This window comes from Bubalus bubalis, chromosome 17 (assembly GCF_019923935.1).
Source record: "Bubalus bubalis isolate 160015118507 breed Murrah chromosome 17, NDDB_SH_1, whole genome shotgun sequence".
Taxonomy (NCBI): Eukaryota; Metazoa; Chordata; class Mammalia; order Artiodactyla; family Bovidae; genus Bubalus; species Bubalus bubalis.
Genome location: NC_059173.1, coordinates 14260925 through 14518330, shown reverse-complemented (window position 1 = coordinate 14518330; position 257406 = coordinate 14260925). Strand labels below are relative to the sequence as shown.

General features: G+C 46.6%; 3 protein-coding genes and 3 long non-coding RNA genes across 14 annotated transcripts; 3 read left to right on the top strand and 3 right to left on the bottom strand.

Moving 5' to 3' along the window:
• Positions 1-17497: 17497 nt before the first annotated feature.
• On the top strand, positions 17498-39835 carry HRK (harakiri, BCL2 interacting protein). Its single transcript, XM_025267587.3, has 2 exons — positions 17498-17964; positions 37446-39835. The coding sequence occupies exon 1, from the start codon at positions 17633-17635 to the stop codon at positions 17906-17908; it is 276 nt and encodes a 91-aa protein (XP_025123372.1). The 5' UTR covers positions 17498-17632; the 3' UTR covers positions 17909-17964; positions 37446-39835.
• Positions 39836-43832: 3997 nt separating this feature from the next.
• On the bottom strand, positions 43833-106120 carry RNFT2 (ring finger protein, transmembrane 2). 4 transcript variants are annotated; one of them, XM_044930134.2, is made up of 11 exons: positions 105921-106120; positions 102575-102794; positions 102061-102119; positions 96047-96528; positions 93083-93159; positions 89216-89316; positions 85922-86075; positions 53065-53214; positions 51495-51560; positions 51254-51355; positions 43833-47162 (listed from the first exon to the last, which is right to left on the bottom strand). In XM_044930134.2, the coding sequence occupies exons 3-11, from the start codon at positions 102105-102107 to the stop codon at positions 47028-47030; spliced, it is 1314 nt and encodes a 437-aa protein (XP_044786069.1). In that variant the 5' UTR covers positions 102108-102119; positions 102575-102794; positions 105921-106120; the 3' UTR covers positions 43833-47027. The 4 variants fall into 4 exon arrangements, with proteins under 4 accessions (XP_044786069.1, XP_006043103.1, XP_044786071.1 ...); XM_006043041.4 differs by having other exon boundaries at positions 102616-102794; XM_044930136.2 differs by having other exon boundaries at positions 102780-102794.
• A 94-nt stretch (positions 106121-106214) lies between these two features.
• SPRING1 (SREBF pathway regulator in golgi 1) lies at positions 106215-155613 on the top strand. Of its 6 annotated transcripts, XM_025267584.3 has the most exons (6): positions 106231-106475; positions 115885-116041; positions 119115-119266; positions 119650-119763; positions 152282-152503; positions 155394-155613. In XM_025267584.3, exons 1-6 carry the CDS (start codon positions 106365-106367, stop codon positions 155436-155438), a joined length of 801 nt encoding a protein of 266 aa, XP_025123369.3. In that variant the 5' UTR covers positions 106231-106364; the 3' UTR covers positions 155439-155613. The 6 variants fall into 6 exon arrangements, with proteins under 6 accessions (XP_025123368.3, XP_025123367.3, XP_006043106.2 ...); XM_025267582.3 differs by having other exon boundaries at positions 106218-106411; positions 152282-155613; XM_025267581.3 differs by having other exon boundaries at positions 152282-155613.
• A 1759-nt stretch (positions 155614-157372) lies between these two features.
• Positions 157373-160823, top strand: LOC123329927. The gene is made up of 2 exons (XR_006545535.2): positions 157373-160368; positions 160481-160823. It is a non-coding gene; the product is annotated as an uncharacterized LOC123329927 (long non-coding RNA).
• Positions 160824-186640: 25817 nt separating this feature from the next.
• LOC123329926 lies at positions 186641-186899 on the bottom strand. Its single transcript, XR_006545534.2, has 2 exons — positions 186775-186899; positions 186641-186673 (listed from the first exon to the last, which is right to left on the bottom strand). It is a non-coding gene; the product is annotated as an uncharacterized LOC123329926 (long non-coding RNA).
• A 46702-nt stretch (positions 186900-233601) lies between these two features.
• LOC123329925 lies at positions 233602-234233 on the bottom strand. The gene is made up of 2 exons (XR_006545533.2): positions 234046-234233; positions 233602-233764 (listed from the first exon to the last, which is right to left on the bottom strand). It is a non-coding gene; the product is annotated as an uncharacterized LOC123329925 (long non-coding RNA).
• Between the last annotated feature and the right edge of the window lie 23173 nt (positions 234234-257406).

Genomic DNA, 257406 nt, shown 5'->3' with positions numbered 1-257406 from the left:
GCTAATCCAAAGAGCATTCTTGGCTTGGTCCTGCTGTGGACCACTCAGTCTCACTGGGACCTTCTAAGGAGCCTCAAAGACTCTTCTCCCAAGAAATAAGAACTGGAAGGGAATATTTCTCCATTGACTCATCCTCCTTTAGAGAAAGGTTAAACCATGGGTTTTTCATAATCTGTCACTTCCAGGGTGAATATAAGTAAACAGATTCCCATGGATGTCCCACACCAGGGCAGTAAAGATACCCTGGGGCAGAAAGCAAGAGATACTCTGTGCAGTTAACCTGTCAGGTTACCCATGCATGAAGTCAGCCACAACTAAAGGAAACAACAAATCAAGAGGATGTGGTGGAGGCCATTAGAAGCACTCAATAAAGCATTTTTGGTAATAAAGATAAAATGAGCTATTTCCCGCCAAACATTTGGCTAACATCTTCCTTCATTCTAGATGTTTTCCATATGAATTCCAAAGGTCAAAAGTGTTTTTATTTATCTGCCTGTAGGTCAAAAGCCAAATAAGTCTCTTCTGATCTCTCTACGATACTTGGAGCACCTAATACTTGAAAAGCAGACTGGAAAAAATTTTAAATACCTAATTTTGATGGTCAAAAAAAATCAATTTATTTTTGTCCCTTTAAAAGAATTTTAAAGGGCAGTGGGGACAGGCTAATGGGGCCATTAGTCACCCAGGGAAAATGAAAAAAGGGGGAGAAATATGCTAAAAGGAAGGAAACTACTGTCCTTTTCTCAATATTACCTACCATTGACTAATAATATTATGTTGATTGTATATATTTCCAATAAAATAGCAAATTCCTGGGCCTCTGTATCATCAAATGAAAAATAAATGGAAAGATATCTTCCCTTTAGAATGACTGTAAGGCTGGTAGGATGCCATAAAATTCCTAGCATCCATAAGGCACATAGCAGGCATTCTATGAATGATCATTAAGATCCACATTGATATGGTCTTGGCAGTTAGAGATTATGTCTAACTTATCCTCCGTACCTCTGGTGCTCCATGAGCCCCACCCATTCCCCTATCAAGAGTGCTCCTTGCAAGTTCAATCCATTAGAGATCTTTGTTTGCAAGCAACAGATACCAGAAATTGATACCTTAAGCATAAAGTAGTTGAACTTGGAGAGATAAAAGAGGAATAACTAGACCCTGGGAATGCCCAGAACCAGATCAAATTCAGAGATGTCATTTAGGAAGTCATGAACCATCTGTTTTGGTTGCACTCACCGCTACTCTTCAACCTTCTGGCATTCAAAATCCCAAAGCAGGAGTTCTTCGAGTGTGGCCCCTGGACCAGCATCACCTGGGAACTCATCAGCATGGAAGCTCTCAGGCCAGACTACTGAATCAGAAACTCTGGGTAGGTAACCCCAGCAATCTGTGTTTTAACAACCCTCCAAGTGACTCTGAGAACCCCTACCCCAGAGGATCAACTGAATGGCCTGGCTTGAGTCACATCCCAGACCTTGACTGGGGAGCAGGGACTATAGTGGGTGAATTTCCAGGACCAGATCAAGTGGGGAAGCAGAGTTTCCCAAAACACAAGAAGGGGGAAGGTATACTGCTCCAGACTAAAACATCTATATGGCTATCTATCATAGGAGGAGACTCTGAGAAGTCAGTCTTAGTGCTCCCCATGCCTGCACATCCCCTCAGTCCACTGTTGAGGTGCTATGCATTCGCCACTGAACCCCAACTCTGCTGGAGCCCCAGAAAGACAGCTGAAAATGGCCAACACCCTTGCCCAAGTACTTACTGCCTCACCCCCCCTCCCCAGTCACACACTGGCCTACTGGGGTTCAAGAACTTCACTGCAGAATTATGTAGGCCTCAAAAAAGTAGTTAAAGTGGGGGACAGGAGCAGAGATCATTAATGTTCTCTCACGTACAAGGTAAGAGGGTGTATCAGTTTCCCACGGCTGCAGTAACAAATTAATAACACATGAAAAAACCAACTGACTTAAAAACAACACGCTATTGTTCTCTTACTGTTTTAGAACCCAGAAGTCCAAAATCCATTGCACTGGGCTGAAATCAAGGTGCTGACAGGGCCCTGCTTCCTCCAAGGCTTGAGAGGAGACTGTTTTCTTGCCTTTTCGAGCTTCTAAAATTCTTTGCATTCCTTGCCTTGTAGCTTTTTCCTCCATCTTCAAAGCCAGCAGCAGAGTCTTCCTTCTGTCATCACACTGCCTTCTGTCTCTGTGTTCAAGTCTCCCTCCCTCTTGCTCTAAGGGTACCTGTGATTACATAAGGCCCCCCTGGGTAACCCAGGCTCCTCTCTCCATCTCAAGATCCTTAGTTTATTCTTTTATTTTGGCCACACTGCATAGCATGTAGGATCTTAGTTCCCCAACCAAGGATCAAACCCATCCTCCTCATAGTAGAAGCACAGAGTCTCAGTCACTGTTCTGCCAGGGAAGACCCTCAAGGTCCTTAATTCCATCATATCAGCAAAACCCTTTTTGCCATCTAAGGTAACATTCACAGGTGCCAGGGACTCGGACTTGGATATTTTGGGAGGTCATGGTTCAGCCTGCTGAAGAAGGCCTTCAGTGACCACAGACTCAAATGCCTTCAGGTGACTCCACAAAATGAAAATGAGGCAAGTAGACCAGGTGTGAACTGTGGCAAATGAAGCATCAGTTCAGTTGCTCCGTTGTGTCCGACTCTTTGCGACCCCATGAATCTCAGCACGCCAGACCTCCCTGTCCATCACCAATTCCCGGAGTTTACTCAAAGTCATGTCCATCGAGTCAGTGATGCCATCCAGCCATCTCATTCTCTGTCGTCCCCTTCTCCTCCTGCCCCCAATCCCTCCCAGCATCAGAGTCTTTTCCAATGAGTCAACTCTTTGCATGAGGTGGCCAAAGTACTGGAGTTTCAGCTTCAGCATCAGTCCTTCCAATGAACACCCAGGACTGATCTCCTTCAGGATGGACTGGCTGGATCTCCTTACAGTCCAAGGGACTCTCAAGAGTCTTCTCCAACACCACAGTTCAAAAGCATCAGTTCTTTGGTGCTCAGCTTTCTTCACAGTCCAGCTCTCACATCCATACATGACAACTGGAAAAACCATAGCCTTGACTAGACGGACCTTTGTTGGCAAAGTAATGTCTCTGCTTTTGAATATGCTATCTAGGTTGGCCATAACTTTCCTTCCAAGGAGTTAGCATCTTTTAATTTCATGGTTGCAATCACCATCTGCAGTGATTTTGGAGCCCCTAAAAATAAAGTCTGACACTGTTTCCACTGTTTCTCCATCTATTTCCCATGAAGTGATGGGACCAGATGCCATGATCTTAGTTTTCTGAATGCATAGATGCCCATCTAGAGATAAAAACCAAAACTCTGCTCCACTCTGCTTCTAAAAACCAGTATCTTGATTTTTAATTACTAGCAACAATTTCTGACTTCTAAAAAATAAAATTTTTATTAGAACTGTAAGTTGCATTCAATAGCCCCAAAACCTAACAGTAGCATTCTTGAGCAATCCATGAATTAGGACAAAACTCCCTTCCACTTAGTCGGAAACGACTGAGCTACTGAGCATGCACACCCTTCCACTTAACACTGAGATACTGCATTAGCTCTTGTGAGCAAGATTGAGGAATCACACCTCATTTGGAACCACTAATGAGTGAAAAACACCAGGAGACCAACCTGAAGCTAATAGAAGGAAATGATGTGATTTCACATGTTTAGAAACATTAGCATAAACTTTGGAATTTTACAAGCAGCTATTTCAAATATCAACATGACTCTGATATATTTATCACCATAGGTATTATTGCCGTTTGTTGCTGTTTTATGCCTTCAAGATTAAAAAAATACTAATTCCTTGGCATGCTAAATTGTTTCAGTCATGTCCGACTCTCTGCGACCCTATGGAACATAGCCCGCCAGGCACCTCTGTCCATAGAGATTCTTCAGGCAAGAATACTGGAGTGGATTGCCATGCCCTCCTCCAGGGGATCTTCCCAACCAAGAGATTGAACTCGGGTCTCCCGCATTGCAGGCAGATTCTTCACCATCTGAGCCACCAGGGAAGCCCAAGAATACTGGAGTGGGTAGCCTACCCTTCTCCAGAGGATCTTCCTGACCCAGGAATCAAACCAGGATCTCCTGCATTGCAGGTGGATTCTTTACCAGCTGAGCTACCAGGGAAGCCCCATCCACCCTTTCACTCAGCTTATATGTGACCTCCTCAGAAAAACCATCCCTCCGTGCCTCATCTGAGGCATCGATACACAACTGTTGGTCACTGAAATCCACTCTTACTGTAATAAGTTGTTTTCTTTGTTATTTACATGTTTGTTATCTCCTCCATTAGAATGTAGGTTCCGTAGGAACCATCTATATCTTGTTCATCCTTGTGTTCTCTTCTCAGTTTTGTTCCTAGGATTTGTTGGAAAATTGTTGGTTGGTTGGTTGGATGAATGACTGAATGAATCCATGGGTGATGAAGCTAAGAGAAAGCAGAAGGTATTTCTGAGGGTTTTGACCACACATAGTAGGTGCTCAATAAATGTTTGTGTTACTGAGGAGGCTACAATAAAGATATGCACAACTACACACACACTCACACAAAGCTTAAGAGAAAGATGAATTCACTCCTTTAAGAAAGAAGCGAGGGGCCTCACTGTAAGTCTCATAAATCTCAACACAAGTGCTCATATAGGAGATGGAAAAGGTTCCTTGGTCTATTCCATTTTACAGACTGCTGAAAACATGTGTCTCTATTTTACAGAAAAATCACCCTAAGCACTTTGGTGTACAGAGCACTTTGGAACTCTAATTACAGGTGACACACAAATGGAAAGAAAAATAGGAAATCAAACAACTGAGCCAGTAAGTTGCAATTTATATGGGCACTTAATAGCAGCAAAGTGCCCTAAGCCACTCAGAATTTTGTCGAAACACTTTGCAGATGGAGCTGTTGTGAGGATGAAGTCAAGAATGTCTATAATGTGGCTGAGTTCCTTGGTGACATCTCAGTGCTGTGAATCTTAATGTCCATTTTCACAGTATTTCTGCAAGGTCAATGCCATGTAAGACCTCCTGAAATCTGACCCTAGCTCACCTCTGTAGTCTGATTTCTCAACACTTTTCTCAGTCACTAAGCTCTAATCATCTCAGTCTCATATACCTTCCTATCCCATGCTCTCATCCCCTCTCACCTGCATCTGCCTAACTCCTTGTTGTTGTTGTTTAGTCCCTAAGTCATGTCCAACTCTTTGTGACCCCATGGACTGCAGCATACCAGGCTCCTCTGTCCTTCACTGTCTCCTGGAGTTTGCTCAAATTCATTGAGTAGGTGATGCTATCTAACCTTCTCATCCTCTGCTGCCCTCTTCTTCTGTCTTCAATCTTTCCCAGCATCAGGGTTTTTTCGAACGAGTTAGCCTCTTCACAACAGGTGGCCAAAGTATTGGCACTTCAGCTTCAGCATCAGTCCTTCCAATGAATATTCAGGGTTGATTTCCTTCAGAATGGACTGGTTTGATCTTGCAGTCCAAGGGACTCTCAAGAGTCTTCTCCAACACCATGGTTCAAAAGCATCGATTCTTCGGCCCTCAGCCTTTTTTATGGTCCAACTCTTACATCTGTACATGATTACTGGAAAAATAATAGCCTTTATCTGCAAAGTGATGTCTCTGCTTTTTAATATGCTGTCGAAGTTTGTCATAGCTTTCCTTCCAAGGAACAAGTGTCTTCTAATTTCATGACTGCAGTCACTGTCTGCAGTGATTTTGGAGCCCAGGAAAATAAAATATGTCACTGCTTCCACTTTTTTTCCTTCTGTTTGCCATGAAGTGATGGGACCAGATGCCATTATCTTAGTTTTGTCAATGTTGAGTTTTGCCAGCTTTTTCACTCTCCTCTTTCATCCTCATCAAGAAGCTCTGTAGTTCCTCCTAACTCCTACCAGATTTCATTTTAGAGGTCACCTCCTCCAAGAAGCCTTCTTTCCTTCTTCCTTCTCCAGACTGACTTAGATTCTGTTTTACTTAAGATTCTTAGGTTGACTTTTGATTCTGCATTTAAGGAGCTTGGAAGCCTCCACTCTGTCATAACAACAAGTAAAAAGCTGAACAGACTGAAAAATCTTCCACTTTTCTTGTATCCATAAGAGAGGTGATGACAGAGGAAACCATTGTCCCCTAGACTGGTGAAACATGGGCTTCCCTGGTGGTCCAGTGGTTTAAAATAAGCCTGCCAATGCAGGGGACACAGATTTGATCCCTGGTCTGGGAAGATCCCACATGCTGTGGAGCAGCTAAGCCCATGGGCCACTACTACTGAGGCTGTGGCCACGTGGGCCACGGCTGGCAACTACTGAAGCCTGAGAGCCCAGAGCCTGCACTCTGGAACAAGAGCCATCCACTGGAACTAGACAAAGCCCACATGCAACAGCAGACACAGTGCAGCCATAAATAAATAAATAATTTTGAAAAAAGATTGATAGAACTGGTGAATACAGGGAGTCTAGCTTACTGGTGCAGAGGCTCACAAGCAGAACAGTGCCGGGATAGGAAAACCTGAGCTGTAATGGATGAACTGCCTTAGGTTCAGTGTGGACACGTCTGAGAGATTAAAGCTCCAGGGGGACCCAGTCACAGGAGCCTGTCTCTTTTGTGAGTTTTTCCTCCAGAAGTTTGACCTAGTTCTTACCACAAGTATCAGAGAAAAGTCCTCTCACAGTTCCAGTGGGGAGAGGGTAAATGAACCATTTTGAAATACACCAGAGTATTCTGTTTAACCAGGCTTGCCCTCAGGAGAAACTATTAATAGTTAACCGGAGAAGGCAATGGCACCCCACTCCAGGACTCTTGCCTGGAAAATCCCATGGACAGAGGAGCCTGGTAGGCTGCAGTCCATGGGGTCGCTAGGAGTCAGATATGACTGAGCGACTTCACTTTCACTTTTCACTTTTCACTTTCATGCATTGGAGAAGGAAATGGCAACCCAGTCCAGTGTTCTTGCCTGGAGAATCCCAGGGACGGTGGAGCCTGGTGGGCTGCCGTCTATGGGGTCGCACAGAGTTGGACACAACTGAGGAGACTTAGCAGCAGCAGTAGCAGAGCACAACTTGATGGGATATTATCAGAGCCTAAGTGACCTGGGGGTAAGGAAAATGTCCAAATTCAATCAGCTCCAGCCTCCACATGGAAGGAGGGGAAGAAAGAGAAAGGATGTAAATTACTAATATCAGAAATGAAAAAGGAGATATCACTACAGACTCTATGGACAGTAAAAGGATAATAAAAAGAGTATTATGAATAACTTTATGCCTACCAATTTGACAACCTGGATGAGAACCCAGACAAGAAGAAATAGATGATCTGATTAAGCTTATATTAAAGAAACTGAATCAATAGTAAATAACCTTCTAAAATAGCACCATGCCCAGATGTGTTCACTGGTGACTTCTATCAAGCATTTAAAAAATAAGTTATGTAAAGTCTCCACAATCTATTTCAGAGGGTAGAAGCAGAGGGAATACTTCTCAATTCATTCAATGAGGCCAGAATTCCCCTAATACTCTTATTATCAGAAAAGAAAACAGCAGACTAATATCTCCCATGAACACACATGCAAATAGTCTCAATAATATATTAGCAAGTCAAATCCACCAACGAATAAATAGAATTATAGGGACTTCCCTGGTGGTCCGGTAGTTAAGACTCTGCTCAGGGAACTAAGATCTCACACACTGTGAGGCGTGGCCAGAAACAAAACAAGAAAAGGATGATACACCATGACTGTGATATTGTGATTTTTAAGCAAGATATGGGGATTGATGGAAATGCAAACTAGTTCAGCCACTATGGAGAACAGTATGGTGATTCCTTAAAAAAACTGGGACTAGAACTGCCATACAACCCAGCAATCCCACTGCTGGGCATACACACCAAGGAAACCAGAATTGAAAGAGACACGTGTACGCCAATGTTCACTGAAGCACTATTTACAATAGCTAGGACGTGGAAGCAACCAAGATGTCCATCGGCTGACGAATGAATAAGGAAGTTGTGGTACATATACACAATGGAATATTCAGTTCAGTTCAGTTCAGTTCAGTCGCTCAGTCGTGTCCATCTCTTTGCGACCCCATGAATCTCAGCACGCCAGGCCTCCCTGTCCATCGAGTCAGTGATGCCATCCAGCCATCTCATCCTCTGTCGTCCCCTTCTCCTCCTGCCCCCAATCCCTCCCAGCATCAGAGTCTTTTCCAATGAGTCAACTCTTCGCATGAGGTGGCCAAAGTATTGGAGTTTCAGCTTTAGCATCATTCCTTCCAAAGAAATCCCAGGGCTGATCTCTTTCAGAATGGACTGGTTGGATCTCCTTGCAGTCCAAGGGACTCTCAAGAATCTTCTCCAACACCACAGTTCAAAAGCATCAATTCTTCAGCACTCAGCCTTCTTCACAGTCCAGCTCTCACATCCATACATGACCACAGAAAAAACCATAGCCTTGACTAGACGGACCTTTGTTGGCAAAGTGATGTCTCTGCTTTTGAATATGCTATCTAGGTTGGTCATAACTTTCCTTCCAAGGAGTAACTGTCTTTTAATTTCATGGCTGCAGTCACCATCTGAAGTGATTTTGGAGCCCCCCAAAATGGGCTATTACTCAGCTATAAAAAAGAATGCCTTTGAGTCAGTTCTAATGAGGTGGATGAAACTGGAGCCTATTATACAGAGTGAAATAAGTCAGAAAGAGAAACACAAATGCTGTATATTAACGCATATATATGGAATTCAGAAAGACGGTAACAATGATCCTATATGCAGGGCAGCAAAAGAGACACAGATGTAAAGAACAGACTTTTGGACTCTGTGGAAGAAGGTGAGGGTGGGATGATTTGAGAGAATCGCATTGAAATGTGTATATTACCATATGTGAAACAGACGACTAGTGCAAGTTTGATGCGTGAAGCAGAGCACCCAAAGCCAGAGGGATGGTGGGGGGGCGCGTTCAGGATGAGGGGACACATGTGCACCTGTGGCTGATTCATGTTGATGTATGGCAAAAAAAACATCAAAAATTATAAAGTAATCATCCTATAACTAAAATAAAATAATATTTTTTTTAAAAAAAGTAAAATATGGGACCTTCCCTGGAAGTCTAGTGATAAAGACTCCATGCTTCCACTTCAGGGGGTGGGGGTTTGATCCCAGATCTGGGAACTAGATCTCACAAACCACAACTAAGAGTATGCATCCTGCATGCTGCAAAAAAGTTCTCAGCACGGCCAATAAATAAATAAATATATATATATATATATTTTTTTTTTTTAAACTGTGGGGATAAGGAAAGTAAAAGTTTAAGAATGATAGATAAAAGGTCTTTAGACTTGGAATCATGATTGTATGAGGGTTTTTGTTGCTGTTGATTTTTTTAAAACTGTGTTAATATATATATAAAACATAAAACTTAACCATTTTGTTTTTGGCTGTGCCACACCACTTGTAGGACCTTAGTTCCCCTACCAGGGATCAAACCCAGGCCCCAGCCATGAGACCCCTGAATCCTAACCACTGGACCACTAGGGAATCCCCCCCATCTTCATCTTTTTTAAGTGTACAATTTAGTTGCATTAAGTACATTCACATTGTAGTAACCATGACCACCATCCCTCTTCAGAACTTTTTCATTAACCCCAAGTGAAACTCTAAACCCATTAAGCACTAAATACCTACCTCCTGCCCCCAGCCCCTCACAACCCCCATTCTGTCTGTCTCTATGGGTTTGACTTATCTAGAAACCTCACAGAAGTGGAATCATACAATACTTGTCCTCTTGTGTCTGATTTATTTCGCTTAGCATGTTTTCAAGATTCATTCACATTGTAGAGTGTGTCAAAATTTCCTTCTTTTTCAAGGCTGTATGCTATTCCCTTGTATGGCTAGACCTCGTTTTGTTTACCCATTCAACCATCTGTAATATGGTTATCTTTTGGCCGAAGTGTCAGAACTTCCATTTCAACAATGGTGGAAGGTCTAACATGGTTATTGTAAGGTTTCTCAAGAGGTCAATCTGAGATGGAGATTAGCATATAGCGATTTGTTAAGGACACCCTTGGGGTCCAAAATCACTGTGGATGGTGACTGCAGCCATGAAACTAAAAGACGCTTACTCCTTGGAAGAATAGCTATGACAAACCTAGGCAGTGTTTTAAAAAAGCAGAGACATCACTTTGCCGACAAAGGTCCTTATAGTCAAAGCTATGGTTTTTTCCAGGAGTCATGTATGGATGTGACAGTTGGACCATAAAGAAGGTTGAGGGCCGAAGAATTAACACTTTCGAACTGTGGCACTGGAGAAGACTCTTGAGAGTCCCTTGGACAGCAAAGAGTCAAACCATTCCATGCTAAAGGAAATCATCCCTGAATATTCATTGGAAGGACTGATGCTGAAGCTGAAGCACCAATACTTTGGCCACCTAATACAAAGAGGTGATTCATGGGAAAAGACCCTGATGCTGGGAAAAATTGAGGGCAAGAGGAGAAGGGGGTAACAGCGGATGAGATGGTTGGATGACATCACTGATTCAGTGGACATGAATTTGAGCAAACTCAGGGAGAAAGTGATGGACAGGGAAGCCTGGCAGGCTGCAGGCCATGGGGTCACAAAGAGTTGAACACAACTTAGCAACTGAACAACAGCAAGGGACACCCTTGGGATCACTACCTAGGGAACGGAGGAGAAAGAAGCAGGACTGGGCACAGGGAGAGGCTGAGTTTTGATGTGGCCCCCATGATAGGTAGTTCTGTACCTTAGTCGTTTTCCCTCTGTGTACGTCTGTGTCCAAATTTCCCTCCTCTTATAAGGATATCAGTCATTAGATTAGGACACACCCTAATCCTATATGACCTCATCTTAACTTGCTTTTGTATGTAAAGACTCTATCCTCAAGTAAGGCTACATGCACAGCTTCCAGATGGAGACAAACTTTGGAGGACACTATTCAATTCAGTACACATGTGATGTCTGGAGCTGTGGCAGCCATCCTACAGCCATGAGACAATAAGCCTGAGGACCAAAACCAGAATACTGAGGACCCTGGAGTAGAAATAAAGGCATAGCCTGATTCTTAATGAAATAGTTGTACCACAAACCCAATCCTGGGCTTGTCTTCCTCCAAATCAGTGGGTGACACACTTTTTCTCTAAAGGTCAAGAGAGTAAAATTTTACGCTTTGCAGGGCATGCCGTTTCTGTTGCAACTATTCAACTCTACTGTTGCAGCAGAAAGAATTACAGAAATAATACATAAATGAAAGAGCAATGCTGCATTCCAATAAAATTTTTATAAAAACAGGGAGCAGACCGATTGGCTCACATACCATAGTTTGCCAATTCCTGCTTTGGACTGGTTTTCAAGTAAATAATAAAAACCCTTATGATTTAAATCTCTACCAAATGCATGCTGCTGCTGCTGCTGCTGCTGTTTAGTCACTTCAATCATGTTTGACTCTGTGCAACCCTATGGACTGCAGCCCGCCAGGTTCCTCCGTCCATGGGCTTCTCTAGGCAAGAGTACTGGACTGGGTTGCCATGCCCTCCTCCAGGGGATCTTCCTGACTCAGGGCTTGAACCCTGGTCTCCTGCATTGAGCCACCAGGAAGAAAGCCCCTACCAAATGCATATCAACTGTATATCTAGAATAGGGTTTCTCACACTTGGCACAATTGACATTTGGGGTCAGATAATTCTTTGCTGTCTGTGCATATAGGGTGTTTTGCAGCATCCCAAGCTTCTACCCATGAGATGCCAGTAGCACCCTTCAGTTTTGACAACCAGAAACCATCTCCAGACTTTGCCAAATGTCTCCTGGAGAGCAAAATTGTCCTTAGTTGAGAACCACTGATCTGAGAGTAAATAGCTAAAAAAGGGAATCACCAGATCATAGGGTATATGAATTTCCAATTTTTCCAGGTCTGCCAAATTGTTCTCTAGTATTTATCCTCATTTACCCTCTCATCAGTATAATTTCAAGTCTAGCGATTCACGTGTTTAAGCTCAGTTGCCTCCAATAAAGTGATTATTGCCTGAGCAAGGGACAATACGTCTGAATTTTCACAGCAGGAGTGCAAGTTTAATCAACCCTATCTCTTGCGACTCCAGTAATCAAGGCATTAGGTTTTATTTAAGTGAGCTTTAGCCTTTACACTTAAAGTATTGATGAGACTATAATTATGCGCTGGTTAAGCTTTCCTCTCCTGCTGTGGACATTCGTCTGCTGTTCTCTCTTCACTTACAACAGAAACATCCTTAAGGGAGAAGTAGCAAATGAATACTTAGGAAGTCTCTGGAGGAGTTACCCCATCGTTCCTGGTATCAGGAGGTTAAACAGGATAAATGTGAGAGATGAGTGCTGTCTTGCTCTGGGTCTATTGAATGCAGGGGACTTTCCTAGGAATAACTGTGATGTCATTGAATACTGGACTCACTGAAATATGAATCCTCTTGTTTTCCCAGTGGGTTTGGGTCGGGGTCCCTGTTCTTGCTTCTTAAGTGGATGCTTAATAATCCTGATATATCAACAAGGATCATAACAATTATTTATTGAATGCCAAGCACTTAGCTAAACATGTGATACAGTCTTCCTTTTAATCCTCACAACAACCCAATGAGGTAGGTGCTTTGATTATTATTTCCATTTTACAGATGGGAAAGTGGAGGCTCAGAGAGATGAAAAATATGCCCAAGGAAGGGCCCTAGATTGCATGGTAGGGCCAGGGTTCAAACCTAGGTTTCTCTGGCACAGGGTGTCAAACCACTGTGGGATAACTCTGATTTTGATTCAAGAACTCTGTTGTTCATCAGGCTGACTCCTGGCATCAAATATGCCCCTGGCACTAATATATGGCTTCAGAAAACACAGCTGTTTGGAGGCAGCAACAGCTGTTCATTCATTTACCACTTCACCAAGCCACAAGAATTAAGACACCATAAGGTAAGGCTCAGTTGGTCTCAAACACCAGGATAGGTAATTATTTTTTTAATTAAAGAAGAGAAATACCACCACCACCCTCCTCCTCATACACACACACTCCCTGCTCAAAATACTTGAGTTTTGATTTCTGTAGGAGGTAAGGGAAAGATTTGCAGTAAGAATTTATGTTATTGATGGTAACAATTCTATGTACATCACTGTGTATATCTGAAAGTGAGAAAGACAAATCAGGATGCTTACCATTCATTCATTCTTTCCTTCCCTCCCTCTTTGTTTCTTTCTTTCTTCCCCACCACAAATATTTACTGAACACCTGCCAGTTGCAGCATACGGGATCTTTAGTTGCAACATGCAAAGTCTTAGTTGCCTCCCATGGGATCTAGTTCCCTGACCAGGGATCAAACCCAGGCCTCCTCCATTGGGAGTGAGGAGTCTTAGCCACTGGACCACCAGGGAAGTCCCACTGAACCCAGTTTTGAGTACCTGTGTGCTATAGGAAGTTTTCATGGACTAGAAAAATCTATCATTTCTTTATGAGAGAGAAGCTATGCATCTTGGCAATTGGTAGGGAAAGTTTTCTCTGAACAAATGTGTCAACTGGATTTCACAAACTATTTCTCAAAATAATCCACTAAAACAACTTCTCCCTTAAATGTTTCCAACAGGACATGAAGGAGGAAGAAGGAAACACATCAACAGTCCTAGAAAAATGTCCAAGCACGTGACCAGCAGTAAAAGTGGGGGCAGTCTGGTGAATATCTGCTCCTAGCTTTCCTTTTAAGACAGGTCCCCCCACCCCCACACACACCCCTTCTGTATTAGGGCTGCCCTAACAGAGTGCTACAGACTTGGGGGCTTAAACATCCAAAAGTTATTTTCTCATAGTTCTGGACCAAGATCAAGGTGTCAACATGGTGGGTTTCTTCTGAGGCCTCTCTCCTCGTCTTTCAGATGACTACCTTCTTGAACCTGTGGTGTCTCTTCTTCTTCTTATATGGAGACCAGTCATATTGATTGGGACTCTGCTCTAATGACCTCATTTTAACTTAAAGACCTTGTCTCTGGGACTTCTCTGGCTGTCCAATGGTGAAGACTCTTCTTCCAATCCAGGGGGCGTGGGTTCCATCCCTAATCAGGGAACTAAGATCCCATGGGCGACGTGGCCAAAATAAATAAATACAAAGACCCAGTTTCCAAATACAGCCATATTCCAAGGTACTGGAGCTTAGGACTTCCACACAGGAATTTTAGGGGGACATAGTTCAGCCCATAACAACCTCTCTCCTTCCCTCCCTCTTCCCAAGTCCCCAGTGGTGACATAATGCTAAAGAGTATTCATTCTGGGGCCAGACAGCCGTATGACCTTGGACAAATTAAATGCTCCTCCTCACTGTGCTCATCCATAATAAAGGACTAAGAATCGTACCTCCGACTCTTTGTGACCCCATGGACTATAGCCCGCCAGGCTCTTCTGTCCGTGGGATTCCCCAGGCAAACATACTGGACTGGGTGGCCATTCCTTTCACCAGGGGATCTTCCAGACCCAGGGATCAAACCGGGTCTCCTGCTTTGCAGGCAGATTCTTTACCATCTGAGCCACCAGGGAAGCCTATCCTAGTACATAGGGTCATTAAACGAGTTAATACATCTAAGGCACTTAGAACAGTGTCTGGCACAGGGTTAGCACCATGTAAGTGTTTACTAAACTAAACGTTAACATCAGAAACTCATTTTTAGGTATTTTAAGTATTTAAACTCATTTAGGTATTTTAAGTGTTAGGAGAGTTTTACATGTCAATCTCCCAAACACTTTGCTCTTTCTAGATAATACTCATCATCAGTGACTGAACCGTCAGTTCACAGTAGGGGACCCTATTCCACATCTTATGGAAAACCCAAATGAACTTTTTTGCCAACCCAAAATATTTGAAGGTGTGGGCCCTCAAACCTTCTTCAAAGCACACTTTTTGACAAATACATGATTTACCTTAAAATAGCAACATTAGTCAACATTTATTAAGTGCTCACAGTGTGCTGGGCACCATGCTCAGGGCTTCCTGGTATGATCTTATTGAACTCTGTAACGCAGGTACTATTATTATTCCCAGTTTACAGTTGAGGAAACAGAGGCTCCAAAAAGCCTCATCTCAAGGCCACATTCCCCAGTAAGTGAATGAATGGCCCACTCAAAAGTGAGGCAGTTAGGGACTGACTGTCACCTGCAGAGTGTTGGGGGAGAGAAGGACGTCTTCCCTTTTCCCCCTCTTTTCCATCACCTCCTTTGCTGGACAACACGTCCACAGTCCCCACGGCCAAGACTGCACTCTCTCTACTACAGAAAACATCCAAGCTGCTGGGACTCGACCCAGCGCCACCTCATGAGCCCAGCATTTCGAGGGGCACGCTTCCAAACAGGGTAATAATCGTCCCATTAAAATTAATGTCCATGAAGTGAGCCGTTAAAAGCGTGCAGATTAAAAAGGGGGAGGAGGAGGGAATTGTTCAATTTAAATCCAAAGGGCTTTTTAAATAGACAATGTATCTTCATTCTTGGAACGCTACATTGGGCAACGGATCCGGTCCCCTCTGCAAAGTCTAGCGGGGATTAAGGAGGTGAGTCCCAGGAGAATGGGGAAGTGGTTCTGGCCAGAAGCGAAAGGAACCAAGGTTTATCCAGGGCCCGATGCCTGCCAGGTGCTTGGCACACTTTTCTCGCATTTAATCTCTGCCCCAATCCTGGGAGGGAGGTATTATTATTCCTAGATTACAGGGGGCAGTATAAAACCATGGTTAAGAGCTTAGAGCCTGCAGCAGACTGCCCTCATTTAGATTCAGGTTTATTCCTCACCAACTCTGTGATTTCCTGGCAAGAGCCTTTACCTCCCTGTGCCTCAGTTTCCTCATCGGTAAAAAAGGATAGTAATAGCACATTCTCACCACCCTAGAATTGGGAAACTCACTTTAGGCAGTGTAGACAGGGACCCAGTAACCTACAGCAGAAGGCACTCAATAAGTGTTGACCATTATTAAGGGTAGGAGAATTGGGACCCAGTGGATCCAAAAATGAGCTCAGTCGTGTCCTACTCTTTGTGACCCCATGGACTGTAGACTACCAGGCTCCTCTGTCTATGAGATTTTTCAGGCAAGAATACTGGAGTGTGTAGCCATTCCCTTTTTCAGCGGATCTTCCTGACCCAGGGATGGAAGCCGGGTCTTCTGATTGCAGGCAGATTCTCTACCATCTGAACCACCAGAGAAGCAGCTAGGACATAAAGAGGCACCAAGATCACACAGCAGAGCTGGGGTCTCAGCCCTGACCATGCTGCAGGCCACGAGGAAATCTCTCCATGATAAATCCAGACCCAAACTAAGTTCATAGTCTTAAAGGATCTTTTTCAAGTGACCAAAAGACTTGTCAGGCTCCTGGGGAGAAGACGATGGAGCTGCCTCATCAGGACCTATAAGGCCGGCTTGGAGCCCTCTCCAGGCTCCCCCAGTTTTCTGAATCCCCAGTGGATTCAAGATAGGTCAGGGTCTCATTCTCCCCCAAAGAAACCCCCGAGGGCCCTCTCGCCCATCTGTACTCTCACCAGCAGACACAGATCCAGATTTTCCAGTCTGAAGGGGCACAGGGGCAACTCTAGGACTGGAAAAAAAGAAGCTGAAGTCTGCGGCGCCACCGCCCCATCCCCAACCCCTTAGAGTCTCTATTGCGCATTAAATGGAGATCACTGCTACAGACTAACCCGAGCAGGAAAGTAATACTGACAAAAGAAACATGCTAAAATAAGTTTCCTCCTGGAAAACCCCTAGTGAGGGGTCCTTCTCCGGTGGAGACGCGGTGCGCTGCAAACTGCCAAGGCTAAAGGCCAATTCCAGCCCTCCCTCTGCCTCCATCAAGGTTTCCAGCGGCGCTGGGGGCGCTTTAGGGTCCCGCGGCGTGTCTCTGATGGGGGTTGGGCGGGGGAGGGGGGGTGTCGGATGTGTTTGTATCCGCAGCCTACAGGTGCGGAGTCAGACCCCAAAGTAGGCAAGCTGGGTTGAATCTGGCCCTCAGGAGATTCTGAACCGACCCACCTCTCCCATCCAAAACAACAGCTTCGGAACATTTTTTTTCTTTTTTTAACGCAGCCGAATTCGACATCACTTCATCCAAAACAGCAAACAAGCCTGTTTCCATCGCCAAATCGGAATCGGAGCTTAATTCGGGAAAAAGAGAAGCAGAAAACCTCCCCCGGCGCTCCATGCTTCCTTGAGGGTCTCCTGCGACCCCTCCAGCCCGAGACCCCAGCGGTGCTTTCAGGCGTCCCAGCGCCCCGCGCTTCTCCTCTCCCAACCCACGCGTCCCCTCGCGGCCGGCGCCGTTAGGGTTAAAAGTTACCTCTCGGTTTCTTCTGCCTGCAGCCCCCCCCCCCCCACCCTCGGGGCCGGATGATGTAACCCCCCTCCCCGAGCCCTCCCCGCCCCCCTCCACCATGTGACACTTTAATTAATAATAGCGCCGTCAGCACAACAAACGCACAACACAAGGAGAAACTTGGTGTCCAGGGGAGGCCCCCGGCGACTGGAGCGCGGCGGAGGCAGGCGCGGAGGCCGGAGGGAGAGGAGGCGAGGGGCGACCGGACGCGGGGAGGGAGCAAGGCGAGCGGTCATGTGCCCGTGCCCCCTGCACCGCGGCCGCGGCCCCCCGGCCGTGTGCGCCTGCAGTGCCGGCCGCCTGGGTCTGCGCTCGTCCGCCGCGCAGCTCACGGCAGCCCGGCTCAAGGCGCTCGGCGACGAGCTGCACCAGCGCACCATGTGGCGGCGCCGCGCGCGGAGCCGGAGGGCGCCGGCGCCCGGCGCGCTCCCTACCTACTGGCCCTGGCTGTGCGCGGCCGCGCAGGTGGCGGCGCTGGCGGCCTGGCTGCTCGGCAGGCGGAACTTGTAGGAACGCGGGGCTTCTTGGTGGGGCCGGAGCCGAGACCCAGCCGGAGCGAGCAACAGGTACGCGAGCTAGCGCCAGGGCGCGGCGGCTGGGGACTGGAGACGTGAGGCTGGCTTGGGAGCCGGAGAGCCGCAAGTTTGCGGCTTCCCATCTTCTCTGCTCCATTCTCTCGCAGGGATCTTCTTCCCCTTCTTAGACAGTCCCCATCTCTCCTTCCATGTACCAGGTCCACCGTTTCTGCCCCCTTGTCTCCAACTCCTCTTAAGCGCATCCTGCCACTCCCTCCATCGAGGGGCTTTGGGAGGACTTTAGCCTCCCTAAGTCCCACCAACCCTTCAAGCAAACACACAGTGTAAGTAAAAAAGTGTGCTTGCTCAGAGAACAGAGTTACAAGCCACGCCAAAGAATTATCGTCTATCGCGGTTTCAAGATGAGTCCTCAGTCCTCTTCCTGCGGCCTGCCATTCCTACGAGCCACCGTCTCCATCACCTCCGCCCCAAACCCTGTTCTCCTTCAGTGTCCCTTCTCCAGTTTCTGTAGCCCTTCCTCCGGTGCCCGGAGCGCATGTCGCGACTTCCTCCCCCTCCAGGTTTCAGGCCGGCTCCCTCTTTCTCCCTAAAACTTTGCACTTTTCCTCCGCTCTGCCAACTTCTCTCCTCCATTGAGGTGTCCCATTCAAGGAGCTCGGCCTCCTCTTCACCAAACGGAGGGAGTTGAGATGAAGGCGAAGTCCCCAAATGAGCGGGAATCTGAGGCTCTTAGGGAAACTCCAGGGGAAGGCCTTAATGAAAGAGCATTCATTGAGCTTTTTCTGGGTGCTAGGCCTTGTAGTTGGAGGGAATGTTTGAGAGCCTGCAGTATGCTAGGCACTGGATGGTGATGGGGGTGAGTAGTAAGTAGTGAGCGCCTAGCATGGTTGGTACCAGTGGAAGAAAGGTACTGGGCATCTACTGTGCGCTAAGTCCTTGGGTTGGGGAATTGCTGAGCACCAGCTGTGTGCCTGGCACTGTGCTAGGCACTTGAGGGGAGACAGCAGATCAGGACTGTCTTTTCAGGTTCTGGAATGGAGAGGAGAGCTGCAGAGAATGGGGGTGGAGAGAATCAGGCTGAGCCCACCACAGGTGGGTCTAGGGCCGGAAAGTGAGAAAGCCAGCCCCGAAGTCACGGCCCGCAGACGCCAAACGCTCGGGTCGCGGCCGAGCCCCGCGGTGCGCCAACACCCTGGGAAGCTGGCGCGGCGCCTGCAGGGAGAGGCGGCAGCCGGAGCGTGGGGGGTGGCAACGCCCGGGGAGCTGCGGGGGTGCGCGGGGTGTGAGCCGGGAGCGCGGGTGACAGATGTCGCGTGGGCCGGCGCAGCCCCGGCTCTGGCGAAGAGAGGTGCGCGCTTCGGGGCGCCCTCTGCACGGCTCCCGGAGGTCCCATTCGCTTCTCCCTCTCGCGAAAGGGAGACAGGGGGCTACCCTCGGCTGCAGGGGGCCGGGCGGGGGCTGCCGGATCCTGGGGGCAGGAAAAAAATTTTGGATGGGGCACGGGGGGGTCGGGCAGAAAAAGGAGCCAAGAAAGAGACGCGAAGCCCCAAGTGTGTAATTTAGGGAAAGGCGGAAAGAAGGTGGGAGAGGAGGCAGAGACCAAAAAAAAAAAAAAAAAAGGCGGCGAGACGAGGAAAGTCGAAGAAGCTGGAGAAAAAGAGAGACTTCATGGAGAACAAGACAGTGGGAACGTGGATGAGAAAGATGGGAAGCGAGAGGAACCCAGTGGAAATGGGGAGGAAGGTTAGGACATCGTTTCCTCCAGTCTTGGGGTCCGGGCGAGGTTCGAGAAGCGCTCCCGTCTCAGGATTGGACGGTGCGGGATGCTGGGCGTCCCACCCCCCCGGGACCGAGGGCGCTCAGCCAGAGCCCGCGACTGTGTGTTCGCTTCGGGGCCGGGGAATGCCCCCGGGGTCCTCAGGAGAAGGCTGCCGCCGGGGAGGTGGCCCGAGACCTCCGTGAGGGCGCGCGGGGCCGACGGAGCGCGCCGCTCTGGGCTCGGGCGAGCGGGAGGACCCATACCACCCGGAAGGGGGACGGGGAGGAGTTTGGGAGGAGTTTCGCTGGGGTGGTGTCGGGTAAGCATGGTCTCCGCGGAGTTTATTTCCCCCTCCTCACTCTATTTCTGCCGCAGAGTCTCGTGCTGCGTCCCGAGTCCAGGCCACCTCCTCAGCACATCCCTGGGTTCTCCTCCCGCCTGTGTGTCTCTGCCGGGTGTCCCCAGCAGTCACACCCTTCTAGGGTCCTTCCTCCTTGGGTGCCCTGACCCTAGGATGCCCGGAACCCTCTCAGATCGCCTATAGAATGGTAGAGTGTATACCACTACCATCCCAGGGTTCGCTGCGCTGGGTCTTCCAGGCTTGGCTCCCATACCAAGGACTTGGCTTCTCTCCCTGCTATCCACCACTCGGGCCTTTCTTGTGCTTTTGGCTTAACTGGGGGAAACCCATATTTGGTTAACCTCTGGTAAATTAGGAAGAAGTCAAAGGAAATCCCCTGGGGAAAGTCAGGTTTTTGAGTTCTGTGTGTGGTCCTCTCCACATTTCCTACCCTGGAGGAGAAATGGAAATGCTCACAGGGTACCTTAGGGGTTTCAGGGAGGCCTGAATCCTCCATCCACAGCAGACCATTCTCTTAGGCGTTAAGGGCAAGCTTAGCTATGCATAGGACAGCGGTTTCAACAAAGTGGTCTGGAGCTTCTACTGTGAGCCACCAATACTTTTCTCAGAAGTCATCATTAAACAAAGAGCCAACCTCCCCTCCAAGACTCAGTTTTCCCATATGTAATGTAGGGACAGTAACAGTACTTAAATGCATAGGTGTTGTCAAGAGGGTAAAATGAGGTGATATACAGAAAGCTCTAAAACAGTGCCTTGTGCATCAAGAAGGGATTGTGCATTTAATACCTGTGTTTGACTATGATTGTGCATTTAATGCCTTTTTTTCTGAAAGTAGACAACATTTTGCCATTGTCCTTGCTGGTGGTTCCACACTATTTCTACTTGCCATTTTGGGGAATCAGGGCCACATGGGCCTGGATAGTATATTGGTGAAGAGCATGGGTTTAGGGATCAGATGAAAACTGGATTTAAGTCCCAGCCCAGGAACTTTCTGGCAGTGTGACCTTGGGTAAGAACCATAACCTCTCTGAGCCTTTATCTGTAAACCTCAGCTATATCTCTGTCAGGATTGCTGGGAGGTCAATAAGAGGTCATCTATTTCAAATGCCCAGTGCAGTGCCTGACGCTTAGTTCAATCCTTAGACGATGCTGCTGCTGCTGCTACTGCTGCTAAGTCACTTTAGTCGTGTCCGACTCTATACGACCCCATAGACGGCAGCCCACCAGGCTCCCCCGTCCCTGGGATTCTCCAGGCAAGAACACTGGAGTGGGTTGCCATTTCCTTCTCCAATGCATGAAAGTGAAAAGTGGAAGTGAAGTCGCTCAGTTGTGTCCGACTCTTCGCAACCCCATGGACTGCAGCCTACCAGGCTCCTCCGCCCATGGGATTTTCCAGGCAAGAATATTGGAGTGGGGTGCCATTGCCTTCTCTGTTAGAGGATGCTATGAAATGGTTAATGCCATTCTTATTGTTTCAGAGGGGAAACCGAGGCAGAGAAAATCCACCTGAGTTGTCCTGAAGGATCAGGGGCAAAGTCAGAACTCGCATTGGAGGGTCTGTCTTTAGGGACCTTCACCTGGCCGCCCCTCAGATGACTTGAGGGGTGCAAGGGAGGAGAAGATAGTGAGCAGCAAGCAAAGGGGGTGGTGAGCCTCAAATTCCTGCACTAGAGAGATTCCCTTTCTGAGAGAGCCTCGGGGGAGTAGGGGGTGGGGGAGGCTCCCTGGAGGCTGGGGAGGCCCGGAGGAGAATGGGTGTGTTTTAACCAGTCACTGCTGGAAAGATACAGGAGAGGGAACAAAAGATGCTTTATGGTAAGCGCTGGCTGGCGGAGGCGTGCTAGGGAGAAGTGTGTGCCCTGGAAGGGGGAGGGGAGGGGAAGAGAAGGAGGAGGATTCTGGCAGGGGGAGGGGGCTAGGGGTGGGCAGAACCTTGCCTTAGGACTAAGGAGAAGTGGAGAAAGGGGGACTCTGCGTGCCCAAGAGGCGACGTGGTCAGCGGCAAGGAAGATAATGGGCCAGCAGGAGCCGGCTTTAATGAATTAATGACGGTCTGGCCTGCCCGCCAGACATGCTAACTGGTTCTTGGCAGGTACTTTGGGGATTAAGTGGTTAAACCTGGAGGCGCATCCCTCAGGCTTCCCTCCCAGCCTGCTGCAGCCCTGCCAGAATGACTTTTAGAGCTTGAAAGCCTCGGCGGGGGAGAGGGAAAGGAGGGAACAGAAGGGAGGGAGACAGCTGTTGGGGAGGACCACCCCCACCCCCTAGGAAGGGGCCAGATGTGCGGGACTGTGGCAGCCCTCCTGCCACATGGTCCCTGTCTGGAGTCACTCGCTTGCCTGCCGAGAGGCCAGGGCACAAGTAACTGAGCTGTGGATGTAAACACAGCCACACCCGGGATAATTAAATACACCCCCAGATGTGGGCTGGGTGGATTTGGCAACCGCACCTCTGGTTGTTGAAACGTCAGCTTTTGAGACCTATGCTGGGAGTAAGGAGGACGCAGAATAGTGAGGGCTCCGGTTTCCCTTCTGGTCATCACTCTGTGTGGTAGGATTTCACCGGAGCAACGAGCTGCCCCACACTGTCCCTAGCTCATGGCAACTTGCTTGTGGCATAGTAGATACAAAATAACTATGATGAACACAGTACATGAGTCATTCAAAAACTGTCAGATGAGTATTACTGTTTCCCAAATTCAGCTTCTTCCACTCATTCACCTATTAATTCTTGAGTTCCTGCTGTGTGCAGGGCATGATGGACACAGAACGACCAAGACATTAGAAGCCCCTGCCTCTCATGGAGCCTACATTTTAGGGGAAGAGTACAGATGATAAATCACTAAAGATTGTTCCGGTTACAACTGCTGTGTAACCAATGACTCCAAAACTTAGTGGCTTAAAATGACTATTTGAGGGCCTTCCCAGGTGGTCCAGTGGTTAAGAATTTGCCTTACGATGCCTGGGATGCAGGTTCAATCCCTGGTCTGGGAAGATCCCACATGCCAGAGCAGCTAAACCTGAGCGCCACAGCTCGAGTCCATGTGCCGCAGTGAAAGAGCCCACACAACGCAATTAAGACCCGGTGTCCTGCAGCTATGTCCCGACACAGCCAAATACATCTTTAAATAAATATTCTAAACTATTATATACTTAAATTGATATTTAAATATTATATATTTAAATAAACATTAAAAAAAAACCCACAACTATTTGATTAGGCTCAAACTTTCTAAGGGTTAGAAATCCAAACAAGGCATAGCAGGGGTGACTCGTCTCTGTCCAGGCTGATTGGGGGACTGGAGTCATGGGAGTGGGATCTTCATTTATATAAAGGTATGGCTGTTGAAGCTGGGTATCGGCTGGGACTGCCAATCAGAGCATTTATACTCAGTCTGGTCTTGTGGCCTGGGCTTCCCCACAGCATAGCAGCCTCATGGTAGATGGAATCTGACCCGGTGTCTTAGAACTCCAAAGGCAGACGTCTCAGAGGGCCAAATGGAAGCTGCTTTGTCTTTTTTGACCCAGCTTCAGAAATCACTTTGGTCGAAGGACTTCCCTGGTGGTCCAATGGCTAACACTCCTCACTCCCACGCCAGGGGGCCCGAATTCGATCCCTGGTCAGGCAACTAGATCCCGCATGCCTCAACTAAGACCCTAGGCAGCCAAATAAATATTTTAAAAAGAAAGAAAGAAATCACTTTGGTCAAAAGCAAGTCACAAATCAGCCTAGATTTAGAGGAGAGTGGAATTAGATCCCACCCCATGAATGGCAGGTTCTAGAATAGCAAATGGGAGAGAAGATATTGTGGCCATCTTTGGATTATGCAGTATAAACACAGAATTTTAGAAAGTGCTGTGGGCTCTGAAGGTAACACACAGAGATAATGTACAGGCAGGCCTCAGAGATACTGTGGTTTGGTTCCAGACCACCGCAATAAGGCAAGTCGTCCATTTTTTTGGTTTCCCTGAGCATGTAAGAGTTACATTTACATTATACTGTAGTCTATTAAGTGTGCACTAGGGTTATGTCTTTAAAAACAACGTACACACCTCAATTAAAAAATACTTTATTGCTAAAAAATGCTGCTGACCATCATTTGAGCCTTCTATAAGTCGTAATCTTTTTGAAATAACCACATCAAAGATCACGGATCAAAGATCCCCGTGACAAATATAATAATGATGAAAGAGTTTGAAATATTGCAAGAATTACCCAAATGTGACACAGAGACATGAAGTGAGCAAATACTGTTGGAAAAATTGCATCAATAGACTTGCTCAACGTGGGGATGCCACAAACCTTCCATTTGTAAAAAACAAAATCAACTGTGAATTCTCTGACGTATGCCTGTCATAGAGGGAGCCTGGTGCTTTCCTACCTGCAATGGATGGTGACGGCCACTCGAGGAGAAACCAAGAGACCAGTGACTTGAGTGATGAGGAGCCAGCCATGTGGGTGTCTGGAAGAAAGGTGTTCTGGGGAGGTGACATTCAGCACTGTATGTTTGAGGAAGAGAAAAACGAGCAGTGGGCGAAGACCACATGAACTAGGGGGAGAGGAAGTCAGGTGGCAGACGGGCTAGATCAGGCCATGGTGGAGAGGGTGAGTTCTGCTGTAAAGGGAGTCACAAGTGCTGACAGCACAGGAAGAGGCGCTTTATAAGCGGAGGATTAGATGTGATGCAAGAAAGAGAACTGGGCTTCCCTGGCTGCCCAGTGGTACAGAATCTGCCTTCCAGTGTTGGAGAGTTGGGTTTGATCCCTGTGTCAGGCTGATCCCCTGGAGAAGGAAATGGCAACACACTCCAGTATTCTTGCCTGGGAAATCCTATGGCCAGAGGAGCCTGGTGGGCTACAGTCCGTGGGATTGCAAAGAGTCGGACACAACTGAGCAACTGAGCCCACACACAGACATCAAGAGCGTGTATATGTCAATCCCAATCGTCCAGTTCATCCCAGTCTGCCCTTTCCCCTTGGATATCTATACATTTGTTCTCTATATCTGTGTTTCTATTTCTGCCTTGTAAATAAGATGGTCTATACTAATTTTCTCAGACTCCTCATTTATGCATTAATATATGGTTTGTTTTTCTCTTTCTGACTGACTTCATGCTATATGACAGTCTCTAGGTCCATCCACGTCTCTACCAATGACCCAATTTCTTTCCTTTTTATGGTTGAGTAACATTCCCTTGTATGTATATATATATATATATGCATATACATGTATGTATATGTATACATACATGTTTATGTATATGTATCAGTTCAGTTCAGTTCAGTCGCTCAATCGTGTCTGACTCTGCGACCCCATGAATCACAGCATGCCAGGCCTCCCTATCCATCACGAACTCCCAGATTTTACTCAAACTCATGTCCATCGAGTCAGTGATGCCATCCAGCCATCTCATCCTCTGTCGTCCCCTTCTCCTCCTGCCCCTAATCCCTCCCAGCATCAGGGTCTTTTCCAATGAGTCAACTCTTCGCATGAGGTGGCCAAAGTACTGGAGTTTCAGCTTTAGCATCCGTCCTTCCAATGAACACTCAGGACTGATCTCCTTTAGGATGGACTGGTTGGATCTCCTTGCAGTCCAAGGGACTCTCAAGAGTCTTCTCCAACACCACAGTTCAAAAGCATCAATTCTTCGGCGCTCAGCTTTCTTCACAGTCCAACTCTCACATCCATACATGACCACTGGAAAAATCATAGCCTTGACTAGATGGACCTTTGTTGGCAAAGTAATGTCTCTGTTTTTGAATATGCTATCTAGGTTGGTCATAACTTTCCTTCCAAGGAGTAAGCACCTTTTAATTTCACAGCTGCACAGGGTGATAATATTTTTGGGGAGCCCCAAAAAATAAAGTCAGCCACTGTTTCCACTGCTTCCCCATCTATTTCCCATAAAGTGATGGGACCGGATGCCATGATCTTAGTTTTCTGAATGTTGAGCTTTAAGCCAACTTTTTCACTCTCCTCTTTCACTTTCATCAAGAGGCTTTTTAGTTCCTCTTCACTTTCTGCCGTAAGAGTGGTGTCATCTGCATATCTGAGGTTATTGATATTTCTCCTGGCAGTCTTGATTCCAGCTTGTGCTTCTTCCAGCCCAGCGTTTCTCATGATGTACTCTGCATAGAAGTTAAATAAGCAGGGTGACAATATACAGCCTTGACGTACTCCTTTTCCTATTTGGAACCAGTCTGTTGTTCCATGTCCAGTTCACATGTGTATATGCTAAGTCACTTCAGTCGTGTCCGACTCTGTGCGACCCCAGAGATGGCAGCCCACCAGGCTCCTCCGTCCCCAGGATTCTCCAGGCAAGAACACTGGAGTGGGTTGCCATTTCCTTCTCCAATGCATGAAAGTGAAAAGGGAATGTATGTATACATATACATGTGTGTATACATATACGTGTGTGTGTGTGTGTGTGTGTGTGTATAAACCACATCTTCTTTATCCATTCCTCTGTTGATGAATATTTAGGTTGTTTAAGGTCTGAGAGATTCTGGACCCTGTACCAGCTCTCTGATGACCAACCCTCAGTGTCCTTAGAAGGTTGTGGATACAGGCTGGATTTCCGTCACCTAAGAACTTTCACCATTCAATTCCGTATCGTCTTCCCCACCTCCTTCCTGCCCTAAACTGGTGCCCCTGCTATTGGGTGGGGATCTCTGTTTTGGGCTGGGTCAGTGAGATGTGACCTTCCAGTAGCACTGTACACCAGGAAACGAGAAGGCTCCTTTATCTGCCCTGTGGAGAGAAAATTGACCACTCCACAGACTATGACCATCTCTAAACTTTTGCTCCACACGCCACGGACTTGGGCAAGATGGAATTAAATAGCTTTGGGAAACTTTATGTAATAAAGTTTATTACCTTTTTAGGAAAAAAATAGCTTTTTTTCTTGATTATGAAAAATATTACAAGCTCATTGTCAAATACTTGGAAAATACTGAATAAAAGAACATTTTAGTTGATTGTTTTTATCTCACTACCCATTGTTAACATTTTGATAGATTTCTTTCTGTTAAAAAATAAATGCACTGAGAGGACGTCCCTGGCCATCCAATGATCAAGATCCCATGCTTTCACTGCAAGGGGCACACGTTCAATCCCTGGTTTGGGAACTAAGATCCCACATGTTACGTGGCGTGGCTGAAAAAAAAATGCACTGAGAAGTAGTGTAACAAATGGAATCCCTGTAAATACATTTTCTGTAATCTGACTTTGTCATTATATCATGGACATTTCTCCATGTTTTATGGTATTTTCCGTGACACACATCTTAGAGGTTACTTAGGATTTCTCTGTTTGGCTCTTCCATCATCTGCCTTCTCACTCGGCTATTATTGGAGGTTTGGACTGTTTCCAGTTGCGATACAGAACGTCCTTGGGTGTCACTCTTCGGGGACATCACAGAGATTTTCTTAAGGAAGGCCCACAGGTGGAACTTTGGTATCAGAAGTGTACGTAAACATTCTTTTATTATAAAGGGTGTCTAAAGAGTATAAAATCTTGTGGGTTCTAGATAAATTCTGCCATTTGTTCCCATTTCTCATTTATGTCACCGGCCACTATCCATAATGTGGTTATTGCTTGACTCTGGAGCTGGCTGTTGCCATCCTCAGCTAAATGTGTGTTATGTTTTTATGGAACATTCTCCATAGAGCACAGCTCTCGCTGTGGCTGGAGTGCGTGAGTGTGATGGCTGCTGGCCTGCCCCTCCCGACTTCAGGAAAAGGCTCCGAGCCCTGGCGGTGCCACCAGGCTTGAAGGACTTCTCTGCCTGCCGGGCTGTACTTGTCATTACGGCACCACGTTCATCTGATATCCTTCGATTTGGCACAGGGTACTTAATAAATACCGCAGGATGCTCACATAATGATGGCAGGGAATCTTAGACAAAGTGATTTTGGAGGGGTCTTCTGAGGGTGGGAATTTGCCAGGGGCCATGAGATAGTTAACAAAAGGTACCATTTTCATGGGTTTCCGAGGTGGTGCTAGTGATAAAGAACCCCCCTGCCAGTGCAGGAGACATAAGAGACAGGGGTTCGATCCCTGGGTTGGGAAGATCCCCTGGAAGAAGGCATGGCAACTCACTCCAGTATTCTCACCTGGAGAATCCCCACGGACAGAGGATCTTGGCGGGCTACAGTCCATTGGGTTGCAGAGTTGGACACAACTAAAGCGATTTAGCAATCAGCACGCACCATTTTCAAAGACAGCCCAGATTGAAAATGTTTTAGCCTGTTAACGCATTGTGGAACCTCACTCTTGATTCAGAAAATTGAACTGCTAGTAACTGTTTATCTAACTCACCCAGATTTTTTGCCGACGTAGGACAGCTTGGTGGAAAGTGACATGAACTTTCAAGTCAGGCTGACTCTCAGGTCAGGTCCTAATCTGCCATTTCCCACTTGTGTGACCATAGGCAGGCCTCCCTACCTTCTGAGCAGTATAAGGCGTGTCACTGATGTTCAGAAAATGGTAGAAAGTGGTAAATGATAGTGCAGGATATGTGTTCTTGTTTGGTGTAAATTTCAGTCCATGGGCTCATATTCAATGTATGGTGGGAGCTCTTAAGGGAATTCTCTGAGCCTTCTGCACAAAGGAATTGTCAATCCTGCCTCTTCAACCCTGTGGATCACCAACAGCCTTCTTAAGTCACTGCACCAGGGCAGGGAGAACCTCCAGACCACCACTCCCCAACTGTCCTAGGGGACAGGACTCCCCTACTGTCCTGGGGGACACTAGCCTTGGGGTCCCCAGGGGACCCCAATTCATCACTTATCCCCAGCACCTGGCATAGTGACTGGTACAGAGTAAGCATTCACTAACTACTGAATGAATGGATGGATGAGTAAATGAATGAATGAGTTGGGGAGAGGCCTAGTAAATTTGGGACCCCCCCCACAGAAACGAGACATACAATTGGCTGATTGATACTCCTTTATTCGTCTCCCCCACTTCAGAGAGAAATCATAGCTCTGATCTGAGTCTCAAAAGATCTAGGACCCCAAGAGATCACTGTTCCAGAAACATAGCCAGAGCTAGATAGGACTTTGGAAACCACCAAACCCAACTCCTCACCTTATAGATGATGAAGCTGAGGCTCAGAGAGCTTCTGAGGGTTAAAAGGATGTGGGCTTACATGCCAGCTGTCCTTGTCTAAGAATACCTTCATGTCTAGGCAGAGATCAAAACTCAAAACCTGGTGGTTTCCTGGCTGAAACTGGCCTTCTGTTGAGTTTTATTTGACTTGCATGCTTTCTCCCCAACACTTACAAACCAGGCACTTTCATATAGAAGCCCACATTTTCAGTTTTTCTTGAAAAAATGGAAAGATCTGACAATACCAAGTCCCATGTGCCAGTGAAAGGCTGCAGATGAGCCTCAGAAGCCTCTTTAGATGGAACACAAACTGTCCAATGACTGTGGCCCCTCCTGCACTGGATCTGATGCGTTTAAATGGACAACCCCTGATTTTGGAGACCACCCCACCAGAGGTCCCTTGATGTATAGACACACCCACACATGCGTCCCATTTTAAATAAATGAGATCATTCTGGTCCTGCTGTTTGTAATCTGCTTTTTCCCCAATTAAAAAAAAATAGGTTGCTGAGATGTTCCCATGTCAACAGAGGTTTTCATCATCTCTTTTCATGGCTGCCTGGTGTTCTGTTGCTTGGATGGACCACGATTTCCTTATTTGGTCATTTCCCCAGGGATATTTACACTCTTGCCATTTTCTGATAGTTCATAAATGAGGTTTGGTGAACATTCTTGTTTGAACAACTTTGCAAAAAAAAAAAAAAAAGTGAAGTTCCTAGAGGTGAAGTTGTTGAGTGAAAAAATGAGTGTGTGATAACGTGATGCACATGGTGAGACTGCTGTAAGAAGGATCTGCCCATTTGATCTGGCATCAGTTCTGTGCTGTGCTACTCCCTGCCTCCCCAGCTTCTCAGTGCTTACCCTTCTGGACATCGAGTGAATTTGGCATTCAAGGCCCACCTGCCAGAACTTCATAGTGGGTGGAGCTTTGAGGTCTTTGGGCTCTCTCCACAGACTTTATGTGATCAGTAACTATTCACTGGACTTCCCTGGTGGTCCAGTGCTTAAGAATCCGCGTGCCAGTGCAGGAGACACAGCTTCACATCCCCGGTCCAGGAAGATTCCATATGCCGCGGGGCAACTAACCCCGTGCACCGCAACTCCTAAGCCTGTGCTCTAGAGGCTGTGCTCTGCAATAAGAGAAGCTGCCGCAATGAGAAGCCTGTGCACCACAACAAAGAATAGCCCCCGCTCGCCACAACTGGAGAAAATCCCGCACGGCAACGGAGATCCAGCACAGGCAAAAAATAAATACAGCAATTAATTAAAAAACACTGTTCACTGATAGAATTGATAACTATTCACAGATAACAGGGGCAGCAGACAGATAGGCAGAGAGAAGTAAACACTTCTTCCAGGAGCTGCCAAATATATGGCTGCTTCCTTTCTTGTATACCCTAAACCTAGCCTTCTGCTCTGTTAGTCTCCTCTACCACCATCTCCTCAGAGCCCAGTGTTCCTAACTGGCCAGCATGAGTGACACAGGTGGAGATTTAAATGATAACATGGACCAGAGCATCTTCCCTCTAGGAGGATTCCACTTGAAGAACTTTGTACCCATGGTTCTTAGACATTAGGACCTACTACAGGTACCATTTGAACCCCATGGTCAAAATCAACTTGTTGAAACCAGAGATGAAAGAGTGGGTAATAAGGACTACTGTAAAGCACAGGGAACTCTACTCAATACTCTGTAATGACTCATATGGGTATAGGGTCTAAAAAAGAGTGTATAACTGATTAAAAAGCAGAGCATCATAGCAAAACATCACTTTTCTGACAGAGGTCCATATAGTCAAAGCTATGGAGAATCCCATGGACAGAGGAGCCTGGCAGGCCACAGTTCACGGGATCGCAAGAGTTGGACATGACTTAGCGACTAAACCACCACCACCATGGTTTTTCCAGGAGTCATGTATGGATATGAGAGTTGGACCATAAAGAAGGCTGAGTGCTGAAGAATTAATGCTTTTGAACTGTGGTGCTGGAGAAGACTCTTGAGAGTCCCTTGGACTGCAAGGAGATCAAACCAGTCCATCCTAAAGGAAATCAACCCTGAATATTCATTGGAAGGACTGATGCTGAAGCTGAAGCTCCAATACTTTGGCCACCTGAGCCGAAGAGCTGATTCACTGGAAAAGACCCTGACGCTGGAAAAGATTGAGAACAGGAGGAGAAGGGGGCCACAGAGGATGAGATGGTTGGAGAGCATCACCAGCTCAGTGGACATGAGATTGAACAAGCTCCAGGCGATAGTGAAAGACAGGGAAGCCTGGTGTGCTGCGGTCCATGGGGATCACAGAGAGACACGACTTAACGACTGGAAAACAACAATAATAACTGATTCACTTTGCTGTACAGCAGAAACTAACACAACATTGCAAATCAACTATACTCCAGTAAAAATCGATTTTAAAGATTAAACAAAAAATCCCCAAAGATGGAAAAGTTGGGAAGTTACTACCATTATTCATGTGCTCAGTTAGCCACTGTCGCTCGCCAGGTTGAATTGAGCACCTACTGTGTGCCGGGTTGAATTGAGCACCTACTGTGTGCCGGGCATGCTGCTGGGCCCTGAGGAAACATGATCAAGGGAGAGACTCGGTGTGTACATACACAGAAGGCGTCCAGGGTGGCTCGGGGGTGGAGGTGAAGGCGGCTTTCTTTTTATTTCTATATCCTTCTCTGCTATTTGGAACTTCGGCTGGATGGTATCACTGACTCAATGGACATGAGTTTGAGTGAACTCCGGGAGTTGGTGATAGACAGGGAGGCCTGGCGTGCTGCAATTCATGGGGTCGCAAAGAGTCGGATAAGACTGAGCAACTGAACTGAACTGAACTGAACTTGCCACATATGCAAACAGCAAGAACAAAAAAGTTTTTTTTTTTAATTTAAAACTGGGACCCCTTAGGAGGGAACCCAAGACTCCTAACTCTTCTCTGATGTAGGGAAAAGGGAGTGAGACTTCTGTCCCATCTAATGCTGCAGCGGGATTCACAGCTTCCCACCTGCCATATCTCAGCCCAGGCAGGTGGGGTCTCCAAGCTTCCTGTCCTCACCTCCACCTCAACCCCGCCCCCCCCACTCTGTGGGTGCAAAGTGGAAACAGGGACATTGAAAAACAGAAGTTTCATGAATCTCCCCAGTTGTGAGCTTTGGTTGTGAGTCAGCATTTGAGAAAATGCTTTATGAGCCAAGTTTGAGGAAGAAAATCCCAGGGGCAGGACAACTGGGCTCATAGGGGGGCAGCAGACTATGTTTTTAAACTAATTTTAAATTGTATAATGACTCCTTGTTCCTTGCAAAAAAAAAAAAAAACGAAAAGTAAATAATATGGAAGTACAGTATATAGAGAACTGTAGTGTTCTTTTACTCGGCCCCTAAAGCTACGCGCCTGGTGTAACTTTCAGTCTGGATGTATATATAACAACAGTAACAATCATGATAACAAATGGGTCGGTGCTTTCAGTCCTAACATCAACACAATGAGATTCAACATACTGCCCCACTCCTTTTCCATATAAGGAAACTGAGGCCCAGAGAGGTTACTAACTGGCCCAAAGTCACACAGCTTTTAAGTGTCTGAATCAGGATTCCAACTCAGGTATTAAGCTCCAGAGTCTGCGCTCTTAACCATTAAACTCTTTTGCCTTTCTGCAATACTTTTTATATGGATATATAGATAGGTATAAATGTCTGTGTATACACATACACAAATACACATATTCGTTAAAAGAAAAAAAAAAAGACCTGGGCTATCTGCTCTTTTCAGTTAAAAATCATAGCCAACTTTCTATATCAATACATTAAAATTTTTTTTATTTTGTATTGGGGTATGGCCAATTAACAATGTTGTGATAATTTCAGGTGAACAGTGAGAGGACTCAGCCATACATGTATCAGTGAGAGGACTCAGCCATACATATACATGTATCCATTCTCCCCCAAATCCCCTCTCATCCAGGCTGCCACGTAACATTGAGCAGAGTTCCCTATGCTATACGGTACGTTCTTGTTATCCATTGTGATCCATTTTAAATATAGCAGTGTGTACATATCCATTCCAAACTCAACTGTTCCTTCCCTCCATCCTTCCTCCATCTCCTGGCAACCACAAGTTCGTTCTCTGTGAGTCTGTTTCTGTTTTGTAAGTGAGTTCATTTGTATCATTTCTTCTTACATTCCACAAATAAGGGATGTCATATGACATTTCTCCTCCTCTATCTAATTTAGATTTACCTCTTTCTAACTTCCATAAGGCTTGTTAATCCAGTCTCCTGTCAGTAAACACATAGGGGACTTCCCTGATGGTCCGGTGGTTACGAATCCGCCTGTCGATGCAGGGGACACCAGTTTGATCCCTGGACTGGGAACTAAGATCCCACATGCCTTGGCACAATTAAGCCTGTGTGCTGCAATAAGAGAAGCCACCTCAATGAGAAGCCCACTTGCCACAATTAGAGACAGCTTGTGTGCAGCAGTGAAGACCCAGCACAGCCAAAAATAATAAATAAATAAAAAATAAACACATGGGTTGCTTCCAAATTCCAGATTTGTAATAAATTGCAAATTTGTTACAAATAACGCTGGAGGGGACATCCTTGTGTACACTCATGTGACTACTTCTGTGGGCTAGTGTAGGCTGTCCAATTTAAAATCCCCTAGAAGTGTACGCACAGAAGTGAAGTGCCCACCCACTGATGGTGGGACGTGGTGATGTGGTGATGTGTCCATTGGTTTTTTCATGCAGTGCAGAGAGGTGCTTCTGATGTTCGTCCTTCACTGTGGACACCAGCCTGTAATCAGGATGCCAACTGGTACAGGAATTTGTCCATTTAGCAGCCCTGGGAGAGCCTTAGACTCATTATTGGCTCAATGATTTCTAGGTAGGAAAAGTGAAAATCAGTTGCTGGTTCTAGTTTTGCAAGAAAACAATACCGTTTCTTGCCTGATGCCACGTTTTTTTCCCTTCGTCATCTCTACTCAATTCAAGTATCCACACAGTCTCGGTTGTCACAACTCTCTGATGCAGTTCCCTGCTCATCAGGGTCTCCTGGTTGAGCCATACCTGTCGCTGCCCTTGACCTTGCTCAGCCTCTTCCCCACCTAAACCATTTTCCGTTCTTCCAAATATAGGGAAAAAAACTTCCCATGTATTTTCAAGACCCAGATGAAATCCTGCTTCCTCTCTGAAACTTTCCTGGTGATATAACTGCATCCCAATTTCTAGGCTCTACACACACCTGCAGACCATGGTCTTTTGCAGTCCTGACCTCTGGTATTTCATGTCTTCCCCAGTAAGACTGGAGGCCAGTTGAGGGCAGAAACAGGTTTTTCTAGAGCAGGGAACAATGCTTATTAGTACAAAGTCACACTTGATAGCACACAGTAGGTGCATTCTCTCTTTACTTTCTTTTTTAAAAAAATACTTATTTTTTTATTTGGCTGTGCCTGGTCTTAGTTGCAGCATGTGGGATTTAGTTCCCTGATGGGGGTTTGAACCCAGGCCCCCTGCATTGAGCGTGTGGAGTCCTAGCTGCTGGACCACCAAGGAAGTCCCCCCATCCTTCCTTTTTTGTACTGGTATTTAAGGCAGCATAATTGCCTTAGGCTAATATTGCAGGGTTCCACTGACTTTGGCTCTATAGATCAGTATGACTAGGCACCAACAAAGTAAGTAATTTTTAGGAGTTACAGAAGCTGGTTTCCGTGAACTAAATCAAGTGTGTTTCTCAGTTGAGTTGACAGTGACTCTGAATCTGTATTCCATGAAAACACACAGCGGCTAAATAGAACGCATCCTGCACTTGTGCCCTGATGAGACAGGAGGGGAACGGGGTTGGGGTGATGGCTGGTGGGCTGCAGGGATCTTCTCCTTCTACCTGAGCCGGTCAAAAGCAAAAGGTTTGAAGTTGCTGGTTCAGATCCTTGTGACCCTCTGATGCGATGCATTGGGTTGGCCAAAGAGTTCATGGAAAAACCCGAACCGACTTTTGTCCAAGTAAGGGCAGAGAGCATCCCCAAACTGAGTTATCAGAGGAGAGTTTAGTAAAGGTTCGATGGCAACATGTGGGCAGGGTTTAGGAAATCTGTGGGGGTGTCTGCAGTCCCGTCTCCACCACCATGCCCCCACCCCTTCCTGGCAGGCTGGCCTAAAGGTGAGGACAGGAACCTGGAGCTATGGCAGAGAGCTTCCTGGCAGGCTCTCCGGCTGATCTGTGGCCCCCGTTTGTGGCCCCATGACTGCCTTCTGAGAACTAGACCCTGCAGGAGGCCACAGGCCCAAGTGAGCCTGTTGGTGCAGTTCGGACAGGTCAAAATCCAGGACTGCTGCCTACCTGAAGGTCATCAAGTGATCTTTCTCCTACTCCACGTGGTTTGTAACAGGCACAAGGCAGTTTCCCTACCACCTGCTGTAGAGGAACGTGTGAATTGTTTTTGTCTCCTCTGCTAACTCTCCAGCCTCATCTCTCCCAGGGCCCCGTGGCCCAGTCTTCACTTGAGCCTCATCACGCTCCCCGACCTTGTCATGCTATGTCATTCCTCTGGGTCCTGTTTCTTCTCCCTTCCTCCTCCTCCTGCCTCCCTTCAGCCCCCTCTCCCTTCCTCTACTCCCTCTCCCACTCATAGACTTTTAAAGTGCACAAGTTGGGACTTCCCTGGTGGTCCAATGGCTAAGACTCTGCACTCCCAATGCAGAGGGCCCCGGATTCGATCCCTGGTCAGGGAACTAGATCCTGCATGCTTCAGCTAAGATCTGGCACAGCTAAATAAATATATAAATGAATAAATATTAAAAATAAACTAGCAGTCTGGTGGCTCAGATGATAACCTGGTTATCTGGTGGCTCCCTGGGTTGGGAAGATCCCCTGGAGAAGGGAATGGCAACCCACTCCAGTATTCTTGCCTGCAGAATCCCATGGACAGAGGAGTCTGGCAGGCTACAGTCTATGGGGCTGCAAAGAGTCAGACATGACAGCAACTAACACAGACACACAGTGATCCTTTAAAAAATAAAGTGCACATATCAGTGGTGTTTATTATATTTCCAGAGTTGTATGGCCATCCCCCAGTCAAATTTAGAGCATTTTTATTTCCCCAGCAGAAGCCCTGGACCCATTAGCATTTACCCCCGCAACTGTTTACATTTCCTGCCAGCCCTGGGTGACCATGAATCTGCTTTTTGTTTCTATAGATTTTCTTATTCTAGACATTTCCTGTACATGGACTCATACAATATTTGTCCCTCTTGTGTCTGGCTTCTTTCATTAGCATCATGTCTTTCACGGTTGATCTGTACTGTAGCATGTTATCAGTGTTTCTTTCCTCTTTATGGCCAAATAATATTCCACTGTGTGGAAATACCCCACTTTATTTGTGCATTCATCAGGTGATGGGCATTTGCGTTGTGTCCACTTTGCGGCCATTAATAGATAATGTTGCCCTGGACATTTGTGTACAAGTTTTTCTGTGGAGGTATAGCTTCCACCCTCTTGGGTTTGTACTATTTTTTCAGCCCTGCCCAGAATACCTTAACTTGGCTAATTCACTGGTATCACTCAGTACTCAGCAGGGGTCTGTTTGCTCTTTCTCTGAGGGCTTTTCTCAGACTCGTCCTCCTCCCTCACAAGCTACCTCTCCTCTGGTCCCTCGTAGCCCATGCTCACCCAGGTTGCAGGCTCTTCCCATGACCCTGTCATGACTGATTTCATCCCATCTTCCCTTTGTTGGCCTCTGAGCCCCTGAAGGGTAAGAACTGTATCGCTGGATGTTTAACACCTTAGGTTGTGCTTGGCATGTTCATCAATGAACGAATGGATGGATGGGCGGGTGGATGGATGAAAGCAGAGACTGTCCTACATGTCTGCCTTGAAGATGGATCTATGAAATGAATAGATGAAGGTCCTGTTTCCTGACATGGAGGAGCAAAAAAGTAGTATCTTTACATTCTCTTTTTTAATCACAGAAGATGCCTATGTAAAACCCATCTAGGTCTGAAAGCAGAGACAGGTGTGTGTGTGTGTGTGTGTGTGTACTCACAAATGCATGTTTAGAGAAGGCTGCTATGTGGACAGGGCTTTGTGGGGAGAGGCAGCACCAAGACCACCTTTGGGGGAACCTTTCCTCCCAAATCAGAGCTTTGGTATCTAGCAGCTCTCACCCATCCCCCTCCCTGACACACAGGGCTGGCTGTGCAGCCGTCCAAGGCGCTGACATCATCCCCAGCAGCTGTCTGCCCGTGCCTGCTGACTGAAATACAAATCTTTATTTCTGCAGGTTGGTGAAAACCCTGTGTCCTGGAGAAAGCTGGTTCCTGTTTTCCCAAGGGGGAGCCCAGAGCTTGAAAGGCCACAGTTGGCACTTCGAGAAGGAAGTGGAGAATAAACACAGCGCCTGGAGCAATAGTAGCAATGAGGAACGGGACTGGAGAAGCCCTCTGGATGTCCAGCTGCAGACACAAGACACCCCAACACTATTTACATACAGCTCTCTATATATAAAAAAAAGAAAATATGAATATTACTATTCAGTGCATGCCTTGTCGAGGACGTGGTCCCCTCCCTTTTCTGCACCTTCCGATGTGAACTCTGATGCTCTTTCATGTCTGGGGGCACTGGAAGAAAGATGCTTACTGTGTACCTAGAAAATTTGCAAAGACTGGTGGGAGTTAGCCTCAGAGGCGACCAACTGCCTGGGAAGGGATGCTGGTGGAGGAAGAGGTGAAATGGCAAAAGGCAAAATAGGAAAAAAAAAAAAAGTGAGGAGGACCTGGGGCCAATGTCGTAGCGGCAGAGCCCAGGGACACCTCCATTTCTGTCTTCACAAATCCTAGCCTCTCTCTGTCTACCTAGATAGATGGCTAGTCCCGCTGTTACATCAAGACAAAAGGCATTTCTTTTCCCCGACCAATCTGGTGTCTCTGGTGCTTCACTTAAATCTTGCTGGTGCTAAGCGTGTTCTTGCTGGTGCTGCCATGGTGTTCTGTTGCCAGACCCGCAAGGCCAGGGAATGAGAGAGATGTCTATTTTGCTGTTTCGGATTCTTTTTTAAAAGGGATCAGTCACAAAAGTGCCACTTGAGAGTCTTTTCTCTTTCTTTGCGTGGGGATGAATATCCAGAGGTGTTTTGGAGCAAACCTTGGGGTCTGGGAGGGAGGAGGTGGACGCTGATGGCACTGAGTGGCTTGCTGGTCACGAGGTAGAAAGCTGACCTCACATGCGGCTTGTTTGCTGTCTCTGCCACCCCCACAAAAAGTATCCTGGGAGTTCAGTCCACAGCCTCCCCCACACCCCAAGGGCATTTCAGGGCTTAGGTTTTATGGATTAAAGAGCCAAGAAACAGCTAAGTTCTGGTCAAGGGTGATTTATAAGCCAGGGACGTTGGGGGAGGGAGCGGGGTCATTTAAATGAAATGCACCAGCATCTCACTGACTGAAGGTCTGATGTGTTTTTTTTTTCTCCAGGATAAGCTACTATTTTCAGAAGTTTCTAGAAGGGCTAAAAAAAAAGAAAAAAGATGTGTGCTGGACTGAGACTTGGCTGCAAAGACTCTTCAGGGAGCAATGATTATTTTTTGCTTTCATTAAAAAAAAAAAAATCCAACAACAACAGGTATTATTCCTCTGTGCAGGGTACACCCTACGGTTTTTAAAGCTGAGGTGGTGAGGCACCAGACTGTAGGTCCAGACAGTCATTCTACAAGGCTGGGTTTGCAGGTCACCACCCAGTACCCGTGGACAGCGGGTGTCCTGGACTGTTCTGCAGACACCCTTCCAAGAAGCCAGCAGAGGGATCATCTGTTTTAAGGGCTGAAACCACAGTTCTTTCCCATGGGCTTTGCTGAGAATTACCAGGTCCTTTAGAATGCAGGAGCTTTCAGTGCTGCTGCAAGCTGGGAGCTGTCTCTTTCTTTGAAAAATAAGTAAGCCCATGCCTTATGTTTTTCTAAATAGCCCTTTAAAGAAATGTGCAACCCAGAACTGTTGAAGGTGAGGGCAGCTTCCCCTCTCCTCCCGGACAGCTTGGAACTCAGCAGAGCCAAAAGGAAAGCTTGTTTATAGACGATTTGTTTCCCTCATGGCTGGAGCCCTTCCTGCAGTTATGTTTACAGGGGATGGGTGTGTAGACACGGTCGTCAGAGAGCGGCAGGTGACATCCCCACCAAGCCGTGAACTCAGAGAAGGCAAGTTCACTAGAATGAAATGAAATACAGCCTCTGCTTTGTCAGTCACTTTCCTAGGCAGACGCTAGACTTTCCAGCTGACCCTTTTCTGGGGAGGGGTTTTCATCACCGTAGTTGTTCTTGATCACAGCTCTCTGCTGCTTTAAGGCTGCACCTTCAAGACCACAGTGGGGATGTGCTGACCACCTGGACACAGGTTAAACGTCAGAGAATCCCCTTTTTCGACCCTGACTAGCTTATGACATTTCCACTGGAGGATACACACTCCAAGTGCTGGGGTTTGGGGCAATTTTCATTTCAATGAAGTCACACTGCTGAGAAAACTGGGCACCCAGGACCCTCCTGATGGAGCTTTACAGCCAAGTCCCTTGTATATATTCTCTTGTATTATTAGAAACTGTGTATTTATCTAACCCTGGCTTTTTCTTGCACATCATTAATTTGAGTGCATTTCTCCACTGCCCCGATTTTTGACAAGGGGTTGTTTTTAATGCTTGTTTTTATATGAGATTTGACTTCTTGATGGACATTTGTATTAGGAAATTGAAGCATGATATATATGTATATATTGTCTCCACCGTCTCTCCCGTTGCATTACTTGGATTGCATGAGATAGTGGGGTGGTGGTTTTTTTTTTAAAATATTTCCACAGCATGCAAAGTGCTGGCACCATCCCTCCCTCTCCCCCTTCCCAACCCCCTTGCTTTTCTCTGGCTGCCAAGGAGTCATTGATTTTGATTAGCTGCACTGCAGAGCGTCTGTGAAGAGAGAGAGAGAGGGAGGGAGGCTTTGAAATAAATTTTAAAAAAGACCTCATATCAGGTTTCAGCAGACAGCAGTGAGAGAGAGAGAGAGAGTGTGTGTGTGTGTGTGTGTGTGTCCGTGCAAACCAGAGGGAGGCCTCTGAGATCATCGTTTAGGTAGCTTGCTGCATAATGAGGTGAGGAGCAAACAGAAGGGCCTCCTTCTTTCTGGTTGCTCTCAGAAGGCAGGGATCAAGGAGCCACAGGGATTGAATCCTCTTGGGACTTCCACATTCCAGATTAGATCCATTCCCTTCTGGAAGCTTCTCTCCCTTACCCCAACTCCCACGAGCAGAGACGATCTCTTCTCCCTTTTTAAAATTTGGGGTTCCCTTTCCTATTCCCTTGGACATAGACACAGCTTGAGTAATAGAGTTCTTTGGGGAGCCCTGTGCCTCCCTGGCTGCTGTCCATGGTTCTAGACGGTGCATTTCCTAGAACCCAATTCCCATTTTGTTCCTCTTTCACTGGGATCCTGGAGACTTTCCCCCCACTTCTTCCAGTGGTCTCATTTTAAAGTTCTTTTCTAGTTTGGGGAGGGGGAAGGGGTGATTTAAACAGTACTGTCACAGAACAATGGACCTGTGACTTTGGTTTCACAATTCATGGATCTGATTTCATGCACGCCTACCTTTATTTTCATGTTCCTGACAGTGACAAAATATCACTTCCCCTCTTGCTTGGGAAATTAGGAAAGTCCTCTTTGATGCTATACAGATGTCTTTTGGGGACACTGGCTTGCCACTGTGGAACTGTTGAGTGTCCACCTGGTATTAGAGGTGCAGTGATCAGAATACAGGTTTTGTTTTTCTATGTTGATACCATTTCCTTTTCCGAATGTCCCCTTAAGTCCACCTGGGCCCATCACAGGGTCAGAAGCTGGTTTAGGGGATGAAGGAGGCAGGCTAGACACTTTAGCCTAGTCCCATGGGAACTGATGGAGTAAGCTGATGTCAAAAGTGTCATTTTAAAGTGTAAACCGAAAGTTTACTTTTTAAAAGTTTAATTAATTCATTCAACACCTATTTATTGAGGACCTACAACATGCCAGGTTGTAGAATGTCCTCTGGGAAGAGATTTATGTATTGATAATGGAGGGGTAGACCCGCTTAGAACCAGACGATACTCAATGTCTCTTTCCAGTCTGGTTCATGGTCTTTAACAGATTTGTCAGGTCATCGCTGTGACCCCAAGCCTTGCTGGCAGATTGTTCTACAGAATTTATATTTACTAAGAGCTACACTCTCATGAAGGCGATTCAAAAGCCGATGACCTCAACTCATTCCCAGCACGAAAAGGCTGGTTCTTGCTGCTTCACACAGCAAAGAAGCTGTGCTAAGTGCTTTCTGCATTTACCCCTTAGCTATTCCTCACGCCCACGTTGGAAGACAGTGCTGGTATTATTCCCAGTTGAGGAAGCTGAGGCTCAGAGAGGCTATGCAACTTAGCTAAAGTTGCATGCGAAGAGTGAAGTGACTGAGCCAAGGTCTGGACTCAGGCTTCTGTGACCCCGCCCCTCTCTGCTGCCCTGGTCCCACTTCCCTACAAGCCCGTGAGCTAACCGTCCTGCTCCACTGAGGTCCTTCCACAGCATCGCTAGTTCAAAGGCAAGAACATGCCTGGGGCCCAGCAAGCGGCAGGGGAGCCCCACTTAGGTTGCATTTGGGGGCACTCCAGGGCAGGCTGGATGGCTTAGCTGGGGATTTTGTATCTGTTCCTGGCCCTTTGTGTTCCTGGTTTCTGTAAGGTCCCTGGGACAAGAATCTCATTTGCAAACCAGGTCTGTTTGACTTACTTCCTAGGACACGGGAAGTTTTTCTCCCCTCCTTGTGTCCTCCCCAACTCAAACCCCCAATTTCCTCCCCTCAAGGTCTTTTGCACTATAAGCGCCCAGGAACCCCATGTGTGGTGGGGATAGCTGTGGGGCTGCTAGGATCCTCAGTGAGGCCTCTGACTCAGCTGGAGGGGCAATAAGCTTGGGGACATTCCGTTCCGGGTTCTACCCTTGCTGGTTCGTTGTGCTCTTTTGTAAGAGGAATTTCATACCTTGGAGACGCTTTGTACATATTTGTAATGACTTTATTAAAAAACAAACAAACTAGTTGTGTGGTTCCAGCCAAAGGCCTTTGCGTGTTCATTTCCTCTTGGAAGGTTGGTCCCCAAGGACTATGGAAGGATCTGGCCGCACATGCCACCCTTCCCTGGGACAGAAGGCCACACACTCATCTGTCAGGTTCCTGGGAACACCCCAAGGGGAGGATTGGCCTAAGCAGTACCCTTGGGTTGAGCAACAGATTGGGGGAACGTGTCCAACAGTCCAAGGTCAGTGCACAAAAGCATCATTTATGCATGACATCATGTAGATAAGCAAGTGAGCCTACAGACTCATGTCTTCAGCTAAGGATGAATGAACCGCTCTGGGTGGGGTACTTTCACCTGCATTTATCTGGTCTGAGTTGTACCAAGAGACCAAGTTCTAGTTTCTTCCTAAGAATGGTAGGTTGAGGACAGGTTGTTTTTCTAGATAATAGGTCCTTTATTCTTTGGGGACCCACTGCTTCCCCACTCTCAGTCCATAAGATTTGGAGGGATGGACTTCCTTTCCCACCCAACTCTGTTCTGACGTCCAGAGCACAACACCCAATACAAGCTTGTTCAGCGCTCTGAGTCCTCAGAGCTAAAATGGTTGGTTTGGGAACAAACTAATGAGAATAAGGCTCAAGACTCCTGCTGGAGCTTCGGTGAAGCAGGGGCTCTTTGCTGAAGTTGTGAAGCTGGTAGAACACAAGCACAGAGCTTCGGGGTGCCCTCTTCCCAACACATGGGATCTGACAGCCTGAAAATTAAAGCATCTCAAAGGAAAACAGAACCGAGGGATGGAAAGACGTGATTCTAATGTCCTTGGAGCTCCTGAATCCAGCTGTACCTGAAGCCCATGCCGTTACATGAACCAAATAGAGTCCTTTTATTCAAGACATAGCTGACTTGGTTTACCAATAATTCCAACAAAAGGTTCTGCCTGATGATGCTTGTGTGGCTGGCTTCCTAATGCTGACCTGAGAGGCACCAGTTGTCACTACTGCTATTTATATTTTAAATACCCATCATCATCTGGGGTCTGGGAAAACCCTTCTTGAATCAGCCCATGCACCCGGTGTCATTCAGCCTACAGTGAAGGCTGCAGTGGGCACTGCAGATGCCACACTGAGGTCCCTTCTGATCCCTCTTACCAGTTCTCAGTGCCATCTTGCATCTTAGTGTGTTCTGTGGCACCTGACACTTTCAGAGGCTTGGGGCCTCCTGAGTGGAGTGCTTGAGAGTCCCTCCCACCTCCCGCATGAGCCCATGGCTGGGAGCACAGAAACCTCAGGGTTGGACCAATTCTGAGATGCAGCTGATGCTCCAGAGCTGCCCGTGGGACCAAGCTGAGCTGGGACTTCTCTGAAAGTCGCCCTCTTATTGGGCTGCATCTCCTCCCTCTCCCATTTCGTTTCACCCATTCCCTTACTGGTTTCTCCTGGGAGCACTTCCTTAATAAATCATGTGCAACTCAATGGGATCCACTCTGGGGAAAAACTGCCATCAGAGCACCACCCCCTGCACAAAACATCTCTTCAAAATTGTCCTAAAACAGGTCCACCTGGCTTCAAGAGGAAAATGGAGACTCAAAACCCAGATGTAACTTTTATCAACACATCATATTTATTGGCAGACTGCAACTTAAGGGGATGTTAAATACACCAAAGGCGGCTCTGTTTGGCCCAGAGCAAACATACTAAGATTCCAGGACTCACTTTACATTTCCTATTTCCAACCCCAGGTCTTGGCAGCTTGGAAGTCTTCCCATGCCTCTCACATGCTCCCCCTAGGGAGATAATGAACCTATGACATCCAGGTCCAAAGCTTGTGTTTTTTTTTTTTTTTTTTCTTTTTCATCTCATATTTATTACGCTCAAGATCTTTTACATTAGGAGAGCCATTTCCAAGGACTCCGTGGAACTTCAGCCAGTGAATCATAAAATATTAAGAGCAGGACTCTCCCACCTGACACTCAATTAACCCTGCCTCTAACAAATGAGTTTGCAGAGCCAAGGTGGATAAAAGACAGTGGCATTGTTCTTTCTTTCCAATGGTGACTCTTGGCTGCTTTTCTCGTGTTAGGGAAAACATGCAGCTTGACATCTGGAAACCCCTGCCCCTGGCCACTGTTTCTCTGCCTTGAGCAGAAGTTAAATCCTCCCACCCCAAAAGGAAACCTCCAGAACGTGACTTTAGGGTGGGATACATAAATAAAATCTAAACTAAATCATCCCACCTGCCCCCCCCAAATGTCTCCCGCATGTGACAGTCTTTATAGTGTCTGAGACAAGGCTCATTATTTGCAGAATGTTCAATATTTTTTTTTTGGTGGCATGAGTGTAATTGACAAAATGGTTGGGGTATTCATCAGTAATCTACATTGCTGGTTTCCCTGGTTCCCGTAGATAATGCACTAGGCTTTGTCACCCTGGAGATGGCTACGGGGAGGTAAAGTGACTTCCCAAAGCCATGCGGAGTCTGAAATCAGAATTCCAGGCCTGACTCCCAGCAGACTGCTCTGTCTGCTCCATCACACGCTGGCACATTAATAAGTCTTCTTCAGTGGCATTTTCTCATGCTTCTTTGATGGCATCTGCAGGCAGGATGATCCTTCTGATAAAAATCAGCTGTAGAAGCTCCTGGTGTGTCCCTTCAGTTCTTCCCCAAGGTGGCGGGGTGGGGGGCGGGGGAGAGGGGGGAGGGGGCAGAGCAGCCAAATCCCCCTGGCCCCACTTCCCCTTCCGACTTGATTATCCAGGCAAGTGGGATTGTTAACATCACGGCCATTGCCATAGTAACAGAGCTTGAAAGATACCACGCTGCCCTGGAAGGGATGTCTTGCTGGGTACCAGGAAAGAGCCAGGGATGTCAGGCAAAGGAAAGGTCCTGACTTGATAGCACAAAAGGGGTGAATGCCCTGAATCTCTTGGGGATGGGATGGGCATGAGAATCCTGGCTGAGGGTGAGGTGGCAGCAAGGCTCCCACCATTTCTCTCGGGGCTTTCTTGCTAATCTGCTCAGTAGACACCCAGACTGCTCTCTCTCTAATGCTGTTGGCACTGACCTGTAGTGCTGAGGTTGACGGTGAGAGACTAGCGCTGGGAGGGTGGGTAGACCAGGCAAGATTCCAGTGGCTTCCAAGGGGCCACTTGTGCCTTCTCCCCCCAGATATCAAAGCAGAGAGGGTCTCATGGGTGGAGAGCTTGTGTTACAGAGATTAGGAGCTCTGGTAGAGACATTCCAGGAAACATGGATTGCTGCTGTGCTCTCTGCCAGCATACTGGCTTGTAGAAAAAAATCCATAACAAGGATCTTGCCTTTTGCTCTGAAGGCTACCAGAGGAGAAGGCAATGGCCAGAGGAGCTGTTGATAAGCCTGAGACTTAAATGAGGGACAGGACAAAAGGAGAAGAGAAATAAATACGGGAGGGGACACCCAGGAACACCCGCATCTGGACCAGAGGCAGCCTTTCTATTTTTTCACTTTCAGGTCACGTCCCATGGCACGTGGGATCTCAGTGCCCTGAGCAGGGATCAAACCCAGGCCCCCGCACTGGAGACACAGAGTCTTAGCCACTGCCTCCGGGGAGGTCTCTGGAACCAGCCTTTCTTGACGTGCCATGTGCTGTGCTCGATCAGTTGCGTCTGACTCTGTGACCCCGTGGACTGTAGCCCTTCAGGCTCCTCCGTCCATGGGATTTCCCAGGCAAGAATACTGGAGGGGGTTGCCATTTCCTCCTCCAGGGGATCTTCCCAACCCAGGGATCGAACCCATGTCTCCTACACTGGCAGATGGATTATTTACCACTGCGCCACTGGGAAGATACCCAATCACAACTGAGCATCCTGGCAGGAATCCAGCTAAACAGCAGCTTTAAGGACCAAAATTTTCTGTGAACCCAATCACGACTAGATTTTCAGAGCTGGCATTCACTATTAGCATCCTCAACCCAGTCCAAATGAAACACACTACATACTTGAGTCATCGATGACGTCAGAATCACTTCCTGTGCGTTGAAAAAAAAAAAAAAAAAATGACTGAGGGGCCTCATGCCCGCAGTGTCTGAGCAGCACATCAGTGTGTGGGAAAGAGGCAGGCTCCAAAGCCAGACAGGCCAGGGTCGGAAGCTTGGTCCATCACTGCTCGCCGGGTGACCTGGGAATGTTTCCACATGGAGCTCTGAGCTCAGTTTCTTCATCTGTGAAACAGAGGAGACAACAGTACCTCCACCTTGGGGTGGGGTGAGCGTTATAGGAGGTCATCTGGGCCGAAAGTTCAAGGCCCTTGCCTGGCTCACTCTGAGGGTTCTGATACACGAAGTTCCTGTAGGCTTAAGGTGGGGCCCAGCATTTGCATTTGAAAAGTACTTCACAGTGATTCTCATCTGCAGACCTGGGGCCCTGGCGGGGAGGCAGCATTGAAAGGCCTCTTTCCAGTTTGCAGCATCAGGTGTCAGGTCACCACGGGTTATGATCACCAACAGGTAGAACCTGGTCCATTATCAGTTCTTTGACTCGGAGGGAGGAGGGAGACTGACCTCGGTGGAGACCAAGTGTGAGTGAGAAGGCGTCTCCAAGTGGAGGCAAAGGATGCGCAGGCTGTGAATAGCACAAGAGAGGAAGGTGAGGGCGGGGGTGGGGTGGGGGACGGGTGGCTGGATGGAGAGAGGCAGGAGGGAGGGCAGTCGGGGCCCGAGGGCTGTTTTCAAAGAAGCTCTCAGAGGTGGTCCTGACACCGTTGACCCTCCATCATCTCCCTGGTGTGCCTGTGAGCCCCAGGGCCACAGTCTTCAGCCCTAGTACACCTGGAAGTGTGCCGAAGTGGCCCCGTCCTTCCAGCAGCGCAGGGTATCCACGGCAACCGAGCGGCAGAGTGGGCAGGTGCGCTCACGGTCCAGCCAGAGGCAGAGGCACTCCTCACAGAACACGTGCTGCGGGAGACAGCAATCAAGATCACTGGGGTCGCCTCCCCCAGCATCCACCCCATGCCCGCCTTGGTCCTAGGAGCTGAGACCCAGCAGTGAACAAGACAGACGATTTCTGCCCTGCGTAGTCAAGGGACATTCCTGGAGGCGGGGTGATGCTTGTGTTGAAGTCTGAAGGATGCTTAGGGGTTAACTGGGGGAAAAGAAGGGGTGGGGCTAGAGCATTCCAGGCTGAAGGGAACAGCTGTGCAAACCTCCTGAGACGGGAAAGTGTTTGAGAATCTCGAGATGCTCTAAGTGGCTACAGGGTGTAGGGTAGTGGGGGGGAGGAGGTGAGGAGGCCATGCAGAGTCTTGAAGGCCGTGCCCAGATTCTCACCAAGCTCTGAAGTGCAGGATCCAGGGGTCAGCAGGCCCAGCAGCTCCACAGGGCAGTGACTCCTGCTGCTGTAACCCCACTGCCTAGCCCCGGCCTGCACTCCGACAAATGAATGCCTTCCCATGCAGGTTAGGTGGAAGATTCTAGAGATACCAGCATAATGAAGACCTGGTCCCTGGCCTCCCAGGAGCTCACGGTCTCCTTCTCAGAGAATCAGACAGGACAGAATCCAGTGCCAAATTAAGAGATTCAAAGCACATAGGACCCCAGGGGCCGGGCTGGAGGCATTCATGACCTAGGACTGCCTCCTACATCTAGAGAAACAAAGGCATGTCTACAGAGGGAGGGGGCAGAGGGGTCCTTCCAGGCTGGGATGTGTAGCATCAGGTCAGTTTGTGGTTGGTGGGGGATCGCAGGCGGGGCTGGATGGTTAACCCTTCCCTGGCTATGTATACTGGAGTGTGGACTTGGGAGAGATCCTGCCCTCAGGAGGTGCTCTATCCATCTTATCTGTCCCATCCACCCATCCATCCATCCATCCATCTCTCCAACCATCCCATTCCTTCCATCCAGCCAATGTTTACTGAGTCAGTACTGTGGTTACACTACTAAGACCACACGGTCACCGCTCCCACGTGGCTCACAATCTGGCAAAGAGGAGACAGACCCGACCTAACCAGTCGCCCAATTAGCCATCTAGCTGACAACTGGGATAAGTGCTCTTAAGGAAAAACTTAGCATCTGGAGGCTGCATAGCTAGGGGTGCTGACTAGTCTGGGGAAACAGAATCAGGGAAGCCTTTAATGAGGATGTAACACGTGACTCATTCATCCATTTGCTCATTCATTCGGTGTATTTAGGAATTACTGAGGCCCTTTTCCCTGTGGAAGGCATCTTTGTCCTTGTCCTTCTAAGCCCAGCTCACAGGAGCAGAGCAAGACTGGGGTGTGTACTGGGCCCGGCCAGGTATGTGGGCTTCAGCAGCACTGGGTGTGGCCACTGCTCCTAGTTCTGGGATGGCGGTGTCTTGTCCAACCCCTCCCGCCAATTCTAATCCAGTGATGGGGACACATACTGGTACCGGGAGAAGAATGGGAGAGAGACACACAAAGGCTTGGAGAGACTGCCATCAAGGAAGAAGAAAAACTTTCACCTTGACATCATGTTCAAATAATCACTGCTACCGAGAAGGAAATACAGATGGCTCTGAAGCATATGAGAAGATGCTCATCTGCTCTCATAATTAGACAAATGCAAGTGAAAACTGCACCAAGATAGTGTTTGTCACCTGTCAGATTGGCGAGGCTCAGGAAAGGCTTGATAATGTGGTGTGTTGGTGAGGGGGGCGAAGCAAGAGGGCACGCCACACTCCTCACTGGGAGCGCAAACAGATACACTTTATGGAAGGCGACTGAGCAGTATCTGTCAGAACCCTCTGACCCAGTAATTCCACTCCTAGGAGTGTATCCTACTACGAGCTTGCACACGTGTGAAATGGAATACGTGCCAGTGAGAGCTAGTGTTTATGGAACCCTGACCAGGTGTAGTTCTAGAGGCAGCACCTGAATTAACTCATTTAATCAACACAATGAGTCCAGGTAGGTGCTACAGATCTCCCTATCCCTGATCCCTCCTGACAACCATATTTGTGGTAACAAAAGACTATGAACCACTAAAGGCCTGTCAATGGGAGGATGGTTGAACAAAGATGGTCAATCCATAAAATGGGATGTTATGCAAATAAGGAGCAATCTCTTCAGGCAGAGTTTCAAATCAAAAAGAAATGATGCAGAATGCAGCTTGGACAGAATGGGCCACGAGTTAAGTCTTTTTGGAAATGATATGTTCATGGTGTGTGTTGTGTATTTAAACTTTTCAGAGCATCTCTGGAAAGATATAAAGGGAACTGGCAACAATGGTTGCCTGTGTGGGTATTTAGGGGCCTAGGGAGCTAGGGATAAGTGAAGGAGCCCTGTCATCACTTCCCTTTTTGTATCTTTAGAATATCTTTTTAATGAACTTTTTATTTTGAAATAATCTTGTACTGTGCTGTGCTTAGTCGCTCAGTCGTGTCCAACTCTTTGTGACCCCATGGACTGCAGCACAGCAGGTGCCTCTGTTTGGGGATTCTCTGGGCATGAATAATGGAGTGGGTTGCAATGCCTTCCTTCAGGGGATCTTCCCAACCCAGGGATCAAACCCACATCTCCTGCATTGCAATTCTTTACTGACTGAGCCACCAGGGAAGCCCCAAAATACTGGAGTGGGTAGCCTATCCGTTATCCAGGGGGTCTTTCAAAACAGGGTCTCCTGCATTGCAGGTGGTAGCTGAGTTACCAGGGAAGTCTGCAAAGGTAGCATGGAAAGTTCCTGGACACCCCTCCCCCAGTTTCAGTCTCCCCCAGTACCATCCTCTTGCATCACCATGGTCGATTTGTCAAAGCCAAGAAAGAAACCCACACAGAGGCATGACCATGGACTAAACTCTAGCCTCTCTTCGGATTTTACGACACTGGTTTTTCTCTCCTGTCCTCTCTCTGTATCAGGTCCCATACTGCATTTAATCATCATGACTTCTTCATCTCCTTTTTGACTGTTTGAGTCACACAAATTTATTCTCAATTTAAAAAATAAATACAATTAAAAATTAAAAACGAATCTCTTAAACATCCCCAAACAGCAAAAACAAAAAAATTTTGTTGGTGCCATAAAAGGCCCCCTCTCTTGTACTCCTACCCCTGGGTGGTGGTGGGGGCAAGGGGATGGGGGAGAGCCGTCTGCTCTCCCATTCCTTCCAGTCTGCAGGCTACTCCTCCCCCAAAGCCTTCTCAACCTCCAACTCATTGCGTTCTGGCCCGGTCCCCTGGGACGCTGCATGAATCTCTCTTACACAGCACTTATCACTGCCTGCCTTGTTTCATAGTTATTTATGTATGTGTCTGTTTCCCCAGGGTGACTGTGTGCTTCTAGAGAAGGGGACAGGGCCTGTGTGCCCCCTGCCTCCCCTGCCCGGTATCTGATAGGATGCTTTGACTCATACACATTTGCTGAATTGACATCTTAGTCCGCCCCCATGTCAGGAAGGTGTGGGGGAGGGGGAAGGGTTGGGGGGGAGGAGGAGAAGGGGTAAGTTTAGGCAGCTAAAAGTAACTGAACAGTACTATGAGTTGGTGACCCACAACTAATAATGAAAACAAGTGGTAGTAATAATTATAATGATACTAATAACTGTAATAGTATAAAGTTTTAGGGCTGAATATTTCAAATTTAGCTCTTCCCAGGGATGATTTCATTTGATCATAAGAATAGCTCTTATGATTAAATGAAGTAGGCACTATTATGATACCTGTTTTATAAATGAAAACAACCACAGTTTGGGGAGATGGACTGAGCCACTTGGGGTCCACACACCCGCTGAGATTCACGTGCAGAACATTCTGACACTGTACCATACCAAAATGTGCATTTTCTACATTTTACTGATGAAACCAAGGCTCGGAGTGGTGAAGTAACCTGCCCCAGGGTAGCCAGCTGGGAAAGGCAGAACTGAGTTTTATACTTGGGTCTGACAGACTCCAGGCTTCACCACACTTTTCCCAGAAACCCAGCCCAGAGCCCTGAGGTTTGGCCAGAGGACAGGCACCTGGGACCCCTGCATGGGGCAGGGCCCTGTGGCCCCGTGGCGCCCATCTCCAGCAGTCCCGCCTGGCCCTGCTCACCTGGCACATGAGGACCAGAGGCTCTCGGAACTCAGCCTGGCAGATGGCACAGATGTCACCAGCTTCTGTGCACTGTTGCCCCGTGGCCCGGACTCCGTAATTCTGCTTGACAGAAGCGAGGGAGAAAGACACAAACACAGCTGTGGCCCGTGCTAGAGAGGTACCCTCAGAAGCACAGTGTGGTCTGTTCCCAGCTCCCAGTTCCTATGAGCTCGGGGAGGCCCATCAGAAGCCAACTCACCTGAGAGGTGCAGAGAAGCTTCAGGGCCTTCCTGACTCCGCCCACGCGGCCACAGATATCGAAGGACTGAAAGGAGAGTGAGTGGATGGCTACAAACTATCCAAGGATGGTTCAGGATCTTTCTCACCATGGGCCTCATCTTTGACCATCTGTAGGGTACATCCTCCCATTTAAAACTCCCCATTCCCACTAGTTTTACTTGGCTTTTGTCTTGCTACCCATTAGCAGTCTCCTCTGCCAGTGGGGCCAGGATGGCGAATATATGGCATGCCTACTGCCTCTTCCCCCGCCATAAGCCCAGGGCAGGCATTGCTAATCGATCACTCTTCTTCTGAGCCAGGCTGTGATCATCCTTCTCCATCTAGCACTCCTGTCAGCCACAGCCAGCAGATCAGAATCGGCAGGCAAGACAAGCCCCAGTGGTTGACTCTACATGGACTGCCTGGCTAGTCCTGCTTTAAGGAAAGGGAACACACGATTCTTCCAGGATTCTCTAAAGCCAGAAATAGATACGGAAAAAGAAAGAGGAGGATGTGTTTATTGTCGGGAGTGGGGAATCTGACTCTGCACTAATAATGAAAAGAGGAGTGCTCTATACTGATTTGCAGAGTTGAGGGTGTGCAATTTAAGAGGAACAGAAAACAAATTCCATGGCCGTGCTGTTGGTGGGTTGAGATCTCCAGACTCTGGAGGCAGCCTGCCTGGGTTTGATGCTTGTTCTGTGATCTCCAGCTGAGTGACACTGAAGTTACTTCTCTCTGGACCTCAGTACACTTCCCATAATATTGACATGATAATGGAATGTATCTGGAAGGGTTGTTGTGAAGAAGACAACGAGAAAGGATAGCATATAGTGAGTTTTGTGGGCAAAGAAATTAGGATGGCTGTACCCATAAATGCAGGAAAGTACTGATATATGGTATAATGTGGAGGAACCTCAGAAACGACCCTAAGTGAAAGAAGCCAGACACTAAAGATCACAGAGTGTATGATTCCATTTACATGAAAATGCCCAGAAAAGGTAAATCCAGAGAGTCTTCAGAAAGAAGACCTGTGGTGGCCAGTGGCTGATGGAAAAATGAAGAGTGAGGCTTCCCAAGTTGCTGCTGCTGTTGTTTAGCTGCTAAGTCATGCTCAGCTCTTCGCGACTTCATGGACTGTGATCCACCAGGTTCCTCTGTCCGAGGGATTTCCCAGACAAGAATGCTGGAGAAGATTGCCATTTCCTTCTCCAGGGGAACGTCCCGACCCAGGGATCGAACCTGTGTCTCCTGCACTGGCAGGAAGGTTCTCTTCTACTGGGCCACCTTTCTTTGTGGGCATTTCTGTGTGAAACGTCCTGGACTAGACAGTGGTGGTGGTGACACACACTGAGAATCCTCTAAGTGACTGAAGTGCTCACTATAAAACGGTCAAATAATTTCGTATTGTGTGAATTTTGCTTTTCAGTTCAACAGAAAGAGATGAGGGTGTTTATCCAGGTTCCTCACTTGCCCGCCCCCCACCTGCCAGGTTCAGCTGGTGAACGGGTCGTCCTTAGGCCAGCCCTCTAGCCCCCAGGCCACCTCACCTTGCACAGGCTGTAGAGGACGATCAGGACCCCTCCCAGGAAGTAGCTGTTGGAGGAATCATCACCCATGATGTATTTATACCACAGCTGGATGGGGACGAGGGATCGGAACAGCTGGCTCAGCTCCTCGATAACCAGATAGAACTTTCCCTGCAACCACACAGAAAGCATCAATTATTATCAGCAGTAAAGACCCAAAGGACCCAGTTGAGGGGCCCTCCAGCCCAGGGAGTAATGACATTCCAGGTCACAGCCAGCCCATTAATCAGCTCTGGAAAGCACTCAGGCCTGCTCCTAATGGGCCTGCGATGTGGCCGGGGAGACAAGGCCCCTGCCCGCTGCCCTCGCCCGCTGCCCACCAGCCCAGGAGATCAACGCTCTGAGGATCGCCTTTCAGGGAGGCAGAAACTGGACACCTTTGGTAGAAGGTTGGAGTGGGGGTCACTCCCTGGTGCCTGCTGTGGCTTTGAGGGCTCCAAGCCGATCATGGGGCAACAGTCACTGGCCCTGCACACACATCACGCTCATCTCTAGGGGGCTGGCCCCAGCTTCGTGGGCGACTGCCCTCACTGGCAGGGGCAGGATGGACCACAGGATGCAGAGAAGGATAGGCAGAGAAGAGGAGGGGAGAAGATGGCCCAGCTCCCCTGCCTACTGTCTCCAACATGGCAGGATCATATGTGGGGAAAGAACATGGACTCAGGGCTGGGGTCTCAGGCGGGGGGACTCAGAACCTCAACTTGCTACATGTCCACGAGCCTCACTGTCATCACCTACAGAATGGGAATTGCAACTGCTACCTTCTGGGTGGCTCTGAAGATTAAAGGAAATAAACAGGAAAAGTATCTAGGGTTCTCTTTCTCATCCTCTCCCGGCTTTTTTCAAGTCCCTCAGCTTTCTGGGGCCTGCGCTATAAAATGGACATGAAAATAACCTACCCTGCCGTGTTCAATGAAGTTAAACAGAAACCTCTTTAGGACCCAGCATTCCACTCCCAGGTGTGTACCCAAGGGAAAGGAAAATATATGTCCATTCACAGGTAACGTTCATGGCAGCTTTATTCATAATATCCCAAAACTGGAAACAGCCCAAACGTCCATTCATGGAAGAATGGATAAACAAATTGTGGTATATTTATTCAATAGGGTATTACTCAGCAATAAAAAAGGAACAAATGTTGGTGATACACAATAGCCTGGATGAGTCTCACACATTCTAGCCAATCAAAGGAGACAGACACAAAAGAGTACATATTGTGACATTGTGATTTACATGAAGATCTAGAATAGGCCATGGTAAACTGCAAAGATGGAAACAAGATCAGTGGTTGCCTGGGGCGAGATGGGGGAGGATGGACTGTAAGGGGGCATCAGGGAACTTGGGGGAATGAAAGAAAGTTCAGATTGTCTATATAAAATTTTATATTGTGTACAGTGATGGGGTGGTGGTTATTCATGTGCGTACATTTGCTAAAACTCACTGAAATGTGTGCTTCAAATCTATGTGGTTTGTTGTACAGATATACAATAAAGCCTCAATAAAGCCGACTGAAAGAAACAAACAGAAACAAACAGCCCTGCCCCAGGCATGCACAGCCTTAAAAATATGAACAGGGACTTCCCTGGTGGTCCAGTGGTTAAGACCCTGCATTACCAATGCAGGGGGCCCTGGTCTGATACCCGGTCAGGGAACTATTAGTAGATCCCACATGTCGCAACTAAGAGTTCTCAACTAAAGATTCCTCAGGCCACAATGAAGACCAAAGATCCTAACTAAGACCCCGTGCAGCCAAATAAATAAATAAATACATAAATAAATGTTTTTTAAAAAGTGAATAATTTTTGTTCCAGCAATTCTACTTCTAGGAATTTATCCTAATAAATCAGGGATCTGGGTTAATAGATATGTCAGTAGGAATGGCCACTGCAGCATTCACTGTAACAGAGCAAAAAAAAAAAAACAAAAAAAAAAACAGGTGACAAAGTAAATGTGTACAAAGAGGGTCTGGTTATGATAGAGATCAATAATGCAAAGCCATACAGCCAGCCAAATACCATCCTGAAAATGAGTGACTTTGCAGTGAAGAAATCCAGCACATATTGTCTTGCTGTTGCTGTTAAGTTGCTTCAGTCGTGTCTGACTCTGTGCAACCCCATTGATGGCAGCCCACCAGGCTCCCCCATCCCTGGGATTCTCCAGGCAAGAACACTGGACTGGGTTGCCGTTTCCTTCTCCAATGCATGAAAGTGTAAAGTGGAAGTGAAGTCACTCAGTCGTGTCTGACTCTCAGCGACCCCATGGACATATTGCCTTAACCAAGGTTAATTAAGGTTAACATCCTCAGTAATAAATCACTGAAGCCTAAATCCCTGATACAATGCACTGAGAAGAACACAGTATCACTGCTGTGTATTCTGGTCAAAAACTTACAACCTCGATTGAATCAGGAGAAAACAAGAGACAAACCCAAACTGAGGAACATTCTACAAAATAACTATCCAGCATTCTTCAAAAGCATGACATTCACGAAAGACCAAGAAAAGACCAAGGAGTTGTTAGATTGGAGAAGAAGGTAAGTGAAAGTTGCTCAGTCACGTCTGACTCTTTGCAACCCCATGGACCATAGCCTGCCAGGCTCCTCTGTCCATGGAATTCTTCAAGAGTGAGTAGCCATTCCCTTCTCCAGGGCATCTTACTGACTCAGGGACTGAATCTGGGTCTCCTGCATTGCAGGCAGATTCTTTACCATCTAAGCCAAGACTAGGGAGACATGACTAATGCAATCTGGAATCTTAGATTTGGTCCTTAGATCAGGAAAAAGACATCTGTGGGACAATGAGCAAAATGTGACAAGGTCTGCAGTTTAGCTACTAGTAAGGGAATTGATCTTAATTTCTTGGCTTTGCTAACTGAACTATGATTATATTAAATGTAACATTAGGGGAAGCTAGGCGACGGGTACATGGGAACTCTGCACTATTTTTGCAACTTTGCTCTGAGTTGAAAATTATTCCAAAATAAAAAATTAAAAAAGAAATAATCCTGGCAAAAGATATCTATTGATTCAGGGAAATGCTCATATTATAGTTCCAAGTGGAAAAGCCACAGAATGCAGAAACTACTCATTTTCGTTGTGGTTTTCTGTCTTTTCCAATTTTTTCGGTACTGAACATATGATGTGTTTAAATTAGAGGGAGAAAAAGGTTATAAAAACATGTTGTGTATCCACAAATGGATGATGTAAAAGGCTATGGATAGAGACTTTATATCCATGTTGCTATATTCTGTCTTGATGGCCTGGGTACAGGTCACTCGCAAGGGGACCCCTTGAAGTGGATGTACCCACATCTGCTAAGGACCAAGGACGGGCATCCAGTCATCCGTTCACTCCCATGTCTGACCTTGCAGAATCAGAACCTCACTCCAGACCTGCTGAAGCCCAGAACCATCTGTAATTTAACAAGGTTCCCAGGTGATGGGTGTGCACGTTTAAGTTTGAGAAGCTCTCTTTCAATGGATAAGTGGAAGAAGGATCGTGCAGTAATGTGGGCACTATGAGGGAAGAAAGGTATTGCAGAAGCCCAGAGGTGATGGAAAAGGTGGTCAGTCTTTGGCTATCTTGCTGGGAAGCCTCCTGTTCTGTCCACCTGGCCCCATGGTGGGTGAGGATATGACCACCTCATGAAAGGTCCTATGTCCCTGTGTCTCTGGGAACCCCTGCCTGCTCATCTGATTGGCTCTGGGGGACAGGCCCTCCTGTGTCCTCTCAGGCTGATCTTGTACCACCAGTCCGGCTTGGTGGGTAAGAGTGCAGCCTCAGGAGCCACACAGCCTGGACTCAGATCCTATTGCCAGCTACCTTGCTATTTCTGTTCCCTTGTCATTGTCTTTGGATCCCCCAGTTCTCAGGCCCCACTGGCTGAGAGCTGGTCCCCTGGCCCAGACCCCACACTTCCCACTGGCCTAATGAGTGAATCCAGAACAAAGGTCAGCGGCCTTTCTCTTCTGCCACGGGCCAGACAGTGACTACTTTGGCTTTGAGGTCACACAGCCTCTGTCACCACTATACCCCTCAGCTACTGACAACAGACAAACAAATAAGCAAGGCTGTAAAATTTTATCTACCAAAACAGGTGTCGGGGCATATTTGAATGCAGTTTGTGGTTTACTGACCCCTGATCTACACATCAGAAGCTAGATAAGTCAAGTCTAGGGGCTCCCAACATATCCCCAGATTTCAGGGCAGACTCAGGGAACAGCTTTTGGGCCCTTCTTTCAGGTGCTTTGCTATGAAGACCAAGCTCCTTCTCTGCAGATGGATGTCTGGTCCCATACTCTTTGCCGAGCTAACACTTGAATATCTTCTGTGTCTCAGCTAGCTGTCACCTATTATGAGGACTCTTCCCCAACTACTTAATTAGGTGCTCCTGTTACACCCTTTAAATCACTCTTTTAGATCACCTCTCACAATATTTAAAAAATTATCTCTCTTCCTCTGGACTGTAAGCCCCATCAGCATAAAGATAATTTGGCTCCTGGTCATATCACCAGCACGCAGCACAAAGTAGGTGCTTACTTAAGAGCTAGACACTTTGGAAGCACAAGATTTCCACCCTTATTACTCAGGTCAATGTCTAGAGTTTGCTGATGGAGAAACAGAATTGGAACATGGAAGAGAGTACTTTTCGTTATAAGCAAGCCCTGATGTCACAGAAAATAAAATAAAGGGAGAGAGAACGCTAAAGGTAGCAATTAGCTGCTGGCGGGGTAGGGGGAGGCACTTGGAGAAGGAGATAGAACCACCGGGGAGAACTGGGCATATCCCAGTGAAACCATCTCTCTCTAATTAAGCAGTTTTATAATTCCAGGTTGCTTAAGCGTGTTATTTCTGACGACCACCAAATGGAATGTGTGGTTTCTCCAGGGTGTCAGAGAACAAGGAAAGCGATCAGATTATGAGCCGTCTGGCCTCCCTGTCACCCGTGAAGGGGAAACAGTAGCAATTGCTGCAGAACTTGGGCATGGAGAGGTTGCTGCTGGGATTCTGATAAAGGGGGCGGTAACAGTTGAGATGGAGAAGGCGGATTCAGTTCTGACTTTCTTACTGCTTGGAGGGGGGAGGGAAGGACCACACGTGAACTGGGAAGCTAGGAAACAAGAGAGAGCTGACTCTGGAAGGGAGTGGGAAGTGAAGGCAAGTGGGATACCGAGAAGCCAAAGAAAGGAACAGAGAAAGAGCACTCTGGAGAAACATACCTAGGAAGGGTGATGTGAAGGATTACAGGGATGAAGAGAAGGGGACGGAGACATAAGCAGAGAGTTGTTAGCAGCATAAATGTACAAAGACATAAAGAATAGACAGACACGGTAAGAAGTTTTTTTCTGCATAAAAATTAATAATGAATATTTATGAGACTTAACCTGTTTACAAATTTCTTTCATACACATTTTTCTCATCTACAGAAGTAGGACAGCACAGTAGTTAAGGGCACGCAATTTGGGGCTCCAGGGTCAAATATGCTGCCTACTAAATTGGTTGACTTAGGGCAATAATTAAACTTCTCTGACCCTCCATTTACTCATCTGTAAGTGGGCTTGAAAACAAAGACACATAGTGGAAAACAACCCCCCCCCCAAAAAAAGGGCCCCAATATGTAGGTTTCCAATTTCTCTGGTGTAAATACTCCCACCAGGCCAATTTCAAGGTACCTAGGGTTTAAAGACTATTGGCAAATTTTCTGAAAAGGTAACCATCCGCTCTCACAAGCCTGTGCAAGTTGGCTCCAATACACCAAAGTGATTGGGAGGACTGAGTGAGCATATGAACCTAAAATACAGGTACCCAGAAAGGGCCCAGTGCGTGATGAGAGCCAGGAAAGAACCTCGTGATGACCTGGGGATGCGGGCACTATTACTGTCACCTTCTTTCAGAGGTGGGGCACCCCAGGTTCAAAAGAAATAGGACTGAAGTAGAATGCGGCAGAGGTGCTATCTGGGATGCCCAGGCCCCATGAGACCTGGTAGCTGTCCGGGCCTCCCCCTCGCTTGCCTTTCTTCCTCCAGCACCACATTATGAAAAACCCAAAGGGAGACTACATGCAGAGGCCATGTGCAGAGGGAGAGGCTCTGAGCAAGACTACATGGAGGAGAAGCAAGGAACCCAGACAACAGGGAGAACTGAGGCAGCAAATATAGGACCCTGGGCAATTCATCCCACCTGTGTCAGCTGAGCCATTAGACCTGTGACTGAAAAAGCCATCTTAGATGGTCCAGACTCACTGTACATCACATGAAGACCAGCTGTCCTCAGTGTGTCCTGGCTGAACTGACCCACAGAATCACAGGAAATAAGGAAATGGTGGTTGTTTGAGGCCAAAAGAAAGAAAAAAAAAGAAAGAACAACTAAAGTACTCATCTAAGGATACTCGGCCAGTGCTATGGATTGAATGTGTCCCCACAAAATTCTTACTCTGAAGCCCTTACCCTCAGTATGGTGGTATCTGGAGAAAGGGGCCTTTTGAGAGGTAATTAGGTTATGAGGATGGAGCCCTTCAGGAGGATGAAGGGCTTCATGAGGATGGAGACCTCACTAATGGGATTAGTGTCCTTATAATGGCACCCCACTCCGGTACTCTTGCCTGGAAAATCCCATGGACGGAGGAGCCTGGTGGGCTGCAGTCCATGGGGTTGCTAAGAGTCAGATAAATTGGTCACATGGGGCAGGCAGTGGGTGGGGTGCCACAGCTGACAGCCGCAACAGGACCACAGGTAGAGGGAGAGGTGCTTCCGCCATAGAGAGGGGAGTGGCAGGAAAAGGAGGCCAGAAAGCTTCTCTGAGTTTAAGTTAGAACAGGGCCAAAGGAGTCCTCATTGCAGAGCCCTCCTTTAATGTGGGGAAAATAAACGGTAACTGTGTCCAGACTCTTGGTGCTTGCCCTCATTTGCTTCTGTTGCCCTGGACTGCTAGTTAGCTCTGGGTTGCCTCAAGGGACAGGGCCACGCTTCCTGCTCCAAAATGGGTGGGCTGGGCCAGTGCAAAGGGCTGAAAACAAAGACTTGTTTTCTTGGGAAGGTATCCTGTGGGTCTGTTATGATTGCTGGCTGCACCAGGGGGACAGCAGCTGAAAGAGCCCTTCAGAATAAAACAGCCACAACATTGACCTCTGAAGTGCTGTGCCCATCGGCTAAGGGGCAGGAGGGCCAGCTAAGACTTTAGAAAGCTTAAGGGTGGGGAAAGAGCTTGGTAACTGCCTTCAGAACAGCCTGGCCTGGAGTGCTGGGAGCAAGAGGTGTTGAGGGGACTGGGACTAGAAAGAAGGCTAGAGAGAAATGTAGGGGGTTGGGAAAGGGGAGAGACACAGGAGGGGAAATAGGGGATGTGGCCAAAAGAAGAGCGGGGAGGAATGACAGAGTTAGAAGTCAGGAGAAAAGGAGCACCCAGGAATGAGAGACCAGTGCAGAGGAGGCCAAGGAGGAAAAAGTAATCCCATTATTAAGCACATATCATGGGCCAAGAATTGTACATCAAATGCTCCCTTGGTAGGGTAGCTATGACCCAGTTCCATTTCCCAGATGATAAATCTCAACAAACGCAAGGGAGGCAAGAATAAAGTGTGGGAGACTAAGTTAATGAGATATGTACAAGAGAGAAGAGACAAGAAACTAGCAGCAAAAGAGAAGATCAAGGGCCAGCTCAGTTTGGTGATGAAAGTTTCTCTGGGAACACTTAGTACCTGCATGTGGCCCCCAATTCTGACAACCCTAGAAGATGGACACTGTTCTTACCAGTCCCAGTTAGCAGGCGAGGAAACAGAGGCTCTGAGGGGTTCCCATGTGCTAGACAGCGGTAGAGCCAGGTTTAAAACCAGTCTGACTTCCCATCTTGTGCTTTGCGCTCTAAGAGGAGACTCTAAGTTAAGAAGTTAAGAGTGAGATGAGAGGGGAGAGAGAAAGAAAAGATACAAGGTGTGTGGGAGGGTAGAAAACCAAAGAGCGAGGATGAGATTCAGATAAGAAGTCCTTTATCTGAAAGAACTTCTATTCTTAGCTGTCTGACAGTCTAGGGAACAGAGTCTCTGAGTTGGGGGTACGGGACCTGTAGGGGTTCCGACCAGAATAGAGAATGAAATAGATTTTTGGGTGCTGGAAGCGTTTTATATCTCTGCCACCCAATACAGTAGCCAGTCGCCATGTGTGGCTATTGAGCACTTTAAATGTGGTGAAATCTGTACTGAGATGTACTGAAAGTATGAAATACACAGGAAATTTCAAAGTCTTAGAAAAACAACAAAAAGGTAAAATATCTCATTAAATTTTTTTATATTGATTACATGTTTAAATGATAATACTTTGCACATACTGGGTTAAATATATTATTAGAACTGATGTCACTTATTCCTTTTTGCTTGCTTAATGTGACTACTTGGAAATTGGAAATTGCTTATGTGACTTGTACTATATTTCTGTTGGAGAGCACTGGTGATATCTTGAAACATATGGATATACATATACATATTTTACATATGGATACATACATATGTAAAAACTCATCGAGCGTGTACACTTATAATTAGACTGCTTTACAATATGTAAGTTATGCCTCAATAAATAAAAAAAGAAAGAAGAGTGAGCCAGGTTGGATATAGAGGATGGGAGCGCGACGGGTGGGGGGTGGGGGGCGGGGCCCGAAGGGGCGGGGCCAGAGGCAGGCGGCCGCACGTTACCCGGCAACAAGCGCTGCCGGTGACGTCATCGGTGGCGGCGGAGGCCATCAATCCCCCTCCCGGTGGAGCGGGCGAGTGGGGCCGCCTGTCTCCTCCTCCCCCGGGCCCGGATGAGATCACCGCAACGGGCAGCCGGCTGTCCCCGTGCTCCCAACAAATCGACTCCACGGCAAGCGCCGGCATCTCATGATCTCATGGCCCCGCGGGACGGCGCCGGCCGATGAGGTCACAGCCCCGCGCCCCTGGCTGCCCAGGTCTGCGCGCCGGCTCCTTGCCAGGGTCTCTGGGCACCCTGCCATCCGTACCAAGCAAGCCCCCCAGCTCCTGGCTCTTAAGCCTTCGGGGACAAAGGAGGTGGCTGTTTCAGAAGGGCAAAGCTACCTTTTCCACTCTTGCTGCACCTTTTCCTGCCCACTTATTTGAACCTGTCACCACTGAGGCCACATGTCTAGCAGGGAGAGACTGCAGCAGCTCCCCAGAACTTGAGGTCAGGAGCAGTGCAAGGCGACTTGCACGCGTGATTTCACAGCCGTTAAATTAAAGAACTTCTATTCTTAGATGTCTGACAGGGAACTGAGGCTCAGAGGGGTAAGGGACACCTGCCCCAGGTTACCCAGCTAGGAAAGGGTTTCAGCAAGGACTCTTTAACCCTTTGGCTCTCTCTTAACTGCACCCCAAGGAGAAGGCAATGGCACCCCACTCCAGTACTCTTGCCTGGAAAATCCCATGGACGGAGGAGCCTGGTAGGCTGCAGTCCATGGGGTCACTGAGGGTCGGACACTACTGAGCGACTTCACTTTCACTTTTCACTTTCATGCATTGGAGAAGGAAATGGCAACCCACTCCAGTGTTCTTGCCTGGAGAATCCCAGGGACGGGGGAGCCTGGTGGGCTGCCGTCTATGGGGTCACACAGAGTAGGACACAACTGAAGTGACTTAGCAGCAGCAGCAGCAGCAGCAGCTGCACCCCAAACATCCACTTTTTTATCCTAGTTCCTCCTTGCTCTGGTGGAAACAGTGATCATGGCCACACTGCTGGGTGCCCACCATGCACTGGGTACTTTATATTAAAAGTCACAGATCCACATGCCAAACCCATGGAAAAGGTATTAAGAGTATATGGGCTAGTTTGTGGATAAGAGTCAGAAGGCTCAGAGGGGTGAAATGACTTGTGGCAGAGCCAGGATTTGATTCTACAGCACAGGCTTTGTATTACTCTACACTACCTTCCGCAACAAAAGGGGATGCTTTCCTGTTAACTGTGGACAATATACCCTCTCACCTGTCTCCTTCCCCCTTAGGTCAGCCATCAAAGGCAGTCAAAGACAGCCTAGTGAGAGCGCCTCTTGGAGGGTGGCTCAACTCCCTTGCCAGCAGCAGATTTTCCATCACTTACTGCTCATCATTTGCTCTCCAGCAGCATCCACTGCCTAGGATGACAGGGAGGGAGGGAGATGACATTTTCTGAGTGGCTGTGCTAAGCCAGGCACTGAGTCACTGCCATTACCAAGAGCAGAGCTGTGAGGGGGTCATTACCAGCTCCATTCTGCAGATGAGAAAACTGAATTTATTTTAACTACAATCAGATGGCAAGGCAGTACCAGCTTCAGCTTCAATATCATTTCCACACAGAAAGTCCTTCCCATCTTCCTAAATGAATCCTCCATAACTTCTGTGTTATTTTCTTCTTAGTGCTTATTGCAGTTTGAAGCTTTATGTTTGTGTTTAACGGTGCTCTTCCCAACTCAATGAAAGCACTGACCCTGTTGTTGCATTCACCGTTGTATTCCCATGCCTATGCAGTGCCTGTCATATGACAGATACACAAGAAATGTTTTTAGGGTGAATGCAAAGAATTGTTGGCTTAGGCTGGTGGACAGTCCTGATATTCAAACTCAGGCTCATTTGGGCTTAAGCTTGGGCTTATATTTACTTTCTAAGAAGTCCAAGCCTCTTGGTACACATAACTTTATTCACAGCAAAACCATTCTGGTGCTCACTCTGCTGCTGCTGCTGCTGCTGCTAAGTTGCATCAGTCGTGTCCAACTCTGTGCGACCCCATAGATGGAAGCCCACCAGGCTCCTGTCCCTGGGATTCTCCAGGCAAGAACACTGGAGGGGGTGCCACTGCCTTCTCCGGTGCTCACTCAGAGCCTACTAATTCTAAGTATGCTCACAGTACTGACAAGTTTGATGTTCTGATTTCCCAACCAGCAGAGCCCTTGCTTGGTAACAGACAGAGGGCAGGAGGAGGAACTTGATAAGAAATTAGGTGTGGAAGGGAGGAAGTTATACATGTTTATGCCTGCTCTAGTCTTTTGTTTTTATATAATTTTATTTATTTAGTGTTTTTGTGCTGGGTCTTTGCTGCTACACATGGGCTTTCTCTAGTTGTGGAGATGGGGCTCCTCATTGCGGGGCTTCTCACATTGCAGAGCATGGGCTCAAGGGTGTACAGGCTTCAGTACTTGTGGCACGCAGGCTCTGGCTGCTTGGGCTTCAGTAGTTGCAATGCATGGGCTTAGGTGCCTCACAGCATGTGGGATCTTAGTTCTCTGACCAGGGATAAAACCTGTGTCCTTTGCATTGCAAGGAGGATTCTTAACCACTGGACCATGAGGGAAATCCCCTCCTCCTGGCTTTAATAACAGCTCAGCAAGGAAGGAGACATTAAAACTACAGAAAAGCAGACTCAAGGAAAATGAGGTAGTAGTAACCACAAAACTCTGGTTTCTCATGCACAAAGGGAGGAAGGGAGATGGATAGAATCTAGGAGATGGGCACAGGGAGTTTCTAAGCCATGAGTTAATTTTCTACTTTTTAAGCTGGGTACATGAGTCTTTGTTGTTTACAAACATACAGAACACATAGTTTCCTGTTGCAAGAAGGAAATACTATGCACTATGTTCTTTCATTGAATGGAAGATATATTTTAAGTGAGATGCATATACGTATTATTATTGAAGAGATCTGTAATACTGCTCTTCTAAGCTACCTTAAGCTGCACAAATTTCTGTATTTTAAAGGTGAGTAAGGGAACTTCCCTAGTGGTCCAGTAGGTAGGACTCTGCACTTCCAATGCAGGGGGCCTGGATTTGATCCCTGGTTGGGGAACTAAGATCCCACAAGCTGTGTGGCACAGCCAAAAAATTAAAAATAAATAAATATATGAACATGAATAAGATGAAGGCCATTCACAGAAGTTTGTTTCCCGTGAAGAAAATGAATGTTTTTTACGAGTTAATGTTTCTTACAAGTTAGACGAACAAAGTTTTTGCAGAGATTGTTCCCTCAATGTATGGAGCTTGTTCTCTCAATGTAAGGAAATGGCATCCCACTCCAGTATTCTTGCCTGGGAAATCCTAGGGACAGAGGAGCCTGGCAGGCTACAGTCCATGGGGGTCTCAAAAGTCTGACACAACTTAGTGACTAAACAACCATGGAGCTTGTACCCAGGACTTGGAGTAGCTAGAGAAATGTTTGGAAAAATCTACAAACCTATGTTTTCCAAAGTTTAACTGAAAGCTGTGTGAAACTGTTCAAAGCCCAAGTAAGAGTGAACGCTTTCAGCATGCAGGGAAAGACTTGTTTCCCATTTACTAAATGTATGTCTCTCACAAACTGGATGAAAGGAAAAATCCAAATTGGGAAAGGAGTACATCAAGGCTGTATATTGTCACCCTCCTTATTTAACTTATATGAAGAGTACCTCATGCGAAATGCTGGGCTGGATGAGGCACAAGCTGGAATCAAGATTGCTGGGAGAAATATCAATAACCTCAGATATGCAGATGACATGAACCCTTATGGCAGAAACCAAAGAAGCACTAAAGAGCCTCTTGATTCAAGTGAAAGAGGAGAGCAAAAAAGCTGGCTTAAAACTTAACATTCAAAAAACTAAGATCATGGCATCTGGTCCCATCACTTCATGGCAAATAGATGGGGAAACAATGGAAAAAATGACAGACTTTATTTTTTGGGGCTCCAAAATCACTGCAGATGGTGACTGCAGCCATGAAATTCAAAGATGCTTGCTCCTTGGAAGAAAAGCTATGACAAACCTAGACAGCATATTAAAAAGCAGAGACATTACTTTGCCAACAAAGGTCTGTCTAGTCAAAGCTATGGTTTTTCCAGTAGTCATGTATGGATGTGAGAGTTGGACCATAAAGAAAGCTGAGTGCCAAAGAGTTGATGCTTTTGAACTGTGGTGTTGGAGAAGACTCTTGAGAGTCCCTTGGACAGCAAGGAGATCCAACCAGTCCATCCTAAAGGAGATCAGTCCTGAATATTCATTGGAAGGACTGATGCTGAAGCTCCAATACTTTGGCCAACTGATGTGAAGAACTGACTCATTGGAAAAGACCATGATGCTTGGAAAGACTGAAGGCAGGAGGAGAAGGGGATGACAGAGGATGAGATGGTTATATGGCATCACTGACTCGATAGATGTGAGTTTGAGCAAGCTCTGGGAGTTGGTGATGGACAGGGAAGCCTGGCGTGCTGCAGTCCATGAGGTCACAAAGAGTCAGACATGACTGAGCAACTGAACTGATATATATGCATATGTGTGTGTGTATATATATATATATATATATATACCTCATGTGTTATCTTAAAAATGCCACAGGCAGAACATTTGTTTGCCTAGTTATTGACTGTAACACCACGAAGAGGCAGGGGGCAAATCAGTAACCCCAGTTTCCTAGAAGGTACAAAATAAACCCAAGCTTTATGCTCAAATGAACCTGGGTTTGAATATCAGCACTGCCCACTAGCCTGAACCACCGAATCTTGGGAGAAACTGAGGCTCAGGGTCAGAGAAGTTCATCGTTTTGCCTAAGATCACAGAGCTGATAAGCGGCAGAAGGGGCACTGGAATCCAAGTCTGTCTGATGTCAACATGAATGTGCTCACCCACCACGACATCCTGCCTTCTGATAACTAGACACCTGTCATTAAAGAGCAGAGCTGGTGAAAACACCTGTCACCCACACCCTCCCACCTCCAATTTCCTACACTGGTCCTCTCTCTACTCTTCGGGTTTCCACGCCAATGGCTGGGATCGGCCTCTGTGACACAGAGTTCTTGGGGCTGGACTGAGGCCCCAGAGAGTCTCTCAGCTGTGAGGAGAAACCTGCCCCTCAACAGCAGCAGTCAGGCGTCTAGCTTCACTGGCTGTGGTTCCCCTGATTTAAAAACTTCCACTCTTGGGCTTCCCAGGTGGCTCAGTGGTAAAGAATTCACCTGCCAGTGCAGGGGACATGGGTTCCTCCCCTGGATCGGGAAGATCCCACATGCCACGGGGCATCTCAGCCTGCACACCACAACTACTGACCCTGTGCTCTAGAGCCCAGGAACCACAACTTCTGAACCTACGTGCCACAACTCCCAAAGCCCGTACGCCTAGAGCCTGTGCTCCGCGACCAGAAGTAACGAGAAGTCCACACACCACAATGAAGGGTGGCCCCTGCTCTCCACAACCAGAGAAAAACCTGTGCAGCAACAAAGACTAGCACATCCAAAATTAAATAAATTATAAAAATAAAAAATAAAAGCCTCTGCCCCATGAACTGGAAGGGTCCAGGTCACGTGTCCCAGCAACATGTGTTATCAGGAGCTTCCTCACAATCAGGGCCCTGCTCCTCAGGACCCAGGAGAGGCCCAATTATATGGTGTTGACAATGAAGCCTGAAGTGGCCTGGGACCCTGTTAGCTGCAGAAAGGCAGTCTTCTCTTGATTCCAGTCCCAGGGGGATGGATGTCCTTACTTGTTCCTGTGTCAGCTACACTCTTAGGCACAAATGCTCTGGCAGCAACTTCCCAAGCCTGTCTGCCTCCTAAAGTACTGGGGGTGGAGTGAGGTGAGTGGGTGCATGGGGCAGGGGTGGCCAAGAAGGGCAGAAGTTGCCTCCTTCCTGGTGGTCTAGCGATCATGAGAGGAACTAGATGGATGTGGACTTCAACTGCAGGTCTGCCCCTTTGCTGGGAGCGATTTTCCCCACATTACATCACCTCTCTGAGCCTCAGCTTCTTCTGCAAATTGGGGGAGGTGGTAGGCGTAACAATGGCTCCCCCATATGCCCACATCCTGATCCCCCGATAATGTTCAGTGTCACCTTGTGTGGTAAAAGGAATTCTGTGCATGTGCCAAAGTGATTACATGTTAAGGATTTTCAGAAGGGGAGGCTATCCTGGATTACCAGGGGTGGGAGCAACGCCATTATAAAGGTCCTTATCAGGGAGGCTGGGGTGTCAGAGTGAAAGAAGAAGAGGTTGAAGAGAGGTGCTCTGAAGAGAGAAGGGGCCACAAGCCAAGGCTCACAGGCAGCTTCCAGAAGCCGGAAGACACAAGGGAACATATTCTCCCCAGAGCCTCCTGAAGCGACCAGCCCATACCTAACACTTTGACTTTAGCTCCATGAGACTCAGTTTGGATTTCCAACCTCTAGAACTGTAAGAGAATCAATTTATGTTGTTTTAAGCCACTAAATTTGTGGCAGTTTGTTACAGTAGCAAGAGGAAACCAAAACACTCTGCCTTAGTTCCCCCATCTTGAGGACAGAGTCAGGACCAAGTGGACGGAGACTCTTAGTTTAAGGCCTCTGCCTGAAAGGCTGGCTCTAGGGCAGGATGGGAGGAGGCCAGAAAGCATATTCCGGGGTGGGAGTGGCCTCTGGCGCTGTGGTCCCCTGCTGCCTCTCTGATCACCAGGACTGGCTACATAATTTGCAACGCCTGGTGGAAATGAAAATGCTGGGCCTCTTGTTTAAATAAAATCCTCACAGCAAAGATTGAGCAGGCACCGAGAACTCTGTGCTAAGCCTTCTAAATCCTTGAGCTCATTCTCTCCTCACTGGGCTCCTCTTTGACGGGAGCCACATTGTCTATCAGCCCCATACATGGAGGAGGCAGTGGAAACTCAAACCTCTGAACTTGCTTCTCTGAGGATACATGGCTAGTGGCAAACAAGATTCAAAGCGTGGCTGTTCTGAGACCCAGCCAGGGCAGGAAGTGTTAATATATCTTTCCTTCTTTGGCCTATTCAAGGAAGGCACTCCTGGCATTCCTAAGTCCCGAGATGAAGAGGCAGGGGTCTGTCAAGCCTTAGCAGCTCTCAGCCGCTGAGCAGCTTGTTTACCTCCAATCTCCAAGCTCCAGTGGAATTCTGACCTGTGAGGGTCACGGGGGAGAAAACACAAAAGGAAACACACACACGCACACGCACACACACATACTGAGCACCTATTCCGTGTCAGTAACTGCGGAAAGCGCCTCTACCTGTGCTGTCTCAATTTATTTTGTTTTAGCTCGAATCTCCCCTAAAGCCTTGAGGGAAACTGGATTATCTCCTTTTTTACAGAGGGGGAAAGTGAGGCACGGAGCAGGGACGTGACAGGCCAGAAGTGATACTGATAGAAATGGCAAAACTAGAGTTCAAACGGGAATCTGCCTCCCTCCAGAGTGCAAGGTCTTTCCAAATGACTCTAGAATGTTTCTGGACACACCGTAAATTGAGAAGTGTAAGTGGTGGGCTCCCTTGGACCATCTCAGTTGTAACCCCCTTTCTTGCCCCCGGCGTATCTGAGGGAAATGTGAGAGCAGGGCAGGCCCACCCATAGCAGAGGAAGTCAACCCCAGAAAACCAGCAGAGTGGCAGCTACCCGGCAAAACTCAGGTGCCCACCCAGAGAGAGGAGGTGAAGGGGATGTCTCTGAGGCCACCTCAGGGAGCCTGGCTGCCTCCCTAATCATTTAGCTGGAGAAGAGCAAAATAATCACCAATTAGCTGGCTAATTAATCCCCGCAGCACCCCAGAATAGGGGCTGCCGCTGCACAGCCATAACGTGGTGTGGAAAGGCACACGGTGGGCCTGAGAGTGAGGGACCGGGGCCTCCCCTGCCTTGCCCCGAATGCAAATTCACACCAGCCATTTATATCACTCATCTGTTCATTTGAGAGTCACTGTACACTTACTTACTATGTGTCACCATGCCTAATCACAAGCATGGTGGACATCACCCCTGCCCTCCCGGAGCTTAGAGTCCAGTAGGGGGAAACATTCAACAGTTAGCTGGAAAAATGCACACGCCAAACTGATTCCCACTGCAGTACCGTGGACCTGGCTGTCCCCTCTCCCTTGCCTGCCCTTCTGGTTTGGCTTTGCCTGGCTAACTACTAACCATCTTTTAAACCTCCAAGGTCTTAAGTTCCAAGGTCACCTTATCTAGGAAGACTTTACCGGGGGCTGGTTTAGGTACCCACCCCTCTATTTTCCAAGAGGGCTCCGCTTCCTGCCTGTCACTCCATCAGACTGAGTTTTGAGCTTGAAAGTCCTAGGTCTGGGTAGCCCTCCATGCCTAGCAGGGTGCCCGGTACTCTGCTGACGTCTAATAAATACTTGTAGAATGAATATATGAGAGGATAAATCATGAGATCTGGGAGCAGTAACTTTGGAGACTTGGTTTCCTTATCTGTAGAAGAAGGTCTTTCTGGGTCTTAATCTGTGAACAAAAGAGAAGGACCTCCCTGCTGGTCCAACGGCTAAGACTCCTCCCTCCCAGTACAGGGGGCCGAGTGTGATCCCTGGTTGGGAAACTAGATCCCACATGCCACAACTAAGAGATCCTGCATGCCCAACAAAGACTGAAAATCCCACACGCCAAAACCACAACCCGGTGCAGCCAAATAAATAAATATTAAAAAAAAAACCAAACCCAACCCCTGCAAAAAAACCAGGAGTATAGCCCAGCCTCTGAGGTACTGGGGTACCTCTGCAATATCCATGTGTGACAATTCTCAGTATGTGAACTGAGAACTTTCAGATGTTCAAACTGGATTTAGAAAAGGAGAGGAATGAGAGATCAAATTGCCAACATCCACTGGATCACGGAAAAAGCAAGAGAGTTCCAGAAAAACACCCACTTCTGCTTCACTGACTACACCAAAGCCTTTGACTGTGTGGATCACAACAAACTGTGGAAAATTCTTAAAGAGATGGGAATATCAAACCCCATTATCTGCCTCCTGAGAAATCTGTATGCAGGTCAAGAAGCAACAGTTAGAACTGGACATGGAATTTTGAACAGACTGGTTCAAAATTGGGAAAAAGGTACGTCAAGGCTGTATGTTGTCACCCTGCTTATTTAACTTATATGAAGAGTACATCATGTGAAGTGCCAGGCTGGATGAAGCACAAGCTGGAATCAAGACTGCTGAGAGAAGTATCAATAACCTCAGATATGCAGATGACACCACCCTTATGGCAGAAAGCAAAGAGGGACTAAAAGCCTCTGATGAAAGTGAAAGAGGAGAGTGAAAAAGCTGACTAAAAACTCAACATTCAGAAAACTAAGATCATGGCATCTGGTCCCATCACTTCATGGCAAATAGATGGGGAAACAATGGAACAGTGACAGGCTTTATTTTCTTGGGCTCCAAAATCACTGCAGATGGTGACTGCAGCCATGAAATTCAAAGATGCTTGCTCCTTGGAAGAAAAGCTATGACAAACCTAGACAGCATTTTAAAAAGCAGAGATATTACTTTGCCAACAAAGGTCCATATAGTCAAGGCTATGGTTTTTCCAGTGGTCATGTATGGATGTGAGAAAAAGGGGTGTAAAGAAAGCTGAGCGCCTAAGAATTGATGCTTTCAAATTGTGGTGTTGGAGAGGTCTCTTGAGAGTCCTTTGGACTGCAAGGAGATCAAACCAGTCAATCCTAAAAGAAATCAGTCCTGAATATTCATTGGAAGGACTGATGTTAAAACCGAAGCTCCAATACTTTAGCCACCTGATAGCGAAGAACTGACTCACTGGAAAAGACCCTGATGCTGGGAAAGATTGAAGGCAGGAAGAGAAGGCGACAACAGGGGATGAAATATTTGCATGGCATCACTGACTCGATGGACATGAGTTTGAGCAAGCTCTGGGAGTTGGTGATGGACAGGGAAGCCTGGCATGCTGCAGTCCATGGGGCTGCAAAGAATGGGACACAACTGAGTGACTGTGAACTGAACTGGAATGTCCAAACTGAGCATTAATCATGGTGGTCTGGCCCCTGCCAAAGTCACAAGCAGGCCAAAGCTTGTGAATCCCTCCAGCCTCTGCCAAGGGAGCTGGTGTATATGTTACAGTTGTCTTTGCCTGCAAGGAACTGAAACTGACTCCCACCAAAGCCAGAAGGGCCTGCTGGACTCACTGTGGGATCGTCAGGTCATCTGAAGGCAGAAGTGGAAGGACCTATCTTCTTGACTGGTGTTTTTCCAACTTTCCCTGGGGATCTAGTTAAAATGCAGACTGATGCATGATACTGCTCCCAGGTGCTGAATGATCAAGTGTACTCAACTTCTGTGTTCCTCTTTCCCTGGGTGAGGGCACCGGATGGGTCTTTCTTGGGCCAGGTGCCTGTCCCAAATTTTCAGTGACAGCCAGAGCAGTAGAGCGCTGACAGCAGCTATGGCCCCAGCAACAGCCGTGGCCACAGCCCTGTTCCCGTGTATCTAGTTATTCCTAGGGAAGGGTGGGCCTTGGGCTTGAGCAGCCACCCTCAGAGGGGTTGACTACAGCTGGAGGGAACCATGCCAGCTCGCTGTGTATGCAGTGACACTCTGAGCGGTGAAAGGTATCATCTTTCAACCTGGAAAGTGATTTCCAAAGGCCCAGCACCAGGGGCGGATGGAGGAGAGTTTAAATAGCAGCTGTGTTCCTAATTTCCCCAGGAGGAGGCCTGGCCGCCCCTCCTCCGTGTTGAGTGTTTGCCATTAAAAACAAACAGTATCATTTGGTTCAATATAAAATGAATTAAAGGAAATTAAACTGCGGGGGCCATGTGGCAAGCCTTGTCCTCCATTGTCTGAAGCCATTTTTCATCTTCCCCGGTAGGGAACAACAGCTTGGGGGGTGTGGAGCCGAGCAGGGCTAGATAAATAAATAAATAAGGTGAAAGACCCCCCTTTCCCCAGGGGCAGAGGCGGGGGTGCAGGAAATCCCAGGTGCCTGCTCTGGCCCGTCTGTACTGCATTCCTTGGAGGCAGAATGTAGACCTCGAGTCTCCCAGGGAACGAAGGGAAAGGGAAAAAACAAACAACAAAAAATGATGTGGGGCCTCTGAGACAGAAAGGGGGGTCAGGGCAGCTGAGAGAGAAGACTACGGACCAGAGGGGCCGGGAGAGGGGGGTCTCAGGCACCTGACTGGTGGGGAGTGATCCTGGCTCTTCCCAAGCCGCACAAAGCGGGGTTGTTGCCGCTATTTGTGCTGCGGAAACTGAGTCAGGAGGGCAGGGGTGGGGAAAGATGGGCAGAGAAGAGAGGACTGGATAGTGGTGAAGAGGGGGGAGGTCGGGAACTAGACTGCCCAAGTTCAAATCCCAGCTCGGCCACTCATCAGCTATGTGCCCTGTGCAAGTCACTTACCCGCTCTGTGCCTCAGTTTCCTCATCTGCAAATTGGGAGTAGTAAGTATCTCCTGCATAGGGTTGTTGTGAAGATTAAAAAAGTTCATGTCTATGAAGCATTCAGAACAGTACTAAGGACGCTGGCTATTTGTTATTGCTGCATGATAGTTATCATCTTATTATGATTATCAATAATCATAAACAGAACATTGATTATGTTCTTATTCTTGGTTTCTGGGGGCATCTTCCTTGGCATCTGAAGACTTAGCCTTAAGTTATAGCTCTGCCATAGGCTTGCTGTGTGACTCTTGGGTAAATGAATATACCTTGCTGAGCCTCGGGTCCCTCATTCTACAAATCAGGGATAAGCAACTTGGGACAGTGTGTGCTGGTGCCTCCCAAGGTCCATTCTCCCCTTCCTCCTTCAAAATAAGAACTATGATTTTTGCTTAGATCCACTGGAACCCAGCTGTAGGATGAGCCCCAAGTCTTATGTAGCAATTATGACTGTGCGGTGGCCAATGAAATGTAAGTTAGTCACAGAAGCCATTTCCAGGAAGCAACACCTTTTAATAATATCTCGCTAAGGAAGCAGAAAGGCAATGCCAAAGAATGCTCAAACTACTGCACAATTGCACTCATCTCATACGCTAGTAAAGTAATGCTCAAAATTCTCCAAGCCAGGCTTCAGCAATACGTGAACCGTGAACTTCCAGATGTTCAAGCTGGTTTTAGAAAAGGCAGAGGAACCAGAGATCAAATTGCCAACATCCGCTGGTTCATCGAAAAAGCAAGAGAGTTCCAGAAAAACATCTATCTCTGCTTTATTGACTATGCCAAAGCCTTGGACTGTGTGAATCACAATAAACTGTGGAAAATTCTGAAAGAGATGGGAATGACCACCTGACCTGCCTCTTGAGAAATCTGTATGCAGGTCAGGAAGCAACAGTTAGAACTGGACATGGAACAACGGACTGGTTCCAAATACGAAAAGGAGTACGTCAAGGCTGTATATTGTCACCCTGCTTATTTAACTTATATGCAGAGTACATCATGAGAAACGCTGGGCTGGAAGAAGCACAAGCTGGAATCAAGACTGCTGGGAGAAATATCAATAACCTCAGATATGCAGATGACACCACCCTTATGGCGGAAAGTGAAGAGGAACTAAAAAGCCTCTTGATGAAAGTGAAAGAGGAGAGTGAAAAAGTTGGCTTAAAACTCAACATTCAGAAAATGAAGATCATGGCATCTGGTCCCATCACTTCATGGCAAATAGATGGGGAAACAGTGGAAACAGTGTCAGACTTTATTTTTTGGGGTTCCAAAATCACTGCAGATGGTGATTGCAGCCATGAAATTAAAAAACGCTTGCTCCTTGGAAGAAAAGTTATGATCAACCTAGATAGCATATTAAAAAGCAGAGACATTACTTTGCCAACAAAGGTCAGTCTAGTCAAGGCTATGGTTTTTCCAGTGGTCACGTATGGATGTGAGAGTTGGGCTGTGAAGAAAGCTGAGCACTGAAGAATTGATGCTTTTGAACTGTGGTGTTGGAGAAGACTCTTGGACTGCAAGGAGATCCAACCAGTCTATTCTGAAGGAGATCAGCCTTGGGTGTTCATTGGAAGGACTGATGCTAAAGCTGAAACTCCAGTACTTTGGCCACCTCATGTGAAGAATTGACTCATTGGAAAAAGACTCTGATGCTGGGAGGGATTGGGGGCAGGAGGAGAAGGGGACGACCGAAGATGAGATGGCTGGAAGGCATCACTGACTCGATGGACGTGAGTCTGAGTGAACTCCGGGAGTTGATGATGGACAGGGAGGCCTGGTGTGCTGCATGGGGTCGCAGAGTCGGTTACGACTGAGCGACTGAACTGAACTGAACTGAAGGCCCCCAGCATAATAGTTTAGTAAATAGTAATTTTTTTCCATCTGATTATGGTTAGATTCTGACTTTCTTGCTTACCTTAAACTGTAAATGCTCTCCATTTTCTTTAGAATAACAATAATTAATAACAGCAACAAGGATTTACTGTATTGCACAAGGAACTATGGGCTTCCCTGGTGTCTCATTGGTAAAGAATCCACCTGCAACGCAGGGGACGCAGGTTCGATCCTTGAGTTGAGAAGATCCTCTGGAGAAGGAAATAGCAACCCACTCCAGTATTCTTGCCTGGGAAATCCCATGGCCAGAGGAGCCTGGCGGGCTGCAGTCCATGGGATCACAAAGAGTCAGACACAACTGAAGTAACTGAGTATGCACACGGGGAATTATATTATCTTGTAATAAAGTATAATGGAAAAGAATAAAAAGTGGATTTGTAGACAGTGTATTAAAAAGTGGAGACATCACTTTCCTGAAAAAGGTCTGTATGGTCAAAGTTATGATTTTTCCAGTAGTCATGTACAGATGTGAGAGCTGGACCATAAAGAAGGCTGAGTACTGAAGAATTGATGCTTTTGAACTGTGGTGTTGGAAAAGACTCTTGAAGAGTCCCTTGGACAGCAAGGAGATCAAACCAGTAAATCCTAAAGGAAATCAACCCTGAGTATTCATTGGAAGGACTGATGCTGAAGCTGAAACTCCAGTACTTTGGCCACCTGATATGAAGAGCTGACTCACTGGAAAAGACCCTGATGCTGGCAAAGACTAAGGACAGGAGGAGAAGCGGGTGACAGAGGATGAGATGGTGGGATGGCATCATCGACTCAATGGACATGAGTTTGAGCAAGCTCCAGGAGATAGTGAAGGACAGGGAAGCCTGGTGTGTTGCAGTCCATAGGGTCTCAAAGAGTTGGACACAACTGAGCGAATGAACAACAGCAACAACAATGTACATATATGTACAGCCAAATCACTTTGCTGTACACCTAAAACCTAATACAATATCGTAAATCAACTATACTTAAAGAAGAATAACTAGCCAGCAATCACTTGACCTGTGTTATTTTAATTATCCCTCACAACAGGGTTGTGAGGTAAATCCTGATACTCCCATTTTAAAGGGGATGTTGAGGGTCAGTGAAGTTAATCAGGGTCCTAGAGGTCCTGTTCAGTTCAGTTCAGTCCCTCAGTCGTGTCCGACTCTTTGCAACCCCTTGAATCGCAGCACGTCAGGCCTCCCTGCCCATCACAAACTTCCGGAGTTCACTCAGACTCACATCCATCGAGTCAATGATGCCATCCAGCCATCTCATCCTCTGTCGTCCCCTTCTCCTCCTGCTCCTAATCCCTCCCAGCATCAGAGTCTTTTCCAATGAGTCAACTCTTCGCATGAGGTGGCCAAAGTACTGGAGTTTCAGCTTTAGCATCATTCCTTCCAAAGAAATCCCAGGGCTGATCTCCTTCAGAATGGACTGGTTGGATCTCCTTGCAGTCCAAGGGACTCTCAAGAGTCTTCTCCAACACCACAGTTCAAAAGCATCAATTCTTTGGCGCTCAGTTTTCTTCACATCCATAGTGAAGTCCAACTCTCACATCCATACATGACCACTGGAAAAACCATAGCCTTGACTAGACGGACCTTTGTTGGCAAAGTGATGTCTCTGCTTTTCAATATGCTATCTAGGTTGGTCATAACTTTTCTTCCAAGGAGTAAGCGTCTTTTAATTTCATGGCTGCAATCACCATCTGCAGTGATTTGGGAGCCCAAAGAATTAAAGTCTGACACTGTTTCCACTGTTTCCCCATCTATTTGCTATGAAGTGATGGGACCAGATGCCATGATCTTCATTTTCTGAATGTTGAGTTTTAAGCCAACTTTTTCACTCTCTTCTTTCACCTTCATCAAGAGGCTTTTTAGTTCCTCTTCACTTTCCGCCATAAGGGTGGTGTCATCTGCATATCTGAGGTTAGGTCTACTCTAATCACATGAGCCCTTTGAAGGCAGAAGGGTAAGTTACAGAGACACGAAGCACAGGGATTCCATTCTGGCTTGAAGATATAGGAGGCCATGGGAACAGCCCAGGATGTGGTTTCTGGGAGTTGAGGGTGATCCCCAGCCAAGAGCCAGGAAGAAAATGGGGATCTCAGAACTATAATCACATAGAACCTTGTTCTGCCAATAACCAAATAAGATTGGAAGTCAATTCTGCAGAACCTCCAATAGGAGCACAGCCTGGCCAACACGTTGATTCTGACCTCATGTGACCCTATACAGAGAACATGGTCAAGCCCACCTGGCTTCTGACCTACAGAACTGTGAACTAACAAACGGGTGTTTTTCAGCCACTGAGTTGGTGGTAATTTCTTAGGCAACAGTTGAAAACTCACAAGGGCAGGGACTACTATGATCTCATTTCACAGTTGAGGAAGTGAAAGTCTGCAGGGTGACACAGCTGGTAAATGGCAGAGGGCTTCTCAAACAGGAGTTGAACCCAGACAGTCTGGCTTTTAACCACTGTGCTGTGTTCTCCATTTGTATTTGTCTATAACAATCTCCAACACAGATAGTGTAGTTGTTTTGAAAAGCAAGGTGGGAGCTATGTATAGAATATAACTGTTTGAAGAATGAACTTGTGGTTCATTAGAGAATGAACTTATGGTTGCCGGGAGAAGAATGACGGGAAGGGATAGTTAGGGAGTTTGGAATGGGCATGTACACACTGCTGTATTTAAAAAGGATAACCAATAAGGACCTACTATACAGCACAGGGAACTCTGCTCAGTGTTCTGAGGCAGCCTGGATGGGAGGGGAGCTTGGGGGAGAATGGACACATGTATATGTATGGCTGAGTCCCTTTGCTGTCCACCTGAAACTATCACAACATTGTTAACTGGCTGTACCCCCAAGTTTAAGAAAAAGAATATTACTGTGTGAATATATAAAGATGAGTAGGAAGAACATACTCACTGGCCGGCTTGTATGTGGCAGAGTAGCTATAAAAAGATTCAAGGATTGTACGATTATTTCCCAGGAGGAGAAATGGGTGTCTTGGGGATGGAGAGGGAAGGAGATTTTTCACCATATATTGTTTTGACTTCTGAACTCTGTGATTATATAACCCATTTAAAAAATGGTGTCCTCAATAATGAGAGGAATGGGGGAAAAGTTGAGAGACATCTGAATAGATGGAAAAAACATTCTCAAAAGGACTCAGAATGACAGATTAACTGGTCTGTAGGTATATTAATTTCCTAGGGCTGCCATAACAAAGATGGAGGGTTTATACAACAGAAATTTATTTTCTTACAGTTGTGGAGGCCAGCAGTCTGAGATCAGGGTATGAGCAGGGCTTTTGAGGGCTGTAGGGGCAAGGCCTGCTTCCTGCCTCTCTCCTTGGCTTATAGATAGCCGTCACCTTCCTGTGTCTCTATGTTGTCTTCCCTCTGTGTGTGTCTGGGTCCTAACTGCCTTTTTATAAGGACACTGGTCATATTAGACTAGGGCCCACCATAATGGCTTCATTTTAACTTTATTACCTGTTTAAAACCTCTATCCAAATACAGCCACATTCTGATGTACTAGGGCTTCGGACTTCAATATATGGATTTGGTGAAGGGACACATTTCAGTCCATAAAATGAACATTTAACCCAGGGTTACTCAACACTGGGGACTGGATAATCCTTGGTCTCAGGGCATTGTCCTATGCTCTGTAGAATGCTGAGCAGCATCTTTGCCCTCTACCTACTGAATGCCAATACCATCCCCCCACCCAACTCCATTATAACAATCAGAGACGTCTCCCGAGGGACTTCCCTGGTGGTCCACTAGTTAAGAATCTGCCTTGCGATGCAGGGTACATGCGTTCAATCCCTGGTCAGGGAACTAAGATCCCACATGCCACAGAACAACGAATCCCACGCACCACAACTACTGAGGCTGAGAGCTCCGGAGCCATGGGCCACAACTACAGAATCTGTGCACCCCAGTGAAAGATCCTGCATGCCACAACTAAGACCCAATGTAGCCAAATTAATAAATATTTTAAAAAAATATCTCCAGAAATGACCAAATGTCCCCCTAGTTGGGAACCCCTTCTAGCCCAGCTGTGTGGGCAGCTGGGCCAAGTACATCTGGCTCATCGAGAAGTTCTGCACTTTCATACACAGAATCATGTACTGTGAGAACCACAGCTGAGACCTAGGAACCCAGCCCTGCCCTGGTGGAGACCTGCATCTGCTTAGGAGGGGAGTGGAGAGGGGAATGATTGACCTCCAGGAGGGAAGGTGATTCAATCAATGGGAAACCACTCTGAAAACAAAAGTGCTGGGTTCAGGGCCCAGAAAATAGAGGGATTTTAATGGCACCAAAAGCCTCATGAATCCTCTCGTCTCTCACATCCAAGAAAACCACCTTTCCTAGCTTGTCGGCTCTCCCCTGTACTTAGAGACAAACCACCAGGCTGAAAGCTCGTGGAATCTTGCCCTCTGGAAACCTCTCATCTGGGGGCTGGCTATCCAGACTGCACTAGGAGTCAGTTATGATGATTTCAGACACAGGAAGGGCTTTCTCTTTCCTGTTCTGATGGGAAAAGACAGGAAGTTGGGCACGTGCTGTGTTCTTTGGAGAAACAGCTTGGCTAAACTTTTCCTTGTTTCTGACGTAGCTAGTCCTATTAACCATCCAGCAACTGGATACCCACTCTTCTACCTTCTGATAACCTTAACAGGATAAAAATGACCATTTCAGACATGAGGAAGCTGAGGGCTCCAAAGAGTGAGGTCACCTGTCCAAGGTTGCATAGGCAATAAGTGTCCGGGAATCAGGATTGGAACCCAGGTTCGCTGACCCTACAACTTCTCATCAGCTCAGCACTGACTCAGCTGTCAGTAGATGTCAGTTCCGCAAGTACTTCCTCTACCCATGCGTGAAGTCGCTTCAGTCATGTCCAACTCTGCGACCCCATGGACTGTAGCCCACCAGGCTCCTCTGTCAATGAAATTCTCCAGGCAAGCATATTAGAGTGGGTTGCCATGCCCTCCTCCAGGGCATCTTCTTAACCCAGGGATCGAATTTGGGTCTCTTACATCTCTTGTATTGGCAGGTGAGTAATTTACCACTAGTGCCACCTGAGAAGCTGGTAACTAGGTTTGGGTAAGGTTAACACAAAAGCAAGTTTTACTCGCGGAGAATAAGGGAGTGCATGAAGGCAAGGAAGGCGTCTTACTCATTTTTATATTCTCAAGGTCTAGCACTGCCTCTTTAAGCAAATAAGTTCCAAATAATGTCAGTGGGATTGAGGAGAGAAAAGGGAGGTGGCTGAAAAGAACTCTACATGGGGGAAGCAGCAGACCTGGTTTTAACCTCCCAATAGGAATTTAACATGAGGCTCTTCATTCAGCCCTTAATACCTAAGGTGTGTTTCCTGCATCAAGACAGACCTGATAGTCCTCGTCCTCGTGAGTCTATACTCGAGTAACAGAGGTAAAAAAATAAACACAATTCAGTCATTTCAGATACTGGTACATGCTAGAGGAAGAAATAGAATGGTGATGGGATAATGCAGGCTGGGGACCACCACTCTGAACAGAGTGGTCAGGGAGGTGACAGACTCTCAGAGGAAGTTACACTGGAGTGACACTTGAATGATGGGAATGGGACAGCCATGGAAACATAGAGAAAAACCTCCTCAGGCAGAGGGAGCAGTAAGTGCAAAGGGCCTGAGAGGGAAGGTGCTGGCTGGTCCAGGGTGAGCAAGGGAGAGGAGAAGGTCATGGCTGATGAGGTCAGAGAAGTGGGTGGCAGTCTGATTGGGCAGGGCCTAGATGTATGGGTTGTATAAGTTATCTAGATTTATGATGATAAGTGGCTGCTCTAGTCATCCAGCCAGGGTGATGGTTTGGGGCTGAGGTTACAGATGGGTGGTCATCATTGTTAACCCCACCTCCCTTCTTGGGTGGCCAATGAGCCTGGAGATCCTGGGAGGCCCAGGTGTGAGAAGATCCTGGACAGACTCTCTGGTGTCTGGAGGCACGTGGGGGGATCAGTGGCTCATCCGGCCTCACACATCAGGGACCGTGGGGCCATCAGGCAAATCCAAATTCCAGAAGCCCTTCCAATACAATGATTATAATATTAAAAACCAACCTACCCTCTCAGTGGACGGCGTGGAGGTGCAGAAAAGAGCATCTGTGTTGTGAGCCATTAGGGTCCCTGACAGATGTGTGCCTTCCCCTCCCCCCACCAGCTGCAAATGAAGACCCATCCTTTTCTTCTGCCCAGACAAGGATTGATGAGGATTCGGGAGAGCACTCAGACAAGCAAGGAAAGGCTGCGAACCTTTTCCAAGCCTGCAATTTATCTTGAGGAGACTATTCACATCACTCCTTACAGGCTGGATTCTGCTCTGACCTGGCACATTAATCTCGCCGAATAAAATAATAATAATCAGAAAAAGGGAGTTGGATAGTTGCCAGGGAGGCATTAATAACTGTCGCCCACACCTCGGTGGTGCAGAGAAGGGGTGCCAAATCCCATCCCCGCCCCGACCCCCAGCAGTGCCCGTCAAAGAAGAAGGAAGTGAGGAAAACTTTGCTTGAACCTTGGGGGGATTTTCGAGAGATGGTGTATGGGGACATCATTCCTCAGTCAACACAGGAATTTCCGCAGGCAAATGCAGAGAACTTCCCTGGGAGGGAGTGTGGTCTAGTGATTCAGAGCGATCCTGGAATCAGACTGCCTGAGTTCAAATCCCCACACAGCCATATATAAGCTGTGTGACCTTGGGCCTCTTCTTAACCTCTCACTGGGTTTGTTTTTTCCTCTGGAAAACAGGGATAAAACTAGCACCTGCTGGGAATGTAAAATGGTATAGCCGCTATGGGACATAGTGTGATGGTTCTTCAAAAAGTTAAACACAGAATTACCATATGACTCAGCCATTCCACTCTTAAGTATTACCCAGAAAAACTGTTCAGAGAGATCCTTGTGCACAAATGTTCAAAGCACCACTATTCCTGATAGCCAAAAAGTGGAAGTAACCTGAATGTCTGTCAATAGATGAATGGATAAACAAACGCTGGTCTCTCCACACAATGGAATATTATTCAACCATAAAAAGAAATGAAGTGCTGACATCTGTTACAATGTGGATGAATCTTGAAAATAAGATGCTAAGGGAAATAAGCCAGACATAAAAGGTCACATAATGTATGATTCCATTTATATGAAATGCCCAGAAAAGGTAAATACATACAGATATAAAGCAGATTGGTGGTTGTCAGAGGGAAGGGGGAGTGACTGAATGCGTATGAGGTTTCCTTCTGGGGTGATGAAAATGTCTTAAAATTAGATAAAGGTGATGGTTGCCAGTGAATGTACTGAATGTCACTGAATCACACACTTTTAAATAATTACTGGTTAATTTTATGTTATGTGAATTTTACCTCAATTTTTAAAAACCCACAAAACAACAGCACTTGCCTTCTAGAACAGATGTCAGAGGAAAATGAATTAGAGCCAGGCCTGGCCCACATGAAGGCCTGACTCCGCATCAGCTGCTCCTACTGCCATGGGCATTATTATGCTGGGGTTTGCAATCTCCGGCAAGTTATTTAACTCAGTGTCTGCTCCGTGCATGCAAGGAGATATAAACAGTATCGACCTACCAGGATTGTTAAGATTAAACAAGACAATGTCTTCAGCAGACTATCAACTCCATGAGCATGTGGATTTTTGTCTACTTTGTTCACTGATATACCCCTGCGCTTAGAACAGTGCCTGGCACACAGCTGGCATTTAGCAACTGTTCTTGAACAAACGGCAGTGCTTAACTTAAACACGGCCTGGTTCCTGGTGGTTGCTCAGCAATGTTTAGTTGTATGTATTACTATTGGCCTGGCGGATGTAGTTTTTGAAGGTCCCCGCGTGTTCCTTTCTAGCACAGGAAGTGAGTACTACTTTGCCTTGCAGATTTTGGTGTCTTCACAACAGGGTGTCTGGACATCTACCAGACAGACATGAGAAGTCTGAGCTGAGCTGACAATGGAGTCTAAGCTCTCACTGCAGTTACAAGAGGAGGTGATGAGAGTTAGTGTAGCTAGCTAGACTATCAACTCATCCACTCACCCATCCATCTACCTACCTGTCTGTCCATCCTTCTAAATCTCCATCCAAATCTCCATCCATCCATCTAAATCTCCATCCATCTATCCATTCAAATCTCCATCCATCATCTAAACATCCATCCATCCATTCACATATCCATCCAACATCCAAATATCCATCCATCCATCTATCCACACAATCACTTGATTATCCATCTATCCACATATCCACCAACCTTCCCAGCTATCGATTCAATTCATCCATTTACCTATAGAGCCATTCATCCATCCATCTACTCCTCATATCTACATACAATGAACATTTCTGAGTGCATATCAGATGCTGGTGATCTATCAACAAAGAAACCAAATGCATTCATTTCCTGTTGTCACAGAGGTTACAGTTGAGCAGAGCAGGCAGACAATTAAACAAGCAATTACGGTCAGAGTGGTGAGTGCTGGAACGGGGGAGAACAAGGCGTTAGGAGAGCCCCAGTAGGGGCTCCATCCCTCATCCAAAGGGCAGGCGGATGTCTAAGAGGCTGTGATCTGCAGGAGGAGCGTGAATTGGTTGAGACAAGAAAGGAAAAAGGTCTTTGAGGTAGAAGGATCAGTGGGTAGGAGAAAGGGGAGCACAGAGCCGGCTCTGGAAGCTGTATGGGTTAGTTACTCAGCATCTCTGTGTTGAAGGTTTCTCATGTGGAAAATGGGATAAGAGCATCTGCCACATATCAGATTGGGACTAGCTGGTGTATGGAAAGAAATGAAAGAAGTAGGGTCTGGTCTAGCGGAAGCCCAGGTTCCTCGTCTGTGGATTCAGCCAATCTCATGTAGAAAATCTAAGGATGTGGGACCACGGATGCAGGAGGACAACTGTAAGTGGCTTGAGCATCCGCGGATTCTGCTATCTGAGGAAAATCCGGGAACCAACCCATCACAGATACTGAGGGGTGACTATACTCAGCTTTTCATCTGGAAAGAGTTGATCATAATCTCTCTGTCTCTCTCTCTCTCTCTCAGAGGGGTGCTGAGAGCCTTACACAAGTCAAGACATAGAAAAGAATCTAGCAAGAAGCAGAAGGTATTAGGTGATGAGTGACCATCCTCTGCCTGTTTTCCTTATCTTCCTCCCCTAGCTACTTTGAGGCAGAGCTTGGGCCCTGAAGCTGAAGTTCTGGGCTGGAGTCCCAACCCTTACCACATAACAGCTGCTTATCCTTCCATCTCATCACCAGTGAGAGAAATAGTATCTCCCTGGGAGGAATTGAAGAGGCTACAAAAGGAATTCATACATAAAGTGCTCTTAGACCCCAGTTCGATTCCTGGGTCAGGAAGATCCCCTGAAGAAGGGATAGGTTACCAACTCCAGTATTGTTGGGCTTCCCTGGTGGCTCAGATGGTAAAGAATGTGCCTGCAATGTGGGAGACCTGGGTTCAAGCCCTGGGTTGGGAAGATCCCCTGGAGGAGGGCATGGCAACCCACCTCAGTATCCTTGCCTGGAAAATTCCCTGGACAGAGGAGCCTAGCGGGCTATAGTCCATGGGGCTGCAAAGAGTCGGACACGACTAAGTGACTAAGCACAGCACAGTCTCAGGTTCACAGTCGGTGCTCAATAATTGCAAGCCACTGTTATTCCAGGCTGTCAGTGTTGAGCCAGCTTCCTCACATGCCTGGATTCACATCTCCTGCCTTCCACCAAGTGTCACAAATGCTATGAAGGAAAAGGCTCAGGGCATCTAGAAGTGACTGAACCCAAGGAGGGGGTCGTGGGAACTCTGTTTTGTGGCTGGTTGATCAGAAGCACAGGTGACAACCTGGGGCTTGTGACTGGCCATCTGAAGGGACAGGAGACGTCTGGTGGGACTAAGCCCTTCTCCCGTGGGATCTGATACTATCTTGAGGTGGATGGTGTCAGAACTAGATAAACTGCTGGACACCCAGCTGGTGTCAGAGAATTACATGATGTGTGGAAAACCCGCATGTCTGGTGTCAGAGGTAGTGAGCATGTGTGTGTAGAGAAGAAACACAAGAGTGTGTTTTTCCTACACACCTGGCCAGTGATTTGACCAGCTGTCACTGAAAATGAATGGTCAATTCCAACTTGCTCTTCTGCCAACCAAGGCCTGGGATAAATTTTGAGCTTTCTGACCTAATGATGATGTCTCTTCCTAACAGTGTCCAGTTCTCTGAATTACAATGATTATCCCCCAAGACCTCTTCATACCAACACCTGCTGCAGACCTTTCCCTGAGATGACACTGCAAAGAATCCTTGTCACCAGTTCTCTTCCTCCAGCCATGGCAGGCATCACTCATAGATCACAGAGTTCTTTCCTCCTGAGCCTCAGTTCCCCCTACAGAACATGCCACAGAAGCCACGAAGAGTGAGACCTATGAGAGCCACCCTTCCCTGGGAAAAGCAGGACCCAGGGCATGTTGATGTGCTTTTTTCCCTTCTCAGGAGAAATTTAGATGAAAACGGCATCAAGGCCAGCTTTGGACAATAAGACTTAGGGAACGAATGCACTTGGAGAGTAGGGACGTGACAGGAGGGTGATGACAATAAAGAATGATGCGCAGCTTCAAGCAACGATGAGAGGTGGGTTACCGGATCTACCAGCTCAAGTTCTGTTCATTTGATGACCTGACATCAGCTCTGCTCAAGTCCAACCTTTCTTTCTCCAGGAGGCGCACTAGAACCCCTGCATGATCGGTGTGATGGGGGCTGCCACCTGTGCCTACCTTGGACTTGACGGCCAGGATGATCTTAGGCAGGGCCACGACGAGGCACTTGAGAGCGATGGTGATGTACTTGAGCACAAAGTCTGCGATGCCCACGATCCACAGCAGGTCGAAGAAGTCTAGCGTCTCCAGGTTGGGCTTCAGGAATATGAGGCTAGGGGAGGAGTCAGAGTGTCAGAGTGCTCATTTAGGATCACTGGCCCTTGGCAGCTCCTTCTACTCACTCTGGGAGCCTTGTAAATATTACCTGTAGAAAGAGCACTAAACTGCGAGTCAGACATCTGTGTTCTGTTCCTGAATATGCTACTAACTTGCTGTGTGACCTCGGGTGGCTATCTTAACCTCTCTGAGCCTCAGTTCCCCTGAGAATTGAATGATGAGCTTGGCCTAGAACATCATAAGTTAAAGTGCCCTCCAGTTTTATGGGTCCACAACAGGCTTCACAAGAGAAACTGGAAGGGAGGGAGGGGAAAAAAGCTGACCAACACCATGAAGGAGGGAGAGAGAGAAGCAGGGAGGAAGGTTTGATGTGTGACAGTGTGCTAACCCCTTTACTCACTGTATCTTATTGTTCTATGCAGTAAGCATTGCTTACCCTCACTTTATAAATGAGGCACTAAAGCTTGGAGAGGTAAGGTAAGTTGCCCAAAGTCATACTGCATGCTAAGCATACAGGCATGAGTATCAGAGAGACTTGAATTTGAATCCAGGCTTCTCCATTTTTGAACACTAGGCAAATCATGTTCTTTCTATAAGCCTCAGTGTTCTCATCAATAAAATGGGAATCTTTCTGTCCCTCCTCGGGTTACTGGTGGGATTCGATGAGGTAACAGACATACTACAGACTCTGCCAAGCAGCACTGACAATGATAACAACATCTCTACGAGGCAGGCACTGTTACCTACCCATTTCGCAGACAAGAAGACGGAGTCACAGAAAGGTAAAGAACATGCACATAGTCCTACAAATACAAGGAAGAGTGGTAGATTTGAACCCAGGTGTGCTAGCTACAATTACTGCCCTCAGTCCTTACTCTACAGTAGTGCTGCTTGGAGTGTGTAATCCCTCTTACCCATCCGTGACCAGGTAAGGCAACCTCACACTCAACTTCTGTACTTCACTCACGGGAGACAGACAAAAAGTCATTCTCAAACTGACCCTGGTCCATGGCCCACATGTGGAGCAGCACTGCTGTCTGTCACCCCTGCAGATGACGGTATTATTCATGTTAATAATATCTTGGTTCTTTACATCATGCTGGCCCTACTCCACCTGCTGTATGTGTCTCAAGTCATTTCATCTTCCCGAGGGCTCTAATTGGTAGACACTATGATTATCGCATTTTGAGCTGGGGAGTCTGGAGTTCTATGACATCATGGAGTCCACAGTATCTCAGCTAGAATGTGGAGCTAGGATTGGAACCAGCACCCAAATTGTGCTGGGCCCCTCGCTTTTCTTTCTGCTGGATTAGAGGCTCCAAGCAAAGACCACTCCGAGTCTTGCCTGTCCCCCAAAAACCAGAAGACAGTGCACACAGCCCAGACTGAGTGCTTTCTAAACTCTTCCCACATACTCTGCTGGGCTGGCAGGCAACAGTGCAAACCGAGGTCCCCTGATGAGAGCATTCTAGGAGTCAAATGGTCTGTTTTCTTACTTTTATTTTTAAAAATCGATTTCTATTTATAATAAAGATCTTTGAAGAGCTAGACTATAGGCTAAATCAATGAAAACAATCTATTTTGGCAATCTCTCATGATACCATCAGTGTCCTTCCACATCTGAGCCCCATCTCCATGGGATGCCTCGTCTCCAAGTCTGAGACGCACCCAGGTTACGCTATGGGGAGAGGTGGGCGGCCCTGAGCTCCTCTCTTCGTCTCTGCGTTTGTCCCTCCCTGGGCATATCCCAGGCTGGCGGGCTGACTTTCACACCCCGCTTCTCTATTATGCATGCATCTCTGATTGCAAAAAAATGATGTGCCATCCACTTTCCATTTTATCCCAGAGACACCAATCTGTTACATTCACCTACCTGGGTTTTACTTCATCATCTTTGTGTTTTTCTGTTGGCTTTGACGCCGGAAAGATGCCTAAGTGTTTTTCCACAGATTGATCACTACATCCACTTACTTCTAAGATACACTATGAACTTTTATGGACGGATACATTTTATTGTCAGTTTTCCACCCCATTAGCCACCACTACCAAAAGGTAGAGTAATTCATCATAAACAATAACATCATGACATGATTAGGACATATCAAATGTTGCACAGTTTGCCCAGTAGTTTCCGCATATTCTAATATTTGGCCTCTCTAATCATTAGCCTGTTCAGGTGGGTAAAGCAGCAATTAACTTGCTTCCAGTTTCACAAACGCAGAAACTAGGGGAGGTTCTAAAGGTTTCACTATTTGCCAAAGGGCACAAGCTGGTATGTGGCAGGACTATGACCTTCTGACGCTGGTCATCAGACTTCAAATCCTGGGATGATTCGAACTTGCTTTCACCTACTGGGACTAAGATTCATTAAAAAGGGTTTCATTAAGCCTCAGTTTCCTTACCTGTAAAATGGCAACAGCAATACCCTGCTCACTTGGAAAGCAAAGTAAGATAACGGCTGTTGGTATCACAAACACACTCTAGACCACTGACATCAAAAAGGAGCTCTACTGCTTTTCCCCAAGCCACTCTCTTTCTCTTCATGTGCTGCCAGTTTGACTCAGCCCTGGTCTGATGAGGGCGCAGAGGTCTGAGCCTGAGAATGTGATCATGCCCAGAAAATGGCATGAGCTGGAAATTCATCCAAGGTTCTGGGAAACTCCATCTCCTTTACCCTCCACCAGGACCTTGATCTTCTGGGCCGGGCAACTAATGCAGTGTGTGAGCGGCATGTTGATGCCTTGGAACAAATTCTCCAAATTGCTTTTATGCAACTTTGGGTGGCCCCAGAAAGTGGTGAAACTGCTTACTCCTCAAAGCCCATTTTGAAAACAGATGGACATAATCTGAAAGCTTGGCTTGAGTTTCAACCCTGTACTAGAGATCGTCACTGGCTAGTCCTTTCCCCTCGTGCACTAGGTGGTCAGTAGAAAATGCAAAATTATACATGCAGCTTGCATTCTATTTCTGCTCAAGAATTCTGCTCTAGGCATGTGTATACTTAACAACAGGGTGGGATCTGAAGGTTACAGTGTGACTGAGGGCTACTATATCATTCTCCAATGAAGGGGCTGTGGGTCCCAAGTGCAACAAAGCTCCCCACTTTCCCACTGAGGGTCAGACTCCTCTGCTTACCTGTTATACAGTTGCTGGGAACTGAATGTGTAGAGCACATAGAGGGTGTTCCCCGCTAGAAAGGCCAAGATCCACAGGATGACCAGCACCGACCTCTTCTCCTGGAGACAAAGTGAGAGATCTGTGGGGATGCTGAAATGTCAAAGGTACACCTGGCAGAATATTCCAGAATGCTCCCCAACAAGGGGCAATGTTCCCTTTCTCAAAGGTTTGGAGGAAACATGGCTAATGGTGAAAGGAAGGGTGCTGGCATCTTTCCATCCCACTGGAACCCAAGCAATGGTTACAGTGGAGGTAACAGAAATGTGTGAACCTGCTTGGAGAACTATCCAGAGTCAGGAGGGCACCATGGTTAGCAAAACTGATTCTGGAGCTGGATGACCTGACTTCAAATCCTTGATTTGCTACTTGGGGGCTGTTCAACCCTGGGCAATTACTTAAACTTGCTGCATTTCTCTTTCCTCATCTGCAAAAAGGGTGCATATTATATCAATTTATAAAGTCGTGAGAGCTAATGTACATGAACCATTTAGAACAGTGACTGGCATATAGGAAATGTTAGATTATATTTACTGTTAGGGACTGAGGCACAGAGAATTTAAGCAACTCTTGCTCAAGGGCTGCTGCTGCTGCTGCTAAGTCACTTCAGTCGTGTCCAACTCTGTACGACCCCATAGACGGCAGCCCACCAGGCTCCCCCATCCCTGGGATGCTCCAGGCAAGAACACTGGAGTGGGTTGCCATTTCCTTCTCCAATGCATGAAAGTGAAAAGTGAAAGTGAAGTCGCTCGGGCATGTCAGACTCTTCGCGACCCCATGGACTGCAGCCTACCAGGCTCCTCTGTCCATGGGATTTTCCAGGGAAGAGTACTGGAGTGGGGTGCCATTGCCATGTTTTAATAACTTTTTTTTTTTTTTTCTTTTGACCATACTGTGAGGCATGTAGAGTCTTAGTTCCCTGGCCAGGGATCAAACTCGTGCCCCCTGCAGTGAAAACATGGAGTCCTAACCACTGCTCCACCAAGGAAGTCCTTTAGGGGCACATATTTTAAGGTCCGGTGCCCTTATTCAAAAGTGAGGTTCTGTTAAGGTTTAAGTAAATTTGACAAATGTAAACATTCAGTCGGGCACAGGAGCGTGTTTCAGGGTCACTAAGTGGCAGGACCTGTTATTCCAACTTTACAACCCACCACTCGATTCAGATCGACAAGTCAGAAACTGCTGTTCTAACTTTTTCTGGTATGCACCTTTCCGGACTGACCATTCAGAGTAGGGGCACGTTTGTAGGGCTACAGGCAGCTTTGTACACATCGACGTCAAAGCCCTCTGTGATCCAGACGGTTTCTCTTTCTTCAGACTTGTTTCTGATTCGTCCCCAGGAAGACAAGCTGGGAAACCTTCTCAGTCTGTTTTCTTAGTAGTCTCTCAGCCTGAGAGCAAACCCAGGAAATTTCTAGAGGAAGCGTAGAGCAAGGTGTTCCTGCCTGTGTACCCTGGGATACATAATCAGACCCCGTGCTGTAGATTCTCAAAAGCCTGTCTCTTCCTGGACCAGGGTGGCTGCATTGCTGGAATAAGATGAGGTCATAACTTTCCCAGTGTAACCTTCCCTGTGGTTTCGGTAAATGTTCCAGTCTCCAGACACAGCTCAGTACTTCACACACTGTTACAACACACATTTCCATAGAGCAGACAAAATAAATGCATCTCTATCCACCCCTTATTCCAGGAGTGGTCAAGGTTAACAGCCCGAGAAACCACCTCCAACCAACCAACTGCTCTTATCAATGTGATTAATCCACTCAGCAGCCCTTTTTATGCCAATAAATAATAGATTCCAGCTTAATCCCCTGTAAATCCGAACCAAAAGTAGAAGAGAGAGGGAATGAGCAAAGCCCTGAGAAGCCAGACTCTGGAGGACAAGTGGGGTAGTTCTCCAGTAGTAAGCTGAGATCCTAAACTAAGAGTCACGTAGACCTACTGCTACTGAAATATGCACACGTAGGCAAAACATCACCTGAGTCTTCAAAGGGTGCGAAGACCCCTAGAAGCCTATTCACGGATACAGGCAACCCTTTGTCCTTAAAATTCAAGTCAAGGCACCATGAGGATGTTGCTGTATCTGAGAAAAAGATAGCCCCAACAGCCCCACTATGACACTGAACAACCTGCTGCTCTTTCTTATAGGTGATTTTTTAAAAAATTTTATTTATTTATTTATTTGGCTGCATGGGGTCTCAGTTGAGGCATGTGGGAACTTGGTTGCATCATGTGTGGTCATTTGTTGCAGAGCACAGACTCCCTGGTTGTGGCCACGTACAGGTTCAGTTGTTGTGGTATGTGGGCCCAGCTGCTCCATGGCATGGGGATCTTAGTTCCCCGAGCAGGGATTGAACCTGTGTCCCCTGCATCACAAGGCAGATTCTCAACCTCTGGACCACCAGGGAAGTCCCAACTTGTTGTTCTAACAGAAAGGGGTTGGCATGAAGAAGACAAGACTGAGGGTCAAGAAGAACCTCTGGCTCCATGCCCTACTCCTGACTTCAACCTGCTCATTTGTTTAAAATAAAGACTGAGCTGGCATTTTCATCTCATGGAGGCCTAGGTGCTTCCAAGAAAGCAGATGACCCCAAAGCAGGGTCAGAGAAGATTGTGGCTATTATAGGAGCCCATGTGCTGCAGAATACACAGGCTTGTTAAAAAAAAAAAAAGCTCAGTTAAGTTGTTCCTATGAGCCAGGTGCTGCACAAAACACGTTCCATGCACCATCTTGCTTAATCCTCTCATTGGGTGAATGAAGTGGGTGTGGCAATTCCTTGCCCAGAGCTGGCACCTGAGGATGAGATCAGTGAGGTCACCCCTCCAAGGGCTTGCAGGAGGGTGGAGAGGCTGGGATTTGAACCTGGGGGAGCACAGGCTCTGGGCACAATGCCTGGATTCATATCCTGACACCATGCTTCACACAGGCTGTGTGGCCTTAGGCAGAAAACTTAGATCTTAGCCAAGAAATTCTGCGCCACTGTTTCCTCATTGGAAAAATAAATTGTGATTCTGCCTGCCTCCCAAGTTGCTGGGATAGATCTCCAAGATGAGCTGTGAAATGGGTCCAGCTCTGTGCTGGACACACTGAGTGCTCAGCAGGTATCAGCAGGCACTGGGGATGATGGTGGTGAGACCCACCAGCCACCCAGAAGTGCCACTGGGGTGGCCTGAACCATGAGGGTGGGCTGGAAATGAGTTAACTGACTGAATGTCAGGAGGGTAAGGGGACTGGGCTAGGGGCATGAGAGGAGAGGCTGCTCTTGGAAGGGAGAAAGGTGGCACATCTAGGGACCTGCCAAGGTAGGAGGCAGAAGAATGACTCCCAAAGGTGTTCCTGTCCTAATTCCCGCAGCCTGTGAATCTGTTCGGTTCCATTGTGATAATGGTTGCAGGTGGAATTAAGATTGCTAATTAGCTGACCCTGTGTTGGGGAGAGTTTCCTGGATTTTCCGGGGAGTTGGTCCAAATAATCACAAGAGCCCCTAAGAGTGGAAGAGGGAGACAGAAGAGCAGAGTCTAGGGGGATGTGTCTATGGAAGGATGTTCACAGAGATGCAATGTGGGTGGCTCAAAAGAGGAGAAGGGGCCAGGAGCCAACGAATGTGAGTGACTTCCAGGACCTGGAAAAGGTGAGGAAAGAGACTGTCCTCCGAACCCTCCAGAAGGAAGACAGTCCTGTGGACACCTTGATCTTAGGTTAGAGGGATCCACTTCAGACTTCTGACCTACAGAACCACAAGGAACCCATTTGTGTGGTTTTAAGCCACTGAGTTTGTGGTCATTTGTTACAGCAGTGCTGGACGGTTGATTTGCCAGGTGACTCACCTTTAGAGAGACCTGTTCCCGGAGCGTGGAGTTGGCATAGGCGAAGGTGCTGGCCATTCCGATGCACACGGCAATGCCTGCGGGGCAGAGGAGGGGCCAAGACCACCCACTTAGATGCGTCCAGCCTGGCCTGGCTTACTAGGGACCCAGGACACATACCTCCCTCCTCAGAGTCAACACACTAACCACAGAGGAGAGAGAAAATCCCATCTCTGGGGCATTTGGGCTGCCAAATATATTGCTGGGAACCTGGAGGCCCCTGACTTAGGGATGGGATTGAGGCCACTAGGGCGGAGGGTATTTTATAGGACTAGATAGCATGGGCTGTGCAGTCTGGTAAGATCTGGGTTCAAATCTCAGTTCTGCCACCTCCTCTCCGTGTGAGCTTGGACTAGTCACTGCACCGCTCTGAGCCCAGTTTCCTCCTCTGTAAAAACAGAATAATAACAGAACTGAACTCAAGGAGGGATACTGCTTACAGGGCACAATCTCCAGCAGTTTGTTGCTGTCGTTCAGTCACGAAGTCGTGTCTCACCATTCGCGATCCCATGAACTGCAGCACGCCAGGCTTCCCCATTCTTCACTAACTCGGGGAGTTTGCTCGGACTCATGTCCATTGAGTCAGTGATGCTGTCTAACCATTTCATCCTCTGCTGCCCACTTCTCCTTTTGCCTTCAATCTTTCCTAGCGTCAGGGTCCTTTCCAATGAGCTGGCTCTTTGCATCAGGTAGCCAAAGTGTTTCTATTTTCAAAAAGAATCTGAGGCATGTTATTTGTAATAAAAGCGTATGTAGCAAAAGACCACAGCACCATAAGAAATGGAAGTTTCATGTTGAAAGGGAAAAGAATTCCTAGCTGACAGGAAAACATGACCTTTGGAGAGGGGGGAAAAAGAACGGAGTTTTATTCCACAATTTGCTAACCTGCAATCAGAATTCTCCCTGAGCGGGGATTTTCAAATCCTACTTTTTGTTCCTTGTGGACAGGATTCTGCTTTTACACAATGTACAGAATTTCCCGTGCTTGCAGTTCACTTTTACTTTTTAAATAGTACATGTATTCCATGCATGCTTCCAGATCTACTTTATAAAAGATGAGTTGCTTTATTGAAAACATATAAAATCATAATCAGTAACCCCAAAATCCCTTCTTATACTCTTTGATCAACTGAACAAACCTGACAACTGAGGAAGAATATGACCAAACTTGGGAATAAAACTTGGCAGTGAGTTTGCTGGAATTCAGGGTAAGAAGAAACAGGCCAGCTTCTGTTTCTAGGAATAAAAAGGAAGGTGGAGAAGGGCATGGCAACTCACTCCAGTATTCTCGCCTGGAGAATCCCATGGACAGAGGAGTCGGTGGGCTATACAGTCCATGGGGCTGCAAAAAGCCAGACATGACTGAGTGACTAGCACTTTCACTTTCTTTCATGAAAAGGTATAGGTGTACAGTATAATCTTTATCTACATTAGGAGAAAGGGGGGGTAGACAAAGGAGGGGCCTACAAAGGTTGAGGCTCAGTAGCTTGCAAAGTTTAGAAGCAAGGGGCAGAACCTCCCGCTTGAGGCTTTGTCCACAGCACCTGGGGAAAGGGTTCAGACACCCAGAAAGGACAGACACTGCCACAGGAGCCCTAGTCCAGCTGGCGCTAGACTTGGAAGGAGGTGCTGAAGGGCCCAGAACCCAGTGCGCACACAGATTATAGAAACCAAAAAAAACCACCATTTTTTAATTGGTCAAAAAGAAAAAAAAAAAAAAGAAGGGACTGATATGGTAGCATCCCAAAAAGGAAGGAGTGACCTGGGTCAGCTGGAACATACCAGAAAGGGGCAAATAAGACACAAATGATGGCCTAACCTCTTCTAGATATTTCTTGTGGGATGTACCAGGCTATGACATAATTTGTACTGTAATTTCTACCATAAGATAAAAACAATAGCCTAAAACTCTCCAGGACACAGCAACACCATGATCTAATACCAGTAACAGAAATAAACAACAGTGGACCAGAGACCACGTTTATTGAATGATAAGTATGTATCAGGTACTATGCTAAGTACTTCATGAATCATTATTTTACTTCCTAGTAATAGGTTGTACTTATTGAGCACTTGCTATGTGCAGGATTCCATGTTAAATATTCTACAGGTACTAACAATGAATATAATAAAGACAAGCATCCACACTTGCACAGCATTTATTCTCTGCCAGGCACTGACCTAAGGGCTTAACATGTGTTTACTCATTTAACCTTACTCAATCTTATGAAGCCAGAAGCTGCACATTTAATGGTATCTGTAACATACCGTTATAGTAAATGTGTATCTATAATACCTATATAATAGCATATGAAATAGTACAGCTGTCCCCAGCCTTTCTGGTACCAGGGACTGACTTCTGGAAGATAATTTTTCCACAGGTCAGGGATGGGGGGATGGTTTCAGGGTGATTCAAGCACATTGCATTTATTATGCACTTTGCTTCTAATCTAATGCCACCGCTGAGCGGACAGGAGGTACTGTTCCATGGCCTGGAGGTTGGGGACCCCTGAATAGTACAAATACTATTTTAATCCCCATTTTATGGATGATGGGACTAAAGCACAGAGAGGTTAAATAATGTCCCCAGCATCACACAGCTAGGAAGAGGAAGAATTCAGGTTCAGACCGGAGCATTCTGAATTCCTCCACACCTTCAAGTCACCCAACCAGCTGAGGAAGTTTCTATCACAACCCTTGCTAGACAGATGAGGAAACTGAGGCTCAGGGAAGGGGAGTGCCTTGCCCCAAGTCACACAGCTAATCGACCAGGATTTGAACCCAGGTCTGAAGCGGAATCCTGGCCTTTGAAGCACTTTGCCCCATGAGGACCTCTACTGCCTGCCCTTGGCACTTGGGATGGAGACCCCCAACCCCTTGGGTGAAGTGGCAGGCGTTGACCCCCGCATCCCCCCCAACACTCACCGAGCTTATGCTGGAAGCATAATTTGGCCAGGAGGATGAGGATGAAGGGCAGCCCTTTCTGGAGCCAGCAGATCACGGCCTTCAGCTCGGACAAGGCTGGGGCGGGTGTCCCGGGCTGCTCATCGCCCGCCTCGTCCGAGTGTGAACGGTGGTCCCCGCCCACGTGCTGCAGCAGGGAGCCCCCGCGGTGGCTGCCATGGTGGAAGTGGTGGTGGGGCTGCCGATGGTGGTGGTAGGCGCCTCCCTCGCCGCGGCCCCCGCCTTCCTCCCTGGACGCCGGCATCTGGAGGAACACGTCCCCACCGCCGGCCGCGGCCCCCAGGACCAGGCTGGACGGGAATGCGGTGGTGGGGAGGCCGCCCGCCGGGAGGCCGGATAAGCCCGAGAAGAGCGCTGGTGGGGAGGCCGCTTCCGCCTTCAGACTCTCAAAGACGCCGCCTTCGTCCACACTCGCCTCGGAGCTAAGCGCTTGACTGCGATTTCTGGACCAGAAAGGAGGAGGAAGTCCCACCAAGTCAGGCAGTGGAGGATGGGGGGCAAATGACAGTATCCATAATGTCATGGACTGAACTGTGCCCCCTCCCCTGGGAAAATCATACATCGACACCCTAACCCCCAGTACCTCAGCATGCGACTGTTTTTGAAGAAGGGTTTTTGCAGAGGTGATTAAGTTAAAAGGAGATTATTAGTGCCAGCCCTTGTCCAGGTTCCCTGGTGGCTCAGATGGGAAAGAATATGCCTGCAATGCAGGAGACTGGGGTTTGATCCCTGGGTGGGGAAGATCCCCTGAAGAAGGGCATGGCAACCCACTCCAGTATTCTTGCCTGGGAAATCCATAGACAGAGGAGCCTGGCGGTCTACAGTCCATGGGGTCACAAAGAGTCAGACACGACTGAGCGACTGACACTTTAATCCAATATGACTTTTGTCCTTACAAGAGGAAATCTGGACACAGACACAAGAGAGGGTGGATGATATGATGACACAGGGAGGAGGTGGCCATCTGCAAGCCACCAAGAGAGGCCTCAGAAGAAACCAACTCTACCGACACCCTGACCTTGGACTTCCAGCATCCAGAACTGTGAGAAAATAAATTTCTGTCGTTTAAGCCACCTAGTCTACAACACCTTGTCATGGCCAGCCCTCGCAAATTAATACAAGTAATAATAGCAATAGGGTTATAATCTTTATTGAAAATTTCCTATGTGCCAGATACTTTTTCCAAGTGCTTTTCATTAAATTAACTCATTAAGTCTTCCTATCAACCCTGTGAGTTACTTACTAATAATACCCCCATCTTACAGATCAAGAAACTGAGGCACAGAAAAGAGTAACTTACCTAAAGTCACACAGCTGGTAAGGGGTGGTATGAGATTCAAACCCAGAAGGCTACCTCTGGAGTCTGCTTTCTTAACCACTTTACTTCACTGAAAAGGGAGCGCAGGGACCTACGATTTGAGAATAACCTCAGGAACTCAGGTTCCCCTGGCTCTGTCATCTCCAAGTTCAATAATTCCCAGTTCCCAAGAGGATCCACCTTGGTTACAGCTGATATTTGGAGGGCAGCAGAGAGTGATGGGAAGAAGACTTAATTGGAGAAGCCCACATGTGAACCCTAGCTCCACCCTTTCTAGGGCTCTTAACAAGCCTACACTCAGTTTTCTCACCTGGAAAATGGGTATAAACACCATTCATGCATAGAATTCCTGGGGATCAAATTTAGAATACCTCTTTCAATATATCTGACACTAAGTAAATGGGAAATCTTATCTCTATGCTATGCTATGCTAAGTCACTTCAGTCATGTCCGACTCTGTGTGACCCCATAGATGGCAGCCCACCAGGCTCTTCCGTCCCTGGTATTCTCCAGGCATCTCTATCCCTATGCAAAACCTCCAGGGCCAACTGCCATTTCTAGTTCCAAGCACAGCCTCTTGTATCGAAATCAGATAAAGCATGCTGATGCTCTTTCAGAGCCACTGCCAGATGAGCAGAGAGCCTAGAGTTACTCTTCCAAGAACGGAGAGCCTTGAACTGGGTGCCCTTTCCCATAAACACCAGGCCCCAGAACCCTGATGTCATGTCTTCTCTTGGACTTGTCCTTTTCAAATGGAATCAGTCCACAGAACAGGTGGAACTGATTAATGTGCTGTGTCAGTGGGAGGGGCAAAGAGCCACCCTCTCCTCCTCCTCTCACGCCAGAACCCCTTCAGTATACCTAAAACACCCCGAGTTTACTCCAAGTGACAGCTGAGTTCCACTCATCCTCTGGACACTGCAACCCAGGGCATACAGTAGGTGCTTAATATAAATGCACGGCAGCTATCATCCAGGCACGAAATGGCCCCTGAGGGAGGCTCCAGGGAAGGTTTTACACTGCCTTCACACTTGACCTTATATAAATTATCCCCACTCAGAGAACAGGGTGAATAAAAAAAAAAACAACCCAACATATATTCAATTATTTCACTGTCCCACTAAAAGGGCTTCCCATTCTAAATGCCTTCCTGCAGTCTCAGATAAATCCCACAGATAGGGGCTAATATCATTCCCATTTTATAGATAAAGAAACTGAGTCTGTTAGCACAGCACAGCACACAGACTCAGTCTCAGAGAGATGAACTTGCCAGACAGCCTGGATCATCTCTGGCCCTGAACTCCAATCTCACCATGTGCCCCTTTCTCACTACCCACCCTTCCTACTGGAGGGCCTTTGCCAAGCCAAGCCCCTTCACTGGCGGGCCCCACCAGGTAACCTACACTGATCCATCAGATTTCAGCTAAAACTCTCTCTTGCTCGGGGGAGCTTTGCCCACCTCCCAGACAATGACAGTCTCTGCTCTCTGTCCTCATTGTACCCTAACCTCCTATCATCCAGGCACAAAATGGGACTGATCATAGTTATTTTACTCCTTACCTATGACTCTCAGCCCTGCATGTACATTATAATCATTCAGGGGAGTTCTTGAAAAATACAGGCCTTGGCCCTAGTGTTGACCAACTGCATCAAACATCTTTGGGGTTAGACAGTATACCACAAGCTACAACACAGTACACTGATTTGTTTACATGGCCTGTTCTACTAGACTGTAAGCTCCTTGAGGCCACACACTGTATCTGATTCACTTCTTTATTTTCAGCGCCCAGCTAGCGGCATAGACCAAAGCAGGTGCCTAGGACATTAGAAGATGAAACAGCTAGATAAAGCCCAATGAAAAAGAAACACTTAGAAGTATACAAATTCATTAAAGTTATAATATTAATTCTAACTTGAAAAAAAATCTCTGGGGTTGGGTCGCAGCACCTCTAGTCCCTCAGAGCCCCCAGGTGATTCTAACACGTACTCAGGACTGAGAATGGTACTTCAGACGGGGCCCTGCTCCATAAGGTTAAAGATCATGACTGTCTGCCTCCACTGGATTGCCATGACCCAGCACAATGCACCTGGTACGCAGAACATGCTCAATAAGTATTATTTGAAAGAATGAATGAATAAGTACACTAAAGGCTCTGAAAGTCTCTGAAAGTCTCTGAGAAGGCCTGCAATTGAAAAAATTAACTTTGTTTAAACCTAGTGTTTCCCAAACTTATTTGATAACAGGATTATTTTCCTCCACAGAAAACCTACTCACATCTTGAAGAATATCTGTGAAACCCGGCAGGGGAGATACTGATCTGCAGAAGTCTTGGGGCTGGCTTCACCAGCCTTACAAACTTGACCTGGGAGTAAGTTATTATAAACCACCAACTTTATGCCCGGGCAAGGGAGGGAACTTGAAGATGGCTACCTGTTCCCCCACCTCCCATGGCCCATCCCTGCTGGCTCCAAAAGCCTAGGAAATGTGTGGGCCTAGTTTCTTGAGCTTGGGATAATAATAAAGATAATAATAACAATAACTAACACTATGGCTATGATCCTCAAGGGGCCTTCAGCTTTTTCTGCACTTTAAGAAGCTGAACTGAGAAAGCAGGAGTCCTGGCAGGTGCCCACAGCGGCCACCCTCTCCCCCACTATCCCAGGGGCCCTGGAAAAGCTCCTGCCTGCCTTAAGCTCACCAGCACTCTGAGCTCACTGGGCTCAGGGGACCTCTAGTACAACCAGGGAAGGCTCAACCCACCAAGGGCCTTTTTATAGCTGGCCTCCCTTCCCTGGGCCTTTCCCTAGCATGCAGTTGAGATTTCAGCCTAAATAGGAAAGAATAATCCGTGGGGGGAGCAGAGGCTGAGCTTCCAACTTAACCACTTAAAGGCTAGAATGTGAAGCAACCTGGAAGGACAGTGAACCCACCAAAACAGGAGACAGCTGAAATGTAGAGTCTCAAAGCACATACTTCGCAGAGGTCAGATTGACTGGGGCCTGAATCTCAGCTCTGCCACTTCTTATCTGTGTGACTTCAGGTATCTTACTTACCTTCTCTGAGCCCCAGTTTCCTCATTTATAAAATGGTGATAAAAACAGTTCTGACTTCCACAGGCTAATATGAGGGTGACATAAGAAAGTACACAAGTGACAGTGGCCATTATTTTTCCAGGGTCATCTCTGCCCCCAAAGACCTCACCATTCATTTAAAAGCAGAGAGCAGTTCTGTCTTTGGAGGCTGGAAAAAGCTTCAACGGCGCAGCTTAACAAACAGCCCAGGTGCTGTGTTTATGTATTTTCACTCATTCACAAGCAACCCTGAGTTCTGTTATCTGCCATTTATGGATGGGGGAACTAAAGCCTAGAGGTGAATGTGCTTGCCAAAGGCACTGAAGTGGGAAGTGACTGATGTGGGATTTTGTCGAAGGGTTATCTGACTAAAGGAGTTTTTCCCCAGAGAACAGGGAGGCTTCATGCAAAACTCAACACTGGCACTGGTGAATACTTTGTGATTTTGCTGCGAACCTCAGAGTCACAGGGGACTTGAAATAGGAAAAGCTTGGCTGCCAGCTCCTTGGGTGTGTGTTCCAGCATGGTGAGAGGGCTGGGGCTGGGAGGCTGTCACAACCTGAGAACAGGGCCTCACGGTCTGTACTCTTTTTGGCTTAAGATAGAAATCCTAGTTCATTAGTGTTTTAACTGTTGTTTTCTTAGGTTCTGTATTTGTCTATTTGGCATCTACTCAGTATGGGGCTTCCCTGGTGGCTCAGACAGTAAAGAATCTGCATGCAATGCAGGAGACCTGGGTTGGATCTCTGGGTCAGGAAGATCCCCCTGGAGAAGGAAATGGCAACCCACTCCAGTATTCTTGCCTGGAGAACTCTAAGCATAGAGAAGCCTGGCATGCTATAGTCACTGGGGTCGCAAAGAGTCAGACACGACTGAGTGACGAACACTTTCACACACACATTACAGGGTCAAACTAATGGCCAAACTTGTTTACAGCTTCCCTGTGACCCAGAGCCTATATCCCCAACCACCTCCTTTATCTAATTCACATTCTCAGCCAATATTTCCTCTGCCTCAAATCACCCAGGGCCAGGTATGAGACAGCTAGAGACCACTCCTATAGCCTAGAGGCCACCAACATTATTCAAACTAGTCAACGCTAAGCTGTTTCCTCTGCCCTGCTTTACTTTGTGTGGAAAACACAATAAAAGCTGTGACCTATGCTTTCCCTTTGCTCCTTTCCGTCTCCTGGCTGACCCTGGTGCTTCCCCATGTGGCCCTGTGTAGGATGGGATGCCCTTTTCTCTTGGGAAGTGCAAGCAATAAAAATCTTTTTTCAAGGTCATCAGCCTCTCCATGTTCCCACCCGGACACCTCTATAAATTAAAATCCCCTGGGTGCAATCATTGCCACAGTTAGTCAAGTGGACCACTGGCTGCACAGGCTTTGAGAATTACCGTGAGAGCAACAGCAAGCTGTTGTGTGTTGAAGATACGAGGTCATCTTTGTGCAAAGCAGTTTCCGATCAGATCTCCTCCACCCTTCTGACAAGTAGCCCTGAGGAGCAGGTAATATTCAATCCAGTTTCGGGTTGTCCCGACCACCTGAAGCTCAGAGCCTCGGATGGAATGAGAGTGATGCCTACCTTTCAGGTGGAACGTTTTCTGTGTTGCTGCTGTGCCGTCTCTGCATTTTCCTTAAGACCTAAAAGTCAACACAGGCATGAACCAGAGTCTCCCAACATCCCCAGCACCTAGATTGCCATGGTAACTATAAATAAGTACTACTCATATCTTATATCCCTAGAGCTTTCTGACATTTTGCAAACTGGGTTTTTCAGTCTGCTATGTCATTCAACCCTCAAATCAACATTCTGTCCCATGAAGAAAGTGTCATTCGTGGATGAGGAGGATGAGACTTGAAGGCGGAGGAAGTCTTCACATGAGAGGAGAAAGAAGTGAACTATAAAGCAAAGAGGTGCTGGAGGAGGTGCAACAGACAGACATTTGGGACACACAGATCCTGGACTGGTGCCACCCTTAATTTGCTGTGTGACCCTGGACAAGTCAGTAACCTCTTGGTGGCCTCAGAGTCCCCATCAAAGGGTTCAAGGCAGAGGGGTGGAGTGTCTGAACCCAGAGCTTCCTTCCAGCCCTCACATTTGGTAATGAAGATGTGAATTCCCATGCAGACACGTCACCTGGTTCACTGTGAGGAACCACATGGACTTCAGAACTCCATGTTGACAACACCTCAGGTGGGCATTCAGGGTTCCGGGTGGGGATGTGACCACTGGATTCCAGAGAAAGCAGATCTCTCCCTCTTCCTTCTCTCCAAAGGGACACACGGGTCACAGGAGCTTACCAGAGATTCCAAATCCTGGATGGCACAGAACACTTAAGTGACTAGTCCATGGGATGCCTTGAACCTAAGACATCTTAGGACTTCATGGGGAGCTATAAGCAGGTGGTTCTGTTGCCTCCTTATCCCTTACTAGCCTCCCATTGATCCCTCTTTAGTATTCCTGAGGACAGTTATGATCTGAACATATTTTGCCCTACTGTCAAACTCTGAGTCCTGATTGGGAAATACAGACATGTTTTAGGGCCTCCAAAGGTGACCCACTGTAACCAGAATAAAATCAAAGTTCTGTTCCTGGCCTGCAGGCCTCACCTGTCCCCAGCCTCACCTGCCTCCACTCTCCCTTTAACCAAGCCGCTTCAATCATACTGGTCTTTTCGTTTTTCAAAGATGCCAGCTTGTTCCTGTCTCAGGGCCTTTGTGCTTTCTGTTCCCTCTCCCCAGAATGCTTTTCCTTCTGGCTAGCTCCCTCAGGTCAAATGTCACCTCCTCCTAGAGGTCTTCTCTTCTCACCCTCCTGACTCAACATATGTTGCCCTGTTCAACTATCTTCATAGCATCGATCAGTTATTTACATGCTTGTTTATTTATTTATGTTCTGTCCCCCATTAGAATGTAAATGCCACAAAAGTAAGGATCTATCTGCCTAGTTTGCCCTTCCACCTCCACATGTAGAACACTGCCTGGCACAGAGCTGCACTCAACAAGTAAAACATCAATGGGTCTCTCACTTTACCTCTTTCTATATATCCCCTGCTTCTTCCCTGACCTCTCACCCTAGAGAAGAAATAAAAGCCAGAGACTTTACATGAATAGGTTTAGCTTCCTTAAATATTTTCTTGTCCCAGAACAAAAGATGATATCTGGCTTAGTTCAGGGCATCATAATTGGCTGTTGAGTGATTTCTTGATCCTGACCAGCCTTCTTCAGGGGACAGTACTCGTGTTACCAGGGCTGCTGATTAGAAACAATTCACCAGAGAAGCCTTCTTTCTTTTCGGAAAATCAGCCAAAAACACAAAACAAAACAAAACTGGTCAGTAGCACCATCTCCATATATGAAGGAAAGTTTATCCCGTAATTGCACTCATCTCACATGCTAGCAAAGCAATGCTCAAAATTCTCCAAGCTAGGCTTCAGCAGTATGTGAACCGAGAACTTCCAGATGTTCAAGCTGCATTTAGAAAAGGCAGAGGAACCAGAGATCAAATTGCCAACTGTTGGATCATAGAAAAAGCAAGAGAATTCCAGAAAAACATCTACTTCTGCTTCATTGACTATGCTAAAGCCTTTGACTATGTGGATCACAACAAACTGGAAAATTCTTAAAGAGATGGGAATACCAGAACACCTTATCTGCCTCCTGAGAAATGTGTATACTGGTCAAGAAGCAACAGTTAGAACTGGACATGGAACAACAGACTGGCTCCAAATTGGGAAGAGTATGTCAAGACTGCATACTGTCACTCTGCTTATTTAACTTATATGCAGAGTACATCATGTGAAATGCCAGGCTAGATGAAGGACAAGCTGGAATCAAGATTGCCGGGAGAAATGTCAATAACCTCAGATATGCAGATGATACCACCCTTAAGGTAGAAAGAGGAACTAAAGAGCCTCTTGATGAAAATGAAAAAGGAGAGTGAAAAGGCTGGCTTAAAACTCAACATTCAGAAAACTAAGATCATGGCATCCGGTCCCATCACTTCATGGCAAACAGATGCAGAAACAATGAAAACAGTGAGAGACTTTATTTCCTGGAACTCCAAAATCACTGCAGATGGTGACTGCAGCCATGAAATTCAAAGATGCTTGCTCCTTGGAAGAAAAGCTATGACAAACCTAGACAGCATATTAAAATGCAGAGACATGACTTTGCTGACAAAGATCCGTCTAGTCAAAGCTATGGTTTTTCCATTAGTCATGTATGGATGTGAGAGTTGGACCATAAAGAAAGTTGAGCGCTTTAGAATTGATACTTTTGAACTGTGGTGTTGGAGAAGACTCTTGAGAGTCCCTTGGACTGCAAGGAGATCAAACCAGTCCATCCTAAAGGAAATTAGTCCTGAACATTCATTGGAAGGACTGATGCTGAAGCTGAAGTGCCAATACTTTGGCCACTCGATACGAAGAACTGACTGGTTGGAAAAGACCGTGATGCTTGGAAAGATTGAAGGCAGGAGAAGGGGATGACAGAGGAAGAGATGGTTGGATGGCATCACTGACTCAATAGGCATGAGTTTGAGCAAGCTCCAGGAGTTGGTGATGGACAGGGAAGCCTGGCGTGCTGCAGTCCATGGGGTCACAAAGAGTTGGACACGACTGAGTGACTGAACTGAACTTGTCCCATAAATCTATTTCAAGAACCTGCAATCTTGCCTTAATGCCCCCTCCCCCCACAATGATTCCTCATCACCTACAAATCCTTGGGGAAAATAAAATACAGAATCCCAAGTTTAGGGACTTCCCTCATGGTCCAGTGGCTAAGACTCTGTCCTCCCAATGCAGGGGGCCCAGGTTCCATCCTTGGTCAGGGAACTAGATCCCATCTACTGCTGCAACTAAGAGCTCACAAGCCACAAAGAAGACAGAAGATCCTGCATGCCGCAACTAAGACCCGGCGCAGTCAAATTATTGTTTTAAAAAAAAAACAAAAAACCCAAGTTTCCATCCACAAATTTGCCACAGTCTCCAAAATCAAATACCCAAGATTCCACTTTCAGATGCTTGCTTTCGAAGGGCTTCAGATTCTGTGTTGGAAGCAGGCCGTACCTAACTATTCCCATACTGAATTCTGGAATAAAACGTTTGCATGTGGGATGCTTCTGAAATGACTGATTGAAATGCCTTTTTTACCCTCTGCTTAATACATCGCACTCCATTCCTAAGAAGGATTTTACCAAGAGTTTTCAGTGTATGGGAGATTTTAAGTTGCACCCCCGGGCCGTTACATGACTGCACAAAAATGCATGCAAGAGCGCATCTCCTGCAGCACTTGCATTGGAAGCAGGCAGGTGCGCTTCGAATACAATGCCATGGGCGTTTTTCGTTCCTGCAAGCAACATTTAGCGCGAAACGCCCCAGGATTTCAAGGGCTGATTACACTGACCATACTGGAGGGGGGAAAATAACGTTTTCTTTTTACCTGCACAAACGATTCAGCAATCACAGCGGCATCATTCACGTCCTTCCAAGCCAATCACTCTCGCGGCCGGGAGAGCACCTGACTTCCGAGTGCTTCCGGCCTCTCCTCAGGTTTTTCTCTCAGGTCGCAAGGTCCGGCGCTAAGACCCGGGCATAGCTCCATCGGCCGCACGCACACGATTGCCCACCCCCTTCCCGAGATTTAGCCAATAAGAAGCCGCCGCTCTCTAGGGACCAATGAGGAGGAGGCTGAATGAGCCCCGGAGGGTGACGCAAAGGTGCAGAGGCGGTGCGTGGGGCGGGGTCACGTGGGAGGTGAGAGGTGGCTGACGGGAGCTGGCTGGGCTGAGGGCCGCGGGGCCGGCGCCCGCCGCGAGCCATGGGGCTGCCGGCCGTGTAGGGGCCATGCCGCCGGGGCCCCGGTCCTGCCCCGCTCCGCGCCGGGATGGTGAACCTGGCGGCTATGGTGTGGCGCCGGCTCCTGCGGAAGAGGTGGGTGCTCGCCCTGGTCTTCGGGCTCTCGCTGGTCTACTTCCTCACCAGCACCTTCAAGCAGGTCAGTGCTGCCCCGGGCTGCCCGGGAGAGGGAACCTGCCTCTGCAGCCGCGCTGCCCGAGCGCCGGCGCGCCGGGGCTCAGACGGGAGAAGGGACCTGCCCCTTTGGCTGGGACAGAGCTGGGACTCGAGCCCGCTGTGATGGGCCTTTAACGCTGTTCTTTGCACCCTCAGGGCTTCCTACCTGCCAGGCTCAGGGCTCCCCACCTGCCGGTCCCAGGGCTGAGCGGGGCTGACATTTCTCCTTTCATCCTCACGGCGGTTCGGGGTGGGGGTGCGGGGGTGTACTGTCCCGGTATTGTAGTGGGGGAACCTGGAGACTGGAAAAGGTGGAGATTCCTGGGCCATAAGTAGCCAAGCTGCGAGGCCAGCGCCCGTGTGCCTGGTTTTTATTTAATTTCGGGGCTCAGTGATCGCCAGGGAGACACTTCAGGACCCCCGCGGTTCCCTTCCTATACAAAACAGGGTTGGGTGGAATTTTGTTTTCACCTCCCCACCCCCTGAGTTTTTCTTCTCTGTGCGAATTTCTGAGAGAAAAGGCAGAGAGCTTTGGTGGGAAATGTTACCCAGAGCACGAGCAGTGTGTTTAGAAATTCAGTACGAGCGTTTGGGTTTTTACAACGAATGAGCCTACTTCAGAGGGTACCCGGGACAACCCTGCTTTATGCTGTTGCTCTGATGGAAGTTAAAACAAATCTCCCCTTTTCATTTTCAAGAGTCAAGTTCCTAAATAGAATGTATCAGTGAATAGAAAATTACTAAACAAGGGAGAGAATATATGTATACTTACGGCTGATTCACGTTGTTGGACGGCAGAAACTAGCACAGTATTGTAAAGCAGTTATTTTCTAAGTTAAAAAAAAAAAACAGTAAAGGAGATGGTCACCCTAGTTTTAGCAGGTTGGTGGGGAAGCTGTAAAAAGGGAAGTTAGAGAACTGTATCCCACCTTTCACCTGTGTTATAAGCTTCCTCTGGTGACTGGGATGTGTGGGTGACATTCCTGTGAACTCAGTGCTTCTTGGACATGTGTTTTCACAACTTCACAGACACCTTCTCGTGGTCACATGCCGTCCCCTGTCTGTCCCGCGGGTGCCACAGTGAGCAGGGACTCAGCCCCCTGCCTCCCTCCCACCTGCTGTTGCTCACCTCTAGCTCCGTTGGTTTCAATACCAACTGTATGCTGTTGGCTATCCTAATATCTAACTCCAGCCTCGGCTGATTCAGAAACCCCTGAAACCCCCAGGTTCTTCTGTCCAGTTGCCTGCTTGAGTCCCTTTTGAATGTATTGTTAGCTCCTCTTACTTGTCCAAAACTGAACTCCTGATTCTCCAGCACCCGCACTTCCTCTCCAGTCTTCCCAGGCTCACTAGCTACTGTTCTTCAGGTAGTCTGGCCACACATACTTTCTGCTTTACTTTATCTCACTCCTCGCCTGCAAAACATTTCTTCTGCCTCCACAGCAGATCCCGAATCTGTTCTTCTCTCCCAGTTGTCACCGCAGTAACCCTAGGGCAGCCTGCCTGGACCTCTGCAGGGGCCCACCCACAGGTCTCTGCTTTCTTTCTTGTCCTGAAGCCTTTTCTCTACCAGCAAGAGGGGGTGATCATCTGAATAGAAAAAAAGATATAATTCTTCTTTGGGCCCCCATTGCATTTAGGTAAAACTCCAGGCTCAGTTTCAGGATCTCTGCATGGTGAGTCTTGTTGTTAACTCAGGTGAGGCTTACTGTTACTGCCCCAGGCCACACCAGGTGACACAGTCTCAGTGACTTCAGTTTCTTGTCCATAGTCGTACTTTATTTTTTTTGTGGTAGAAATCGCTTACTGAGGATTTTTGGATCATTTATTTATCTGTCTCCCCTCACTCTCCCTTCTGCACATCATTTTTTGGAGAACAGGGACTTTGTGTTGTTCATAGAATCCCAGTCTCTAGAATACTGCCAGACACTATTGTGGTTTTTCAGATATTGGTTGAACAATCAAATCTTTATAATTGGGTGGCTTCCTTTCTTCCCAGTTTAGCACACTCCTACTGATTTTTCCTTTATTGACTCAGATGCTGTCTACCCTGTTACTTTCCCTACAGTGTCCTTTTTTTTTTTTTAATTTTATTTTATTTTTAAACTTTACAATATTGTATTGGTTTTGCCAAACATCAAAATGAATCCGCCACAGGTATTACAGTCTCCTTTTTTGAGGGGTGGGTGTGGATGGGCATGCCATGAGGCTTGTGGGATCTTAGTTCCCTGACCAGGGATTGAACCCAGGCCCTTGGGTGAAAATGCAAAGTCCTAACCTCTGGACTACCAGGGAATTCTCCTACAACTACCTTTTACTCTGGTGTACCTAGTTTGTTTTTGTTTTTGTTTTTTTTTAACTTTTGATCTATGGCCACAATCATAGGGGTGTGTATGTGTCGGGGGGAGATGATTGTGAGTCCCTAAAACTGTTCACAACTGTTTTCGTTTTGTAGATTTTTTTGGATCTAATTACCCCATGGCCTAAAAAACATGTTAGCCATGATCTCTCTATTTCTGCCCATTAATCCCTTCCTTGGCAACAACCACTAGTCAACTTTTTGTCTCCATGGATTTTCTTATTCTGAACATTTCATATAAATGGAATTGTACTGTGTGTCTTCTGTGTCTGGCTTCTTCAATTAAAAGCCTGTGTTTTCAAGGCTTATCCATCTTGTAGCATGTATTAGTAGTTTATATCTGAATAATACTCAGTTGTAGACATCTACCACATTTTGTCTGATGGAGACTTGCCTTGTGTCTGAAAGAAGTGAAAGTAGTGAAAGTGTTAGTTGCTTAGTTGCAGCTCTTTGGGACCCCATGAATTGTAGCACGCCAGGATCCTGTGTCCATGGAATTCTCAGGGCAGGAATACTGACTTGTTTCTACTTTTTGACTATTTGCCATGAACACTAGTGTACAAGGTTTTGTTTGGAAATGGGTTTTCAGTTCTCTTGGGTATGGTCCTAGGAGTGGAATTGATGGGTCACTTGGTAACTCTGTTTAACTTTTTGAGGAACTGCCAGGCTGTTTTCCAAAGTGGCCATACCATTTGCAGTGAGCTTTAAGAAACTATACTTGTCAAGTTTTTGATGTACTATCAAAGATTATCCATAATTTTCTGGAAAAACCACTAAAATATTCTTTCTACTTCCAACTGCACATCTGTATGAGATAGATTTTCTTCATAAGCTTCAACCTGAACAATATATTGCAATAGATTGGATGCAGAGGGAGTTGTGAGAATCCAGCTGTTTTCCATTGAGCCAGGCATTAAAAACATTTCCAGAAATGTAAAAACATTTTCTCATCTCACCAAATACATATTTTTGTTTTGAAAAACATTCTTTTTCACACGCACATGAAAAACTGTTTGATATGTAATGGGCTCATTATTGTTATTTTTAAACAAATAGCTTATTTAAAATAAATGTTTTAAGAAGTTATGTTTTAATTTCTAATATGATAACTATCAATAGCCATAACCCTCAATGACCCACATATTGAAGTCCTGAATAATTTTTAAGAGTATAAAGGGTCCGTGGACTTTTGTGAGATGAACATCATCCCAATCTGACTGATGCTCTTACACACGTGTGAGTTTGCTTGCCGGCTCTGTTCTCTGCTCCCGTTTTGGTCTTCGGCACTCCTGAGATCAGTGGCTTGAGGCGAGTGGGCTCCATTTTGCCTAGACTCAGGCTCCATCTGTAACAGAGCTATTGGACAGGAAGGCGGGGTGGGAATGGTTAGAATTAATTGAAAGGAGACTGAAAAACTCCAAAGCTTCATATGATCCTTAGCTCTGCTTCAGTGAGACTGAACTCTTGGAGCAGATGCAGCCATTTTTTGCCTAGAGAATAGTTGATTATTCTCTACAGCTTTGAATTCCTCTTTTCTTTAGTTTTCATGTTAATTAATGCTTTGGGGGATAGTTTAAATTGTAGGTATGGGAACACAAGAGAAATTAGTGACCTTGGTGGGGATGCCATTGGGGGAGAGGGCTGGGTGCCAGGTGACTTGGGCACGCTGATTTAACAAATGTTTTAGTGAAAACCAACTGCACTAGGCAGTGTCTGCTAGATGATGGTGATACAGTGGGGGGCAAAGCAGATGGAGTCTGACTCTCCAAGAGCCTGTATTCTGTAGGGGGTGAGGGGTAGAAATGGCAAATGAGCAGGATTATTTCACACAACAACTAGTAATATAAAGAAAACAAAACAAGGTACTATGCTAGAGCAGCAAGGTGGGCCTAACTCTGGGGCGTTTGAGCTGAGACGAAAGAATTCCCAGTCTTGGAGTCAGAAGGGTCCTTAGAGGTCCTCTCATGTCAATAACTGTTCTCATAGTTGTTCAAGTAGTGCACTTCTGAAAGTGTCAGGGCTATGTGCATAACTACTTGAGAATATATGAACATCATCATCTTTTAAGTAATTAAGTATGTAAATTGGTTTCAAGTTAGACACTGTCTAAAGTGTAATAAATCATAAGAGAGAGTTGCTAATCTGTGTTTTTGTTCTATTTTTCACTAATCACGAAAGTACATATACCTTTCAGAGTTTGTAAAGTACTGCATAGGTTAGACAAGGAAAACAGTTAACTTTAATCTCAGCAACCAGAGGGATTCACTGATGATATTTGGGCATATTTTCTTTCTTCATTTTCATATTTTAAACATATAGTTGGGGCATACTCTTTTTTCACTTAACATGTATGCATTTTCCCCATCTTTAAAAGCTTTAAGTATAAATTTTTTATAACTAAAATTTTCCATGATCAGGTTATATTTATTTGTCATTCCCTGAATATTGGACATTCAGGATTCCCTCTGGCCTTCGTCTCCCTTTTTTTCTTTTACTTTTGAGAACCATAAGCGACTCTTTTAATGACAGTGCCTTATACTTAGGTGCCTCACTGCTCACATGGGACGCGTATCTCATTTGACCCTTAGGCTAGCTCCTGAAAAATAGGACAGGTATTAATATGTGTGCTCACGTGCTCTGGCGCTCAGTTGTGTCTGACTCTCTGCTACCCCATGGACTGTAGCCCACCAGGCTCCTTTGTCCTTGGAATTTTCCAGGCAAGAATATTGGAGCAGGTTGCCATTTCCTACTCCAGGGGACCTTCCCAACCCAGGGATCAAAACTCATGTCTTTTGTGTCTCCTGCATTGGAAGGCGGATTCTTTAACTCTGTGCCACCTGGGAAGCCCCAGTTATCAATATACCCCCTTTTAAATCAGAGGTTAAGTAATATACATTAGTAATAAAACATTTCTATTGTTGCTTGTAGTTTATGAAAATTCTGGAGGCGCTTTGAAAATAGAGAACCCAGCTACCTTTCTTTCTGTATCCTTAACACATTGTAAGAACTTGGTACCTTTGGATGGATCTGAAATGAGAAAATACATATTGGGAGGGGATGTTTAAAATTGAGACAGCCTGTTAGGGTAGGTGGACCAGCTGGGGAAAGGTTTAAAGCTGCTTGTTCAGTGAAGGAATCCCTTCAGTGCCCCTTCACCACATCTTTGTAAAAGTGGACCTTTGGAAAAACAGCTGTGTGCTAATTCATTACACTTGTCATTATGTCCTACACACTGTCTTGTACAGTCTTTTCTGGTTGTACAACGCTGACCCAATCCTTTTGGCAAGGCTGTGAATATTCAGGTTTGAAAACAATCTCAAATGCTGGGAGCATTGCCTTTCTGTTTTCCAGGATCATAGTAATGTGGAAGAGGTCCTTCTGGAATGCCCTTGTCCGTGAATGCTTGTTTTCTTTCAGGAGGAATAACAGGAAAGTTTGAGAGTAATTTGAAGAGCACTTTCAACCTTGCTATACTGTAAATCCAGTTTACTGTACTTTGACCAGCCTCTTAAGTCTTTATGGCTATTAATTTATCTAGGGTAGCATTTTAGTGTAGTTTAGCTTGGACATAGCTTGATTATCTCGTTAACTGATACAGCCCCAACAGAGCAGAGGAGCGTGAATTTACAGGTGGTTAAGCAGTGTGCACCTAAGTGATTTGTCCATATTCCCAAGGCTTCTGCATTTAGCTCTCATTCTTCCCCCAACCGAGTAATACTGATGTTGTTTTTGTATAACCCTTCTTGTTCATGCTGATGCTAGTTCAAAAGAAAAAAAAGAGAGGGGAAAGTGAAAGTAGCTCAGTCATATCTGACTCGTTGTGACTCCACGGACTATACAGTCCATGGAATTCTCCAGGCCGGCATACTAGAGTGGGTAGCTGTTCACTTCTCCAGAGAATCTTCCCAACCCAAGGATTGAATCTAGTTCCCCCACATTGCAGGCGGATTCTTTACCAGCTGAGCCACCAGGGAAGTCCAAGTATACTGGAGTGGGTAGTCTATCCCTTCTCCAGCGGATCTTCCCAACCCAGAAATTGAACCGGAGTCTCCTGCATTGCAGGTGGATTATTTACCAGCTGGGAGAATAGAAATTAAAGCCACCTGGCAGGACTGTTTTACCTTTAGTAAATTAAGGAACAGAATTCAGTACTGGTGTGGCACAGTGTTATTTAAATGCTGGTAATGTTACAAGTGGCATATATAACTTTTGGAAAATTATCTAGCACTGTGCGAAGAACTGATTCATTCAGTCAGGTCAGAAGACCCTGATGGTGGGAACGATTGAAGGCAAGAGAAGAAGGGGGTGACAGAGGATGAGATGGTTGGATGGCATCAGCGACACAATGGACACGAGTTTGAGTAGGTTCCAGGAGTTGGTGATGAACAGGGAAGCCTGGTGTGCTGCATTCCATGGGGTCACAAAGAGTCAGACACGACTGACTGAAATGAATTATAGCATTGAGTCTACTTCTAATAATAATTCCTACCATAAATGATGCAAGAGAATACGCAAAAGGTCTCCATTTTTATTGCAGTGCTGTTATCAAAACCTGGGGCAGGCTGAAACATTGATCTGTAGAGGATGTGTTTACTAAATTACAGCATATCAACATGATGGATTATTATATAGCCTCGAAAATGATTATCAAGATAATGTAGGTACTTGAATCGTTTACCATCCAATTAGTGTCAAGAGGAGCTGAATGTGAAGCATCCTAATTTGTAGTATAAATGCTGGGGTCAAAGGCTAGAAGTTAACATGCAGAAATGGCTACAGCTTTATTTAAGTAATGGGATTGTGGGATATTTATGTCTTTCAGATTGGTAATCATGGTTTTTTTAAATAATAAACTTAATTTGGAATAATTATGGGTTTACAGAGAAGTTTCAAGGGTAGAGTTCCTGTAGATTGCTCACTAGTGTCGCCTATTGTTAATGATAATCATGTTTTTAATAACTTATCATTTTACTTTAAATTAAAAATGAAACTTTTCCAAAGATGAAAGATGGTAATAATCACCAGTCCTTTCCATGTTAATGGTCTGTAGTGTATCTTTCCATGCCTTTATCTCAGCTCTTACAAACTTGTATGTATACATTAATACAGTTATTATTGTAATACAACATGTGGTAATATGCACATTATTCCGTAACTTGTTTTTTAGCTTAATATACTAAGGACATCAGTGATCTGCAGCCCTGTTTGTTATATCATCTGAGTGCTTTGAAAAAATAATGACTCCCAGGTCCCACCCACAGAGCTTTTTACTCAGTCTGGAGTTGGACTCTGGAATCAGAATTTAAGTGTCCTATATAATCTAATGTGCAAGTCATGTTTAAGGACTCCTACTGTAGGTAAATACACATCAGTCATGTCTATTTTTTTTTGGTAATAGCCATAGCTATCCATGTTTATTCAATCATTTCTTTGTGGTTGGGGTTCCTGTTTTTTTTTTCTATCACATAAACAGTCCTATAGTGGACATCCTCATACACCCTTACACATTGGTACTGTCTAGAGGCTAGGTTTCAAAAATGTGTTTGCTGTGCCAAAGTATATGTGGATATGCATGTTGTAAATATTAAATAACTCTTCCCAGAAAAATAACTCTTTTCTGTTGTCTTAAAGTATAACCTTTGTCATCACCTTTCAAGGTTAGTCCCTTTTGCTCAATGACACACGACAAATCATTCTTAATGGCAGAAGCCACAGAGCTCTATTAAAATGGTAGAATGGTTAAATTATCCTCTGTCTGTGGGACTTCCCTGGCAAGAATACTGGAGTGGGTTGTCATTCCCTTCTCCAGGGAATCTTCTCAACTCAGGGATTGAACCCTGTGTTGCAGGCAGATTCTTCACCACTAAGCCACTAGGGGCCCGTATATACACACCCGTATACACAGCGTCTCTCAGAGGGAGTCTTATCCTAGTTTTGTTTTCCAACAATAGATAGGTTGAGTAATTCAGAAGGTGGCTGTCTCCTGAATCAGAAGATGGCATGGTCTGTGTTTTGGCTCTCGGGCATCTTACTTAGTTTGTCTTAAGAGTATAACAAGGCAGATTGGAAAGTCTAACTGTGGCATGGGGGCTAGGAGAAAAGGTCTAAACTCTTGCCTCTAGAGAAGCTCCTCACTTTGCGTGTCTAGGTAAAGGCTGTCTGACGTGGGTGTCTTTTGTAAAGAAAGATATATATTCTAAGGGTCACATTGCTTGCTTGCTAAGTTGCTTCAGTCATGTTCGACTCTGTACAACCCAGTGGACTGCAGCCCACCAGGTTCCTCTGTTCATGGGATTCTCCAGGCAAGAATACTGGAGTCGGTTGCCGTGCACTCCTCCAGGGGCTCTTCCTGACCCAGGGATCAAACCTGCGTGTCTTATGTCTGTTGCATTTGCAGGCAGGTTGTTTACCACTGGCGCCACCTGGGAGGCTCCAAGTGTCATGTACTCAGTATTTTTTCATAGAAAAAATTTGCAAGTTTCCATGCTCTTGCACCTAAAATCAAGCTCTTAATTCAGTGTTCCCATTAGTTTACCACTGTTCCTCACTGCAAATTAAAGTAACCTTGTTACCTGTGATATGTTCCAGTATTGTCTGAAATGACAGTTGGAAAGTTTCTTTGAAGTTTCCTTTTTTAAAAATGTATTCAGATTTTACATTCTATTCCCCAATGTAAATGTTTACTTTAACATAAAAAATGTTTTAAATGATTTTCTGTCAGAAAGTTCAAAACTCTTCCCCTCCAAATTTTTTTAAGAAATTAATGCTTTTGTACACATTTATAATGTGTACTTAATCCAGGGGCATTTATGTAAATATTAAAGCATAGCCCTAATTTATTACTTCTTCCTTCAGGTTTATTTTGCATTTTTTAAAAAATGACTTTGGCCCAGACTTTTCTTATACCAAGTGAGGTTTCCTGTTGTGCAAGCTTTTTTATATTGTTTTTGTCCTATTACTGTAGTTTATATGAAAAATTGGTGAAAATGCAAGAAACGATAGTTTAACCTTCTCATTTATGGTCTCTTTGTAGGAGGAGAGGGCAGTGAGAGATCGGAATCTCCTCCAGGTCCAAGACCACGATCAACCCATCCCATGGAAAGTACAGTTTAATTTGGGCAATAGTAGTCGACCCAGCAACCAGTGCCGAAACTCCATTCAGGGGAAACACCTCATCACAGATGAACTGGGTGAGGCTGGCTCCCTTCCTCTCCTGCAGTCTGGTGCCACTTTTCCTTAATGTCGACTATCCAAATGGTGGTCAGAATTCCTCAGTAGTTTTGTGGGTTTTTTTCCTTTTTCAGCTGGTGGTTTGCAAATAATCTGGTTTGTTTTGCAAGAGTAAATTTTGCTGTCAGTCTCAGAACAAATGAATTATAAACCTAACAATGCTGAAATTGATAACAGTAACCTTGAATTAGAGTCTTCATTGATACCTGATGAAGCTCAACAAAATGAAGACAGGTACTGTCTTTAAAATGAGACTACAGTGCATATGTGGGTGTGTTTTAAAGTTTGCAACCCCAGTAAAATAATTAAGAAAAAAAAACTTTTCCTAAAAGATCTCAAAGGTGTCAGAGCATATGAGGTTATTTGGGATTAAAGGAAAGAATCAGGAAAACTAAACAGTGTTGAGCTCTGTTTTTAAGATTACATTGAAAAAGCAGATTAAATTGCAAATAACATGTGTTTTGTTTTAATAGAGTAAAGTTCAGTTAAGGGAAGCTACCTCCACAGTATGACCCAGCTAGTCAGGCAGGCGTAGACCTAGGACTAGGACCAGGACTGAAGTTGGAATTCAGTGCTTTTTTCTTACAGACTTTAGTTCGTATGATATCCAGTGAGAAAGCTTGAAATCTTATGCCTTGACTTTATTATTTAATATTAGGTTATAAATGACAGTTTGTCTTTTCCTTTGGTCATAGCTAGCAAAAGAATGATTTCCCTCTGATTAATTCAAATGAGACAAAGACTCTCAGATTTCTTAAGTAAAAAGTTCCAAGAACCAATCAATAAAAATCCAAGAACGATATGTTTTATATTACCTCCCTGAATACACAAGAGGAGATAAACAGTGTAATAAAGAAAACTTGCAGGAAATTTTTGCGTTTTAGCGAGCAGATGCCACCAACATGAGTATTGCCAGAGTTACACCTTATTCAGTAAGACAACCAATAGAGTTAGAAACTTTGCAAAGGTTATAAGTTGGTTTCCCAGTCAGGAGCAGCACACTCTGAGATTGTGATCTCACAGGACTCCTTGTTGGAAATAATGTCTGTAAGAGTGCGCTTCTCCAGATTCAAAAGGAGAAATCTTGATGGGCTTTCTTTCACCAGAAGTTACAAAGATCTGGTTTCAAAGCTAAATATTGACAGATTGTACTGGGGAAAAATAGAAGACCTAAGATGCCAACACTTAGAACATGGAAAAGAGAAAAGGGCAGAAAGATCATTTCCACAAGGGTAATATTTTACATCTTTCTGACAGATTTCATGATAAGATACTCTGTATCATTTGGGGCAGAATTTTAAGGAACATGCTGGCTTATTTGGATTTTTAATTTGTAATTCCTGTGAAGATGATGAGTAAGAATAGTTAGGAAGAATCCCAGAAACATTTAATGTGGCGTTAGGATCATCCTCTCTTACTTTAGAAGACAAAACCACATAGTTAAAACTACCACAGCAACGACAAGAAGCACCAGCACCCAGATAAGTGGGATCGGCTTCTCAGAGGCCTCAGTTTCCCTAGTATGGAGTGAGGGCCCTTCTTGCCTCTTCCATTGTTATTTTACTGGTGCCTCCTGCATTTGCACAGACTTTGTTTTCCAGAATGGTTTCTGAAAACAACCTCTTGCTTCACGAGGTCTCATTCTCTGAGGATTATGAAGCTGGGGCATTTGGAATGGAAGGATGTGAGGAACAGCTGCTCTGCACCTATGGGCATGGGCCTGCACCTGGGAGTTTGCCCATGGGCCAGGTGGTGTCCCTCATGGACTTATGCTTATATTTTTCTGTCCCACTCCCGGAAGGGTGTAGAGAATTGTCTGTAGCAGCTATGAAAAATAAGTTCACTTTTGTAAGGAGATTCTTTTCTTAAAGTTGAATATGAATGCATGAACTGAGTTGGAGGGGGTGTACTTAGATGATGAGTGGAGGAAATTAGGATTTTTATTCCTTTGGTCTTATTGAGTACTGGCATTCCCTAATGCTGAGGGCTAATTGAATCCCTGCTCTGTATACTTAAAAACAGCCTAAATCAGTTTCTAAAGGTTAGATGTGAAATGGCAAGTATATGAAAGGTATTTATAAAAAGTGAGTGTGAAGTTTTTTTTGTTTGTTTTGGTTTTTGTTTTGTTTTTAATCTAGGAGGATCTCATTTTCAGGAATGAACGCCTTGTTTTTTTTCCTCTCTTCAGATTTTTGTTTGAAAAAGCATGACTTTTTCTCCAGGCATAGATGAAAAATTGGCTTGTATAGGTTAGAACAGGCCTTTGTTTCCCTGAGTACTGGAGTGGGGTGCCATTGCCTTCTCCATATAAAAAGTGTGTGTGAGGTTTTTTTTGTTCGTATATAGCCTAGGCTATATACATCCTAATCCACCTAAATGACCTTTTAGTCTGCGGTCACATATTTGATTTAATCATCACATGGCCTTTGTTTCCCTGAAGAGAGGAAAAAAAACAAGGCGTTCATTCCTGAAAATGAGATCCTCCTAGATTAAAAACAAAACAAAACAAAACTTCACACACACTTTTTATATGGAGAAGGCAATGGCACCCCACTCCAGTACTCTTGCCTGGAAAATCCCATGGACGGAGGAGCCTGGTAGGCTGCAGTCCATGGGGTCGCTAAGAGTCGGGCATGACTGAGCGACTTCACTTTCACTTTTCACTTTCATGCACTGGAGAAGGAAATGGCAACCCACTCCAGTGTTCTTGCCTGGAGAATCCCAGGGACGGGGGAGCCTGGTGGGCTGCCATCTATAGGGTTGCACAGAGTCGGACACGACTGAAGTGACTTAGCTGCAGCAGCCTACTTATAAAATAGGAGTCTGTGTTTCCTGTAAACTGCTGCATGCAGATAGGAAGCTCTGATTGAACACCGTCTGATTCCAAACTCTGTGGTCTTTAGGATGCTGCTGACTCCAGACTCTGGCTTTGTGTTCTTTGGGAGCCGGACTTTGATTGCTGCCGTGTGATCGCCCCTGGAGGACAGGTAGGGGACTGCTAGGTGTATACTCAGGTTAGTCTCTGCCTTTCAGGTTACGTTTGTGAGAGGAGAGATTTGCTGGTGAACGGCTGCTGTAACGTCAACGTCCCTGGCACGAAGCAGTACTGCTGTGACGGCTGCTTGTCCAGTGGCTGCTGTAGCGCCTACGAGTACTGTGTCTCCTGCTGCCTGCAGCCCAGCAAGGTATGGAGAGTCGCTCCTTGTGCTGCGTCTCCTTTCATTTTTCTGCTTGCATTTCACATTGAGCATTAGAATCTTTCTGTGGGATTCTTTGAAAATAGAAGAGAACCTTGTGTAGGTGTCAGAAATGGCTGCTGTGAGGTAGCCTTTGTCTGCAAGGGAAGAAGGTAGTTCTCTTTCCTCCAGCTGTGCTTTGGTAGAGTGGGCTGTTGTATTCCCAGTCAGATGTCTGAAGAATAGGACACCAGCCTCCTGCTCATGTAAGCCTCTCTTCCTCTCCCTCCCCTCCCTGCATCAGCAGTCTCTTACTTTAGGAGAAGTTTCCAAGGTTACCTTGTGCTGCTGAGTTTGGAATTTATTATAGGTACTAACTTTTGTTTCCACAGCAACTCCTCCTGGAGCGCTTCCTCAACCGGGCAGCTGTGGCATTCCAGAACCTCTTCATGGCAGTTGAAGATCACTTTGAATTGTGTTTGGCTAAATGCAGGACCTCATCCCAGGTCAGAAGCCACGATGCCTCTGGTGGTGGGGTGGGCCAGTGGGAATCAACGTCTGGAAGAAAACTTGAAAATCTGCACTGGGGGCCCTTTGGTGGGGTGATAATGGAGAAGAGATTTAAATGGAACTTTGGGGGATTGATTGTACAGTCATCCCTTGGTATCTGAGGATATTTGGTTCCAGGACCCCAAATTCCTAAATGCTCATATAAAATGGCATAATGTTTGCATATTACCTCCCTCCATCCTTCTGTATGCTTTAAAGCGTTTCTAGATTACTTATAATAACTAATACAGTGTAAAGGCCATGTTTTGCTTTTTGGAACTTTGTGGAGTTTTTTGAAATACTTTTGATCTGCCGTTGGTTGAACCCATGTATGCGGACCCTGTGGATACAGAGGGCTGACTGTATTTAGAATGTCAACGTGAGATTTATATGATTTAGGGATGTAAAATATTTATATTTATTTAAATCAAGGTCTAACTAACTTGCATGTTCCCTGTCTGATTAGCTTGTTTGCATTTTAAGTGCTACTAGTCAAATTCCTGAGAGAAGCTCTCTCCTCTGTCTTTGACTGAAATTTGACTAAAACTTTCTAGCCACCACTCGTTTAGAGTGGGTACTAAGTTATTCTGGGACAAAAATGTGGTTTATTTTAGGATTCAAGGGCATGGGGCCAGTGGGTGTAGAAAAATACACAGATAAATCTGTAGGTCGTTAAGCTTTCAGTACTTTCTAGCATGTTGTCATTAAATGCTTTGCTCTTTGGGCATTAAACATGGCACCAGCTGCTGAAAGCGTCTGAACCTTTTTGCCTTTTGACTTCCCGTCCTCTGCTCTCAGCCTTTGTGACTGGGTGGTGGTTGGAGTGCTCTCTGTAAAATCACCAAATGTGTTCGTTATACAAGCACATTTCCTCTGGCTTTCCTTCATGGTGTCTCCAAGATTGACCTGGCTCTGTCTGAGATACATGACTCATTTGCCATTATCTGGAACTCTTACACCCTTTGCCAGATTTCTGTAGTCCTCCTTTGGGTTTTATGATACTCTGTATGTCTCTGATCTGCTCTTAACGGTATCTAGCATTGTTGGGTAAATGTTTCAGGGATTATAATGAGTATTTGAAACATGAAGAAATTCCTAATGGCCTTGTTTTGCTGAAAGAGCGTTCCATTTGAATAGACTTTAAAGGAAATGTGGAGGAAGTTTGAACCTGTGACTTTGATTCATACTCTCATTCTGAGAAATGAAAAATAGAAAAAAGGCCAGGTGTTTTCTTTCCTTAACTGATAAAACCCAGGAGTTAATTCCAAACTTGACTGAAGATGCTAAACTTTCTTGACTTTGCTTTTTCATTGTAAAGAGAAAATTCCCAGTTGCCAGTTTGCCTTTATAACAGTGTCCCAAGAAGCAGAGTTGGCTGCATGACTATAAATTGGATTAATACTTACAATTTAGATATTTAGCCTTGGTCTTAGATTAATTAATGAATTCTTGAATAGCCAAAAATTCAAGTTGCTTGTATGAAAACAAATTGCTGAAAAATTAGTCATCGAGGCTGATTATCTGTTGTCACACTTCATTTGCTTGGCCAGATGTGGTCAAGCATTTGCGTGGTACCGTGGTGTTTTGCTCATGTGCCAGCCCTTAGATACACAAACCTTGATGGAAGCAATTGGAAGTGCAGCTCCTTCGTCTCTGCAGGGTACAGTGCCGGGGGCCTTCCCCTCTGCAGGGCGCAGTGCCGGGGGCCTTCCCCTCTGCAGGGCGCAGTGCCGGGGGCCTTCCCCTCTGCAGGGCGCAGTGCCGGGGGCCTTCCCCTCTGCAGGGCGCAGTGCCGGGGGCCTTCCCCTCTGCAGGGCGCAGTGCCGGGGGCCTTCCCCTCTGCAGGGCACAGTGCCGGGGGCCTTCCCCTCTGCAGGGCGCAGTGCCGGGGGCCTTCCCCTCTGCAGGGCGCAGTGCCGGGGGCCTTCCCCTCTGCAGGGCGCAGTGCCGGGGGCCTTCACCTCTGCAGGGTGCAGTGCCGGGGGCCTTCACCTCTGCAGGGTGCAGTGCCAGGGGCCGAATTACTTTGAAGCACAGGGTCAAGTGCAAGACACCTGCTGGATCTTAATCTGACTTAAAATAATTTGAGGGAAGTTTATTGTCTCAGGTTGTCCTAGTCACAGCTGGGTTTTAAAAAACTCACTCGTGTGTGTAAAAGAAACGGTCCTGTGACACTCTGTCCTTTCTCATGCCCTTCGTTGGCATTCCGTGCCGAGCATCTGCCTTGGTTGCAGAGGGTGCCCTGGTGACATTTTGGAGCTGGGCTCACCTGGACTCCCTCAGGGGGCGTATGCTGGCCGCCATCCTGCTCTCTCTCACAGCGCTCTTCTCTTCCGTTTTGCCAACAGAGCGTGCAGCACGAGAACACCTATAGGGATCCCATAGCAAAGTACTGCTACGGAGAGAGCCCTCCCGAGCTCTTCCCCGCGTGACGCTGTGGGGGACTCGGCCCTCTGGGAGGATGTGCTGCTGAAGAACTTGCAGCCTGAAGCTTTTCTCTGGTCTTCGAGAGAAGACTTGATTATGACCACTTCTTGTGCTGTGCTCTGTGGCCTCACTCACCCCCGGGCTGACCAGATGGACTTGCTCCGTAAAGCAGTTGGAAACGCCAGCGGGTCGCATTCGAGAAAGACAGAACGGCGGGTGACCTGGCGGAGGCATCGGCGCTCTGGGCGCCTCAGCCCTGCGGCTGCTTGGGAACCTGTGGGCCCCTTTGTGTGTTCTCCCCGGGCCCTTCACTGTAAAGTTATTTATTGGACTTCTTTGGAGTGGTGGGAAAATTCTGTTTCCTGTAGGAAAATGTTTTGCCTTGACAGTGGAATATATTCAAGGAGATTGTTGTTCTTGGTGTTGTTTTCTTGTGTTCTTGAGTTTCATGAGTGAAATCGTCCCTTCACCCACTAAAACTTCGGCCTCTTAAAACGTGCATGTTCTCTCAAGCTGGTTTATTTTTGGTTTTGTTTTGACAGCATCTTCAGGAGAAACTCAGATGCTGTTCCCTTCACATCCTGTGCTAACTTTCTGGCATCTGGCACTGTGTGCTCTCAGGTTTTTTTCTAGTCTGTTTGGATATGCTTGTTTACTGATGTGCATGCATCGTTTTAACCAGAAATTCTGCCTTGTTGTCCTGGAGGGTTTTGTTAACTGTTTCCTACGCCCTGGTTGAAATGACTGGTCTTCTCAGCCCTGGAACATCAGGAGTCTCAAGAAAGTCACCTGCGGGGCGGCCTTCTCCTCTCCTGACATGGGAACCCATTGTTAAGGTGATTCCCAAGTGAAGATACATCTCGCAACTGACTGTAAGTGGTCCTGTTTTATTGCTTTCAGCTTCAGGAGATGTAACAGGTACGGACATTTGGTTTCTCTATGATTTACAGAGATGAAGAACAAAACTCAAGTTTCTGTCAAGGTGCTAAAGGAGACATCTACCCTCGGTGGATTCAGGACACACAGGCGCTGGTCTGCTTACTTGGGGCCTCCTGTGCTTCTGGTACAACAACCCGCTCTGGTCAATGCCAGCAGTATTTGGGGCTTAGATCAAGACGTCGTGCCTGTCATATAATACAGCTCTTTGCTCTCAGAAGTCATGCTATCACACACAGTTCTTTCCCAGAGCCCTTCACTAACCTCTGGATCTGTCAAGGTCTCCCTCGTTCTTTGTCGGTTGTTCAGCTGCTGCCCTTGGAGCAGAGCACAGGTTTTACAGCCCGCTTTCAGCGTTTTTATTTCAGTGGAGCTTTGCCTTCCTCTGTATCTCTGAAGTCTGCATAGTGGGAATTTCCCTTAACTCTTTCGCATTATTTCTCACCCTTATCTTCCCAAGCTAGTTGTTCCCCTAAGTCCACTTTCTTAGAGGGTAAACTATCTGACAGTTGTTTTTAAATGTTAGATCCCAGGAAGTTTATTTAGTGTGCATCAGGCTCTTTGGCTTCTGTGTGTGTTCTGTGAAAGCGTGAGTACGTCTACCTGTTTCATCATCTCACTGCTTTTGGTACCTCAGCCTGTCTCCTGGTGGTTGTCACTGACAAGCCTCTCCTTTGAGCTTATTTGAACCCTTGAGCAATAACTCACAGTAGATTTACTGTGGAAACAGTTTATATCAAAGGTCAGCCGTGCCTGTTTACTCTGTATTTGAACATTGGCGTGCATGTTTTGCATTTTCACTGTTTTCACGGTCTTTGTAACTTAAGTAGAAAATTAAGCTCTCTTGTTCCCACCTTGTAGATGAGGTAATAGAGAGAAGTGACTTCCCTGGGTCTCCACGACAGAACCAGAACATGACCTTCATCTGCTGCTCGGGGGTCCACTGTCCTTCCCGGTGCCCCTCGCCCGCCCCAGTGCTGATTCATCTATAAACACTCCCCTGAGAGCATATAGATCTGGATTGTCCAGGCCAGAAGAGAGGAGAGGTGGCATAAGTAGTCAGATTGGGTCGATAATCCAAAGGTCATTTTCATTCAGTCCTGGAATGTGTTTCTCTGTACTGTAGTCAGTTGAGAGGTGTGTTAACTGTTTTGGGAAACTCAGGGTACTGCAGACTGTGTAGCGAAGCCTCCCAAGGACCTGGAACATCATGGGCCTCCCCAGGCTTCCAGCCTGGACCCCTCTGTACTCCCCTCTCTGGTTTGTTTCTGGTTCCTTCGATTGAAAGTTTCCATAATTAGGAATCTTGTCTTAGTTTTGTATGCCCAGAGCTCAGCAAAGTGCGTGATACACATTGGGTTTTAGGAAAAGATCAAAGATGAAACGAGAATTCCTTTAGAAGAAAATGTATTAAATTCCGAATGTTTGGGGTGAAAGGTAATTGGCTAATTTAAACCACTTCCCCCAATTCTGAATCTTAACTGCCGTGCTTGTTGGTGGAGCTGTAAAGATAAGTCCTGAAAGGGAAAGAAACGTTCCCAGAAAAGGGTGCTGTACAGAAAGGGCCACCCGCCTCAACGCAGCCTGGGACTCAGGGTGGCCCTGGACCTGGCAGCGCTGGAGCTGTTATCAAAGGAACAACTCTGCAGCTCTTATAAAAGCAGCGGATAGGATTTTCAAACAGGGTTTGCAGCTTTCAGCCTGCTCCCAGAGCTGACTCAGAGGCTGTCCAGGGAGTGCCTCGGTTTGTGAGGCTGCACAGGTGCTGTGGGAGCTGTGTGCAAGATTCCGAGCAAGCTGTTCCCATCGTTGGGATTTGCAGGTAAATTGTAAATGGGCAGAGACGTTACTTCTTTAATCTGCTTTTCACCGGCTGGAGAGAGTGTGGCCTTGCAGTCAGTAACTTCTGCTTGTTACTGAGGCATGGCCTCGGGTAGTCTTCTTTCCTCTTTAGGTCCCAGGCCCTGCTCTGTGATACAGGATCACATCCGATGGCTCCTCATGGGGTTGTTGTGAGGTGTTGGAGTGAGTGAGGGCTCAGTCCTGGGCACAAAGTCCACATCTGCAACCCATCAGGGGCCCAACATCAGGTGGTCAACAAGGTTGGGAATGGGTGGAAGGATGGGAACTACAGAGTTCTGGGTATTGTTTTCATTACTATTTTTAGAAGAACTCATGCTAAAGATAATTTTTAAAATGGAGGTAATTTAGAAATACGTCAAGATGAAAGTAATAATTACTTAAAATCATGCAATCTAGACATCAGCCCCTGTTTTTTTCTCTTCCTCATGACTTTCTAGGCAGATGAGAACCCTTTTTCCTCTTGAAAGCAGTCCTCTGATGAACATTCTTCTATGTGACATACAGGCCTATCTAATAATTTTTAGTGATCACATGGTGTCAGTTTCATGGATATACAGTAATGTTATTAATCCCCTGCTGAGAGCGTTTAGCTTGTTACTTTTTTTTGGTTACTATAAGTAATGCACTGATGATATGCTTTCACGTGCACGATTGTATGTTTATCTGAGAATGATTTTCACCAATTTATACTCCCACCTAATGTATGTGATGAGTGTCTCTTTGTGTATACCCAAGAACCCCATGGTATTGTTTAACTCTTTGCCGATGGATCTTAGTGTTCTAATTGATGTTTATCTGATCTCTTCCCATATTTTGATTGGTCATCTTATCATTCAGATGTAGTGAACTGCTGTTTGTGACCTTGGCCAGTTTTTCTCTCATTGGTCTTTATCTTACAGAGCGTTTTTCACTGAAGGAGGCCTTAAACCCCTTTTCTTGTCTTTCTCAGCCCTGTGTTTCTCAGAGGCAAGTGGCTTGTTTGTTAACAAACTAACCTTTCCAGTTGATCTAGGGCAGCAAACGGGGGCAGTTTTGCCCCCAGGGGACAGTTGGCAACGTCCAGATTGCCAGGTGGTCAGTAGGTGTGATGGTCGGAGACTAGGGATACCACTAAACACCCCACTGCCCCTGCGACACAGAATGATCCGGCTCCAAGCGTCAGTGGTGCCGACGTGGAGAGGCCCTACTCTTGGTCACATTTCCTCCCTTTCAGTTAAAGAGAAAAAACTACAGGAGCTGAGAGCTGACTTGATTATTTCCTTGCCCTTGCCTTCTGTTGTGCCCAAGTGCTGCTGATTAAATTACCTTGAAATCCCACAGGACATACAGCTTCCTCGCTGGTCTCTACCAGCCCAGTGCTGCCTCCAGGAACTGGCTTATTACTCTGCATCGGCGTCCCTTGCGTGCTGACACAGTCCAAGCACAGACACCCTCCTGTGGGCAGAATAACCTCAGGTTTACTCACAGCGCCCTCCCTTCCTTGTTCTCCTGCAGCAGCCCTTTGCAAGGAGGGCTTTGGGGGATGAGGGGGGAAGGGAAATGTCACTACAGATCCCATTCAGAAAACTGGTCCTTCTACTACAAAAAAGTACCACATAAGTGAATAGTAATAATGAAAAGGAAAAGCTGGTGGAATTGTGAGAGTTCTTTCCTGCACAGCACTTTCCCTGACTCTGTGGCGTCAGTCCATTGCCTTCTAAGCCCCTTGCCTGTGTGGACTCTTCCTGCAGGGTTTGTTGTCACAGTGTGAAGATGGTTTGGGGTGCCGGGATCCCTGTTTTCACTCAGTCACGTGGCTGCGATGTTCTTCGTCTGGTTTGCTTTCACAGGTGGGAAGAGGAACAGATGGCCCCCTCAGGCCTGAGTGGGGACAGTGGGGGTCATCGTGTTCGTGCAGCTGGCTCCGTGTCCTGGTAGCCCCTTGCCGCATACCTTCATGTGTACGACTCGACTGTAGAGCTGCATTGGTGGACATTTTAAAAATAGAAGTACAGCCTTTAATATTATAAAGAAACAAAACATCTAGCCACTTAAAGCGAGTGGGCCCAACTGTCATTCAAATGTTTAAACAGGGGTCCTATATTGTTTCCCAGGACTGCAAGGTCAGCGTCTTCAAGGGAACCAAAATCAAAACCGTATCACTGCTATCAGTGCATTTTATTTGTAGGTAGGTGCTGTCCTAGGTTTTGGTAGGATCAGTAGTTCTTCCAGTCTTTGGAATTTTAAAATTCTTACGTATTTTTATGGAGCATAGTGTAGGGAAGCTCTGGTCAGCTTGCATCTGGGTTATCAAAGTCAGAAATGTTTGCTAAATGAGAAGAAGTGGTATTGGCTATCAGAGAAATTCAAGGTCTCAGTCTATGGTGGCCACATGTCACTATTACTGAGGAGGAGTATGTGTGTTTATAAGTGTAACAGCAGTGTGTGAGTAGCATTCTAATATTATTGACAAGAGCACAGACATTTAGTGGCCTTAAGTAAATTAACCTCTTATGGCTTTGGTTTTGCCATTTGTCATAGGCAGGTGATTACTAAGATATCTTGCAGATCCAAAACTCTGATTTTTGTGCCAAAGATCCTGCCACGTATAAAGCAAGACCAGAGCCCAGCAACTTGGTCCTTGGCTCTGATTCTCAGAGGGTAAGTGGAGACCAACCATCGGGAGCCTGTTTTCTTCAGACCGGGGCTTTTCCTTCTCTCTTGAAGATTTCAGCAGGGGCTCACCATTTTCTGCCTCTTTCTCCTCAAATATTAAATAGACACCATATTCTTCTCTGCTGGGACCAACTTATCATGTATTGCTGCTCTGCACCTGTGAAGACAGCTGCTGTGTTCTCCATCATAAAAACAGCTGCCTTTTGGCGGGGAGGCCCAGAATGTGCTTTGTAGCTGTACCTTAACACAGTGCTAAATTATTTAGACATGCTTAACCTGAGATGCTCAGAGCATCTTGGAATTCCTATTTAGGGCATCTGTAGTCACTGCTCAGTAAAAGGTTTCCCTTTCGTATCTTTTGTGATTACTAGGCAGAAATCTCAAAATATAGGAAATTACAAAGATATTAAATTATCAGATCCCCAGCACCCCCCAGAGATAACCACTAAAGTTTTGATGTAAAGTTTTGCCTTTTTTTGTACATAATTGTATATTTTGTGTTAGTATGTAAATAAAGGTAGAATCTTGCCATATAATATTTTAAAAAGTTCCTATCGGGTTGGCTTAACTCAATTATAGCTCATTAATTTACAGAGTGGGAAAAGTGTACATTTTAATTGTATTATCTGGGCCTCTTAACATAAAGTCAGGGTAGGGTTGAAAGCTCTTGTAGAACTGCACACAAGTTTGGCATTGGCTTTCTACATCCCTTTTCTTTGTCTGATTTTTACACAGTGGGGAGACAAGTCTTTGTGTTCCTCACAAATAAATTATAGTCATCCTACTTCAGCCAGAGTTGACCTGCAGGAAGCATGAGGAAGTTGAAACCTGTCACGGCAGAACCCCACTTTCTCGAGAGAGCTAAAGAAAGATGGGGGGAGCCCTGCTCCAAATCTCCCCAACTATGTCGTTCATTTCAGTGAATCACTAAGTGCAGCAATTAAGGAAATAAAAAAAAAAATTACAAAATGGCCGGGAAGGACACAGGGGGGCCATCTTTCTGGATACCTGCTTTGGGAAAAGGATGTTGTGAGTTTAAAGCAGCCAAGTTTTGTCAAGTTTGTGGCCCACGGTGATGGTTTTTGAGGGCAAGAGGGATGTCAGTTTCTAAAGATGTTCTAGACGCTCCATGGGTTGCTATTTGGAGCTGGCATCCTCTGTGCTTCCCTCCAGAGCCTCAAGAGGCCTGGAGTCCCTTGCACGTGCTGGACTCAGTTTCTCTGAGGAAGTTTTTGCCTGGGCAGCAATCCAGAGCGTGTTCTGAGAGTGCAAGCCCTGACACCCGTGCCCATCCTGAGCTCTGCCTGCAGCCTGCTGCATGCCAGCTTGGAGGCCTGAGATAAATGGTCTTGCAGCCGCTTAGCAGTCAGCCAGGCTCATTTATTTGACACAAAGAAGCTCATTGACCTGATTTAACAGAAGGAGGAACTATGGAGTCAAGTCCAATATGATCTTAAAGCCCTGTCTTTTCATCGCAGTTTTTTCAGACCTTTAAGGATGACTGCCGAGTTAAATGATGCTCATGGGCATTCTCTCAAGGCAAAAAGGGGAAAGAGAAGCTGGAGAGATGGGAGGAAGGGGAGAGGAGAGAGCAGGAAGTGTTGGGGGCACAAACGCCAACAGTTGCTCTCTGTGCCACTTGGGGGCACCAGTTACTTAGGTTTTCTGTACTCAGCGTAGTCCTTGTTGTGAGACCGTGAGACCTGTGCCCACGTGGGCTCCCTCTCACTGAGACAATGAAGCTGTTCCTATAGACGAGGGACCATCTGGTGGTGGCGACGAACCAGGACTCTTTCCCAAAGCCCCGTCGACTTTGTGCACAGGGACTCAGGCATATCCTTTTGCAAAGAAAAGGAAATCTGCTGCTGGTGCCATTGAAGACCTCAGGCTTGGGGCCCGTACCGTCCCCTTCTTCCTCCCCTCCCATTTGCTGAGGTGAAAAGTAGGATAGTCTCTTGACTGGTCCTACCCCGACAAAAAACATCTGGGAACTGCTTACAGCGTACCATCCTGCATTGGCCCCATCGCGTTCACATGGCAGTGTGTCCTGAGGCAGGTGTTCTTTCTCATCTTCTTTTTAGGAGTCAGGCTCTGACACAGGTTATATTTTTCTCCAGGTTACAGATGCCAGCCTCAGAGCCCTGGAAGGTGCACATGGGCCCAGCCTAGGCACTTTGTGATCATAGTGACCGTTTTCCAGTCATTTCTGGTGCTAAAGGCCTCTTATTTAATCTCAACAACCACGCTTATGAAGTTGTAGGTCTTTTTATCCTCATTCTACAGAACTCAGAGATTAATTTCTTTGTCAGGGGAAACATCGTCTTAGTGGTTTAAACCAGGATAGTGATTGCACCCGGATCTTTTTTTGCTCCAGGACCTTGACTTTTAGGCCCCGTGATGTAAGTGCCACTGTGGGCTGAGTGCTGAGAAGCAGGTTGAGATGGAGGAGGGGTTATTTGCTTTAAAGCTTGCTATTTGGCCAGGGATTTGGATCATCCTTGATTTAAGCAAAATGTTTCACCTTCTTGCTGCTGGTCCTGCCAGGAAGAGTGTTTGAAGAATGCACTGAAAGAAGATCTTAGCCTTTCAGCACAGCTCTGGTTACTTCCTTTTTCGCCCTGATCAGAGTCCTTATAAGGGGCTGAACTGTCTCCCCCTACCCAGATCCATATACTGAATTCCCAACCCTCAGTGCATTACAGTGTAACCTATTCAGATAAACTGCCTCTGAAGAGGTGATTAAGTTAAAATGAGGCTGTGAGGGTGGCTTCTGATCTACTAGGACTATGTCCTTATGAGAAGAGGGAGAGAAAGCCCTTAATGAGGGCTTTAAGAAGGCCGCCATGTGCAATCTAAGAACGGCCTCAGGAGAAACAAACCTATTGACACCTTGATCTCAGACTTCCCAGCCTCCAGAACTGCAGGAGAATGAATTCCTGTCCTTTAAGCTCCCCAGTCTGTGGCATTTTGTTAGGGCAGCCTGCGGTGACTGATAACAATCCTTGAAGGAAATGGTGCTGAGTTACCATGCAAACCCAAAGGATGGCATGGCGGGTAGCAACACTGAGCTGCACCGCTGCAGTCGTCTTGGCTCCAGTGTGTTTCTTTTCTAAGAAAGTGTGCCTGAGAGCATGCCCTTCCAGCCCTGGCCTTCAGGGGCTCTAGTTTTAGGGTCTAGCCTCAAGACCTGAAAAGTGCTGCTTTGAACCTGTGGTGTTTAACCAGAGGGGCATTTTGCCCCCCAGAGGACATAAGCCAATGTATGAAGACAGTTTAGGTTGTCATGATGTGTGTGTGTCTGTGTGCCCTGCACAGCCCCCACCACAGAGGATTGTCCACCGCCCAGTGTCAGCAGGGTCGAGGTGGAGAAACCCTGGGTTCAGCGTTGTTGCTCTGAGAATGGGGGTGACATGGGATTGTCGGCTCCGGTCATTCGTTCAGCAGGTACTCGCTTAGCACTTATCGTCTGCCTAGCTCTCTGTGAGGGAGGGCAGAGACCTGGAAGAGTCTCCTGGGATTTAAAGTTGGGTTGATCTTAAGCTTCTGGTGTTGGGAACATGGTATTGATACCTAAACATTCTTAGGTGATGATGTTACCATCCTCCTTAGGATAAACTGTCACTTTGGATTTCCAGAGAGCGTTTTTTGCTTGGACAGCCAAGCACCATTTATTGAATCCTGCCTCATTCACAGACCTACGCTAGTATAGCTTTGTTGTTCAGTCACTAAGTCATGGCCGACTCTTTGCGATCTCATGGACTGCAGCATGTCAGGCTTCCCTGTCAGCTTGGTTCTTTTTATAAAGGATTGGAGGAGGGACTTCCCTGGTGGTCCAGTGGCTAAGACTCTGCTCCTAATGCAGGGGCCTGGGTTCGATCCCTGATCAGGGAACTAGACCCCACATGCCACAACCAAGAGTTTGCATGCCACAACTAAAGATCCCTCGTGCCTCAACGAAGATCGAAGATGTTGTATGTCCCAACTAAGACCTGGTGGGGTGCAGCAAAATAAATAAAAGTAAATAAGAAAAAAAAAAACAGAAAGGATTTGAGGAAGCTATGTATTTATATATAATACTGATTAGTAGAACCAGTTTAAAAGGAATGGCTACCCACTCCAGTATTCTTGCCTGGAGAATCCCAAGCACAGAGGAGCCTGGCAGGCTATAGTCCATGGGGTCGCAGAGTCGGATGTGACTCAGTGACTGACACTTTGAAAGTGGAATGCCAACATGCAGATGTGAGACAGCAACACAGTTGATGCATAAATCCATATATGCATTTTTCCTAATTACAGAGTGACACATTACATTATAGAAAGAGAAGTAAAGAGAATAAAAACTGTCATAATTCTTCCATCTGTAGATAACCACTAGTGATACGTCTCTTTTTGTACACATGCACATATATTTAACAAAAAAGAAAATTGCAACCCTATTTTACCATTTTGTCACCAAGTGAATGGCCCTTGAATGGGGCATTGACCTCTAATTTGGTGATCACGAGGCAGAGAAAGATGTCTGCATGCCAGACTGGCTGTGGAGTTAGGTGACCAGGGTCACTGCCTACCAAGAATGCCTTGATCCAGGGAGATGGGTGAACACCCACATTTCACAACTCCAGAGGGCATCATTCACGTAGTACCAGAATGATGTATTCCGTGTCAGCCCTCCACCCCTCCCCCTTGTGTGACCCAGCAGCCCTGGAACTCTGCTTTTTGTAGCAGCTTTGTTGAGCTGTAGTTCACTTACCATGCAGTTCACCCATTTAAAGTGTACAATTCAGTGATGTTAGTGTATTATTCAGAGCTGTGCAGCCATCGCCACAATCAATTTTCTAACATTTTCATCACCCCAGGAAGAAGTCCCGTACCTGTTAGCTATCACTCTCTCATTTCCCCTGATCTTTCCAGGCCTAGATAACCACCGATCTACTTAGTCTGTAGATTTGCCTATTCTGGACATTTCATATAGATGGAATCATATATGATCTTTTGGGACTGGCTCCTTTCGTATATCATCATGTTTCCATGACTTGTCCAATTATAGCATGTATCAGTACTTTGTTCTTTTTTAAAAATTTATTTTTCTAGTTGAATTGTTCATATACAGTTCATTCGCCTTTTTAAAGTATACAGTTCAGTATTTTTTCCTGTTCACAAAGCTGTGCAGCCACTACCACTAATTCCAGAATATTTTCATCCCTCCCAAAGAAACCCCATACCTATTGGCAGTCATTCCTCATTCTTCCTCCCTGCCAGCCTGTGGCAGCAGTTTACCTTCTGTCTCTACTGATTGACCTATTCTGAATAGTTCACATAAATAGAATTGTACAGCATGTAATCTCTTGTCACTAACCTCTTTCACTTAACATGTTTTCAGAGTTCACTCATGTAGCATGTATCAGTACTTCATTCCTTCTTATGGGTAAATATTCCACAATATGGATAGACCCTCTTTTGCTTATCCATTCATCAGTTGATGGGCATTTTTGATTATTGTGAATAACGTTGCTCTGAGCATTTGTGTACAAATTTTAGGTGGACATATGATTTCTTTTCCCTTCTAGGCATATACCTAGAAGTGGAATTACTGGGTTATATGGTATGGGTTTCATCTTTTGAGGAATTGCCAGACTGTTTTCCAAAGCAGTTGTACCACTTTACATTCCCACCCAGCAGTGTACGAGGATTCCGATTACTTCACACCCTTGCCAACACTTGTCTTTGTTATTGTAGCCATCCTAATGATGATGAAGTGGTATCTCGTTGGGGGTTTTGAATTAGTATCCCTGATGGCTCATGATGCTGAACAACTCTTCATGTACTTAGTGGCTACGTGGACATCTTTAGGGAGGTGTCTATCTTAATTCTTTGCCCATTTTATTTATTTTTTTTTCTTTGCCCATTTTAAAATTGGGTTGTCTTTATAAATTGTTAGACTTCTTTATGTATTTTAGATACGAGCCCCTTGTCAGGTATATGATTTGCAAACATTTTCTCCTATTTCTATGGATTGTCATTTCACTTTCTTGATGGTGTTCTTTGAAGCATAAAAGTTTTAGTTTCGATGAAGTTCAATTTCATTTTTCTTTGGTTGCTTGTGATTTTGGTGTCATATTGTGATACTAATTGATTTTTAATGAATGATAATATTCCTTGGAATAGATGTAGCATAAAAAGATAATTGTTTGATACTAATTGCATAATGTTCTTTGTTTTAATGTCTTCATGCCCACCCTTACCCCCAATATCTTTATTCTGGTGACATCAGGAGTTATACTTCAAGCCGTTTGCAAATTGCATTAGATTCCTGTAGCCTTTGTAAACACATCATTGTTCCACATGTCCTTTTTTCCTCCCCTACAAATGTGCTTAGCGGTGCCCAGACCTCTGCAATGCAACTGACAAGGAGCAGAAGTCTCCATACAGCACAACTTAGCTGCCCTCTAAGTCCCTGGCCTTCGGTCGCCAGCGTTGCAGTAAGGCAACCTCGTGGGACCACGTCGCCATCTTCTGGCAAAGTCGGAAAAGTGCAATGCCAGAAACTTGAAGGTTTTACGGAAGGTCTTTTTGCTTTTTCCTTTCTCCATGGCAGATTGTCAGGTGCCAATTAATTCTTTTCATTCTGACCCACCTCTGTTGCTTTAAGGTCTTTTCACCTTTGGAGGTAGTGTTTAAAAATTCAACCACTTACAAAAAGTGAACCTGTTTTCTATAAGGCAGGGAAGCTTGTGTGTTTCTCATTCTACAGGCAATTCCTAGAGTGTTCAACATTTTTACTATCGAGTAGGAAGCACTTCTTTACCTTCAGTGTGGAAAGGCAAATGAATACAAGTCATTTCTCGTGTCATCTGGGTCAAATTATTATGTTTGTTGAGTCCCTGATAGGCTAGGACTCTCTCGGATGTACCATTTTGCCTGCTTTGCCCAGGTATACCCAGGTCTAGGTATTGTTCCCACTTTGCTGATGAGAGTGAGGCCCTAGGAAGATACGTGACTGATCTTTGTTTTCTAGGACAGAATGGGCAACAATTTTTTTTTTAAATAAATGATGGAACAATTACGATGTGCAATCTTCAGTATCCAATATAATGCCTTATACTCTATTTTAACAAATCTTTATTGAATGGAGAAAAAAAAAGAAATTCTGTGTCCTGACTCCCGACCTACTTTCCCTTCACCACACCCAACTGCTGCTTCTGTTGTAAATGCCTCAGTCATTTCAACGAATATTTGCACTGTTGTTCAGTGAGAGAACAGGTGTTTATAACTTTCAGTCTTTAATAAAAGGAGTAAAAATGTGATTATTGAAAGAATGTGCAGAAAAACACCTACACAAATATTCATACCAGTGTTAGTCACAACAACCAGAAAGTAGAAACAATCGAAATGCCCATCAACAGATGAACAGATAAAAATGTGCACCATCCATACAGTGGAATATGAGTCAGCCACAAAAAGGACTGAGGTGTGGACACAAGCTACAGCATGGTGACTGTTGAAAATGTGATGCTTAGTGAGAGAAGCCAGTCCCCAAAGGCCATGTGTTACATAATTCCACTTATGTGGAATGTCTAGAATAAGTGAATTTATAGAGACTGGAAGCAGATTACTATATGGGGGAAATTAAGGGTGGCTGCTAATGGATGTGGGATTTCTTTGAGGGTGATGAAAATGATCTGAAGTTGATGGTAGAGATGGCTGCACAACTCTGAATATACTAAGAAATATACTAAAAATACACTTGAAATGGGGGTGCATTTTATACTATATCCCAATAAAGCTGTTTTTAAAGTGTGTACAATGAGCTTTGCAAAGAGTTGGTGTGTGTATTGGGAAAGGGTGTTGGGCTTGGGACCCCACGGAGGAAGTGGAGCACTGGGCTCAAGCAGAAGGACGCCAGCTTAAACCCCAGTTCTGCCCCGGGCAAGCAGCATCGTTTTACCTTAGTACTTAGCTGCTCTGGAGCTTGTTTCCTTATTTGTAAGACAGGCATGACAGTATGACAGTATCTTCCTCATAGGCTCTTTTTGGATTAAATAGATGACGTGTGTAAAGTTTCTTACACATAGCCGTGCTCAGCAAATACTCATCCCTGTCTTTTGACCCTGAATTGCCATGAATCTGAGACTTCAGGCTAGCGAACAGACTCTGAAGCCCCCTTTGGCTGCCAGAAACATCTAGTGGGTTAGGGTTAATGCAGTCGAGTGGATCCAAAATGTGAAATGAGGGGTTTGGACTAAGCTAAAAGCCTGGCCCCTACAGGAGTCTGTGGTGTCTTTGTTTTGATACCCTAAGTTGGTCTGCTTGAGCCCACTCTGGTCTGTCCTGCAAGACCCCAGTCCCACACCTGGCGGCTTGTGAGCCTGTGGGCACACCTGCATTGTCCTCCAATCCTGGAAGGCCTGTGCAGCATCTGTAGGCAGTGCCCTCCTCCTGTCGGCCGGTCACCCCCACCTCTGCCTCCACCAGCTCCTTCTTCAAGGGGCCGACTGGCAGAGGGCCGTTGTTATAAGGGGGGCGCTGGGAGTGTGGCCAAGAGCAGCTTTTCCCGTACCCTCGTAAAGCAGTTTTGTCTTGGATGAATAAGGACCCTTCAAGCTACTCTACACAAACAATGCTTGGGATAAAGGCAGATAAGCATGTGCCAGTGAGGCTGGGGGAGAAATGGAAGGGGGTGTCTTGAATGTCTCTGCCGTCCCCAAGCCAACAAGTCACATCTGTCCTATCAGACACCTCAGGATCAGAGGAAATTAACTCCATTGGTGACCCCTGACCCCTCCCAACAATCCTAGGCAGCCTGGGGACCTGGCGAGTCCTATCCTGTGCTCTTCTTTGAACCCGAGGTCTCACTTAGTGGGGCGGTGCCCAACACGGGGGAGTGAGTCCTGAACGAGGCCAGGAAGTGGGGGTCAGACCCAGTCCTGCATCTCGATGTGAGGTGAAGGCGTTAGGCAAGAAGTGGCTGAAAATGAAGGCCATCTGTGCTCATTCCTGAGCCCTCTCCGCCCTTCTGCCAGCACATGTCCCAGCTGAGCTCTTTATCCTGTATGAAGAAGCCTTTCTCCCCGCGAACGTAATGCTGGTTCTTTCTTCTGCCTGAGTGCTGAAGCCCCACTGATGACAGACGCCTGGAGATGGGTGCAGGAGATAAACCCAGTCAGGGCTGAGGGCAGTTTGACCCTCCCAGGTAGAAGATCTTGGTCAAGGCATGTGAAGGGACAGTTGGGGGTGGGGGGTGGGGAGCCATATTCAGCCTGCAGGCTGTAGTGTACTGACCTCTGGTTTAGCAGGCCAATCTTAATTGTTCAAACTCCCTCCCTTCTTAGTGTTGTCCCTTATTTTAGAGACAAAGTGCTAGAAAAGCCGGAGTCTGTTCAGTGATCACAAAAAGGTCGCTAACAACCACGAAAGGCCACCTTTAGAGAAAAACCTCCACCAAGTGGAAGCAACAGGAATTGGGAGCTTTTACCCTCCGGCAGATGCTGAGAAATGAAGATTCTACTTTCTTCCCATTGTCCCTCAACGGAAGGCTGGGTGTTTTAATTAGCTAATGTTGGCAAATTGCTTTGAAGAAAATTGTAAAATGTTTCGTGCTCCAAGTGCCAAGAATTCTAATTAGCTTTCCTTAAAGATACCACCTGGAAGTGTGAGCGCTTGTTGCTCGAGGTCCCAGCCAGCAAGAATAACCTGCGGACCCCAAACCGGTTTTTAAGCAAACGCAACTGAATACAAACAGATCTCTACATTGATGTCACACTTTCTTCCTTCTGCTGAATCTGATTCCTAGCAGCTGGGATATTAAGCCCCCAAAATGGAGGTTTGTTGTTTTTTTTTTTTTTTTCCAATGAAAGTCTGGTGGCAAGGGAGACATGAAACACATTAACCCATCTATTTGTCGCTTACCTGTGTTCCCTTTCGGATTTTTAGCTTGTGTGTCGGAGGCCCTGCCCCAGCGTGTCAAGGTCACAGAGAGGAGGAGGCGGGCAGCCACTCAATCATGCACCAGGGCCAGCTCCCAGGTCCCCCGGTCTGGGAGAGACGCGTGTATGCTCTGTCGCTCTTAACAGCTGGGTAATGAATTTGCTCTCCAACAGTCTCGTTTCATGTGGTAGCGGTGGCGACCGCAGCAGCATCTGATCTGCGTCACCGTCAGAAGCAAGTGAAATGTAGTTAATATGGACCTTAGCCACCGACAGACATTGATTGGGAATCTCCAGGCTCTGACAAAGTCCTGCTAAATTGGCAGGGCCGGGAGCCATGTGAGAGGAGGCGCCCAGCCTGGGGCCGGGGAGGAATTCCTTAGCCTCACCACCATTGGCATCTGGGGCCAGATGAGTCTTTGAGGTGGGAGCGGGGAGGCTGCTCTGTGCATTGTAGGGCTTTGGGCAGCATCTCTGGCCTCTACCCAGTAGGTGCCAGTCGCAGCCCTCCTTCTGAGTGGCAACAATGTCCCAGTGTGTCCCAGTGTCCCACGGTGTCCCAGATACAGCCTCACGTTCCTGAGAACCACCAGGTTACGGGGAGGGGTGGGGCAGGGAGTCACGTTGTTCAGGGACGCACTTGTACCAGCGACCTAGTGGAGAGGGGGCTCCAAGCATTGCTCTTGAGTCCTCTGTGCCATATCCTCCTCTAATCCACGATCGAGTCCCAAAGGTTCTACGCCGATGGCATGTTCTGCAGCAGACCACTTCCTGCTACCCTGCCTCGCCTGCTCTCATTCAAGCCCCTTCATTTCTGGTCTAGAAGAGTCCAGCAGCCTCCCAGCTGGTTCTCCCATTCCCCTCTGCTCCCTACAGACAGAGGGACCCTCAGGAAAGGATAGCAAGAGCATGTCACCATCCTGCTGGGAAGCCCCAGGCTCCCTGGCATGTACCCTTGAAATCACCAGGCCCACCAGGCGGTATGCTCTGTGGGCGCCTCCCCTCTGCCCACAGTCATCCTTCCCGCCCCTGGATCTCTGGTTGAATCTCTCCAGAGGCCTTCCCTCACCCCTACCCTGAAGACCAGACATTCGTGTTCTCTGAGCCAGGGTCCTCAGCCTCAGCACTAGTGCCATTTGGGGCCAGACGATTTCTGTAGTGGGAGCTGCCGTGGGCATTGTAAGATGTTGGGCAGCGTCCCTCACCCCTCCCCACCTGACGACAGTGGCGAGCCCCCCCACACCCAACTGTGACGCCCAACAATATCTCCAGACACGGCCCACTGTCCCCGGAGAGGCAGCGTCGCCCTGGTTGAGAATCACTGCTCTCCTGCAAGTTTTATTTTTCTTCGTGGCGCTCTCTGACAGGCCGTCTGATCTGTCTTCTTCAGTGGAATGCAAACTTTAGAAAAGCAGGGACTTAGATTTGTCCCCTGCTGTATTCCAAGTGTATAGAATGGAGCTTGGGACGTGGTAGGTACTCTGTAATTGTGTTGAGTGTCACGAACTTCATGCTTCTAAGTAACCTGTGAGGGGATGGGGTCATGGATTGGGGCAGGGCTGGCCTGCAGAGTGTGCTTTAACTGGTCATGGACACTAAAATGCTGTGCCTTGGCCACCTGCAAGCTCTTTAAAGCACAGAGAAATCTCAGGAAACCTAAGCTAGGCGTCTGGTGGAAGGGTGGCTCCAGACCCCCTCTACCAGCAGATTAAGCACTTCCGGGGATAAGTGGTGTTTTTCACAGGCGCCTGGATGAGCCTGCAGATCATCCTTGGAGGCCACCAGGCTCTGTTGAGAGTGACTGGTCTCTGGCCGGCAGACATTCTCAAACCGAAGGATTTGTGTGGTCTGGAGAGCCAGCGCATATTCTAGCTTCTGTTCATGGGTGTCTGGAGGCTTTCTTTCCTGGCTGCAGGTGGTACTTGGGGCAATTCTCCTTTTCTCCATCACCTCTCTCAGCATCACCGAGACTTCCAGGTGACGGCTATGGTCAGGCGTGGTGAGCCCTACGAATACAGCTGCGAACCAGTGTCATGGAGGCAGGGGCCCATGTGCAAAGCCACTTCTCCCTCCTTCTGGTACTGCTCTTTTAGCGTCTGGTGTCTGCAGGGTATTTCTCCCACCTTATATTCACAGCGATGGGGGCATACTGCAAAGTGTAGCTAATTAGGAGAAATACGACTTCAAACTGAGACTCTTCCACTGACTGCATGGCTTTGGCAAATGTCTTCACTTTTTAAAAACTCAGTTTGCCAATCTCTACAATGGGGGTAATAATACCCAGGTATCCATTTCCTCATGAGGATGCCATGAAAAGAACAGGGCTCCTCACCTGGCCTGGCCTACTTAAGACCTCACTGGGGAGCTGCTGTTATTATTTCCTACCTGCCAGGGCCTTCCTTTATCCAGCTCAGCCCATCGACAGGGTTCACCTGCCTCCTCCCTTCGCCTCTCGAGTGTGGCTCCCGCTGCCTCTACAGTGTCATCGTCCCCACTAGTGAACGACTTCCCCCCTCCTGACTCTCGCCCCCTCTCCCCTCTTCCCAGCACGCGTATCTCATCACTGTGATTACGCCGTGTTAGCCACCGTGATTGTTCCATGCCTCGGCACCTCATTACTGAAATAAAGTTAACATTAATGGGAGTCCTGCAGCTAATCCCTGTGCTTACCTCTCCTGAAAATGCATTCCAGTGATTAGCAGGAGAGACACATGCATATATTCATTTAAAAACTCTTCCTGGCTCCCCCCTCTCCCTCCACATATCCTCTGTCTCTGCAGAGATGGAGGCCAGGGGGCCTTTTAGCTACCAACAGGCAGAGGACACAGTGAGATCCTTCCGAACTGGGGCAGACAGGATTTTGGGAGCAGCCAACTTTTCCCCCTAGAAAAAGAAATGCATCCGTTTCCTTAGGGCGTGGTGCAATTAAAAACAAAACCAACCCGCAGACAAAAGGCCTTGGAGGGAAACCGACCAGGAGCTGTGTGGTAGCCCCGGCACTTTCTCCTAGGAGACCTCGGTAAAATAGCTTTAACCTTCCTAATGCAGTTTCCTCCTCTCCTGAAGGGGATGTCAGCACGGGGAGGATTATGTTAGATGAGGAACAGGGAAGAGCCTAAGGCCTCAGGGCTTGTTCTTCTCCCCTCCCCACCCCTCCCCTCCCCAAGGATCGCTTCCCCCCACCCCCACCCCTGCTCTGGGTCTGTGAAACCAGAGGTCACGTGTGTCCACGGGGCTCCTTGAGGTCCCCAGTGTCGAGAGATGGTGCCAAGCACGATGAAGATGAATTTCTCCGTGACATATTATCATTCAGAAGAACTTGGGTGAAACTCACTCCATCTTCCTCCCCTTCCCACCTGGGAGAATCTGCAGATCCCTCACAGGGTTCGGGAGCCAGGCTCCCAGGCCCACCCAGGTAACCAAAGCTCTCCTTTCCTGCACTGCCTCTGTCCTGATTAAAGCAGGGGACAGGATGACCCTCCTGTGCAGCTTCCCCCAACTCAGCAGCGGCCAAGAAAAGGGAGCAGGGGGACAGCAGAGGGGAGGCCTGGGACTGTAATGAGATTCGCAGGCGCCCTCACTCACCCTCCGTGTCAAGGAGACATTTTCAAAAAAGATTTGACACAGCATCCTCGCAGAGCCCTTTGCCAACACGCAAGGTGGAGGCCCCCAGAGTACTTTAAGCCGGCTTCTGTTAACAGAGCAGCCCGTCTGCATATTATAATCACGCTGCTCCAATTCCCCGTTAAGCAGCTGTTCCCACAAAGAGGGACAATAGCCCAGCCCCACCCCTTTGAGAGCTGATTTCAGTCTTGTCTTTGCCGGTGCCAATTCTTTGATCAGTTTTCACTTAGGATCTGGAGGGCATGTTACAAAGTGCTTTGGGCTGGCTGCCAACAGGCGCCTCACTGGAGCATGACAGGGGCCCAGAAGTGTCAGTGTTGGGAGAGAGACAGTGCTCACAGGATGCCTTTTAAAAAATAATTACGTTTGAATTTTAAAAGCAGTCTTCATATATGTTAGTAGCTTCATTTATATGGAAAGCCATGCTGGTTCCTATACCCTTTAATATTTGATGTCGCATCAGCTTCTTCACAGTTGGGATAAGCGTTCTTGTGGCATCTTGGGGACTTTTGGGATCCCTGGGTTAAAGAAAAAACAATGAGAGGGCTAGATACTGTCATTTCTTTCCCATTGCTCATCTGTTCTCCTTCCTCCCACACCGCAACCAGATGCTTTGTTGCTAAATTGATTGTAGAGGATCTGAGGGAGCAAGGTGGGAAATGGGAGGAGGGTGTCCGAAATACATTTCGTTTGTTGGTGGTGGGAGAGGTAACTATATCTATTGTTTATTTCCTCTTTTATTGTGATAAAATATACCTAATATAGAGTTTACCGTTCTAACCATTTCTCAGCGCACAGCTCAGTGGCATGGAGTACATTCTCATCATTTTACAGCCATCACCTCCATCCCAAACTCCTAAACGCTTTCATTTTCCCCAACTGACACTGTACCTATTAAACCCTAATCCCACCCCCACTCCCCAGCCCTTGGCAACACTGTTCTACTTCCTGTCTCTATGGCTTTGACTCCTCTAAGAATCTCATATGAGTGGAATCATACAATATTTATTTCTTAGCGTCTGATTTCTTTCACTTAGCATAATGTTCTCAAGATTCACGCATGTTGTGGCAGGTGTCAGAACTTTCTTTTAACAACTAATATTGCGTCTTTGTATATACTCCATTGGCTTATCCATCCATCAGTTGATGGCCACTGGGGTTGCCCACTATTTATTGAATATTATGGTTTCCAGTCATGCATGTGAGGTGTGTGCCTACCTACAGAAATCTAATTTAATTCTCACCAATGCCATTTTATAGTTGAGGAAAGGAAGCCTGGAGAAATGAAAGGTCTTGCTTGAGGTGACCCACACTTAATTGGTGGTGCTGAGATTTGGTTTTGGGGCTTAGCACTATAGTTCTTGGCACTGCCTTGGTGATTCAGTGGCTGCAACTCTGAGCTTCCAGTGCAGGCGGCTTGGGTTTGATCCCTGTTCAGGGATCTAGATCCCACTTGCCACAACTAAGAGTTCTCATGTACAACTAAGACCCAGTGCAGCCAAGTACATAAATAATAAATAAAAAATTTAAAAGATAAAACTATAGTTCTCAAACATTCCAGGATTGTTTAGGAGGTTCCTGGGCCCTGTCTTGACCTACTCAGAAGGTTCAGAAGGTCTGCAGTAGGTCCCAGGAATTTGTGTCTTAATATGCACACTTCTTCAATACAGGTCATCAGAGAACTAGAGTGTGCTTAATATGGGTGAAGTCTAGGGGTTTTGACTACTATCCTATATGATCTTGTTCCTAAGGGAGTTGGAGGTAGCTTTCACCCCAAACGTTTTAAGATAAACAGAAGTGTTCTGGGTAAAGGCATCCCATAAGGCAGTCACACACAGGGGCATCTGCGAGGGCCTGTGGTTTGGGCTGCAGGGTCAGCTCTAAGCTTCCTAGCAGCCCAAGCAAAGAGTGAAATAAGATTAGCCGTAAGATGTATCTAGCTCGTAACATAAAACATAGTACCAGGAGCACCGCTATTGTGTGCATTTTGGCCTGAGGGCTCCTCATTGAGAAGACCCTGTGCTATGATGGAAAATAGTCACAAACAGCCTGAATCAGTTCCACAGGACCATCATAGGGCTGGGTCTTTAGAGCAAACCAAGATGCGATGCTAACAAACCCTTCCGATAGAGACGAACCTGGAGAAAAGCATGCTAAGCTGTTTCAAGCCTGCCTTTCTGCAGGGGTGTGATGGAGCTCTTCATGTTCTGAAACAGATCCCCTGGCTTTTTGTTAGACTGCTGGCCTGCCTCTGCGGCTCCATTCTTTCCAGTTCCTCTCCTGAGCCTGCAGGTCCCCCTGCCCTGGAGAGAAGAGCCCAGCGGGGGGCCTCTGCTTTAATGACTAGGATGCTTGTCTTTAAAGTTTGCCAAGCCCTCGGCTTCCAACCAGTGGCCAGTGTGGCCCTCCTCTCCTTCGGCATGCAAGAAAAGCAGCTGTCTGGTTGAGTGAGCTCTGCTATAAATCAAAGTGTCACCACTTAGCCAGTAGAAGTGATTTAATTAATCCGCTGTGTTGTCCCCTGAGCATCACTCCACCTGACTGCTAATCAACTTCCATCAGCAGGAGGAAAATACAGACCCCCTTTTACTGAACCACATTGCATGAGATGAAGGAGGAGAGGGAGGGGGAGAAAAAGTTAATTGTGGCAGGGGAGCTCAAACTGTCACAAGAAAAAAGTCTCTTGTCTGGCATCTGCCTCTTTACACACCGTTGTCCCCGTCCTGGGTGAGCTGCAGGAGAGGACCACGTTTTAGTGAGATTAATATAGACATTATCTATTGTCCATATCTATTTATCAGAAATAATATCTTGCCTAGAAACCCTTGACAGCTGGCATATTGCAAAAAGGAACTGTTCTCTTATCATGCACCCAGTATTTAGACCTTAAAAAAAAATCCCACACAGAACCTTCATTGATAATCAGATAAGACTGAAAGTTTATATATCTATCTCGTGGGCACAGGAACATTTTTGACAGATGACCACCCCAATTTCTGTCACATTCAGGTGAAATAAACTCAAGGCATTTCTCTGCAGTGTAATTAGGCAGATCTAGTTAATGCTATAGTGCTTTGAAGGTGAAATAAGCTTTTGTAATGAGAATTCCAAGTCCAGGATACTTGAAACCTTCTTTATGACCCTTCAGTCTCCTTGAAATTCTTCACAAATGGCAGCTAGCACGGCTCCATTTTACGGTAGGAGAAACCGAGGCAAGCAAGGGTCAGGGAAGTATCCAGGAACTTGCAGAGCCAACGTGAGTGTTCTGAAACTGGGATCCATCCCTTATTGGAGGATAGGGGCTGCCTGAGATTCTGTTTTAAAACATGGGCTTATCTGGAATTGGATTCTTTTCTGATTACTGAGCACTTACTCTATAAAGAGAAATTTCTAGAAAGTCTCTTTAACAGGATAAAGACCAGAAAATCTTTCATCTGATCCAAAAAATGACATCTTGCACCAATTACACATAAACCTTGGTTTTTCCCCATCAGAGGACTCTCCTTCCTCCACCCTCCCTCGCCCCCCACCCCAAGCAAACATGGAAGGCCTGCCTGGCTGGGCTTTTGTGGGTGAGTCACCCTGTCTTTAAAGATGGGTTAGGGGCAATGTTTACCTGCTCGGAACTCTGTGTTTCAGCAAAGATGTGCTTGGAATCAGAGCCTCTGCTGTACTCAAGTTGATGGATGTGCCTTTTAAAGGAAAGAGAGCCCTGGAATCTAATTCCACTAACTCGAAATGCCCAGGGCGGTTAAGGACTTCCCTGGGCCCCTCCACACGTGACCTCTTTATGTGCATTATCACTGCTGGGCCAGGGCCACCCGCACAATTCTGGATGAGCGACAGGGTGAATGACAGGAGAGCTTCTCCTGTGCTTTGACTTATTATTAAGTCAAAATCTGATTAAAATGGATATCTGGGGCAGTCTTAAAGGGAAAGAAAGAGCTGCCGTTAAGAGATGCGGAGGTGCGTGTGGTCCGTCGAACACTAGGGGGCAGTATCACCTCTTCCCCTACCCTACTGCTGCTAAGTCGCGTCAGTCGTGTCCGACTCTGTGTGACCCCATAGATGGCAGCCCACCAGGCTCCCCTGTCCCTGGGATTCTCCAGGCAAGAACACTGGAGTGGGTTGCCATTTCCTTCTCCAATGCATGAAAGTGAAAAGTGAAAGTGAAGTAGCTCAGTCGTGTCCGACCCTCAGCGACCCCATGGACTGCAGCCTACCAGGCTCCTCCGTCCATGGGATTTTCCAGGCAGAAGTACTGGAGTGGGGTGCCATTGCCTTCTTCGTCCCCTACCCTAGGATGTGGTTTTTCTAGGAACAGCTTTCCTCTTGTCTGAAGGAAAGCCGGGGCTACCTGGGTAGAGGAGAGATCGGGAGTTGCTGGCTTCCACCAACTAAAGGTCGCAGGCACCCACAGGAGAGTGCTGCCTTCTTGCAGAGCGTGCTGGGGTAGGGTAACAAGGGCTACCCATGGTGCTGGGTAGAATTCTGGCTGTGCTTTTGACTACACTTCCCTCTCTGGACTCAGTTTCCTTATCTGCAGAATGGGAATGCCCATCTCCCAGACAGGACATGGGGATGAAATGAGATCATATATATGAAAGTCTGCAGCATGGCACTAGGCAAACGGATAAATGTGACTTCCTTGTCCTCATCTGCCCTCTCCTTCCTCCATTCCCCTAGTCTCTCATTCCTTTCACCAGCCATAGAATCTCTGCTACAAGGTGCTTAATGATTTGATAGCAGGGACTCAGATCCCAGAGTAATGCAAAGATCCAAATCCTGCCAAGCCCCCCCTGCCTCCCCTGTCCTTGACCCCCCTCAGGCAGGCATCAGGGAGCTCCTGTCCCCCAGCTCAAGGGGCTGGGACCCTCCTCTCACCAAAGCATTGTTGCCATGAGGAACTCTCCTTTCCTTTCACCTGTTTCCACCACAGCCGTTGAACCGCACTCCAGGCCCCGCTGCTGGTCATGTGGGGGCCAGCCAGGGAGCCCTTCATTGTGGCTTTGTTTATTTTTGTACACAATTTAGAAACATCTGTTCTGACATTTTCTGGGGTCACAGACAGGAAGAGAATGAGGCTGATATTTCTCAGGTGTGGGGCCTTAGTGCATCTGTAATTGGAAAGTGGAATGGTTGGGTTGCTTCTCCATTTGTCAAAAACATTTCATTTGAAAGCGAAGTCAGGGTTATGGTGCCCAGGGGTTGCATTGTATGCAAACAGGTAAGCATTAAAGGGAAGTGTCTTGGAAAGTGAGAAATAGCAAAGCATTAAGAAATCCATGGCAAAGTTCTCTGCAACTTTCTTTGAGACAAAAGACCAACCATGGGGAGTTGACTGCAGCCCTTGTCTGCTTCCTTGAATTGGAAGCCTATTTTCCTTTTCTCAGTTACTCCCCTTCTCAAGATGAATGTGGTAAAGGTGGTGCCCGGAGTTCACTGAAGGTAAATGATCAGATGTATTGGTTCAGAAAATATTTGCTGAGCACCTACTCTGCCCAAATCTGAACTAAGTGATACATAACCTAATTATAATACGAACCGGCAGGTATCACCATGATATTAAGGGAAGTTGGAAAGGGACTCAGGAAAGGTTTCATAAGAAGTTCACCAGGCAGAAGATGAGGGAGGAGATCAGGAGACAGAAGGATGAGCTTAACTATTTTCTTGTTTAATCCTCCAATATCCTGCAAGGAGTAGGTCGTATTATCCCTGTTTTTCAGATGATGCTGGGGGAGACTGCATTGCTCAGCCGAGGTCAAGGCTGACCAGGTGGAGAACTAAGATTTCTCCCCAGCCCTGTCTGTCCCTCCCACCCCACCCCACATGCTGTCCCCCAGCGCTGCCCTACTTGGTATGATTTGAATGCAGAAAATGGAGCTGGAGAGGTGTAGGGGGACAGATTGCAAAGGACTTTTCATGGTGTGTTATGGAGTTTGGACTTTTTGTAGGCAGGGGGAAGCCAGCACAGGTTTTTAAGTGGATATTGATTCCATTACCAATGGGAGATGGATGGAGAAATAACCGGGCTGGACCTTGCCTGGAACTTTGACCACCGTCAGATTCAAGTCCTGCGCACACAGCTTCTTGCCTATCCTCAGGGATGACTAGCCCCTCAGCTGAAAGAACTAGACCACTAGGGAGGATGAATCTCATAAGTGATGTAGGAAGGGAGCCGTTTTCTATTCATCTTTTTTGGCTTGGGTATGCCTTTTTTGTTATAAAGCTCACATGTGAAATTTAAAAAATGCAACAATGTGGCATAAAAGAGAAACAAAAGTAAAAGCTGCCTTCCAGTTCATCTCATTCCCCAGACGTAAACAGTTACCAGTTTCTTGTATAGCTTTCCTGAAATTTTCTATTCATGTATAAGGATCTGTATGTATGTATAACTTTCTTTTTAAAATTTTGTCCATTTCTGCCCAGCTAATACATGTACATGGTTCAACATTCAAAAGGATTTTACTAGGAAAAGTCCCTCTCCCACTGCTGTTCCCAGCCTCTCTGTTCTTCTCCAATGTCACCATTATCTTGTATTTATGCAAATACAGGCTCATGCTTTGCACGTGTTATATCTATTTTCCCTGTAAGTACAAAAGCTATAACAAGTGCTATCTACACTGTTCTACCTCATACTCCTTTGTTTCATGGTAATTTTAAAAATTCCAATATTTAGATAGTGCTTACCAAGTGCCCCAAATTCTTCTAAGTGCTTCCTGTATTATCCCACCGAATCCCATGACAGGGGCAAGTGTTTACAATCCCCATTCACCAGGAGGAAACTGGGGCACAGAGAGATTGAGTGACTCACCCAGGGTCATTCGGTTAGTAAATTAGCCCTGATTGTAGGGCTGCAATTGAAATACGACTGGGGAGGAGATGCCACTGGTAGTCAGGTCCAGCCTGAAGATGTTTGGGTCTTGCTTTTTTGAGGATATCAGCATACCTTGGAGATATTTCCAGATCAGCACATACAGACTTAATTCTTTTACAAGGCTGGATACTTCAGTTACTTCATCCTTCACCTATCAATAGATGTTTCCGTTGTGTCTGATGTTCACCTCTAACTGTGCTTCTGCTGAAGCATCCTTGTACGTATACCTGGCAGTGCAGGAGCAAATGTACCTGTAGAATAAATGACCAGCGTGGGCTTGCTAGTCACCAGGTATGCACACTTTACCTTCCAGTAGATGATGCTAAATTGTGCTCCAAATATCTGCACCGGTTTCCCCTCTCCCAGAGTGTATGAAAGTACCAGCCCCCCATCCTCACCCTCCCTGAGCATTATCAACCTGTTTAATCTCTGACAATCTTCCCACTGAAAAATTGGCTCATTGTAACACACGTGCATTATGAGTACATTTTTTCATGTGTTTATTTGGCCATTTATAATTCTGTTATGAACTGGTTTTCCATGCCCTTTGCACAGTTTGTGCTTTGACTTTGTCTTTAAAAAAAAAAATAGAGATATTTAAGAGCTCTTTGAATACTAAAGAAATGTGTTACAAATATTTTTCTAGTTTATTGTTTGCATTTGTAATTTTTTTTACTATGGAGATTTTAATTTTTATGTAGCTAGATATATTAATCTTTTCTTTATGGCTTTTGGGTTTTGTGTTTGCCTTTTCCTCTCTACAACTATATATATTTTTAATGACCAGTTTTTTTCTCCTTAGCCTTTTTATGGCTTTAATTTTTAAATTGAATGCTAGTCCGTTTGGAATTTATTTTGATGTAAGGAGTGATATAGGGGTCCAGCTCATGTTTGGCTTTGAGGGGAACCTGTTTGGACTCCTTGATGCCCAGGCTTCACCAAATTGGGGGGGACCACCAGCAAGAGGCTGGGGGAAGAATTTGCAGTGGGGGGCCAGGGCCACAGCAGGCTGGGTCTTCAATCCCTAGGGGCTGCTGAAACCCAGAGTGGCCAGCCCTCTGGCACCTGGAGAAACAGGGGCTTCTCTGGGGTACATATCTGAGCTGAACACAGAGACTCTACCATCATAGGGAAAGAGGTGCATCTTACCTGTCTCCGTATGTTCCCAGCGCTGCTTGCAGGCCCTGGCACAAGCTTGGTCATTGTCACGTTGTATGGAATCAACTGATTCTGACCCCCGAGCTGCTGCTGATTTGGTGCATGTGATTTTGGGACTCAGTGCATCCCTTCACATCTCTGAGTCACACTATCCTCATCTGTGAAGATAGGATACTCCATCCCAGGAGCTATTACAAGAGGTCTCTAGAGTAAAGGGAGAAATGGGTGTGATTGCACTTGTTGAACCCGAATGAGCTCTGCAGATGAAAAGTTGAAACGCTCAGCCACCTCTTTGCTGCTATTCATGTGTCTCAGCCTGTAATCAAATGAAGTTGTAAAAAATTATAATTCATCTCCATGTGGGACATGACTTTTTTATTTTTTAACTCTAAATGAGAAAAGGCAGCTTCTGAGTTTTTTCCTGAATATATTCTTGTACCCCCAAAAAATGTTGTCTATTACTATCCCCAAACCTCTGACATTTAGAAAGTAAAGGTGGGCTTGGAATGGGAAGTCTGTGTGAAGCAGAATCAGGTACCTACAAGGAACTCACTTCCAGTCCACATGGAAGAAAGTCCTGGGCTCTCAGGCTTAATTTGATCCTGAGTGAGACTTGGACCACTTTGTGCTTCAGTTTCTCTCAGTTGGTTATAAAAGAGACCTTACATCCAAGAAAAATCAATCTAGAGCAGCCATCTGGACTAATAGTCAAGAGGTTGGGTTCCAGAATCTGACCACGAAACTTCAAATCCAGCTCCCATTTACTAGGTGACTTTGGACGACTCACCTGCCTTGTTTGTCATGGGGCAGGTGAGGACCTGAGTGCCTAAGGAGCTTAGAACAGAGCCAGGCATACAGCAAGTGCTTAATAAATGCACTTACCATCTTCAAATATTTTATTGGATTTGATAGCTTGTCATGTTAATATATCGAAGCATCTTTGATTGATAGTCCCGTAGGAGGTGCTTCAGAGAACCAGGGGTGATGGATACAAAAAGAAACTAGAGGGATGGTCCTCAAAGAACCTAGGAGATGCGCTCAGATAGGAGAGATGCCACAGACACACATGAGAAGACTGCAGGCCTGGGGTTGCAGGCACTAACACCTGTGGAGGACAGACAGGCCTCAGACAGGAGTGACGCGTGCAGCATGGCACAGCCACTTGCAGATGGTTGTGCTCCTTAAATCACAAAGGAGTGATCTTCTTCTCCACAAAGGAATATGCTTTCTCCATTTGTCTTGAAGCTTGCTCACCTAGATTTTCTCACATTTGGCGGAGGCCTGGCTACAGAGAGAGGGTTCTCTTGTCATCATAGAAACAACAGTGCGTGTAAATGATCAGTGACAGCCGAGCCGAGCCTCAAAACCGGGGAAGAAGGGGAGCCGTGGAGTCTTGGCAACTGTGATAAGGTGACCCCATTCAAAAGGGCAAGTCCTTGTGAGGCTAGAGCTTCTGCACTTTCAAGAGAGAGCAGAAATCAAGATTTTTATCATATTTTTAAAATGTCAGATACAACAGTTTTAATATGCTGTCCCAACACAGCATGTCCATGGGGATGAATTTGGCCTCTGGGCCCCAGGTTTGCAGCTTCTGCATATAGCCTGTCTCATAAGTGTACCGATGTGCAAATTCATGCACATCACACAGTTGTTACATAAGAAGCATTGCCTAGCTAAGCAATTTTGCCTTTCCAAATCATTCAGGTGTTGTCTCTTCACAGACTCCACTGTTCCAACCCATAGTCTGCCATGATCCCTTTACACAAAACTGCCTTTTAGGAAAAGATAAGTTGGAAAGCATAGGGTGTTTTCATACAATGTGTGAGGTTAGAAGAAAGGCACTCAGGGTTTGAAGTTGTGCGATAATCAGTGCAGCTGCCATTGTAGATGTTACCTGGTTGAGCGTGCCAGTGTTCACAGCAGCATTAGCTGTAATAGCCCAAAGGTGGAAAATAGCCCAGATGGCCATCAGCCAGTGAATCAAGAAACAAAAGGCAACATATCCATACAATGGAATAATATTTGGCAATGAAAATGGATGATGTGATACAGGGAGATGCCCCAAAGTGGACGAACCTTGAAAATATGATGCACAGTGAAAGCCAGGCCCCCAAGATCACACTGTAGGATTCTATTTATATGGAATACATAGAATAAGCTGAACCATAGAAACAGAAAGGAGATTAGTGGTTTCTAGAGGGTGGAGGGAAGGGGAACTCGGATTCACCGCTATTGGTATGGAGTTTCTTTTAGAGGAGACAAAAATGTTCTAAAATTAGATTGCGGTAATGGTTGCACAACCCTGTGAATATATAAGAAAACAAAAATTGAATTGTATGGTATGTGAATGGTATCTCAAAAAGCCATTTGAAGAAAAAGATTACATGATTCCTTCTTTGATGCTCTTTGCCACATACAGGGATGGTATCAGTCATCCCTGAATGCAAAGGACAGCGACATAATCAGTGACAATTACAGCCTATTAAATGCATTGGCACTTGGTCGCCACAGGCAAAGACAACCGCAGTTCAGACCATTGGATCACTGGATCCTTATTATATTGTTTACTAATATTGTGTTCCGAATCCACATCCAGCAGTGTAAACAGTCTTGTTAATTTTAGGTCTGCAAGGACAGGAGAATTTTAAGAATGCCGGTGCCTCTTCCCATAACCCGCCTCGTTCCAGCAAAGGGAAGCCCGGCGGCTGTGCCACCAAGCCAGTGTCAAGTGTGAACCCAGAGGATCTTGGCTCGCGGCCACCAGTCCATCCTGTTTGCTACCAGTTGGGGGTTGTGTGTGGGTGGGTGTGTGTGGTTATGTTTTCCTTTTGGCTGCCAGTCAAGCTTCCCCTTTATCCTCTTCACTCTCCAACCCCGTCGATGTAACCACCAGTGAGGGTGAACTGGATGGTCCCTGCCATTGTTGCTGAATGGACATGAATGAAGGGGCAGCCACATGGCAAGAACCAGGTCCCACACCTGGCAGCAGCCGCATCTGCTTTCTCTTAACAGGCTCCTGTTGTCCTCCAGCCGGCTCCACGCATTTCCCATCAGCGGAGAGCCCCAGTGGCGGTGAAGATCATCCCGGGGGGCCAGCACCAGTCTCCAGTCCCCTTACCAAGTCTCACCACTTTCCCCCAGAGCACCTTGCTCAGGGCTTCAAGCTGGCTTAGCCAATTCCCTGAGTTCATAGCACATTTGCTTTGTTCCCCCTCCTCTTCTCTGAACTCTGAGGTCAGTGCCCCTTCCTATTGCTTTTTCCTGGCTCCGTTGTTTCACCCTGGACTGTCACTTAGCACGCTTCCTGCCCGAATAGGACAAGACCTGGTAATGAAAGTCCCCCTTCACTCTGGGGGGCCCTTGAGCATTAATGGCCTCTGGAAGCAGATATTGTCTGACTTCCGGGAGTCTAAAGTGCTTGACCTGCACATAATTACAAAATGACCTACCAGACAAGGAAATGTTTGTTTATACTCCATCTCTGTCGTCCCTGCCCGCCTCCCCAAGGGGAAAAGTTTGGCAAGGTCCATTCTCCTAAGTCCATTGTGAGTCTTTCCTCTGGGTTTCCGTCCTGTCCCCTCCCCTCGACCCGCCAGTGGGGTGGGTGGTGGAAAGCAGATCGAGTGCGTTTCTTGCTTAAAAAGTAGGCTGAGTCATGCAGGTGTGTCGCGTTCCCGCCCTCACACCTGCAACATATATCTCTTGAGCTTACCTGATGAGCCAGGTGCCGTGTCAGACACGATGCTGTCGGAGTGTGTCTGATGTGGCCCCTGCCCTCGTCAAGCTTGCAGTTTAAGTGACAGGTGCAAGATAACAATCAAGGTAAGTGCTCTGATAGAAGAGTTCAGGGCACCTTGCAGGCATTTAATGGGGTCACCTGACCCATTAGTGGTGCTGGGAAGTTGAGGAGGTCAGAAAAGGCCCGGTTTGCATTAATCAGGCCTTGGGGGACCCCATTCTTTTTAAAAATTACATTTTACAGTGGAGTTAGTATAAACCCAGGCTAGATTCATCATTATATAGTTGCTATTATAGTCACTTTGTTCTTCTGATTTTAAAAGAAGTTAAACATTTTGCTCCTGGGCCCCTAAGGTATTGTGGGTCCAGGGCTATCTCTAATGGAGAAATCAGCCCAGGAAAAGCTGCCCTGAGGAAGAGACAACTACACTGAGATCCAGAGAATAAATAGGACTTAATTCAGTGAACCGGGTAATGGAGACAGCACATGCAAAGGCCCTGTGGTAGGGGAACTAACCCTTGGAGAGTGTCAGAGATGTGTAGTGCAGAGAACAAGGGGACTCAGGGATAGAGTGAAGCTAGAGACAAGACAGGACCATATGGGACATGCGTGTTATTGTGACCTTTGCCCCAGGGCCATGGGAAATCGATAAGTTTTAAGCAGGGGAGTCTGGATGACTTCTGAAGATATCCATAGGAAGAGCTGACTAAAAAAATCAATGATGCTCCCATGGGGACTTCCCTGGTGGTCCAGTGACTAAGACTTCACGCTCCCAGTGCAAGCGACCCAGGTCTGATCTCTGGTCAGGGAACTAGATCCCACATGCTGCAACTAAGAGTTAACATGCCACAACTAAAGATCCCACATCTGAAATGAGGACTGAAGACCCTGCGTGCTGTGGCTAAGACCTGGTGTGGCCAAATAAATAAATAAATATTAAAAAAAAAAAGAATAGAAAACCATTATGCTCCCTATCCTCAAATTCTCTCTATTAAATCTAATCGCCAGAATGAGAACTGGTTTGAAATTGATCAGGCATCAAATTATGTTAAAAAGAAACTGAGACACAGCTGCTGGTCCGTGATTAGTAGAGAAGAAAAGACAATATTTTGCCTCAAATTTCATTATGCTCCCCCAACCTGGATCGGGCCTTCAGGAAACAGATTTTGAGATAGAGATTGAGTGTAGATTCCCGGGAGTGTGCTCTGGGGAACAGTATCTGTAAAGGAGTGAGGGCAGGACCAAGCAGATGCAGCAGAAGTGTCAGGCACTCCCACGGGGCTCCCTGGAGAAGCAGCCCCCATGGAGGCCAGGGAGCAGGGCCTCTGCACCTGCCAGATGAGTGGCTGCCATGGGGGCAGTGGGGAATCTCCGGTGAGTAGCTCTGAGGTCAGTTCCCGGCAAAGGTCTCAACGCCCAGCAGCCAATACCGCTGGCCCCCAGGGAACGCACTTTTTCTATTAAGGGCCTGGGAGTGAATATTTTCATCTCTTTGGGCCATACAGTCTCTGTTGCAACTGCTCCGCTCTGCGGTTAAGGCACAAAAGCAGCTGTAGACGCTACATCATGAGTTGGCATGGTTGTTGGTCAATAAAACTTTTTATGGATAAAAATTTTTAATTTTATATAATTTTCACTTTTCACAAAATATTCTTCTTTTGCATTTATCCCCACCCTCCCACCCCCTCCCCCCACAACCAACCATTAAGAAATGTAAAAACCATTCTTAACTTGTGGGCCTTGGACCAGGTTTGGCCTGTGGGTTGTAGTTTGACAACCCCCCACCACAGCCCAGAAGGAGATGCAGGAGTTGGAATCTTTGATGTTTAAGTTGTCAGCTGTAGGCTAGTTGTCAGGGGACATTTCCCTTTTCCCTTCAGCTTGCTTGTCAGTAAAACAGGAATAACTTGAAAACCCAAGATCCTGCAATGGGGGTTGAGTGGGGTTGGGGACCGGAGGCAGGCTCTGTTAAAGCATTCCTGAGTCATATTCAGAATACTGAGTACCAGGGATACATTTCTCCATCCAGTACTGCCCTTCAGGCCTACATTTCTCCATCCAGTACTGCCCTTCAGGCCTGAGCCATGCTGGAGTCTAAAGAAAACGAGTATGTCTGCTAAGGAGCCTGGTGACATCCTAACTGCACAAGGGGGAAACAGAGTCAGGGTTGGTTTAGCATTTGGGGGATTTTTCCCCAGCGTGAAAGTCACTTGGGACTCAAACCTGTACCAGACAAGTTCCTTTCCTTTTCTGTTTCTCATTCTGGAGAGACCAATAATCCCCTCTCCCCACCTCCTTCCCTCCGCTGCCTTCACATTCTCACCCTCTCATCTCCTGTGTGGTAGCAGCCCTTGTTAGTGTCCTAACCTAGGTTACTTTCCACAGGACTGGGTTTCCAAAGCTGCCTGCAGGAGGCCTCTGAGTGCTTAGAGATGAAAAGAGACAGTCTCTCCAGCATCTTCTTCCCCCTAACCCTCAACAGGAGCGAGCACATATCACCATTACACAGCCCAGAACGCTCCAAAGGAACACTAAATCTGGGTTTGTGACACTAAGACTCACAAATTGCAAGAAAAAACTAATAAAACATCAACTTTGAATTTCACCTCTGTCTCTGGCCTCTTTCCTTGACAGGTCCGTGTTCCCCTCAACCTGCATTCGCGGTTCACCTCATTATTGGTTGCCGCTTATTTTAGGGGTCAGGAAGTGATTGGGAGGGGGCAGAATGCCATTTTAGGGAGTCGCAGCTCCCAAAGCACCTTGTAGAAGTCATCGGCCCTTCTGAATGTCTGCAGTCACACCTGACCTCGGGGCCAGTTCTCAGCTTCCGGCACAGCTCGGCTCAGCGTCTGCCACTGTGCCTTGTTGTTTGTGGTCCCATTTAGCTTGTTCCCTTGCACCCCACCCTTGTTCTCGTTCTGTTCTACTTCCTTCCTCTCTTACTCTGGTGTTATTCTGGTTATCGTGGGAGAGAAAAGGTACAGCGTTTCCATCTGTCACCTAGCTGTTGTCTGGGTTCCCAAAGGCTGCACGTCTGTGACAACTGGCACCAAAGGAGCTGGTCAGCCTTCCTGTTCCCCTTCTGTGTTCTCTACACCTGGGTCTGAGTGCCATTTTCATCACTGTCCCTTTAGTCCTGGGATGTGTTTGCGTCTGACAAAGTTGATAAGCCTTGTTGAGAAGATAGTTCATGGATAGTTAGTGGATCAGCTAGACAGAAACTCCTGCAGGCCCAGAATCATGCCTTGTGTTTATTTTCCTGTATCCCCACAGTGCCCAGAATAAAACAGCCTTCAAGAGTCACCTGTTGGTTGACAGGACAAGTCTAATGTTTCTTGGATCCCACGCTCCTTCTGCCACCCAGGCCCTCCTCATCTGTTTCTTGGGCCTTTATAATAATTTCCTATTTCACCTCCCTGCCTGCCTCCCCTTCCCCATTCCCTGTGCAGTTCAAATATTTGAGCCCATAACTTCTATTTGGCCTAAGTTTGCTTGGTGGGGCAGCAGGGAGCCCTGCTATTCATATTTTCCTAGACTGTGTGAGGGTGAAGGGGGCCCATTTCTCATCCATCTCCATATCTTCAGTGTGTGTCAAAAGGCCCAACTCTTAGTGTGTGTTCAACAGCGTGTGCTGAGTGAATGAATAGAAGGACGGGAGGAACCTCTTTAACTCTGCATGCTGCCTTCCGGCTCTCTCTAATCCCAGGCAGGGTGAATTCTTCTTACTCTAAGCAAAATCTTTTGGTTCAGCATTTACTGGCACATATTATAAAAATCCTCCTCAAAGAGGGGGATCCAGAAGGACCCCGATGTCAAATGAGTTTGAGGACTAGCTGCATCCTCTTTATACATTTCAAGACTGACCATGCACTTTGGCATTTAAAGACTCTGAGACATCCCATGTTTAGATGCCTCTTTAGCTTCCTTCTTTTGCTCGTGGATATCCAGTTTTCCCACCACCATTTGTTGAAAAGACCATCCTTTCCCCCACTGTGTCAGTAATTACTGATTTTTAAATCAGAGCTTAAATGCACAAGGATAGCAGTGGTAGTGGTAGAGAAGGTCTGTTAGTATTACCTTGGCCCTAGGGACATCTTTCAACTCACTCCCCTCCCCGGTTTTTCTGGGAGTGGGAGGTGTGCAGACTGGCCGGGTGAATGTTGAAAAAGCTCCAGGTGAGGACATACCTGGTGGTACAGTAGATAAAAATCCACCTCTCAAGGCAAGGGACATGGTTTGACCCCTGGTCCGGGAAGATTCCACATGCTGAGGAGCAGCTAAGCCCGTGCACCACTACTGAGCCCACGTGCTGCAATACTGAAGCCCATGTACCTAGGGTCTGTAAGGCTGCACACAGCAACAGAGACCCAGCACGACCAAAAATAATAAAAAGAAAGAAAAGACTCTGGGTGACCCAATATATGTGCCCCTCTTCTTCTGGTTATCAACCTAGAACCAACGGAGGACAGAAATCTTCAAATCGACTAGAAGCGTCAGTGATGTGCAGGGTAGAGACACTTTGCCCATTGGATCTGCTTGACTAGCATGGACTTTGTTCCTACTGGGTTTTCCCAAAGCTCACAGGTGAGCTCACCCACCTGTGAGCTCTCCGGAGGCTCAGGATCTGGCTGCCCAGGTGCCGAGGACGAAGTGCTGGCTGCCCTGTACCTGGACAGTCCAGGAAGCACCCTGAGCATCTGCCTGCAGTTTGCACACCCGTTGGAAAGGCCCCCTTGGGGGAAAAGGGAGGAAGAGCTGCTGGAGGGAAGAGAGGAAGAAGGACAGACAGTTGGTCTGCATGGAAGGCATCTAGCACAGGTGTGTGTAGCAGCAGGTGTCAGCCTGCAGCAGAACCCCCACGGTTCCCTGGCCCTGCAAAGGGAAATGAGAGGGAGAGGGGAGCTGGCCGGGCTCCTGAGGAGCCGCAGCCTGGAACTGCAGCGCCCGCCTCTGTGTATACAGCACGCACACCTGCTCCTCCCCGCCAAGTATCGATCCGAGGCCTGGAGTACACAGGCATCTCAGAGAGCTGGGTCTTCACTGCAGGCTTACTAGTGCTTCTAAACAATTATTGCCCGGGGGCTGTGTTGCTGTGTCTCTGAACACCCACTCAGGAGTCCCACCAAGCCTCCACTTTGGCGGAGTATGGATGAGGGAGTGGCCAGGGCGTCCAGGTTTGTCTGCTGGAGATGACCATACACAGGAAACTGTAGATCAAGCGGAGGAAGAAAGGGTCCCAGAAGCAAAGCCTGAGCATCCTGGGTTCAGCAGAGCTTTTATCCCTTACTCTCACTGATGGCAGGCAAACCAGTGGTGGTTGGTGGCGGGGTAGAAAGGGCGGGAGGTGAGCGGGGGCAGCAGGAACAGGAAAGAGCAGGCACCACCACTCCCTTATGTTCACAGCAGAGCATGGGCTCCTTATCAGCATCCCTACTGTACTTCAGAATCCTCCTCAACAGCTGCCCTTGCGGTCAGCGCTGGCCCTGGAGAGGGAGAGGAGAGCTGTCCTGTAGGATGCTCATCCTGGCTGCCTCCATGGCCTCTGTGCCTCTGGAGGTATCCCTCCACCCGTGAGACTTTCATGGTCCCAGCTGGAAGAAGCAGGAAAGTTGCTCCTCCCCAAGTATTTGTTCTCTCTTTGCACGGAGGCTGGAACAAAAGCCCAGAAATCCCTGCTCCAGAGTTCTGTGTGGTGTGGAACCTGGGAGACCTGGGAAATCATCAAGCCCAAAATTGAAAGGGACGGTGTGGGGCCGGGGGTATGTGTGACCAGGGAGATCATGGTGCCGATGATAACCGCCCCCACCCCCCAACCCAGGGTGCTGCACAGGCCAGCCCGATCTGAATACTCTGCACGTGTAAGTCCATTCAACACCCCGAACCACCCTGGAACTAAACACTGAAACCTTCCTATCCCACACACAAGGAAATGGACTCAGCCAGGTTGAGTAACCTGTCTACACAGCTGCTGCTGCTGCTGCTTCTACTACTAGGCTGAGATCAGATCACAGGGAAGCTGGGTTCAAAGTCCATGCTTTTAACTACTCTTATGCTATAAAACAAACAAACAAAAAAATCAAATCCAAAATCAAAAGCCGATTTTCATCCACCAGACTGATGGCAAGTAATAGGTTTGATACGATCGAATCACCATGAGGCTGGCGAGGGGCCTGCACCTCATTACATCCAAAAAGGCCTGCAGGGCTAGGACTGGGGCTGGAGGCTGGTGGGCACTTTCATCTTATCTGTGTTTATTCTGCAATGCACAATATACTTGTACAGGACTTGGGTTCATAACTCATAAGAGAGAGAGAGAAGTGAAGATGGTTGAGGAAAAGAACCAAAGATAAAGACCTGAGGGTTTTTGGAGTCCAAAACCTCTGATGTGAATTCAAACATTGAATGTGACCTCTTGGCTACAGAAATTCTGCCGGCCTTGAGCCTTGGAGGAGCTCATGTTTTCCTCCAGCACACATTTCTTTACTGAGGACCCCTGTGTTCCAGGCTCTGGGTCGGGCTCTCGGCTCTTTCCACACGAACCCAGGGTGTGTCCTGACAGTACCGTCTCACATCTGTCCCCAGTCCGGGTGCCTCTGTGGCGATGAGGTCATGGCCGCACACAGGGAGGAGCGGGTTCACCCCTCAGCTCCAATTTGTGCTGGGCTGTTGCCCCAGAGCAGCTGCTGCAGCAACATTTACTTTGTACAGCGGCCAAGAGGGAGAGGGAGAGGGAGAGAGCGAGCCGGCAAGAGTGAGCGCGCATGAGCCTACCCCATTCCAAAATATTTCTGACAAAATCTGGCACTCCTGGTTCTAATCAAAATACTGAACTTTGGAACAAATTAACATTCCACAGCCTTGCAGGGAAGGAGAACTCAGCCGAGACAACTTCAGTTCACAACCACAACAAAAATAGCTTCTCCCGGGGAAGACACAGTCTGCTAACAAGGTCACTTTTGTTTTGCTTCCCCTGCCATCTGGCTGAGTGGCACCAGAGACTGGATTTGGTACCGACTTCTTCTGCCGAGAGTGGATGGGAGCCGGGTGGCGCTGCAGAAGGCTTCTCAGCCTCCTGGCAAAGGGTGCCGGCACAAAGTTACCTTCAGACACCCCCCAGCAAGCACGCGGGCAGATGGAGCCCCGGTTTCACCCAGCCCGACTCAGCTCTGAGCTCCGCGTGTGCAGAAGGTGTGACACAGCAGACAGCAACAAGCAGGTGGGAGTCAGGGGAGAGTGAAAAACACGACAGGATGGGGAGGCTATCTTCGTCTCGAAAAGCATTCCAGGACTCAACGCAGCGCTCGCTCTGGCAAGTCGGGAGTCTGAGTTCCAGAAGGCGAACAAAGAAGCATGATTTTGGGTTTGGGTTTTTTTTTTCTTTTCCTCTTCCCTTCTGCTTGCAAGATTCAGCCCCTCTCTATCATTATCAGGGATGCTCAGTAACCTCCCTTGGCCTGTTTCCTCGTCTGTAGGATGGAATCACCTGCACTCGTGGGTGAAGAGAGCAGATGTCACTGCCTACGGGCGTCAGGCTGGAGTTCCCAAAGAACGTGAGTGCCCTGTGACCTGGTAGCCCAGGAGGGCTTCCATGTAGAAAGACCCCTCAACAGCCCTCTACAGAACTTCCAACGTGACATAGTCTTCCCAGAGTTACTTCATTTTGAAGGTGTGGAGCTGGGATTTGAACACAAGCCTTTTGCTTACGAAGATTCTGCTGCTTCTTCTATACCAACGATTTTCAATCTTTTAAAAAAGGATCAAAAGCCATGAATATCCACAAGGGGTTCACGGCCTAATAAAACCATGTCCCTCTCATGAGGAGTCTGTGTGTGCTAAGTCGCTTTAGTCTTGTCCGACTCTTTGTGACCCTATGGACTGTAGCCAGCCAGGCTTCTCTGTTCTTGGGATTTTCCAGTCAAGAATACTGGAGTGGGTTGCCATGCCCTTCTCCAGGGCATCTTCCCAACCCAGGGATGGAACCCGCGTCTTATGTCTCCTGCATTGACAAGCAGGTTCTTTATCACTAGTGCCACCTGGGGAGAGGAGTCTAGGGAGCTTAGTTAATTATCATAGTAGATCTGCTGGGAAAACAAATAAAGCTTTAGTAAAACAGAGAAGGAATCTTTAAAATGACTTAAAACCTCCCTACCCTTAAATGAAGGAAAATAAGTTCATTAGAACATCTCCTTTAGGATTCCCACACCCACTCGCCCCCATCCCCTGCCAAAAGACATATAAAGAAACTTTGATTTCAAGCGAGTTAAATCTGGTCTCCCAGGGGTCGGAGGTGGGGTGAGTCTGGTGAAAATCTTGGGACTCTTAAGTTGTGCCCTTGCTGCCTCTGGGGAATGGGGTGAGCAAGGGGAGCCCAAGGTCCCACTGTCGCAGGTGGTTCCTGAGTCAGAACTGAGCTATGGCATCTGGCATAGGGTTTAAAATGTCAGGAAGAGTCCTGGGACCATTTGCAAGTGTTCATTGGTATTAAGGACTGAGCTCCTCTCTGCTCCTGGAACCTGTGGGTCTTGCTTCCCCAAATAGCACAGGGAAGGCTTCACATTGCCCCCCAGCAGGGAATATGGTTGAGGCGGGGGCGGTTAGGCTACTGAATATTGATTATATACCAGTCAGTGAGCTCAGCTCTGTTGTCTAACAAGGAAGAAGAGAGATAAAGCACTTGTCCTCAGAGGGCTTTCCGTCTTGTAGGGAGAGAGACATTTAACTCAAAGAACGGGACAGGGTGGAATGAGGGCAGAGATTGAGTTTCTAGGTAGAGAAACACAGGCCATAAGAACAACTTGAAACAGAGGAGAACGCTGGTGGCTCCAGAATACTCCACCTCAGAGACACATATCGATAACTTGTCTTGAAGCAGTGTTAAAAATAGCAGTTTGCAGGCTTTTGAGGCAATGAGAATTATCTAAATCAAAGAATACACATGGGAGGTATTGAGTGGAGTGGGATGTGGGGATGTGGACCGAATCCCTGGGTGGCCGAGGCAGAGGTCCACATTGCCTCCTCATCCTGTGCTTCCCTGCTAGCAGCACCAGGTGGACTGAAGCCTGACCTTATTAACTGGTCCTGGGACACCTGCTGGATTCTCCCTGGTCATCGGGGCCCTCACGTGGCGGCCGCTTGGACCCCAGAACGATAGGTGGACTGACACTGGCTCCTGGATTGTCCGCATCTGGGCCTCTGGTCGTCCCTTGCTCTTGTAACAGCTCACACAGTTGTTTGCTGTCAACACAGCAGTTGGTTACCCAAGATGTAGGACAAGCCATCCTCCCACCTGCAGGGCGGTTTAGGCTTATATAGCATCAGGCCTGAGAATGGGGTGAAACTTGCGGGCATATTTTGGGTGCTGACAGGCCCTATGAGTCTGTCATGAGCAGAGGTGGGAGAGAATCAGTCAGTGAGACTGTCACCTTCCAATGGGTCAGGTTCCTCATGCGGAGTCCAGCAGGCCCCACCAGGGCTCCTGGTTTGCAGATCGCCGAGGGGGAGTGACTGCCACAACTGTTCCCAGTCAGAGCCTGTGCTCAGCGGCTCTTGACTCAGGCTGGTGCTTACCCAAACTGGCCTCCCTCTTTCAAGTAAAGGACACATTTTTCACTCTCTGTGTTTTCAAAGAGAAGCTGACACTGAGAGAATGTTGTGAATCACAATCAGAGTTCCCTGCTGCAGAGCACACAAGATGAGAATTGATCTCAAACCTCTTACTGTCATCATTTACTGAGCACTGGAAAGACACACACATAAGTCAGCGGAGAAAAACTCAGAGTCCTGGTCTCTAGCTGCATGTCAACAAAACGCCAGAATACTGTCGCCTGCTGTAACACTAAGCAGAATTAAACCACAACCCAGCCAAGTCTCCTTACGCTCCCAAAGTATCAAGGAGATCTTTGACTTTACCTTTATTATTCTTTCAGTCAGCTTTATTGCGGTATAATTTTCACACAATAAATAGCACTCATTTTAAGTGTATGGGTTGATGTTTTGACAAATGTCTGCAACCGGATAACCATCACTTCAATCAAAGTATAGAATATTTCCAACACTCCACCCCTCCAAATCCCTTCCAGCTTTTGGAATAAGTCAGTCCCCCTTCACCTCTGCCCTCAGGCAACCACTGATCTGCTCTCTGTCACTCCACTTTTACAATTTGTATAATTTCATGTAATGGAATCAAACAGTGTGTACTCTTGTGCCTGGCTTCTTTTTACTGGTTTATGAGATTCAGCCACATTGTTACATATATCAGTAGTTTATTTCCTTTTACTGTTGAACAGCATTTCACAATTTGTTTATAGATTCACCTAGTTGATGGGCATTTGGGTTGGTTCCAGATTTGGATGTTATGAATAAAAGTTCTTATAGATATCTGTGTATGAGATTGTGTGGACATATGTTTTCATTTCTCTTGGATACATACCTACGAGTATCTGGGTTGTGTGGTAGGTATATATTTACTTCTTAAGAAACTCCCAGACCTTTTATCCAAAGTAGATGTGCCATTTTCACATTCCCACCAACAGTGTCTGCTTTTAGGTGTTCCATATCATCAGCACTTGGTTTTATCAATCTTGTTAATATTAGCCATTTCTAATGGACGTGGTGGTATCTCACTGTGGTTCTTATTTGCATTTCCTTGGTGACTTGTGTTGAGCATTTTTCCACGTGTTTACTGTTTACCTTCTTTTGTTTGTTGCTTAGTCACTAAGTCGTGTCTGACTCTTGTGACCCCGTGGACTGTAGCCCACCAGGCTCTTCTGTCCATGGGATTTCCCAGATAAGAATCCTAGAATGGGTTGCCATTTCCTATTCCAGGGAATCTTCCCAACACAGGGATCGAACTCGCATCTCTTATGTCTCCTATTTTGTCTGTTCTAGGTCATTTGCATTTCCACATAAATTTTAGGATCAGCTTGTTTCTATTAAACACTCTGCTGGAATTTTGGCTGGGGTCATGTTAAATCTGTTTGGGGAGAATCAACATCTTAACAATTTGACCCTACCCATCCATGAACATGGTATATCAATCCATTTATTTTAGTCTTTTAAAATTTCTTTCAGCAGTGTTTTGTAGTTTTCATTGTACAGATTGTCTACATACTTTAAAAAAAAACCTTTTATTTCATGCTTTTTGGTATTATAAATATGGAATTGTATTTATTTGTTTCCATTTGTTCATTACCCTCTCTTCTTCCTCCTCCTTTTCAATTATCTCTTCCTTTTTGATTCTAATCCTGACATTAAAGCCTTAAATATATTTTTTTTAATCGTTGAAACTACTGATATCCAGGGTTCAAAAATTTCCCAGTTGATAGTTTAGTCGAGAATTGGCATTGATGCTACTCTACATGTTGCCTCTCATCTTAGCATTTACAGCTTTTCTTAGCATAATTCTCAGCTTATCAAACCATCTCCCTTCTATCACTTTCATCCTTTTTCACAGCTCCCACAGTCACACCTCCTCCATACAGCCTTCAAGAAAGATGTGACAGGTACTGTGGTATCTTTTCAACATTGACTCTTCTGTTACTCACCACCACATTAATTGAAACAATTATCCAGTTGTTTGTTCAAAATGAAGGAATTTTATGTTATTTAACTCTTGTGTGCCTGCGTTAGTAACCTTGGGCTGCTGTAACAGGGTACCACCAACTGGGTGGCTTAAAACAACAGAAGCTTATTTTCTCACAGTTCTGGAGGCTGCAGTCTAAAAATCAAAGAGTTGGCAGGGCCACACTCCCTCTGTCACCTATAGGGGAGAATCCTTCCTTGCCTCTTCCAGCTGCTGGTAGTTCTCAGCAGTCCTTGGCATTCCCTGGCTTGCAACTGCATACCTCAATTTCCACTTCCATCTTCACGCGACATTCTCCCTGTGTGTGACTGTGTTTCTTCTTTTCTTATAAAGGCACCAGTTGTACTGGATTAAGGGTCGGCACACTCCAGTATGATCTAATTGTTACGTCTGTGATGCCCCTATTTCCAAATAAGGCTGCATCCTCAGGTTCTGGAGATTATGCCTTTAACATTTCCTTTGGGGGACACAATTCAGTACATAGCAGTGTCTTAGCTCCTTCTTCGTCTCAAATGTTCTTCCTCATTTTATTCTCTTGAAAAATTACTAGAGGGCCAAGTTCAAAATCTGCATTCTTGGCTATTTTTTTCTGAGTACCCCAGGAGAAGTGAATCACCTCTTTGCCTATATTTATAAGCATTTTTCCATTACTATTAGAAAATTTCTCACATTGTGTGGCACCTAGGGACAGAAGCCATCATATCTGGAAATAGAGCTCGAAGTCCCAGAATCCCATTTAGATTTCCTCCATGGCAAAGCTTTTCCTAATGTGAGCATTTTAGGCACATATGTAAACAATCCCTAGTCTGTAGCCTTGTAGATTAATGAAGAAAATGAGGAAGGTTTCAAGGTCCTGTGTTATTTAATTTTTTATTTTAGGAATGTTATCATTAGGACATACTCTGGATAAGCATTTGAGATCCTATTTATGTATTCATGTGTAAAATTCCCTTTTCTTATCGACTACCGTATGTTCAAAAAAAACAAAATAAAACAGGCTTTTAATGTAGATGTGGTATATCCGAGTTTCTCAGCCTTCGCACTACTGACATTCTGGGTCGGATTATTCTTTGCTGCAGAGGCTGTCCTGTGCATTGTAGGGTACTGAGCAGCCTCCCGGCCTCTGTCTAGTAGGTGCCAGTAGTCCCATCCTCCCTAGTTGTAACAACTAAAAATGTCATATAGCCAAGAATCCCTCAGTTGAGAGCTACGGTAGAGTATCACAAGGCAGTTGAAATTCTTAATGTAAACATTACAAAAATCATCCAAATTTCTCTTTGTTCTGCTTTCCTGTTAATCCTCTCCTCAACCCTTAAAGCTGCTCTGTACAGAGACCACTGGAGCTGTGAGTAAGTTGCATGGCTCAGCTTTCCCTCGCCACTGCCTCTGTACATCTGGGGCCCGTGGGTGGCCTCATTCACGCAGAGGGAAAAATTAATGTCCCTGCGTCTTGTAAAGACTCGAGGACTTGAGGAACATGAGGAACCAAACCAGTGCTCTGGTGCGCGGAGCCCCGTTAACTTCGCTAACACCCCCAGAATCTTCTGAAGCTCTTGCTGAGTTCCTCCTCAACTCATTGAACTAGAAGGAACAAGATTGTGGTTTTAGAAGAAAGATCAAAAGCCAGGGGTGGAAATAAATTATTATCTGGAGGGAATTTTAAAAAGTAGTACATCCGTGGACAGGAGGGCTGGGAAAAGGAGTCTGTGGTGGCCCTGCACTCTCTAGAACTATTTATAGACAGTTCTAAATTGCAGGTATTTCCTGCAATGGTTTTCAAACATAGACCCAGCTGCCCTCATCCCCAGGCAGATCAGATCGTGACCCTTTAACAGGAAGATCCCCTGGAGAAGGAAATGGCAACCCACTCCAGTGCTCTTGCCTAGAAAATGCCATGGATGGAGGAGCCTGGTGGCCTACAGTCCATGGGTCGCAAAGAGTCGGACACGACTGAGCGAATTCACTTTCACTTCTGTTTTGTGGTTCTAAGGGAGAAGGCAGGACTTGCTGTTTGGAAATGACCTAGAATCTGCCTTCTTTTCTCAACTCTTATCTTTGGTTTCAGTTTGGAAGCTGCTGCATTGTAGGCTGAAGTGCCAGGGCTCTCCTCTTTAGACTGGTTGACAGGGATTCCTGAGGAAATAAGAAAATGTTGCTTCAGAGTGGAGACCCTGCCTTAGGTTTTGGGCTCTGCTCAGTGATGTAAATCCTTCAAATTGTGGGACGGATTTTTACTGGATGAGGAAGCTTTTCCTCTGATATGTTAAAAAAAAATTGAGGTAAAATTCACACCTGAAAAATCCCATGGACAGAGGAGCCTGGTGGGATATAGTCCAAAGGGTTGCAAACATAAGATTAATCAATTTTTAGAGTATATATAATTCACTTATGTTCAGTGCATTCACAATGTTGTGCAACCATCATCTCTATCTAGTTCCAAAATACTTCCCACTGCCCCCAAAGGAAACTTCATACCCGTTAAGAAGTAACTCTCCGTGCCTCTTCCCCCAGCCTCTTACAGACATTGAATCTACTTTCTGTCTCTAGGGATTTCCCTATTCTGGACATTTCATATGAATGGAATCATACAGTATGTGACTCTCTGTATCCGACTTCTTACACCTGGCATCTATTTTGGAGGTTCATCCATTCGTAGCAGATGTCAGCCCTTCATTCCTTTTTAGCATTGTACAGACATGCCACATTTTGTTTGTCCACCCATCTACTGATGGATATTTGGGTTGCTTCCACCTTTTGGCTATTCTGAATAATACTATATGAACGTTTGTGTTTCTCATACTTAAATTAAAAAAAAAAAATTGGTGAAATATACAGACATAAAATATGCCGTTTTGACCATTTTAAGGTGTACACTTCAGTGACACTAATTACATTCATCACATTGTGCAACCATCACCATAGTCTGCTTCCCAATCTTTTCCATCACCCCTAAAGGAAATCCCATACCCAGGAAGCAGTAACTTTCTATCCCTAACCCCAACACTAGCCCCTGGTGTTCTCTGATGTGCTTACAGTCTCTGTGAATTTACCTCTTCAAGATAATTCATACAAATGAAATGGTACAATATTTGTTCATTATATCTGGCTTCTTTCACTTAGCATAATGACTTCAAAGTTAATCCATGTTGTGGCCTGTGTCACTGCTTTATTCCTTCTTGTGGCTGGATAATACTCCATTGCAAGGACCCACCACATTTTGTTTATCCATTCACCTGTTGATGGACATCTGAGTTGCTTTCCCTTATGGCTTTTGTGAATAGTGCTGCTGTGAACAGTCACATCTCTCAGAGGTGTTTGAAGAGTGTCCATAACCCTCAGCATAATGTCCACACTCCTCAGCATGGCATCCATTGTGTGGCTTCTTCTATTCCCCTGTCCATGGTGTGGACCCTCCTATGGCCTGGCCACACAAACTACTTATAATTCCTGAATTTGACTAAATGTGCTTCTAACGCCCGTGTCTTTGCAGAGGTGCAAATCCTTGGCTTGGATTGCTTTCTTCTGTCCTTTCTTCACCTGGCTACCTCTTAAATGTTCTTCAATGAGTGCCCTAGCCTGGCCTACCTCACTGGCTTAGGCAGAGTAGCCAGGCAGAGACCAGGAGCAGACCCAGGAACGCAGCCACTGGTGACCTAGTAGGGCAGTGGAGGGTATGGTGCAGTGAGGCAAGGGGACATTGTGAATGGTGTCCGGGGGTCAGAGACGGTTTTACTAGGGGTGGATTTCTGGCTTCAATGGGACAGACCGGCTATATACAGCTCAAGTCTGCTGCTTCCTGTTGTATTCCTGAAACTCTCTGCTTCCCTGTGTCATGACTCTTACCTTGTCACTGCATCACAGTCCATTACTCTGACCGTCTCCTCCAGTGGACACAGAGCCTACTACATATACTGAAAACAGGCACTTTTCTTAAGAGAAGAAGACCTACTCTTACTAACTGAGCCTGTTAGATTGTCTCTCTCTCTCTCTTTTTTTCATATCTCTATTGGGAGTTTCCTGGTGGTCCAGTGGCTAAGGCTCTGCACTTCCAATGCAGGGGGTCTGGGTCTGACCCCTGGTCAGGAAACTAGGTGCCACATGCTGCAACTAAGAGTTCACATGCTGTAACTAAAAGATTCCGCGTGCCTCAATGAAGATCAAAGATCCCACATGCTGCACCTAAGACCTGGCACAGCCAAATCAATCAATCAGTATTTTCTTTTTTTTAAAAAAACAGCTCTACTGAGATATCATTCACCCATGAAAAGTGTGCAGATCAGTGGTTTCTTAATATATTCACAAAGTGTGCAATGCTCATGATAGGAATCATATACCCAATGGCAGTGACTTCCCGTGCCCCTCATTCCCCTCACTACCCTAGCAGCCGATTCTCTCCTCTCTCAGGTTGTCTTAAATACCGCGAACATTAGATACCCTCCCTCCCCTTTGCATGTCAGGTTTGAACATCCGAGTTAGTGAGAAGATTTTTCCAGGCAGAGGCTGAGAGAGAGGCAGTGTTGTCAGAGAGAGGAAGGAAGGAAGGGACAGACACTGGGGCACAGAGGCAGCAGATACATGCGAAACTGGGACCGTCTGGCTCAGAAGATTCATAGAAAGAAAGAAAGCAAAAGATGAGAGAAATTAGTAGGGAGAGAGCCAAAACGTGTTCCTTTGGGAAAGTTTGCAGAGTTCTTTTCTATGGAAAGAAACAGTGATGTCATGGAAAGTAGATGGCTAGACATATTGTTGGGATGAATGTTCCCATTGATTACACGAGCTGCTGACAAGCTGCTGCACAAATGCTGCTGTGTGTGATCGGTGTCCATGGTTTTAAATGAAAATGAAGAACATTATCTAGGGTCCTCTTTCCATCCCGTTTTTATGTGTATGAGGTAAGTGATCTGCGTGTTTGATTCTAAGTCTCCTAATTTAAATAAGCTCCTGAACATGTAAACTTGTCTGCTGAGTATAAATATTGTATTGAAATGCAGATTTCCATCTTTCCCCACTATGTTCAATTACAAAGAAAAGGAAAACAGCAGTTCCATTTAGAGGACTTCTTTGCCCTCTAATGGGAGAAGCAGAGCACTGAGGTTTTCTGTGGGAGGAAAAATAATGGCCCCTCAGATTGTCCACCACCTAATTCCCAAAACCTGCAAATCTGCTGCCTTATGTGATGAAAGGGACTTTGCAGATGTGCGTAAGAATCTGGAGATGGGGGGATTAGTGTGAATTATCCAGACGGGCTCAATGTGATCACAAGGGTTCTCATCACAGGGAGGCAGGAAGGTCAGAGTCACAGACAATGTGACCACGGAAGTGGAGGTAGCAGTGAGGTGGGGCCAAGAGACATGGAACACGAGTGACCTCTAGAAGCCAGAAAAGGCAAGGAAGAAGATTCTCCCCAGAGCATCCATAAGGGAGGCAGCCCTGACGACCCATCTCAGACTACTGACCTCCAGAATGATGGGACGATAGACTTGTGTTGTTGCGAGCCACTTAGTTTGTGGTAATTTGCTACAGCAGCAACAGGAAACTCGCCTAGATTTCTACCTTCAGTTTGAGTTTTATTTTGAGACGATGGCTTTTCCTTACTGAGATAATATCCCACAGCTACTGCATGAGAGCGATGTGCCAGGAACTGTGCCAGACCTGGAACAGACATCATCCCGTTCCATCCTCCCAGCGACACTCCTAGACAGGCACCACCGTTACCTTATTGTGTGTGTGTGTGGGGGGTGGGGGCACGCATGCGCATGTTCATACAGTACATACGTGTGCGTCCAGAATGAGGGTGTTGGCAGGACCACATTCCCTCCAGAGATCCTAAGGGAAATCCATTCCTGGCCTCTTCCAGCGTCTGGTGGCCGCCAGCACTCCTCGGCTTGTGTTCCACATTGTTCCAATCTCTGCTTCTGTCTTCACATCGCTTTCTCTCCTCTGTGTGCCAGTGTCAAATCTCCCCCTGCCTCTCTCTTCTAGAAACATGTGACTGGGTTTAGGGCCTGCCAGGTTAATCCAGGGTGACCTTCCCATCTCAAAATCCTCAGCTTAATCACATCTTTTGCCATAGGACATAATATTCGCAGATTCCGGGACTTAGGAAGTAAATATATACGTTTTGAGGGCCACTTTTCAGCATTCCCCAAGGGGATAGGCACTTTATACATCTTTACCTCTCATATCAAGCCTAAAAGGTAGCTATAACTTTTGAAGTTTTACAGAAGAGGAAATCGAGGCTCAGTGAGTTTTGCTATCTTGCCAGTATTTCTCATGCAGCTGGCAAGTGGGGGCCAGCCTCTTTCTGCTACTCCCAAAGAATGTTCTTGGGAGAGACACTGGACCATGCTGTACCATCCTGTGTGACTTCAGAGAGTTCACTTAGCTTTTCAGATGTTTCAACATCTGAATTTTCCTCTGTAAAATGAGAATCAATTAGATAATTTTTGATGAAAATTCATTGAAAAGTATTATGTTATAGATGCAAGTGGTTATTATTATCTAGAGTGTATTCCAAAGAAAATCTTCATTGAGAAGAAATGACTTAGCTGAATACCATGAATGAAACGCCAAAAAGTTCACAATTATCATCACCCTGGCTTGGAGCACTGAGTCTTCACTTAAGATTGTGAATAAGGTTCTGATGTGGATATGTTTAAAACTCTGCCCTGTTTGAGGAATTGTACCTGGAAGCCACTTTCCAGAGAAGGAAAGGAAGAAATGCTGAATTATTTCAAGCTGAAGGGGGAAGGGAAGGGAAGTTTCACTCCTTATGATGCTTATTCATCTTTTCATGCTTCCAGGCACTCGTAACCAGCATGTTAGAATTTGGTTGCAACGATACCACATGATGTTTTTGTGTGTTCACTCTCTGGTTTCTGTCATCTGGGTAACAGAGAAAGGACGGTGGGAGAGCAGCGTGGGTGGGAGGTTGCATAGGTAAGCAGTAAAGTGACATCTGAAAGAAAAAGTCAGGCACAGTGAAGAATGTTTAGTGAGAACCTAGATGTCTTTATTGAAACTGCTTTTTGACTGGTCAGGCCTCTACTCTGCGTTCATGCTGCATTTGTAAATCTAGATCAAACGTGGAAGACATGTCCATTCAGAATAGAGAACGTCCAGCGTCATGGCAGACATCCCTAATCAATCATAGCAAACCCGCGCTCCCGACCAGTCAACAAACCCTAGCTGTCGTCTCTGTACTAGACGATAACCCTAGAACATCAATTTTACTGTGTTAACTAACTTACCTAATTCAGAAGACTCTTTTGACCTGTTACTCAAGCTTAAGCTGCCCATTTACTATTTTAGTAAAACCTGGTTTTTTTGTGACCCAATAATGCCAGCTACTGATCACTCACCGTGTACTGAGCATGCTACATTTAATCCTCACAAATGTTTTCTAGGTATCCAAACAAGCTCATCTGAATGTGATATCAATCAAAGGAAGGGTTCTGTTGCCTACACAGTGTTTGAAGGCTACTGCCCTGGAGAATACTGTTTCTGGAGATGAGTGAGGCACCCTGCTGTGTTTGTTCTCCGGTGTTTATTGTTAGATGGCTTGGGGAATGCAAAAGGTGCTATTAATATTTACCCTCAAAATACTTATGCTTGTGGTGTGGGCAAGACAAACTCACATCCAGTTAAGGAAAAACAAAAACCATGTGTGTGCATGTGTGGAAAGAAAGTGAGAGGGCATTAAAGCAAATTGCAAATAAGACAAGATGTTGGCAGTTGTTGAATGTGGGTGGAAGATATTCAGGAATTCATTCTTTCAACTTTATATGTTTGGAACTTTTCACAATAAAAAGATGGGGATGGAATAGAATACAGAGAGTTGATGTATTTGGGGAAAAATTCCACTTCATTTATGAGCTTTTTGTCACTTCTGTTTCTTTAAATTTTTATGGAAATATAATTTGCATAACATAAAATTCACTAAAGTACATTTTCAGTAGTTTTTTGGTATATCCACTATATTATACAGTCATTGTGCTTTTGTTGTTTAATCACTAAGTTGTGTCCGACTGTTTTGCGACCCCATGGACGCACCAGGCTCCTCTGTCCATGGGGTTTCCCAGGCAGGAATACTGCAGTGGGTTCCCATTTCCTTCTCCAGGGGATCTTCCTGACCCAGAGATCAAACCCACATCTCCTGCATCGGGGCAGATTCTTTACCACTGAGCCACCAGGGAAGCCCCTATACAATCATTACCATTATCTAATTCTAGAACATTTCCATCACTCCAGAAAGGAGCCTCATACTTATGGTTAGTCTCTCATTTTCCCTCCTCTGTCCCCTGGCAACCACTAATCTACTACTTTCTGTCTCAATGGATATGCCTGTTCCGGACATTTCATATAAATGGGTTGATCTAGTATATGACCTGTTGTATCTGGCTTTCTTCACTTAGCATAATGTTGTATGCTATATATATCTGCTGTATGGATATGTAATATTTTATTTACCCATTCATCCATTGATGGAAATTGGGGTTGGTTCTACTCTGGGGCCATTATGAATAATGCTACTATGCACACTCATGTTCAAGCTTTTGTGTGACTGTACGTTTTTAATTCTCTTGGGTATATAGTTAGGAGCAAAATTGTTGGGTCATATGATAACTCTATATTTTACCTGTTGAGGACCTGATGGATTGTCTTCCAAAGTGACTGCACCATTTTACATTCCCATGCAATGTGTGGGGGTTCCAGTTTCCCCATATCTTTACCAACACTCGTTATTGTCCTTTTTCTTTTTCTAAAGTCATCCTATTGAGTATGAAGTGATTTCTCGTGGTCTTGATTTGTATTTCTACCACTTGTGTTTTTTTATTTTAATTCTGATGGTTGACTGTCAGCTGAGAAACTAGACTAATAAAAGCAGTAGAGGGTCCTAATAGCAATTGCATTCTGCCCTTACTTAAGAATCATCTCCCTGTGCTCTCCAGACTAACCCTGAGTTGACTGAGACTTGTTTTAGTTTTCTATTATTGTCTAACAAGTTACCACAAGCTCAGTGGCTTCAAATAACACCCGCAGTGTTACCATTTCCCAGTTCTGTAGGTTGGAGGTCCAACATGGAGGAGCTGGGTTCTCTGCTCAGAGTATCTCCAGGTTCAAATAAAGGTGTCATCTGGGCTGAGTTTTCATCTGGAGGCTCCGGGGAAAATTGTTTCCAAGACAGTTCATGTTGGTGGTGGAATTCAGTTTCTTGTGACTCTAGAACTTGCTGACTGTCAGCTGTGAGCCACTCTGAACTCCTAGAGGCGACCCACATTCTTTGCCATGTGGCCCCCTCCATCATTAAGCCAATGATGGCATATAGAATCCTTGCTCTTTGAATCTCTGACATTTAGATTCAGCTTTATAGAGCTTGTGTGAGTAGGTGAGACCCACCTGGATAATCTCTGTCTCTAAAGGTCAACTGATTTACGACCTTAATTACTTCTGCAGAATCCCTTCTTAGCAGTACCTAGATTGGTGTTTAAAGAACTGGGGAAAGGTGTATATATAGCAAGAGCTGGGCATCTTGGGGGCCAAACTAGAATTCTGCTTCCCACAAGGCTTTTGACACAAACACTAAAATAGATCTTTTGTTGATTACAGCTTCAAAACGTTTTAATGCACCAGTCGTGCAAGAAGTTCCAACTTTATGGCAGACATTGGCCAACCACCGTTTAAAGTATGACAGTATTCTGCAGCTCATTGACATTGTCTCTACTGACTCTTGTCGATTATTGAATTGATGGCTCCTGTTCGCTTTAGGGGCTCTTAGCTTGTGGACTGGGACCTTGCCGAACCTTGACAAAGTGATAAATCGCACTTTTATGTCCTTGTTTGATTCTGTGGCTCTTTTGAAACGATCACCCTTCTGATGTGCCCAATAAAATCCTCTTTGATGTGTCAAATACGGGCAGTTGAACTTTTCAGGGATTTTAAGCGCCAAAATTAGTGTCTGCCCACGTTGGTGCAAGCACCACTTTCTGTTTGTTCCTCATGATGGACAGTAGATTTAGGAAATGTGTCATTTCCCTCCCCTGTATGAGAGTCTACCTCTCAGGTTCTGAAATGGGAATAAATTGCTTCTTGTTATATTAAGTAGAATAAACCACAGTGAGCACATGTGAAAGCAGAAATGACTTTGAGAGAGAAAGCCAGGGGGAACAGAGGTCATGTCAGAAGTGACTAGAAATTTCGCTCTTTTAATACTGTCAAAATGCAATAGGTTTTCAACTAGTCTAACAACAGCATTTTCCAGCATATTGGGACACTAGTTTCATAAGATGAATAATAGATGTTAAGTGGAAAAGGGTTCTGTGGTCAAATAGGTTTGCCATTAACATGTATTAAAATTCTGTGATTTCCAAACTTAGCGGCTGAAGGCTCATTTTGGTTTTCCATGTAGGAAAGATTTACAAGATCGGAGCTTTAAGGAGCACGCTTTGGGAAGGGCTGTGTCGAACAAATTCTGACTCAGAAAGCAGGACTACATGTGCTGGCACCAATTCAGAAACGGACACGTCTCCACATGTGTGTGACAAGTACCTGTATGCGGGTCATAGATGCACGCCTTTAGATCATAAAGATGGATAGCATTTTTTTCTGCCTCAAATAAACTTCCCGGTATGATTATTTCCTAATTCCTTCACAGTCTATTAATATTATTCTCAACCTAGTCTTAGAAGTTGCCTCAGACACTTGTTACAACTTTATAATCTAATGAATGGAGAAAAGAAAGAAATCAATATTTATTGATCATCTCCAATGGGATGGGTCCTTTGTATGCATGCATGTGTGCCAAGTCACTTCAGTCGTGTTCTACTCTTTGTGATCCTTTGGATTGTAGCCTGCCAGGCTCCTATGTCCATGGGATTCCCCAGGCAAGAATACTGGAGTGGGTTGCCATGCCCTTCTCCAGGGAATCCTCCTGACCCAGAGGTCAAACCTGCATCTCTTACATCTCCTGTGTTGGCAAGTGGGTTCTCTACCACTAGCGCCACCTAGAAAGCCTGGGTGTTTGTATGCTGCTACTGCTAAGTCACTTCAGTTGTGTCCGACTCTGTGCGACCCCATAGACAGCAGCCCACCAGGCTCCCCCGTCCCTGGGATTCTCCAGGCAAGAACACTGGAGTGGGTTGCCATTTCCTTCTCCAGTGCATGAAACTGAAAAGTGAAAGTGAAGTTGATCAGTCGTGTCCGACTCTTTGCAACCCCATGGACTGCAGTCTACCAGGCTCCTCCGTCCATGGGATTTTGTATACTTTGTCCTATTTAAACTTCACCATAATCCTGCTGGAGTGTTATTATCTTCAGCTCATAAATGAGGACACTGAAACTCAGAGAGGTTAAGCAGTTTGCCTAAGGTCTCACAGCTTAGAAGTAGTAGAGGGCACTCAGATTTGGGGTCCAGGATGCTCTGACTCCAAAGCCTCTTCTCTTCTCAATATTACCTCCTGCTTCTCTGCCCTTGTTGCTAATCTGTTTTAATTTATGCTATAAGTGAGCTTGCTGAAAGCTGGGTGTAGATCAAACATTTCAAATCGAGTTGTATTTTCCCAGTGATCAGCATTATGATTTCAGTGATGCTTCATCTGTAACCGCCAATGGTTTGGGGTGTTTGAGTTCTCAGTTTCCCCATCCCTTCCCTATTCTCTATCAGATGATTAATGATCTGAAAAACAACCTTTCATAATGCACTAGGGAAAACAAATTCTGATTTCGTTTATTTTCCATACTTCTATGCCACGTAAAGGAAAGCATATGTTTTCATTGATTTGCATAATAATAGAGAGCCTGCAGCCAAACCGACTTGGGCTCAAATCATTTGACCTTTGGCAAATGACTTCATTTCGGTGCCTGTTCCCTCAGTCTGTAAAATGGGAATGATAACTCTTGGATGCCAGTCCAGGACTAAGATTGTGAAAAGGGACACTTCCATAGGGGTGCTTAGAAAGAATGTCTCTTCTTCCTCAACACTGGGGCTTAATATTGGTGATAAAGATGAAAAACAGGGGAAAAAAAAGAAATGCCTGAACACCATTTAAGGGCTGTGATATGGTTGTGAAGAAACTAGCACCTGTTCCGATGTTGCTCTTACTGATTTTGCTACTAGTTCATTTATGGCCAGTTGGTACCAATTCAGGGTATACTTGAAAATTCAAGTAAACATGAATATACATTAATATTAACCAAAGAGCAAATATTTGTGAAACTCCCCTGGCCTTCATGTTTACCTTCACTCTGAGAAGCGTAGTTAGCAGAAGTAACATCAAACAAGAAGGCTGTTACCATCATCCAGGGAGAGGGCTGTCCCCGGCTCGCCACACTGGGCCTCGAGCTGATCTCTGTCCTAAAATGAGGGAGATTCATTGGTATTTAAACACTAGGTATCTTTGCTTAAACATATGTCATTTTAAAACACTCTTATCTTGATAGCCACAGAGCTAGGGAGCACAGCGCCTTGCCCATGCTAAGATCACTTTGCTAAATTAATGAATATTTACAGAAACATGCTAAATTCCATTTCCCTCGCTATTTAACTCCCAAAGAGATGAACAGGTTTTGTTTTGTGCCTGGACGCAGTTTGGCTCCTGGAAAATATTTTCCCAAGGAGCACAGTGGAAGATGAAATAACCTGAGGTTGCTCAAAATAAAAGCTACACCAGTATTTGCCACTCCAGCTCTGTTTGAGACAGACTTTCGTGGCTTGGCAAGAGAGAGTAGTAGGCTGGCGCACTTCTACCTGAAATTTTAAGTTGACTATAGACAACCCCTGCTCCCAACACACCTTATAGTCTTCCCATTGAGAATCATCAGCTGTCCAGTTCATTCATAACTCCTTCTGGAGGTTAATTTAAGAGTGCTAAATCAGTCTGGAAAACCTGCTGCCTTTCCACCTTGCTAAATGATGCCATACCCACTGTGTACAACACTGAATAACCCACGCAATGCTGCCCCTCACGGCTGCTTTAGAGCAGCTCCTAGTCACTGACTTGGGCCAGCTTCACCTCTCAAAGACTGGACTGACAATGTTTTCTAACCTTGCACCCATTTCCGTTTAAGAGTCCTCTGGTAGTCATCTTTGGGACCACACAGATTAACCCCATTCCTGGGAAATTCCACACAGAGCCTGGTTAGAGCCAGTCTGACCACTGAACTGCACAGCCAAGGAGAGAGTTCTTTCCAGAAAGCCCACTGACAGCGGGACAGCAGAGCTGTCCCCTGTCCCCCGTCACTCACGGTGGCAGATCAGAACAAATCGTCCTCAGTTTTTCCTATCTGGAGAATCAATGGGTTGGTGTGGGCAGAGCCCGGAGGCTGCCATGGAAAAGGTGCAATCTCCCTTTCTGCCAGTAGGGGATTTTAAAATAGTGTCTCAAGAATCTCAAGGAAATCATTACAAACAAGAGATCCCAGGGACGTGACACAGAGAGACACAAGGAGGCAACTGCTATTTCTGTTTGCTGCTTGGGTTAAGATGATGAGTAATATTTTTAACGTGGGACGGGGGGCAGGGGGTGAACAGTAGGACGTGAGAAACAGAAAATGCTCTCCAGGACTCTCGCTGGTCACTGGGGGCTCTCGACTTGTCTCTAAAGACAAGCACGGCTGTGTCCACATGCTCTCCTTCCTCTGTGCTGGGCGAGAACAAAAACCATAACGGAGACAAGAATTCAAATATCCAACGCCAGAGCTTCTGTCACATCCCTGGGATTTCCCTATTGAACTCAGCTCTAGTTTCTTTTCCATTTAAGTCATTTATTTGGCTATTGTTTTTTTTTTTTCGGCTGCAGTAGATACTACATACATAAAATTTACCATCCTAACCACTTTTAAGTGTGCAGTTCAATGACATTAAGTGCCTTCACATTTCTGTGCAACCATCGACTGCCGACCATTCACAGAAACCTGTTTTCATTTTGTAAAACCGAAACCCCATACCTGTTAAACACTAACTCCCCTTTCCCTACACCCTCCAGCCCCAGTAACCACCACTCCACTTTCTGTCTCTGTGAATTTGACACATTTCATTTTCACAACGCAGTTGGGGTGCTGTGGATGTCTGGTAGGTAGTAGAGGCCAGGGATGCTGTTGAACAACCTGCAGGGACAGCACAGCCCCTGAAGACCAAGGATGACCTGACTCCAACTGTCAATAGTGTTGAGAATGAGAACCTTCAGTTTAAAAGATGCAAGGAAGAAGGAAGAGAAAGGAAAGAAATGGATGTTGACCCGGAGAAGGGAGCCTGGAGAGAGAAAGTCAGCAGTGAACACATTTACTGTGGGAGCAACAGCTAGAACCTCAGCCAGGGAGTCAAGAGATGAGCTGGGCTTTTCCTCCCACCTCTCCAGTGACCCCAGTCCCCTTCCCAGATCACCGTGTCCCAAACCACCGTCTCTGCCTCAGTATCTTCCTCTGCTTAGTGGGGCAAACGCCAGCCCCCTGTGCCTGACATAGTGACTGAGAGCGACAATGCAAGGTGCAGCCAGGCGTGCTGCGGTTCCGGGGGCCGTAGAGAGTCGGACGCAACTGAGTGACTGCACTGAACTGAACCAGAGGTTGAACATGCTTGACCTCCAGGGCCTGTGACGGCCTCCATGTCACCCACCAGCATATCATAGGCTCAACCTTTCTGAGACTAACAGAGGAGAGGAGTGGAGAGAGTGAGGAGAAAGCGTGACTGGGCACAGGGCAGGCCCCAGGTGCATCTTTGCCTAACACTACCCGCTGACCATCACACTCCAACTGACTCCCGAGAGAATCCCTGGATCTCAGATCATCAATTGACATTCCCAGGACACCCAAATGACGCATGGCTTTTTCAAGTCCTATTTTCTGCATTTTAAGGCATTCGAGGTCAGTGACAGAATGCAGAGAAGAGCCAGCCTGTCCTGTTTGTATAATCTGGTGTATTTCCATATTCGTGCCCATCATTACACCAGGCGAGGCAATCATCTTGGTTGCACGTGTTCACCTGTCTGGCCCGAGCCAAATTTGCAAATGCTCCCTGTTGGCTCCCTATAAATATTCATTAATGTTGAGGTCAGATGAGCTGTGGAATTCAGCAAAGGATCATTGTTAACACAAACCACAGCCTTCTCCCCCACCTGAAGGACCCCGGGCCTTCCAGCAGGAACGAGGAAGGCACAGGATCACATGTCAAGAGCTAAGGAATCAGACTGAACTTAAATGAAATCAGGATATGAGAAAATGTGCCAGATGTTAATCACAGGGGAAGATACACGCCGGGTAACAAATGTGCTACTCCTCTATTGCTGTTCTCCTCTGTCATGGCAATTTCCCTAAGTGCAGTGGGGGCTGCTGAGAAATCTTTATGCCAATAAAATATTCGCAAGCCACTTTTTTTTTTTTTTTAATTTGGTAAGTCCACCTGGAAGACTGGCATACATACTGATGAGCAGGAAAATCAGAATGACCACAAAATTCACCTTCCAACAGGCAAGAGGTAAATACCAAGGATGATTTTCATTAGTCCTCAGATCACACATGAACAGCCTCCGCTGCTGGGGTTTATTGGCCCTTGTGTAGGTCTTTGGGGTTCTGGAGAGCGGGGAGGGGTGGGCTGCCTCAGTTACAGACAAAATAGATGGCTAGCCCAGTGCCAATTAACCTCCCTTTAATTGATAATTAATTTTAAAACCTATTTACTCTCCCTGGAACAGCTGAGACTTTAAAAAGACCACTGTGAAAACAAATCAAGAATAAAGTCCTCTCTCAGGAAATGAAGGGGGCCTCTCGGGGATAGAGAAAGAGCAGACCTCTTGGACAAACTGTTTTATTAAAGGATTCTGAGTGTTCATGGAGGTGACAGAGCAAAGTCATAAGGTGGTCACAGCTGCCTTGTAAGTGGGCTGTCTCTTTACAGCACTGCCCTGCTGCCCGTCAGGCTGACTGATTGTCACCATGTGCTCAGGACCGAGGGTGCCCCAGGACATGGGATTTTCAGCACTAAAGATGGGAGAGCCCGGTGTCCTGAGCCCTATACCCTCTACATCGATTCTTTCCACTTCCTGCTTCCTCTGGGCTCCAGGCCTTGGCCCCAGTCTCCCCTTAACTCTTTTTGGCAAAGCTCTGTATCCTCCTACACCCAGTCCTTTAGCCTTGGGACCCCGTAGAGCTTACAGAACAGTAAGGTTGTTGTGTTGATCAATGTCCAGACTGACTCATCAAATGCCTTCCTTTGGTTGTTTGTTTATTATTATTATTTTTTTAACTATAAAAACAACTAAAACATCCTTACTGACAAAGAATACTGGGGGCAGGGGAGGGATAAATTAGGAGTTTGGGCTTAGCAAATACACATCACTATATATAAAAGAGATAAACAACAAGGACCTACTATATAGCCCAGGGAACTATATTCAATACCTTGTAATAACCTATAATGGAAAAGAATCTGAAAAAAATGTATATGTATAACTGAATCAATCTGCTGTACACTTGAAACTGACACAACATTGTAAATCATTGTAATTTTAAATCCTTCAATTTAATTAATTGGTTGATTAATTTAAAAAAGAATATCAACAAACAGAAAATGCAGCAAAATATAAAGAGAATGTAAATATACAGAGACTATAAATACAGCAAAACAGAGATTGCTTGAATCTCAGCTCTCGGAAAAAACAGTCAGTATCTTTGTGCAGACTCCTTTATTAATCTTTAGAGCAAGGAAGTCACAAATCTTCTGGTCATATCCTATTTCATCCATTCACTGTTTAATGACCTGGGGAAAATATGACTGTGGTCTCTACTGTATCTCCATTGTGATTATTCTAGATACTCCGAAGAGACCCAGATATGGAGATCCTACTGTTCATAACATCGTCTGTAACGGTATATCATAACGTCATAACAGAAGAGATAATGGTAAATAACAACATCATAATCATGACAAAATAGCATTTTCTGCCATCACTAATGAAAAATGAACTTTGTTTTGCTCTGAATTCACTCCAAAATGTGTTTGGGGTTGAGGGTGGGGGGGGCAGCTAAGAGAATCACTACCTAAACGTGTGAACTTGACTGCGCTCAGCGTGTGACATGAGATATCTTTGGAGGGCTCTCCTTGGCCGACGTCTAGACCTATTGACCAGCCCAGTTACTCCAGCAGGGTCTAACTAGGGAAGCTCGAATTTTTCTCTCCCTGGGGATCTCTGAGTCTCACAGGAGACTCTATGAGTCAGCACACAGGAAAAGATCTGTGACTCTGAGTCTGAAACCTCAATTCCCTTGTGAGATGTGGATGTAATAATATTTACCAGCATCTGGCAGTGGGACTAGTAAAATACCCTCATACTCCATGAGTGCAAACACTTAGCATGTGCAGCAGCCCCGGTCAGCCCCTACCCCACTGAATAACAGGGTCCTGGGACTTGAAGGGACCCCTAGAGATTGCCCTGCTTCTGGAAATATTGGACTTGTCTACTTTTCATTCATTACTTTTCCTTCCTTCCTTCTTTCTATCCTTTCTTCCTTCCTTCCTTTCAGGCAGCTCTAGCTGAGACTATGGATTCCCAAGCTAGTCTATCTAGGTACAGACTCCACTCTCCATTGACTAGCTCTGTGTGCCCTTGGGCGAATGACCTAATCTTTCTGTGCTCAATTTTCTCATCTGTAAAATAGGGAGAATAATAATACCTAATACCTATCACATAGGGTTAGTATGAGGATTCGGCAAGTTAATATGCATGTATAGGCGCATGTTCTATGACAGTTCTTGCACACAGATACTCAGTAAATGCTAATTTGTTCATTCACCTAATCTCAAGTTATTACAATAAAATGGAACAAGGAGTATGCTAGGTCTGGGGACCTTGCATTAAGGAGAAAATTTATCTCTGCTCTCATAGAATCTACCATCTAGAGGTGGCCAATAAACAACAAGTAATACAATAAATGGAGAAGGAAATGGCAACCCACTCCAGTACTCTTGCCTGGAGAATCCCATGGACAGAGAAGCCTAGTAGGCTACAGTCCACGGGGTCGCAAAGAGTCGGACACGACTGAGCGACTTCACTTTCACTTTCAATACAATAAACAATAATACAACAATAAGCAAGTAAACAGGTGAAATAATTACAAATTGGGGTAGATTCTCTGAAGGAATCCACAGCGTGGCCAGACAAAGAATAACGAGGGAGACGTGGGTTTCCACCACAGCACGGTCCAGGCAGCCCTTTTGGAAGAGATGACATTGACCTGCCATCCGAGGGTCAAGCATGGGGAGGGTCGAAGGGCAAACCTGCCCGGCAGAGGGACTCGCTGGCACGCAGAGTCGCTGGGAAGGAACTTCTTGTGTCAGAGCCAGCGTGGCTAAAGCAGAGCTGGCAAGAGGATGAGTGTGGGGTAGGATGAGGTCGGAGAGCTGAGCAAGATCCCGTCACACAGGGCCTCTCAAGGAGGCAAGTGGTGTGATTGGATTTCAGCTTTTGAAAAACTGATTTTGACTGTCGCCTGGAGAACAGACTGAAGAGGGGTCGTCAGGCAGTTCTTAGGGTAAACAACGGAATCCACTCTGGTTTAAGCAGGGAAAAAAAAAAAAAAAAAATATATATATATATATATTTTTTTTTTTTTTTAAAGGATATGCAGTCACTCTCAGTTACGGGAGAGGACCAGATTTGAAACCAAGCTTCCAAGAGCAGCCCCCAAAACAATGTCTGCACAGGGGCCCGATGCTTAAATCCCTGTGCTGCTGATGGTGAGCTCCATGTGCCCTGAGCACAGCTTTCCTTTCTGCTTCTGCCCCAGCATCGGGGTCCCAGATGGACTGGCAGCCTCGGCAGCACCTTCCCAGCCGCAGGCCGTCTTGGGTCTCTGCCTCCTATACCAACGAACCCCGGCCTCTAGGGGTCGCTGCGAGAGGAGCGGCCAACGCGTAGATTCTGGGTCACGTGCCTATAAAGGGGGCCTGGGCACTTGCATCCTGATTTCTAAAGCATTGAGGTAGAATTCGGACACCTCCGCTAGCTTTGTATGTAGTAATGCTTCCTAAGGCCCACTTGACTTCACATCCAGGATGTCCGGCTCTAGTTGAGTGACCACACCGTTGAGATTATCCAGGTCGTTAAGACCTTTCTTGTACTGTTCTTCTGTATATTCTTGCCACCTCTTCTTAATCTCTTCTGTTTCTAGTCTATACATATTTTGACCATATTTTTCTAAGCAAAGATAAAGATACTTCACCCAGCAACAGGATGAGGTTTTGAAATTAAGCAATCCCTGAGGAAACTGAGGACATTATCGGATCTATCTGCCTGCTCCTCAGTAGCGGATCAGTTATCCATAACATTCTTTTGTATCTTCTTTCCTTGTATGTCTCAATTATCCCCAGATACCTTGTGAATGAGTAGCTGGAAGGAATGATAACCTGGATCATCATGTGAGCTCCTGAACTAGCCCCCTGCTCCATCCTCTCCTCTAAACAGGCTTCCAGGTGGTGAAATGGACTGTTTGGAGTCGGCTCCTCTGCAACGGAAGCGCTAACAGGTTGTGAAACGGCTGAGAGGCGGGCTGAAGGACATGGCAGGAGAGGCCCTGTCCTTCCTGCAGGAAGTGGGACTCATGGGCTTACCCGGCCTGTGGTCCGTGACCCGTGGTGGGTCCTTTGTATATAGCCTTTAATGGGGAGAGTGCATGGATTTGGTGAGTGAGGTACAAAGCCATCAGCCTGAGGGCTCCTGGGTCTGCCTTTGGCTCATACGGAAACAGTCCTAAGAGTAACCCAGTCCTGCACACCATGGATGAACAAAAATCTGCTTTACTGCATTGGAGGTTTGGGTCAGTCAAGGATGAGAAGAGTTAGGTGCGGAGCAAGGACCAGAAACCCGCTGGACTCTAATTAGAGTCTAGGCTTGTGTCCTGTGACTTCTTCTCCCAGGGTGTCTCCATTCTTAAAAAGACCAAAGGAACAGTCAGGGTTATCCTGGAGTCCTGGGGCTCCAGGTTTGTTCTAGAAACATCTTTCTTACTGCCCATTAATTCACACCGTGGAGACAGGGGTCTCCTCCCTTCCGCCTCTACCATTTAGAGTTGGTCTTGCTTTGGGGTTGACTTCTCACTAATCTCATGTATGGTACCTTGACTGCCCCCCACCTATGTGTCCCAGAATCTCCGTCCTTGTATGTTCCAGATGATTCAGTCAATCATGCCAGTGTGATGAAATCCCAAGTCTCTGCACAAAAAAAGCCTGGTAGAGCTTCCTGGTTGGAGAAAACAGAGCTGTGCCAGGCTTCATGTTGACGATGGAACACACTATGATGCCCTGGTTCCCGGGGAGGGCAGAGAGGCTCCATGTTCGGGGCCCTCCCCAACCTTGCCCTATGTGCTTCTTCTTCTGGTGATCTGATCTATGTCCTTTACAACTGTCCTGAGTTCTGTCAGGTATTCTAGGGAATAAGCAAACCAAGGGGGTTCCCAGGAACCAGTCATGCAGGTGGCCTGGGGACTCCTCCTGTGGCCAGCGTCTGAAGAGGAGGCAGGGGTGTATAGGGTCCTCAGCTTTCTGATTGGCCTCTGAGTGATACACATGCCTCACATGCTCCTGCTCTCTGCCTCCTCTACCCAGGGTATTCTCTGCTTTCCACTCAAACCCTCCAATCCACTCTTTTATCACCCACCTGCCATTTTCCAGTTCCCTGGGTGTCAGAGAAGGAATGATGCCATTCAGTGCTGCAGACACCAAACAGGTGAATATTGAAATGATGCTGCACAAAAGGACACCCCCCTGGCAGATCTGGGCAGGCTGGAAGAAAGGTAGCATTTATTGACATCAGAAGTTGGGGAGAGATTTCTATGACTACAGAGATTGGGTGAGGTCTTAGCAAGAACATTTCCTTCCTGAGAATTTTTCTGACACTTGCTGCCCAAACCTTACAAACCTGGGATTATGTGCGGTTTTCCTCCTTGTTTGATTTCCCATTGCTTCTAAAGGTCTTTCTTCACTAGATTGGCAGAGCAATAATAGTAGCTCCCATTTGTACAGAACCCATTCTATGCCAGGCACTTGCCATACATAATCCCTAAAGCTTGCAGTCCACAAGTTCAGATTATTAGCTCCACTTTGCAGAGGGGAAAACTGAGGCTTATAAAGCCACATGCTTTGTGGCTTTACAAACAAGTATACATGGCAGAGCTGGGATTTGAACCCAAATCTCTCTGGCTCTAAAGTTCATGTTTTGCCCTCACCTCCTAGTCTAGGGAGACACTCTGCAGCTCTGGCACACAGCACCAGGTCTGGCAAGAGTTGCTTCACCTGGTATCTGATGAATTCTCCTGCCCCTCTATCCCTACCTCCTTAACTGGCCCCTTTTCTTACCGGGCACAGGGAGGTGGAGGGAGAAAGGGTTCCCTGGCCTGCCCCCACATGGGGCAGATCACTGGGTATTTTTAGCAGCCTGAGAGGACTCCTAGTCAAAGGGACTCCAGTTTTCAATTTGCCTTGTCAGCCCTGCCTCCTGAGTTCCCCGCAAAAGGTTTACGGTCAACTCGGAGCAGCTTTGCTGATGCAGCTGGGAACGTTTATAACCATAGCAAGCTCTCGCAGAGCCCCGGCACTGATTTCTTGCCCATCTCCATCCCTGAACAGAAGATTTTTCAATAGAGTAGTTTCATCTCACGCACAACATTAGTTTTAAAATAGCTCCAGCCCAGCTCTGAGGATGGTACAAGGCCCCACAAGGGGATCTGTACTCGAAGTCATGCAGATACATTTATTTTGCTTTCCTCTTTCACCCTCTTTGAGGAATTTTAATCCATCATGCAGGAGTATTTCTCCCATGTCAGGAAAAAGCCTCGCTCCGCAATGAAGACAAAGAGCTGTGAATTGTGTTTGTAGAAAGAGCAGAGCTCTGTTTGGGCTCACCCTAGGGCTTCTCAGGATTAGATAATGAGGGACTTTTCCTTAACACTTGACCCTGGGAGTAGGGGCTAGAACCTTGCTGTGGCAAGGGCAATCTTCCTGCAGTGTCAGCGTCGGACCTGGGGCTGGCAGAGAGACGTCGTCTTGCCAGCGTCAGCGTAGCGGGAAGGATGAAGCGTGCCTGGGTGTGACCGAGCCCTACAGACAGCATGCAAGCACAGTCAGAGCCTGTTCATGGACAAAAGAGCTGACCTGTGGAGATCAACGTGCAACCCCGTCTGTCGTTATTTTGTACCTACTCAGGTGTGTCTGCAGGATGAAGTCCTAGAAATGGGGTTGCTGAGCGGCAGAACGTATGTTAGTTTCCCATGGCTGCTTAGCCACAAACGAGTGGCTCAGGACAACACTGAACCATCTTCTCTTGCAGCTCTGGGGGTCGGAAGTCCAAAATCAATTTCATCGGGCTAAAATCCAGGTGTTGGCAGGTCAGCTTCCTTCTGTAGACTCCAGGAAAAGCATGTCCTGGCCTTTTTCTGCTTCTGGTGGCCGGCTGTCTTCCGTGGCTTGTGGCCCCTTCCTCTGTTCTCAAGGGCCACTAATCTCTGCTCCATCAGCACATTGCCTCCTCCTCCCTCATCTCCTGCCTCCCTTTTATAAGGACCCCTGGATAATAGCAGACCTACCAGGATAACCTAGAATAACTTCCCAGTCTCAAGATTCCTAACTTAATCTTAAATCTTTTTTGCCACATAAGGTAACACATATTCCAGGGATTAGGATGTGGACCCTAGCATTCAGCCTCAAAGGATCCTCAAAGGATCTGCTCTTGACAAATTATAAATTGCCCTCCATACAGGTGGGCTTCCCTGTTAGCTCAAACAGTTAAGGATCTGCCTACAATGCAGGAGACCTGTGTTCAGTCCCTGCGTTGAGAAGATCCCCTGGAGAAGGAAAGGCAACACACTACAGTGTTCTTGCCTGGAGACTCTCCATGGACAGAGGAGCCCTGCGGGCCACAGTCCATGGGGTTGCAGAGTCGGACACAACTGAGCGCCTAACTTTCATTTTCTTTCACTTTTTTTCCAGAGGTGGTAACAGTTTACCTCCTCACCATCGTTATGAAGGCAAAACTATTTCCTATACCATTAACACAGCTTTACCAAACTGATTATTTGGTGATAAAAAGCTGTACCCCTAAAAATGGGGAAAAAGTCATACCATTGTGGGTTTAATTAGTGTGTATCTTCTGAGTGAGTTAAAGAATATGTTTGCATGTTGAAGAGCCATCGTATATTTCACCTCTGGTGTGTCCTGTCGCATTTTACCCACCTTCCTTTGGGCTGTTGGCCTTTACAACCTTTGAGCTGAATTGCAAATGGTATTGTTTTTCTTAACCCCTTGTTTTTTTTACTGGCGAGAAGGTTGAAGTATAGAAGCCTTAAACTGCTTTCTCAAAGCTGCAGGATGGTAAATGGCAGGGTGGGGATTGAAACCATCCTTGACTTTGAATTTACTCTATGTTTCAGTCTTATCAACGGGCAGCTAAGCACAGATTATTTCTCTGCCAAAGCACACATTAGGGATAACAAGTAATAAACCTCTTATGCTGGATGGTGCTTGTGCAGTTTTCCAAGAGTTTTCTTTTTTTAGCCTAATTTTTACCTTCTTAAATATTATCCTCCCATTTTACATATGAGGGAACTGAGGCTCAGCGAGATTCAGGCGCTGGCCTTGGCCGTGTGACTGAGGAGTGTGAACCTCAGGTCAGAACCTGCTCCTGGCACGGGGCCTTTGTGCTGTTCCAGCGGCCATTTGTGGCTTAAGGCTTTCATACACCACCTTCAGATTTTGTTACCCCAAGTCCAACTGAACAATCACTTATCTATTATCATTTTAAAAATGACTGATTTTCTAAAACCTTAGCCCCATTCTAAGTGGTAACAGTCATGAAATAACAAGTCTGAGGTACCTTATTTGTTCTTAATTCCACATATCTAAGAATTTCCATGGCCCACCTGAAACGCTCTCTTTGTTTCTTGTAAGTGGCAAAAATGCTGCACGTTTTGGAAACACTGCATTACATTCATAAGACCTCATGAAAAATGACAGGCTCTTATAACCATTGTCCTTTATTAAGCATCTACTAAATGCCAGATGCTTCATTTAATCCCTACAGCAATCCTAAGAGACTGGATTTTCTCAGTTAATGGAACAGTTCATGGAAATGGAGGCTCAGAGAGGTTAGTTGACTTACCCAACATCACACAGCCAGCAAGTGGCAGAGCTGGGATTTGAGCCCAGGTCTTTCCGATTCAGAAGACCATCCATTAGCCCCAGGCCTGCATTCTTCCAGGTCTTCCCCAGCCTGGGCACTAGTTGTCTGATTGCAGAGTCCACCCCCAGTTGGTGATTGCTGGTCAGGACTGTGAACATCTCTGTAAGCTCTTTCACTACGCGCAGTTAGGATTTCTGACACAGCCCATCAAACGATTCAGGGGCCTTACTGGTCTGCCTTCAATTTGTTTTATCAGCCCAACACCTTCACAAGGTGGGCAAAAACAATGAACCCATTTACAAGTGAGGAAAGTGGAGAGTTTACACGAACCTCTAAATTCACCCAGTAAGAAAGCTACAGAGCCAAGAATAATACATAATATTATTTCAGGAGACTCAAACATGGTGAACCTAAGAGCTTCCCAGGGCCCCATGGTACTCAGGTCATCAGAAGCTGTTTCCCAGCCCTGACCCTTCAGAAGCAACATTTCCTCACTGCTGCAGAGGTCGGGGTCGGGTGGGGGGTGTGTGCAGTGCTTACATTTGGGAGTTACTCGAACTGTCCGCGAGAGCTCAGACCACCCAGAGCATTTTCTCCCAGTTATTCCTTTAAAGACCGTAGCCCGAGTAAGTCTCCATCAAGAGAACAGTACTGTGTATTTTGTAGTGGTTAAAAATAATACAGATTTTACCTAACAGAACACTCCCAGGGTTACTGTGAAAATAAATGGAGTAGTATTCCAAAAGCAGTTTTGGATTCTAGACGGGGCTGAAGTGGAGGGCACTTCTATTATTGTTCATCCTAAATAATAGTACAGGAAGACCTGGGAGATATCACAGGTTCGGTTCTAGACCACCGAAATAAAATGAATCAATCACATGTATCTTTTTTGGTTTCCCAGAGCATATAAAAGTTATGTTTACACTATACTTCAGTCTGTTAAGTCTATACTAGCATTATGTCTTAAAACAAAGTACAGACCTTAAGTTAAAAATGCTTCTTTGCTCAAATATGCTAACCCTCATCTGAGCCTTCATCAGGGATCATTGATCACAGATCACCGTAACAAACAGAATAATAGTGAAAAAGTTTGAAATATTTCGAGAATTATCCAAAATATGACACAGACACAGGAAGTGAACAAATGCTATTGGAAAAATGGTGCCGCAGACTTGCTTGACACAGGGTTGCCACAAACCTTCCATTTGTTAAAAGAAAGAAAGAAAGAAAGAAAAAGCAGTATCTGCGAAGTGTAATAAAACGAGGTACGCCTGTAATCGATTGTTGAGGTTGAGGGGGATGAGGTTCCTTGCTATCCCTTTGATTTTGCTATGAAAACCTGATTGAACAAAGGGTTGTTATTCCTGTGGGCATAAAGATAATTCTTACATTCTGATCTTCACTTCAGCCATTTCCCTGGTATTCTCAGCTACATTTTTTTCAGATTCTAGTGGCCAGTGTGACTGACACAGCAGAGTAAATTCCTCTGGGCTTACTTCTAGACTGCAAACTATCAAAAGGATGCTGAACATCTGAGACACAGCTGGTTTGGTTTTCAGACTTGGGGAGTTAAAAACTTACGTCCACATGAAACCCTGCATGCAGATGTTCATAACAGCTTCATTCATAATTGCCAAAACTTGGAAGCAACCAAGATGCCCTTCAGTAGGTGAATGGATAAATAAACTGCGGTCCATCCAGACAGCAGACTATTATTAGCACTAAAAAGAAATGAGCTATTAAGCCGTGAAAAGGCATGGAGGAAAATTAAATGCGTATTAGTAAGTGAAAGAAACCAATCTTGAAAAGGCTAGATACTATATGATTCCAGCTATATGACATTCTGGAAAGGCAGACCTGTGGAAACAGTAAAAAAAGTAGTTGCCAGCAGTTGGGTGGGAGGAGGGAAGAATAGGCAGAATGCAGAGCGTTTTTTGGTGGTTCAGGTGGCATAGTGGTAAAGAATCCGCCTGTCAAGCAGGAGGCACAGGAGATGCAGGTTTGATACCTGGGTGGGGAAGATCCCCTGGAGTAGGAAATGGTAACCCACTCCAGTATTCTTGCCCGGGAAATCCCATGGACAGAGGAGCCTGGCGGGCTACAGTCCATGGGGTCGCGTAAGAGTTGGGCACGATTGAGCAACTAAACAACAACAAGAAGAGGATTTTTAGGGCAGTGACACTGTATGACACACAAATGGCAGATGCACGCCATTGTACTCTTGTCAGAACCTATAGAATGCACAACACGAGGACTGAACCCGAACGTAAGCTATGACTTTAAGCAATGATGATGTATCCCTGTAGGTTCATCGATTGTAACAAATGTCCCGTTCTGCTGGGGGACTTTGAGAATGAGGGAGCTGCACATGTGTTTCTGATCAACATTGCTATGAACCTGAAACCACTCTAAAAATTAAAATTTACTTAAAACACACCCACACACAAAACCTAGAGTATGTCTCCGGGAGATGCCCAGTTTATAGACGGGAAAACTAAGGATAGACTTGGCCCCGGCAGGCATGATGACTTCAGATCTGCCGACCTTGAGGTCGTTGTCCTTTCCACTGCACCCTACCTGCCAAGGAAAATGTCAGCACCAGCCCATCTGTGACCCAGTCACCCACACCCAGAACGGAAGACGCGAACACTGACGTCTTTGGCCCCTACGAGGCATCCTCCCCAGAACTTCTTCCTCAGGCATTCTTGCTGTTGAAGCCGAAGGATGGCAATTGCCTCTTAACGACAGTGGTGCCTGTTGGCCTGGCTCGTAGTTGTGTGCCCACTGACTGGGCATTAGGACATGTTTATGTTGCCCTTGAGCAAAGGAAGGCATTACTCACACCAGCATCTGCTCCCAAGAAGTCTGAAAAGCTCACTTATTCCGCAGAGCACAATGGAAAATATAGCCCCGAGCTGAAGGTCATCCTCTGGCTCCTTTGAATTCGGGGAGCCAGCAGTCTTGACCCTTTCCTTTCATTCTCCCCCAACTGTTGCTTGAGACTCTTCGATCTTAACTTGAATTCTATAAATAAAAATACATCCAGTTTTTTTTTTTATTTTAAAAAGTATAGATAACTTTTTTTTTTTTTTTAGTAAAAAGCTTTTTACCGGGAAACCAGTTGGCCTCCAATGTCTGTGAATGGATTAAGTTTCAATTCATAAAGTCGGATTAAAATGGGGGGAGCCAGCTTCCCACTTGCACAGGGTGTTTACTCTGTTCCCGGAAGCCCCGGGAGGAGGTCTGGCCCCTTAGCCGTTTCCTCTGACCAGCAGCTGATTCCTTTGATATCCCGTCTTGTGTCCTGTCCAAAATAAATGATGGGAGCGATGCAGGCTCCCGTAGCATGGAGAGACCGTCTGCTGGTGCCATCTGATTCCTCAGCAGGCAGGGCAGCACCACCCTAAGAGGCAGGGGCCACCAAGGCAGATCTGTAGGCTGTAGGGGAGCGGGCTGGGGGCGGGGGAGACCACCTTGCCCTTCACACAGGACAACAGCCCACGAAGGGGGAGTGCGCCGCATAGTCTCAGGTCCCAGGCACTGGAATTCGTGCCAAGAACTCGCCCGGACCTCTGATCCGACAGGAAGCTGCCTCCTGTATGATGGATTGCCACCAAGTTGCTGTGTGACCTTGGGCAAGGCACTTCCCCTCTCTGAGACCGATTTTCCTCATATGTAAATGAAAAGAGCATCATCATAATAACAGGTAATGAGTATATCCCAGGCATTCTCTCAGTTACCCCCTGCAAAGAACCTCTGCCACAGGCATGAACATCCTCATTTTGCAGACCGGGGCCTGTGACTGAGAGAGGTTTGCCCACAGTCACAGAGCTGGTAACTGGCACAGCCAGAACCTGGGCTCCATGCGTCCGACTCCAGAGCCCATGCCATTAACATCCTGCGATGCGCTATCAAACGCCTTCTGCACAGTCTCTGTGAATCCTCAGGGCAACCATAGAAGGCCAACGATAGCATCGTTTTATAGCATTACCCACGTTTTATAGATGAGCAAAGGTCTCGTAACATCTTTTCCACCTGTGAAAAGTCTATTATTTTAAGTTCAGGAGGACAGCGACAGAAACATGAGATTAGGAAGGTCAGTGCTCAGACTTCCTGTCGGCAGAGGAGAAGGGACAGAGGGCACAGAGCGAAGGGAAAACAAGAGGAGAGAAAGTGGCTCCTCAGTCAGGTCTGCAAAGCCCTTCCCAGGAGACCTCTTGGCTCTCCTGAATCATTTCTTTGCGACAACCATGGGAGGTGGGTACTGTCGCCTCCCACGTTTTACAAAGGAGGATGAGGAGAGAGAAAGAAGATGCCGCAGGTTACAGAGGTCTTAAGAGGAGCCGTGGGGCTTGAGCCCAGGCCCCTCTGATTCCAAAGACCTAACTCTCGAGCCCTTTGCCATCCATCCTGCCTCTTGACCCCAACTCCTGACCCTCTACTCTGGCCACCTGGGTGTTCCTGGTTCTATAAACGCCCCGTGTACTTAAAGACACCCGTGCCTTACACTGTGAGGTTTCCTTTGTCCAGAAAATCCCTTCTTCTCCCCTCTGTCTGTTGGCCAGATTTCTTCACAGCCATCCGATCAGGGCAAGCTCAGGGCTCTCCTGTTCTGAAGTCTCTCCTGAGATTCCCCACAAATGTCACACCTCTTCATCTGTGTCCCCTGAGCTGTGTGATGGAAATGAGAGCATCAGATGATGAGGGTGGCTGTAACAATAATCACCGCTATCAGAAAAACTGCAGCCTTTCTCGAGTCCTTACTGGGGGCCAGGCCTGTTGCTCAGCATTCACACATACCTCATTTCACGCGTTCCCACCACTGATGCCTTTCCGAAGAGGAGACTGGGACCCAGAGAAGTCAAGTACCTTTCCGATGACCCCTCGGCCATCACACGCCTGCACCTGTGCTGCGTCAGCAGCAGGAGACGTGGTGATGGATCCTGGAGACGGGAAGGACACAAGGAAGGTGCAGCAAGCTGAGGCATGTGGGCGGTGGCCTCCACAGGGGGAAAAAGGCAAGGAAACCCATACTCCCCTGGAGCCTCCAGAAGGAGCCAGCCCTGCTGACACCTTGATTTTAGACTTCAGATATGCAGAGCACGAACCAGTGTTGCTATAAGCTGCTAGGTCTGTGGCCATATGTTACTGCAGCAAGAGCAGACTCATACAGGCAGAAATGCTTTTCGGGAGAGGAGTTGACAGTCTGTGGTCAGTACCTCAGCCAGGCCTGGCTTACAGAAAAACATGCTTGTTCAGTGAAGACGTGCAGGCTGGGTATTATCTGTGAGCAGGATCGACTGTCCAGTATGTTGGTTTTTAAACCCGGATCACTGGAGCTCTCAGCCTGGCCTTTCTGTCCACCGTTCCAGAACAAGCACATCACCCCCACCTCCTCTCCATGTCCTGTTTGAATGAATGGTTCTTTTCTGTCCGTATAAGGGATTATTGTTCCAATTATTTGTGCATCTCTATGGAAACATTCTTTAAAACTACTATACGTCAACTTGAATTTTCCACCAGCAAAGTCTTTGGAACATCTGTCTGTGACTATGGTCTTGGTTTACATTGAGGGAGGAGGTACTTCCCTTTCGTCCATGCATCGGTAATAGATAAAGCCATGGAAAAGCCTCTGGGCGTCAGGAAGCCTGAGCTCCGTCTGGCCCAGACCTGCCCTTAACTTTCTCTGTGACCTTGGACAAGTCACTTCACCCAACATCCGTGTACTTCAGCTCTATTTCCTTGCTTGCAAAGTGTGTTGAACTGAATGATCTTGAATACTCCTTTCTGCTCTAAGATTGTATGATTTTGTATCCTCTCCTGGTCAGAAATAATGCAGTTCTATCTACCAACCGGAGAAGGCAATGGCAACCCACTCCAGTACTCTTGCCTGGAAAATCCCATGGACGGAGGAGCCTGGTGGGCTGCCGTCTATGGGGTCACCCAGAGTCGGACACGACTGAAGTGACTTGGCAATAGCAGCAGCAGCATCTACCAACCAGCCTTGTTGTCCACCGCTGTCCCTTTGCACTCTGCCTTCAGGGATTACAAAGCTATTTACATTTTTCTGAATGATAATAGTAATAATAATACCATCTGCTTCCTCTTTGATGCTACTCTGCTAAGCACTTTATAGACACTATCTCATTTAATCATCACTGCCCCAGGGGTAGGTATTTTTATCCGTGTTTTACATACAAGCAAAATTAGGCTCAGAGAAGTTAAGTAACTTTCCCAGCATCACACAGTAAGTGGCAGAGATGGCATTTAAGTGAGCTATCTGTTTACATAGACAGTGGCACTCTTAACCACTAGTTCATAGACCACCAGGAACGTGGTTAGGGCCCAGTCAGCACTTGAAGAACATTTGAATAAATGAATCTGAAGCTCATTCCAAGAAGCAAAACAGTTATCATATTTCCCTGCTGGGGCCTGAAGGCACTTCTTAGAGCAGCCGTCCCCTAGCTGAGCTTCCAGGGGGCACAAGTGGGAGCTTCCTGGTTGGTTTACGGAATGCCCTGCCTTGGAGGTCACAGCCGTGGGAAAAGACAAGGTCTGGAGCACTGTTTGGATTGTCCCTTCGAAGCCAGAAACCCCAGGTGGAGGGTGTTCCTAAGGAATGTAGTGTATTGCTTTTGCCTCAACTATCACCATTTACAGCATGCATTTCTCAGGCTTGTTCAGAGCTTGTATTCCTAACCTCGGTATTAGGTGAGTTATATATACAGACAACTTTCTTCTGGAGTAGACCTGAGAAGGGTTTTAAGCCAGCCCTTCACTTCCTGCCTTTCAGCCCAGCCACACCTGTCAGCAGCCTCTACCTCGTTTCTTTTTCTTTTTTTTGCTCTGCCATTTTTAAGCTATGTGTTCTTTTTTTTAAAAAAAATTATTTATTTTAATTGGAGGTTAATTACTTTACAATATTGTATTGGTTTTGCCATACGTCAGCCTGAATCCGCCACGGGTGTACACATCTAACCTGGTTTCTGAGTGAGAAGTCCTGGCAGGAATTCTAAGATGCTGTCATAAAGAACAAGCATCCTTTCCTTCCTTTCCCCTTTCGCGGAAGCAAAGAGAATCCCTGAGCGGTTTCCCCCTGTACATCCCAGAAAGCCTGTTTCACAGAAGACGTTTGCTTAGAAGGTCTAATTCTGTTTAACAGAAGACCAGCCCTAGGTTGCTCTGAGCGCTGCCGTGGATAGTGCTGTAAGTCATTTCCAGAAGGACACAGAGAAATGCCTCTTTAGAGGAGCTACGCCAGCCTCTTAGAATAGGTTCATCCTTTTGACCTTTTTAAAGAGATGGCTGTGCACATGCTAATCACTTGGTGCAGGAGCTCTCCGTGAGGGTGGCTTTGCTGCAAGGGGACAGTCAGCAATGTCTGGGCATTTTTGGTTGTCACAATTGTGTGTGTGTGGTGGTGGGGCGGGGGGCGGGGGTGCTGCTGAGCATCCTGCAATGCACAGGATAGCCCCACCACAGAGCATGGTCTGGGCCCAGACGGACATGACTTTGAGCAACCTCCAGGACTTGGTGATGGGCAGGGAAGCTTGGTGTGCTGCCGTCCATGGGGGTCGCAAAGAGTCGGACACGACTGAGCGACTGAACTGAACTGAAATGTGACTAGTGTTGAGGCTGAGGACCCCAGCTCAGAGAAGACAGAGAGTGGTCTTCAGGGTAGGGGTGAGGGAAGTCCTCTGGAGAGGGGCATTCGAGCTGAGGTCCAGGGGCAGAGGGGAGGTGCAAACGCAGAACACCGCCTGGTGGGACTGGGTGTTTCAGTGTGAGTGCCAGGGAGTCGGGGGCTTCCCAGCAGGATGGTGAGATGCGCTCGCTTACCCTGTGTTGATGGGAGCTGGAGCTACTTAGTAGGAAACACATGGCTTAGGTCCTTAGGAATTTGTAGTATCATCAGAATACGAATCCAAGGACACGCTGTATTTAAGCGTGGAGACTGGTACTGGCAGTAAATACTCCAGGGGCCTGTGTGTGTGCTAAGCTGTTTCAGTCACGTCTGACTCTCTGCGACCCTATGGACCAAAGGCTTGCGGGCTCCTCTGTCCCTGGGATTCTCCAGGCAAGAACACTGGTGTGGGTTGCCATGCCCTCCTCCAGGGGATCTTCCCAACCCAGGGATCAAACCCACGTGTCTTACATCTCCAGCGTTAGCAGGCAGATTCTTCACCGCTAGCACCACCTGGGAAGCCCCTCAGATGCCTATAGCCATTTCCGTATAGTTTGGGGAATTCCTTTCAGTCTTTGGGCACCTCCTAGCCATTTATTCAATAAATACTATTGAACACCTATCTAGTACCAAGACCAGGGTAGCCACTGAGGCTTTGAAAATGCGCCACAGGCAAGAAGGAGGAAAAAACCCAAGTTATGGAGTCCAGTAGGTGGCCTCCCACCACTCGCCAGCCACGTGACCTTGGACAGAACACTCCTTCACATCTCTGAGCTACAGGTACATCACCTGAACACTGGGAGGAGATGACAACGGCATCATCTCTCTGGTGGTGTTGGGAGTGGGTAGGTCGCTTGGCACCATGCCTTGTACACAGGAAAGCCCCAACTTATGGCACCGGTGATAAGATGCTATCCCTGTGGCCCGGAGCTCACAGCTGGAGCAGAGAGCACCGGGAGAACAGTTTAAATTTACTGTTTTATTGTGAAATCACATTTAAGCTCATTGCTACTGGAATGGACATCCAAGATATACTGTCCAGTGGGAAAAAAGTACATTGCAAGAACTCAGGCAAAGCACAGTCCCATTTATGTAAAAGAAGAAGTTTTAGGCACTACAGGTGAATGTGTAGGAGAGTAGGTTATGAGTAACATACATAAATATGCATATATTAGAGGAAAATCTGGAAAGTTATCAACCCAGCAGTTACCAGGAGCTAGTTACCCGAGCTAGTCACCTGAGCTAGTTACCTCTGTGGAGTGGGATCAGGGTTTGGAGATAACTTTCATTTTGGGGCAGAGACAGTCCTGCTTGCTGTGTAGACCTTGTGTTCACGTGCGATCTTGTCTCCGTGTGGTCTGACAGAGGCTGAGTGGCGAGTCTGGCCATTAGGGTGAGCGTATCTGTGTGTCGCTTCTGGGTGGAGGGGTTTAACAGCAGGTGGGAGTTTTCGGCTCTCGCTCCCCCCGTTGCTGCAGCAACCCTGGTGCCATGTGCTCAGGTGGGGGGAGTCCCCGTTTTCCTGCATCAGACTTTGTATGGTTGAGAAATGGACTTGTTAGGGGGGACTGAGGTTTCAGGGCCGAGTTGTTACCGCAGCACAGCATAGCTGGTTCATACAGACCGGTTCACACTGGCAGTGGCATCCACTTCTGTGCAGTTGGGGTTTTCCACATTAAGCGTATATTTCAAAAGCTAATATTAAGCTTACCTCTTAAAAGACCTATATACCATATGATTCCAACTATGGAGAAAGTAAACAGATGAGAAGTTGCCAGCAGCTGGGTTGGGGAAGGGGGGAGGCTGGGGGATGATGGTTGAGGGAGGTGGAGCACAGAGGACTCTTCAGGGCAATGAAACCACTCTGTGTGATCTTATACATGTCATTATACATTTGTCCAAACCCAGAGTGTCGGTTGTGGGCTTGGGTGATGACGGTGAGTCAGTTCATTGGTTGTAACAAACGCCCCACTTTTGTTGGGGGATAAGGATAGTGGGGGAAGGCAGTATGCATTGATGGGCAGGGGTAAATGGAAACTCTCTTTACTTTCCACTCTATTTTGCTGGGGCTTCCCTTGTGGCTCTGCTGGTAAAGAACTCGCCTGCCATGTGGGAGGCCTGGGTTCGATCCCTGGACTGTATATAGGCCATGGGGTCGCAAAGAGTCAGACACGACTGAGCAACTTTCACTTTCAGTTTTGCTGTGAACCTAAAACTGCTCTAAAAACGAAGTCTATTTTTTAAAAAGTTAAACTTTCACTGTGGTGTGGACCATTCCTGTGACTTTTAGAAACATACAACTTGCTGAAAACTCTGATTATTGTTATACTCAGGAATTAACCGGGGCTTCCCAGGTGGCGCTAGTGGTAAAGAACCTGCCTGCCAGGGTAGGAGACCTAAGAGATGCAGGTTCGATCCCTGGGTGGGGCAGATCCCTTGAGTGGGGCATGGCAACACACTCCAGTATTCTTGCCTGGAGAATCCCATGGACAGAGGAGCCTGGCCGGCTACAGTCCATAGGGTCACAAAGAGCCGGACATGATTGAAGCAACTTAGCATGCATGCAGGCAGGAATTAACCAGTCATGGCAAGTCCAAGTGTTCAGTGCCAATGTCGGTGACCTACACACTTGCCTGGAAGGCCAGTTGTTTGCCGGGGCTTCCAATCATTTGGGGACTCTCTGGCTTAGGAAGGAAAAAGGGAGTGAGGCCATTCAGGAGGAGGACACTGAAACCAGGAAGCTGTGACACGGAAGGCAAGTTTGCCTCTGTGAGGCCGAATCTAGGAGCTACGAGCTGCCTCTTTTCCTTTTAGTATCTTTATTCGGAATGAGACCCACAGTCCAGCCAATGTCTATAAATAAACAGTCCATGACACTCTGTCCCTCCTGGTTGCAACTGTCCAAACAAAGGAAAGTAGCCCGTTCCCGGATCCGAGCCCCCCCGGCCACGCTGAAGCCTTGGCAGCACTGAAGTCCCCAGAAAGAGAGTCTCGTGGTCGCTGTACAAGAATCCTCAAAGGCATTTCAGCTCCAGTCCCCGGCCACAACTTGAGGATGGAGTCAGCCAAACATTTGTGAGGCTAAGTGGGAGGAGAAGGAGCCGAAGGAGAAAGGCATTTCTCAGTGCCCAGGGGACCCAAATGAGAAGCAGTCTTTCAGTGGTTTGATTTTTTTTTTTTTTAAATCACTTTTGTGGTGCCACAAACTTGCCCTCGGATCTTGGCAAGGGAAGGATTTCTTAAGATACGAATGCCAGGGCTGCCCTGCGGCTCCCACACTTCCATTCAGCCCACTGACTAATGCAGTCAGCTTCTGCCTCCTCCACTCCTGAAAACTGGGCTTCCAAGGCCAACAGCAATGTCCCAGTTGGCAAACAGAGGGGCGCCTCCATCCTCGGTGGCTCTGAGTGCATCTTCCTCTTCCTGCTTCTACTTGCTGGCTACTCCTTGTGCGTTTCTCTTGCTGGCTGCTGTGAGTGTGGCCCTCCGTGCCCTTCCTTAGCTCTTGTCTTGTCTCAAAGTCTTTCCTTGTGCCTGCCCTCATATAGATTTCCTGCAGCAGGGCCTGAGACCTGTGCGGTCACACCAGGCCTTGACCCTGTGTTTGGTTTAATGTTCTGCTCTCGCCATCCTGAAATACTTAATGCATTTTTAACAAGGTGTTCTCATCTATATTTTGCAGTGATCCCTGCAAGCGCTGTAGCCGGTCCTGCCTGCGGGTTACTTTGTTTTAATACTTCCCCAAAAATTATGTGGGCAAGTGACTTAATTTCTCTGTGTCACAATTTTCTTTGGTTGTTTTAGAAAATTTAGTCGCGCTGTCTGGGAAAGCACTAGGCGTGGCACCTGGCAGGCATACATCAGGCACTCAACAAGTGCTGGTGAGGGTTATTACTGAGTCTGGCCTCTCTCCTCCCTTGAGCTGCTTCCTTTTGCTCATCTCAGTGAAAGGGATTAGCAGTCATTCAGAAGTATAATCTGCTAATCTTTGGCTCCTCCCATTTCCCTTCTCCACATCCAAACGGTCATCAGCTCCTCTTTATTCTGCATTTGAAATGTTTATTAAACCTCTTCTCTCCTTACCTCTCTATTGCCACTGTGCAGGCTTAGGGCTATTGCAATGGTTTCCTAATTTATTTCCTCTTCTTGTCTTTTTTTTTTTTTTCTTTTAGTCCAAAAAAAAAAAAAACGGAACCAGCAGCTGAGATTAAGTCAAGCTGGTCCAACAGGAATTTATGCAAATGTCCATTTGTCCTTGAGGATAAAATGTGCTCCTTTGAAAGAGGGTGGAAAAAAGAAAAATGAACATCAGTGCCTACTTTTGTGCCAAGTTCAGGACACAGTTTTGCGTGCAGTCCTCACCAGGATCCTATCAGATGGCGATGGCTCTCTCCCATTTGATGGTGAAGAAGCCAGGACTCTGAGCATCGGCAGAGTTTGGGGCAGTTTCCCAGTGACAAAGCTGGGGTTCATACCCAGCCCTCTCTGACTTGAAAGTACCTGTTGGGCAGGAATAAAAGGACGTGAGGAGAGAACGAACAGTGAAATGGAGAGTAGGACCTGTAGGTTAGTTAAGTGATGTGCCAACGCTAGTTTCCTGGTTTGGCTCGTTGGGCAACAGTTGTGTAAGTTGCTAACATTAGAGAAAGCTGGACGAAGCATGTACAGGAAATCTCTGTTCTATCCTCGAGCCTTTTCTTCAACTCTAAATTTATTTCAAAGTAAAAAGTTAAAAAAAAAAAGAAATACCTTTTTACTATGGACTCCATGCCCTTCACCGAAATTCTTGATCTCATTGTCTAGAACAATTTTCACATCTCGATGCAGTCCCCCTAACACTCACACACACACACACGCACACACACACGCATACACAGGTGCACACATGCGTGCACACACAGGTGCACACGCTCACACTCACACGTGCTCCACACAGTGTCTTGCACAGGAACATCAGCCCCAACTCACTGCACCCACCTTTAGCTGATGCAGCTTTGGCTGTGACCTACCCCAAGGCATCAGCAGGAATTATGAAAGGAGACAGTAACGGGGTGCGTTTGGCTTACACTATAACTGTGTTCACCACCCCCCCACCCTTTGGCTACAAAAATGCGGCGGTGTTGCAATTTATACATTGCAAAACGCCTCTCCTGCCCCCCACCCACCCCCCACATCATCTCCTCCTCTCTCTCTGAGTTGGCATGTAACCTTGATGATCCAGCCAAATGAGTTATCTGAGATGGAAACGTTAATTTATCCGAGCAGATGGGTGTCACCGCTGCTCTGTAAAAAGGTGGCGTTTTGCCGTATTGGCCCAGAGTGCACGGATGAAGTCCGGGCTGCGTTGCTGAATCACTGAGTGTGAACGGAATCATATGTTAGCAGCACTAAGGGAAATGCCTGTTTAAGCTGAGCCCTTCCAGAAAACAAATCCTCACTCCCCCCACCCTCCACCACCCCAATTTTTATTTTAAATCTGGATTTTCACATCTCTTGATTTGCGGAGGGTCTGAAAAACCTGAAACTCATTATTTCTCAAAGTGTGGTCCAACGTCTGCCCGCATCAGAGTCACCCAAGGGTTTTATTAAAAACGCAGATCTGTGGGACCCACCCCTGACCTACAACCTCCCCGACTCTTGGGAGTACAGGCTTGGGGATTCTGCAGTTTTAACAAGCTCCCTGGGTGCCTGTCACACACACTGAAGGTGGGACTACTGTGGCTGAAATGATGCTATCAAATTGCCCAGGAAAATCCTCAAAACAAAACAGAACAAAGCAAAAAATCTTGGGATCCCAGGTGGGGGTTTTTGTGTTTTTTTTTTTTTTGCGGGAGGTGGGGGTGGGGGGTCCTGTTTTGTTTCTACTTTCCTCTCCTCTTTCAGATTTTGTGCAAAAAAAAAGTATTACTTTTGTGGTTGGAAATAAATACGTAAAAGGAATAAAAAGATAGTACAAAGAGATTATTTGTACACTAGTAGCCAAAGACGGTTTGGAAACGTCAGGAATTTCCAAGACAAGGGGTGTCGCTGTCCTTGGCACTGAACTTTGGGTTCACCTTCTCTCCTCAGACGCCCTCCCCCTTCCTCCCCCGACCGCTGCCTACTCTAAGTGTTACATCCAATTTTCTCTTGAATACACGTAGTGAGGAAACTCAATGACCTCCCAGGGGACCTTACTTATAGGGAAGAAGCACAGCGAGAGGATTTATGGAACGTCTGTAAAATATGTGTGTAGAAACTCATGACATTTTGATCACTACCAAGGAGAAAAATGGACAGTTTCTTACCATCTTACAGTCAGTTTCGTGAGCATCCCCCCTTTTTTTAAAAAATGGGTTACAATTAATTAATCTCCACCCCCCTCCGCCTTTGTTAGGAATTCTTGGCACAGACACAAGCCCCGGAGAAGGGAAACATTGCCCACGGGCTATATGTCCAAACTGTCAGGATTTCAATCCCAAATCTCTGGGGGCAAAGCCAGGTTTCACATGCTCCCCATGAAGTGGGGAGAGCCTTGTCAACATTGGCGGGAAGGAGGGTATTATCGCTGTTGCTGCTCCCTCTTCTCTAACAGCCTCCAAGCCGCTGGCAAGCTTTGCAGGCTCCCAGACACCCTCTCCTCCCCGGGGGGAGCTGCCTCCACAACCCAGGGCCATTTTCAGGGGAGGTGAGCCCAAGATGGTTGCCAAGCCAGGCCCTGTCCTCCTCCAGCACCCTCGTCAAACGTGGGGGAGCATCGATTAGGCATCTGGTTTTTCTCAGCCTTGCAGGTTCCACTCCTTCCCCTGGGAATCTGCAGCCGAAGACAATGAACCCGAACGGAATTTCCCGAATGGCTGGAGGAGGAAGAGTCCTTGGAGGGGAATTTGGGCCCTGCATCCTGCTTTTGTCACCAACTTGTCTTGAGCCCTTTTTTGGCCTTGGTTTCTTCATCCATATAATACAAATTCAGGGGAGTATTATGAAGATTAGAGAAAACTTATCTATAAACAGTTATCAACCAGGAGGGACATACCCCCACACACACACCTCCACACCCAGGGGACATTTGACAATGCCTGGAGATAGTTTAGGTTGTTATGACTTGGGTGGGAGTTGGGGGGTGGGAGGGCAGCGCTACAGATATCTGGTGGGTAGAGACCAGGGATGCATGGGGCAGCCCATCCCCCCACCCCCGCCACACCCAACACAGAATTGTCCAGCCCACTCGTCAATGGTGCTGTGATTGAGAAACACTGATATAAAGGGCTTGGCAGACAATTAGTGACTCAAGTGGTAACAGTGAGGAAGGGTGTGGAAAAAGGAACGCAGTAAGTGTATTCAATAAACCTTAGCTATTATTAGTAGGTCCGAGATAATTGGTAGTCGCTTCCTGGAATGCCTCCGAGGAGTCTAAGGTGACAAACAAGCTCAGCTAGGCGGTGTCATGATGGATTAGTGATGTCTGCCATGGGCCTGGCAGGGGGACGTGGCAGCCTGAATGCGGTGTGTTTTCTGACCCTGGACTCTATGATGTCTAGCATCTGTTTCTCCTCTGACATTCTGTGATTCTATGGCTGTGATTCTGTGAGTCTATCTATAAAGTTCCGCAGTCAGCATTATTTACAGAATATTTAAGCAGCCTGGGCTCCCGCCGGCTCCCTTGCCAGGGCAGGAGGGTGAGTGGAAAGCCAGGAAGACACAGCTGGCTCCATGCAAGGTGAAATAGATTGCCGCCGACAGGATGCCAGGTGGGGGATGCGACGTGGGCAACTCCCCGCTTAGCACCTCTGTGTCTCCCCCACCTCTCCTGGGTTAAAAATGTTTATGGTTAGAGTCACTCCGTTGGATTAAACATTGTCTCCAGGAAGCCTTTGTTTAAATGCGTAAAGCTTACCTAGAAGGGATAAGCGTGCAATCCATCCCTGTGTATTAATCCAATAAGCTAGCTGTTGCTCAGCAGAATAGAACTGAGAGGGAGCGGGACCAGAGACAGGTTATCTGAGAGCAGGTGAGGAGGTGAGGGGAAAGCCTGCCTTAGAGGGCAGGAGTCAGAATTGGGACTGTACAACTCCAGGAGGCGCTGTTTACACTGAATTAGCGTGTCCAGCTCGTCCTAGGACTCTCCTAGGGTTTTCCTGAAGACCCCATGCCCTGGGAACTCCCTCTGTCCTGGGTGATCCAGGATGGTCGATTATCCTACCTCTAGGCCACGTAGCATGGAAGGAGCTGTGTAGTCCTTACTGTAATTTATCCCTCATGCGGCTGCCTCAATTCTCTTTCTGGACATGTCCCTCCCTTGCTACGAATACTCTGTGGCTCCCCGGGACCCTCCAGACTAGGCTGGGACTCTGCCATGGTGCTTACGGTAGCCCCCAGCCTTGCTTCCTGATGTCACCCAACCCACCCATCTTCTGCCTCGAATCTCTTCCCCAACTAGTCGCCATATTGGAGACGCATTGTAGGGCATGATTCTCTCTCTGGGTTAGAGGAGGAGCTTTCCTAGAGGGGAACTCACTTCATGGAGTGTATTCAACTTGGGTCAGTAGCAAAAGAGCTGATTAGCCCAGGCTCTGTAGTATAAAATTGATCTGACCCCCTCCCCCCACCCCACCCAGTGATTTGGGGCTCGGGGACATGGCTACCACTTTGCATCAAGAGAAACCCCACATACCCCCAGAGAGCCCCAGGAATCCTTGGAGGGTGAGGGTGAAGCCACCAGGTACATGGAACCACCCTAAATGAAAATAAAGCCTTCCTTCCTTCCTACACTCTATTAAAACTTTTCAAAGCTGTTTCACACATAACCCTGGACAGATCGCCTCTCAGAAATAGGGAGGATGGATGTCATGCCCATCCAACAGGTGGAAAAAGTGAGGTCCTGGGTGGAGGATCCTATACTCAATAAAGGAAGGTTTCTGGATGGGAAGGGTCAGGCACAGACATTTAGTATCTCATGGCACATCGGTGCCTGAACTGTAACTAACTTCTGTCTCATGTCCTCTGATGATTTTCATTCATTCATTTACCAAATGCTTCTTACCATGTGTGAGGCACCATGTTCGTTTCACGATAATGATGACAGCTAGGGTCGTGGGCGACTTTACTACTCTCCAAGTCCTCCCCACTAAATTCTGGATGTGCCTTCACTTCAGTGCTCAGCAAGCTTTGTGCTGTGGGCATGACTGCCACCCCAGATACAGGGGAGGAACCCGAGACTGAAGAGGGGGAAGCAGCCCACCCGGGGTCCTCAGCTCACACGCGGGGCCTGTGCTGAGGCTCATCGAGTGCCCGGGTGCGGTGTGCCCGTGTGGAGCCCTCACTCCTGTCGGGAGAGAAACACGAGGTGCAGACTTTGCCCCTAAGACTCTCCCGGCTGTTCCCTCTCAATGAGCAGCACTCCAAACAGAGAGAAAGGAGACCAACGTCCATGGGGAATCTTCTGTGGCACGTGCACGTCACGTTTTCCAGACCACCTGGCGAAGTAGCTGCAGTTGGGCCCGGAAGAAGTCGAGGCTCCTTGGGTTGACATGATTGACCAAAGCTGGCCCAGCTGGTGCGCGCGGAGTGGAGACCTGGCCTTGGCCGGTCATACCGCATGACTTGCTTTTTCCACCAGCCCTCCCAGAGGACGGGCGGTGGGGAGACAGCTTACCACGAGTCTTCAGGTCACATAAGAACCAAAGGAGCAGTTCTCCTGCGGCTTGGTACGTGACCTTAAGCACAAACCCTTGGGACAGGAGCCAGAAAGCCGCTCACCCACCCATGGTAGGGCAGGGCCACTGGGGGCAGGACCCAGGGCCTGTCCGAGTGGAGGCCCTCTGCCCGAGACGGGCAGCAGGTGGCGCTGTGGCCCCGGTTTAACAAGGACAGCGGGAAGGTGGAAAGGAGGGGGGAATCCAGAAAGAAGAACTAGTGGAAAACAAGGATTTAAAAAGAAGAACAATTTGTTCCAAAACATTTGCCTTGTAACGGGGTCATCTATAAATTCTGGGATTTCCTGTTTGCCGCTGGGCAGGCTGGCGGGCGGGCAGGCCACTCTCTTCTCTGCAGTCTGGAAGAATCATTTCAGCCCAGCTCATGAGCTCTGGCCTCCCTTGGCCCAGATTGGCTCTGAAATTTCCCAGCTTTTGTGCCTGTAAGCCGGATCCTGTGACAGCAGGTCTCCTTGAGCCGTGCTCCAGTTTCCACGGGGGTGGGAGGAGGAGTGAGATCATGGTCATTTTTAAAGGAGAGACTGTCTTCATGAGCTCCCTGTGTTCTCCTGCTGCCAGACTTGTTTAAGGCACGAAGTAAGAGAGCAGAATAAAATGAAAGAGACAGAGATGGATTCTTTTATCTTTATTTTCCATACTTACAATTTTGTGTGTGTGTGTGTGGGGAGAACACTTAAAATCTACACTCTTATCAAATTTCAAGAATGGAGTTCAGTACTACTAATCAGCAGTATTAAGTAGATCCCAGAACTTACCCATCTTCACAGTGAAAGTTTTGTGCCCTTGACCATACCATCTCCCCATCTCCTGTACTCTCCCAGCCCCTGGCAAGCACTGTTCCACTGTCTGCTTCTGCAAGGTCAACTCTTTTAGATTCCACACATAAGCGATACCGTGCAGTATCGTGTTTCTGGGTCTGGCTAATTTCACTGAGCCTAATGTCTTCCAGGTTCTCATTGTTGCATATGGCAGGATCTCCTTTTTTTTTTTTTATGGCCTAATAATATTCCATTGTGTAAATATGCCACATTTTCTTTAGACATTCACCTGTCAGTGGACACTTAGGTTGCTTCCACGTCATGGCTATTGTGAATAATGCGTCATTGACCTGGAAGTTCAGATATCCCTTCAAGATTCCGATTCCATTTCCTTTGGAGTTACACCCAGCAGTGGGACTGCTGGATCATGTAGTAGTAGTCCTGTTTTTGCTTTTTTAAATATTTATTTATTTGTATTTTTGGCTGAGCTGGGTCTTCACTGCTGTGTGGACTCTTCTCTAGTTGTGGAGAGCGGGGGCTACTCCTGCGTAGTGCGCCGGCTTCTCTCATTGCAGCCGCTCCTCTTGTTGTGGAGCACGGGTTCTAGAGCACAGGCTCGATACTTGGGGTGCATGGACTTAGTTGCCCCGTGGCATGTGAGATCTTCCTGGACCGGAGATCGAACCTGTCTCTCCTGCATTGGCAGGTGGGTTCTTTACCACTGAGCCAGCAGGGAAACCCTGTCTTTTTTTTTTTTTTTATAAAGGAGCTCTCTCTTTTTAAAAAAGAGAGAGCTGTTCTAGTCAATATGGGTACGAAAACATTTCACTGGAAAAGAGAGAGAAAATTCTTTTTACCTGCCTGGTAGAAATTGAACCGAGCCTAAAGCCCAAAGCCATCGGTTGATGAATGGCTAAAGAAAATGCAGCCATCCATCCATCCAACCATCTATCAGATCATCCATGTATCCATACATCCATCACTTATCCACCCATCCATCCACCCACCCATCCAATTGCTCACTCATTCACTCAGCAAACAATTACGGAGTACCTACCATATGCTGGTAGCTCAACCTGCTTTACTCTAAGGGTAAGCCTGGACCATCTCTGTGGTCTCCTTCTGGGGTCAGTGGCACGTGGAGGACATGTGAGTAGTATCTGGAGTTGGCGTCCAGAAGGTGGGCTTGGGACTCCTGGGCAACAACTGTTGGGACCTTTAGCAAGGATTGCAACATATTTGGCCAGGGTGAGGGGTACAGTTTGTGGCTGAAAACAGAGTTTTTCTCTGAATAAGTCAAACGAGCCTGTCTGGGATAAAATCCACGAGGGCTGGACAATCTGGTCCCAGCAAATTAAAACAACATGGGCACCAGCCAGCTACATTTTTGAAAACAGTATTTGTGTTGTTTTAATCAAGGACACCACCTCCTCTGTCCTTTGCTCTTGACAACAAGCTCTGAATTGAAATGGGGCAGAATTTATAAGAAAATAAAACAATTCTTGGGCATCGCAGCACAAACTCATTTTCCTTCTCCTCAGCTTCACAGTTTAAGGGCCTTTGTGTATCTCATTGTACCCTTCTGTCTGCAGGCTTATGAGGATGAACGGGCCCATGCCAAGACAGTGTCCTAAGTGACACCAGAGCAACTCCTCTCTTTCCTTATGTAGTTGAACCAGACCTGTTGTATCCTTCCCACAGGTGGAGAGTCCCACTTAGCCAGGGTCTTGGTCCCTGCGGTGACTGTGGGCAGCTGGGGGGATAGTTTGAGCCCCCAGGCTGAGTCTGCATATTAGCTGTGTCTTATTTCCTATATTCTGATGCTTTGAACATCTTGGGACCTGCTCCTCCTGGGTTTAGCGAATTCCTAGAGATAGGGAACAAGTTGCCAGGAAGCATGCCTTTCAGATGCAGACCAACCAATCCAGAGGTCACGTCTCCGGCCCTCTTCTTGACAGGGCTCTCACCCTCTGAGCCACTGTCCACCTGCCCTACTCGCCCAGGACACACAACGTGGGCACAGCCCTCATGCCCCAGATCTCACTGAGGTTATTCCAACTAGCCCATCTGGAGCCTGCTCCCCTGCCTCACCCATTCCTCCCAGGAGAAACCATAGTAAAAGTTCTCACCTGTACTTTTCCCTTGCTGCCTCCACCTCCTGACAGTCCCTGGTGCTTCCCTGTGGGACCCGGCATGTTGGGCCATGCCTCCTGTTTCTCGGGATCTGCGAGTATGATAAACTTCTTTTTCTCATGACAGTCATTTCTGTGTCCAAGCGTCTTATCAAAGCGGCTGAAAACAAACCCCAGGCACCCTGAACACGGCCCTCTCTGTCTGGCTGTGTGGCTTTGGCAGGTCACTTACCTGTGCTCTCTTACCTGTAGCCTCATCTCCCAGTGAGGTGACTTCCAGTGGCTGTGGGGATTGAGGAGGTGAGAGAGTGATTTCCCAACCTCAAGAAACACCTCTCCAGAGTCCTCTTTATCACCCCGCTCACTCTTCTCTCTCTTTCTCTTTTTTTGGTTGTGCCACTCAACTTGTGGGATCTTAATTCCCCAACCAGGGATCAACGTCCCCCCACCCTGCTGCCATGGAAATGCAGAGTCCTAACCGCTGGACCGCCAGGGAAGTCCCTGTTCTCTTTTCTTTATAATGTTTATTTGTATTTGAAATGACTCCTTCCTTTCTCTGCCTGCCTCCATCCCATTAGAATGAAAACTTTCATTCACTGCTGAACACCCGACTAGCTCCTAGACCAGCGCCTGGCACACAGTAGGTACTCATTTGTCAATACAGAATGTGTGTAAACATGCCCGGCACTTAGGATGCCTACTTATTGCCTTTGGGTCTTTCGGGATCCTCTGGGATGGATTTGGGCCACTTTGCAGGGTGGAAGCTGTTGAAGGAGATTCTAGTCCTTTCTGTTGGCTTGTGAAGCTTTGCGCTTGTGTGGAGGCTCTTGTCCAAGACACTCAGAGCACTTTATAAACATGAACGACGTAAATGGTGTGCTTTGTTTGCAACAGGTGGGGCATGATTCGCCGAAGCAGGATGGTTCCCAGTGAAGCCAAACCTGTTCTGGAAGTGAGTGGAAAGTTTAGGTGCAGTCAGAGATCTCAGAAGCCATTTGCCCAGTGAAGTCCAATGGGTGGCTCTGGACAGCAGAGATTCCTGGAAGACAGCCCCTCAACCCCTAGGAACCCCTCCCTCCCCACCCAGCCTCATGCCCTGGAGCTGGTATTGTTCTGCTCCTTTGGCAGAACTTCCAGAATTGAGTTAAGAGGCTTCTCCTGCTGCCAGAAGGCTCCTCACAAGGATTTATTGAGCCCCTACTTAGCAGAAGCGTTGAGGCTTCGAGTCATATGGTACTCACATTCATTCATTCAACAGAGGCTTCTGAGCATCCGATCTAGGCAGGGGCTCTGCATGGAGGGGTGAGGAGACCTATGGAGGTGACTGTCACAGAGGAAGTAATTGACTGAGTGCACACAGCAAGGGGTCCGTAGGAGCCCAGAAAAGAGGGTTTGGATCAGGACAGGCCTCTTAGAGGACTAAAACTTCTGTTGATATCCAGGAATCTTTTAGTTAAAGGTTCAGTTCAGTTCAGTTCAGTCTCTCAGTCGTATCCAACTGTCTGCGACCCCATGAATTGCAGCACGCCAGGCCTCCCTGTCCATCATCAGCTTCCGGAGTTCACTCAAACTCAAGTCCATTGAGTCGGTGATGCCATCCAGCCATCTCATCCTCTGTTGTCCCCTTGTCCTCCTGCCCCCAATCCCTCCCAGCATCAGAGTCTTTTCCAATGAGTCAACTCTTCGCATGAGGTGGCCAAAGTACTGGAGTTTCAGCTTTAGCATCATTCCTTCCAAGGAACACCCAGGGCTGATCTCCTTTAGAATGGACTGATTGGATCTCCATGCAGTCCAAGGGACTCTCAAGAGTCTTCTCCAACACCACAGTTCAAAAGCATCAATTCTTCGGCGCTCAGCTTTCTTCACAGTCCAACTCTCACATCCATACATGACCACTGGAAAAACCATAGCCTTGACTAGATGGACCTTTGTTGGCAAAGTAATGTCTCTGCTTTTTATTACGCTATCTAGGTTGGTCATAACTTTTCCAAGGAGTAAGCGTCTTTTAATTTCATGGCTGCAGTCACCATCTGCAGTGATTTTGGAGCCCCCAAAAATAAAGTTTGACACTGTTTCCCCATCTATTTCCCATGAAGTGATGGTACCGGATGCCATGATCTTCATTTTCTGAATGTTGAGCTTTAAGTCAACATTTTCACTGTCCACTTTCACTTTCATCAAGAGGCTTTTGAGTTCCTCTTCACTTTCTGCCATAAGGATGGTGTCATCTGCATATCTGAGGTTATTGATATTTCTTCTGGAAATCTTGATTCCAGCTTGTGCTTCTTCCAGCCCAGCGTTTCTCTTGATGTACTCTGCATATAAGTTAAATAAGCAGTGTGACAATATACAGCCTTGACATACTCCTTCTCCTATTTGGAATCAGTCTGTTGTTCCATGTCCAGTTCTAACTGTTGCTTCTTGACCTGCATATAGGTTTCTCAAGAGGCAGGTCAGGTGGTCTGGTATTCCCATCTCTTGAAGAATTTTCCACAGTTTATTGTGATCCACACAGTCAAGGGCTTTGGCATAGTCAATAAAGCAGAAATAGATGTTTTTCTGGAACTCTTGCTTTTTCGATGATCCTGCGGATGTTGGCCATTTGATCTCTGGTTCCTCTGCCTTTTCTAAAACCAGCTCGAACATCTGGAAGTTCACGGTTCACATATTACTGAAGCCTGGCTTAGAGAGTTTTGAGCATTACTTTACTAGTGTGTGAGATGAGTGCAAAGGTTACAAAACCCTAACTCAGACAGGCTTAAGCCATAGAGACAATGCATTGACTCACAGAGTGGACAAATCCAGGAGGTGGTGGCTTCAGGAAGGACTGTATCAAGGGGCTTAGATGAGGACTCCATTCCTTGGTGCTGCTTCTTACTCCACCTTGGCTTCATTTCCAACTCTAGGCAGAATTTCCCCCACTCAGTAGAAAAGATGGGAATTGGAAGCTCCTGGTTCCTGTTCTCCTTCTATTCATGTGTGTATGTATAGTCGCTAAGCTGTGTCCGACTCTACGACCCCATGGACTGTAGCCCACTAGGCTGTTCTGTCCGTGGGATTTCCCAGGCAAGAATACTGGAGTGGGGTGCCATTTCCTCCTCCAGGGGATCTTCCCAACCCAGGGATCACACCCGCATCATCTCCTGCTTGGCAGGCAAATGCTTTACCACTGAGCCACCTGGGAAGCCCATTTGTATGTTTATTTAACCAATATTGACTAAGTGGTGAACGAGACAATGTCCTACAGATTTAGCCAACAGATAAACTTATGTTTTTGCGCCAAGACACCTGTGCAAGAATATTCATTATAACATTGTTTACACCAACCAAAGACTGGAAACAATGTAAGTGGCTGCCAGTAAGGGACTGACAGTAAATTATGCAATGGAAGCCTGGATGGCCCTTCGGAAGAGCGAGGCAGATTTATATCAGCAGTACTCACTCCGTCCAGCTTTACCCTTCAGAGGACATTTGGCGAAGTCTGGAGACACTTTTGGTTGTGATAAGTTGTGATAACCGAGGGGGGATGGGCAGCACTAATGGCATCTGGTGGGTGGAGGCCAGGGATGCTGCTAAATATTCTGCAATGCCTGGCATTGACCCCACAATAAAGAATTATGCACCCACGGTACCAGTGGTGCCAAGACTGAGAAACTTTGATCTGTAGCTACTGATACAGAATCTTAAAGATAAGTTTAAAAAAGACACTACAGAAAACAATAAGAATATTGATAGTAGGCTACCATATCTATATATGTGGTTATATATGCATAGAATTATCTCCAGGTGAATAAATAAGAGAGTGTCTTGTGAAGGCCTGAGGGAGAGGTGTGGAAGAGAGATTTATTTTCCACGTACAGAGATTTATTGTATGGCTTTTTTTTTTTAACTGTTTGAATATTTTAAAACCACATACACAGATTCTTTTTTAAAAAATTAAAATATGAAAAGGATGAAAGTTTGACTAGACCTACCCACATTCCCCGTCTGGCTTCTTTTCTAGCCGTGTCTTCTCCCTTTGAGATGATGAACTTAAGAGCAATCCCACAAATTCACTGTTGGAACAGATATTAGAGATCATCAAATCTTAGCAGCCATCAAAGAGCTTGTGGAAACCCTGGATTAGATGTGTTTAAGTGGGTTTCTTCTGGAGGAATCGTTAGACCTTTTAAGGCAAGAGTGTGACTGGTGGTCTCCAAGGGGTCAGGCCATACAGAATCAGCAGACGTCCAGACTGCCTCAGCAGTGCCCTGGGGCAGCTGTAACAAAGCACCATGAACTGGGGGGCTTAAAACAACAGAAATTGGTTGTCTTCCAGTCTTGGAGACTAGGAGCTGGAAATCAAGATGTCAGCAGGACCACGCTCCCTCTGAAGGCTGTAGGGACGCGTTCTTCCTTGCTTCTTTGTAGCTTCTGGAAGTCTGTGGCAGTTGTTGGCATTCCTTGGCTTGCAGCTGCATCCCTGTGATCTAGGCCTTCATCCTCATCTAGCCTTCTTCCTGTGTGTCTGTCCTCATATGGCAGTTGTCTTATAAGGGCACCAGTCACGCTAGACTAGGGGCCCACCCTACTCTACTATGATCTAATTTTAACTGATTACAAGTGATTACAATTGTTCTACTTCCAAATAAGGAAACGCCTGAAAGTCTGTGAGTCTTCAACATATCTTTGAGGGGAGGGGAGAAGGGACACAATTTAACACATCACAGTCCCTAAGCATATGCATGTGTAAATAATTTTTCCATTTCATTTCAAAAGACTGCTCTTCTCCTGATTATACTTCAAGAAACGTGGATCTCATTGCGGTTCCTTCATTTGCAGTTGTGGTGTCTGAGTCCCAGAGAGAGACAGTCACCAGCTCAAGATCACACAGCAGATTAGAGGCCGGGCTAAAACGAAAATCTAGGTCACCTCTCCCCCTGAGGAGAGAGTCGGTGAACCCTACATGTCCTTGACAGAAGCTGCTCTTGGTATAAGAGTTTCCGACTGACCAGTGAACAAGACAGCATTCCTCAATTCATCAGCTCGTCCACCTGCCCATCCGCCCACCCACCATTCCACTACTTTATCTCCCAATATGCAGACAAAGCTGCCTGATGGAGCAGTTATGGCCGTGGGTCTTATTTCTGAATGTTGCCAAGTGTGTTCTCTGGAACTCTAGGTTGTGACAGAAACCACCGTAGGCTGTTTGAAGCCATAAGAGGGATTTATTGGCTCACGTATCAGAGGAGGCAGGGCTGGATCCAGGAGCCCAAACAACGCTCCCTCCCTCTCTCCTCCTCTGGGTCTTGCTTCCCTTGTGTTGGCATCATCCTCAGACACACTTGCTCTGTGGTGGGAAGCCTGGGTTCTGGCTGCTCCAGGCCCATTAGAATTAGAAAGAGTCTTCCCTTTCCCTAGGTTCCTACCAAGGTTTCAAGGAAGGTTTGCTGCCCACACCCCAGAACTCATTCCTCCAGCCAGGAGTATTTGGTTCTCTGCTTGGCCGGACCTGGAGCAGATGAGTGAGGTCAGGTCTGCCTGAACCACGTGGCTGCCAATGGAAGAGCACTTATTATTCTCCCCAGAGGAGCTGGTCAGGTGAAACAGTGGTGAGTTATCTCTGCTGCCCGCTCACTAGCTCTTCAGCAGATGCACAGTTACTTTCAGTGGTGTTCGGGCGGACACTGAGAAGCTCTGGGCAGCTCCACTGTCACCGCTGTGGGCCAGTTTGAATCACAGACGGTTTGGTCTCCTCTGTGTTTCTCTAGACTCCTTTCACTCTAACAGGTGTTTACTTTTCTATCCCCCACCCATAACCAGACTGTAAACTCCTTGGAGGGCCCTGGCATATTCCCTTCCACAAACCAGCAGGTAGCACAGCAGGCATAGAGTAGGCTCTCAGTTAAGTGCGCACTGAACTGGGAATCCCATAGGGCCACGGATGTCCTAGGTACTCCATAAACTCTTGCCAAGTGAATGAGTGAATGATTGAATGAATGATGGATGGACGGATACGTGGGTGGATGGATACATGGATACATGGATGGATAGACACACGGATAGGTAGGTGGATAGAAGAATAGATGGGTGGATGGATGAATAGATGGATCAATTGACTGGTGCATTGATGAATGGGTGGATGCATGAATGGATGAATGGATAGGTGAACAAGCTGATGTATGGATGCAGGGATATGGGGGAGAGTCAACAGATATTATCAGGATCATCACTCCATCACAGCCTGCACTGCAAAGAGCATCTCCTATCAAGGACAAAAAACTCCCTGATTCTCTCATTGGCTGCCTGATTTCTGTAACACAACCTGCCCACTTTCACTTATAAGACAGGACGTCAGTACTCATTTCCCTAGTGAATTTTGTTTGGATTCTACTATTGATCATTCACAGACAGTGATGAACCATGCTGCAGAGGACAAGGACCCAGTTGTCTGCTCAAAAAGGGAAGGAAATGGTTGAGAAGTAGGAACTGTGTGCCCTGCTTTCTCTTCCTGCAGACAGACTTTATCCACACAGTGGCGGAGACGGCTGGGGTAACCCTCAAGTCACATCTTTCCGACTCTGTGGGGCGGCAGCTCTCTTACCCTGGTTTGTACAAACCAGGAGAAGGACCCAGGCATCTGGGTGCTTGGGGTATCCCATGGGTGGTATGCTCTAAACACAGCCCTCCCAACCCCTACATGACTTTCCTAAATGTGCTGCCCTTAAAGACTCAGCCTGCCTCCACTTCAGATGGGAGTCAGTCCCAACAGGGACAGCATTGCACTCCACCCTGTGGAACTCTGGCTTCCCTACTCCCCTTGCTGTTGCCCTCATGCCTCCTGGGAAAGGGGCCAACTCAACAGTCTGTCTCAGAGGGAAACCCCCTTGGGAAACAGCCCAGAGGGACCACCTGCATGGGCGGGCAGCAGATCTGCTGGTAGCTGGGCAGCCCCCTGGAGTCCAGCTTGCCAGTCAGAGAGCACTGACCATCAGACACAGCAGACCTGCCCTCTCCCTTAGGTGTCAGCTCTTGTGAGGCTCAGTGAGATAGTTTGCTGGATGCTGAGCAGAAAGGCTATTTCCTGCTGCCTCTGCCACGCTCTCTGCAGGGTGCTGTACAAGAGCAGTGTGCATTCAGCTCTTCTTACATGCCAGGCTCCCTCCTACCTTCGTGAGACAGCTATTAATATCCCCACTTTACGAAAGAGAAAATGGGCTTGGAGAGATGCTTGGACTCACTCGTGTTCATGCACGAGCCAAGACTCAGTCTGGGGCTCCCTGCAAGTTCACAGCCACCTCTGTGGACTGATACAGCCAGGGCTTCACTGCTGGTCCATTTTGGAGTTGAATCAATATAAACCTCACTTAGCTATTTATCTTTTGTATCAGCAATTCATGAACTCATAGTCTGTGAGGGAGAAAAGTTGCCCACGGAAACAAAGACTGATGCTAAAAACTGGAAATGAGTCAGTGTTAGCACTTGTGTGCCCTTTCTGTTTTGGCTGCTGAAACTGAGTAAAAAGCATGGGCCCCTGGGAGAAGTGATGTAAGGATCTCTAAGTGCCCCCAGTACCTAACAGCTCCTTAGTTTCCTGAGATTTCACCTGGAGACCTTTGTTTCTTAGTATCTGAAATCCTTTTTGATTTTTCGAAAGACTTTAATTACAATGACAATACCCTTGAGAATGGTCAGTTAGGCTTTGAGCCTGTGCATCAGGTCAGAGCTTAAGCAAAGGAGCAGAGAGTGTGACCTTGGTAAAGGGAATGGGAAAGGCGAATGGAAGCAGGTGTGGACCCTGAAGAGAGGACCAACTTTGCCTCCGTCGTGATTTCACCCAAGGCTAGCTGAATGGGGAGACTGTTGTGTCTGCTATTTATTGGGGTGTTACAGATTATTCTGACACTTAGACACTTAAAGCAACGATAAACATTTTCATCGTGTGCAGTTTCTGCGGGTCAGAAACCCGAGGATGATTAGCAAAGTGGTTCTGACTCCTGATCTCTCAAGAGGGTGAGATGGCAGCTGGGACTGCTGTCTCATCTGATGGCTTGGCTGGGGCTGAAGGATCTGCTCCAAGTGACTCACTCACATGGCTGTTGGCAAGATGATGCAGGGGGTCTCAGTCCTTCCCCCAGATAGGCCTCCCCCTCGGGCTGCTTGAGCATCCTCACAACCTGGTGGCCGGCTTCCCTCAGAGCAAATGAGCTGAGAGAGGGAGAGAGAGAGAGAAGAAAGAGGAGGCTGCGATATCCTTTATGATCTTGGCTTAGCAATCACCTCCTCCATTTCTGCATATCCTACTGGCTCCACTCTTCAGTGAGGGAGAGTCCCACACAAAGATAAGAAAACGAGGTGGTGAGGTTATTGGGGACCATCTTGGACAGCGACCTGTGGCTCCTGCAGTCATCATCTTTCAGTTCAGTCACTCAGTCATGTCCAACTCTTTGCAACCCCATGGACCACAGCACTCCAGGCTTCCCTGTCCATCACCAACTCCCAGAGTTCACCCAAACTCATGTCCACTGAGTCAGTGATGCCATTCAACCATCTCATCCTCTGTCAGGAGGGTCCTTTGTCATGAGGCAGGAGAAGGGTCCTCCTGCCTTCAATCTTTCCAAACATCAGGGTGTTTTCAGATGAGTCAGTTCTTCGCATCAGGTGGCCAAAGTATTGGAGTTTCAGCTTCAACATCAGTCCTTCCAATGAACACTCAGAACTGATCTCCTTTAGGATGGACTGGTTGGATCTTCTTGCAGTCCAAGGGACTCTCAAGAGTCTTCTCCAACACCACAGTTCAAAAGCATCAATTCTTCGGTGCTCAGCTTTCTTCACAGTCCAACTCTCACATCCATACATGACTACTGGAAAAATCATAGCCTTGACTAGACAGACCTTTGTTGGCAAAGTAATGTCTCTGCTTTTTAATATGCTGTCTAGGTTGGTCATAACTTTCCTTCCAAGGAGTAAGTGTCTTTTAATATCATCATCTTTAACAAGTGACAATATAGAAGCATGAAGAGCATAACTGAACACAGCCTGGATGTTTTTGCTAGGCAGGGATCACGTTTGATCGCTCACTCTGACATTCCCGGAAGCGTCCACAACGGTATCCAGAGTTTACTGGCTGTTCAGTTCGCACTCACTGAACGAGACGTGTGAATAAATTCATGCTCAAGAAAGTAAAGTGGTTCTTGAAACTCAGTCCATTTTATTTGCTCTCCCGTTAGATGTCTTTAGGGAGCAGGGATCGAGGAAGAGGCTTTTATGTTGCGAGATGTCTCATTATCATCGACTTTTTGTGCACTCTCCTGTCACGGCCTATGGTTCAGTGAGTCTTCTGTTTCTTTAAGACTGTAGTCTCCTGGTGTGTTGTTGAAGGGTAGGGGTTTGAAGAAACCCCACAGGAAGAAGCCCTCCCCTTCTCTGGATAATAAAAGGGTCACTTTAATTGAAATAGAGTTATAACGGGTTGCCAGATTTAAGCATAGGGCCTCTCAATATGTCAGAACCTTAGAGCAGAGAGATTATATATATGGGCGGCATATATATAAGTGTATGTATAATTTATGCAATATTTCTCCAATTCACGCTCTTTACTTAAGCTATCCATTAAAGCCCATCACATTAATTTAATTGAAAAATTCTAGGGGAATTGTATTAGCTTTTTTCCCATTAAATTAACATTACAGCCTTTAAATAGATGTCCTGGATGCCTATTGTTGCTAACAAAATTATTATGCAAATTGAAATCTGGTCTTTCTGGATTCGGCCACCAGCTTCTCACCCTCCTCCTCTTTCCGTGACCCCGTTAATTTAATTGCCCTTTCCCCGCAAGTTCCCAGGCCACAGAAGTGGGACAGGAACCCTGGCCTAAGCAGAGGTTTCTGGGCAGGGCTGCAAAGCTGGGTCCAGGCTCAGCAGAGCAGTGTAGAGTTTTAGACTCTGGTCTTCAAGGCCCTTATGAAAACCCTCTTATCTCAGGAAAGACAAAAAGGGTGGGTGGTCTCCCCCGACCCCTCTGTGGCCAATTTTGTGCTTAGTATTAAAGAGGAGTTTATGTGAGTCCGACAGGCTGGGTTTGAAATTGGATTCTGCCTCTTAGAGAGTCTGAGATTTGGGGCAAATTTTCTAATCTCTGTAAAACCAAGACAACCACCCTTCCCTCAAGGGAAGCTGAAGGAGGACGTGAAATAATGGACAGTGCCTGCCTGGAGTAGGTGCCCCTAAAAGTTTGCTGTTATCATTTATCACTCACTCATTCATTCATTCATTCAGGAAGTTGTTCTGGAGCCCACTGGGCTGGGCAGGGGAAGCAGCAAGAAGTGGACAACCCAGGTCTCTGATCTCCTGTAGCTTGTGTGGTGGTGTGGAAGTGGGGAATAAACAGGTAGATAATATGGTTGTGCATAGAGGTAGGTGTTATTGCCATTATTAGCAAGTAATCATTAAAAATAATTAATTAATTAATTTTAATTGGAGGATGATTTCTTTATAATATGGTAGTGGGTTTTGCCATACATTGGCACAAATCACCTACGAGTGCACATGTGTCTCCCCATCCAAGCATCACTTTAAACAAAGTGAAAAATGCAGTTCTGCTGATAATTCTAACACAATGATTTGCATATTCCACTTAAGCCTCCAGGAAGTAGAACCAGCCTTTTTCCCTGGGTTGGATCCCCAAGGCCTGGTTAGTCCCTGAGTACTAATTGGAAGGAGTTTTTTCTTTAACCTGAACTGCTAGATGGCTGGAGACAGAAGCTGAGTGACAGGGACTCTAGAGCAGGGAAATCTCTTTGTGAAATCAGCCTTATTCCAGTTTTGGATGGGGTAAAATTTCCTCCAGCCCTGCTTTGGGTCTTATCTTTCTGACCAAAGTTAGTGAAGTGATCCTCAGCTAATCTCTCTGGATGAACACCAAGACTTCACTACCCTTTAAGAGTATCCAAGGGGACCATCTTATCTCATCTTTCCCATCTGTTTAATCTCCAGGAGTCTTTCTCAGTTCATGAACGGGCTCTTCCATTTGCATAGACACTAAATAGATTGAAATGAGGCTTGAAAAAGGAAAGTCAAAGCTTCCTTTGTCTTTGGAGTTTGAAAACACACCCCTGAAATAAACAGCAGGAGTAGAAACCAGCCTACCCCAGTCACAGGTTAGTTTTCCCAGTAAAACTAGGGCTAAGCTAGAGCCTGGAATCTTTATGACTGAGCCACCAAAGAAGTCCAGAGCCTGGAAAGATGGGTCATTTGGCTGGGCAGTTCTAGCTCAGGGTATCTCATGTGGCAAAAGCAGGGTCTCCTAGAAGTCTAGGTCACCTAGATGCTCATGTCTGGCATCTGGGCTGGACAGACTTATACCCCTGGTTGGGGGCTGGAACAGCGGGGTTCCTCGGGTGTATATCATATCTCAGTGTGGTCTTTCCAGCATAGTGGCTTCAGGGAAGCTGGCTCTCTTACACGGTGGCCAAGGCACCCAAAGCAGATGTCCTAAGACAGAGAGAGCCAGGTGGAAACCACATCACTTTCTGTGACCTATTCTTGGAAAAAGTCATGCTGTCACTTCAGTGGCATTCTGCTGGTTGAGAATTCTGTTGGCCACCCCAGGTTGAAAATAAGGGAAGATAAACTCTACCTCTTGATGGCAAATGTCAAGGTTCTGGAAGAACACAGGGACTGAAACTATTGCAGTGGGTAATGCTCACTCCTAAACGTTTCTGACTGAGGTTGTTCGGATGGTTGTAGACTCAAATGTACAAGGTAAAACAGGAACATTTTTACATTTCTAATAGACAACATAGGAAAACGTCTTCATGACTTTTAGGATAGGCAGATGTGACATAATAAGACATATGTATTGGACTCTGCGTCTGTTTCCTGACACACAGCTCCTAAATCCCTTGAAGTTTCCTGGGTCAAAGGAGCTTCTTTCATCCTAATGAAGCAACTCTTGGTGGTCTCCTGGATAACTTCAGGATGGGGCATGCATGTGTCCATCCTCAGTTGAGTGGCCATTTCCTACTCCAGGGCTTGTCATCAAAAAGATCAAGTCATGATTAGAGGCTTTGAACTTCCAGCCCCACTGTCCATCCTCTAGGGAGAGGAGAGGGGCTGGAGAGATTGAGTTAAAAGCCAGTCATGCCTATATAACGAAGCCCCCATAAAAATCCCTAAACTATGAGATTTGGAGAGCTTCTGGGTGGGAGGACATATCATTTGTGGAGAGTGGCACATCTCTACTCCACGAAGACAGAAGCTTCTGTGATTGTGACCCTTCTAGACCTCACCCTATGTACCTCTTCATCTGTACCCTTTATGAGTAAATATTTTCCTGAATTTTGTGGGCTGTTCCAGCAAATTATCAAATATGGGGAGTTGTGGGAACTCCTGACTTTGTAGCCAAGTCAGATGGAAGTATGGGTGCCTGGGGCACTCGTTACTTCTAACATGCATCTGACTGAGGACGATCTTGTGGGAATTGAGCCCTTAACTTGCAGAGTTTAGTGTCAGAATTGAGTCAAATTATAGGATACCTGGTTTGTGTTCCAAGATTGGGAAACTGGTTGGTTTGAGGGAAAAAAATTCAACACATTTCATTCAGAAGTATTGTGAGTATAGAAACAGTTTTCTCTTAGCAAATATTTCTGAAACAGGGTACACACACACACACACACACAAATAACCAGGAAAATATAATTGATCAATTATCAATTGTTCAATAAAATTAAGAACTTCTGTTCATCAAAAGACTCCATTAAGATGATGAAAATGCAAGCCACATAGTGGGAGAAGATAGTTGGAATAAAGATATCAATGGAGAGCTCGTATTCAGAATATTTCAAACACTCTTGTAAATCAATAAGGAAAAGAAAATCCTTTTTTTTTTAAATGAGCAAAACACATGAATACTCTTTTCACAAAAGAGAAATCCAAAGGGCAGATAAACCTGTCAAAAGAGAGTCAACATCATTAGTAATTAAGGGAATGTGATTCAAACCACAAATAATTTTTATATGAGTAAAAGCTTTTAGATGAACACCTAAGATTTTTGAACTTTGCTGCATAAAAATTTTGCACATATAAAAGAATGGCTAAAATTACAAAGAAATCTGTCAATACCAAGTGTTGGCAATGCTGGGAACTGCTGGAACTCTCATATGCTTAGGACAGGAGGGCAGATTAGGACACCCACTTTGGAAAGTTACTTGGTATTTACAAAAGCTGGACGTAGCACATGTTCTCTAGGAATATGCTCAGTAGCAATAAGGACATGTGTGCACCGAAAGACAGGGCCAAGAATATTCAGAGTGGCATTGTTTGTAATAGCCCTGTCTTAGTGCATTCAGGTGGCTATCACAGAACACCATAGATTGAGTGGCTTGTAAACAACAGATATCAATTTCTCACAGTTCTGGAGGCTGGGAAGTCCAAGATCAAAGTTTCAGCAGAGCTGGTGTCCTGTGAGGGCCCACTTCCTGATTCATAGATGCCATCTTCTCATTGTGTCCTCAGATGGTGGAAGGGACAAGGATCTCTCTAGGGTCTCTTTTATAAGGGCACGAATTCCATTCATGAGGGCTCCACCCATATGAGCTAATTACCTTCCTCAAACCCCACCTCTTAATACCATCACAACAGGGATTAAGTTTCAACATATGAATTTTAAAGGGACAAAAACATTTACTCTATAGCAAGCCCCAAAGTGGAAACAACCCAAATATCATCAATATCAGAACAGATATATAAAGTGTGACATATTCTTACAATTTGATAATTGCAACACTATATATAGAACACTGTATAGTGATGAAATTGGACAAAACTACACGATAGCATAGAGGGATCTCACATATCAGTGAGGGAAAGAAAGTGTTGTATGATTCCATTTATATAAAGTTTACAACCATGCAAAACAAATTGTGAGGACAGAAGTAAAATTAGTGGCTATCTTTGGGGGCTGGGGATACCTGGGAGAAGCCCAAGGAACACATTTGGTGTGCTGGTAATGTTCTGCAACTTAATCTGGGTGGTAGTTATAAAGATGTGTTCCCTTTGAAAAATTCATCAGATTGGCATACTTTTATCGTACATATATTAGATATACTTCAATGAAATGGTTTGCTTTTAAAAAACAACTATGCCCATGTTCTGTAGCAGAGGTCAGCCCTGGGGTCAAATCCACCCATTACCTGTTTTTTCCAAAGTTTTATTGAGACATAGCTATGCCCATTTCATGTACATACGCTACAGTGACAGAGTTGAACAGTTGTGACAGACACCAAACAGTCCGCAAACTCTAATAGAGGTACTATTTGGTCTTTTACAGAAAAATTTACTGACTCCTTTCCTTCGTTTTTTTGTTTCTATTTTTGGCCAGGTAGCGGCTTGCAGGATCTTATTTCCTCAACCAGGGGTTGAACCTGGGCCATCAGTAGTGAAAGCACAACGTCTACACCACTGAGCCGCCAGGGAAATCCCTCTGACTGCTTTGCTGTAGCCTGTCACTTTGGGGTCTCATTCAATCCTTCCGCTTATATTAGAGAAGAGTCATGACTGCTTTTCAAGGAAAATGTCAGCCCTATTAAAAGGCTCTCCTTCAACCCACCCCCATGCATAGCTGGGGTGCCTTCTATTAGCTGTGCATCCCCTTGGGTTCAATGCTTTAAGACCCCATGCCAGGAGACCAGCTCCATTCTGCCTTCCAGTGATTGTCAAAGTAATTTGATTTGCTTTGAATTTCCTCTCCTAATTCTGTTTTTAAAAATTCTGATCATTTGAATTACAAAAGTAATACATATCTTTTGCAATATTTGAAATAATAAAGAAGTGTCTGAAATAAAATTAATAGTCTTACTATTCCTCTCCAATCCAGCTCCCTGATGCAATCAGTGTTAACAGATATAAATGTTTCCCTACTGTTTTCTATATTTATAAAAACATATAGAAACCCACTTACTGGATGTGACTTTTTTTTTTTTTGGTCTTTTTGTTATGTTTTTTAAATAAAAATAGGATAGTACTTGCTTTTATTCTGTTTAACAAGGTGTTGTAGGCATATCTCCCAGTCAATGTGTACGATTTTATTTTATACTTTTTAATATCTGTACTGTATTCCTTAATATAAATACATCATGATTTGTTCAACCATTTTCTTATTAATGTACGTTCAGAGTGTTTCCAGGTTTTTTTTTAAACTATTACAAACGATGCTGCAATATACTTCTTCATATATTTATATCTTTATACACTGGCATTTTCATTTCTGGTGGATATATTCCCAGAAGTGGGAGTGCCGGGCTACAGTTTAAATTTTCAAAAATACCAACAGTTGATTTTCCACCACTTTATAATAATTTACAGTCCTCCCCCGATGGCGTTTGAGAGAACTAGATTCCTCACACTCTTGCCAGCTCTGGATGTTACACATATTTTCCATTTTTGCCAATCTGATGGGTAAAAAATAGTATCTCATTGTTCTCATTTGCATTTCCCTGACAAGTGAGCCTGAGCATCTTTTCATATGTTTATTGAATATTTGCATTTCTGCTTCTGTGAATTCTGTATCCTTGGCCCACGTTTCTACTGGGCTATTGGTCTTTTCCTCATTAATTTGTAGGATCATTTTATAACCTAAGCATATTAACTCTTTATTAATTATATGGCTGCAAGTATTTTCATCATTTATCACCTGTTTTGCCATGGTTCTGCTCTGCTTTTGATTAAAAAAAAAATTAAATTTCTGCCCCCTGGGTTCTTGCTAAGAATATAACATTAATTGTTAGCTTTTCAATTCTTATCAGAATCTCAGCTATAAGAAATAATATATGTGAAGCTCCACATAAGCAGTAGTTCTCAAACATTTTCTAATTTAAGTACCCAAATCTCTGCCCCTTTTCTTCCCCAAATATGTCCTTGCATTGGAAAAAAGGAAACTGCCCTGGTTGATTGCATCTGGGAACTCAGATCTCTGCTTGCCAGGGGCCTCTTTCCTTCCCTCCCTGTAGCCCCTGAAACACTGGGGAACCACTGGTGCTCCATGGAACCTAGTTTGAGAATCGACCTTAAAGGCTCTGCAATCCTTCCACTCATTCCATCAGTTTTCTGCTATGTGTTCCATAGAATATTAAGTAGGATATTAACAAGTGCTTTGTGAAGAAAGGACTCTGGGATTATTCCATGGCCTGCCAAAATCGACATGCTTTCCCTCGAACTAGCTCACACTTGGATTTTTTTGAGATGGAAACGCTGGTGTACCAAGAGACAGGAACTGGACAAAAGGTAACACACACCCTTAATTTCTCTTCACAGGCTAAGCCAAAACAAACAGACAGTTACTGCCCCTGCTGCTCCCTGCCATCTGCCAAAGGTGCAACTCTATAGTTTTCTGACTGGTCTGAGTAAGTACTGCTGGTTTAGCGCTCAGTTATAGGCAATGGAGGACATGGTTATGGTTATGGGGGAGTTTGTTGCTGTTGTTGTTGATGCTTTTATTTATCTGACTGCATTGGATCTTAGTTTTGGCATGTGAGATATTTTACTGTGCCACACATACTCTCTAGTTGTGGTGTAGGGGCTCAACTGCCCCACAGCCTGTGGGATCTTAGTTTCCTGACCAGGGATCGACCCTGTGTCTCATCTATTGCAAGGCAGATTCTTAACCACTGGACCACCAGGGAAATCCCGTGGCTATGGTTACAGATACCTCAGGGGTCTTATCTGATATCTACAGAGGTGGCCAGCAAGGAAAAGGGGTGTGCTGACCCCTTATTAGTTTCTCATGGGGAGAAACTGTGGGCTCTGAGTGATGGTCTCTCACACCTTTCTTCTGCCTTGTTTGGAATTTGAACGACCAGTTTCTTTTCTAAAAATTATTTCTTTATTTGGAGTCATACCTAGAAAAAAAGAGCAAATAGGATTTTAAATAAAGGTGATTTCAAGGAGGAGATTTGCAGACATTACTTTGTCTCCTTCTTCTGCTATGTCCTTTTTAAAAAGTACTGATGTATTTATTTGGCTGCACCAGGTCTTAGTTGCAGCGTGCAAGCTCTTAGTTGTGGCAGGTGGGATCTAATTCCCTGACCAGGGATCAAACACAGGCTACCTTCATTGAGAGCACAGAGTCTTAGCCACTGGACCACCCGGGAAGTTCCCCCCTTCCATGTCCTTTTAAGAAGGAATAAAAGAGATATTGGCATATGCTGCTTAAGAACGGCAGTCTGTTCATCTTACCTGTTCTTAGGAGAAAGGAAAGCTATTTACAGTAGGATCGAGGGACCTAGGTCCCATCTGGAGACTATCCCTAGGTTCTTGCGCAATAGTGGGCAAAGGAGCTTGAGAAATGCCAGGTTTCTTTACTGCAGGACTTCTCAGAGCCTTTAAAATGCGAGTGTTCACTGTGAGACCCCAGGAGGAAGTCAGTGGGGTTGGGGGCGGTTTCCTACCTCCTCGACTGCAGAACCCTCTGTGGGCAGAGCTTTTCCAGGACTGTATGCCATCACATGCCCTTCAGGAAACGCTGGACTAGATGGCCTTACGTTTTTCTGTGGATGAAACAAGACTCTCAGAGAACTGCAACCTTTTATCCGTCTGTTTTAAGGCCACTTATAGATTGGCTTGTATTGAACTTTCCTTAACCTGCATGGAGTATAAACTTGCTATCATTTTTAATGCTGGAAGGTTGCAGTTTTGCCAGTAGGAGCTGTGCTTTCCTATGCAGTCAGTTTGCTTATACCCAACACCATCAGTTTTGCAACTGATTATATTTTCCTCTTTGCCCTTACTGGCAGGACGCTGAAACCGGATTTCTGGGTCACTGCCAATAATGGTGTAGTAATCCATGGTGTATATTTTGGGTACCGATCTTATTCTTCATTTCAGCATATTTTCCTACGTGTTCACTGAGTCCCCATCTCCTCGTTTAAAATTTTTTGTTTTGTGGCATTGACGTATGTAATAGGCTAATTTCTAATCCCATTTCTTAAATGTAATGGGGCATAATAATAAGATAAGCACATACCTACTTAGGTATTTCAATGAGCATATATAGCCCTATTTACCCAGGTCCCTAACAGGTACCATGTGCAAGGTACTCATTAGGGCCCTGGGGAAACAGATATGAAGGCGTTGTGGCTGCCGTCCCTGGTGGAGTGTGCAGGGCTGGTGGTGACTAAGTCAGTTACCACCATCAACAGGCATAAATAATCACTAAAGTGTTGTGTGTTAAATTATGAGAGAAGTACGTGTAAAGTGCTCTGGACATTCCAGAGAGCCTGAGGGGAGGGGCCCGGGAAGAGGAGAGAAAGAGACAGGGTAGGGCAGAGCTCCCCTCCAGGAGCCCAGCTGTCTAGGTCTTTCCAATGTCAACCTCCAGGCAGGTGAGTGAGCAAGTTTTGGATGATTCCAATCGAAGTCTCAAGCCACCCCAGCTAACAGAGCAGAGGGCACCTCCAAGCCCTGCCCAAATGACACATGTGTGAGCAAAATAAACTATTGTTGTTTTGAACTAAAAAGAAAGTGCTGTGGGAACCCAGTGAAGGAGCAAGCAACTCTGTGGGGACAAAGGAGAGTTAAGACTGGGATTGCTCGGCTGAGACAGCAGATGAGGTTCAGGGCACGTGCTCACAACTGGACAGGATCCGCAAAATCGTGTGTCTGAGTCTATGCATTTTTTGAGAAGAGGCTCCTCGGCTCTCATCAGATTCTCAGAAGAGTTCATGACCCACAAAAGGTTAAGATCTGTTGCCTTAAAAGGGGTGAGGAGACAATCGCCAGGACAACAAAGAATGGAAAAAATGTGCAAAGCCCTGGAAGCACTGGGGTCTGTTTTGGCAAATACGTAGTCCAGGCGTGACTGGAAGTTCACGTTCATGCCATCATTCTTTCGTTCAACAAATAATTTCCTGAACACCCACCATGAATCAGGCATTGTGCTTGGCATCAGAAACACAGCAGCGAATCGTTTGTCCCTCTGTAACCCTCACAAGCTCTGGACACCTCCCCAGAAGGCTAACCTAATCCCCATATCTTTTTCCCACTGGCCGAGGAGGTGAGCTCAGTCAGCACGAACATACCACAGTCTCTTTGTTAGGAAAGGAAAAGCCCCAACAAGGAATGAAAAGACTTCTTTCTAAGTCGAACCAGACAATGGACATAGCTAATAAACAAAGCTTGAGGGAAAAAAACAACATAGCCGTGTGATTCGATGTGCTTTTACTTGACTATGATTTCAATTTACATCTTGATTGTATATAAACATCATCTCTCAACACTCTGAAAATCCAGCACCTGTGAAGACTTGTTTTCCTTTCTGTCTCTCCCCTCTCTCTCTTTCCTCCCTGCTCCCCACTGCCCATGCTTTCAAAATTTGTTTTCAAGGCTCCAGGAGAACTTTACCCTACAGTCACGAACTTGATTCTACGTTGTGTCACTGACTCACCATTCCACGTACTGTACCTCTGATTTTCCATCTCCGAGATGGCTATGATTATACCAGAAAGTAATGTTTGTGGAAATTTTAGAACCTCAGGTGATGAGTTCTGTAGCACTTTAGCACAGACAGACAGACAGACATACACACAGTATCTGATTAGCCTCTACGCAGAGTGGAGGCAGCAGAATTTCCTCAGAACAATCTAAGCAGAGAACATTTGGTTCCTTTACCTGTTGATGCATCTGACTGTATGTTTGGTTGAATTAAGCCACTGGATGAACTAGCCTGCAGCCACCTCATCCTCACTCTTGAAACGCAAAACGTTCTCTTTCAGGCAGGGAGCTTCCAGCTCTGAGTGGTTATGAATAAAGGAAGGAGAATGGACATGTCCTGTTCCTTGCTCTGTTCCCAGGACACAGGTTCAAGCTTGCCTCCCCCACCCCCACCCCACGTGTTTTATTTTCTGGAAGTCTTCCTTGAACATTGGCAGGCTCAGAGAATCTGTTACCAATGAGCCCTAAACTGATGTTTCTCACCTGATATGAAGTTCGTATTGTCTATGTGTGTGGGTGTGCACTCAGTCGTGTTTGATTCTCTGCAAACCCCTGGACTGTAGCCCTCCAAGCTCCTTTGTGCATGGAATTTTCCAGGCAAGAATACTGGAGTAGGGGTGCCATTTCCTCCTCTAGGGGATCTTCCTGACTTAGGGATCGAACCCGAGTCTCTTGTGTCTCCTGCATTGGGAGGCAGGTTCTTTACCCACTGTGCCACCTGGGAAGCCCCTTTAGCTTGTCTGTATGTTGCCCATACAGCACAGTTGTTGCTGGGCAAGTCTTTCCCTGTTGCAGGGGAAGGCAGGGATGTCAGGGGAAGGACAGCTATGCAGTCTAGTGTGGAAACAGCAAAAATAAACACCGAGGCTCAGTGTTTAAAAGCCAGCTCCTCTTAAAGATGCTGTTCTCTAATCAGTTCAGTTCAGTTGCTCAGTCGTGTCCGACTCCTTGCGACCCCATGAATCGCAGCACGCCAGGCCTCCGTGTCCATCACCAGCTCCCAGAGTACACTCAAACTCACCTCCATCGAGTCAGTGATGCCATCCAGCCATCTCATCCTCTGTTGTCCCCTTCTCCTCCTGCCCCCAATCCCTTCCAGCATCAGTCTTTTCTAATGAGTCAACTCTTCACATGAGGTGGCCAAAGTACTAGAGTTTCAGCTTTAGCATCAGTTCTTCCAAAGAACACCCAGGACTGATCTCCTTTATAGTGGACTGGTTGGATAGTATGTCTGTTGTTTATCCTTGGCTATTAGCCATTTTCCTTTTTTCTGGATAGAGAAACCCAGTTTTGTTTTGGTGATCCATCCTCTTGCATTGAATGTTGTCTTGGTAGTAATCATTAATCAGAGTGACTTGCTCTCCTCTGGCCAAGACATAAGCCCCTGACTGTGGCTAGTCCAGACATAGTGTCCCAGAAATTTGACTCTTGAAGGACTCCACAGGGTTGGAGCTCATTCATCCAGGTTTCCGTGCCCAGAAGAGACTGTCTTTTAGTTCCCCTCAGTCTCCAGAGCTGCTGTGGCCAATGTCCCTTCTGAGGACTGTTCTTTGGCTAGTACATCTATTCGTGAGTTCCCCTAGGCCCTTCCAATGCATATTTTTTTTTCTCTCTCTCAAGTTAGAGTCACCTTCTGCCTCTGGCCATAATAAAGTAACTGGCACCAGACTTGTTTTCTAGCTGTACACAACTAGGAAAATGGACAAAATATATGAAACAACTGTTTTCAGGCATTGGGCAACAGGCTGTGCAGAACTGTGGGCCTGAAAGAAGGTAAGCAGAGGATTGAGCCCATGATCACTTTGCTGCATGGAAGTACTTTTTAGATTGCAGCACAGGAAGGACGTGCATTCTTGCTCAGTCGCGTCCGACTCTTTGGGACCCCATGGACTGTAGCCCACCAGGCTCCTCTGTCCATGGAATTTCCCAGGCAAGAATACTGGAGTGGGTTGCCATTTCCTACTCCAGGGGATCTTCCAGACCCAGGGATTGAACCTGTGTCTCTTGCTTTCTCTGAATTGGCAGGCAGGTTCCCTACCACTGAGCCACAGGAAGGATGATTCTAAACAAAGCATAGTGGCCTCTTAGAGTTGAGGAGACATGGATTATCACATGCAGAGGCTAAAGAGGCTGGAATCTCTGAAGTACAGTTCCAGAGAAGTAGGTACCACATAGATAAACAGTGCCAGAGATCTGTGTGAGGAGCGCTTGGAGTCACTGACTGAATACTAAGTTGCTCAGGCTTTGGATAAAACACTACAAAGATGGCAAAACATAGCTAACTGGAGGTATAGGCTGAACAATTCCCAGAGTGCTCATGGGATTAGGTGCACTCATTTCAGCAAGCCAGGATGGGAATAACCTATTGAACATCCAAGGTATGCGTTAGAGACCACAGTGAGGTCAGACCTTAGTAACAGGGCTAAATCAGCCTTTGAAGAAGAACTCCTCTAGATCCAATCCAACAAAGCTTTTAAAAAAGCCTCAAAAAATCAAACTGACCAGTAAATCACTGCCCTCCCAAACCAACAAAATCTAAATAAAAAAATACTAGACATCTAAGGAAGAAGCACTGAAATGTGAACCATTACCAAGAGAAACATCAGTCAGGATAAACAGACTCGAAATAATAAAGATAGTGTAATTAACAGACAAGGACTTTAAAACAGCTGTTACAAATATGTTCAAAGATTTAAAGGAAAACATGAATGAAAAGTAGGAGAAAAAAATTTAAAGAACCAAAGGAAACTTCTAGAAAGAAAAAATATCTTAAATGTAATATCCACTGGACAGATTTACATATTAAGTAACATATTAAACATCTTCTTAGCATATTAAACAACAGCACATTAAAAAGTTGCATAAGGAAAGATTAGTACACATGTTAACACAATAATAGAAGTTATTCAAACTGTAGCACTGTAGGGAGAAAAAAGACTTGGAAAAAAATTACCACAGCACTGGAGACTCTGCAACAGTATTAGGTGACTGACCCTACATGTAATTAGAGTCTCAGTTGCTTTTGAACTGTGGTGTTGGAGAAGACTCTTGAGAGTCCCTTGGACTGCAAGGAGATCCAACCAGTCCATCCTAAAGGAGATCAGTCCTGAGTGTTCATTGGAAGGACTGGTGTTGAAGCTGAAACTCCAATACTTTGGCCACCTGATGCGAAGAACTGACTCATTTGAAAAGGCCCTGATGCTGGGAAAGATTGAAGGCAGGAGGAGAAGGGGACGACAGAGGATGAGATGGTTGGATGGCATCACTGACTCAATGGACGTGAGTTTGGGTAAACTCCGGAAGTTGGTGATGGACAGGGAGGCCTGGCGTGCTGTGGTCCATGGGGTCACAAAGAGTCGGACACACTGAGCGACTGAACTGACTGACTGACTGAGGGAAGGAGCCCAGAAGTTTGGAGGTGCTGATAGTCTCAGGCTCTGCTGGATCCAGGGACTCAGACAGTATCACCGGGAACTTCTCTCCCTCTCGTCTTTCCTTTCTTTGGTTTTGGCACCATCCTCTGGCAGGTTCTTCCCAGAGAGAGGCAGAGACGTCCTCCGGCAGCCCCCGGCTTAGACACCACTCACATGCAGATCCAAGAGAGAGTGAATTTTTCTCTTTCCCAGTATTTTCAGATATCATTCACTCTGATTAGCCCATTTTGGATTGCACATCCATCCCTGAATAATCCCTGACTCTGATGGGCCAGGTCTGAGTTGTATATACTCCTTCCAAGGTGGTGGAAGAGAGATGATCTCCCAAAGATAAACTGGGATGCTGTCACCAAAATACAGTGTCATAGTTACTGAACTGCCAAAAACAAAAGGCATTAAAAGAGCTGTCAGGTACAGCCTCATCCAAATACAACTTTGCAGGTACAAACTCACATAATCCTTACAACTGTGTCCGAGTGGAAGCTCATGAAAGACCAGTCTTATGACGGTTTTCTAGTTCCAGCTCCCAGCCTGTGTGACCCAAGGTAGCGCCTCCTGTCCCCAGGCACTGTAGGTACTGAGCTATCAGCTTTGGGCTTTCTTTCCTCCTTTATTTTGGGATTACCCGGGCATTCCCCTGATTTCCTTAGAAACTCTGTTCTGCATTAACAGTGATTGTTCTTTTCAACACCTCTCTATATGTTTAATAGCAGGATCATTTTCAGGTCATCTCTCCATGGTACAGATAGATCCCCAGTGTATAACGGTACAGCTCCCCCATTGAATCAAGGAGGAAACGGAGGCCCAGAATGGTTAAGTAGCTTACCCCAGGCCACATAGCTAGTAAGTGGCAGAGCCAGCAATCAAATGTAGAACCCATTTTCTAACATACCATGCTCAGCTCTGTCAGTGAATGGTGGCTGGTTAATGAGGTCACACACCTGTGTCTCTGTCTGTGGCAGAGTCTTATCTAGAACTGAGGATCCCAGCTGCTGCCTAGATCCTGGAGTCCTTGGAGCACCATCCGACTTCCTGATAATTACTAAGCCCAGAAAAAAGGGAACCTCAATATCTGTGTAAGACACCTTGCAACCAAGATGCTATGAATGTTTTAAGTCCAGACAAGGGGAAAAGGGTGGCGAGCAGAAGACCTGGCAAGTGGAAGCCATGGTGACTTTGTTAGTTTCCCATGGCTTCCGTGCCAAATCCTTGGTGTTCCTTGGCTTGCAGCTGCATCAGGACTCGTCTTCCCCGTCTTCCCCTGGCCTTCCCATCTGTGTCTGCAGTGTGTTCTCCCCTGAGTGTCTAATCTCCTCACCCTCACCCTTGTAAGGACCCCGTCACTGGATGTAGGGCCCACCGAGGTAATCCAAGATGAGCTCATCTTGAGATCTTTAAATTTGTTTCACCTGAAAAGACCCCTCTTCAAAGTAAGATCACAGGTCATGGGGGTTAAGACTTAGGCATCTCACATTTGCAGGGGAGGGAAGGGGGCGCTACTTAACCTACCACAATGGAAAAGCCGCCACACTCAGCACTCCGTCTCCTGTCTCTGAGCTGTGACCGTCTCTGAGCTGTGACCGACAAGGAGAGCACCACGGGCCTGGCCAGGTGAGCGAGCCGCGGTGGGTTTTTGACGGGTGGCTTTTTCTTTGTTGTTGTTGTTTTGTATTTTTCTCTTCTGTTTTGAGGTTTTCTGCCCTCTTTTCTGGAAGGCGCACGGTGCTCCGTGCCGGGCCCTGTGGTTATTTTCGCCTCACAGCTGTGTTTCCGGTGAGCAGCTGGGGGGTGTGCATCTGACTCAGCAGAACCGTAGCAGTAACCGTCAAGAAGCCGTTCAGGCAAGGCTAGAAATAAAAAAGCAGTTTCTTCCCCCAGCGTCCCCTCCTCCTTTCACTTCCCCACCCGCAGGGACCTTCTGAAAGACTCAACAAAACACTTCTTTAAAAAAAAAAACCAACCCACTTCGACCAGTACGCTCAAGGCCCTGGCTGAAGGTGGCCCTCAGCTAGGCTTTGCGAAGGCAGATGGATTCCAGAAAGGACTCTGCCAAGCCCGCCTGGGCTGTGTCGGTGGAAGGGCCCCTCCCGGGGCGCCCCCGCCCGCTCCCCACACGGCTGTGTCTTACAAGTTTCCCACAGGTCTGAGCAGTGAAAGCAGAGGCGGTCAGGACTTGTGTGGTTTTCCAGGGTGTGGCCGCAAGGGCCAGGGTATCTCTGTTCAGCAGCCCGTCTGTTTTTAAAAAGGTAAATGATTCCACCCGGGGCCTGGGAGGCAGCTCTTGAGTTCTCCCCACTGGAGAGAGGCCCTGGAAATCCTGCCTGCAGCAGGAAGGGAACCAACCAGAGGGGGGGGAAAAAAAATTGCGTCCTGGAGGGCCAACCTCTGTGCATGCTGGTGCCTGCAGAAGGCTCACGGGAGAGCGAGACAGCTGCATTCTGAGCCTGGCTGCTGCTGTTCCGAGAAAGAAAGGAACAAATAAATTTAGCTCCGTCCTACGCATCCTTCACAGCTGCTTATTGACCAAACAGAAAGAGGCCTCTATTTCAACCCTAGCTTCTTAGCATTTTTCAGCCCGACGAGGTCCACCACCGCCCTTTACAACGGGCCTTTCTAGGAGATGACTGACCCCAGCCACCTTTAACACTGGGCGAGAGGTTGTATAAGGAGCTCACGTTCAAGGTGCTCACGTGTGCCATCCTGAAGCAAAATGGCGGCCACCAAACGTTTCCACATGGGCCTTGGCTCCTGGACTTTCTAATGAATTCTTTGCAAGGCAGAATGTGGGGAAGGCTTGACTGCTCAGAGGCCAGCCTCTAGGTCCCAGAGCCATTAGTTTAACAGCACCATTTGTGGAAATAAAGAACTCGCTGACTGGGTCTGCAAGTTAAGAGAACGGAACAAAGCGCTGAAGAGGTTTCATGGGGCTCACCAGCATGGACGGGTTTCTCTGGGACAGCGGCAAGCTGTAGCCCTGGAGTTAGACAGATCTGACTTCAAGTCCTAGCTGTGATACCTGACGGCAGGATGCCTCTGGGCAGGGAAGGCTGTTTCCTCACATGGAAATAAGGTGTTGGCTACCACGTCGAGCCTCTCTGAGCCTCGTGGAGCGGCAGGAATGATACACGGTTGTTGAGCACACCATCATGCGTTGAGCAGGCCCAGCCCAGTCCTTGGTGTTCCAGGGTGGCTTTTAGTGCGTCTGTTTCACCTGCCTCAGCCTGCCCCCTTACCTTCTGGCCACAGCAGCCCTCTCTCTCTTCTCTGTAAAGGTTCAGGGCTCACCCTCATTCTCACACTTTGGAGGTGAGCTTGTGACCTGGGACTGATCCTGGAGACTCTCACACACTCCTGACTATAGGGACTAGTTCCTGGATATGCACAGGACCCAAGCTGAGATCATCAGAGCTAACTTCAGGGATGCTGGTGGAAGTATTGGGATGGAGGAAAATCCTTCTGCTGGGTTTCTCAGTGGTCAAATTTTAAACATGGTGCTGCTGGTGGATCTCTTTATATAAAGGGAGGGAGAATCTGCCTAAGAATAAAGCGAACACAGAAGAAAACAAACATGCAGTGACTGTGTAATGACCATTTGAGCCCCTTGATCCAGCCATGCCTGAAGCCATCACCCCCATGAACTTTCCAGTTATATGAGCTAATACATTCCCTTTTGGGTTTAAGCCAGTCTGAGTTAGGTTCTATGTCTTGCAATCCTAAGTATTACACAGCTCAATACATATCTTTTTGAATTTGAACTTACTTGTGGCCTCATGCAGAACCAGGAGGTTCTGCTCACTGCCACCTCCAGGAGTGAGAGTCAATGAAGAGTCTCTGTGTTCTGTCATGCTGATTTCCTTTGGACCCCTCTTGAAGACAGGAAGGCCATATGGTGGAGAAAAAAGAAAAAGGAGTGGATTTTAGGGTAGAACAAATTGAGCTCAAATCTTCATTTATTAGCTCAGAGACCTTGGGCAAGTAACTTATTCCCTGTGATTCTCTGTTTTCTCACCTGTGTAATGGGATAATAACACTACCTATGAATTGCAGTGTATGTGGGTACTAGACTCTAAAGCCAGGTTGAGGGCAAAAGCGTCCATGAACATCTTTCAGACCCCCACCCTCCCCCAGAGGGTTGGGAAACCTTGTTGGAGAATCACACTTAGTGGTGACGTGACAGATGCTCACAAGAGGAAAGGCTCCTGGGTTTGGAGGCTGTGGGTGCACAGGTCCACACTTTTCCTTTGCATGCTTCCTGTGTGGCAAGTCAACATAGGGACAGGACATGGGGTGTTGTCCACACCCTTTTCATGAGCATCCCCCTCTCTTCTTTTTGGCCAGTGGTGTGTGGTTGAACTGGTGTATGTTAATGCGTGCAGGGTGTGCCAGCCCTGCTGCTGCCTCATGGAGTTGCTGTGGGTATCAGAGAGGCCCCTGCGTAGTGGGCTTTGCACAGAGCAAACCTTAGGTGTCCCACTTGCTAACTTTTATTATTTTCACACGTAGCTCAAATCGTATACATAGTAGGTGTTCAGCATGGGTTTGCTGAATTGCCTAAATTCATAAGGAATGCTCCTGGCCTTGTGGAGGAGAAGGTGACAGTTCCAGGGAATCTCAACACACGGTTCTTGTCTGAACTTGCAGCTCAGACCACACCTCTCACCACTCTCTGCTCCAATAGTTGTTGTCCCTCTTGTCTTTTCCCAGACCTCAGCCCCAGATTCAGGGAACATGGGGTCAGTTTGCTTAGAGACCACACTCTGGCCCCCTGCCCCAGCTCCTATACTCAACCCCCATCCACTCCCTTTACCTCTGAGGGCCTCCGTTTCCTTCCCAATAAAACAGGGATCCTAACCCCCAACTCTGCACAAAACTTGTCTCTGGGGGCTTACTTAAGTGCACCAGACTTACACATGGGCATCCCAGGCCTGAGATTCAATCTGCAGGCTTGTTTCATCTGGCCTGTATATATTTTTTGTATTGAATATTTGAATTACATATTTTCTAGTATTTTTAATTGAGGGGTAGTTTACATACATGAGGTGAATCGTTTTAAAGTGAGCAGCTCCATGGCATTCAGTACAGTCACTATCTTGTGCAACTGCCACCTGGACTTAGTTCCAAAAAATGTTCATCACCCAAAAGGAAGCCCCATACCCATTATTCATTCATCCCCGTCCCACTCTCCCCCCAGCTCCTGGCAACCACTGATCTTTCTGTCTCTAGAGATGTACCTGTGTTGGACACTATGAATAAATGAAACCATACACTGTGTGACCACTTGTGTCTGGCTTCTTCCCTTTAGCACCATGTTCTCGAGGTTCATCCCTGTTACAGTCTGTGTCAGTATCTCATTTCTTTTTTGTGGCCAAATAATATTCCACTGTATGGATAGACCACTTTTTGTTTACACCTTTACCATTCACAGACTTTTGACTGTTTCCACCGTTTGGCTATTTGTGAATAATGCTGCTATGAATGTGTCTGTAGGCATGCTGGTTTGAGCACCTGCTTCTAGCTCTTCTGGGCGTGTAACGAGGAGTGGAGTTGCCGGGTCATGTGGTAATTCTGTGTGACTTTTTGAGAAACCACTACAGTTTTCCACAGTGTCTGGGCCACTTTGCATTCCCACCAGCCACGGATGAGGGTTCCAATTTCTCCACATCCTCCTCAACACTTGTTACTTACCATTTTATTTTTTTATGATAGCATCCTAGCTAGTGTGATTATGGTTATGGTCATTATGGTTAGGTTAGATCGTAATAGGTAAAAGGAAAAGATTTCCCATAAATATCCAGGGCGATTTCAGGTTTCTCTTGAAAAAAGGAAAGAGCTGTCAACACAGGGACTGCATTCAGGAGGAGGCGGGCATTGTCCGCAGCTCAGCAGCAGCTGCGCCTTCCGCTGGGGCATCCTTTCCTGGTGCTCCACAGGCCCTGCCCCACCCTAGAGTTCCCCCAGCTCCGAATCTGCAGCTTCTCATCACATTCCACTGCTGTTTTTCTTAAAGAAACAGGCACCCATGTCTCCATCAAACAGGAGGCAAAAGAGACTTGGAGAGAGCCCTGTGTTTTTGAAGTATAGGAAGACCCGTAATTCTCTGTGGAAGTGTTTCATATGCGTCTGTATCCTTTAGTCTTTTCTGCCACCTGGTCCCTGTGTGCATCTGAGAGGGTGACACACACTCACAGCCAGCCCTGTGCCCTCTCCTCCCTTAGGGGTTGGGGGGAGGGCAGAACAATGATGCGGGGCCTGCGCCCTTCTCCCAGGCTGACGCGCTGGGCCAGGCTGGACTCCCCTGGGTTCTTACTCATGCCATCCTTCTTCCTGGAACCCTCTGTCCTGCCCTTCCCCACCCAGCCCAACTCCAGTTCTTCTCCGGGTCTTAGCGTAAGCACTGTTTTCTCCACAAAGTCTTACCTGCTGTTCCAGAGCACATCAAGTTTCCTTTCTGTGTGTCCTTGGAAGACCGTGGGCGCCCCCCACCCCACCCCACCGCCCCGAGTCCCCAGCCCAGTTGTCACTAATTAATCCGTTACATAATTTCTTCCCTTTTTGTAAAGTTTGGACCCCAGATGCACGCATTCGTAGAATCACATGTCCCAGTTTATGCCACAGGTTCAGCACTTGTCTGCCTCAGAACCCTCTCGTGCTTTCTTGTGTAATTTTTTGCCTTCATCTAGTATTACCACTCTCGCAGGCAATGACTCCAGTGTGTGCAAAATAAATCCTTCCAACCCACTTTCCAATGCTTATGAAACATACATAATGTTGTTCTTTGGGTGTGTGTGTTTTAAATTTATGTCAATGGTTTTGTATCATAAATCTCAGTCTAGTTCCTACTTTTTTCATCTCATGCTATGTTTTTAAGATCTATCCATGGTGATATATGCAAACCCAGTGTATTATTTCTGCCTGCTGCATGTTATTCCATGATCTGCATTCATCATATTTGGTTTATCTGTTTCCCTTGTCATGGACAGGTAGGTCACCTCAAGCTCCTTGCTGTGACAAACCTGGCTGCCACCAACATCCTCACACATGTCTCCTTGTCACCCTAGGCAGGGTGTCTCTAGGATACATACCTGGGAGAAGCATTGCTGTTTCCCAGATTGTTATGGGTTGAATTGAGTTCCCCGACCAAAGACACATTTGAAATCCTAACTAAGGTTATTTCAGGTGTAATTAGTTAAGATGAAGTCACACTGGAGTAGCCTGGAACTTTAACCCTGTATGACTGATGGCCTTATCTGTTGTTCAGTCTCTAAGTCATCTCCGACTCTTTGCGACCTCATGGACTTCAGCATGCCAGTCTTCCCTGCCCTTCACTATCTCCCAGAGTTTGTTCAAATTCATGTCCATTGAATCAGTGATGCTATCCAACCATCTCATTCTCTGCTGCCCCCTTCTCTTTTTGCCTTCAGTCTTTCCCAGCATCAGGAAAGCCATCACTTTTCCAGTGAGTTGGCTCTTTGCATCAGGTGGTCAAAGTATTGGAGCTTCAGCTTCAGCATCAGTCCTTCCAATGAATATTTAGGGTTGATTTCCTTTAGGATTGACTGGTTTGATTTCCTTGCAGTCCAAGGGGCTCTCAAGAGTTTTCTCCAGCACTACAATTCAAAAGGATCAATTCTTCAGTGCTCAGCCTTTTTATGGTCCAACTCTCACATCTGTACATGACTGAAAAAACCATGGCTTTGACTTGATGGACCTTTGTGGGAAAAGTGACATTTCTGCTTTTTAATACAGTGTCTAGGTCTGTCATAGCTTTCCTTCCAAGGAGCTGCTGCTAAGTTACTTCAGTCGTGTCCGACTCTGTGAGACCCCATAGATGGCAGCCCACCAGGCTCCCCCATCCCTGGGATTCTCCAGGCAAGAACACTGGAGTGGGTTGCCATTTCCTTCTCCAATGCATGAAAGTGAAAAGTGAAAGTGAAGTCTCTCAGTCGTGTCCGACTCTTAGCAACCCCATGGACTGCAGCCCACCAGGCCCCTCCATCCATGGGATTTTCCAGGCAAGAGTACTGGAGTGGGGTGCCATCGCCTTCTCCATCCAAGGAGCTAGCATCTTTTAATTTCAAGGTTGAAATCACTGTCCACAGTGATTTTGGAGTCCAAGAAAATAAAATCTATCTCTGTTTCCACATTTCTCCCTTTTATTTGCCATGAAGTGATGGGACTGGATGCCATGATCTTAGTTTTTTTGAATGTTGAGTTTTAAGACAGTTTTTTTCACTCTCCTCTTTCACCCTCATCAAGAGGCTCTTTAGTTCCTCCTCACTTTCTTCCATTAACGTGGTATCAAGTGGTATCATTTGCATATCTGAGGTTGTTGATATTTCTCCCAGCAATCTGGATTCCAGCTTGTGATTCATCCAGTCCAACATTTCACATGATGTACTCTGTATATAAGTTAAATTAGCCGGGTGACAATATACAACCTTGATGTACTCCTTTCTCGATTCGGATCCAGTCTGTTGTTTCATGTGCAGTTCTGCCTGTTGCTTCTTGACCTGTATACAGGAGACAGGTGAAGTGGTCTGGTAGTCCCATCTCTTTAAGAATTTTCCACAGTTTGTTGTGATTCACACAGTCAAAGGCTTTAGCATAGACAATGAAGCAGAAGTAGGTTTTTCCCCTGGAATTCATTTGCTTTCTCTGTGATCCAATGAATGCTGGCAATTTGATCTGGTTCCTCTTTCTGGTGAGAGAATACCATGTGACCATGGAGGCAGAAATTGGAGTAATGTAGCTGCAAGCCAAGGAATGTCAAGGATTAGCAGTCATCGTCAGAAATTAGGTTGAGGCAAAGAAGGATTCTACCCAGAGTCTCTGTGGCCCTGTTGACATGTATCCTAGGTCTGTATCCTTAGGCTTCTGTGAATATTTGGAACTTAAAGCTTTCTTGTGATGATGAATACTGATGATTTGGATCACTCTCATATACAAACACTCTACATCCATCCATCTATCCATCATCCATCCATCTATTCATTTATTCATCCATCTATACATACATTCATTTATTTCTCCATCTATCCATCCATCCACCTATTTATATATTATTCATCCATCCCTCCATCCTTTCATCCATCTATCTATCCATTATCCATCCATCCTCTCTCTCCAAAGATTTTTATTGAGTTCTTTCTCAGTTCTGGTGCCACAGTAATGAATAAGACAAGTAGTTCTTTGCCCTCATGGAACTCATCATTAGTGGGGAAGACAGACATTAAACTAACAGTTATTTAGACACAAGTGTGATAAGCTCTGTAAAGGACAGATATAGTGCCTGTGAGAGCAGAGAATGGAGGGTCATGCAAGGTGACATCGAAGCTGAGGCCAGAAGGGTGGGTCGGGATTGGCCAGAGGAAACATAGGCAGGAAGGGCCGCCCACCACAAAGAACTTGTGCGCATAATTTGAGATTGGAAAGCATTTGGTGCTTGTAAAGAAGTAAAAGAAAGTCAGCATAGGGAGTGGGGGGAGGTTGGGGATATGACTGAATAATTGGGTGAGCCAGTATCCGTGATCATGTGCTAGGAAGCCCCACACTACATTAGGAGTAGGAATTACTTCCAGCCCATCCATATGGCTCATTTCAAAGCCAGCTCCCTTCGTTTGCTAAGGAATGGGCACAACAACATCCACTCCATAAAAGAGGTGAGCAATAACACAACACTCTGGAAATGCCTCAAGGCGCCCAGGACAAAGCAAAACAATTATATAAATCCATTCATTTTTTGCCATTATTAAAATCCCACAAGTTAGTAACACACACAGTAAAAACAAATGAAGTGGCTATCCTTAGCATTTACCTGGCTCCAGTATTTCTTGGAGACTAAAATATGGCTTTTAGAGGCTCGTCTCATTTATCCGAGAACCAGGACTATGAAAGTGATAAAAGGTGGAACATTACAGATGAGGCAGCGAAGAAGTTGAGAGGTTAAGTCACCTCCCAAGGTCATACCGCAAGATGGAGAAAGAGGCTGAGGAAGAAGACAGGCTTCCTGCCTCTTGGTCCACTGCCAGACCCGTGACAGCCAGAGCAGGGAGGAATCGCTTCTCTGCATAATTGGGAATACTACTGAGAGCTAATTTCTCCTCACTAGATCGGCAGAGTGAAGAGCACTTGACCTGGAGTCTTGTTAGGGGGGCGGTCTGTCGTGCAGACTGCGAAAACAATCAGCTAGCCTCATACTTCCATTTCTCTTTGGCTGCTCCTGTCCAGAGAGAGAGAGAGAGAGAGCACCCCAGTCAAGGCTGGAAGAGCTGGCCTGCAACACATCCAAGGAAGGCTGTCAATACTTGGGTTTTACCAACACACAGATTCCAAGGCGATAGCTTAGTGCCTCTTCATTGATTTAACTATCATTTCAGGTCCACAGCTCACAGCTATAAACCAACCTACATGAAACCTTACATTACAGTGCTTCTCTTCTTCTTGAGGACACTACATTCCATTAGGGAAACCAAACAATTAGAGATGGGCTTGACAGATGAGCCTGGTGGTATTACTTCGCTGAACAACAGGGCCATCCTCTTAGAGGGGGACACCCCAGTACACATGTAGGATTTGGTCTACTAGATGCGCAGAATGTGGGGAAAGGTTAGGAGTTTGGAACTGGCATATACATACTTCTATATATAAAGTAGATAATCACCAAAGACCTACTGGATAGCACAGGGAGCTACCCAATGTTCTGTGACAACCTCTATGGGAAAAGAATCTGAAAAAGATTAGATATGTGTACAAGTGTAGCTGAGTCACTTTGTTGTACGCCTGAAACTAACACAACATTGTAGATCAGCTATACTCCAATACAAAATAATAAAAAAATAGAATATGCCCAGGCACCCAACCCTCTAGTGGTCATCCAAGTTTACTCTCAGAAGTCCTCAGGGAATTGCACTTCAGAGAGAGACCTTTCTTCTGACCTAATTTCAGAGTCCAAACAATGAAACTTAATTACTGCACAAGTATTGATTAAGTGCCTACTACATCTAGATCCTGGGCTGGACGGCAGGGATATATAAAGGCTTTACGCTGTAGGTGTGGTCTGAATGCTCTCAGCATCCCACTCAACATACTGCTCTGGGTGTTCCCTGCCCATTTCTTCCAGGCTGGTCCTGGAGATTAAGCCTGTTTGTTATCTGTGGTCTAGGAGTTCAGAGAGTGGCCAAGCAAGGCTCTTTGATAACACAGAATGGGCTGGGCTTTGAAGGATGGGCAGAATAGAGTTGGAAGAGGTTGGGGTGTCTGGTAAGGCAGTATTTTGAGACAGGCCAGTTCCCATCCATTTCCATCTTCCATCCACGGACATCTCAGCTGATCCAGGACACTGGTGAGGTCACGTAAGGGCAGGCTTGTAGACATCTGCTTTGCAGACACACAACAGACCACACACATGGAGCACACACACACACACACACACACACACACACACAGAATCTGTCTATTCTAGGCATGCTCATTATCAGCTAACTTTAATCATCTTTAACGCTTGCATCTCAAATACCAAATACTTTAGTGTGTGCTGTCTATGAACACATACCAAAAATAGTTCTGGGTAGATAAACACATTGAGCCAAGAAGCTGGCTGATTGCAGTGTGAGTCGTGTGAAGCCACTGCCTCTTGGATCCCTTCAGTGCAGCCGAGGCAGAACCTTAACACAGGATATCAATAAATAACTAATGTGAACTGTCCGCTGGCCCCAGCCAGCGATGCAGGCAGCTCACGACCCACGGTGGGAAAGCTGAGATGCTCTGTCCCTAGGCCTTTGACAGGATATGTCTGCCTGAGGGTTGGACCTTGTGGCTGAAACCCTCTGCTTCCTGCACCCACTTCACCCCCCAGGATGCAGCAGCTCTTGCAATCAGGTGTGCAATGGCTGCAGACCTGCCTCATTTAAGGAGTTGATGAACATCAGTGAAAAGGAAACGTTGACAGTGCCTTCCTATCATCTGCCTCCTTCCTTCGTCATTCCCAAGTACCTGATGCTGGCTACTGACTTATTTATCATAATGAGAATAAAAAGATTAAAAAGAAAAAAGAATTACAGGAGTGTGCAGCCTTGTCTCCCCCGACCCACGACCCACGAGAGGAAGGACCCAGTGTCATCTTGTAGTGGTTGAGTGCTGGCCCCCCGCAAAAGGTATGTCCGAATTCTGACCCTGCAGAACCTGTGAATGTGACCTTATTTAGAAAAAGCATCTTTGCAGATGTAATTAAATTAAGGAATTCGAAATGAGACCATCCCGGATTCATCTGGGTGGGCCCTAAATCCAATGACATGTTCCCATGAGACACACAGAGGAGAGATCCACAGGGGCAGGCCATGTGAAGACAGGGGCAGAAAGTGAACTCTGACAGCACAAGCCCAGAAATGCTAACAGCCACCAGGAGCTAGAAGAGACAAGGAACAAAAATCTCCTCTGGAGGAAGCACAGCCTTATGCCACCTTGATTTTGGACTTCTGGCCTACAGAACTGTGAGAGAGTCAATTCTTGTTATTTTAAGCCATGAAGTTTATGGCAATTTGTTTTGGCAGCCCTAGAAAACTCATATACATTTCTTGTTGCATTAATGGAAAAGCGGGCCAAGTTGGAAAAAAAAGAATGGGGAAGCCAATAGGATTTAAATAATAGGTTGCATTTATGGGGCACTTACATGCTATGTTCCCGCTCAAATCAGAGTGACAGAACTGTGTTTGTAATCAGCAAGGTGAGCCCCAGCAGTCATTCTTTTAACCAGCTACCCTGTACTTCTAGAAAAGAGCAGATGCTGTATTGGGAGAGGGAGATGGGAGGGGAAATGAAAAGTTAGAGCTGAAGGAGAGCTGGGGAGAATTCGAGAGTGACTTGGGGGCCAGATCCCATTAAGGAGAAATACCAAAGTTTCAAAGTTTTGCTTTACATTATAAATCAGATTTTTTTTTGGATGTTTCCTGAAAATTTTGGTAAAGATTAAAATTGCTCTCTAGTTATCTTAAAAAAAAATTTTTTTTTTTGATATGACATAGTGCTGAGATTTGCATTTTACCTGTGTTTTACACAGGTTACTTTTTAAAAAAAAAATTTATTTATTTATTTATTTTGGCTGCTTTGGGTCTTCATTGCTGCATGCGGGCTTTCTCTAGTTGTGGCGAGCAAGGGCTACTCTCCGGTTGCAGTGCACGGGCTTCTCATTGCAGTAGCTTCTCGTTGCAGAGCACAGATCTAGAGCACAGGCTCAGTAGTTGTGGCACATGGGCGTAGTTGCCCCATGGCATGTGGGATCTTCTTGGACCAGGGATTGAACCTGTGTTTTATGCATTGGCAGGTGGATTCTTAACCACTGGACCACCAGGGCAGCCTCTAAACAGGTTACCTTTTTTTTTTTTTTTAACTTATTTGACATGTATTCCTTGTGCTTTGGCTTATCTGCCAAACTCTGCACATTCTGTGCTAGGCAGACCTGATAAGTGAGAACCAGACCCTGCCCTGGGAGCTTAGTTTATGAGATGGGTAGGGCCCAGCAGATGAAGGTCCTTGAGTTTGGATGTCATTCTGTGGGCGGTGGGAGTTTTTACGCAGGGACAAGGTTGAGAGAGAGTGAGAAATGGCTCTGTGCTCCCCAGGCTGCTGGGAATCTCTGCACCCTCTGACTTTTAGCGGCTGATGACTAAGTAGGTAAACTGATAAAGTTACTAGACTACTGAGGATGAGAGTTTCCCCATTAAGGTAACACCATCAGATTTTAAAAGTTTTTTTTTTTTTGCTGTGTTTTCCCCTCTAGGCTTTTTTAGTATGGGGTGGGGAGAGAATGGGAAACAGGGCATGGCGTGATGCTAATTGACTTTCTTCAAATCTTATCACTTTGATGGCCCCTACTGAACCCTGTTGTAGGTTTGGTCCTGGCTTTCAGAAAATAGTTGCCTTGACAATACAGCGGAAACCAGTTTCTGTTCATCTTTGAGAATACGACAGAGTCACATCTGAGGTGATGGTACAGCTCTCCAGCTAATCGAATTCAGACCATGATCAGAAATTAACCTTGAAAGCCCTTGGAGAGACGTTCCACTGGAGGCGGTCGTGATTTCTCGCTGTCAGCCCAACACAGCTGGGTTTCTCCGGCTTTGGAGAAGGTTGTTGATTGCTCAGCTGAGCACCAGATGAAGCTGGCCAAATTTTAGAGGCTGTCTTACACGAAAACAGCAGATATTTATGTGCCGGACTCATGCTGAGGGCTGAGAGGTGCTCGGAGCTGATACTGCATGCACCCCAGAGAGGAAAGGCAGGTGAACCCTTGCCTTAGCACTTACATGTATTTTAGTCTATCTTTTCTCTCATTATCATGCCATTGTTAATATCACTATTCTGCAGAGTCCCATAGTTGAATGAATGTACAGAACATAACTGCATACATTGTAGGACCAGACTGTAGCATAAATTTTTCTTAAAAGTTCTTGCCTTTCACTATGAGAGTTATCTTTTCTCAGAATAAAATTTGGCCAGCTCAGCTGTCCGTGTGGCTCTGCTGACGGATCACAGTCTTCCAGCCAAGTTGGGTCTTGTCCACAGTGATCTGGAAGCCAATTTTCTGAATAAATCACAAAATCGCTCCAGAGTTGGTATATTTACCCCAAAACTCCTCTTCTATTGCTGTGCACACAGAAGAGTTGTGAATGTACTTTGCATTTTACAATATTTTATACAGCGTGGCATTTCCCAAAGCGTTGGAAGAGGGGAGGTTGCAGAGCAAAGGGGCAGTTTTAGGGCCTCTAAGGGATGATGAGGTACAGGGAGGGCAGGTGAATCCCATTAACTACGAAAGACAAGTCAACTAGAAAAGATGTGAGGAGCCTCTTCTTGGCAGACCCAAGAAAGAGTGACTCGATAAAAACACACAGCTGGGAGGCACCTCCAGGCAGGGTCTGCAGCACGTTGCCAGGCCAGGGACCTCAAGGGCCCAGGCAGCCCTTTTGCAATTAATTATCTGTGCCCAGGGACAGCCTGACATTCCAGTGGACTTGGGATTACTTCTCATATTGTCATTTAACCTTCCCAGAGCTCAGGTCTCTGCTGTGTGGCCTTCAGCTCCTGAGTTCACCTCTCTTAGTCTGTTTTCTGACCTACAATATAGGGGTAGTAATAATTTGTGGGGATTACATGAATTAATGCACACACAAAGTGTTTCCCAAGTTCCTGGTACATGGTACATAACTTGCTTTGTTAGCTACCAGTCCTGTTAGTGTGCCTGTTTAGAATCTGTGATCCTACCTACAAGCTTTCATAGACTGAGCGCTGACTACGTGCCTGACAGCCCTGAGCACCTTACATGATTTTAATTCTCACAACAGCTTCAGGAGGAAGCAATTACAAGTCCCATTGACCCTTGAACAACACAGATCCACTTACATGCAGATTTTTTTCAATAAATACTATGGTCCTACATGACCTGTGGCCAGCTGAATGCTCCATGTGGAACCGTGGATGTGAGGGCCATCTAGAGAGTTATATTGGGATGGTTTTGACTGCGCAGGAGTCCATGCCGCTAACCCATGTGCTATTCAGGCGGCTGGAGGAAGACAGGACATTGGCCAGGATCCCCACAGTAGGTGAAACCCAGATTCAGAGTCAAGGCTGACCACATCCAGAGGTCTGGTTTTTTACTACTACATTGAAGAGTAATGGGGGTGATTTTATGTGCCACACAGGTGACATTTTTACTTATAATAGTTACACATCTATTCAATTAAAGTTTTCCTTTTAAAATAAACATTCAGCATTCACTTTGGTACCACATATCCCCAAATTGGAACATACAGAAAAGATTTAACAGGCCCTGAGAAAGGATGACGAGCAAATACATGAAGTGTTTCGTGTTTTTACAGTGTTATATGTCAATTATATCCAAATGAATGAATGAGGTAAACTTGTTTAGCAGCACTATTCACAATAGCCTAAAGGTAGCAACAGCTCACATATCTATCCACAGATGAATGAATAGACAGAATGTGATAGATGCAGACAACAGAATATTACTCAGCCATAAAAAGGAATGACGAACTGACACAGGCTACAACACAGATGAACCTCAAAGACATGATGCTGAGTGAAGGGAACCAGACACGAAAGACCACGTGTTGTATGATTCTGTTTATATGAAATACCCAGAACTGGCAAATCCACAGGGACAGAAAGCAGATTAACGGTTACGAGCGGTTAAGAGGAGGTGGATAGGAGAAGAAACTGCTTCATGGGTGCAGGGTTTTTACATTGGAGGGATGGAAATGTTTTGGAACTAGATGGAAGTAGTGGTTACTACACAACACTGGCAATGTACTAAATGCTCTTGAATTGTTCACTTTGAAATAGTTGTTTTTATGTTCTGTCAATTTCACTTCGATAATTTTAAAAAATAACTTCTCTAAGTTTAAAGAAGGAAATTAATTTTCTTAAAAGTTAATTTAAAGAAGGCTAGGAAGTAACTCATAGCACAGGGGGAGTGCAAAGGTGGTACTTAGAAAATACGGCACTGCATTATCTGCTAGAAGTTCAAGGCATCTCCGTCAGGGTTGAGTCTGGCAGTCTTGAGTCTGGCCCTCCTTTGTTTTTTCTCCCCCGGCAGCCAGCTCAGTGCTTCAGAAATACTTGTTGAGTTCAGCTCAGTCCGGCTTTGTTAATTGAGTTAAGGCGAGCTGAGTCGTACTGAATGCACCAGCTGGCTGGCCTGGAGGAGGTCCAAGCTGAAGATGTTAAGAATCACACTAATTCAATAAGTGGCCGCAAGGTAGTCTAAGTAATGAGGCCACGTGCCTCTCTTTACCCGACCCACCCATGATCTGCCTGCACTTTGGGAGCCTTCTCTCCCTGGAATCCCCTGTGTGTGTTTGCTGGAGACACCAGGCAAGAGAGCGTAGGAGAGAAGGGAAACGGAAGCGGAGAAATTTCTGTCTGCGTACAGGTGCGGCTCCAACTACCTCTTCCTTGACCACGCATTCATCATGCACCTCATGTATATGAGGTCGTGCTCTTGGTTCTGATGGCTTTAGTTTGAAGCTGGCTGAGCACCCTGGAGAAACAGATTCATCTCTCTGCACCTTCATCTCCTCACCTGTAAAATAATAATAATAGCACCTATTTTACAGGTGGGGAGACGAAGAGGGTCTTGGGAGGATTTGATGAAACAATACCCATCAAGAACTTAGCACACACTTTCGAGAAGACTATGCTGCCGCTGCTGCTGCTAAGTCGCTTCAGTCGTGTCCGACTCTGTGCGACCCCATAGACGGCAGCCCATCAGGCTCCGCCGTCCCTGGGATTCTCCAGGCAAGAACACTGGAGTGGGTTGCCATTTCCTTCTCCAATGCAGGAAAGTGAAAAGTAAAAGTGAAGTCGCTCAGTCGTTTCCGACTCTTCGCGACCCCATGGACTGCAGCCTACCAGGCTCCTCTGTCCGTGGGATTTTTCCAGGCAAGAGTACTGGAGTGGGGTGCCATTGCCTTCTCCCAAGAAGACTGTAAGCACTCGAAAAAGGTTAGCTACGATGATTAGCAGTGACCGGTGCTGCAGAGTAGTGGGTCTGAAACACATGGCAGGTCTGGAGCCCAGAGACCAGCTTTCCAGACACGGAGGGCAGAGCAGAGAAGTTGTTTGTAAAAATCTTAAACAGAAGTGCATGGCTCACTCATGTAAGTTCTTCTGGGACGGTGACATAAGCTCCCAGGACAAGGCAGGAGTAGCAGAATCTGGCTGGTGTTCTCCATGCTGGCAGGATTTTACCTATAGAGGGAGTCCCCTGTGGCTGCCTGTACCCAGAGACCAGAGAAAAAGCCACATGGAGTTCTCCCTCTGCTCTGATCTGGGAAGCCGCTCCATTCTGCCTCCTTGGCTAACCAGTCAGTGAGGCATGGAAGGAGTGCATGTGATGGTCTCTGTCCACAGGCCTCTAGCCAACCCACAAGGCGGCAAGTGGGAAGGGCAGGACACGGGAACCCTGAGGTGTGATTTCTCAGACCCTGCACTTTGCTGCTGCCTGCGTGGCCTTGGCTAGGCTCCTGTCTCTTTCTGGATATTATTGTTATTCATTTATGAATGAGTGAGCAGGCAAAGTTTGCAAAAAAAAAAAAATCACTGATTTTCAAGCTTTGAAACTACGAGAAGCTGTTTATTTAAATAACAGTGTTCAAGGGAATGAAACATACAAATGGACACAGAGTTGTGACATAGCTGAGAGAGGGCAGGTGTCCTATAGTCCCAGGCAGCAGTCCTCCTGGCTCGCCACCACTGTCTTCTTCCCTCCAGCAGCACCCAAGGTACACGTTTTTAAAACTGGAATGAATTCCTGGGATAGAAGTGGGCCTAGAGTCCCAGGGCTGGATAGAGGGTGAGGGGGTCCCCGAGGTGGTCTGCAGCAACGCGGAGGAGCACAGATCTGTGTGCAGGCCTGCCTGCCCTGTGCACCTGGCAGCGTGATGTGGGCGTACAGGACACCGTGGCCTTCTGCCCACCCAGCATCCATTTCTCCTTCTGGTAAGAGCACCCTGGTGTTCCCTGGGGGAACCACTCACCCTTACTCTGTCCCTGTGACTTGGCCAACCTTTAGCAGCGTAATTGAGAGCATGTAATTGAGACCCGGGCAATCAGATCACTCTAGCCCCTTTGCCCTAGTCATTGGCTTAGCAATGGGCAGCTGAACCTATCAGAACCCACCAGACCCAACCCAGGGACTTTTCCAGGAGGCAACCAGGAGAAAGCCTCCATCGGACTCTGTAAAACAGGTGGAGGGAGCCAATCTCAAAATGAAACCAAAACAGGGAAAAAGCAGGGCTGAAGAGGTCAGGAGAGGCAAATTCCTGAAGACTTCAAGGAGGGCCTGGGTCCTGCCATTACTGAAACCCACACAGCCCTTACTTCTCAGTTACTTTTGATCTGGCTTAAGTCCATTCAAGTTAGGAGTTTGTCATTTTGCAACTGAAACCTCCCGACTAATACAATGGGCAAGTTTTTTTTTAATCCCCCTTAAGTTTCAGTTTTCTCATCTACTAAGTGTCTCTCAAAATCCATACACCTCACCCCTGTGAAGTGAAAGTTGCTCATTTCTGTGCAACCCATTGTGACCCCATGGACTGTAGTCTGCCAGGCTCCTCTGTCCATGGGATCCTCCAGGCAAGAAGATTGGTGTGGGTAGCTGTTCCCTTCTCCAGAGGATCTTCCCCACCCAGGTATCAAACCCAGGTTTCCTGCATCGCAGGCGGATTCTTTACTGTCTGAGCCACCAGGGAAGCCCCACCTCCACCACACCTCTAAGTGGATCTATAAACACATGTATGCCATTACAGCTAGACATCGGCAAGGGTGGTTAAGGATTTTGAATACTCTCTAGTTCTCAGGAAAGCAAAAAAAGTTGGCTATTATCAGTTCGCTTTATTCTCTAAATGAGGGTCGAGAGGAGAAGCAGAAGACAAATAAATGTCCATTATAATCAGGAAAGGAGAAAGCAGGAAGCCAGATATTAATGGGAAAATGCCAGGGGAATGTATATAAGGCCTCAATTTTGGACTTTTTTCAATTAGATGGTGGGGAAGGGGTCTGCAGGGGACTAAGTTTCCCACAATTATGCAGGTGGGGCTGAGCCCAAGGGAAACCCTACCAATCATATAACCCACCCTCTTCCCCACTTCCCTTCTTCCCCCCAGGCTCTTGAGGCCAGGGAAAATCTAGAGGAAGAGTTGAGAGGGATTTGTCTTAGAGAAGGAAGTAGGGAGGCCTGCGCTCTGAAACCGTGGATGAGCGCTTGACAAGCTCACAGCCAGCTCCACGCGCGTGGCCAAACCTTAGCTGGACAGACCAGGGTCAGGCTTGTGCAGCCCCAGAAGAGCTGTTTCTGGGGACCGCCATGTCAGCACGCTATTGTGGTCTGCCCAGGAACCCTTGAAATCGAAAGCCCCGAGCTCCCCTTGTTACTGCTAGCGCACATAAATACCACCAGGGGGGATTTCCCACGGAATTTTTTGCAACCACTCAAATGTTTCATTTCCCATTGTTTGCCAGCCCCTCTCGGAGCCTCAACTGTCAAAGCAGCAACAAACACAGGCTGCTTTTCCCCCAGGACCCCACGGCGCTTGCTCCTGCTCCCCCTCCACGTCAGGAAGCTGGCGTTGGCAGGATTTGATCGGCTCGGCCAGGGAATAAGGTCTGTTAGTCAACTAGTGAAGCACGTCAGCAGAGGGAATACCCAGCGCTACACAGCCCAACCTGCTGTGGAGGCTCGGTTTTGTGCCACCCCCCCTCCATTATTAGTATACTCATGGTGACTAATAATTATATTTATAGAAAGAAACCCCTTCCACAAATCCAAAGCACTTGACTAAAATATACACTGCAGCTGTTAATTTTTTGCTTTTTGAATATGAACTTGAATCTTTTTTTTTACCTGACCCAGCATGTTTTAATGGAATTCTAAGTAGTATTCCATACATCAACGCTTAGAAAAGATCATCTTTATTGATTCAAAACATCTGTTTTTGACAGGCACTGTACTGGGCGTGTGGGGGACCCGAATACCATGAAGTGGTGTCGTGATTTTATGGCAACATGGGGTGGAGAGTGATAATCAGGGAGTTTATACAGGGGATGTTGGTCTGAGGGCTGGTAGGAGTAGCCAGGCAGACACGTCTATGATCTCTCACCAGTTGGCAGTGAGTACATGAACTGTGTGTGGGGTTTCCCAAGTGGCTTACTGGTGGCTCCTGCCTGCCAATGCAGGAGACACGGGTTCAATCCCTGGATGGGGAATATCCCCTGGAGAAGGAAATGGCAGCCCACTCAAGTATTCTCGCCTGGGAAATCCCATGGACAGGGGAGCCTGGCGGGCTACAGTCCATGGGGTTGCAAAAGAGCTGGACACGACTGAGCGACTAAACAACAACACATAGGATGCATGACCCTGGGCACCCAGACAAGGCTGGACACGTGTGACACATGTGATTCTGTGAGGATCAGGGATGGTAAAGATTCCTGTAAATATCCCTTCACCTGAGTCCACCCTGTGTACCATAGAGGTTGCCCTCGTCAGGAATTTATTCAGGTAGCCACTCATTCACTCCTCCATTAAAGCCACAAATATTTACTGATTTTTTTTTAGGGTGTGCCAAGTCGAGGCTATACGCTGGGGGACACAAAGATGACCAAAGTCAGCCTGGTGCCTTTCCTCTGAAAGTTTTCATCCCAGCCGGGCATTCATTAAACAAATATCTATGTAAAATTGTAAAGAAATATACAATAAAAAAGAGCAGTCAAATACACACGAGAATCTCCCTGCTTCTCTTCTACTGATCTCCCACCTTATGCCAAGTGCTGTAGGGGCCACAGATCTGAATCAATGCCAACCAGAACCCATGGCAGAAAGAGGCCAGGCAGCGGCCACAGTGGCACTTTTCAGTTTACATGGCTCTTTTTACACCATGGACACTCTGGATCCTGCCAGTAAGACTGGGTTTGGCTGTTTAGGAGTTATTCTCTCCACGGGAGGAATTCAAGACCGGGAGAGATAAAGGGATTGGCCTTCCTGAGGTCACACAGCTCGAAAGGCCAGGAATGCTACACCTATTTTTACAACAACAGAAACGGAAGCAGAGCAAAGTGGTCATCTTACTTTCCCAGAGTCACACTATCTGTCAAAGCAGAAGAAACATAAGTGCAAAATTCTAGTGGGAAAGAGAACAGATGATCTTGAGACAGGTGAGTCTCAGAAAGTAGAGATGGGGGAAGATGATAACACAGAGCATGAATTCCAACTCACAAAAGGGACCTCTCCTCTGCCTCCCGTGGGTGGGTTTTAGTCTGGCCAGAGTGTGACCTGAAGTCACCAGAATCAACACGTAATGACCCCTCTGATATCCCAGACATCACAACATTCCTGTAAGGAGTGTATTAAAACTCCCATTTTCCAGATAAGGAGGTTGAAACTCTGACCACACACAACTGTACAGGAGAACCACAGTTTATACTGTGGTCCATCTGATACTAGGACCTGTGGAGCTTCTTATACCCAGAGCTGCCTCCCTCTGGGAGCCTAGGAGTGCTGGCAACAGGATGCTGGAGGAGGTGGCCTGGGGAGGCCCAGGGGCTGAGGACACAGTCTGCCCAGGAATGTGGCCCAACCCGCCCACTTTTTAACACGGTGGCATCTCTGACAGACCCCCTTGTCCTTTTCCTGTGCTGGCCTTCCTAACGCAATAAATAAACCCTTAGAGAAACGTGACCCGAGCCAGGCAGTAAATGATGGCACTGTCAGCTGTACACGACTGTTGAAACAAACACAGACTGTAATCATCGTGCTGTACGGGGAGAAAGACATTTGGCAAATGAGATTCCATTTTCACATTGGTTTGTGCTGAGCATATAAATTTCCTGCGGGCCGGCCAGCGTTGGGGATGTGTAATTGATTGCCTGCATTATAATAAACAAGCCGTGACAGGTGATCATTCATCATATTCCGCTGAACGTTCCAGCACACCAGAAAACGGAGGAAGAGAGGGAACGCGCGAGCGAGGGCAGAGGAGAGGAGGAGCCTGGGGGAGGGGAGAGGGTCGGAAAGACTGAGTATTCCCGACAGACAGAAAGCCCGGGAAGGGGCGGGGGCAGAGAATCCGCAGAGCGGGCTCGGGGAAAGTGAAAGCAATTACTATAATTCTTCTGATTATCTAATTTGTTCTTTCTGGTCTTCGTTATGTGACCCTTCCGCCGCCCCCACCCCCACCCCCACCCCATCCCACTCCAACACAGGAGATCCCCCTCGGGGACTTGGGAAGACACAGATAGAATGCTCCTCCCAAGACTGAGGAGGGGAAGGGGAAAGGCGAGGTGGGGGAGGGGCCGCGTCTAGTTGTAACCGGAGTAGGTACGTTCGGGAAAACCCTGGAGGAGGGTGTGTGTGTGTGTGTGTGCGTGTGCATGCGCGCGCGTGTGTTAGTGTGTGCGGGACTCAGCTTCTCTTTTGCTCTGTGATGCCTCCAATAAGATGAATAGGAACCAGTATCTTTACATTTTAAAAATGTAAAGGGTGTCTGGGGAAAAAAAACAAATGAAAAGTTCCTTTTATTGAGGGAAGGAACAGAATCCAAGTTGGCACCGGATCTGGTTCCAGAAGCCTGTCAAGTGGGGCTCTCACTCGTCGGCTCTCGTCCCCCACCCCTAACCCCTCCCCAGCCCCAGCCTCTCTCTGCCCTTGGCCCGGGGGCTGGGGTCGAAAAGGAGCTGCTGGGAAGCACCCTCCTCTCCAGGAGCTTCAAGCCAGACAGACACGAGGCGGAAGCCCATCGGCATATGAAGGACAGCAAGACAAGTGAAGAGCTCTCGAGCTCGCGCACGCATTAAATAAGTACTTACAATACGCAAAAGCCAAAGCCCTCAACAAGGGAGTGAGTGAAGAGCAGAGACAGGGATGGATTCGTCTCCCCAGTTCTCACCCTACCAATTTCTAACCCTCCGATCCTTACCCACCAAATGCCCTCTCGTCCCCTTTCGGGTACCAATGGCTTAGCGCAGGTGAGCCTCCTACCCTGGGCGTTGAGGGGGCGTGGCCCGCGCTAAAATCGGGGGCGGGGTCTGGGCGGGGCTTAGCCGGAGGCGGAGTGAGCACAGAGAAAGACAGTAACTTGATGGGCGATTGCTTTCCAGCTCCCACTGCTTCCTAGAGTGCACTCTCTTTTTATCCTTGCTTTAACAACTGTAATCTGTTACTTTGGAAATTCTTATAAAGCTGCCGCTTTTGGAGACTGTTCGAGAGACCTGCCTTCTAAAAGCTGTGATCAGCCCCAGCGGTGTGGGCTGCCTCCCCTAGGTGATCTGTGTGGTCTCTGAAAAATTAACAGCTTCTCTAGGTCTCCCAAAAATCCCAGGAAGAAAGCTAGGGCAGGTGCTCTTGTCTCAATACGCTTATTTCTTCCCATCTCCACATAAGAATTTATGAAATAGATCTTAGGGTCCCAATTTTACAGGGGAAGAAATGGAGGCACAAAGAAACGAAGTTAACTTGCTTAAGATCTGGCAGCAAAAAGAATAAAAAATGGAACCCAAGGGTCTTTTCTTCCTTGCTTTCCACATGCTTTCTTCCTTCAAGCCCCAAGAATAAGTGTGCAAAGGGATAATGAGGGAGGAGAAGAGTTGAGTCTGTTTGGGATGACCAAACCCTCTTGCTTTAACCTGCTACATATTGTTCAGATCTGCCTCTTTCTTGCCACCACCACTGTGCCCCCTGATCCAAGCCATCTTGCTCCTGCACCAGGGCTTCTGCCTCCTCTCCCACACCCAGCCTAATATTGCCGCCCACTCACATCCACTTTCCACCAACCGTCAGGATCGTTCATCGTTCACCAGCCTGTTCATCGTTCTGAACATGAGAACACCATCCAGATCTTTCACCAGCTGGCTGAGTCTACCTCACTAGCTACATCTTCTACTATTCATAGTATCATTATCATCATCTTTACTATAAAATCCATGTAACATGAAGTTGACCATGTTAATGATTTTAGCGTGTGTAACTCAGGGACATTACATAGATTCTCGCTGTCGTGCAACCATCACTGCTATCTAGTCCCGAACTTCTCATCACCCAAACAGAAGCCCCTTACCTGTTAGAAGTCACTTCTCATTCCACCCTCCTTCAGCCCCTGCTGCTGCTGCTGCTAAGTCACCTCAGTCGTGTCCGACTCTGTGCGACCCCATAGACGGCAGCCCACCAGGCTCCGCCGTCCCTGGGATTCTCCAGGCAAGAATACTGGAGTGGGTTGCCAGTTCCTTCTCCAATGCATGAAAGTGAAAAGTGAAAGTGAAGTCGCTCAGTCGTGTCCGACTCTTAGCGACCCCATGGACTGCAGCCTACCATGGGATTTTCTAGGCAAAAGTACTGGAGTGGGGTGCCATTGCCTTCTCTGCCTTCAGCCCCTGGCAGCTACCAATTTGCTTTCTATTTCTATGGGTTTGTCTATTCTTGAAATTTCATATAAATGAAAGCCTACAGTGTGTGGCCTTTTATAACTTCTTTCACTTCTTTCACTATGTTTTCAATGTCCATCCATGTTGTAGCAGCTTCATTTCTTTTGATGGGTGAATAATACTCCACGGCATGGACAACCCAACTTTTATTTTTTCATTAATGAATATTTGGGTTTTTTCCAACTTCTGGCTATTGTGAATAATCCCTCTGTGGATATGTACATACAAGATTTTGTTTCAACATCTGTTTTCAATTCTTTGGGGTATATACTTAGGAATGGAATTGCTGGATCATATGGTAATTCTATGTTGAACTTGTAGAGTAACCACCAAGACTGTTTTCCAGTGACTGCACCATTTAACATTCTTACTAGCAGAGCACAAGGCTTCTAATTTTTCCACATCCTTGCCAACACTTGTTATTTTCCTTTTTTGTTGTTTGTTTTTTTTAGTAGCCATCCCAATGGGTGTGTCTAGCTCCATCTTTTCTGTTCCCCTCACTTTT

Bases quoted from the DNA above. Each gene is read 5' to 3' on its own strand.
- HRK (XM_025267587.3), top strand. From the start codon at position 17,633: ATGTGCCCGTGCCCCCTGCACCGCGGCCGCGGCCCCCCGGCCGTGTGC.
- RNFT2 (XM_006043041.4), bottom strand. From the start codon at position 102,639: ATGTGGTTCCTCACAGTGAACCAG. The intron at 89,317-93,082 runs GTGAGTCACCTG...CTTTGTCTCCAG, and splicing joins GGGAACAGGTCTCTCTAAAG to GAGAAGAGGTCGGTGCTGGT. The intron at 51,561-53,064 runs GTGAGGTGGCCT...CTCTCCTTTCAG, and splicing joins TCCTCTACAGCCTGTGCAAG to TCCTTCGATATCTGTGGCCG.
- SPRING1 (XM_025267581.3), top strand. From the start codon at position 106,365: ATGGTGAACCTGGCGGCTATGGTGTGGCGCCGGCTCCTGCGGAAGAGG. The intron at 116,042-119,114 runs GTGAGGCTGGCT...TCTGCCTTTCAG, and splicing joins CCTCATCACAGATGAACTGG to GTTACGTTTGTGAGAGGAGA. The intron at 119,764-152,281 runs GTCAGAAGCCAC...TTCTCTTAACAG, and splicing joins AATGCAGGACCTCATCCCAG to GCTCCTGTTGTCCTCCAGCC.